The sequence below is a fragment of the Crotalus tigris genome, unplaced genomic scaffold (assembly GCF_016545835.1).
Source record: "Crotalus tigris isolate CLP2741 ecotype Arizona unplaced genomic scaffold, ASM1654583v1 scf7180000017987.690289119674:8195010, whole genome shotgun sequence".
Taxonomy (NCBI): Eukaryota; Metazoa; Chordata; class Lepidosauria; order Squamata; family Viperidae; genus Crotalus; species Crotalus tigris.
In genome coordinates, this window is record NW_024096758.1 from 2,909,383 (window position 1) to 3,120,419 (window position 211,037).

A 211,037-nucleotide genomic window follows, 5' to 3' on the forward strand; every position below is an offset into this window, starting at 1 on the left:
AAAAGGCTCCAGAGGGTATAAAAACCTACTCCCTGCAGTGTGCTAAGCCTTTTTTTCCTCTTCACTGCCAGACCCATCTTTCTGTCTGGCTCTCCTATTCAATCAACCATAACCTTCTTTCTAAAGCAGTCGCCATGTTATTTATTCTTCATGATGAAGAATTTTCTTCCAACAGCATCTTTGAGACAACTATGACTTGGATGACTGAGAACCATGGTGGTGGTGATGGTCCTGGCAGGACTGAGTAAAGAATGCTGGTAATGTATGCCAAGAGTACATGTAATCTCAGAAGGGTCACTCAAGTCATGAAGGTCATCCCAGCTGCCCACCTAAAACAAGCAGGCACCTATATTGGACAGCAATGATATTGAAAAGTGTTGAAGGCAGATGATCTTTTTATGGATAGTGACAAAGTTCATTTCATACTTCACAGGAGAAGGCAATTGTGAGCCACTCGTATTTTATCAAAAAAACATGGATAAAAATATGAAGTGATTGATGATGATAGTGCTGGATGATGGGCCCTCAGATACATTCATGCTACTCATGAAGATTAAGTATCTTTTTGGAGTACTAATGGTATTTATGACATGGTTAGATTAAAAATGCCTGGTTCTCTAGTTGCTGATGTGCCCATGCAGGAAAAAAAAATAATCCAAACCTCTACAAAGACTGAATTACAGTGGGAACATGGAACAAAGGGAGCATGAAGAAAAGAAAGCTCAACACGGTGAGACATGAAATGCATCAACTATACACTGACATTTTAGGCATTACCAAATTGACTTAAATTGAAATTGGACGCTTTCAGTCAGCTGACCATACTGTTTACTGCTCAGGATCCAAAAACAAAGAAAATGTTGCTTGCTTTCAGTAATCAGAAAGAATATAGCAAGGATAGTACTTGGATCCAATGAAGTCAGTGACTGAGTAATACCAATTAGCTTTGCCGATAATCTAGGTGTCATGGTTCTGACAAATGAATCTCTTCAAAAGAACCTTGAGGCATTGTTTTCCTTAAAGAATCTTTTAGCTGAGAAACAAAGTATCGGCACTACACAATTGAAGCCAAAAACTGAATTCCCCTCCCCTGGCACAAAGTAGCAAAGCACAATTCCCTCCTCCAATTAACAGTCATAAATCACATCCCCCAAGTGCAGGCTTTCTCCCCATCTCTCCTGCCTGCCAAATTTCTATCAACTCTGGACCTAATTACCTTGGGTTCCCATGGCTGAGTTATTATTGTTATGACTACCTGGACTTTCATCCACATTCCCCTCCCAGCATCAACAAACTCTAAAAGCGATAGAGAAAAGATGGCTACATTTCCATCTGTTGTTAAAGCAAGAACATCCGATGTTAGCAGCGTTGATACTAGGTTTATGCTTCAACCGCTGATGCAAAAGATAAGATTGATAGGTTTTGTGGCCAAGTTCAATCTGAAATTAAATGTAGAGCATGCAAGCAAGATGTGCTACTTATGGTTGGAGATTAATGCCAAAGCTGGAGCTAGACTGAATGGCCTATGAAACAGAAATGAAATAAGTCAGGATATCATCCTGTCAGTTTCTGCCAATATGTTGATTTCTTCATTGCTAACATAGTGTTCCAGCAATCAAAGCAACACCTAATGCACATAATCTATATACATAGATGTCACAGACAAATAAACTATATTATTGGTACAGAGGATGTGGCTAACTGCTGATTGTGGAATAGATTACTTATGTGCAAGTTCCAAGTCCAACTAATGCAGAACCAATGCCTTTGATACAATTTTGAGCATATAGCCTTAATTTTCAGAAATTGCTGTGAAATCACAAAGTTGCAAAAAACAGTATTTTTTGTGTTTTTAACTGTTAATTGTATATTTCCATATTATGAGTCACCCAGGGTCTTCTGCAATGAGCAGGTATAATACCCGTGTTTCCCGAAAATAAGACCTGGTCATTTTTATTTTTATTTTTTTGCTTCCAAAAGAGGCACCAGGTCTTATTTTCAGGGGGTGCCTCAACTCTGGCATCAACAGCCCCGCCCAGCTGGCCCACTTCTTCTGGCCAAAGGAGCAGCTTCATTCTGCAGCTGCATTCCAGCCTGCATTTTGCAGTCAGGCCTTTCTGGAAGGCCTATGCAGCTGAGTACCGAGCTATGAATTCAATCCACAGCTTGGTTCTCGGTTGCAGTGGCCTTCCGTAAAGGTCTGTTACTGAGAAATGCAGGCCTGACTGCAGAAGACACCACAGCTAGCGAGGAGAGGCCTGGCTATAAGGTGAGTGGACGTGGGGTGCGTGGGACAGCTTCACACTCCCACCCCTGCCCTAGCTTGATTTTTATGTGCCTCGCCCCAAAACTAGGACATATTTTTGAGGCAGGGCTTATATTAGGCTCACTCCCCAAAAATCAAGCTGGGGCTTATTTTCAGGGTAGGCCTTACTTTTGGGGAAACGGGTAAATACAAATTAATATGTACAGTCTCAGGAGATGGAAAATAGGACTAGCTGGGATTTTCAGTACTCAACTTACTACCCCAATTGGGAGACAGAATTTCCATTGCTAGACAAGGCAGTTGTTAAGTAAGTCACACCCAATTATATAACCCTTTTTGCCACTGCTGTTAAGCAAATTACTGCAGTTAAATGTATCAGTCATTAAGTGACTCTGTCAGCCCTTATTGACTTGGTTATTTGAAGACAGCTTGGAAAGTCGCAAATGGCAATCACATGATCCCAGGATTCTGCAACCATTATAAATACATGCTGATTGCCAAATGCCTGAATTTTGATCATGTGACCATGGGGATGCTTCAACAGTTGTAAGGACTGTCACTTTTTTCAGTGCCATTGTAACTTCAGTCACTAAATGAATAGTTGTAAATTGAGTACTACCGATAAAAAGGAGATCACCCCAGATTTAAACAAAGCACCCCAAAACTATTGCTGCATTTTTGTTGGAATAGCAGCTGAAGTAAAAAAATAGTCTTAATCTGCAAGCCTTACAACTTTGTGAGGACACAGAATACATTCTGAGTCCCTCAGCCAAGGAGGCCAAAAAGAGATTGGTTGTTTAACCTTGTACTGACTTTTCTGACGTGGCAAAAGTTCTCAAGGTTTCAAGCAAGATGTTTCCATTGATTGCTTTCTGGAGATGACTAGTCTTGAATAATTTGTACATAAAGCAGGGGTCTTCAAACTTGGCCCTTTTGTGACTTGTGGATGTCAACTCCCAGAATTCCTCAGCCAGTGTGCCTGGCTGAGGAATTCTGGGAGTTGAAGTACAAAAATCATAAAAGGGCCAAGTTTGAAGAACCCTTAGTGTTCTTGCCGTCTAGAAGGCATGCATTGTTCTGTAAGGCTCCTCTCTATGGTAGTAGTCCAAATGGCTAGTTTGCTCATACTCAGCACTGAAACATCCAAGAATTGCCTCTTGTGACTTGGTTCTCCTATCATATTTATAATAGTTTGTTTAGTTCTTGTTTAGCTTAATGTGTGGCATAAATCCAAGCATGGTGGCTTATTCATCGAACCCAAGAGTTAAAAACATTGGGATGTAAACATCTAGTGCTTAGATGAGTGCAATTTTACTCCTGTACAATGTTCTTTAGTTCCTAGTTTGCATAAAAAATGTTCCTCTGGAAAAGACCCCAAAATAGCTATTTGGTGCTTGCACAGAGTTCATCGGAATGGGAATAATCACTGCCAGTCATCTTTCCTCACAGTCTGGAGATCACAATGGTACTTACTCAGCAAATCAATGGAACGTGTCTGATGCCGCAGCCACTGCAGCACTCTTTAGGTCTCATTTTTCTAACTGAGCAACTAGGGGACTTAACTACTGACTGGACAAAAATCTTGTTCCAATAGTGATGACACAATAGATAGAAGTGATTTCATTCTTTAATAAGTGTCTATTCAAATGTAATAATGAAAGATGATATTAATTCATGGATGAATTCACACAGTAATAGTTTTACAAATTAGAGATCAATAGTTAACAGATATACAATAACATCATATTATAGTATATACCAAAGGCTAGTAAGGCAGAATCAGCCAGGATGCTGAATGACAGATGCATCTTCATGGAAGCAAAGTCCAAAGCACACCCATATATTATAATAGAACTGGAGCTGGCTATAGATATCAGAAAGTGATATTGGAATCATGATAACTAGAACTATGTTCTAGTACTGTAAAAAATGGGCAAATTCCATTAAGAAAGGAATAGAAAGTAAAATCATCAACATAGTGTTGCTCATGATTAATCTGTATTTATAATGCTGGGCACAATTACAATAACCATAGTTGGAAAAGGATACTGTTTGCAAAAGTGAAAAGAGGCAGATTGATTGGAGGACCAAAGCAGTTCCTCTACAAGCAAACGCCACAGTACCTTGGACTTTTTAGCTTGAAGTAAAGTCAAATAAGAGGTGACACAATAAAGGTGTATGGAATTATAAATGGTGTGGAGAATGTGAGTAAAAACACATTTATCTCCTCATGGTAGTAGGACTTGGACAGGAGTGTTTTACCCATTAAAATTAAATATGGGGGAGGGGTAGGTGACAAAATGAATGATTTTTTTACAAAATGGATAGCTAAATGATACAGCCATAAGATATGGTGGTAGCCAGGGATAGCTGCAAGTGAAGGATTTCGGTAGCATGTTCTGTTGAATTGATCACTCAGTGACTGATAATGCTGAATAGATGATTTGTTGGGTTTTCGCAGTGTTTCTCAACCTTGACAATTTTAAGGCATGTGGACTTCAACTCCCAGAATTCCACAGCCAGCATTGCTGGCTGTGGAATTCTGGGAGTTGAAGTCCACATGCCTTACAATTGTCAAGGTTGAGAAACACTGGCAGAATTCTTTTTCTGTAAGTCTGCAAGATCTTCAAAATCCTGTTCCACAGTATTCATCATTTATTACAGATGAATTTGATAAGGTCATCAAAAAGTCTTTTTAATGGCTGCTCCGATTTTGAAAAATGCTGCTTAAAATTGCTCATCTAAACCTCTATGCAGTAGCCTTCATTTTGGGTGTAGACCCAGAGATTTGGTTTGTCAGCTGATTGCTTTTTCTGCCTGCTGGGGATAGTGGATGATTTGAAGCCACCTGCTACTAATTTTAAATTACTTTCTTGATTGGTGAACTTATTATAATAAGTATGGAATAAAAATGTAAATGAGCAACTTTTTTCTCCCTATTAAGTGGGCAGAGTTACAACGGTAGAACATAATCTCATCTGCTCTTCAGAATCTCTTTTCCTTCCTTCCACCCTTTGACTTTATCCCTGCTCCCTCCCTTCTTACCTTGTTTATTTTTTGTCATCTTGCCCTAATTAATTTCACCCCTTTCCTCATTTTATGTTTCTCCATCTTTCTGATTTCCCTCCTTCCCATCTCACTGATCATTTTTATCTTTAGTGCCTTGCCTTTTCCCCTTTTCCTTTCCTTCCATCTTCATTTCTTCCCCTCTCCCTCTCTCTCTTCCATTTCTCCCTTCCTCTACCACTCTTTTTCTCCTTCCTCTCCCTTTCCATCATTTATTTGTATGCGCTGCTGGAAAGCTTCAGAATTTTCAGAATATTCCAGAGTTCAATGGATATTAAAATGTATGAAAATTCTTACACCAATGAAGGGAACATTAAAATGAAAGGGAATGTGAGGCCAAGCACAAATTATAGTACTCTAAATTACAGAATGAAAATGGATGGAGATTAAATATGGCCAAAAAGATAAATCTCAGTTATTCAGAAAATCAATAGTCCTTTATTTTGGATTTATAGAATAGCTATTACTAAATATCTCTGCACAATAAATCGGAGGAGATTCGGTGGAGAGAAAACATCTTTCACTATTTCCTTGTGTTCATTTTTAAATTGCTATTTTAGTAGTTTATGGTATAAAGCCATGCCATCATGCTTAAAAATTGTTCCTGATTCTGGCTTAGTTTTAATAGACTTCCTTGGCAGAAAAGTACTGTCGCTCCCTCTAATTTTTGCTTATTTACTATTATGATTTAGTAGGACTGAATATACAATTGTTGAAAGAGGACAGCAAAACAGCACAGTGGCTAAGCCACTATTAGCCTATCAATGTAAGAAGGTTCCTAAGTTGGATAGTTTTATTAGAAAGTTTAAACTGAGCTGAGTGATCCTGCAAGCAGGACTCAGTTCCCAGAACAGGTAAAAGTAAAATGAAAGACATTTTTTTCAAAGATGTCATGGTACTGTGTACTGTTGAAAGAAAAATCTTCAGGGTCTAGTCCAACCCGAGAATAAACAAAATGGAGACTGCTTTAGAGAGAAGGTTCTAGTTTATTGAAAAGCAGTACCACAACAGCATGTGGCTCTGGAGCAGCTGACCAACTGATTTGACGAGTACAAGGATTTTTATATAGTTTTACAGCATTTCGTAAATTGGAGGCTTGCTTTGTGTACTATTGTTATTACATTTGTTTAGCTTGTTTCACAAAGGTTAGCAATGGGACTAAAACACTTCCTTGGTCCTAATCTGTCAAACAAATGTAATTAATTTTACCCCCTTATCTTTAGTCTGTCTATTACTTCCATTGAGCTCTTTGTGAATCAACAGGCCTATCCCTTTTCGCAATAGCCAGGGATTTCATGAGTGAAACATTGCTTCTATATTTCTTTTCCTATATTTGCTTTTTCCATAGACCAATGAAAAACACTTCAGATATTGCGTAGTAAATATATTTTACATTTCTGAAGCCCTCTGAAGCTGCTTGTTCTAACTAGAAATAATGGTGGATAAAAATAATATACTGTACATATATTGTAGTAACCTTCAGTTATAAACTACTACCTGTCTTTTGTCCTCCTTTTCAATATATTATGAAGTGATTCACAAATGATATATTACAAAAAAGATTATTTTTTGTAATATATACAAATGTATGCAAGTAGAAAAAGATCTAGAGCCCAGAAGTGAAGACAATGGATCCATAGACATTGCAGACACAGTTATTTCCCTGCTCTGCATTGAGCTCCCATATTCTCCAACCAGTTGTCTAGGTTGAGAGGGCACTAGTTAGATTGTGGAAGTTAATGAAACACTTTAATCTAACATATAAAGCATGGATAGATCTTTACAAAGTAAAGCAAAACAGTAACAAAAAGTTACTTCTTGCCTAAAGAGCCACATCTTTATTATAGCACAAGCTTTTATGAACCTTCTGGAAACTTCTGCAATGTTAAATTTTTGTTTTGGATCCAATTTATGCTAAACCTGCTTGATGTAGAGGTGAGCAATATTTGCATAAAATTGACATACAATAGACTTTTCATTTGTTTAGTTGGGATAAAAGCTGTCCAAAGCTTGTTCACATTCACTATTTTGGGCTAGGAATTAGCTGTGTCTGAACATTGATAGCTAATAACATTTTTACATATTTTTAAAGAAAAGCTCTAGTATGACAATTATTCCCCTTTGTCTAAAGTAATTTTATCACATAAAGAATTCACCAGTTAAAGTACTCTGAAAGGATAGTTATCAGTGGAATTCACATTTGTTCAGACTTGTTAGTTTTGGCAGCTTTCAGGTGGAATTTGTAGCAGGATTATCCTGCAATTTAATGCTTCAAGGTATTTGGTAGAAACTCATGAGCAAAGCCAAAGGAAAGAAAAGCATGCTTACAAGAAGTCATGCAAATGTAGCAGAGGAATAAAGTCATTTTTTTTTCTATATAATTTCAAACAGGGACTTTCAGATGTATTGATCACAAATATGATTGTTAGTCCAATACCAAGGCTATTCTAAGGAGATATAATCTGATACAAACACTACTGAACCTTGAGATAGGCAATCCACAAGTGGCATGTTGCCCCAGACCATGTCAAGACTGCAGCACTGAAATTTGACAGCAAGCCAATTAATATTCTAGGATTTTTTTTGTTTCCAAAAATAAAAAAGTGTTAAACTGAGGTGTAACAGACCTATTTTTTCCCCTTCCCCCATAGCTGAACATTTTGTCTCCTTCAGGAATAAATTGGGAAAAAAATGAAAACTTCATCTGCAGTTTCAAATGATTGTTCTTGTGTTAAATTTGCTTAGTTTTATCTTGGCTTTTGGATTTTTCAACAAACCATGCCGGAATACACCAACTGCTTAGTATAGTGTGTGAACAATCGGTTTGCAGTGAAAATCTGGTATGGTGATTTTTTTATTGCCAATATTCAGCAGATATTAAGACTCATAGCAGATTTAAATTAAAAAAAAGACCCAAATTCCATGGATAAGTTTGATAGTGAAATTCTTACTTAGCATAAAAAGAGAGTGGGTTTCTGATGCACAACTACTCTAAAGTTTTTTTGAGTCATGGAATTGTGTCATGGCATAAGTGGGAACCGTTTTATAAGCTAGGGGAAGCCTATATTTTCAGTTTTGGAACTGAATCTGCCAGGAAATAAAGCATGTCTTGATGTGTCTCCTGGAATATGGCAGAATTCTGCATTCACCCTAAAAGCCTGCACATTCTATGTATACTTTTGTCGTTTACTCTTCTCCCTAGAGGTTTAAAGGAGCAACAAACACTTCAAGGCTTTCATTTTAGTCATTTTATTAAAAATTCTAAATAGTCTTTAAAAAACAAAAACAAAATGCTTAATCAATGCTATAGTAACCATTTGTACATGCACAGTTAAGGTGCTAAGAACAACACAAAACTGAGTAGGACACTAGCTTATTATTGTATAAGTCAAATCTACAAAGAGTTTAGTGCAAGTTCAACTGTTAGCATTGGAGATCAGGTACCATGCTGGTGTATTCAAATCTATCTCTTATACTCGAATCACAATTTTAGATAAAGGTAGTAAACCTGATTTTTTTTTCCAGAAACATTAACAACCTCCCTCCCTGCAATAACTGGAATAACAGCATTGATTAGAAGTACTACAATTTTGGAAGAATTTTCCTACTGTAAAAGAAGTTGTATAAGAAAAAAACCTCTCCTGTTTGATAACAGAGGAATTAAACAATATTTTCTTTTATCTGCTACTTCATTTTGGTTTTTCTGCACTGGCAAAAAGTAGCCTATATCCATGAAGTCATTTTATACGAATTACAACATTAAATATAGGTGATTTGTGCTAAGGCTGAACTATATTTTTTCTAGAACAAAGACTTATCTTCTCTGCCTAACTATGCCAGATCTGGCTTAATTACTAAATTGTTCAATATTCTATATTTTTATAGTTGCAACATTACCTACAACAGTGACATAATCAAATCAAAATTGGAGAATGGGCAAATGATGCTTCTCAGCAAGAGGAACAAATGGGATCCCAGATACCATTCTACTAAAACTAGTTTACAGTATATGGCACTTTAAGCCAATTTTCTCTATATAAGAGCTACAAGAGTGATGTGCATATCTTGTATTCAAAATTAGACATAGATTTTACATAACACCATTCCAAAGATGTTTGTCCCAGTCACTTAAAAAAAAATCCAAGTAACAAGCTAATGCTAATTTTTTGCTTGGTGTCATTTTGCAAAGGGAAAAATAAATTCTTTGTAAAACCAAAGATTAACTTTATTGCGATTACCAAAAATAAAATAAAATAAAATGCCCCTGCTGACAATAAATCCTGAAATTGTTTGGTTTATGGTGACAGCATTGCTATAATACAGGACACTATTTGTTGTACATGAGAAAGTAAACTGAAGAACTGGTCTAAATATTTCTGCAGCTCCTGGGGGGGGGGGGAACGGCTGCCTTGGGTCTAGCAGTTTCAAGTATGCAAGATGGAACCTAAAGTGGCAGGAATGCTTAAAAAAGTACTTGAGATTGCAAATTAGTTTGTACTGATTAATTAACCATAGACTGTATTAAGCACAGAAGTTTCTATTTTGGCCACATCAGTCCCCATGGCAAACACATTCTGGTTTTGAGAAGTTGTACAGATTGACTGCATGATCACAATATATGATTTTCTGCACTCTCAGAGTATAGTATTTTATAAAAACACCATATGAATGTTTTATCCAATATTACTTAAATATGGTTAACTGAAGGAAATAAGTTTTTGTGGGCTAGCAGGGTCAGGCAAACTGCCTGAGGAGGTAGGCAGTATGATGCAGAGTGACTTTGAAAACTGCCTGCCTCATTGAGGAGTGAAGGTAGAAATTAATTAGTTTACATGCCCTTGCCCCAAATTCAACAGTTGAGGAGTGGAGATACCCAAATGCAGAAGCCGCACTGATTGGCTTATAATTTTCAGGTTTTAAAAGGTTGGTATCTTAACAGGCAATTAATGGAAAAAAGAATGTGGTTTTTTATTTGCTTCTTTCTTGCAAGCATCTTTGTTATATAGTTATGGAGACTCTGTTGGCTCCATTCTACATTACATTAATAGAAAAAGGCAGCTTACTGTGAGCTTTGACTAGAATGTAGAAGCAAACTATGTTGCTATTTTCTAGAAGTTTTTTTTTTTCCTGAGGGAGTTAAATTTATGGGAATCCATACATTTAAAGATGTTAATATATTTTACTAGAACGTTTAAAATTTCCTAAAATTCTACAGATATTTTCTCCTACAAGGGATTTTTATTTTTGCCTATTTTGAATTAAGTTTTAACTTGTCTTTCTCCAGTTCTGATCTAACAGTCCCACTTCTCTGAAGTTGGTACATGTGGCCCTTGTTATCTGCAATCCATTATCTATGGTTGATAAACACAGGTTAGATTTTATTATCTAGAAAAGGATTGAATAGCTTTAATTTTGATACATTATTCTATTTGGAAGATTTCTAGAATATTTTTTAATGGAGGGAGGTATTTAAGTGGGCACAATATAATGGTGAGCTTTGCCCATGAATAAAGTATACTTCTTCAATGTCTGGTTAGACACAATTCTGTTATCAGTGGCTGTTAGTCTAGAATAGAGCCACCACAAATAACAAGTGATACCTACATTATATTTACATTTTATGGAAAACTCCCTTGATACTAATGTTTCTCTTGAAATGTAGTTTTGCCAGAAAAAGAGCAGAAAGAAAATCCCTGCTTACCATGGTTTGGATGCTGTTCAGGCTTCCTCATAATTATATTCTCACAATTAATATATTAGCTTGATTTAAAGTACCTTATCAAGTTACAAAGCAGCTGATCTGGCACGTCACAATTTTTAAATTAGAATTTTAAATAATACTAAGCCTAATTCTTGTAGCTCCAAAGTATTTCAGCACCGGTTACTTTTCTTGAGGAACCAAGAATGAAATGGTTTGTCATTAAATTTAGATACCTAGCATATTTGTTCTCCATTATATATAAAGGTTGATATAAGGGAGGGTGCATATTAAGAAAGAGAAAAAGAAGCAGAATAAACATTTTCCAGCAATAGTATTAGAGCAATAAATGAGGTAGATTTAAACACACAGGTGCTTCCTTAACTCATGCCAATAGCTGCCTTAGAAAAATCAAGTTCACTGTCCAAGACAAGCATGGGTAATGTTTCAATTAAGAACTGTAGGTTTGCATATTTAAATTGCTCATGTGCATATCATTCATAAGTATGAATGAATACAAAACTATAGCTGTTTATTACACTGCACTTAAGAACTGATCCTTTGTACTTTAACTTAGAGGTAAAGCCCATTCTATTTAACTGGTCTTACTGTCTTGTACAATATATTTTGAGTTGCATCGTCAAATGAGAAAAATCCCTGTTCTGGAATTACAGTCTCATTGTTGTTAATCTTGAATTGGTCCCTAAATACAGAAGAACTTTGAAATAATAAACTGAAAGCTAGTGCTTCACAATTGGGCAGTTGAATTCAAAAAGCTTCTTACAATATGTATGCTGAAGGGTTTGGCTGCATTTGTTCTTCTGGTTTCCATATGAATATCTTGAGTTTGGAACTGAAAATGATCAAATTTAATATTTTCTCCTCAATAGCTATCTGCAGGGCTCAGCAAATATTCTTCATAAACAGGATAACAGATTATTCAAAGTACATATTATTTTATGGATCTTCTTGCCTTTCATTTCTCCAAAAATATCTCAGATTCTTTGATAGAGGCCATTAACTCTTTCCTCCCAAAATGTCTTCGAATAGATATAGGAAGAACTATTCAAGGCACTGATGCTGAAAGAATTGAAGCATGGGGGAATTTTCTTAATAGTCTTAAAGGCTACATAAAGTAGTTACATTAAAAAATCAATTTTTCTCCTATTCAATGAGAATTATGAAGGTGTTGAATTCAGTTTGATAATTAAGAACCAACAACACTTTGCTTTTCTCTTTGAAAACTAGTAGTAAATTGGAATATTTTCTATCAAAACACAAACAAGAAACTTCACACCAAATATTGATAAGCTCCCACCCTCCCCATCAAGACCAGAATTTAACGTAAGAGCCAACAATATTATTTAAGACTTTTGCTATTTTTACCTTTTGTTCTATTTCTAGTGCATTCACTAATAATCTCTGATGCCCTCTATACAGTTTTTAATATGCAGCCTACATTCTGTGCTGCGGGAGAACAACTAGTTTATTTTTAATTAGAATGGGGAAAAAAGCAAAACGTATCTCCCTCTCCCTCCACAAAAAAGCAAACCCAGTTTTCTAATTTGAGGAACTTTTCATAGAGCCTCCATAGTATGACACTTATAGACGCATAGGGATTTTTAGAAGAGATAAGGGGAAACATCAACAAATAAATTAATATAGTAGCCAATCCTAAATGAATCCATGGTTAACTTGTAGACTTGATCAACAACAGACTTGCTTAGAGGCAATCTTCCTAAGAAATCTTGGAAGGTACTGACCAAACTGGGTGCCATTCTGGCTGATAAGAGGAATAAAAGCTGATATATTATTCTGATAAGAAATGAATGCTGTTCATTTAAAAATAGGTGTCAGATGGGAAAAGAAGTGCAGATCAAGCGCTGGTCCCATCCTCTTCAATAACTCGGTTCATACTGGTGCCATGAGTTATGTGAGTTATTGGATTTCCACTGAGGTCTCTGGTGCTACTGTGACGTGACTGATCATTGAGCCGATGGGAACTGCTATGCCTGGAGTGGTCAGTCAATCGGGACATACTGCCATGAGGTAGCCGATCTTCAATTCCACGGTAACTGCAGGGGGTATATCTAATTCATAAAAACTTATCCATTTTAGTAATACAGACACATATCCATTGAAAATATTCCAATTATCTCCCAAATATATAAATTAGATAAGCAAAACTTAGATGTACTGCAGTTTAATCCAAACATTTTCATTTGTAGGACAGTTTTCTGTAAAAATAATTTAACACAGTTTATGACTTGTATGTAATATTGGTTCCACTTTTAAGCATACTTATTTTATATTCACAGAGGCACAAGTTAACCATGGATAATCTGAGTATAAGAAACTTGATGGATGGGACCACTTACCTAGGTCATAATTCTGTATTTTACAATCATCTATCAGATGTGCCATATAAGCCCATAATAAAAATATAAGAGCAGAGGTTTTTCCTGTTTTCTAACAAAAGAATGCTGACCTTAATCTAATCTTAGCCATGAGAACTGATGATCACTGATAACCATATTTTCCAGGACTTCTTTTTCTTTTAAAACCATTCCAGTTATTCTTTCCTGTTATTTTATTTATTCATTCAAATACTTTAATATTGCCCAGCTCAATCATGACTCCTGGTCGATTACATAAGATAAAACAGCATGAGTAATACAAATACAAGCAAAAATGAAAATAACAATAGCTCCCATGTATATTGATTATTCAAATAAATCTGAATGCCTGCTCAAAGAACTCTTCTTTCTTTCAGAAAATTGAGCGAATGGATGTTAGGCAAACCTCATGGGCAAAATATTCCAAAGCATGAGGGTCATAACAGAAAATGAGTGTCTTGATTCTCATGGGAACATAACTGACATCTTTCTCCTGCATGTATGCATGAACAAGGAAAATGTTACTTGGAGGAAATAGTTCCTAAGATACTTTGGAGCCAAGTCATATTTAAAGGGACTTTGAATTAGACCAGAAACATATTGACAGCTACTACAGTAACCCAATAAATTGTATAAATCCAAGATAGCACTTAACTGCTATCAGCCTGGTCACTGCATTTTGTACCAATTAAAACTTTTGAATCATTTTCAAAGACTGTCTCATATAGAGTATGTTATAATAATCTAATTCAGTGATGACTAGCACATCACTCACTGTTGTCAGAACAGCTTGATCCAAATAAGACAGAACTTGGTGCACCAATTTCAGCTGAGTGAGTATCTTTCTGGTCATGCATTTCACCTCTGAGAACCAGCTCCTTTAGAAGAGCTACGCCATCCATATTTGGAGATGGAACCATCATGCAAATATTTCTGGACAAATATCAACTTTATCTTTGTTTCTATCTTTCCAAAGACAGGATTAAAATTATTACTACATCTTCAATTCATTCTGGGGTACAATATAAAGTGTATTGAGAAACTAACAGGTGACCTCTTACAGCAACTTCTTATAGATATTAAAAAGAAGAGAAGGGAGAGAAGGACCATATAGTAACCCATGCTATAGCACATATCAGGTCAACAGCTCCTCCCCCAGCAATACTACTAAAACTACCTACTGTGATAGAAATGAATCTTCAACCCCAATCTGTATAGACAGTCCAGTAAGATACCATGATCAGTCCAATAGAACTAAGAGAGCCTCCTTTAAGGTTCCAACACAGGTTATTTACCAGAGTAACCAATGCTCTCTATTATTTGCCTGGGTCTGACCCAAATTGAAAAGGATCTAAATATCCATTTCCTCTAGGCTCTTTGCAGCTGAGCCACCAAAGGAAAAGGTTAGAAACAGGGTGATAGTTCACGATATGGTTAGACTGAGTAATGGCTTTTTCAAAATGCATCACTGACAGCCATTTCTAATAGTTTAGTCCATTCCACCTTTTTCTTTATCTGGTTGCCCCCCAGAAGTGTAGATTTCCATCTGCAATTCCAGAATTATCTGCCCAAATTATGCTGGAAGGCATTCTACTGTTGTATGATTAAATCTGGAATTAGTTCATATTTAATAACCAACTGGTTAGGATACACAAATATATAAAACTTGCATTTTGAAATCTTTATAAAATGCTCTAGACACGATTGCCCTCATTAATTAGTTATATATCACTGAATATATTACAGAATGGAATTGCTAAGAATTAGAACTTTTGATTTCCTACTTTGCACTGAATTTCTATCCAAGTGGAGATCTTGTAACAGAAGCTCTAGATATGTTTCAGACATATACAATGAACTTACATTACATTAGGAATATACCAGGTTAGGGAAAAATAGCTTAAACCCTAGAAAACTTGCTAAATTTTATTTCAAATTAGCGTATAGTAAGTAGAAGGAAGAATAATTGCCTACAACTGTTATCATTAGGAACCTTGACTCAATCATTTCACTTGAATTCATACTGCCTTGGTTTTAATAGGAATTTATACTCTGCTTATTTACAGGATAATATTTTAATTTCCTCACCTGCCATCTCGTGACCTATGCAAGCTGCCATGGTAACTACTGACTTTGCTATGCACACTGCCTGCTTTGCTTCGCTGGTCATCCATCATAGCCAATTGTGTAGAGGAGGCATGAGTAGAAGTCCCTTGGGTGGAAGTCCCTCTGGATTTGCGAATTATGGGTGTATTTGGATCTCTCAAGAGAGACTGAGCAAAGTCAGGTTCCTGAAGTACTTGCCGGCTCTCATTAACAACCCTGGTAAATATCAATCAGTTTAACACTCAAAGACAAATGGAAGCAGCAGCACGTAGAACAAGCTAGGCAACAAAAAGCTCTGACTATACTGCATGAATTCAGAAGTGCATATTTCTGTTATATCTATATCATTCAAAATTAAGGCAATGCATGACAGACAGGTTGAAAATGGTTAAAAATTACCACTACAATTTTAGCAGTTGCATTGTATCATTCCCAGAACACTACAGCCACCCAACAGATATAAGCTATTATGTTCTTGGGCACAATTTGATTGTTCAACCTGGCTGCTGTAGATTAGCTGCCATCTACCCAATACAATAAGCTTTGGGGAGGCATGGTATTATGGAGTCTTTAATTGTGCCTGGCAAGTAATGCAGCACAAGTTTGCTTTGTAACATATTATTTGGACTATGGAGATCTCACTAAGTTCAGTTTTGTTAGCACTTAATAATAGCACTTATATACCACTCCATAGTGCTTTACAGCATTCTTTAAGTCAGGGGTGTCAAACTGCCGGCCCACGGGCCGGTTTCATCATACCGAAGCTGCACCCACCCCATTGCCGGCAATGCAAAAAGAGTCGCAATATGTTGCAACCCGTCACGTGATGAGTTTGACACCTGTGCTCTAAGCGGTTTACAGAGTCAGCATATTGCCCCCAACAATCTGGGTCCTCATTTTACCAACCTCGGAAGGATGGAAGGCTGAGTTAACCTCAAGCCCATTAGGATTGACTCCAGATTATGGGCATAGTTAGCCTGTAATACTGCATTAAGTACTGCAGTACTGAACCACCATGGTTTTATTGCCCATGCTATTAACATTTATAATACATAACATTGCCAAGAAAAGACATCTTCAGTTTTGGAATACAATATCGTAGTATATGGCAACATGAACTGTTTTTTTACCCATAAATCCAAACAGATAATTTTGGAACTGAGGAGGGGAAACAAGCTAAAAATTCAGGAATTAAAACCAATGGAAAATGGGTTTCCTGGCCAGAAGGATTCAACTAATAGAGTTGCATACCTCCTAAAATCAAATTTATTGTTAGGTGTTTCTGGATTCATTTTTGATTCTGAAAGTACAGTTAATGGGAGTAAGCAGGTATGACATTTATGGATTTTGGCTAACATATCAACTAGAAAAGGCAGATTTGGCTTCTCCTATATTTCAACCTTCCCCACCTTCCAAGTATATGGACCTCAACTCACTCTTTTTTCCTGCGCCCATGAAAAAAGCTGGCCCATTCAAAGCAAGTCTTTTTACTTCCAACCCAAAAGACTGATGGGATTCCTACTACGAGAGCCATCAGATATTTCATAAGGAAGAGGATCAAGTCTGGTCGACTCATCTGGGTAACCTGTAAAAAAGAGGCAAATATAACAAACAGACAAAGTCTGCACTGATACAGTTTCAGGTATTAAATCATTTAAAAGTAATTACTATAGTCCAGTGTACCCAATTTTTTTCCTTTATCATCCAAAACTGCTTATCACAAAGTCTTTTATCCAATATAGATAAATGACTTTAAGTCAATTTAAATGACCCTGTTGTGATTGGGTAATAGGTTCATGTGTCACTACCCAAAGAAAGTTTTTGGCAATAGCACTATATACAACATCTGTAGTACTCCTGCATGAGAGATGTAAGAAAAAGGGCTGTTTTCTTGAAATAGTGTTCATTTTTAATTTGTACAATTAATTTATCAATCATTGCTGGATTGAGAATAGTATTAAATTAGTAAGGAAAAGGGAGTTGTTCACATGGTTCTACAAAAAGGATCTACATGGATACCTTATTTGCAAGTTTCTCATTTATATGAATTGTTTTTGTGCTTGAGCAATATTTGGTAAATATCACTCCTGTTCTTGAAGCAGAGGGAGCTGGACTGCCTACATGTAGAAATCTGGAGGCTTTTTCAATGTTATCTGAATCACTTATGGTTCCTGGACAATATGGTATTGAAGATATTAGAAAAGAGCATCAAGAAATGGTTAGTCAGTGAAGTGACTGTTGACCCTTCTGGACACAATGGGATAGAAACCTATCTAAAAATGCAGTGCTAATAGTTTGATCTCTGTTTCTGCAGTTGGTACTGTACAGTGTGTAAGAGACAAACATTCTGTGTAGCCATTAAAAGCTAGAGTCGTTTGTTGGATTTTTGATTTCTCAAATTTCAAATTGCAGCTGGTTCCTTTAGTCCCTTATCAATAATTTAAATGACATAATAGAACAGACCAGATGGTGAGAGAAAGTGAACAACTATAATCTGAAATTCTTCCCTGAAGAATAACTCTATATAGAAAAAAAAGAATATATTAGTGCCTTATTTAGACTAAGATAATCTGCTAGTCTAAGAAACTTAATTCTTAATATAAAAAGTAAAGTGCAGGACAAAAATTTACATGAAGCCATGGATGAGATCATCCATCACCATGGAGTGAGGTATCATCTGCTTGCAATAATCTTTCTTCCCCTGGTGACTTAAAAGATGCTGTTGATGTTCTATTCCAGTGCCTGGAGGCTCGGGGGATGAGGAATAACAGATTTCAGCTGAACCCTGGCAAGAATGATTGGCTCTGAGTATTTGGACCCTCTAGCTCAAGGATTATGCCATCTCTGGACTCTACAGGATTGCACTTGTCAGGCTCAGCCCAAGAACATAGAACAATCCAGTCAAAGTTCAGGTCTTTGTTTATACTCAATAAACAGAATCTTGCAAGATTAAACCTTCGCTACGCTTACCCCAATTGACATATCCTGGCAGATTCTAGGGAGTGGCTATCCTAACTCTCTTCCTTTGTCTCCTATTAAGCTCTATGGTTATGTGGCCTCTTGTCTTGTCCTTCTCCTTGGAATGTGCTACCGCCTTCTGGGGAAATTACTGCTTCACTGTAGTCCATCACAACACCTATCCTTCTGTAAGCACCTTCCTTCACAGCACTGTCCCAAACAGACCTGGAATGCAATTTGGGGTGAGAAGGGCTTTACAAGCTTCATGCTGTATGCCAATTGTGCCCGTTGCTGGACCAATAGGCTCTGCTTACAGTCACTCATTCCCTGATCATCCCCCAAGTGGACTACTAGACTCTCTCTAAGTGGGGATGCCCTTGGATAGCATACAGAAGGTTCAGCTGTTGCAGAATGCAGCGGCACAGACAGTTATGTCTGCCACTTAGAACAGCATGTTACATCTCTGCTCTTTGAGCTGCATTGGTTGCCGGTTTACTTCTCGGTTCAATTCAAGGTGCTGTTTTTGACCTTTAAAGCCTTTCATGGCATGGGGGTGAGTTATTTGAGGGATCACTTCTTCCCAATTATATCTGCCCGTTTCATCAGGTCCTCAGAAGAGATATGCTGTGGAACCCATCTGTGAAAGAATTTCATCTGGCAGGACCCAAGAGACATGCCTTTTCTTGCCATGGTACCCACCCTGTAAAACACCATCTGACCATAAGGTGAGACTGGCCCCATTCTTGATATACACCCAGAAATCTCTTCAGGCATGGCTATGTCAGCAGGTCTGGGCTATTTGATGGCTGTTTTTAAAATCAGTTCTCTCCATTATTTTATTAATAATACTGTTGACATCTTTTAATTGTAGTTTTTAACATTTTGATTTTTATTGTTTTTTTATTGTAAGCTACCTATAGTCATTTCATTGTGACTATAGTTATTGTGAGATAAAATTTATATATTTTAAAAAATCATTCAAATTCAAGTATTCTATAGGATCCTCATTTACCTATGTGCTATTCAGCATAGTTAAAAGGAGTATGCTCAAGGACCAACCCAGATCTAGGGATGGGAAACACAAAATAGGCCAATATAATCTACATTTCAAGCAAGACACATACTGAGTTTCTAAGCACTATCCTAAGCCACAGTGTGGTTTGTTTGGTTTTGGCCTAGAGTTCTAGTCCCACCTTAAGCATGAAAGCCAGCTGGGTGATTTTGGGCCACCCACTCTCTTTCAGCCCAACACATCTCACAGGGTTGTTGTTGTTGGAAAAATAGGAGGAGAAAGGAAAGAGCTACGCTTTGAGTTATTTATAAAAATAAAGGAGGAATATTTAAATAAATAAATAAAACACAATGTGCTGTTGTTTCCAACTACTAGCAACCACATAGATAAGTTTATGGACTATTATTGCTTGAATATAATTTCTTTGGATACTATCAGAAGTATTTTTGACACATTTTTTTTCTCAAATTCCAGCCACAAAAGATTATAGCATCTTGATATTCAATTTATTACATTGGAATACCAAACTAGAAGAGGAGGTTGACATGTTTTATGCTCAAAATTAATCTAAAATTGACAGAACATGCAAGTAAAATATGCTGTTTATGGTTGGAGACTGGAATGCCAAAGTTGGAAATCTATACACATAACCTTTTTTTCAAATGACCTTGTGAGATACACACAAAAGAAAGCACTATTATTCCAAAATCTTATTTACCATCTCATAATAGCATTTTATCAGCTTAAAAAAAGGCATTTAATAGCAATTGCAGTTCATTCCTTCTGAATGGGCTCTATTCAACATACTATAATAAAGACTGTTTCTGTTCAGTAAACCATCCTCTCCATTTCATACTGGTGTGTAATTCCCTCAACCACTTAACAGTCATTTGGCATGTTCAGTGTGTACTTCTCATAATTTTTCATGTTTGGTAAGTGCTTAGATCTTTACTTTGTAAATGCACAGAAAAGTACTGTATGCAATTCTATATGAACATGCTTAGTGCCTAGTGTATTTAAACTGTTTTAATGTAAATTATTTACATTAAATACTTTTCTTAACTGGAGGACTTTTTATTTCAGGGCATTTAAATTTAATTTTTTTTTTAAAAAAACCCAAATGATTCTATTTTCTCTGAAGATCACACATTCTAAAAATTCACATTCATGTTCACATTCTCAATTTCACTTTTCATTTTTTAAAACTGGATTTCTTCTGAGTCATATTTATAGTCATCTAATTATGTCAGGTAATATGTTTTTACTTGATAAATATATTGCAGGAGACTGGTACCAAAGTTATAGAATAAACAACATGCTATCCACCTTGAGGGACACAAAGAATGGAACATAAGGAAATAATTTAAGGGCTAGGCTCACTTACCTGATAAGGGCAAGGTATGTGATATTCCTTGCACCTTTCTTGAATCCATGTTGTCTCCCACACACTTCGGTAAGCTTGTTCATAGAAATAGCAGCCAATGACAACCAACAGTGGCACAAGATACAATACACTGAAGACGCCAATTCGAATCATAAATTTCACCAACTTGTCCTGGTTTTCCTTCTCTAAGGGAATTTCAATACGAACCCGATTTAAAGAAATGATGCCAGCAAGTAGCAAAGAAACTCCAACCACCACATACAGGCAGAGAGGAGCAAGAACAAAGTATCTCAAGGCATCTACATCATAAAGGCCAACAAAACATACTCCACTGATGTTATCACCTTCTATTTTATTCATAGCTAGGAGAATGATGGTAAGGGTTCCAGGGATGCCCCAAGCACTAGCATGGAAGAGGAGGGCTTTCTTTTCAATGGCTTCACTACCCCATTTTGGGACAGCTGCCAAAAACCAAGTGATGGTAAGAATCACCCACCAAACACTCCCAGCCATGGTAAAGAAATACAGTACCATGAAAAGCATTGTGCATGCTTTATTGTGAGAGCCCTGTGTCACTGTGGAAGCCTTGTAAGTGGCAGGGCCGGAGGCATTGCAGGCAACCCGGTCCTCTAGCAAAAAGCCAATGAAGAAAATTAGGGACACCATCATGTAACAAACAGCATAGAAGATTATGGGTCTTTCTGGATAACGAAATCTTGTGACATCAATCAGGAAAGTCAAGAAAGTGAACAAGGTAGCGGAAAGGCAGACAATGGAGATCACACCAATGAAGTATCGTGCAAAAGAAAGTTCTTCTTGTCTAAAGTACATATTTGGACAAGGAGGCGAGCAGTCCCGTACCCGCAGGAATGTGTAGCCCAGATCAGGGTCTATTTTTAGTTCTCGAGGGCACCAAAAACCATAGTCTCTTTGCACTTCCACTGTTGCTTTTTCTGTTGTTTCCCCAACTACATTGAGATCAATGGGACGAGGGTAAGGCTCATCACAGTCTGGGAACCTAGAACAGCAAGACCAAAAGACTAGTTATAATTTTTAAATATAAGCAAGCATTTTTGCTTGTTCTGGTTGTTTAAAAAAGAATTGATTTGAAGGAATAGTCTAAGAAGAAATAAAATTATAGGATTCTATGGCTAGAAATCAAATTCTTATACAAATTTTAGTTTAATAATTTCATATATCCAACTATCAGTATCAACTTCTTTTCAGAGGCTTATAGCTGAAGATTTGCCTGATTTCATGTTAAAAATTATATTTAGTCAACTACATTTATCCTTTAAGAGATTTTTGTAGCTAACCAAGAAAAACAACCAACCAACCATCTTAAAAACATTTAAATGAATAATAGAAAAAGATTATTGCTTTGTGTGTATATTTTTGTGGCCAGTAAGGCACTGGAGTTTGCCATGTCCATTGTGCAGTTTTCTGTGTCTTCAATCAATTTTAGAGTACAAAAGCTTCAAAAACAAATGTGGAATCCCTTGTTTTACACAATTTGCATCATCAGGTCCTTTAGTCCTTTGTTGTTAAAATTCAGCATAATGTATAAAATACCTGAAATACTAATATTGCACTGCTTATCCAATGATATATAACCAAGATATATTTTTCCTGGTTAAGCATATAAATAACACAGATGTATTCCTATACTTTTGCTCCTGAATTTTTCATTCAGAATTTGTTACATCCTTTATCAGTTTTTTCTTAGTATTTATACAACATAACTTTCAACTCTACTAAATATTCTACCCCATATTTTTTCAGATTTTAATTCTGGAGTCTAACAACTGGACTGAAAAAGTCTGTAGGCATGATTTCTCTCTGAGATTTGTACTGTGGAAGTTACATGTTTCTTTTCATTGACTTGAAGGCCAATGTAATTGGTTTCAAATTTATACTTGACTTTTGTTCACTTATAAAGCCAGAAGAAGCTTCTATGTAAGTGGTACCCCTATGTAGAAGCTGCTTTCAGCTTTGACAAAGGCATGCTAGCAGTGTCCTCCAAAAGCATTCACTGGAGCTCGTGATAAGTTCTCTAAAGAAACTGTGCCTAGGGTGGGCTATAAAACATGGTAAAGCCATTTTTCTAACACCATGATTCTTGATTAAAAATTAATGTAAAACTTTTCAAGTATGATAATGTAGATCTGAATATATATCATGAGAGCAGGGAGCTCAGGATTGGTTTCATCACAGATATATGACATGTCTGAAAATACATCTTGGAAAAACATTACATAGCAGGTGATAATTTTAATAAACACAAATCTTGAGGATTCACTCACCTGTTGCATTCCATGTCTTCAGGCCAAGACACACCAAACATCTCCATGAGCTTTGAACATTCACTATATGCTCGTTGACAAATTCTGCGACATGGGAGGGTGACTCTACCGTATTCCATGCAAACAGGAGCATAGAGAGCACATAGGAATGGTCGAAAGTCTCGGGAACAATCAAGGTTTACCATAGGATGAAATGGCTATAAAAAAGAAGTAAAAGTAAGTAGCTCTGAGCCAATATTTCAACAACCAAATTCTGTATTGTGTACTGTGATTTTTCAGAATCCTTACAGAGTTTTGAGAAAATAGGTAAAATAACATGTCAGACAAAAAAGCAGGAAAATTCTTTAAAAAAAGTTTAATATTAACTCCTTTTTATTGTGCCATTTCTGACCAATATAACTCTATGTAATTTGTGATTTAAAGCTGAATGCTGCCCATCTGCCAAGAGCATGATATACCCTCTCCCAATTTATTATACAATAAGTTATACAATATTTATACGATGACCTATAAAATAATCAATTCCATGATGCCTTCAATATTTTACTGTTGATCTGCATCATAATACATAAGTTATATAATAGGTTTTCATGAGATATATTGATAAAGTATATCAACCAGACAAAAAAATGCTACACACTCAGACACAAACCTCCTTTTCTTGGGGTGTGTGTTTGTTAACTTCTTACATTTTTGGCAGTATTGGATTTATACTCCCAATTATTCAATGTATAGTCAGTCAAAATTAATCAAATGTTTATACCTAAAATATTGAACACTTAAAATATCAGCTTATTCTAGGTAGAAAATAACTTTAACATGAGTACAAAGGATTCTACCCTTCTTTGGCAACATAATAAATGCATTAAACCAGAATTCACATTCAGATTAATAATTCTTTAGAAAACAGGCAAATATTAAATATTTAGATAGCATATTCAGCCAAGTATCATATTTTTATGTAGAGAACTTGGAGAAAAGAGGTGGGGAAAAGTAAAAGGAAAACAAGGCAATAATACTCGGTTGAATATTGCTTGAAAAACAAATATGATTACAACTGCAGACATAGCTGAAGAAAATAATGTACTGATAATGAGTTAGAAATTAGGAAAATCTTGACTGAAATGACTACCAAAAACCCCCACTTGGTGGTGCTTGAACAAATCATTCCCTCTTAATTTGGTCTTTTTCAGAATTTTTGAGGTTGTAATAATACGTATGATATTTAGAATTATTTGGAGGAAAGGTGGAAATCAGACGTGAGGCAGTATCTCAATTTCATATTCCAATATTATTATACACTGTCTAGACATAAGAAGCACTGGAAGACAAGCTGTCAGCACTTCCAATGACAGCCAATATTCCCAGTGAATGCATATTATTAGAGTAATGTAAATTCTGAATAAGTAACATATATGCAGAAAGTCATTTTATCAGTCTCTTACCCCTTTGGCACTTTAAATGCAGGATTTAGGAGAAGGATTAATTCTATGGCCAGATTTTAATTTGAAGCCAAAAGCAATATATTATGAACTAATATTTCAAAAATTATTACAGTATAGAATCCTTACAGAAGCAGCATGGGCTGATAAAAATCTTGAAGTTTAATGGGGGAGATATTAACACTATGAAATACTAGAAGGGAGAAAAAGAGAAGGGATGTTTTAATAATACATTTTTAGCTTGAATTTTTTTAAAAAATAAAAAAATATATCATGCAAAGAAAAGCATGTATATGAAGGCAGCTAGCAGCAAAAGGCTGTTTCTATAAAAGGGCAAAGGAAGCTTTATTCAAACAGTTTTTCTCTTTTAATTTTTAATTAGTATACTCCATTATAATCAGTGTCAAGATAGTTTATGTACCTCTTCTGCTCTTTTAATAAAAATGAATTGCATTTTAATAGGATTCTTGCCTATGCTTATATTTATCTTAAACATAGAGGAAATATTCATATTCTGAATCCCAGTAGCATAATTACTTCCTTTACCCTTCCTCTAAGAGAGAAAGTGTAAAAATATATAGTCCCAAAAATACAACCTCCCACATTTCTTTAGCTCACAATCAATTACATAATATACAAAATATAAATTAATTCAATTTTCTTATAGATAATTCCTCTTGAATGCATGGCAACTGCTCATGCCTAGGCAAGTAAAATTTTTCTCCTCCCTCCTTTCAACTGTATGTATTCTGAATTTCAGTTGGAATCTTCTCTGCAAAAAAAGAAACTAAACAGAAACACAGTTTAATACTTGTTTTGCTGTTGATCACTGCCTTTGACATGAACAATTTAATTTCACCCAAATCAAGAAACAGAAAACATAAACAAGTTTATAACCTGGAAAAAGTTCTTTTCTACTAACCAATTACTGATCCTTAAAGTTCCAAGGAATCTTCCTCCTTTATTTACATTCAAATTAATAAGGTTTGCATGTTCTATTCAGTCTGCCCCCTCTTTTTAGTGTTCCATACCTATTACCATGGGAACATTGCATTCATAGAATATCAAGCCTACCACAGGCCAAGATTAGTCTGAGGTGTGAAAAGGGTAGAGTCAAAGGGTATAATTTGGCTCATGAGAATCAGAACACTAACCTTTGTCACACCACAAAAGGCTGGTAACCATAGGAACAATTATCAAAGAAAAAAGGTCTTGCTAATATACACAGAGATATACAGCAGAGGCAAAGATACCATGAAATATACAATCATGGCAAATACACAAATGAACTTTACCCTGATTTATCAGGGAGTTATGCTGAAATAAGAATTTGAAAACCCTGCATGCTACGAAATAGCAAATCTATCCCTGGAATACATGGCAACACTTAACATTTAAATCCTAATATAACTACTTTTTTCTGCCATTCCAATAACTCATATGTTGGAGCTTTAAAGAGATTAATAACTAAGGGAAAATATAGATGAGGCTTTTATCATAACATCACTGTTTTCATTCACAGATTTTCACTGTGGTTCCAGATAATTTAAAAGTCCTCCACTGAAACTCCCACATTTCCATATTTCCATTATAATAGGGAACGTTTTGGGGTTTAGGGAAATTCTGGATGGATATGTAAAGCTTAAAAGAAAAGCAACAGAAAATTATATCTGCTTTTCTTAATAGTTTGCTATTGAAATACAGCAGCATGATTTCTGAGAATCACAAAATGATTTGTTAGCTGCACAGTGAACTTGAACTAAAAAATATATTGGGGGGGATGTCTATGGAGTTTCTATTGGGCTACTTAAAATTACAATGCACATTTCTCATGATTTTCAATAAAATAATTATATTCTTATTCAGTTCTCCTACATTTTGAATTGGGTGGCTGAAAAGCCAGCAGCCCAGCTCAAGATCCAAGTACCACATGACAGGGTGAGCTTCCATTGTCGCCCTAGCTCCTGCCAACCTAGCAGTTCGAAAGCATGCAAATGTAAGTAGATAAATAGGTACCACTTCAGTGGGAAGGTAAAAGTGCTCCATGACCATTCATGCTGGCCACTTGACCATGAAAATGTCTTCAGACTGCACTGGCTCAATGGCCTTGAAACACTGCCCCCTAGAATTGGCAATGACTAGTAGAGTAAAATAAGCAGGGACTCCTTTTTTTAACATTTTGAATTAATTCTAATATTAAGACATTAAACGTTGATTCTAAAACAAAGCCAACATTTAAATATAAAATTGCTTCAAAATAAATATTATTGAAATAAAATCTTCATATTTTATTTATCATCTTCCATTCAGCTTGCTGAGGGAGATGGAAGTTTTAATATCTCAAGGGCATCGAGTTCAGGAAGTTGATAATAGCATAAGACAAGCAAAAACCATGAAAAATGGTTGAGGAAGGAACCAACTGTTCCAGAAATAATAAAAATACCACAAAACCCCAAGCAGCAATAGAAGCAAAACAACTACATAACTCAGTGATGGCAAACCTTTTAGAGACCGAGTGCCTAAACTGCAACCCCAAATCCACTTATTTATCACAAAGTGCCAAGATGGCAATTTAACCTGAATATTGAGGTTTTAGTTTAGAAAAAACAACTCATACATTAACATCTTTTGTCTTAAAAGAAAAACACAATAACAAAACTTTCAATGATACAAACAACTTTTTATTGAAAGGTAAAAGTTTGCATTTGGCATGATTTTGAACAATTAATGTGATTTTTGCTGTTGTACGCATGCTAATAATTTGTCTAACCTTGGCTCATACTTTGTAAATTTGAGAGCAACACATGCAGCACTCAGGTCATCTGTTAGTCTGTTTCTGGTGTCAGATTCAAAGCTGAAAACAGCTGCTCACAAGCATAAGATGATCCAAACAAGGTAAGGAAAGCAATCTCAAGTGCTTTCATTGACTTCAAATTATTTGGCAGAGAAGTCCACACTTTAAGGATTTCATTTTCAGAACTAACTGTGCTGTCCTTTGTCATCCTTGTTTTCACAGGATTGTTCTCAATAAGAGCAAGGTGCGCTTTGGCTCCGTTTTCACCAGGAAGGGGCTTGGGAAATGGCTTTTTACTGGTGAAAACAAGCCTCTGAGCCCTGATGCTGGCAGAGAGAGGCAGCGGAGGCCACAGCAGACCCTTCCCCATCTCCCCTCGCTTCCCCAAAGCCTCCCTTCAAGCTCTGTTCTCAGCCACTGCGTGCAGGGCAACAAAGAAGCTTGTGGGACTACCAGTTAAAAAAAGTTCAACCAGACCTTCCAACTTTGCAAGATCTTTTTTTTTTCCCACAAGAAGTTGGAAGGTCAGATTGATCTTTTTTTTTTAGTCCCCACAAATTTCTTTTGTTGCCTTGCACACGGAGAACAGAGCTGGAAAGGATGTTAGTGAAGGAATGTTGTTGCCTTGGGGTGTGGGGGGTTAGGATTTGGCATTGTGGATGCCCTGGGTTGTGGTGTTAGGGTTTGGCATTGTGGATTGTGGAGTGTTTGTGCTCTGGTGGGGCTATTCAAAACACAGGGATTCCCTGTATTTTGAAGCACCCTGTGTGACTGCCTGGAAAGAGCACTCTGTTTCTCAAGCGCCCCATTCCAGGCATACAGAACTTGCAGTCTCTGCCAGATCTCTGTTGGGATAAAATCTTTTAGCTCCTATAGAGCGCTTCCAAACACAGCCGGTCCCTGTGTTCGGAAGCACTCCATAGGTGCGGAAACATTTTTTTATCCCAACAGAGATCTGACAGAAGGCTCTGTTTCTCAAGTGCCATATTCCAGGAATATGGAGCTTGCAGTCTCTGCCAGATCTTGCGGAGATCTGGTAGAGACTGCAAACTCCATATGCCTGGAATGGGGCATTTGAGAAATGGAGCCTTCTGCCAGATCTCTGTTGGGATAAAAAATGGGGCGCTGAAGAAACAGAGCCTTCTGCCAGATCTCTGTTGGGATAAAAAATGTTTCCGTACCTATGGAGTGCTTCCAAACACAGGGACTGGCTGCGTTTGGAAGTGCTCTATAGGAGCTAAAACACTTTATCCCAATGGAGATCTGGCAGAGACTGCAAGCTCTTTGGCTAAGTTTTCGCAGGAAAAAGGCATTTCTCAAGCCCCTTCCTAGCCAAAACAAGCCTGCGGAGCGAGCATGCTTGCCCCAGAGGCTTGTTTTGGCTAGGAAGGGGTTTGAGAAATGGCTTTTCCTTCAAAAATGTAGCCAATGAGCGAGGCGCGCGTGCGTGCCCACAGAGAGGGCTCTGAGTGCCCCCTCTGGCATACATGCCATAGGTTCACCACCACTGGTATAACTGATTAATACACATTCCTAATAAAAGCAACATGGTTAGATCAGACCTAGGTATTTTATGTCCCATGGGCACATCTGGCCATCCCTGTCTGGCCCATGGCAGCGGCGGCAGGGGGTAATCCAGTGGTAGGCAGAGTGGTAGTGTGGTGGCAGTGGCCCTCCACACAGTTCCAGTTTCTCATGTGGCCCCTTGAGAAAATTAATTGCCCACCCCGGCTTAGATGTATTTTTTTGAGGAGGGGGGTAAATTAACAGTTCACAGGACTTATTGCAGATGGACAACTCCTAGTCTGCTTATACCAGGCATGTCAAATTTGTGACATCACATGACGTCGCGCGACATATCAGGACTTTTTCCCCATTGCAAGCAATGGGGTGGGCGCAGTTTCAATGTGACGCATCCGGCCCATGGGCTGGCAATTTGATATGTCTGGCTTATACAAACTGGATATCTCAAACAGACTAATACAAATGCAACCCTAATGTTGTATATAAAGAAGTCACAAAGCACCTTAGCTTTCAAAAAATTATAGCCTCAATCATTAAAATTTAAGGGACACAAAGCTACAAAAATGTACAAGATGGAAAATAAACAGTACCTCTGTCAATAGATGTAAATGTTTATCAGTAAAAGCTTAAAGAGTTTGATTTAAAAAGTTATAAATAAATTTGAACCTTTGGGGGAAAAAATCTGTCTAAATTGCAAGATATAACAAGCAAATTTCAATCTGTACTGGAATAATATATCATGTGGATTGCTTTGGATTCAATATACATTTGATTATATTTTTTTAAAAAACCTGCTTCATAATAAATGTGGCTATACATGTGATACCTATCAGTACCTCCTTAGAGGGGCTGCATCTTTTTCTGAGCCTGCAGAAAATACAAGCCCAGGGGAAAAAATGCAAAGGAATTAAAGGGATGCTTATATGGTGTTCATGAAGTACTTTAGAGTGAGTGTGGATACTACAATTTTAACATCAGTCAATAATGACTGGTTGATATGAAATGACAATACTATTGTGCCAAATCCTAGTATTTACCTCATGTAAAACCCCAAATTTCATAATGATATTTCATTTTTAAGATGGAATAAGATTTTTATTTTACAAAGATGAGATTAAGTACAGAAGGAAAATACATATTCTTCAGGCACAATTTTCCCCCAAAGTTTCTATACTGCAAAGTCAATTTTCCCCCCATATCTTAGAAGAGTAGATGATAATACATTATTTCAGAATGTTTAATTTTACTGTTTATATATTGTGAATTTTGGAGACATTTTTATAGAAAAATGCCATTTATAATTTTATATAATCTACATAATCTACGTCTTTGACCCACCTCCCCCATTCCAAAGTGAGAACTCTTGGAGCGCTTAGAACATGTGTGCAGCTTCCGCGACGGTCAGGTAATCCTAACTAGGTACATGCGTACCTTTGGCGCAGGCAGGGACTCCGAGGCGCCCATCCTGCTTCCTCCACCTGCCAGGAATGCGGGTTTTCTCTCAGGGGCAGAGACACGGAGCGCAAGGAGACTTTGTTGCCGACTGATGCCAGGCGGGGCAAGGAGGCGGCTGCGAGCCTTGGAGGGTTAAGGCGAACTCTGTTAGCCGGCGAAGCGCGTGTTGCTGAGTGCTGGTAGGATGCGCTCCGGGTAAGGGCCGAGGAAAGGGCAGTTTTAACACAGACACCCCTTGTTGGCTTGTTGAGGAGAGAAGGCAAGATGAATGGGGCTGAAAGCATCAATTACAGGTGGATGGCCATACGTAGGAAATCCAGCCCCAGCTTGCACAGCTCAGCCTTCATCTTCCACAGCCCCGCCACTGCTTCGCTTCAGTCCTCCACAGAGCTCCCAAGGGGAGTGGGACCAGTGGTGGCAGCAGCAGCAGGTGGCAGTACATGTCCAAAGATCTTAGTCACTCCAACCTGCTCTTTAAACAGTACAACTAGGCTGTATAAGCCAAGCATCTGCAATGAAGTGGTTCAAGGAGTAAATGGAAACGATCCAGTTAAGTATTCTCCGTGGCCAGCTTCAAACTCAAAGCCACAAGTGCCTCCAAAGCCATTACATTTGCAGAATTCACAGTCATCCATTACACACCAAACCCTTAAGTCTAAAGCTTTGTATACCACAAAGCCAAGAATGGAGGAAATTACACCTATCTCTTCTTGTATCTCGAAAGAAAAATCTAGTAAAGTGTCTGATCTCATCAGTCATTTTGAAGGAGGCAGCACATCCTTTTCCAATGAACTGAAGAAAGACTCTTCTGTTTTAAATGTTGGTAAACCTCAAGGAAAGTATGGACCAGTGCCTTCACCTCAGCCAAAATTCCTCACCCAGCATCCTCTACACGAGCAGGGAAACAGTAGAGATTGGTCTCAGGATGTACAGAATCACACAGCCAACTGCATAATAGTACAGAATCAGTGGGACTGCCAAGACAAGGAGTCTGCCTACCGTGCCTGCAGAAATGTTCAAAATGACTGTGATGCAGTTGATAGCAGTTTGGTAAATGGAGAAAGAGGGAATACTAGTACGGACTCATTGCCAACCACAGCAGCTTGCAAGGGGCAGAAGATCAAGAGCTATCATTGGGCTTCAAGTGCAAATTCATTTCCATCTGTAAAAGAAGCTGGACAGATGATTGCCAATAAGGAAGAGAAGCGGGTTGAGCAAGGCAGTCAGACAGACAAAGGAAACAAATGAAGAGAAATGTTACAAAATTGTCAATGAGCTTTTGCACATTGAAAGAGCTTATGTGAGTAGACTTGCTCTCTTGGATCAGGTTTTTTATAGCAAACTAATGGATGAAGCTAACGGGATCCTTTCCAGCTGAAGTTGTTAATAAAATATTTTCCAATATTTTATCCATAAATCAGTTCCATAACCAGTTCTTGCTACCTAAGCTTGAGAAAAGAATGCAAGAATGGGACACCAATCCCAGGATCAGTGATATTCTGCAGAAACTGGCTCCTTTTCTCAAGATGTATGGAGAGTACTGTATGTGAAGAATGTTGACAATGCAATGGAGCTGGTAAAAACGTGGACTGAGAGATCTCCTTGTTTCAAATCTATTATTCAAGATATTCAGAAACAGAAAGTTTGTAGAAATCTGACTTTGCAGCATCACATGCTAGAACCTGTACAACGAATTCCAAGATATGAGATACTGTTGAAGGATTATTTGAGAAAATTGCCTGCACATTCTCTCGATTGGAAAGATGCTGAAAAGTCCTTGGAAATTATATCCACAGCTGTAAGTCACTCTGTGCCATTCGGAAAATGGAAAATTTGAAGAAGTTACTAGAAATGTATGAAATGTTAGGGGAAGAAGAAGATATTTTCAACCCTTCAAATGAACTGATAAAAGAAGGGCAAATACTTAAGCTTGCTGCTTGCAATACATCAGCTCATGAAAGATATCTCTTCTTATTCAATAACATGTTGCTATACTATATACCAAAATTCAGCTTAGTGGGATCTAAATTTACAGTCCGGACAAGAGTAAGCATTGATGGTATGAAGATTGTAGAAACCCACAATGAAGAATACCCACACACTTTCCAAGTGTCTGGGAAAGAATGAACTTTAGAGTTGCAGACCAGCTCTGAACAAGACAAAGAAGAATGGATAAAAACTCTTCAGAGTATTATAGATGCTTTTCAGCAAACAAATGAAACATTCAGAAATGCAATTGCAAAAGAATATGATGACATGCCTACTGAAGTTTCTACTGCTGAGTTCGGGAAGAGAGCACCCAGATGGATCCAAGACAATGAAGTGATTTTGTGTATGAAATGCAAAGAGCCATTTAATGCACTAACAAGGAGGAGACATCATTGCCGAGTTTGTGGGCATGTGGTTTGCTGGAAATATTCTGATTATAAAGCTAATTTTGAGTATGATGGCAATAAACTGAACAAAGTCTGTAAAGATTACTACCACATTATAATAGGGTGCATTGATAGTGAAGAAAAGAAAAAAAGAAGAATCTTGGAGATTGAATCAGCAGAAATGTCAGGGAATAGTGTGGTATGTAGTTTTTCTATAGTACTTGGAAAAATTGAAAACATGGCAAAAGGCTTGGTGTGTGATACCTAAACACGAAGCCCTTGTTTTATATATATATATGGCGCTCCACAGGATGTCAAAGCCTTGGGTACTATTCCACTTTTGGGCTACACAGTAGATGACACCCCCAAAAAGTGCTAATCTCCCTCACAGTTTCAAATTGACTCAGTCTACGTCTGTGCACAGTTTTGCAGCAGATAACGAAGAGCTGAAACAGAGGTGGTTGAAAATCATCTATTTGGCTGTTAAAGGTGAAACAACAGATTACTGCAATGATTCACAAATAAGTTTGGAGGATCTGCATGAAACCACTGCAAAACTGGAATCCACCAATGGTCTGTAAAGCTGTATATCTCCCATTCATATTGGGGTTGGCACTACTTCCTAAAACAAATTTGAAAATACACCAGCCTTTCTGCCAGGGTTCTTAGCACTTTATGTTGGAAAAGAACAAAAAAGTCCTATCGTTTTAAACAAATTGTCCTTATGTTTATGTTATGTCAATAAAATTAATGTACAGAAGCATCTGAGTGTCCTCATTTTGATTGAATGAAATAATTCTCATGGTACCAGGTACCACATATCAGACAACATAGGCCTGTATCATGTAAAGATAAGAGCAAACAAGTAACAGCCATCAGCCTTCTACAGGCAAAGTACCAAAAAGTCTTTAAATAGATTCCAGTACTGTATTTTTCCACCTGAAAACAATTTCAGGTTAATTGAATGTTCTTAAATTCTACTTCAGAGAGTCTTTTGAACTTCCAGAATTGATTCTGAAAGTACACATGGGATTTAAAGGAGGAAGAGCAAAAGAAAATAGCACTGGAGGGCAGACATCATTTTACTAAAGTTAAATTATATCAGGATTCATGCCTAGAGCCAGAAGTAAATCACAGATCTCCAGACTTTAAATTTTTAATTCAGCTCCTGTCTAGACTTTGCAGAATATGCCTAGGCAGTACTTGGAAATATTGCTAACAGTAAAACCTTGGCTATTACAAGTCAAAGAAATCAAAGGCTTTATACATCTATGCTGCAAAATTTAAAATCTAGGCTTCTTCCAGTCATCTTTCTAAGTATATATATATATTTGGCAGATATTTGATAGCTTTAGCAAGTTAATGAGTTATGTTTACATAATCATTTTCTTTAGTTTGGAAACAGGTAGTTCTTGCCTTACCTCTTACAGATTACACCATTCACTTTGGGTAGAAAGAGTGCTTATGGAATTGGTCTACATTATAACAGCTATAGAAAGATATTAGAAAAAAATATGAAATAGATTCTTCCATTTCTCCTTCCTTCTTGGAAAGAGTGCAGATCTGATTAGTGAAGTACAAAAAAGGTAGGAGGCACTAGATATATCTTCTTCATTTTCCATTTGGTGTAGCTCAGTATGTTTTATTTTGTCTCTATCACCATGTATGCTTCCCCTACATTCTTCCCTATCAGCACTTTCATCATCTTATAAATTAATATCTCCAGAAGAATCTTTACAGTCTCAATTAGAACCCGCCCCCAAAGAAAATATATTCCCTTTCAAACAGCTTCATTCCAGTTGCAAATATATTTTCAAGAATAGAAATATTTGTTTTGTAAAGATTACCAACATTAATTGCATGTGATCCACCAAAGCATAGGGTATACTTTTTTAACTCTATAATTCCTCAAGAACAAAAATTGTCTCATGAGCAGTTTACTAAAAAATAAAGTTGGCACTAATCCATGACAGCCACATTGATCCACGTTATATATTTTCATTTTAAAAATTTTTCATCACTCATAATATAAAAAGTGATTTTATATATTAATAAAATTCTCTGGATCCAGAGAACATATAATCACATGTGATGACCATTCATGAAGGTTTTATGCTTTGTAAATCCCCCCAAATAGCACAAAAGTAGTAAATACATTTATGTTATTCTGTTAATAATTCTGAACAACTGTAGTGAAGATCTTGACATATTTTGAATGTAAATACTTACTTCCATTGCTAGAGCTGCTGTTTGTTGATCATAATGATTCAAAAGGTTAGGCATAAATGTGGTATTGTACGGAAGATCTTGGCACATCCTTAGGATTATGGGTTCACATGAGAATAGGCTGTGGCCACCACTACATCTTGCTAGAACTGCCAAAAGCCAAAGATAATGGATCATCCAAATTACAGCCATTCTTTTGCAACAGTCATGAGGGTCTCCAAATTATTTATCAGCCATTGCTGGATATTTCAACTTTTTATCTTAAGGTTCTTCAGAGACTGAATAACTCTTCACACTAATAGATTTTAGCATTGTCCAATAGAATATTTTTATTTCCAAAACACTAAGATACTTCGTCTTGTTTTTTTCTTCCATACCATCATGTATGTTGTATTGTATCATCATAACTTATTGACTAACCACATTCCCAATCAGACTTCATGTTGACAGCTTTTTTTCTTCTATCAATAATCTAAGGATAAGAACATAAATACATTATTAAAGTTCAAAGTAATACTGGACATAGATTAAAAAGACATAGGCTCAGGTTCTGACCATGGAGCACACAGAGTAGGCTTTGGAGCAATCATTCTTTTGTAGCCCAATCTACCTCATAGGGTTGTCATAGGGATATAATTGATGTAAAGGCAAAAGATTTATACAATCTGAGGAGAAACTTTTTTTTAATAATCAATATAAAAGAGCCAGATGGGTGCCTAACTGGTTAAGGCACCAGGTTAGAAGTAAGAGACTGTGAGTTCAACTTCTGCCTTAGCCATGAAAGCCAAATGGCTGACCTTAGGTCTGTTGCTCTGTCTCAGCTCAACCCACCTCACAGGGTTGTTGTTGTGGGGAAAATAAGATGTGGTCGATATGTTTGCCACATTGAGTTATTTGTAAAAATAATGGTGGGATACAACTAAATAAATAGGGGTTCCTATGTACATCTAAATAAATAGAAAATAGAAATGCAATAAATAAAATACTTTATTACTTATTAGATGTATGCCAAATATATGAAAGATGCATTACGTTCAATAGTGCAATGATCTCTCTTACACTATCAAACATTTGCCTATTCCAAGTCCTTGGTAGCACTCGATAAAATACCAATTCTAGCCTAAACATTGGGTTATGTGACCAATCATAAATAAAAGTCTCCTCCAAAGAAATAGTACTTCATTATGATGGAGGAGCTTGGATGCTTTAGTGATGTCAAGGGCTATGTTGAACAAATGAACCATATAAGCTGATCAGTCAGACTAAATCTGTTTCAACACCCACTTCCCATTCAATGCCGTGAGAATACATTGAACTTCATGCTGGATCAACTGTTGCCCAGATTAACAAAAGTCACATTGGATGCTATGGCTACTAGGTATTCATTGACAAATGTGCTATAAGGCGCAATTCCCCTTGCTAAGCAACTAGGTGTGGAGCTGACAGGCTACTGGGAGGCAATCAAAAATGAAGGATTTGGTCAAAGGAAGAAAACTAGTCCATTATAGAATATTTCTACCAATCGGAACCACTGAAATGCAGATTCCAAAAGTGAATGTACCAGCTTTGGAAAAAAAGACATTTGCATTTAGTGATTAATGAGCAGAAATTTATGGACCAAAATGTGTAATTCTAAAACACAAATTCTTTATCAATATTGAACTGGAAGCAATTAAAAACAAATTCAGATTTATTCAGAACTATGAATAATACCAATTTGCAGAGTGAGCAACAAACAATATATAGTAAAGAGACTATTGACTTCAGTGAAGAACAAGGAGAAAAAAAGTGCTAAAGAACAGCAAATACTGTATTATCAGCTATTCAAGACCTAGCTGGGAATTCAATGATCAAATGAAAGAAGCCAAAAGAATAGGTTTGGCAAAATTGAATCAAATTAACAAGAAGAGCTTAGCTAACACACTAAAAATATTAATGAAGCTGTTTAAATTGTGACCCAAATGAACCAGCTGATGTATGCTATATCTAATGTAACAATGGAAGAATTGAGCTTAAAATATGAAGCAATAAAGTCATTAAGAAAGGAACAGCTAAATAGAAAATGCACTTGGAACTCGATAAAGAAAATGTGCATAGATTTGAGCAATTTGAAGAATTTGAGACAAGGAAACTAGAAAACAGCAAGTCCTTAACTTACAACTGATTGCTTATCCTAGGGCAGAGGTCTCCAATCTTTTGGGGACAGGGACCGGTTACATGGAGAGAGGTTTTTCCATGGACTGGAGAGGCATGGTTTTGTATGCTGCCTGTATCCCGTGGATGGGGCTTTGCTTGTTTGTGCGGCCTGGTTGCTGGCATGCCACGGCCCGGTACTGGTCCCCCAACCAGGGGTTGGGAACCCCTGTCCTAGGGGATATTTATGACCTGGATTCAAAGTTCTGATGGTTGGCCCCCCCATGGTCATGTGACTGCACTTAGGGTGCTCAGCAACTGGGCACCATTTACAACCCTTTGCAGTATCCCATGGTCATGTGACCAAGTTTTATTATGATTTTGCCAAAAACTAACACTTACTTCTACTTTTGGCAAATTGCATCCATAACAAACCATTGGTTTGCTTAACTACTATGGCATTTGCTTAAGAAGTGCAATGATTTGATTAATGACCACAGAAAAAAGGTCATAAAATTGGATCGGTCATACGACTGACCCATTTTATGACCATCACAAGTTATGACAGTGAAGGGCAGGCTTCATTATGGTCATAACTCAAGGACTACCTATAATAAGAAAATCAAAACTAATCTGTGTGTGAAGTACAACCTGGAGAGTAAAGGAATTGCAGAGGCTATTATAGAACAACTGAAATAGAGCCATGGCTATTGCAGAGAAGATCAAGTAATATGCCAATTGAATAATTCAATTCCAGCAGAATTTGCAGGTTAGAACAAATCAGCATGAATTTTACAAAACATGACAAAGATAGCTTCATATAACCAAATACCACATTCTCATCATTTAGTTATGTTTAATCTTTCCCCTGTCTAGATTAATCTGTAGATTTCTCACACATAATAATTTCCTCTTTTGAAAGCAAATCTAAAAGTGGAAGAAACATAATGAAAGTACTAAACATAGGATTTTGAAGACAGGGGAAACATGAAACATAACTAAATGATGAAAATGTAGTATTTGGTTATATAAACTATCTCTATCATGTGGCATTATATTCCATAATATAATTTAATATAATATGAGATAATACTTACCTGCCCTGAATCCCTCATAATTCAGCTTTATTATAGGAATCCTAATACAGAAAGAAAATAAAAATTCTATCTACTTTCTGCAAATTCTAATATGATATTTCAAATGAAAAACTGCTTAAGAAGCAAAGGATACTTTTCTTCCCAAGTTTTGCTGAATTTTCAAAAACTATCTAGTAGGTCACTACAGGAAACCAGATGCCAGATTAAATGCTAGTTCTTATATTTACACTTTTCTTACATAACACTTTGGAGATAGGATGATGTTCCCCTGAAATTTAATCCTCGATGTTAAAATGTCCCTTCAGTATAAATATTAAATGTACTATGGTAATTTTGTCATGCTTAATAGTAATTTTTTCATTTGATAAATCAACAGGGAATTATAAGTTTATAAAATGTTATGGCAAAAATAAATATAGTTATCTGCTATATTTATCTGGCAGGAAAACTAAAATTTGAGAGTAAAATGTTCAGTACTTTAATTTGATAAATAATTTTTTCCCACTAATAATTTACCATTAAAGCAAGAAGTTTATTTCAGATTCACTGAGAAAATATAATCAATATATACGAGTCTTCTCTCTTTAATATACTTTGGAAGTAAACTAGAACATCTTTTTTTCATATTGGGCCCTGCACATGATTAGAATTAATGATCATCCAAAATAATTTATTAATAGAAGATTCAGGACATAGGACAGTGGTGGTGAACCTATGGCACGGGTGCCAGAGGCAGCACTCAGAACCCTCGCCCCAGTCCTAGGCCTTCAGCTGGGTTTTATAAAACCTTTTCACTGCGGTGTGCAAAAAAAAAAAAAAAAAAAAGGTTCAATCAGTCAATTTCAACTTCTCACGGGGAAAAAAAAGATCTTGCAAAGTTGGAATTGATTGATTGAACTTTTTAGTCCCACCCAGTCAGCTGTTACCACCGCAGCCACGCCCACCCAATTGGCCATGCCCACCCAATGGGCCATACCCAGCCAATGGACCACACCCACCTGGCACTTGACGATGCATATGTAGGTTTTGGGTTGCAGTTTGGGCACTCAGTCTCTAAAAGGTTCGCCATCACTGACATATGACCTGCATATTAATTTCTAATTTTCTTATTTTAAAGTATACAAGTTCCATACATAATCACATAAAGATAAATATTTTAAAAAACTATAATGCTTTAACTACAGCAATAAAAAAACAATGATTATTTTCAGATGCAGGTTCATGTCCAAGCATAATCAGTACTGTTTAAACAGAAAACTAGTATTTATATATCGTAAAGGTCAGGGTGGATTTGATTAAAATCAAGTCAATTTAAATCACGATTTAAAATGATTTAAATCATTAGTAAAAAGGGTTAAATCAACTTAATTTAAATTATACTTTTTAAAGAGCAACTGTCATCTCTGTCCCACAATGGCTCCTCTTCTGACCTGCTATTGACACTGACAGTCCCATTCACTTTAATGGGACGGCTGGTGATGCAGCAGTGACACAACAAGGTGAGGGACGTGGCGGGCAGCAGGTGAGTGGATGCCCGCTAACAGGCGCTGCCATGATGGATCTGAAACGACAGGTGCTCTTTAAATGTAAGGACTCATTCTTGCTGGTAGTTAGAATCTTTAATATTATTATTTGCAAACAAAATGAAGGTTTAGTATTTAGAAGAATAAGCTGTCATGTTAGTAAAACAGCGATATCAGAACCAATTTTAGGTTAATCGGTTAATCATACATAGTTGGAGAACTACTCAAATTCTTTTATTTAATTAAAACACTTAGAGCCTGATACAGATGCATTTCTCTTCAAACAATCATACAGCTTGTAGTGTACACAGATTTGCAAAGCAATGGGATAAAGCAGTGTTTCCCAAACTTGACAATTTTAAGGCATGTGGACTTCAACTCCCAGAATTCCACAGCCAGCGTTGCTGGCTGTGGAATTCTGGGAGTTGAAGTCCTCATGCCTTAAAATTGTCAAGTTTGGAAAACACTGGGATAAAGGAATATTCCTGAACTTTGTTTTACGATTTATCTCATGGTTACTGTGAAATTGTGTGAATGCATCAATGGAGCACATGTTATCTCAGCTTGCAGAGCTTGGATTCATTGAATGAGTTTACCAAAAATGTAAATATCAACTGTATAACAGTATGCTGAGTCTCAATCTCAGTAATTAAAAGGGGCAGATGCAAATTTTAATTTGCTATTAAAACTTCATTATTTTGTAAACATATTTAATACCACTTGGGGCATTTAAGCCACAAATGTTAGAATACATTTTCTGTAATTTACTATTATTTATATTTATTTTTCTGTAACAAAACTGTTTTTGTTATGTATGGCCACTGCATTTGGTTTTAAGATTACATCTTAGAATACATTTTCTGTAATTTACTATTATTTATATTTATTTTTCTGTAACAAAACTGTTTTTGTTATGTATGGCCACTGCATTTGGTTTTAAGATTACATCTTGGGAATTGATATACAGACTTCCAAAAGAACAAGTGTGAACAAATGATAAAACATGTGTCACATCATCATGATGCAAATCAACTGAAACACTTTTTTACTTAGGTCCTGTACCATGACACAAGTACACAGCATCAGGGTGAACATATTTCATCACTCAAGATATCTATGGCTATATGCCAAAAAGTATATAGGATCAAGATAAAAATATAAGGTATTTTTTCCATTTAATCAGAGTTAATATAATTTCCAGACCATTTAATAATGTTCATATTTTGTTATATTAAACATTTTGGTGATATCTCCTACAGGGTCTCTGGCAACTAAATCAAACTATCAGGCTTTACTGAGATTCAGCATATACAATCTTCAAAAATATACAACTAAGAAATATTCATTTATGTATTTACATTTACATAACTTAGATTCTGCTCATCTCCAAATCTGTTTACACTTCAAAAGCAAATAAATCAAATTAGAAACAGGTGATAACAGTAAAAAAAAGAGACCCCCAAAGCTTATAGGAAGCCAACAACAACCCTGCCCAATAAAGTATATGAACTGCCAGCTAATATAAAACATTGCTACTTCAATTTCCAACAGCACTACCAGCTTTTTAATCTCATCACAATTATTTAAATTGTGCTGCCACTCACATTTTACTTCATATACAACAGTCATGCACATAACAACTCAGATTATATATGATAGTAAGGATCATGTAACTCAGGAAAAAAACCTCAATATTTCTGCATGTTAATGAAATGATTCATATAATCACTAATGACAATAATAATGTACCTCTGGAACCTAGACAAAGCTGTACTCTAAGGTTAGTGGTACAATTTTTAATGTTTCAACAGCAAACTACTAGTTCTGAAATTTAAGTGTGAAAGAACAATCTAGTGACATAAGTAGGAAAGAAAAATCAGATTCCTTAATTGCCAACTAATGGATCCTAAGCTGTATCAACAAGAGGGATAGAATCAGGATCACATGAAGTGTTGATCATATATAGTACTTTGGTTAAGATCATACTTGGAATATTGTGTCTAGTTTTGGTCACCATAATACATAAAAGATATTGAGACTCTAGAAAAGTGCAGAGAAGAGCAACCAAGATGATTGAGAGACTGGAGACTAAAACATGAAGAACAGTTGAAGGAACTGGGCATATCTAGGCTAGTGAAAAGAAGGGCTAGGGATGACATGATAGCAGTCTTCCAATATGTAAGAGGCTCCAAAGCACCTGAAGACAGGACAAGAAGTAATGGATGAAAACTTATCAAGGAGAAATCCAAAATAGAACAAAGGAGAAATTTCCCAAGGGTGAGAACAATTAATCGGGGAACAGTTTGCCTCCAGAAGTCGTGGGTGCTTCACCATTGGAGGCTTTTAAGAAGAGATTGGGCAGCCATTTGTCTGAAATGGTATAGTGTCTCCTGCTTGAGCAGGGGGTTTTATTTATTTATGAGACTTATATACCGCTTTAAATGCAAGCACTCTCTAAGCGGTGTACACCAGTAAGCAATGTATATATATATTTACATTGCCCCCAACAATCTGGGTCCTCATTTTACCTACCCCAGAAGGATGGAAGGCTGAGTCAACCCTGAGCCGGTGAGATTTGAACCGCTGACCTGCTCAACACAGTCAGCTAAAGTGGCCTGCAGTACTGCACTCTAACTGCTGTGCCACCTCGGCTCCTTGTTTGACTAGAAGACCTTCAAGGTATCTTCCAACTCTGTTATTCAGGTTTGTACTATTCTTATGGCTACTGTCTTGTTTCTAAAAGAAAGCAGATGCACAAAATAGAGCATAATCTCTAAAAGCACTAAAAAAATTAGTTCAGATTCCCATATCCTGATCTTGTCAAATAATCTATGATTTGCAGAAGTCTACCAGGTCAGCTACAGCTTCCCACCATCCTCAGTGCTAGACAGGAGCTTAAACCAAAGTCTACTAATCACTTCAGTGCCCACCTCCTAGATTCCCTGCAAGTTCAGCTAATTCATGAAAATGAATCAGTGGCTGAAAAAAAGTTCATTGAAGCCTACAGGTGATAAAAATAGCAATACACCAGAATTCACAAACTGACAACAGAAAACAGATCCCAAGTTACTGACTGTGAGTCTGTAAGTGGATGCTAACTGCAACTGTGATCTCGCATAAGTAATTCAAAAAGAAAAATGCAAATAAAAAATATATAGATAAGTATCTTAATAAAGGACATAGAGTGGAGATCAACTTGCCCCTATCATCTTAGAAATTTCTACAGAAGATCATTCCATCATGTTTGTGCCAAAAATTAATATTATGGCCTAGGATATACAAAATAATCTAAAAGTGAAAAAGAATACATAGTTTGGAGATTTTTTTGGTTGAAAATTTAGCTTAAAATAGCTTTTAAACAGGGAGGGCAGGGAAGCATACACAAATGCAACTATAATCATGATCTTATTCATTAAAAATTGCTCTTAGTTTTGCAAATAAAAATAAAGAAAATTTTTAATTGAAATCTTTAATTTCAAATATTTATTTAGGAGTCCACAACTGCTAAAAGTTTATGAAGTAGTGATTTGGGAATCTCTCATTGCATTATTGGAATTCACATTAAATAATCTTTGTTTATAGGATTATTCTATAATATCTTCCAAAGAATTATCTCATAAATTAAAAAAGGAAACTTACTCTCTATGCTACCATCTACTGAAATGAAAAACTTTCCCATACATGTTACTTAGTACTCAATGCCTTGTATGGCACTCAGTAAAATTTTAACTAATAAAATTTCTCCTTCTGCATTAAAACACTAATCTCATTTTCTTTGCATATTTAATATTTTCTTTGCATATTTAATATTTTAGTTTTCCTATGAAGCTCACAATTGCTTCTATCATTACTGGATGGAAATTAAAGCAGGACAAAAGTGGTTAAGTAAAATATATTTGCTGCTAGAATTATGGTGGCGACAATGAAGGAAGCATCTCTGCAGTATTAAGATATCATAAGAATAGGAAAATTGTTTTGTGGAATCAGGATCCTTTCTACAATTTCTTTTCCAGCATCTATAAGACTGAAAGGCAATCCACAAAAGGAGTTTCTTTATGTATTTATCACCTGTCTTTCTTCTAGAGAAAGAGTAAAGCAAAGAGATTTTCACATTTGTTGTTGCACTCATTGTTTTTCTTTGTGTACTATAGATTATGCACTATTGATGATTTGGAATATCAATTTCTCAATGGAAAGTTAGTTTCCATCTAAAAAGGTTATTCTAAATCAACTCTGACCCAGGATTACTTCTAGCTCCTGCAAAACACATCCTCGGTGAAAATAATTCAGTATACATTCCTCCTTATTTCAGTGCCTACATACGAGATGCAAGGTAGTAAATCAAAAAGATTGTGTTTTCTTTAATTGCTCTCCACCAGAATGAGGTTCAGTACAGGCAAGCTCAGTTACATTAAAAGATTTGACCTTTAATTAAATATCACTTTAAAAATCTTATTTCACACATTTTGCCTTATTTGCTTGACAGTCACTATGGAGGTCTAGGTTAGGTTCAGTCAGATGTAAAAAGCTTTAAGAAAATTAATGGTCACATAAGCAATTATTATTTCATGATGTATATATCTGCTCTCTTATATCTTGGGAGAGGGCGAAAAATGGGGAAAACAAAGACAGAAAGCCTCCATTAATCCTCCCCCTTTCTTTCCACATCTACAAAGATAGAGCATAATCAGATATGTACTTAATTTGTCTCGTCTTTCAGTGCCAAGCCCACTTTGACCTGAAGATATGAGAGAATATGGGAGAGATAGAGAAGGGGCCAGAGGACGGGAGAGCGGCAGAGAAAGAGATACCTGCAGCCTTCTTCTCCAACCTCCTCTCCTTCAGCAAGGCTGAATCGCGTTTTTATTGTCCTAAGGAGCGAGCAAGAGAAGGCAGCCTACCCTTAGTTGCTGAGACCGAGGATGTTAGGCAGTGTAGTCCAACACAAATGGCCGAGCTGGGGGTGGGGGGCAGCTACTATGGGGCGAGAGAAACTGGTCTCCACACAAAAGAAAAAGAAAGAAGAGCGTTCATACTTCCTTTTTGGAAGAAAATTAAGGACTCCTCCTTTTCTACCGGCTGAGGAACGAGGAAGAGAATAAAAGACTCCCGTCCCTTTTCTCCGCCACCGTTTACTGTACCTGCCTCCGGCTCCTTTTCCTTCTCCTCCTTCAGGTACCTCCGCCACTCCAGGTCCATCGAGTACAATATGCTGGCGAACAACTTCCTCAACGGCCACCGCCGCGCCTTTTCTCCTCACACTCTGCCCCGCCCCCTCACGAGTCTTGAATGCTGGTGGGGGAGGGGGGGAGAAACACGAAGAAAGAAGAGAAAAAAGTAGCCAATGAAATCCCGATCACTGCCGTGACTCTCGCTTGGTTACTAGGTAGAACAAAAGAAGGGGGGGAGGACACTGTGCTTCGGATGGGCCTCTGCAACTAGGCAACGGTTTCCATGACGAACAGAATCAACTCGCAGGCGGCGGTAGAGGAAGAAGTACTGTACAAGAGACTAGGCCATGGTGGAGTGTGAATGGTGGGGGAGTTGTGGAAGAAGACAACCTCATCCTTAATGGCCCTATCGCCCTCGCCATCGTTAATGGCGACGCTGAAGCGTTGAAGATTCAAATAGAACAGGTGAGAGCTTGTATGGTGGCAAGCCAGTTATCCAAATTGTGGTGCTGATAGAAGAGAATATTTCTAGCTCGGAGTTGACCTGTGGGGGCCTTATGGGGTAAGTCATGTTGCTTCATTTGGTAATGAAACAAACTTTTCTTGCAGAGCCCCAAGGACCCCACAGACACACAGTTTTCTCTACACATTTTGACATAGGTGATACAATTTTTAATTCAATGCTGCTGCATTTTTTTTTTGCTTTGGTTTAAATTATAGCCTATATTTAAAAGGTGATTATTACAATGCCTGTTTTTATGTTGGAGAAATATGTATAAAAAATTATTTATATAATTACTTAACTTTTCTCTTTGTAAGCTGCTTTGGACATGCTGCAAGAAAATATGAGTTATTGAAGTAATTATCATTAGAACCTCAGGTTCAAGAGTTGTGATCCTGGAAAGCCTCTACCTTACATCCTTATCCATTTGACAGTGTCAGTGGGTAGATGAATTGAAATCTGTTGCTCTGAGCTCCTCAAAGAAAAGATGGACTAGAAAATGGAGAGTGGGATAATTATTTCTGAAACACAGAAATTTAGGTAAATAAATAGGTGTTAGGGTAATCACTATTTAAAAGAAACCTTCTTTATTAATAATATCAGGTTATTTTAAATAGAAGCATTATCCATATATCATTTACAAACATTGAGAAAAGACTCTGTACATTACAGTATATCCTCCATTTTTTTAGTGTAAAACAAAACTGGGGAGGAATTTTATACATACATACATACATACATATATATATTTGATAATTTTGAATATTGGAATCCCAGGTATGGACATTTAAAGTCAGTCAGATAAAAAATAAAGAGCTCTGGGATGTAAGGTAAAAGGCTTTATTATTATTATTATTATTATTATTATTATTATTATTAATTGCTGAGCTTTCGTTAACAACCTGTTAACATCATCAGAGCAAAGGGCTAAATGAGAAGGGGGGAGTATGCGCATATATATATATGTAGGCAAGGTGTATAAAAAGAATCTCCCCACCCCCTGAAGCCAAAAAATAGCAAAGCAGCCCAAAATCTTAAACCCCTCTGCAACTCAGACTAACCTGAGCACAACCAAACAGAACACTCCCTCAACCAATCATAGCACAGCCAACCCCCCAGCCAATCAGAGCACAGCCAACCCCCCAGCCAATCAGAGCACAGCCAAGCCCCTAACCAATCAGAACACACCTCCACCCAATCAGAACACAGCCAAGCTCCCACCCAATCAGTTCATACCCCCACTGGCAGTTAAAAGGAAGAAACAGCTAAGACCACACATTGCTGCTCAAAGCACGAAGCTGAAAACACCAGCCTGAAGATGACGAATGGGACTTCGTCGAAACGTCGCCAAGACACTTCCAATTTTACGCGGGAGAAAACCCGAACAACCAAAGACCTACATACAAACACCCGCGAAAACCTCAGAAAACATAATATATATATATATATATATATATATATATATATATATATATATATAAACTCATATATGCAAACTATCCAACACTCCCCCAAATTTAAATTCAGTACAATATGCATCGAGTAACAAAAGATTGAAAGCATAGAGTTTCAAATAAATTAATTATTTATTTTATTACATCTCCCAATTAGTTAAGAACACAAACAATATTTTTAGAGCAAAAAGTACATTTTTCTTTATTTGGAAGTAATCTAAATGAAGTCATCTAGAAAATGTTTTTCATCTTATATTTGAAGAATTATGTTTCTAATCTACAGTAGTAATTTCTTATATTAAAATGCTATTTTTACTATTGTTAATTATGCTAGTATGTCATTGTTGACATCGAGTATATGATTGCAATACGATGTAGACCTCATTTTTTCTTTGTTGGAATCCCTACAGACGGGGAACAATAAATACAGATACCATCTTCAACAAATAATTACAATATATCCAAATTAATAGATCCTTTTAAACTTGTTTTTACTTGTTTTCAGAGGCCTGACACCAGAGGTCAGAAACCCAGGACCAGAACATTCCTGCTGTCAACTTTCAAGGCCACTTTTATTGCCAATAGAAAACTGGCATCAGGTAGGCCTCACGTGATGCTACATGAATTGGGCAAGAGCCCAATCTTCAGTTTCAAAGCCAAAATCATTACCTCTCAAAAGAGAGAACTTTTGTCTAGATTAAGAGATTTGTAATACTTTGGGTACCCCATAAGAGAGAGCATATTTGTCTGTGACATCTACTAGTGGAATCGATTTCTCTCAAACATGCTTCAGACTGCTCTGTTGGGTTGAGGAACCTGTTGGAGAAGATTTGAAGGGGCAGGGAAGGGTTCTGCTTCATTTATTCATATTAATATTATATACAGCCATCTTTAGCTTTCCCACATTAGGTTCTGAAAGCTTAAATAACATAAGCTTATAACTTCAAATAATCTCACTAAAGAAAAATCAGCAGTACAAAAAAGACTAACAGTTATATTAATGGATGCTCAGAAAACAAATTGATCAGGTGTTTTAAACATAAGGTCCTCCCTCAATATATATTTTCCATTAATGAAGGAATCAGTACCTTTCATTCCATATATATTCTGCAAAATATATAGGAAAATTAAGTGCTGTTTTAAAAAAAGATCTTCATATTTGCATATATTTCCACAATCAAACAATAATTCTGAAGTTAAGCCCAGAAGTGAATTGAATTTAAGCTATTTTTCTTTCTATTAAAAAACTTTCTTTAGCTTTCTATAAAGCTATTGATTTTTATAAAAAAAACAAAGTTCTACTCTCACTGGAAATGTGAAAGATTAAATCCACATTTCCTTATACTGTAAATCATTACAATTTTTTGTAATTAAATTCTTAATTTCTGGATCAAGAAAAAATTATTGAATGGTTTACAAGGTTTCATGAAATGACATGAAGATTGAAAGATTAGAGTAATACCTTAAAATATAGAATTACCAGTTGTATTTATTATGCGAGAGACATTTGGTGTAGTGGTTAAGGCATCAGGCTAGAAACTGGGAGACTGAGTTTTAATTCTGCCTTAGGCAAAAGTCCTACTGGGTAAATTTGGGCCAGCCTCTGTCTTTGAACCTTAGAAAAGAGGCAATGGCAAACCAATTCTGAAAAACCTTGCCAAGAAAACTGCAAGAACTTGTGCAGGTAGTCTCTGAAAAATCAAACACGACTGAACATAAGGGAAAAAAATTATAGATCAAATTTGGAATGGAAGTCTGTTTAAATCATGTTTATGTATAGTATGCACAAGGTGGGATAAAATTAAATAAGTTTCAATGTTTTTCTTACATTCTTGATTTCACCTGCTGTAAAAAAATGTATGCTCTCCAGTTACCATTATAATATAGCTTATAGTGAACTCCGGTTTCTCCCAGCTAGAAGGCTCGTATTTGAATTCTATTTTTTTTTTATTTTCTTAATAGATTTTTATGGAGAAAATAAAATATTTGATTGTTTAAAGTTTATGGCTACCCACTAATGGCAGGAGTGAGGAAATTGAAAAGGTTGCAGTAGAACGGGCCAAGATCATTGCTGAAGAAAATCTTCTCTTGAAGCCATTCTGTCCTCCCTCTTTTCTTAGTTTCAGTCTTTATATACCTGTAGGTAAAATTGCTTTTCTCACATGCAAGGGCAATTCCCCTGTTTTAGTTTACATACTGTATCCTATGTTTTTTCTCATGATATTTTTCTTCCCTGTATTTTGAAATCATAGACCAGGGGTCCCCAACCTATGGGCCGTGGCCCAGTACCAGTCCATGACCTGTTGGCCACCTGGGTGCAGGAATGGCTGGCGAGTGCATGCTTGTGTATGCATACTCCCCCCGCTCACACTAGCCCTGTTGAGAGGGGGCTAGCCGCTATGTGAGTGCTAGCGGCCCCGTTTGCCAATGCGCACAGGCGCTATTGCTGCCCCCAACATCGCACAGGTTCTAGTGGCCCCTTTGAGCATGTGCACAGGCACTAGGGCCACCACTGCCATGGAGGTCCGTGGCTCCGGTTGCGCATGCGTGTGGGCGCTTGCGCTACCATGGTACACATGGCTTTGTGCATGCACACAGGCATTAGTGCTGCCACAGTGCATGTGACCTTTTGTGCATGCGTGCAGGTGCGCATGCAAATTTGCCTGCTCCTCCCTTTCCCTATGGGCCGCCAGACTGGAAAGGTTGGGGACCTCTGTCATAAAAAACAATATCTATGAAAAAGAGATCGAATCAATCCCATGATTACATATTAATTGATGGATTGTACCATCTTAAATTAAATAAATTGATTTATTCAACCACTGAAAAATGCAGACTTTTAAAGCCTGTGTGTCTTGGAAGCCCCAGTTTAGCATTTCTGCTGAGTTAAACCGGGATTAGCACAGTGTAAAAAAACCCCATTCCAATGACTTTAATTAATATGATACAAGCATTACAATAATTAATCTTTCTTAAATATAATTCAATTATGTCTGTATATAGCTTACCTTGGCTCTTTGCCTTTCTATGATTTTATTGGACTTCAAATTCCAGTCATTTGGTATTGTAAAGTGACACAGCTAAAAATACTGTAGATATCTTGTTGTTCCATTCCCTGATTGCTAATCCTTCAAAATAGATACATCACAACATATAGAAGTACATTTTTGAATTGTTAAAACAGCCTTACATGAAGCAGTCATACTAGCCAGGAGAAAGATGTGGCTGCTTTCATAATTTGAAAAAAAGTGTGTGTTGCAATTCACCTCTTTCTAAGATTTTGCACAATCCTACTATAAATGACTAGAACACAAGCAAATACCAAGGCTATCTAATAAAAACATAACATTCCAGCTTAATTATAACTAGTTTGATTACAATTTGTAACATGGATATTTTTATGTTTCTAGGAATCACAGTCCAGTTCTGTTATGATTTTGATGTTGTAGTAAATATCATTATCTTGTGTTTCCAAAATATGGGTTTTAGAGTAGTGTGGCAGAAATACTTGTAGGTGGGAATGAGAAGAAATAGAAGAAATAGTAGTAAAGTTGGAAGGGACCTTGGAGGTCATCTAGTCTAACCCCCTGCTCAATGACCTGAGGAGAACAAGTAGAATGATGTCCTATAAGGAAAAAACTTAGGAGGAATAGTTAGAAATGTTGGGATATGTTTAGCCAGGAGAAGACAAGACCCCCCCATCTGCTGCGGTTCTAGTAGGCTTCTTTGTGCAGTTGGTTGGCTACTGTGAGAACAGACTGCCGGACTAGATGAGCCAAGAGTCCTATCCAGTAGCTTTCTTAACAGTGCCAGATATGAACTTTGGTTTTCTTGGGTAATTTGGGCCATTTAAATAAATATTTGTGTCATACATAATAATTAATACACTTAAAATATCCTCACTTTCATTAATGGTTTATGGTCCATAGGCTGAAACCCATTGCAGCAAACCATCAGGAACTACAGAGCCTGTGATTCTGGATTGGATCCAGGCTAAACTATATACATATAACATACCAGTTTCTTAAACTGCCAAAGAAAACAACTGGTACCATGCAAGTTTTTCAACATAAGCCATTAACATTAATAGCATGATGTATTTGAAACTAACTGAACATTACAACAGATTAGACGTACGTTAAGTTCATTGCAACAGTAGAATTGTGATTATAATTAAGACACAGATCATTGTTGCATATCCATTTGGCTCAACCTTGCCCAACTTACCAACTTTTAGTTATGTTGTACTTCTGACTGCAACTTCCAGAATTCCCAACCAACATGCTAACTTAGAATTCTGGCAACTATAATTCCAACATCTAAGGAGTACCAGACTGAGGATGCTCATTTATAATCATTGAGCTAGAAAGTAACTTAGAGATCATCTAGTCTTATGCCCTGTCCAATGCAGGAATTATATATTACAGCATCCTCTGCAGATGGCTATCTAGCCTGTGGCTAAACACCTCCAACAAATAAGGGTCTAGCATCTCTCACTTTGACCAACTTTTATCATTATGAAATTTATGATGTGCAACTGAAATCTACATTTGCCAAATACTTCAAATATCATTATTGGCATTTTAATTATTTTGGCTCCTTTTCTATGTAAAAAGATATGGCATTTGCACCTCCCAAAAACCTGAATAGTGCCAAGATGCAAACAAAGATGAGCACCTGGACACCACTGAATCATCAGCTCATGAATGATAAGGTAAGTTTTAGGAACTTTATAAATTATGAATCATTTGTGTCCTTGCCCATTTTCTTAAAAAGTATGCGGGCCTCCAGCATGTTATGCAACAACAGTATCAAGATCATTCTTGTGTGATTCTAATAAGCTCCTATTCTGCTTGGAGCATTGCCCTAGATAGAACTCAGGTAGATTACATTATAGCAATACTTCAGACTTTCCAAACTTGATTTTCTTCACATACGTTGAGACTATAAATTGTCATTGCCTGGCAACCTCACAACATTGCAGAGAGCCGCAGTCAGATGATCATCATTTGCAACCTTCACTGCTATCTTCCTACAAGCAAACTCAGTAAGGAAACCAGCAGGAAAATTTGCAAGACACTCCCTTCTTCAGCTTCTTAAATGAGAAGAGAAATGTCTTCTAAGAAAAATAAGAAAGTCCAATTGCCTCTTGAAAAAGCACCTTAGGGACAACCATGACGACTGAGAATCTCCATAGACATCCCTCATTGTTTACCACCACAGCACCCCCTCCCCACCCCTACACAGCCTATGTCAGCCCTCTTTCAATTCACTTTTGGCCAGGACTGGCTTTGCCCAAGGTCTCCAGCCCCTGTAGCATGCCTGCACTCATTACCTGGGACTCCTGTGCCTTCCTGTGTATCTTGGGGTTACAAAAGCAACCAGGAGGTCCCAAGATTCACATCACTAAATAATGTGCTCATGTGATGTTATACTTTTTGATCACAGTGCTTAGCAATCCAGTCCCAATTTCCATCATAAGAGCAGTTCTCTTTAATGGCTGCCTTGTACAGTGACTGTTAGCAATTATGATAGTGATGAAAAAGTAGCTTGGCAGCCAATCCTTGCATTTATGACCTTTGCTTGTCTAAGAAAAGAAAAGCAAAGATCAAAGAAAAGCTAAAGTAAGATCATAAGCACAATCATAGTTTCACTTAGCAATCACTTCTCTTAACAACCAAGTCGCTGGTACTAATTGTGTTAGCTGACTTGCTGTATTTTTTTAATTTCCTAATTTAGCTTATAGCTGTAGGATTTCCTGATGGTCTCTCATCCACCTGCTAACCATGTCTAGCTCTGTTTAGCTCTATGAAATCAGGCAAGATCAAGTAGATGCTGCTATCTGTGTTTTTAAATTTGTGTTTTAATTGTTAACAAAATTTAAATAACTACCTAGTTAATCTATTTTCTATATACAATGGTAGGTATGTCAAACTTTGAAAAGAGTTTTGAACTCTCAATAGCTGGATTTTTGTTTGTTATCTCTTCCAGCAAGCTCTAGGAAAACACTTTTCACAATATTGACCACTTCTAACTCTAATGAAACTAATCTTGTTTAAAAGTGGTTACTGGTAGTTTTAAATGTTTGCATATTAGTTTTTAACTTGTTTTTTAAGATGTTGTTTTTACCTGTTGTGAACCTCCCAGACATCCTTAGGTGAGATGGGAAGTCATACAAATTGAATAAATGAATAAATAAATCTGTAGGTGAGGAGATTCTCTGTTCCATCTAAGTTTCTTACCAGGCACGATTGAACATACCTTAACCACATTTTTCCATGTTTCATTTCTCCCTCTTCATTTTTCTGGACTTATAAAACCATTTTGTCCACTGAGGACATACTGGAAATTCTAATTACTACAATATTGTATAAACTTCAAATTGATTTTATACATTTTAAATGTATATTGCCTATATACAAAGTTTAGGCAGATTCACAGTCTATAAATAGCCATGTAATAGAATGGTATCCCTTTGTCCATATTGATGCATCTTTAAATGTTAGTTGCTGCTGAAGATTCCATGTGGGAGACTTGCTATCATTATACCCTAATTGTGGGCATTGGATTGCCATCTGATTAGCTAGGGGTGATGGACTTGATGGACTCTAGGTCCAGGAGGCTGGATAAGATGGATTTGAGATATCATTTTTTAAAGTATTTAACAAGAAAAGTGGAACTTGTGTAAACTCAAACACAAAAACACCAAAAATTGTATTGTACAAGTCTTCTGATGCAGACAGGATTCTGATTATTTCTTAAATTAGAATTGCCTCTTTTATCATATTCTTCTGACAGCTTCATTTACTTAATTGTTTCTGATAATGTAATGAGTCATTTCTTATTGAGTCTTACAAAAAGTAATTTTAAAATTAGTTTTATTTCTTTATAGGTATTTGAAGAAAGAAGAAACTTGTTGAGGAAATGGGTAATAATCTTTTATTTCAATTGCTCTGTCAATCTCATAGGCTTCAATATTTATTGTACAATAACTAGATGATATTGGGAAATGTAAACATACTCCAAAACCCTTACAATCAGTATTTTTTTTTACCATAGAACATAGTGTATGAATTGTTTTAAAAAGAGCATAACATTTATTTAAGAGTATTTCCGAAATGGTACACTCACAGTGCAAAAGATTTTTACTTCCATAGTTCTATAATTCCTCAATTATAGGAATTGTCTGAAGAACATTCATTTGGGAAGGATGATTCAGAGGTCATTTATCCCTTATACTATACATAAACAATGTATTCTAGGTCTTCAAACAAATATGTTCCCCAGTGTGTACTCAGTATATAACAGTGTTTTTATCATGCCACTTCTGTGAAATTCTCAGTAGCACCTGACTTTCTTCTCTTAGGAACAGAGTTTGAACTAGGTGGCCAGTGATCCACTAGAAAACTTTTGTATCTCTCAATATCCTTCCTTCCTTCCTTCCTTCCTTCCTTCCTTCCTTCCTTCCTTCCTTCCTTCCTTCCTTCCTTCCTTCCTTCCTTCCTTCCTTTTTGCATAACCTCCCATACATTACTTTAGCAGCTTACAATAGCATACATCAAATATATTACAAACAAAGTGATTGAGGAAAGTTATCATAGATGAATCTGTATCTGAAGGGGTATCTTATACATGTTTCCTGTTCTTCATCTAAAGACAGAATGCAGAATAATGCTCTTGTTATAGGAAGGCATATTTTGATTAAACATTAAGAATATTTTACTAGTAAGAGCCGTTTGAAAGTGGAACCAATTATGGAGGAAATGATGGGCTTTCTTTAGTTATATGTTTTCTAGCAAAGGCTGGACAATCATTTGTGGGAAATGCTTTAGGAACTTGACAGTTCCTTTCAACTCTTATGATTCTGTGTTGTTGATTTTAATAAAAAGTGCAGTCTACTTTTGAATGGTATCCAGTGTTGAGGACAAAGCAAAATGAATCCTGTTTTTATTATGCTTATGAACTGTCCATAAGTACCTAGATAATCCTACTAGAGGCAGAATGTGGCCTGAATGAATTATTGACAGACATTCATGTCCTTTGCAACAAGGAAAGGTGCAGAGAGCTCTTTCACTTTTGGAATTAGCTTAAGTTCGTAACTAGCTTTGCAGCTTATTGCTTGTAAACTATAATGAGGGAAAGTCATTTGTAAATGATTCTCCCAGAACTCATGAAAATAACAACTCAGTTCTTTCCCTACAGTTTGACAAGTGGACTGACAGTCAAAGGCGAAGAGTCCTGACAGACTTCTTGGAGCACTGCTCCCTTTCACAACTGAAATTCTGTTTCAAACTGCTGCAGGATCAAGTGCCAATTGAAGCGTTGGATTTCTCCACCCAGCTTCCCCGAGTGTTAACTTTGTACATCTTTTCTTTCCTGGATCCCCGGAGTCTCTCCCGATGTGCCCAGGTAAAACTCAGCATGTTGGAAAGGATGCATCGGAGAGATACAAAGCTGAACTCACTGGGTAGGTTTAGCCTAGAGAAGGGAAGGCTAAGGGAATTATGTTAACAGATTTCACATTTTTAAAGGAGCTGAGGCAAAACAATAGTTACCTATGCTGCTTCATAAGAGGCACAAAGAAATGTCCTACTTAATAGATATTGATTATAGTTTAGGAAATATTTTCTATTGGAAAAGCTCTTGGTCAACAGAATGAGCTGAGTAAGGAAGTTCTAATGAATTTCTTTTGTGTAGGTTTTCACACTAAAACTGGTCAACTCCTATATGTCTTGATGGGGACATGGGAAGTAGATTAATTATCTGAGTCTTTTCCAGCTAGCAATTTTACAACACTTGAACATAATTGCAAGATCAGTTTAGAGTACCAGTGGCATTGATGAATTTCCAACTCATTGTTCAGGCTCATCAGCATATCTAATTTAGGTTCTAAACTTTGTGCATCTAGTTTCTGGCAAGTCCAGTTAAAAGATTCTCAAAATATGTGTTTCACTTGTGACCTTGGAGACCCATTTTATGTCAGGATAAACAATAATGGGCTAGAATTATAGTCTTCCCTATCCTTAAGATCTTTGGATGGATACAATTCTAGTAATGGTTGGCTAGAATGACTGCTAATTGTGCTAGCTTAGGATCATGCCAATTGCAGTTTAATATATGTACAGTGGATCAGATTGGGTTGTAAAGTAGCCTTTATCGGTGACTAGGAGAACTCTTAACTCCCTTATAAAACACCTGCTTTATGTACAGAAGATTTCAGGCTCTCTTTTAAAAGAGATTGAATGATGAAGGCTGGGAAAAACCCTGGAGATCATTGCTTGTGAAATGGCTTAATGGCTTAATGCAGTGCTAGACAGCTTTATATGTAAATCAGAGCAACTTAATAACATACTTAATAATTATTTTTTCTTATTGATGCAGTTATTCTATAAGAGTCTTCTTAAAGCAGCATTGACCAAAATATTTGCAAGAAATACATCTAACCACGTACTGCAAATCTGAAGATATGCAATTATGAAATTAACACTGACATATACTTCAAAAGTCCAGAGTCTAGGTTGTATCAAATAATATATATTCAAATAAACACTTCCTTAGAATTAGGAGGTGGTGCAGCAGTTAGAGTGCAGTACTGCAGGCCACTTTAGCTGACTGTGTTCAGCAGGTCAGCGGTTCAAATCTCACCGGCTCAAGGTTGACTCAGCCTTCCATCCTTCCGGGGTAGGTAAAATGAGGACCCAGATTGTTGGGGGCAATGTAAAATATATATATACATTGCTTACTGGTGTACACCGCTTAGAGAGTGCTTGCACTTAAAGTGGTATATAAGTCTCATAAATAAATAAATAAATCAATTTGAATTAAAAGAGTATTGTGTTTTAAAATGGCCAAAATGTGCTTGTTTTTGGAGTTTATGCTTCATAGCTCATAGGTTTTTGCTATGATATACTCCTTTGAAACACAGTAAAGGTCTTTTTGGCATTTTCAGGTAAATTGGCACTGGAACTACTTAACCCAGCTTGATCAACTCTGGATGCCAAAATGTCTGCGGTTTGGATGGCATATCAGCTTCTCTCCAACTCCATTTGAGCAAGGAATCTGGAAGAAACACTATATTAAGAAGGTAGAAGAATTTCGAGTCACCAGACCTAAGGTATTTGTGGAACCTTTGGGAGATGTGTATTTTGGGTAATAAATCTGAATGTTTGTATTATATATTAGATGTTTGAAATTTCCATATGCAAGTTGTTTTAGTAAACATGTGAAACATTAATTTCATATTGAAGTAGAACAGTTTTATAAGATTGTACTAGATGCTGTTCTGAAATTCTGAACTCTCTCACAAAGTGTATAATCTCCCAAAAAATCATGTGTGGATATCTGAGCTGATGCTTCAGAGCATTTACATATATAAAGGCATAGTAACGTTAATGTTAAAGGAAGGTCTATGCTTTGATGATAGAGCACATTGTTTGCATAGAGACAGGTCCATCTGTATTCCCCAACAAATTTATATTGTGTTGGGAAAAAACTGTTCTCAGATGATGTTGAAAAAGCTGGAACAGCTTTAATACAACTCAGTTATATTTCTAGTACATATTTTGAAATCATCCATTTAAATACAATGGCCAGAGATTCTGGGCACATTTAATTTGTAAAGAATGGGTGAAATTTATTGCTACAAGGTATAATGATGGTCATTGACTTGTTTTGTTTTAAAACCTAAAAACAATTTCACATGAATATATTTGTCATAGCTGGTCATGACCTCTAAAGAAAATTTACACAATCAGAATGAATGTGCATCAGAATATTGGTACCTGACAACAAAATATAAGGGAAAATGTTTTGTTTTCATTTCTAGTTAAGAAGGGAGAATCTTGGATTGTTCAAGATAAACTAAATAAACAGAGCCATTTTGTCCAATTCTTTTGTGCCTTCAGGATCTGTAACAGATTCAGAGAGACTGTGAATTATGGTGATCCAGTGCACTTCTACCAGTGCACTACTCTTTTCAAGCAATAAATAGAGATACTATGGGCGACATTAGGGGAGAGACTCAGAGTAATATGGAATATCTATAACAGCTTTTGGTTTACTTTGCTTATTTGTTACTTTCTTTAGACCCCACCCAAAAATGGTTTTGTGGTGGCTGATGTTCAGCCAATAACAAAAGATGTCCCAGAAATAAAGCAGTCTTTGTTGTCAGTCCTCGAATCAGCATCTCTGTTAAGAAGGAAGATAAACAAAGAGAAGAGAGAGCTCCCGCCTTGGCGTTCATCAGATAAGCATCCAACAGATATCATCCGTTTCAACTATTTGGATAACTTTGATCCCATTGAGCAGGCAAGGCAGGCGTAAGACACCTTTCTCCTACAGTAATTTTCATCAATGTCTGTTTTTCTCTGGCATCAAAACTAATGTTATGTTTGATGCTACATTGCCATCTACACCAGCAGGATCTGGTGAAAGGATTCTCCGGTTTATCTTCAAAAGCCAAACCTTTTATTCACTATTTCATCATGTATCTCCTTTCAAGATTAATGGCCCACCCTAGTTGGACTCTAATTTCTGTCAGTAAAATACGAGCAGAGGTTCTTGTGATGCTCAGATGTTTTAGCTAAGCCTGGGCTACACCAGAATTCTGAAAAAGTCATAGAAGAGTTGCGTGGTTGTCTTCAGATATGCTTAGAGCAACTCCAAGCACTGAGTATAATCCCATTGTGCTAGATCTATCTTCATGTCTCTGACAATGAACGTTGCTAAGAATCTATGATGCAGCAAGGCCTCGAATACCCCAAAGGTGTCGCCAAGATTTTCTGATATTTTAATTGTTTGCTATTTTCAGATCAGAATGAGCAAAATCCGAAATCATTTTGCAGCCAACTTCTAGCAGCACTTTCAAAACAAGCCAACTCCAGGTTTTGGATTTCAAACTGATTTTTAAAATTCTAGAAACTCCAGAATCCTGAACCATCTGCATATCTGCTCTTAAGCCCTCGTGCAGTTCAGCTGTGGGCCTGCTTTCTCAATTTCATTGAGATCAGGCTCATTTCAGAGCTAATGCTTTTTGTTCTAACCAGTCTCACTGCAGGTCCTGGTATCACTTGATCCACAAATACATCTCCCCCATCTTGTCTGTCTTAAGAAGCCATCGTAGCTTTATTTAATATATCCATTTTTTCTACTCTTGCAGGAGAAGAAAAGGAGGAGGTCTTACCCCAGACCTCAGTCAGTCAGCCTTTCAGAAAAAGAGGAAACCAGGCAGTGGAACATACAAACTCAGAAAAGCAAAATCTCTGGCAAGTATTGTGATTGGTTGACTGTGTAAGCCTCGGCTATTGGCAGCTTTCCCAAAACCCCTTTATTTGTGCCCCACTGCATTTTATTGCTGTTTGAGTGTAGCAGCCTACAATTTAACCATCAGACCTCAAAGCTGCTATTTAATCTTTGCATATCAATTGTTATCACTGCTGGCAAGACAGGCCCTTTTCGGACAAAATATTTTTTGCAGGGTAGGACTCACAGGAGGTATCTTTAGGAATCAGCTTTTAAAGACATAGGCAATAGAGAGAATATAAGTGTGCAGAGTAAAGCCATGAATAAAATTATATGTTCTACTGGACAGTGTAATTAAGTTTTGTGATTTTTTCCCCCCTTCATTAATGATACTTTGCTAGGATGGGAACAGCAGCGCACTGACAAAAGATCTCCTAATAGATAGATTGCCTTATTTAATTTTATGCATATTTGGACAGTATTCAAGAGAATCTGATTTCAACTTATGTTAAAATTCCTTGTACTAAAGCCCTAAGGGATGGATGTGTATGGAAATTCTCAATCATCCAGGTCATGGTTTCCTCAAAGGTCTTTTCAAAAGACAACTGGACTTTCTTGGTTTTTTTTTTCTTGAAAACGTTTCACTTCTCATCCAAGAAGCTTCTTCAGTTCTGGCTGAATGGTGGGGAATGGAAGGATTTCAGAATGGAAAGGATGAGAAGTGAAACATTTTCAAGGAAGAAAACAAGACAGACTAGCTGCCTTTTGAAAAGCACCTTTGGGACTACCATACGGATGTTCAGCATCCCCCTTCCCCTGTTAGTATTTATCTCACAGTAACAGAGTATTAGATGCTAAATGTCCCCCTCCTCCAAATGAGCTACGTAATGAGGGCCTTTTACTGGATTGCTCCTATGTTTTGTCTCACTAACTCTGAGTCCTGGGGTGCATTTTGGTTTCTGAGTTGTTCCAGGAGATGAAACAGAAAAGAGTTGCATAGAGTGCTGTTGGAGAAAGATAAAGTCCTACTTAACATACGTAAGAGCCCATGCTGGGATTACATTGTGGTGATAAGAGAAAACAAAACATTGCCATTTTTATGCTCTTACTGCACAGATTGCTCTCTGCCAGCCCCATTTAAAGTGACCCTTGTTCGGGGCGGGATAAGTAGCAGAATCATCTACACAGCATCTCTGTAAGGTATCTAGTAGATAAAATGACTCAGAGCTGGATTCTGATTGGACAGTCCTTTTGAGATGACAGAAGCAAGGTCTTGTGTGGTTAAGTGAGACAGATTTGAACTTATAAATCCTGAGGAAGTGGACAGTATCCTCAGATGCTAACCTTCTACCTTTTTTTTTTTTAGATCTCTGTTCCTCTTGATTGGTATACACTGACTGAAAGGTGATAGATGATTGGGTCCATGCTGTAGTCATGGTTTCACAGACCATGTGCAATCTTGAAGGGGGCAGTGATGTACCACTTCCTCTAGAGCTCTGTACAGAATTTTTATTCAATCTCTAACCTTTCCATTTTAGTGAAGTTTGTTGAGAAAGTTGTGGATTGTGACTACAAAGGGTCCTGGAGTAAACTGATTATCTGGACAGCTTTCAGTCAGATTTCAGGCCCAGGCATAGTAGAGGAATAGCAATAGTTGTCTTTGTTAAATGACTTTTAGTGGAACTATGACCAAGATTCTTACTGATCTCTTTCAGAATCATCAGCCATAGAATAGAATAGAATAGAGTAATGTAGAGTAGTGTAGAGTAGAATAGAATAGAATAGAATAGAATAGAAGAGTTGGAAGGGATCTTTGAGGTCTTCTAGTCCAACCCCCTGCTCAGGAAGAAAACCCTATACTATTTCAGACAAGGAGGCAAGTTGTTCCACTGGTTAATTGTTCTAACTGTCAGGAAATTTCTCCTTAGTTCTAGATTGGTTCTCTCCTTGATTACGGTAATTTCCAAGTATTGTTTTGGTCTGCCTGCAGTGGGAGGATAGTGCTGAGGTAATGTCTTCCTTTCTCTGTGTTTGAGTCCAGTCAGTGTTGACGAGAAGAGCTTGAGTCCCAGCCCTCTGGTCTGTGAGGTACCTCTGGGCATTACACCCTCATCCTTTCTGTTAGGTACTGCATCCATTTAATCATTCAGTTTTTGACTTGTTCAGTGTCATAATCATATTCCAGTAACACTTTCTAAATAAGTCCAAAAGGGCTTATGAATTTTGAGGTTGTTACTTTTTGATCAGGTTTCTGAATGTTCCATCTTGATTTACCATAGTAATTGCTTTGAATTATGTTACGTATTTGAAGATATTGGAACCAATGAGATATTTCAAAATCATTCTAAGGCGAGACAATTGAAAAATTTCATCTTTGTTCTATTAAAGATTTAATCTTGAATTCCGTGGAAAAGTATTTCCAAAATAGATCTTCACCCTTCCTGGCTTATCATCATTGCTTCTACTATTATTGTTATCCTTATTAATGTGGCCTTTTATAACCTACTGTTAAATCTGAAAATATGGACACCTATATACTTCCAAGCGACATTGTCCACTACGGAATAACGCCAGTGTAGATATGTTTAGAATTTTGTTGAGCCATCCATTATAATGATTTTGTCATTTGTACATATTTGAAAAGTAATATGGTTAATTATTGATTAAGTAATTAATAAGTAATTCAGTAATTATTTTTGATTTAATGCTGGAATGAAATCCTCAATATGTGAGGATAAAAGATTAAACTTTTAAAACAATGCTTCAAAACATTGGATTCCAAAAGACACCTTCAGGTGTCTATCTTTTTCCTTGCTCTGAGAAGACTTAACAAGGCTTTGTAAATTAACATATTTTACCTCCTCCTCCTTTAGCATCCTAATACTGAATTATCAAGAACCCAGGACTGTGGGAATCAGGTATATTGAAGCCCGTTGGAGCATTTGCTTTCCATTATTCATTACGTGCTACCTCTGTTTCTGTGGGCAGCGAGACAGGAGCAGGTTCCCATTCTGCCAGCCATCCTATCCTGTCATGCAGTATCAGTATCTTTGACACTTTAAGCTCTAGCATGCCCATCTTCTGCTCTTTCAATTGCTACCTGCCAATCATTTTGCAAATTAATCTCTGTCATTCACATATTGTCTCTAACTGTAGTCTTTTCAGCCAAATGCCACAGAAATGGAAAATGCTGCTATTAGCCTTTCCAGAGTTAAACACTGTCACCAGGCAAGCTTTATCTGCCACAATCTCTTTATAATAAGTGCTAGAGAAGATATTAAACAAATAAATTAAGGCTGCAATCCTAAAGTATGTCTCCTTCTGATTGGAAATCATAAGTCTTGTTGATTAATGTGCTTTTTTGTTTTGCATCACTAAGTACTAGCTATCTTTGGGGTTAATAAATAGTATCTGCAAAGTATGACTTCAAATTTTGGGTCTGAAATCACAGGCCATGACAGAATGCTCTGTCATACAAAGATGAATGGCTTTCTGCGGATGTCTCAAAGTAGGATTCTTGCAAAGAATCAGTGACTGTCAAGTTTTCATCATGATGGGTGACATGCAGGCTGCATAGATAAATTTTATAACCTACAAATATCTTGAACACCCAAAGTTTTGACAATAGCATTTTCTGTCTAATCCCCCTGCTTGTTTGAACCAGTAGTACTGCAAGAGACCAACGCAACCATAGGTGAAACAATTCTGTCATAGCATGAATGAGACAGATGAATGAACATTTGGATCATATGTTTTCCTGCCAGGAGGGACAGATGAACAGAATATGGACATTTATTTCATGATCTTTTTATGACATGTGAACTAAAACTCTAGTGCTGTGAGCCATCGCTTGATTTTTGTTTCTTTATATGGGGAGAAGCAAGCCAAGGATCCCAATTCAGACAGCACAATAAATTAAGACAGAGCTTCAGTGATCTGTTTATTTGCTCCTGGTAGGGAGAGTGAACAAGGGCTTGAAAAGAATCCACAGGCACACCAGGACATTAGGGATAAGTTAGAGACTTCCAAAACTTTAATTTAAAGTTATAATGTTGTAGAGTTAGAGGTAAGTTTTAATAGTTTAATAGATGTTTTTATTCCAGATTGTTCTTTGATTCAAAGAAAGGAGATAGCTGCATTTCTGAAGTTGGTATTATTTGTAACACTTGTTCATCATTATTACTGTTATAGAAAAATAAATAATAAATGAACAATTAGGGGAAACATGAACCCAAAGCCAAAACACAGTCATAGCCAGAGATCTGTGGACATAAAGAATTATGGCTGCTTATTCTAAAAATGCAAAAACTAAAAAAATTAAAATTAAAGTGGTTTATTATTGTTTTCCAGGATTATTATTTTTTTATTTCCTCTTCTAATTTTTAAACCTAGTAGTCCTTGATGGTTTGTCTTTCAGGTGAAAACTAGTTCTAACCCCACTTAGCTTTCTAGCCTATACCAATATATCTGTTATAGGTGCTATAATCTATTCAAATCTTGATCTTGAACTGATTAGAATAAACTGGATTTATATCATTAAAGCCAAAAGTCAAAAAATTTACTATCTCCTACATGAATCTAGAGTTTATCTAAACTTCTGTAAAACACCATTCCAAGATTCTTCATTCTTCCTCTCATGTTGTAATCATATTGCTTTTATCTTATGGGGAAAAATTCTCACCTATTTTTTTCAGGTATTTGTAGTTTATGTGTAAGACTATTAAAAGATTCTTTATAGCTTCATTAAACCTCACAACAAGAGCTTCATTCATTCATTCATTCATTCATTCATTTATTCATTCATTCAATTTCAATGGCCACCCAACTCAATCACGTGACCCTGGGCAGCTTACAGTTCTAAAATTACAAAATAATTAAAAACAATAAAGAGTAAAAACACCCCCCAAAATATAGGTATATACAAACATCTAGAATATATATATAAGCAGCAACTAAGATAATTGTTTCCTCTCATTCTTTCTTTCTCTTGCCTTTTTATCTATCCTCCCTTCCTATTAACTATGGGGCAAATAGTTCGGGGAAAGGTGGGTATTGTAAGAGGGCTTGAGGAATTATGGAGATCCAGCAGCTTGGCTCCTGCCCCATCCGGACATAGGAAAATGCTAGGTAATGCAGCTGAAACTATAGCTTTCTATTGCTAGCTTTACTTTCTCATGTTTAACTCCTTTAAAACTAAACATACCTTCAGGGCCCTCCGGTTCACCAGGGGTTTCTATCTGTAGGGTCAAGGGGAAGCAAATGATGAAATGAACATCATAACACAAATTCTGGACATTGTATGTAACTTACAAGAACAAAAAGACAGAGCTTGCATTGTGATATTACAACATGCATTTCATGGTTTTGCTATTACTGTGTTTAGGAATGGATGACTATGTCCTTATAGACAGTGAGGCCCAGGATCATAAAAGCTGTGATTTTCAGGATTCCATATTAACTTTTTGAAGGACATTTTGGTATAACTATGGCTCTTTATGCTCCAAAGTTTACTAACCCCAAGAGCATTTTAGCAGTTAGCCTTATTTACTATGCCATACACTCATCTACATTCCTTAGCAGAAAATACTTGACAATCCACAGCCAAATCTAGGCTCAGTGCAAGGTACCTCTTGAAGTTCATCTATCTTTTTCAGTTTTATCGCTAACACCATGGAAGTCAAAGCTTCATTCTCATGTTTACCAGAAATGTCATTACTTGCTTTTGTTCCAAATTTCATGTTCATCTGCTTTGTTTCCTAGATGTCCCTCTCAGCCGAACTTGACTCACAGGCAGAAGTGGCAGTTCGCCCAAGCTGGGCTCTGCATCAGCCAAACAGCTATCCTCTGACTAAATCAACAGCTAAAATGTTTGCTCAGAGTGCTCAGTGGAATGCTGAAATACGTCCTGCGCCTGCTCGAAGGCCAATCCCAAAACTGAGTGAGAAAGGAAAGAAAGCCTTTACCCGAACTAGCAGAAGCTCACCAAGTCAGTAAACTGTTATCCTTTTAAAATAAATATGGGGTGGATGGTTGAAAAGGAGAGAGGGTTGAAGAGAAAATAGAGGTGCTGTCTGCTCTAATGTTTGTGTCTTGATTTGAACTTTAGGGAGACCCCATTTGGATCTCTCTTAAATATGAATGCTGTAGATCAGGTGTCCCCAACCCCCAGGCCATGGCCCACCACCAGGCTGCGGCCCGTTCAGAATAGGACTGTGGAAGTGGCGGGCGAGGGCACACGTGCTAGTACTGTGCATGCATGTCTACAGCTTGCACAAATGGAGCTGTGCACACTCACCTGCTGCTCATGTGGAGCCATCCCCTCTCTCCCCCCCCCCCACTGGTCCGCAAAGCCAGAAAGGTTGGAGACTGCTACTGTAGATGAAAGAAGAGAATTTGCTTAGTTTTGCATTCCACTTGATGGCTTCCTAAATTGGTTGATCCTTGCAGGAAACAGGATGGTTGACTACATAGGTCTGATAGCATGTTCTTAAATGCAATGTATAGGATAAAAATAGGAATTTTCTTTTCTTAGTACTAAGCTTAATTATTTAATCTCCCATCCTCTTCCAGCATCACCACTGTTTGAAAGTCAGCCCTGGGAAGTTCCATCATCCAGCTATGTATCTGATGCAGAGGAAGAAGCTGAAGAAAAGAGAACCTCAGCATCACTACTGACTTAGTCTCCAAAAAGAAAATGTCAAGCAAAATGTCTCTTTCTCAAAGTTGGTGTTTGGACAAAGATTAAGAATCAAGTAGATAGTTGACAGATTTATCATGACTCCATTTCCACAGTGAATCAACTAACGGATATCTTGGTTTTAAAAAATTGTGAAGCCAGGAACTTGTCATGTGTCCTTGGATTATTTCCCAGCCTTAATTTCTCAGCTGTGGAATGCAAATTGTCTTAATGTATTTCATAGGAACATTATGAGGGTGAATGTTATGGGATTACAAAAGCTCAATTCTGCATAGATTTATTTGTGTACTCAGTGAAATTTACAGATAATTAGGTAAATAATTGCAGACGAAGGCACTTAGAAACTAAAACAATGCATCTGAATGTAGAATTAAACAAGTTGAAAAATGGGGGAATATTAAAAATTGGTGTATATGGTTGAATCATACTAAGTAATAATAGCTAAATAACTATCATGACCTGGGCCAAATGTAATTTTCACATCCATTTCGACATCTTTTCTTTCTGTCTATCATGAACAAATGCTTATATGAGATGAGTATTTAATGTATATAAGGAGAAAGGCATGATGTATATTAAATAAATAATTATCACCTTTTCAAGTCTGCCATTATGAACATGAGGTTGAAAACTCCTTGGAAGGAGACATATCTTGCTTTGTTGATGCTGTTTTAAAAGCCATTCTGTAATATGACAATGTTCACAGAGCACTGGAACATACTAGTTAACTTGGACGTAAATTGGGGACGGTCAAATATAAGACCAGGAATATAATGTACCAATTCACCAATGATGGTTATGATGATGATTGTTTAATGTAATTTAGCATGTAGTACCTATCAGCATCTGTTCTATAACCAAGCTACAAAAACATTACTTGATTTTTTTTTTTAAAAAAAACCACAATATGTAATGGGAAGAAGGCATTAGCTTGTCACATTTTTTAAAAAACAAAAAACTATACCCAAATAGACTGACCCAGACTCAAAAGAGCCACGAAAGCCCTGGACCCTGGACAGATAATTTTTTTCTTTGTATTCTCCCTAGAAGGGTTGGGAGATGTTTTATTTGGGGGGGGGGGAGAAACAAAATATAAAAGTGAAATGTGAAATATATGTGTCTATATGTGAGGGTCAGATCTGCTATCATACTGCTTCAGCCTTGCTTCCTTTTGATGGCAGCCTGCCATAAAATGTAGTGGGTGGGAGGCGAAAGGAGGATACTGGGAGGGGGAATGACAGGAACCAGAAATGCCAACCAGAGACAACGGTTGAATGATCCAAGGACACTGGCATGGGAACGGTTGAATGATCCAAGGACACCGGCATGGTAACGGAGTGCAAATGCTGATCAAAGAGGCACCAAATGTAGAACTGTTATCCGAACAACCAATTTGAACTTCATTGGACAATAGCAAGATGACCAAGGGGAGGGCCCGGGGAAAGGGAAAAACAGCTTTGTGTGGGAATCTTCAGATTTGGCTTTTCTTATATTGTAATCACTTGGCTTTAGTAAAAGTATACCTTTCGCAACAAATGGAGTCAAGGATCTTTCTTTCCTGAATGTCAAAGCTGGGACAGGCCTAACACTGTTTTCTTTTTTTTTCTCCATCCTATATTATATTCTAATCCTATTATTTTTATTAAATACTATTAAACAAATTAAATACTTATTATAATCACTATATTCTACTATATTGCTATTCAATTACCCTTAGTCTCTATAATACTACTAGCAATGGTTTTTTTTTTTTTTTTTTTTTACATTCTGGCTTAATTCTTCTCTGGGATTTCTTCTGCTTTTTCTTTCCCTGTTAATGGCTAGCATGTAGAATACGCACTTTTCTACATTGTGCTTTGCTGTGCGTCTATACTTCTTTTTCCTTTGGACCATCCACTCCTTTTGAAAGAAAAACACCTCCATTTATTTGGCACTTTTCTCTGTTTTCTGGTGGTTGCAGAGCTTCTAAAACATACATCTCCTCCATTTTCCGTCCCCGGCTGTTTCAAAGATGTAGTTTTATTGGCAACTCTTCTATTCTGATGCCGGAGGAAAAACTCATGTGGGAGGGAGGGAGGCCAAATGGGTGCCTGCAATTTTATAAGCAGCCTGCTGTTCCACAGAAGGGGAAGAGGCATCATGGAAAGGGGAACCAATGTAGCCATCAGAAGAACACCAATAGAGCCAGTTTGGTCTAGTGATTAAGGCACCAGGCTAGAAAGCAGGAGACCACGAGTTCAAGTTCTACCTTAGCTATGAAAGTTGGCTGGGTAACTTTGGGCTAGTCTCTCTCAGCCCAACCCACCTCACAGGGTGGTTGTGAGGAAAATAGGAGGACGCAGGAGTGTTGGATATGTTCGCCACCTTAAAGGTGAGATATATATAAATAAATATCCTATTTTCAGAAAGGTCAAATACAGCAGGAGAAGTTTAGTTTGCAAGGTGCTTTCTCCTAAATATTACTATGGCAAAATCCAGCCTTTGAGGTTCTATGGGAAAGCCTTGACTACTCCTACATTCACATTTTGGAACTGTTGGGGAACTACTGTTTATATTTAGTTTGGAAAATTTTGTTCCCATGTGATTGAACACCTTCAAGAATGAACTGTTAAGAGTCCAGTTTACATTCATTGGGGTAGAGTAAATAAAGTAGTGTACATTTTGAGGATTAAGAAGTTTGCTCATTCAAATGAATCAAATGTTGACAAAGTGATAACAGAATAGAAAGCAAATATTGATAAAACATTTCTTATGAACCACCCTTCACTAGATTATAGGCAGTTCCAGAAAAGTTTTCAGGCAGCTGAGTTGGCTCAATTAAAAGAAATCCAAAAGTAACAATTCAGTTTAGTGCAAGGCAGAACCAAATGTTGCACTTTGCATTATATTGACCTTTATATTTTGGAAAGATGATATGGTCTTACTTTGTTTCTGTAGCCTCTGATAGAACTTGGAGAACCTTAGATTAAAAAAAATGGTTTCCCTTAGTAAACAGTATGGGAACTTTGCAGGCAATGTGCATAACTTGGATACCTTCTGTAGGGCCAAAGTAGATGTTCAATGAATGTTGCCACTTCATTCCAATTCTCCTGCAAATTCCATTATTACACACTTGCCTCAAATGTGCCAGCAAGTTCTACTAGTACCGATGAGGTGGTTTGGAGAGCATGGAGAGAGGGTCACCTGATTTCACACATCATAAAAACCATGATATCCATAGTCTGCCAGTTATTTGGTGGAGGGAGAACTGTTTACATGAAGACAGCAGAAAGTGGGAAAATGAGTTGTGAAGGGAAAAAGCAGATTAGAAATGATAGAAAATATTTGTAGCTTGAGTGGTAGATAGGGGGTGGTTTGTTCTCCGAGCTTGCTGTTTAGCTTCCAAATGTTTCATCACCAGGCTAGGTGACATCTTCAGCGGGCCTTTGGTTGAAAGTTAAAACATCAGATTCCTAGTAAGTAAGTCACAGCTCCTGATTGTAAGTATCTGCAAGCTCAGGGCTGGCTACGGTCACAGGCTGTTCTGCCAAAAGGGCAGATGTGAGGGTTGGAAAGAAGGTTAAGGACAATGGCAGATACCAGAGCACAATGATAAAGAGAAGACTGAAGAGGAATTGCTGGGGGTTCCCTTATCAAGAACTATAAAAAACCAATTCATCACCTGTCTATGCTGCCTTGTTGAGACCTGGCTGATTTGTCAGGCACTATATAGAGCTGGTTCCTCTATTCCAGGGGTCTTCAAACTTGGCAACTTTAAGACTTGTGGACTTCAACTCCCAGAATTCTGGGAGTAGAAGTCCACAAGTCTTAAAGTTGCCAAGTTTGAAGACCCCTGCTCTATTCCTTACGGGAATAAAGGAAGGTGTCAGAATCTTCACATGTAGAGAATTGTCACTTGTCTGTTTGCTGAGGCTGGGAGGCCCAGTGAGTCTGCTGGTGTAAAGGAGGATATCAGGCTTCTAACTACTGCTGCCTCTGCCATTTCTCTGACTTAATTTGAATATTTTATATTTGAGGATTTTTCTCTTATATGCTTTGTCTGGACTGCTAAAGAAGGGCTTTTTGTTTTCAGCCCTTGACCTTGAATGCTTAAGAGTCTGCAGCAGGTTTTCTACATCCTTGCAGTCCAATGTTTGTTTGCTGTTACTCATGTGTCAGCTCCCCACCTCTGTCTGTAGGGGACTTTGCCACATGGATTAACTCTCTTCTTTCCATGGTATGCAGTGAGGGCTAGGATTTCCCTGAATAGAAATGCTGATTATGCCAACAGCCATCTGCTACCTAGAGCCCAGCTGGAGAAAAGTAAAGCAAAAAGATAGGAAAAACAAATGCTGCATTTAAACTAGGGTGTGTATAAAAAAGGATTGCACTTTTGTGTTAAGAGAGTGCAATCAACTTCTTGAAGTGACCTCCAGGTTCACACTGTGGAGCCTGGCAATGTGGTGAAGGTTTGTGCATACAGAGTAGTAGCAATGGGCACGTGGTTAGTGGTAGATTGGAAGAGAAGAATGTACAAATTCTGAGCTTCTCTACCAATTCTAGTCCTATTCACTGGCATATAGTTCTCAGTCTACTCCACCATCATCTACTATTCAAAACTCTACCACCAACCCTATTCTATTTATAGTGCACATTTAAAGTATCATTAAGGAAATTTACATCATTCCTGCAAATCCTTTCCCACATTTTTATCAAAATGCTTAAATTAGGGAGAGACTGGAGAGGAGGAGTCAGAGTTCCAAAACTGAAAAATGTAAGAACAAAGAAAAAAAAAGATAGTCTTGAGGAGTAACCTCAGAAAGACAGAAAGGAGAGTAATGCCATCTAATAAACAGGTGGATCACTTTTCATTTTGATTGTGGGCCCATCTGGATTTTATTTTAGAATAGAAATCTGAATATATACATACAGTTCCATGTTCTAATAAATCATGCATGTGGATAAGGGGGATGCTTCCTTTACCTATGAAATAATAGCAACAATCCTTTATCAAAGATCAGCTAAACCAAAATACCAATATGGAATACCTTCTAAACCCAAAAGAATAAAGCATATGAAATAAAATATGTTCAGAGACTTTTGTCTGACTTGTTGCCTCCTTTTCATTGCAACCATACAGAATTTGGCTAGTGTAATAGGGATAACATGGTTGACTTCTGAAAGGAGAAGGCTGATAATAGAATTGGGGAATGGAATGGAAGCATCAGCAATATGGAATCACTCAGAGGGTCACAAAATAATTTGGGAATAAAGAATTGGGAAAAGGCAATTATTGTCATACTATTGTATCTCTCTTAAGAAAATGGGGAACAGTGGATTGTATTTTAATTGATGCAAAAATGTTCCCCTTTTTGTTACTTTTTTCTCTATTTCCCCAACACATTTAAATGGACTTCTGGGCAATCTAAAAGCAGCTTGGTTTGGCATCAGATCCTAGCAAATAAATGTTTATCCATCCAACTAGAATAACCACGGAGAATCCTTAGTAAGGGGCTTGTCCATGTCATGACCACCTTCTCTATTGTATCCCTCAATAGAAGACTCTCTCCAGGTAATTATTCAGAAACATTCCTCTGGGGTCTAGTTTCTCACGAATACAACAGAACTTCTGAAAATCTGGGTACATCTTCTCAAAATCCTTCCGGGTACATGTATGGGCCTGGTGACAGAAAATACATTTTATGATATTGGTCTTGAAAATGGTGTCAACAACCATAGGATCACAACATCTACCCAGAAATAATTCACCTGTTGCCCTCTCGATGTGATTATATCGGCTATGGATGTTGCAAGTTGTAACCCAAAACTTTTGGTAAGCATCCTTCAATAATTCCTGATAGTAACTACAGATGGATGATACTGTAAAGTATATCAGTCTCTCTATATATACATCTATCAATCTGTCTGTCTTACTTTAGTCTGCTTAAAGTACTTAGCCTGAATTGGTTGTAATCTCTCAGTTTCTAATATAACTCCTAGGGACACTTAGAGGATCTACCAATACCTCATCTGCTAAATTTCTGCCCTGCCTGATTTTTTTGGGGTAAAATATTTTAAAGCATAACAAGATCTCATAATCTGAACTATAATTTATATTTCCAACATACTGTTGGAAATAAATCCCAGAGGCATTCTTAGGAAATAGAAAGATTGCTATCTGCAGTTCAGTACTTGCTTTCAAAGTTTATATATTTGTTTGAATATTTTAAAGCAAGATAAGAGTTGTGGATTTGTATAGTTTTCAGTTGGACACACTGAATACATACATATGAGAAATAATAGAACAATATAATTTAAGAGATGGAAGATAGTCTGCTCTACAGTGCAGGATCCGCTAATCTGGCATTTTCAAGAAATGGGCATTTGACCTCTTCAAACACCTTCAAACCGGTGGGAGAATCCACCATCTCCCCTGGCGGTCTATTCTATTGCTGTACAGCTCTTATGAATAGAATGTTTTTCTTGATCTAAATCTAAATCTACATCCTTCTAAGATAAGCCAAGAGGCAGAAGTTCTCAAAGACATCAGGGATGTTCATATGAGAGACAGTGAAAAAATGTCAAGGTGGTAGCATGCAGTACAGCATGGGAAAAATGGGTGGGACTTTGATCTTGCAATGCCAGACAGCATTTTCACTTATTTCAAGTCTCACTTTAGATTTGTCTCTGTCACTAACAGTTTTAGTGCATGCAATGCAAGGGTTGGAAAATCATAGAGATATTGTAGTCTTCCTGCCACCTTTTTATTTAAAGAAAAATTGCATTTTAGCCTAGCTTGTGCAAGAGAATAGGTCTCTTGAAATTGTATTGCCTTGAAATTTCAGAGCAATTTTCTTTTTTTGGACCTAGATCAACTAATTTTCATATTCATTTTATTTTTAATTATAGTCAAAAACTCCAAACCTGTAAGAGCTGAAGCTATTGTGGTAGGAACCAAGAATGCTAGAGCCAAACAAAATTGTTACATGACACTGAGCAGGTGCCTTAGTCTTCTTATCTCAAGGCTGACAAAAGAATTATTAGAACTGTACCAACTTTAAAAAGGTAGAAAAAAGGGTTTGGGATTTAAATCCTGGAGCTGCTGAATTCTGTGTCTTCATGTATACGACTTCTTCTGCAATAAAGCAGTTATTCTAAGCTGGGTTCAGCAGGGGCGTCCACTTGGACGCTGTTTTGAAAACTGTAGGATGGTGAGTGTGCTACTATGATTAAAGCTCCACTTGTTTTTCATGTATATACAAACAAGGTGAGGCTTCAATCATAACACACTTGCCATTTTGCAGATTTTTTGACATCCATCTGTGGAGACCCTTAGAGTTGAACATATGAAAGTTTTGTCGTGAGATCACTACTAAATGTATGGATGAATCCCTACATCAGTGGTTCTCAACCTTTCTAATGCCGCGACCCCATAATACAGTTCCCATGTTGTGGTGACCCCCAACCACTTATACATCACCGGGTGCCAGGGGCGTGGCCAAAGAAAAGGGGAAAAAAATGGCGGACAGCCTTGTTTGGCGACCCCCGTGAAATGGTCATTCGACCCCAAATGGGGTCCCGACCCACAGGTTGAGAACCACTGCCCTACGTAGTAGAGATTTATTGCTGTATCTGGTGGGAAGTCTGACAAAGCCCTGTGACACAGTTGGGTTCAAGGCCAGCACTTAAGAAGAACAATTATGGAGCAAACAGTCAATCTTAGTATGGTACCCAATTTTGGATAGCACATAGGAAATAGTCGTATCAGATCAGGCTGTCTCTCTAATTGATAAATGACTGCACCATAGTGGTACAATAGAATGCAGTACTGCAGGCTAATTCTGCTAACTGCCAACTGCCAGCAGTTCGAGTCTCACCGGCTCAAGGTTGACTCAGCTTTTCATCCTCCAAGGTCAGTAAAATGAGGACCCAGAATGTTGGGGGCAATATGCTGACTCTGGGCTGTAAAGCACTGTGAAGCAGTATATGTCTAAGTGCTATTGCTATTTGTGTGTGTGTGTGTGTGTGTGTTCTTTATGTGCAAAAATGATCTAACTCTGCAAGGGAAAAAGTGCCTGTGTTTACTAGAAGAAAAGAATTTAACCTAATACCTTTGCCCAGTGTGGTCTCCCTCCAAACTTCTTCATGACACCTTCATAGGCAAGCCAGTAGTTAAGGCGTGGAACATCTTTCCCATAAGGCCTTGAGAAAGAGGAAGAAGCAGAAAGTGAGAACAGGGACTGAATGACTCTCCCTTAAAGAACACATTTGACTGGCTCATTACAGAGGGAAGCTTCTGCTTTGCCACATCACGACCACCACCATCACCCCCATTTGGAAGTCATCCTGAAGGCACCTTAAATGTGAATTCTTCATACTGCCTTCATCATGGGGATTTCAGATACATTTAGCCTGGTGCTTAGCTCACAAGGAGCAATTTCAGCTCATTTGTTTGATTTACAGTACCCAATAGCTTAGTGCTATTTCAGCAGTAAGGGAGGGAATGACTTTTGTTTTAACCTGGCTTTTTTCCAACAAGTCAAGATTCTGCAAGCCCGCATGGTTAAACAATCTTTGTTTTTTCTTTTCTTTTAACTCACAAAGCTGAGCATGAGGGGGAGGGTTGTTAGCTCAGAAAGTGCACATGCCATAAACACTGGGTGACTTTGCTTTCAGCTATCTGTGAAATGGGGGGGGGGAATAGTGGTTCAAAATTAGTGGTGAGGAGAGAGGTCATGCACATTTTGTAACGTGGTAATGCTGCTGGATTGCTGCAAGCATGATTGCAAATGCAGAAGATATCTTCAGTAGTAGTAGAGGCATGATGAGATCATTGTAGGGGCTGGGACTTCTTGAAGAGCTTCCAATCTTCTACCACAAAAAAGTTTCAGTCTAACTTTCTGAATCAGCATATGTGCAGTAGCTTGTAGAATGATCTCTAGCCTGAGCCCTTCCAGATATGTTTGAACTTCAGCTCTATGAAATCCCTGATGGGCCAGGAATTCTGGTAGTTACATTTTCAGTAAATTGTTGAAAGGGAAGGCTGTTCTAAAATGACTCTTTGTAGGGAAGGAAAGTGGGTGTTGAGGAATAGAAACCCGTTCCTCCAGCACTTCTGGAGGAGTGCTGCATAAATTGACCAGTAAATGTTCATCTCACCAACAAGCACCACCAGTCCAGATAGTCATCTGAAAAGCATTGTTCCAGACAACTGATATGTGTTACCGAGAGTGACCATATTGAATGTCATTGACAAGTGTTGGGTCAGAATGTACCACTACTTCTTTTGTAGCTGAAACTCAGCTTTAAAATAATAATAATAGCGAGGGTAGCAGAGGTCATGTTATTATATTGATTTATGCTGGTGAAGTGTAAACTCACTGCCAGAGTGCTGGTTCTTCAGGGTGCTTTTCTGGTGGTTGCCATTCCCTCCCCCAAAGAACATCCTATGGACCACCTTGAGCATCCTAGGGAGGAAGCTTCTGGAAATAAAACAATGGCTATTAGTAGGAAGGCAACTACCCTTGTTTCTTCAGAAGCTCTCTCTGTGCCAGACTAATATCATAGATGGGAGATTCTGGGAAAGAAAACAGAGGTGCTCTGCTAGAGACTGCCTTTAAAGTTGAATGGAAGGTATAGAAATCATGAGGAGCCAAAACAGGATTCATTCATCCCTTTTCAATCTACTAATCTTTCATGTTTTAAGCTCTGCCTTTTTGACCTAGGGTTAATTAAGCTTCAGTTTAGTTTTCATTGGCCTTGAAAGAAACAATGCCTCCAGTCACCCAGCTCGCCTTCTCCAGTTATGCCTGTCCCCTTCTCACCTGTACATAATAATGTTGATGTAACAGCTATTCCTCTGGAAACAAGGGCTCAGGAGGAGGTCATCCCCCCGGGTGAAGCGCACTTCTACTGGATAGTGGGCTACCATTTTGGGGTTGGTCTCCAATATCCCCTTTAGCTCCAGAAGAGCATCTTTTGTTTTTTCACTACCAAAAAAAAAAAAAAAAAAAGACTCACTGGTCAAATCATACAGTATTTTAGAATGGAGATATCTTTCCATCACTACCCATGCCTTCTCATGAGTTGTAGGAACCATAGAGATGACCTTGGAGAAGAAATCCAGAAGTTGTTAGGCCAACAGATATTGCTGAAGGATACATTAAACACAAGATGGGGGAGGGAGTATGAGGAAGAGACTTAAATTCCCCAGTATTTATTTGTTTGTTTGTTTGTTTGTTTGCTTGTTTAGAAAATTTATATTGCTGCCTATTCACACATGGCGACTCAAGGTGGCTTACAGGACATAAAAACACAATATAAAAGAAATAAAAATAATAAAAAATAAAAATAATAAAATAATAACTCTACAGATGATCTTCTGTATTCGAAAATGTTACCAGAATGGAACCAATTTGCAATTACAAGACTATACATTCAACGGGCAAAGGTATAGTAATAAATATACTCTGAATTCAAAGGTGATCATAGTGATCATCATGTCAGATAAGCTTTACGGCAAGATCTTGCTTCAGCAAACAGTCTGAATTCTGATGTTACACATGGAACGGACTGAGCCTCTGAGTCAAGATCTAAATGACAAGGGCCAGAAAGAGTGGATCCTGATGTCCTCTCATCACAGTTGCTGGGATGGGTCCTTTAATGATCTTTTTATCAGCTGAGGATAACTCTTTAGCAAGGGGCATGATAAATTTTATTTGACTTGTTTTCTGTTTCTTATTCTTTGAATACTTTGGACATCATCCGGCCTACTTTGGTTGGGTGACTTTTTCCTTGTATGATGGGCTTCCCTGATCTCAGAGACCTGTTTCCTTTTCTTCTTCAACCTTTAAATTCATTGTACTGTGGAGCTGTTATTATTACATATTTTATTCTAGATGTATATTCAACTCTGTGTCTCTGTGTGTATTCCTACATTGTCCTATATGTATATTCAACAATATATATATAGAATCCTGCATTATCAATTCAATGCAGTGAACATACCAATATTCCTATTTTCCCAATAATAACCCCCGTGTACTGGGTTGGTCTGTGAGAGACTGACTGGCCCAAAGTCACTCAGATGGCTTTCATGCCTAATAATATCCTAGAACTTACAGTCTCCTTTCTAGACCAGCATCTTAACCACTACATCAAACTGACTCTCAGTCTCAAATAATTCAGGGAGAACAGGATCATGAACACACAGTGAAATAGATTTAACTTTTTTGATGGTAGAGGTGTGCATGTTAAATATCAAATATACTCCAGATATTGTGGAATCTAGAGAGACCCATTTGACTTACATGGGAATGGCCCAATCTTGCACATGCTGCTTGAATCGACATTCATAGTTGAAGATTTTGTAGCTCAAATTCACATTTTCCACTTTGCCAGTGAAGAGGAACCAAAAGAAGAAGCGATTGATCCAAGCTACCAAGAAGGGCAGGAATGTGCTGAAGGTGAAGGAGAAAGAATAAGCTGAGAAGGACTAGCTCAGTGCTGGAACACCTGCTCTGCTAAAACCCTCAGATGATATAGCTGCAGGATTGATTCTCAAGCTTGGCAATCTTAAGATGTGTGGACTTCAACTCCCAGAATTCCTCAGACAGCATGGGGAATAATTCCTCTCCTGGCAGTCAGGAACAAAAATCTTTCCCAGTTTGGCACTTTCCAAATCTTTGATTACAACTCTGTGACCACCCTTCTCTGATCTGATATAATCCAGATATGATGCAATTGCTTTGCCCATAATTTCCTGATGCCATGGCCAGGTTGAGTGCCCCTAGTCAAACATTCCTGGGCTATACTGAAAAATATCTTGAGCTGCTGAAATTCTGTTTCCCTCATTCCTACTTTGCAGAAGCAGCTGAGGCAGTGGTGGTGGGGAGTCAATGCTGGAAGTCATCAAAGAGAGCTTTGTAGTACAAGACTTTTGCTGGATAGGCAATAAAAGCCTTCACTATTGTTGCATTTGAGCAAGCTGTTCGTGTCACAGAAATTATTGACTAGCACTGTGTGGAGTCTTTTTGTAGCTTACAAAAAGGATGAAAAGGAAGCCATCTGGGAGTGGCAACATATGACTAGAACTGTTGGCATTTCTTCCATGGTCTCTTTCTTGGTTAAGTACAAGGCTAGAAATATCAGAGACTAAACAGCTTTCTATAAATAAATTACTGGAGAGGTTTGACTTGGGCCTGTAATCAACTTTGTTATTCATTATTTCCCTGGGTGCATTCTAGCAGGCAAAGAAACCTTGCTATCACTCTTCATAGTTATTTGGGCCTTGATTTCAATAGAATAGCACAATTATGGAGAAATCTCTAGCCAAACTTGGCTGATCTTGAAAACCTATGCAAAACCAATTCTCATTTGATTTGATGAGAAACCACCAGGAAATGTCTGGGCTATGGTCTAACCTGAAAATTAAAATAAATAAATAAATAAAAAAGAAACGGCAAACCACTTTAGTATAGTTGCTAAGAATACTGTCTCAATTTGTGAACACCATGCAAATGAGATTTTACTTTTCAACAGCTGATGGATGGATGGATGGATGATGTGCCATCAAGTTACTTTCAACTCCTAAGCAACCACATAGATTTTTCTCCATGACAACCCATCCCTAACCCTCTTCTTTCAAGTCTCCCAATGGTGCACTCATCGCCACTGTAAGTGGGTGAAGCAATTTCTTTTCTCTATCAATTCAGCAACCTCACAAAGGTGCTTTCATCTTCTGCCCACCAGAGGAAAGCCTAAGTTCAGCTATCACACTACTAGAATAAAGAGTGAGATTTACAACAGTAGTAGTAGATTCTGCATGTGTCTGTCTATGTTTAATTTTGCTTGATTAATAGTGTGGGATGAAATCCCTTGACTTCCAGGAGTAAAAATTAATCAGAATATCAAATATTCTGTCCCAGGTTGATATATTTTAATTCATTTTTGAAGTCTTAGAGAAGGGGTGAATAAATTCTTGAGTCACAACTAAAGCAACCCAACCCAAGTTAACCTGTACAGAAAACCTCCTTGGAAGCAGAACATTTTGAGATATGAACAAGACAAATGAAGTCCTTCCATCCATCAGGCAATAAAATTTCACTGTGTTGCAGAGATGTAGAAACTAACCTGATCCAAAGAAAGAACTCCAACAGATAATATCCAATGGCATAATCCCAAAACCAGTTTGCTGAGGAAGAGGGAGGCTGCAAAAGCAAGAGTATTGGATTTTTATGAACTTTTCAGAAGGCTGGGGATATGACTTTTAAGCCCATGGTATTGTGAGAACCACCTATTGCTAAGTTCATCATAAACCTCAGTATATACCGACATGGAATTGATTGATTGCACTGATATCCCATCTTTTATTTTTCAGAGCTCATATAGGGGCTTATATGGGGTCCTGCCCTCAATTTATGCCATCATCCACCACCTTGTGAGGTGTGAAGTACTTTGGTTAGAGAGACTGAGTGATCGATCCAAACTCACACAGTGAATTTCATGGTTGGGTCTCTCTGATCCAAGTCCAGTGCTTCAATCATTTAATTTTACTGGATAGACTAGCCTCTCTCAACTGGGAGCTTTGAGATGGTCTGGGAACAGTTGACAGGGATTAGCATTGTAAAGTCCTATTTGTGTTGAGATTAGATGTAACTTCTTGATCTGTAAAGTGATGACAGTTATGATTTACCTAAAAGGGAGGTTGAATAAGGAAAAAAAGATAACAGGTACCCTCTGTTGGAAGTCCTGTTGAAATGAGTAAGACCCAGGTCACCCCATAGCAACTGGAATGTTCTTAATCTCTGCCTCCCTAATTTTTTGTCTCAAATAAAGTTAATGGTAAATTACTTTCATCATGATAGAATGAACTCACCTTGTTGGTATGATCTTGGTAGATGATGCTCACATTTTCACTGTGAGGGAACCAAAGGAAGCGGAAATACTCAGATTTCTTCAGGTGATTTTCTAGGTTGTCAAGAACCTACAAGACGTCCAAATTGAGAGCTGAAAGGATACCTCTTTAAATTGGGTGATATTGCTCAGGCTTCTAGTTTGGTGGGCCACTGGTGTGACATGCTAAATAATTCATGTTCAAGAGTAAAATTATGAATGTACTATTTCTCACACTTCGTCTAGATCATGGGTGTCAAACTGCCGGCCAGATTTATCACGCCAAAATCACGCCCACCCCATTGCCGGCAATGGGAAAAAAGTTGCGATATGTCGCAACACATCACGTGACATCATGAGTTTGACACCATGCTCTAGATCATGGGTGTCAAATCATCACATCACGTGACGTGTCGCAATGCATCGCAACTCTTTTTGCATTGCCAGCAATGAAACCAGGGCCAGCAGTTTGACACCCCTGCGATCCTCAAGGAGGCATGCATCATACTCTCCTCCATTTTTACTCACCACAACAGCTGTGTGAAATAGGTAGATTGGGTTGAGCAATAATGACCAGCCCCCTGCCATCCCTAAGAGCTTCCTTGGTGAGGTTAACCTGGGTTTCTCTACTTTTAATCCAATATTTTACTAGCACTGCTCTTCTCTGCAAAAGGATGATTTTTTTTTCATCCTATTAATTTGCTGCAAGAAAAGGACACAAACAGTTTATACTCTTCCTAACAGCAAAGATAGTTCAACAGTGAAAATGGCTGTCATCCCTTTCATTGGCTGGACAGTTATCTTCTGGGGACGTTTAACTGGGATTCCTGCCCTGAATAAAGCAGTATTTTTTAACCTTGGCAGCTTGAAGGTTCCTTTGCTTACACCTTTGCTCTGGAGATGGGAGCCAAGACTGCAGAATTAATAAACCAGATAGTCAATTTGGTATAGTGATTAAAGTGCTGGCCTAGAAAGCAGGAGATTGTGAGCTCTAATCCCACCTTAGACCTGAAAGCTGCCTGGGTAACCTTGGGCTAGTCATTCTCTGTCAGCCCAACCCAGATTACAGGGTTATTGTTATGGGGAAAATAGGACGAAGGAGTGTTATATATGTTACCTATAAGGTAATAAAGATGGGGTAAAAATCTAATAAATAAATTAACTGGCAGCGACACTGACACAGTTGAGGACCACGTTAGATCAGCCTCTCTCAAACTTTTTACACCTGCCATCTTCTTTGACTGCCAATCATTGCCAAAGAATAGGTTGAGTTTTCTCAACAGAATAAATAGAATAGAATGTACACTAATTGGCATACATTAAAATGGAATTTCATTGCATACAGCTCTCAAAGGGTCACCACCTCCAATATACACTACATAAATATGACAAAAATAAATAAATAAATAAATAAATACAGAATTATGCATATATACCCACATATATTATATGACACAGAGAAACAACAGTCTATTTCGGGTTATGTATACATGTGCATGGCGAGAAAAATGAATCTTGCGAGTTTACCAGACAGATGGCATAGGGAACAAAGCTATTACAGAATTGGGTAGTCCTGCTAGAAATACTTCGAAACCTCCTCCCAGAGGGGAGCAACAGAAACAGACTGTAAAGTGGTTGTGTGGGGTCTCTAACAATGCTTTGAGCTCTAAGCACATAGCATTTACAAGCAGCATCCTGAATACCAGAGACTGAGCTTCCTACGATCTTCTCGACTGTCTTTACCATTCTCTGCATGGACTTTCTATCTGAGGCATTGCTGCCACTAAACCAGGCAGTGATACTGTTTGTTAAAATGCTTTCAATTGTGCCTCTGTAATAAGTGGCCAGGACAGAAGGAGAAAGATGTGCTCTCCTCATCCGATGTAGGAAATGCAGATGCTGGTTTGCACGCTTCACTAAGGATGACATGTGGAGAGACCAATTCAGATTGTTAGTTATCTGTACCCCCAGATACTTAATACTGTTGACCACCTCTACAGCTGCATCCTTGATACTGAGTGGAATATGATTATGCCGGCTCTTTCTAAAATCTACAACGATCTCCTTTATTTTATCAACATTTAGAACCAGGTTTCTTTTATTGCACCAGTCCAACAGAGCCTTCACCTCTTCCCTATAAGCATCTTCATTGTCATCCCAGATAAGACCCACCACTGCTGTGTCATCTGCATACTTCAGAATATGATTCATAGCAGATTTGGCACAGCAGTTCCTTTCTGCAGCCAAGGAATTTGGTTTGCCGTTATGTTTTCACCTATGCATATGAGGCCAAGGGAACTAAGAAGCACAAGTTACATGCAGGAACTAAAGGAGTAAAATATATTGGACAAGAATGGTCCATGGAGACAAACAAAGAAGGTGAGCAGCCAATGAAGCTCAACAATTCATATAAAAATAGCATCTGTTTGTACAACCTAATCTGTGCAAAATCAGAAAAATGAGATATACATGTGCCAAAGAAGATCATGGCACAAAGAAAAGGAAAAAAAGTTGGGGAGGGGGAATATTTCTCTTAATTTTGCTCTCTCCAGCTGCTTCAGGGAACAGGAAAAGCTTTGAGGATAAACAATGTAATATTCAAGTATATTTATGGAATTGCTGAAAACCAATCAAAGAAGAGAAAAGAAAGAGACCACTCTGATTCAGGTATTACATGTAAATGTGAAACCACTACCTTCTGCATCAAAGGTCAGTATTTCCCAGTGACATAATGCTTGATCCATGTCATTCATAAAATTATAGGTTCAGATTTATGTCTTTTGGACATCTGCATTCAGCCCTTCCTCTTTTAAAATAAGAAGTGCTGCTTCTTATCCCACTTGACCTTGGTGAATTAGAAAGTCTTCTTAGCATTCTGTTTCCAGTATCCAGCCTAGTGCCTCTGGAAGCCTATAATCAGAATAGGAAGCTGACAAGTCTCCCTTATTAATGGCCCTTCCTTTGCCAGTACCAGGTATTCAGAGATTCAGTTGTTCTGAAGGTTTAATTCCACTATTGTAATTAATTGCAATTGGATTAATCCATTATACATTCATTTAGTTAAGCACTAACATGGACCATCTTTCAAATGCTTTGTGCTTGCCAGATTTATTAGACAATACTGTGGTTCCCAAACATCTAACATGGACTGGGCTGGCTGTGAGTTATGGGAATAATAGATCTTCCAAGAGTGAGATGGGTAGTATCTAAATTAGATAGATGATAGATAGATAGATAGATAGATGTAACTGTAGCTGTAGGTATGGTTATAGAGATAGAGAGATGTAGATGTTTGTAAGGCATTAAGTCTTTCAAAGCTACAACAACAACAAAAAAGTCAATGAGAAGAGAGAAAATTCAATTGTTTGAAAAATTGGCCCATTCACCCCTATTTCTTATATGCCGCCAGTTTCAGTAACTGCTGCCCACTCATGGGTCTCTGTATTTCCTGAAAAAAAGTATATGAGAAAATCTAGGCTTGATGGTTGCATCAAAGACCTATTAAGTCATCCTTAACAGTGGATATGAGTGTAGTAGACTTTTCTTGCAGTCGGTCATCTGTGCTTGGTATTCAGAGGGCTCATCCTACCTTTTTCCCCTTTTTATGATCCTGTAATCCGTTTTATTGGGATGGAGGTGGGCGACTGAATGGAGCTAAGCATTTACTGGCCAGATGCTCTTCCTTATGTCTAAGCGGAGTTCACAGCAGCTATGCACCCTAATAGAGAAACATCTGTCACTATCTGGGATTGAACTCTCAACCTTCCAAGTGAGGTCTTCACCTCTAGGCCACCTTCCTGCTCTTCCTAGCTATTTCTACATATTTTCATTATCTTTATTATCATCATTCATCAATTGTCCACAAACACAAGTTGTCTGGGTCAAATATGGATTAAAACATGATAATCACCCTGCCAATAAAATTTAAGTAATGAAAACTGCATGAACACTAGGCAGTCTGTAATAGTAACAGCATCATCCTTGGATAAACTTATTCCCTATACTGGACTAAGTGTCCTTGAAAGCCAGCTTAGGAAATTCCTGTGTGCTGTATCTAAGACAACTTTCCACTAGTCAGATGAATTGGACAATTTCACTTTAAAAAGAAAAAAATATCTATTTATTTTCTCTACTCCCCGAATAATTTTGCACATCACACCTCACCTTTTAAACTAAAGATGTTTAAAAGTTGTCATTTCTCCTCCAAGGAAAATTGTGGCACAAATTGAGCAAAGTTATGAGGCAAATTGTTCTCATCTGAACCTTTCCCTGCTGTCCCCCTCCAGATGGATTGGGACAGCAGAGTCCCTTTTGACAATATGGGCTGGGAATTTGGAAAGCAGCCCATCTGCCTACAAAAGGCTGCTGTAAGTTATTTGTAGGTCACAGAGACAGAGAGACCAGAGTAGGATAATTTGAGCCTGGTCATTTCTACCTCAAGTGAGAATTCTGGGTCAATTTGTTTAATGACCTATTTGTTGGTTTTCTTGGCTATTCTATTCCACAATATTCTCAGGAGTCCCCTCCAATAAGCATCAATATTCAAATTCTTCTTCAAATTCCAATGTTTGCTTCCATAAATTGTTACAGGAATACCATGCTTAACATGATACTGACCTTTGTAGTTATAGATACATCATAGCATTTAAATATCTTTATCAAGGCCTTCATTGTTGCTCTGCCAAGTGCTAGTCTGTGGCTTATTTCTTGACTATTTTTTCTTTTACTGTTGATGGTTAATCCTGAAAGGCAGAAGCTATCCAATACTCTGATATCTCCATTGTCAATTCTAAGTATTGAATTGCAGGCTGACTCTGCTCACTGCCAGGAGTTCGATCCTGACCAGCTCAAAGTTGACTCAGCCTTCCATCCTTCCAAGGTTAGTAAAATGAGGACTCAGATTGTTGGGGGCAATACACTGACACTGTAAACTGCTTAGAGAGAGCTGTAAAGCACTATGAAGTGGCATGTAAGTGCTAAGTGTTGTTGATAAGGATAGATATTCTACCTGTTGTCATTAGTTTGGTCTTCTTTATATTTAATTTTAGCCCCATTTTTCACTGTGCTCCTTAACTTTTATTACTAGAGCTTGCATTTTGGGCTTCATGTTTAGTGTCATCAGCGTAGTGCAAGTTATTGATGTTTCTTCCTCCAATTTTAAATCCATGTTCATGTTCTTCCAATCTATCTTCCCTTAATATATATTCAGTATATTGGTTGAATAAATAAATGGAGAGTGAACAGCTCCCATTTATCTTAGAAGCAAACAACACAAGAATCTTGATACAAAATAAAGCATTCTTAGAAGGGTACATTTGTACTGTAACCAAAGTCTGTCAGAAATTTGTTTTATGGAAGATAACATGGGAGTGTGGAATTTTCCTAATATAAATATGTCGAATATACATTTTTCTTTCCTATCAGTGGAAAAAGAAGAGATAAAAATCTTTGGCACACATGGGGAATGCACACACACACATTTTAGATACTATGAAATAATTTCCAAAGACCTGATAATTCCCTGACAATAAACTTAATCTTCCTACTTAGGATTCTCTGCTTAGAAGATTTCCTAACAAGTTAGATCAGTTGAGACTGCTGTGCATAAAGAATACTTTCTTAACTAATTACCGCTGCATTTTCTAGCAGCTTTGATTTTTCTGAGACATTGAAATATCAAATGGCATTTTGGCCATGCAGGCACATCACGTGCCTCTCAAAATGGTCTTTAATTGTCCTTCCCAAATGCAGCATCTGAGCTTACCTCCTTGAGTGTAGAAGGGAAGATGGTTTCTTGCAAGTAGAATTCTGTTACACATTGGAAGGTGACTGTGAGAATGATGCCCAAACAACCCAGATGTACACATGCTGCTCGGAAAAGTTCAGGATTCACAGTTTCAGAGCACTCCAGGATTTCCCCTGAAGCTGTCAACAGTGTCATGGCCACCACCTGCCAGGGGAAAAGCAAAGGATCTGGTTGAATCTAGTAATCAGCCCACCCATCACAGTACAGTACAGAGAGTTCTGCTTTACTGTAATTTGCTTGCATGCATCCATCATGAAAGAAACAATATCTGTCAACCTGCCCAGATGGTAGACCCAGGACCATGAATTACAATGGTAATGTATAGTTTGTATTCACATATCAAATTTAACCAGGCTAGATTTAATAATTACATATATGCAACATACTGAGATAGCTTTTTTAAAAGACCTAAGATCAACATTTTGGTGATTGCAGTTGGTACTGGCAACTCAGCCATTAAAAGAAGCAATCATAAAGTGAAACTGTCACTGTGTTTATGATCTTACTTTATCTTTACTTTGCTTTACAGACCTGCAAAGTTGAAAATATGATTGGTCGTAGAATTACTTTTTTATCACTGTTGTAACTGCCAATGGTTGCTAAATGAGACAGTTACTGAATGATGATTATCTATAATATGGGTTATGGTTTACTAAATCAGGCTAAGAAAACAAAGCATCTCTGCTTTCATTACATGCTGTACCCAAACCAACCATATTATCCTTTCACTTGATCAAATGATTTATCCTCTTGATTTATCGTATTGAATGATTTATCATGTGGATATTGCACACTCCAAGCAAACCACCCTGTGGCAGTTAAGAACTTAAAACAATGATATTATCAATAAAATCCAATAACCTCAGAATAAAATAAATCTTTTAAAATATGACAAATAAAACCCATAAATAATATCAACACCCAAAACAGCACAACATCAAAAGCTTCAAACATTAAAAAGTAAAATTAAATAATCACGTGTAAATCAAGCCCTTAGATAACAGGCCCTTTGCTGCTTCCCCAAACGAAAAGGGATTCTTCCGAAGCCTATGTTTCACAAAAGTCATTTTAGCAAGATTCATTGAGATGGACAGGATAAGGTTAGATAAATTCCAGCAATAGAAGCCTTTTTTCTGTGAATCAAAAATCCATCTCTACATTGCTATACTGGAAGTGTTTTGATTTCTTTTTTAACAGCCTTCCTATGATCCATGGATGAGGCAGATCTTTTACTTATAACAAGGAGGACTGTCTGTTCACACAACTAACTCCTGAATCTTTATCAGTTTCAGAACCAACCTTTATACTACCAGAAGAAGTCATGCTGGGTAGCTTGGTTCACACAACATGCTAAGACAATGTTGAACTACAAACATTCCAATCACACTTTAGTCTAGCCCAGTGTGCTGTATGGACATAGTCATTGTATAAACCAAAGAAGGGAAATTTTGCGTTGAGTTTGAGACAATGTAATGTTATATAAGATATAATGTGCAGACAGTGGTGCAAAGTGGGCAGGACCATGTCAACCAGAAGGACAAGATCAGAGTATAATATTTCTGGGGATTTGTCTTAAATATTTGGCGGTGGTTATTATTCTATTCTATTCTATTCTATTCTATTCTATTCTATTCTATTCTATTCTATTCTATTCTATTCTATTCTATTCCATTCCATTTTTTAAGAGCAAACTGCATTTAGGATACAGGAGCAATAAAAGGAATGGACAAAGCAAGCTGTAGGTTCTTGGGATTCATATATCTGACTTGATTCAGTGCACAGATTTCAGAAAAGACATTCATCTGTGAGTTTTTCATGTAACTATTTCTCACAGATAAATCAGGGAGATTTTAAATTGCTGGAATTCATGTGCATCATTGCTTAATGCTATTTCATTCAGTTAAAAAAAATCTTGCTTATTTGTATGTCACCAGCCTCCATATTGATTATCATGAGGGCACTTTGGAGATATGGTAAATAGGATGCCACATTACAGTCATTACAGTTCAACAGGCCACTTTAGCTGACTGTGTTCAGCAGGTCAGCAGTTCAAATCTCACCGGCTCAAGGTTGACTCAGCCTTCCATCCTTCCGGGGTAGGTAAAATGAGGACCCAGATTGTTGGGGGCAATGTAAATATATATACATTGCTTACTGGTGTACACCGCTTAGAGAGTGCTTGCACTTAAAGAGGTATATAAGTCTCATAAATAAATAAATAAACTTCAGGCTAAGTTGATTATTACAGCAAAATCCAAACTGCTGATATTTTCAACAATAGTTGTGCTTGCATGCCATGCATACTCACAGTTATCTGAACAATTTTAATTGAACAAACCTATTTACTGGCGTCTCATGATACACTGAACCATAAAATAACCCCATAAGAAGGCAGGCAAAAGTTAGCCAAAATTGTTGTCAGCTATTTTGTGACTTCTTGTGTCAGAATTATTTTGTATGTCTATTTATAAAATGGTGTTATAAAATAGAATTATTTTGTATGTCTGTTTATAAAATGTCTACTTTCTTATCTTCGGTTCAGCAACATCTGATTGGCTATTAAAAAATATTATCAGCTTCATTTACCGTAAGACCCCTAACTGGGTCAGATCACTCATATGATTAATCTAAGAAATAAAAAGAAGCAAAGAAAAAAAATGAATGGTGCTCAACAGAATTTGAAACACAAACAATGCTGAAGACTCATATTGTTATATTCTTGAGAAAAGAGAGAAGAAAATTCCATCATTCATAACTGGCTAATTTTAACTCCTAATTAAAAGTATCTAACAAGCACCAGAAAGATTTACTTTGAACTGATGATTCAGTTTTAATATCCATTTGATGTTTTGTTTCCAATGAGATTTTTCAAGTATTGATTCAAACAGAGGCATCCTCAGGAGGCAGTAAAAAAAGGCCCAGGTAGTGGCCTTGGCTGCAGGACTGCAAGTCCTATCAATTTTTATACACATTGTATGTGCAAAATATGCAAAAGAGGCCAGAGCTTTAATTGCACAGTCATAGCCATCCGCTTGGCTTGTTTTGGCCCCAGCACGGATGCTCCTGGTTTCAGGTTTTGCTCTGGTTCAGGAACATTTGCTTCATCAATATAAACATCTGCAGATCTGAGACAGGACCTTTGATCCTCTGTAAGGATATGGGGAATGTCATTATTCTTTTGCCCTGTTGCATCATTGGCTTTACAGTTTCATTGAGTTTAGAGTTGCTAGAAAGACAAGATCATAAGGTACCATCCCTAAAATGATTTATAACTAGTATCTTCTAAAGCTGGATGAGTCTCATAGCTGGAAGATGTTAGAAGACATGTAAGTAACTGATGGACAATGTCTTTCGAGACGCCAATTCTTCACAGTGCATGATGAAAGGATAGCCATCCATTTTGCCAACCTAGCCCAGTTTTTTCTCTCAGGAAACTTTCTCCAGCAGAGGGCACCAGTGGGCTGAATTTCAGGCTGGGTCACCAAGGGCTCTGCAATGGCTCTACAAAGTAAATTTCATCAATCCTCTGTTTTGCCTTCCCTACAACCTCACTTGCTGAAAATAACTTCCCAGGGGAAAGAAAAAACAAGGGGCAGGAAATAGACAAAATTAAGAGTCTGAGGCCTTTTGCATGGTGCTGCTGTGCTAGGTCTTTTTTTTCAATCTCTAGGCAATATTCTGAGGTCACAGTGGTTCAGAGGAGAAAACAACCTCTAGGGAAATCACACTGAAATCAGTTGAAACAAACCTGCCTATCATTCTGAAAACTTTGCAGCGGAGACTTTGCTGCTATCCTAGGCAGCCATTTACGGCTTTGGTTATATACAATAACAAAGATGGACTTCCGTTCTAGGAAGCAAGAGAGGCCACAATATGAGCCAATATTATTGCTTTAAACGTCTGCTCTCTGCACAGTTCTATGTCACTCAGCAGTCTACTGGCTTTGGGCTACATACTACTGTGAACTTAAGGGCTGCTTCACCTCTCCTGTCTTTCTCTCATGTATATATGCACACACAGGCAGAACAGATAAGATAGAAAAATGTGGGTTAGACAGAATCACCACCAGATGGATCCGTAGCTGGCTGACCGGCCATACTCAGCGAGTGGTCCTCAATGGAACAGCATCTACATGGAGGGAAGTGTGTAGTGGGGTGCCCCAGGGCTCTGTTCTGGGCCCAGTGCTCTTCAACATCTTCATCAACGATTTGGATGAAGGGATAGATGGGGAACTCATCAAATTTGCAGACGACACCAAGCTGGCAAGAATAGCCAACACTCCAGAAGACAGGCTTAGGATACAGGAGAATCTGGACAGACTTGAACACTGGGCACTATCTAACAAAATGAAATTCAATGGTGAAAAAAGCAAGGTTCTACATTTAGGCAAGAAAAACCTAATGCACAAGTACAGCATAGGTGGCACCTTGCTCAATAGTAGTAACTGTGAGAGGGACCTTGGAGTCCTAGTAGACAATCACCTAAATATGAGCCAGCAGTGTGCTGCAGCTGCCAAAAAGGCCAACAAAGTGCTAGGCTGCATTAACAGAGGGATAGAATCAAGATCACTTGAAGTGTTAATACCATTTTTAATGCCTTGGTAAGGCCACACTTGGAATACTGCATCCAGTTTTAGTCACCACGATGTAAAAAAGATGTTGAGACTCTAGAAAGAGTACAGTGAAGAGCAATAAAGATGATTAGGGGACTGGAGGGTAAAACATATAAGGAACGGTTGCTGGAATTGGGTATGTCTAGTTTAACGAAGAGAAGGACGAGGGGGGACATGATAGCAGTGTTCCAATATCTCAGGGGCTGCCACAAAGAAGAGGGAATCAAGCTATTTTCCAAAGTGCCTGAAGGCAGGACAAGAAGCAACAGGTGGAAACTAATCAAGGAGAGAAGCAACCTAGAACTAAGGAGAAACTTCCTGACAGTGAGAACAATTAATCAGTGGAACAACCTGCCTCCAGAAGCTGTGAATGCTCCAACACTGGAAGTTTTTAAGAAGAGACTGGACAGCCATTTGTCAGAAATGGTATAGGGTTTCCTGCCTGAGCAGGGGGTTGGACTAGATGACTTCCAAGGTCCCTTCCAACTTTACTATTATGATGATGATTATGATGATAATGCTAAACAAATGCTTACTTTTGCCATTTGCACCCTGCCACACTTGTTATAAGCTAACATTTAAACTTAGTATGCTGTGTGAACTAGGTAAATATAGCTAGTTTAAATAACTGTGATTAAACAAGCAATGACTGAGCACAAACTGTGACCAATGGCAGTGGATGCTATAATCTAATTTATAATGTGATGAATTTCCAGTTTTTTGTCCTGAATCTCCTACCATTAATCTTCCAACATTATGTTATGATATTGAGCCAGGTGGCGCAGTGGTTAGAATACATTATTACAGGCTAACTCTGCCCACAGTCTGGAGTTCAGTCCTGACCAGATCAAGGTTACTCTGCCTCCCATCCTTCTCAGATGGGTAAAATGAGGAATCAGACTGATGGGGGCAATAGGTTGACATTTGTAAACTATCAGAAAGTGCTGTAAAATATTATGGAGCAGTACATGAGCCTAAGTGCTAAATGCCATCTACTTTCTCCAAATCATGCCTTATATGCTTATATCATGCCCTGCTTCCTAATCTCAAGATGCATCCATGGATATTTGAAAGTTAGGTTACTTTGACTTGATATGTGTTGTGTTACTTGTGCTGATATTGCTATTTTCCAACTGAAATTTGCATTCTGCCTTCTTCACTCTGCACTTTGAGATTCTTTTTGGGAAATTACCTTGTTCCTTTTCATTGCAGCTGCAAAAATTCCTGATTCTGAGCCGGGATCACTGCTAAAGTTATAGGAGCCCTGTGCTCTTTTGCATCTGGTCACCTAAATATTCCCATTGCACATTTACTTTTGTTCACATGTTCAAATGTCACACTCCTAGCTGGTTCTGGGAGGTCTTCTGTATGTTGACATGGACATATTTATAAGCACTTGCATCAGAAGAAAAATCCTGCCATTGTAAAACTTCCTCAGGAAGTTTTCTTCTAGTTTTCAGGCATGAAAATGATCTCAGAGGCAGAAAGAGACATAGAGCCAAGATTTCTCAAATATGTCTTCCTTCCTCAACCCCTCATAGCACAAGCTGTCTTTTAGGCATATAATTTATTGACCTTTGTCCCACTTTCTCCCCATTTCCTAAGATTTTCCCCTTTGTTTTTCTGACAGAAACATTACTGTCAGCTGCTCGTACATTTTATGTCTTTTTGGTTCTCAAAAGGCCATTTTGTCATCTCTTTTGTCTCCCAATTGATTACCCGCCCTCTCTTCTTAGCCTTCCCTCTCTTTCTTTTTTTAATAGCCTTCCCTTGTCATGTCTTACAATTCACAGATTTTTGCGGGATAAAAATTATTAGCCACATTGAAAGGCAGGTAATCTAGCTAGCTCCCATGTCTGTACCAGGGAGAGCCATTTGTTTTACAGGTAGCCACAAATTGCTATTAATGGGCTACGGATAATTGGAGAAAGGAATATAAAAGCTATGACTTCCATGTAAGGGTCCCTCACCCCAATTCACCACTATATATATATATAAGATTGGCAACAAAGATGGTCCTATTCAGCAATGTCATAACAATATTCACAAATTAATGCAAATGAGCTTTTATATGGATGCTCTTTGTTTGTATGCACTTTTACAAGTACAGATAGTCCTTGACTTATGGCCACAATTAGGATCAGAATTTCCGCTGCTAAGCAAGGCAGTTGTTAAGATGGGTCACCCCTGATTTTATGACCTTCTTTGCAAAAGTTGTTAAGCAAATTCCTATAGTTATTTAATGAATTGTATGGCCATTAAGCAAATCTGGACAAGAGAGAAATGCATCTCCTTAAATATCCCCAAGCAGGACCTGTAGCTTAGCTTCTTCATGGTGGAATTTAATCTGCTCCATGCCACCTGGATCCCAAAAAGTAGACTTTCCCTTTCTCTTTCCTACTACCCTGTTGCAGGGTAAGGCTACCTCAAGCTAAAACTGGGTCATGTAGGAGACGATACTTATTTGGAAGACTTTGGAAAATTGATGCCAATCAGTGCCAGCAATAGTGATGTAATTAAACATTTGCACTGATTTAGTAAAACATTTTATTTGCATTCTTGCAAAGAATAGACAGATTGCTGCCCATAGATTACATGTGATTTCCTAGTCCCAAACCTTGCACTTTTACCTTCAAATTTGGTATGTGTGTGAGAGAAAGACCCAGAGAAAAAGAAATAGAAAAGGGTTGCTGAAAATAATAATAATAATAATAATAATAATAATAATAATAATAATAATAATAATAATAATAATAATAGTTGGAAGGGACCTTGGAGGTCATCTAGTCCAACCCCCTGATCAGGCAGGAAACTCTATACCATTTCAGACAAATGGCTGTCCAGTCTCTGACTGCTCCGTTACTTTTGTGGCTGGTTATTTATTTCTTAAACATCCCTTGATATGATGAAATGGCTAACAGACCCTGGGAATGTAAAGGGACTGCATCAATTACAGGAGGAATCTGGGCCCTTGACAAGCCTCCCAAGTCCAGGAGAGGGTATCTGAGAAAGAAACTCAGAGTAACTCTGCTGTAATTATGCTAGGTATAAATTGAACTGGAGCACGCTGGCTGAGGAATTCTGGGAGTTGAAGTCCATAAGTCATAAAAGGGCCAAGTTTGAAGACCCCTGATCTAAACTGAGCTCTCAAACCTCACAGACAATTGACAGCTGGGGTTCAGGAGGCAGCCCTTTTGCTCCACACTTATTTTTATTGTTTTTCAACAGAAACAATGCTGAGATGTCCTTGGCTGAGTCTGCCTTCTTCTGTATGTTATTGGTTTATTTTGATTCATATGAGGGCAGATCTGTGAAGTGCCACACATATGTCAGTTCTGTGCCTATTTAGATATACAAACATTCACTGCAAGCATTCAGAAGCAAGACAAATAGCTTTTTAAAAGCCTTATTGTTTTAATGCATTTTTTTGGTCATCTCAGTCGAGGAAAAGCTTTTAAAGATCTTACTTTCTGTCAAACTACCATCTGGTATATTTTCTTTCCTCTTGTCACATTACTGACTTTATAGGGACTTTCCTATAAATTAATTGCCTACACCCTATCATCACACATTTTGAATCAAATGTCCATGTGAGTTGCTCTTTATGAGTTGCCAGACTGGGAAGATTCTTGCACTTCTTCTGAACTGGAAGTCAAAGATGGTCTGGATCCAGATCAGAGACCTAGTATGTTAGCAAAGTCTTAGGAAAGTCTATCACAGCTTTGGAACATGAAGGAAAAGTTCTGGGCACTAATAATTCCTTCCAAGGTTATCTAGAGTGAGAGGTGAGGTGGGAGGGGGCAGCAAGTACACTGTGTGAACACTACATTACTATTTGCCAGATTCCTAATGGTTAAGGGAAATTCTCTTCTAACTCAAATCAGTGACCTCATGGACATATGTTTGTAGCATTTGGGGCAATAATATAGAAGTAGTTTGCTAGTATATTTCTCCAGGATGTTTTTCTGCTTCCCAATTTAATCCATAGCTCTGGGATATCCCATCCAAGGACCCACTAGGCTACTGAACTCTAAGAAAGAATTGCCTTTTGAGTAACTGCTCTGCTGTGGGGCCTTGCATACAAAGGACTTCAATGTAATTCTGCATTATTCTCATTTATTTTCCCCCACCGGGGAATAAAAGTTGACATAATTAGCATTCTAATAACTTGCTGCTATGACATAATGACTAGGAAATTTTTACACCCTGCAACTACAACCCACTGGGCGTCTTACCTGAGTGGCCAAGATGCCATGACTGAAGCCAGTGTTGTGAGTGCCAGTTCCAATGACTCCACCAGCTGCCACATCTGACACAGCTCCTAAACTGGGCCCCAAAAGACATAAAAGGAAGAGATTTAACTGGGATCCATTCCAAAGATAACTGTTGGGAAGATGCTATTAACAAATGTGACATTCATACAAAAGAGCTAATTAACTTCACCTGCTCTGACTTCAAAACATGCCCCAGTGAGTATTGAACATATGTCACAGCCTATCAAACCATAGAAATAGGATACTGACTATGAAGGGATATTGGATACAGATTTGTATTTTTGATCTTGGAGTGATTCCTTGGATTTGTTATATCTTGGCAAGGTTATAGTCAGGGGTGCATGGATTTCTGACCCTTGTGAATCTGAAATCTTGTTCCTGTGTGTGCTCAATTGGCAGAGGAACCATCTCCATTCTAGGAATCCTTCCATGCTTCCTCTAAAATCCAGGAACATTCGTCTCTCATTTTCATCCACATCCCATTTGGGGGGAAAAAACCAAAATAGTTCTGGATGCCCATGCATTGGTAATTACTCTTGGATAACCTTGGCTGTGAAAAAAAAAATCCGGTCTTATTAAGTCCTTCTGTGATTAAAGTTCTTGTTGTCACCACACATGAGTGCATTTGTATATGCTCCCATAAGCCCACTTCATTTTCCAGTTTGCTTTAAAAGAATTCATTTGCCACTCTGAAAAAGGGCAATGGGTTGAAACCTGGCCCTAGAGACCTTTACTAGATGGAGCATTCTAAAAAGATCCTTTCGCCCTTTCAATGTCTACTTCAGAATCAGAATAGAGCTGGAAGGGACCTTTGAGGTTTTCTAGTTCAAGCCCCTGCTCAAGCAGGAAACTGTGCACTATTTCAGACAAGTGCCTGTCCAGTCTCTTCTTAAAAACCCTCAGTGATGAAGCACCCACAACTTCTGACAGCAAGCTGTCCCAATGGTTAATTGTCCTCACTGTTAGAAACTTTCTCCTTAATTCCAGGTTGTTTCTCTCCTTGATTACTTTCCATCCATTGTTTCTTCTCCTGCCCTCTGGTGCTTTGGAAAATAAGTTGAAGCCCTCTTCTTTGTGGCAACCTCTCAGATACTGGAATACTGCTATCGTGTCCCCCCTAGTCCTTCTTTTCTTTAAACTAGCCAAACCCAAATCCTGCAACCGTTCTTCATATGTTTTTGTCTCCAGGCTTTTAATCATCTTAGTTTCTGTTGGTTTGATCCAGTTTGCCACTGAGAATTCCATCACACATCTGGCCACATTTATAGACTAGTGATAATGTTTGGTCTTACATGCATCACAACTATCTGAGCAAGATGCCTACCATCTCAGTGACGGTTTACTTACATAGGTAAAGCTAAGCCATGTTTGCTCAGCTCCACATTCAGATGAGAGAGTAAAATCCCTGCCTCTACTGTCACTTGCTTCTTCTCTTTATCCACCTGCAAGAGACAATATATTGTTGTGTTAATCAAAGAAGCAATCCTGCAGGAAATATTCACTCAGGACCTATTGTGCCTGTCCATGGGCCAACCATAATTTGGAAGAAATCCATCAGACTTCTCACAAGTATTGCACTAAATATTTGATTCTAAAGCAGGAGCATCTTTTTCAAGCCTGTATAGAAGTTTTTAAAAATATTCATGCTGTATTAAGTTGTAAAGGGGTCCTGTGCTTGTTTCTTTGGAATTATTTTCAAAGTGGGCACAAGGAGTTTTAAATATAGAGTCAAAAGTTGAAGCAAAAAAAACTCATTGAGAGAATTAACATTGTAATCTTTAAACATGATTTATAGATTAACATGAAATTAGAATTTTAGCTTACTTTATCTTTTGATGATCAGCCTTACAGTAATTAAAGCAAACTATATGTGAACCTAGCCAGGACTACTCTCCACTCCATTACCAACATCTAGGAGCCACTTACACATTCCTAGCAGTCTTTAGCCTTGTTGGTTTGGCTGCCTTTTTCATAAAAGAAAGGAAGCCTTTAGAATTCTGAAGCCAAGCAAAAAGAATCATCACTCTGACCCAGTGGCCACAGTCCTTTTACCTCAAGGATCTTATTCATCCTTCCCATCTGGATCATGAAATCCTCTGTGCAGGCAATGTCTGATGGGGAGTGTCCACCACCAACCATTTTCACTTTCTTGCTTTTCTGCCTGGCCAGAGCCAAGATCTGCAAAAATGTTAATCACACATTTGCACATTTAGAGAAAGCAATAGGAGTAGTGCTTAAACTTATATGCCACTTCATAGTGCTTTACAGCTCTCTCTAAGCAGTTACAGAGTCAGCATATTCTCTCTCCCCCCCCCCAACAATCTGGGTCTTCATTTTACCGACCTTGGAAGGATGCAACGCTGAGTCAACCTTGAGCCGGTTAGGATTGAATGGCAGTGGAATGCAGAGTTAGCCTGCAGTACTGCATTCTAACCACTGGGCCACCATGGCTCTTAAGCAATACAATAAGCAATTCAATACTTTTTCTAGGGCATATAAAAATTCCCATTAGGTTCAGCTGGCACACTAGGGATAGAGAACAATAGGTCATATTGTTATATGTAGAGAACAATGGGATATAAAGAATATTAGAGGACAAGTAAAGAATACAGAGAACAGATAGAGAACAATAGGTTATAGAGAACATCAAAATAATAGAACACCTGGCTGGATGTTCCTTGCTTACCTCTCTGATCTCATCAACTGATGTTGGCTGGAAATACATTTCTGGAGAGGAACCATAAGTTCTAGCCCAGTTCTGGAATCTGACTCCACCTTCACCATGTACCTAGTGCCCCAAAACACATAGCGGAAGCCCATCCATTTGAGAATTGTAGAAGGTTTCATGAAAACTGCCAGTTTTATTTGTTCCCTTCTGGGAGGATTTTTTTTTTAAATAAAAAACATGGATGATTACTTTGCTTGTAATTAACTTGCTGGATCAGCTCCACTTAAAAATGGTAAACTACACACACAAAAGGAGATACAATAAGACAATTCACAGATTCTAAAATGTAACTCTTCCAACTAACACATCAAGTATTGAGACAGTCTACTCCCAAAAAAATTACAAGACTTTTGAAACAGTTGAATGTAGCCCCTACATTATGAAAGAATACTAGCTGGGGAATTCTGAAAGTTAAAGTCCACACATCTTAAAGCTGTTGAGGTTGAGAAACATTGATCTAACTGACCTTAAAGATGGACCAAATTAGCCTCTGATGCTGATCCTAAAGTTTGGGCAAATTCAAATACTTGTACCATCTCCATGATGAACAAACAACCTAGACGGAGACCATTTTGGCAGGACTATTTGATATCCTCAGCAGATTTGAATGTCCCACTGCTTACTGACTTTTTACAAAAGTGAATGCCAAATTAATATTCTTAATAGGATAGAAGAGAAAAAATTCTTTTAAAATTGAGAGGAGGAATCATATTCATTTATTGAATTAATTTCTTTTTAATTTAGCATTTAAATTTAATTAAATCAAGTTTAATTGCTGTCTTGGTCCTGCCTACTCTGGTTTTATTTATTTATTTGTCTCATTCACTTTCTGGAGGATGGGCCCTTGATCACTACTCAAATGTCAGTCTCAGTTTTAAAAAAGGACTTGAAAAACCAGAGCCAAAACTTCAGGGGCGAGAAATTCTCTAACAATCAGTTTATGTGACAAAGAATTGGATAGTGTTTTGTCTGACTCCGAAGAGCTTAGGAGCAGAGCCTTTCTGCACACGGATGACTTTTGGTATCTGAACTGCCCCTTTAAAGGATTCTGTGTTCCTCTGGTGAAATGAAAGTCCACTGATATTCCAGCATTTGATTTGGAAGTTGGAGGTTCCAATTGTAATCTCTCATGATCAATAACTGTTTGCTTTTGGATGGTGGCAGTATGTAGGCCTAATACTGTACTTAAATAGGAGACACCAGGAAATCTAGACCTATAGGCCAGATTAGGAAGTTAAAAAACACATATTGGAAGAAGGCAGTGACAAATCAGGACACATTCCCAACCGCCGAGCTGTTGCATCCATAGCAAACATAGTTCACAAATATTTAAATTCCAAGCCTTTTTTGTGTCATGGTAATTGGAATTCTAATGGCAGAAAATGTTTGCCCCAGGAAACTTGCTAACCATTCTCACAGCAGTTTATGAGAAGGTGAATTCTATTTTTGCTTCCCATCAGGTTTTCTAGTGCTCAGTTTATTAATTTTCTTAAACATTTGTCCTCTGCTTCCCATTTTTTAAAAAAATCCCTTAAAGTAATTTACTTATGGGTTCTTTCCCTTTCTGGTTAGTGGGGATATTTCCAAAGAAAAGATTACATACAAGCCAGTTATTTTCAGATGCAGATTCTCAGAAAGAGCTAATACAAGGGACTAGCTTTGCTTTGGGGTACACAAACTATATGGGGTACACAAACTCCTAGAGGGTGGGCTCTTGGTACTCCAGTATTAAAAGAATATATATATATATTCTACCTAGAGGGTGGGCTCTTGGTACTCCAGTATTAAAAGAATTCTAATCCATGTTGTATCTGAGTAGGTGGTTGTCCAAGGTTTCAAACAAACCATGCTGAAGATGTTTTAAGCAGGTGGAGGAATGAATAGAACCTTATTGCTTCTGGGCAGAGTATGGTGCACCATGAAGTAGTCTGCTTCCGAGATGGTGATAAAATAAGTAAGATAAGACAAAAACCTCATTTTTCAAATACTATAAAATCACCATTTGTCCCCTGTCAGTTCAGTGCCATCAATATAATTTCCGATGAAGTTATCTTTCCTCTGGCTCCTCAACCCAACTCCTTTATCATTCCAAATGTAGTTTCTCCCACCATTAAAACAAATATTCTTACCATTATAACTGGCTTTTGGTGAACCTCAGAAGGAAGATTTGCAGAACGGAAAGTCCTCTGCTAAAGAGCGCTAAAAAAAAGAAAGGGGATGGGGGGAATTTAAAAGCCGAACTTTTTAGATGTTCACCAAACAGCAGAACTAAAAAGATAGGTGTCTCAGAAGTTCGATCAAGACTGCTGAGTTGGGAGAACCCAAGTGATGGAATGCTTCTCTGTGTCATAAGGACTTTTCTCCAGGGAAAAAAGGGTTAATGAGTAACAACTGCAATGTTGGTTTGGGGCTAAGAAATTTAGATTTGGGATGAAAGCTAAGCAGCTATCCTATTTAATTAACATATAGCCCGAAGAGATTCTTTAAAAAGAATTGGGTTGAGTAATAAAGCAAGCAATATTATATGATTAAATATGTTTGGAATAGGTGTTTGGAGAAATACTAGAAAATCAAAGAACATTATATACACACATTTATATGCCGTTTCAGGATTATGCCTACTCTGATTTCATTGCCACTGGGTTTTGCTTCTAATTCTTTTATTTTCATTAAGTCCTCCCTCATCTTATACATTTATATTTTATATGAATTTTTTTTTAATGGCTAAATGGAAATGGTTGATATTACAGAAATACTATATAAAATGTCTCAATAAATCAGAGATTTCCTGTATCAGATAAAAAAGCTTTTTTATACTGGATTATTCTTGAACCAAATCCGTACCAAAGCATAGAATAATTTTCTCTCTCCCCCACCCACTATTACTAGTTTGCCTTTATCTCAAATCATTGTGTGCAAAGGCAGAAACATTTACCAATAAGGATTCAAGACATGCTTTGTTGATCAGATCCGACCAAAGTCCGTCAAACTGAACAATCTGTTTCCAAAAATGGTCCTTACTTACTTATTTATTTTCACATGAACAGCTGCCCCCTTCCTTTCCCTGAGTTTACATTTTTCTTGTTGGTTTCATTTTAGTATTTTTCCCAGGCAATACCTTCTAGAATCTTGAATCTGACCTTCTATGTGTTAGCTGGAGTGTGCATAGTCTATTCCATTTAACTGTCATTAAATTTAACTGTACCTGAAGGCAGAACAAGAAGCTTTGGATGGGACCTAATTAAGGAGAGAAGTAACCTAGGAGTTACTAAGGAGAAATTTCCTGACAGTTAGCACAGTTAATCAGTGGAATGACTTGCCTCCAGAAATTGTGAATGCTCCAACACTGGAAGTTTTAAAGAAGTTTGGACAACCATTTGTCTGAAGTGGTATAGGATTTCCTGCCTGAGCAGGGGGTTGGACTTGAGGACCTCCAAGGTCCCGTCCAACTCAGTTATTCTATTCTATTCTATTCTATTCTATTCTATTCTATTCTATTCTATTCTATTCTATTCTATTCTACTCTACTCTACTCTATTCTACTCTACTCTACTCTACTCTATATGAATAAGCACCATCTTGCTTTTCTCTTTTGTATGGAATTCAATGAAAGCTTAGAACATTTGCATCCTTTTTTAGAAGCCTTTCTCCTGATCTTTGTATGCCACTTTGCTCTCTGGATGTGAAGACAGCTATGAATTTCCTCAACAAGTCTTGTCTTCCAATTATTTGGTGGACAATAACTGGCAAACATAGAGCCATTAAGGAACGGTTTCAAGAAACAATTATTTGTTATCAGGATAAATTTTAGATATGGAAAGAGAACAATAATCCACTGATTCCTGGTTAGAAGAGCAGCAAGATTTGAAGATCTGTTCCTTACTCTGTTTCAGCATCCTGTTCAATTTGGTCTTAAACAGCATAGTTTAACAAGCATAATATAAATGTTGAACTCTTAAGTAGAAAAAGGCACAATTAAGCTGGTTAATGGAGAAAGTTCAGGGCATATTTCATTTGGATGTATTGAATGCATTATATTGTATTGCATTATTATTATGAAGGTCAGCCAGCTGTTTTAACTGGAGTTTGCATTTTAGGTTATCACTAAATATAGATTAATCATTCCTGCAATAGGCTCAGGCTCTTTCTGAACTCCCTCACAATTATTATCTTTTCTTACTACAAGCTTAGCTTAACCATGTCAACATCTTTTCAGATATCCTTGAAGTTTTATTGCTCAACAGCATGCTAGTTGCTACTCAAAAATCTCCCTTCTGAGCCAAGTGCCAAAGTGTTCACAGTCCCCTTGGTTGAATTCTTGCTGGCAAATTAAGTGACTCACTTAGAGCAAGGTGCAATGAAACAAAAAGTTGAGTCTGTTTTTCATGGTAACTGCATCGTTGGTTAACTCATGCAGCTCTGGAATTAGAAATTAAGTACAGAAGAATAGAAGTATTCTGTATTTATTTATTCATTTTTATCATATTTATGTAGTGTATATCAGAGGTGGTGACCATTTGAGAGTTGAATGCAACAAAATTTCATTTTAATGTATGCCAATTAGTGTACACTCAAAGTGACAATAAAGTTATTATTCTATTCTAGCATTGATATATAAGGAAAAATGCTGCCTTGCTTAACCTCCTGTTTCCTTGTTTGGTCAGTCAGGTGATTTCACTGGGGTGATGCTCTTACATAGTCCCCTTTACATATGAAAGAAGCTTGAACTGGAGAACTTAAATTAGACCTGTCCTTTCCGTCATTCTGGAGTTTCCACATTGCACAACCAGATCTGATCATGCTTGGTATTAAGGTCCAATCATACATTAGTACTGTTTACCTTTTGATCGCCTCTCTTAAAATAGGACAAATTCCAGAATGGAAATGATATTTTTATCTTCCCTGGTTCTCAAACAAGCTCTCTGTTCCATGTATAATTTCAGTAAGCAAAAAGTTGCTCCTACATTCTTGCATTGCTGATCAATATTCCTCAGAATACCGTATTGCCTACAGTAATCCCAAGTGTGAAATTTTGCCTTATACTTTAGCATCACATTTTGAAATATTTCTTAGATCGTCAGATTTCATAAATCCATACGCCTTTTTAAAATTGATTTATAAGGATGTTCCATGTGTAAGGGGAACTTGTTTAAAAATGTGCTTGAAAAACTATCTACCTTCTTCTTCCTTCTTGCACTACAGCCATTAGCAAGATGGAAGGAAATGCTTTGAAATATTACATGCAGTCCTTATGCTGATGCAACAGGGATACAAGATACAGACCAGAAATGCTGCCCCCCCTTTTTTTGGCAACAGCTGAGTCTACTTTCACTGGTGGTTCTTTTGGCCCACTCCTCTTTTTCAACTCCAGGCAAAAGGCTAAAGTTCAACTGAAATAATGACCCTGTTAATCACAGAATGGTTAATAAGAACAGTACATCAGCAAGTTAGCTATTACCTGATTCAGACTCCCATTAATTCTGGAGGCCCTTGGGCACAGCTGAACACATGGAATCCCCTGGTGGGGGTGGGGTGTCTGCTATTGATCAACAAAATTGAGGAGGCTTCAGAGAACTGAAGTTGATGAAATCACAATCCAGATTGCATAAAACATTTGGACATGGCATCCTATATCTTTGTAGAGCTCACAATGTGTGGTGCCTCACAGATCTTCTTCTCAAGAGGCCTAAAATCTGCAATAGGCAATAAGAAAACAACATGGTTAATGAGAGTCATTTATGAACAGAAAAAAAAGGTTTAAAGGTTTCCTTTGTCTAGGTGTGACTGACTCAAGGGGTTGGTGCTCATCACCCATTCTCAGCAGAGGGAGCCTGAGTTGTTTGAGAGATGTTTGTGTCATGAAGTGGCGGTCATGAAAATACAGAACGCAGTAAGCTTCCCATTGGAATGGTACTTATTTATCTACTGGCATTTGCATGCTTTAGCACTGCTAGGTCACAAGCCTAACATTTTTTACTGAGGGGAAATAATATTCCCAGAAATCATTGTGTTGGAAGGAATAATTAGACCAGCGTTTCTTAATTTTTTTCAAAAACAAGCAACCTATGACTATTCTTTTTCCAAAAGAAAAAAGCTGCAAGGCTATTGAGTTATGGTAGAAGCCAACTTTCTGTTTTCTACCTGCATCTCTACTTCCATCTGTTGGCCAAAGGGAATGCCAATTCTCTTAACCCACTGGAACCACAGCATGGGTTCAACTCCACACTTTGCAAAGCCTTGAGCAGATGCAGAAGACATATCCAATGCAGAAAAATGGCTGGATACATAACTGAGCCTTTTTCCACTTCAGTTTGAAGGGTTATAGCAATAGCACTTAGACTTATATACTGCTTCACATTACTTTACAGCCCTCTCCATTTATAAAGTCTGCACAATACTCTCAACTATCTGGCTCCTCGTTTTACTAACCTAAGAAGGATGGAAGGCTGAGTCAACCTTGAGTTGATCAGGATCAAACTGCTGGCAGTGGGCAAAGTTAGCTTGCAATACTGCATTCTAACCACTGTGCCACTATGGCTTAGGGTGGAGAAATCTGCTTCCCACACAGGCAACATAGCAAGAGTGAGGGCAATGCGTTGAATTGCTTTGCAGAAGATTTCCACTGCTCTATGTATGTAATAGTGACTAAGCTTCCAAGGTGAAGGTATTTACAAACACTTAGACATACAGTATCTGCATGATTTTTATAGAATACTAGTTTTGCAGAATCTAAGAGATACTGATTCAGGCCATTGAGCCCAGTGTAGAATCCAAATCAAAACGTCCTTGACAAATATCTATCCATCTTTTTTCTTGAAGTCTTCCAAAGATATCTAATTAGAGAGTTTGATGTTGGTGTTATAGTAGTTCTGGAAGAAAGGCTTTCTATGGCTTTATATTATGTCAGTATTGAGTGTTCTGCTTCTCAGAGTCAGCCATGGGAATAGCAGAAGATTAAGATTGCCCATACAGTTGTTAGGTATGCTCATTGTGAGATACAGGATGATCTCGCTTCCTATATCAAGGGTAGGCAATTCACAGTTTCTAGGGACAAGCACCATCATCAACCCTATTTGTAGCTCCCAGAACATACTCTGAATGGGCAGGACATAAATAATACCTTTCCCCCAGCTGATTTATTGTCCCATTGTTGAAAGTTTTAAGAGAGAAAAGAAATGTTTCAACTCCTCAAACTTTTCCCTAAACTTTAAATCCATCCCCAAACTTCTTCCTACAAAAGGAAGGCTTTAGAATTTTAGAAATAGATATTTTATTATGCTGTGAAACCAGGAATATGGAAAGAAAATATTGCAGATGCAGAAAAACCATTGACAGCGAAATACATTAAGAAACTGTAAAAATTAGAGTGAAGAAACCAAGCAGAGCATCAAGGGAAAAAATACATGAGCTCCCCACCAAACAATTTTTTTCTCTTTTCTCCTCTGCATTTGGAAGGAAGTTTTTGAAATATCTTTTCTTACAATATTATCCCTACTTTAGGGCTTAAACTTTAGATTTCATATATTCCTACTGAAAATAATGAGAAAATGTTGTGGTTTTTCAACAGTCATCATCTAACTGGACTATTTGGAGAGATGGGAGAGAAAAGAGAGAAAATGATTTTTCTTAGTGTCTGTTCCACATGATTGCAAGCTCCACTTGTTTTTGCATTATGCTCTCCTAGTTGTTACAGAAAGCTTATCAGTTCATGGTATTGTGTGTGTGTGTGTGTGTGTGTGTGTTATTTATTACCTGGCTTGTCATGGAGCCTGAAGCTGAGTTATACCTATATTTCCCTCCTGCCCTTGGGCAAACAAGCTACCTACAGCTTCTACTAATCCATAAATCAAGGTTTGTAAATCCACATAGCACATTAAACTAAAACCAAATGGATTTCATTTTGAGTTATGGTTTCATGCAAATAAGATCACTTTGTGTCATTTGCATGTACATCAATATTTGCTTTATGTACAAGAGGATAGAGAACAGTACAGACTCACATATACCTCTAAGGAAAAGATGAATTACTTAAATCTGAGAGATTGCAAAACAGCAATTAATGCCACTCTTTGTTTATAGCCCTGTAAACTAATTTCCTGCTGACTCCAACTGGACAATGCCCCCCCCCTTTCACTTCTTCATTTGCAAAGATCTTTTTGCTGTCTCTCTCCCCAACCTACCCTCTGAGTTGGGGCAGTATCATCTGAGCTAGAGATCCCATTGGAAAGAATCTGAGACAAAACCTCAGTTTTTAGGATCCCCTTTTCATTAATTCCCATCGAGGAAACTTCAGTCTTTATGTTTTAGCAACCTGCCATCAACCCAATGTTGAACAGTTAGCAGCTTCCATGATGACATGCTATCCATTGAACAGGGACAGCAGGGAAAACACTATTGCTGGATAAGACAGGATGGCCAAATGGCATACAATATATAGCACATAATATATACAAATGCAAATCTGCACAATAAAGTATGGACATTTGTGACTGTGGGGCTATAATTATAAATGATGAAGGGTGAATGTACAGCAACATCTGGTGAGGGGAATGTGGCTATGACTTGGAATATATATGTAATTAAAGGCATGACACTGAATCAATGCAAAATGGACTAATTTGTATACACAGGAAGAGCCTGCTGCTGCTAAATATTCACAGGTCATTTAATGCCTAGATTTCAGGCATCAGGAAAAACAGAATCTTTCTCTAACCCAAAAAACATGAGGACTTTTATAATCAATCAATCAAATCTTTATTACGGTCAAAAAACAGCATAAGGTGAGTTTGGTTTCTAGAGATCAGAAAGTAGTGTTTGCCCTTGTTCGCCCTACAGGAAGAAAAGAGATTTCCTTGGATGGCGTAGCTATCTCCCCAAAATTTCCCCTTTGGTTGTGCAGTTCATACTACTGAACTCCTACAACCCATCTTCTAAAGTCCCTGCTTAAAGTTGTAGTTGAGATCCACTGTTATTAACCTTGGGAGATTTATCAGCTCCTTTTCACTATGGAGCTGAATTTATTGCTAAAAAGTAGACAGATTTTTCTCTCCACCCCTCCAAAATATATATTTGATTATCTGATTTCTTGTGAGAATCTATTCTACTGGGAAGGGAACCTCAATAATATACATCTATAGACAAATTGTATAGATTTGTACCTACCTGTACTTTTAATCTTTCTTTGCCTTTTGTTTCTAGTTCTCAGGACTGTCAGCAAATATTTGAAACTGCATATATGACACTGCATACTCTTGAAAGATAAACGTGTATATTTTATTATTCTTACATATCCCTGATCAGTGGGTTTTTTTGTAAAAAAAAAAAAAGGTGCTGGAACTTACATACGTCATACCACCTGCCTTGTCTACCCTACAAGGTTTACCTTTGTAGTTGAAAAAACCCTTCAAATTTTAGTATATCTAAAAGACTAGGATTTTGTTCAAGGTAAGTTAATACTATTAATATTATCATGCACAGTGTGGCTTTAAATTACAAGAAGGCATTTTATTATTCTTTTGGGACCTTTATCACTGGCATACCCATTTACTTTAATGAGTGGAAATGTCAGCTTTCTATGTGGAATGAAATTGGCCCAATTAAACAAAATTTGGTTGCTTGTAAAAGATTGAATTATTTTTAAGTTGTCAAACAAGGTGGAAAAATATACATTTGGAGTTTTATATGGATATTGACTTGAAACAAATTAAAGTTGAAACTTTGTCAGTGAATAGATTACTTTTAATTTACCTTTAGGATAAACCCAATTTAATAAATAGATCTGATTAAACCTCATACTGTAGGTCTACCTTTACATCTGACCAATACATAATTAATATTATTATGATTATGATTATTACCTCCAAATCACAAGACATTGGCTTTATTCTTATTCTTCCCCTCTGCTGTTTGAATATAAAGTATAAAAGACTAAAAAGAGATTTTCGTAGACATCCCAGCCTTTGAACTACCCAAGGAACCGAAACAGCAAAGTTTCGCTGTCAGGCAAGCTTCTACTCCACTGCCTTTTTTCCCTCTTGCTTCGCCTCTTTTTAGCTTCACACCCCACCTTCTGTAAGGGAAGGCAAAAGGCTCACTCACCCTCTCATGAAAGATGGCCTCCATGTTTATGTGTCTCCCATTGCCACCATCGGCTTCCATACCACATGGTCCAACCCAGCCAATCAAGCCACGCTCTGGTTGTGGTGCTCTGGTGCCTCATGGCTCCTCCTAGAGGAGGCAGACAGCGCTGGAGGGGACCCCGCTCCCACTGTACTGCCAGTTGGGCATTTTCAAAAGCAAACGAGGATAGGAAGGGCAACAATAGGAAAAGAACGGAACTCTGGAATATCTGTCGAAAAAAGGAGCCAGAATGCCATTCCGGTGTGTTCCATGACAAAAAAAAAGCCCTGTCCTTGATCATTTCTCCAAACTGAAGATCCAATCAATGTTCTCCATTCTGGGATCCTCTAAAAGTACTTGAATCCTGTTGGCATGTAACCTTTAGTTTAGGGCCAGAATATATTCTTTGCATTGCAGATTGAAAATTCCTGTTTTTGTTCTGGTCTGGCAAACCCAGACTTTGGTTAATGTGAGTTTAATAAGGCTTGTCTAGTCACAGGAATTCACAGGAATCCAGAAAAGCAGAAAGCTCATGATGACTCAGTGTTGGAAGGATCATCACAAAACCATTTAAAACCTGTGCTGGATTGAGAAATAAGGCCATTTTTGTACAATCACAGGAAAATATTGGGGTTGCCAGGGGGTTCAATGCTGATACAAAGTGTAAGTAAGGAAAGAGCTTTTTTTCCCCAATGTAAAAGCACCCTTCCTTAGTATGAAACTGTTGCCTTGACTTGAATCAGAAGCAAAGGAGAAACTCTACAATGTATGACTTGTAGAACTTCCTGACCTTGTTCTGTACACAGCTTGACTGTTTTTTAATCATGTACAACACAATACCCAAATAATAGAAATTATTTCAGTGCCATCAGTACTCAAATCAGGAAGATTATAGAACACCACTGAGCTGTTAAGCAAGATTAGCAAAATAGTGCCTGTAAGGATTTTTTTGATGTTGTTAGATTTATATCCTATCTTTATTCACAAAGCTCAGTCATAGGGAATATCTGCTATTTACAAGCAAAGTTATGCATGACTGTTCTGTTAATGTATTTATTAACACAACAGATGTTAATAATTGGGTGTTAAAGCAAATGAGAATGACAGGCACTGTGTTATAGCTCTGGGGTGTCTGGGAGTTGAGAGATGTTTCATGCATGACTCTTGGTTAGCAAAGTTCATAGCAAGCAAACATTCCTGTCTTGGTTTATAGCTTTGGATGCATTGTTCTCCTTTAAACAATAAACTAAATGGGAGAATATCTAAATGGGCAAATGAAACTGTTTATTTCTGCATGTAAGGTTTAGCACCACTATCAATCTTTCATTATGTTATAAGCTGTCACTTGATTTCCACCTCCATGCTGGCAGAATTAACTGCTGGCTGAATGTTGCCAGCTGTTTCTAGCAATCACAGCATATTTAATCAGGCAGTTTGGTAGGAAGCAAAAAGATCAAGGATCCTGAATTGAGTCTTGCTGACCTTCAAGATAATGTATGAAAATAGATAGCTTAAAGGGAATAAAACAATGCCTGATATCAAGAAATGACACATAAAGGCAACTGTCTTTTTTATGTTCATTTGGCAAGAATGATCCGTGCAGTTCCCAGGAATCATGAAAACTTGCAAAAGGACAATGTTTCTCTCATTTATCCTTGTTGAGAAAATGTATAGTTTTGAGTGATGAAGAGGGAAAGGATGCTAATCAATTAATGGTGTCAAAATTGTTTATGCTTTAAGATCAGAAATCACATAGCTAAAAGAATTCCTTCTCTTTTATAACTAGGAAACAGCCTAATTAATAAAATTGAGAGGTTATTTTGTGTTCATTTCTTAAATCTCCAGCCTTTAGTTGGAGCTTCTTCACTTCCTTTTTCAGTTCTACATTGCATTTAGTTAAGGTGACTAACTTTTTTATAATGAAAAGGAGGACACAAATAAATTGAAGAAAAAAATATCGTAAATAAAAGAAACATTTTATTCATTGCAACAATAATACAGAATACACTATAATATGATAAATGCATAATAAAAAACATTTGTAACAATAACATTTTATATTGTAATTATGCTTACATGCCGCACCCCCACCAGCAGCCGCCCGCCAGCACTGCTGCCCCGCCATGTAGAGTGGGCCCCATGGCTTCCAAAGCACCAGCTGTGCCAGTTCCAGCCCTTGGGGGCAGTCTGCTGTCGACACACCCTGCCTGCAGCTGCCCCGCCTGCAGCCACCCACCCTGCGCAGCCCCGTGTAGAGCAGGCCCCATGGCTCCCACAGCACGGGGGCAGCCAGTCACTGCCGCCCCTCACAGCCCCACCCACAGCAGCCCCACCGCCCCTGCTCTTGCGTCCACAGCCATTATTGCCCTAGCAGGGCCGAAGATCAAGAGAAAGTTACTGTGGCGTTGCCACTCCAGTCTCCTCCAGGTATCTTCGGGACTGACTAGGAGATGGTGTAGTTGAGTAGCAGGGAGGGGTGCAAAGTTCCTGCCAATTCGCTTTCGCTGCAGACAACTTACATGTGCAAAGTTTGCTGGCCGGGTGTTTTGGCGCACTCAGCAGCAATTCCTATTGGCTTTCGAAAGCCAATAGGGGGAGTAGCACAGCTCATGAAAAAGTTGAAAAAAAAACCATCAAAAAAGGTGCTGGAACGCTGTTCTGAGCGTTCTATGAGAAAAAAAAAGCCCTGCAGATTAGTCTTCAAATATCGAAAAGGAGGACATGTAGGAGGACACTTTTCAAGGGAGGACAGAACTCACAAAAGGAGGACTGTCCTCCCTAAAGGAGGACGGTTGGTCACCTTAATTTAGTCTGAGACCTATAATTCTGTTGTTGAAGAAGAGAAAAAGGGTCATCCCTGAATGACACAGGGCCTATGATGCATGCAGAAGGCCCCAGGATCAGGGTGTCAACACCTTCATCACTTTGGCATTGAGAGAGTCTCTAGTCCCATTTTACAGAGAGCTGGAAGAAAATACTTGGCGAGAAATGTTGCTTCTCAGAGGAGGGAGCAGTTCTGGATTAAAGTAGTCAATGATTGGAGCATAAAATACAAATGTTCCTTTCCTCCCTCCAGCTCACAAGTATGGTCATTCTGTTCTACTTCCATGTCATTTTGGAGGAAAAAAATAAAAACTGTATAAAAGCTCATACAGAAAGAATACATAGAAGAGCAACAAAGATGATTAGGGGACTGGAGGCTAAAACTTATAAGGAACAGTTGCTAGAATTGGGCATGTCTAGTTTAATGAAGAGAAGGAGGAGGGGGGACATGATAGCAGTGTTCCAATATCTCAGGGGCTACCACAAAGAAGAGGGAGTCAAGCTATTCTCCAAAGCACCTGAAGGCAGGACAAGAAGCAATAGATGGAAACTAACCAAAAAGAGAAGCAACCTAGAACTAAGGAGAAACTTCCTGACAGTTAAAACAATTAATCAGTGGAACAACCTGCCTCCAGACGCTGTGAATGCTCCAATACTGGAAGTCTTTAAGAAGAGATTGGACAGCCATTTGTCTGAAATGGTATAGGGCAGGCATATCAAACTCGCAACATCACGTGATGTATTGGGACTTTTTCCCCATTGCCAGCAATGGGGTGGGCGCAGTTTCGGCATGATGCATCTGGCCCGCGGACCGGCAGTTTGCCATGCTTGGTATAGGGTTTCCTGTCTGAGCAGGGGGTGGGACTAGATGACCTCCAAGGTCCCTTCCAACTTTATTATTATTATCATCATCATCATTACATATTATCCATGTTACCCTTTAAGCATGCATTAGCTTTCCTTTTGGAGAAAGAAAACAATTCTATTCTTTTCAATCAAGCTTATGGAATTCGTGGGGATTTCAATCAATGTTTGTGATTTCAACACCGAACTTGAAAGATAGTTGTTGGAATTAATGATTTTTTTAAAAAAAAAACAACCAACCCAGTACATGCATCAACCAATGTGTCAGCTTTCCACTGGATGCTTACTTTTTTCCTGGAAACTTCCTTTCTTTCTGGAAACTCCAGAGGGTATCTGATATCTTCCCTCTCTGTGCCAAACCTGAGAGCAATTATTCTTTTCTTGCAATCCTGTTTGCTGAATGCTCTTTTCTTGTAAAATAGATGGAACATACACAAGGGCAAGGGCATTAGCTTCAAATGTGATTGAAAAGCAAAATCAAGACTGTTTCCACGATGCTGCCTTGGTGTTAAGGTTAGCTTTTACGGGATCCTGGCTGCCAGCCAGTCAAAACAGGTGCTTCCACGCTCTCATTTGAAAACTCCGATTATTCACTGCAGGTTGAGGGCACATGCAGTGCTGGTCTTTCTTTGCTGTCTTGTTGTACATGGACATGATCATGTTAAAGCTACTGCTTGAACATTCGGTGGACCAGCGGCATCCAAGGTGAACAGAAATGGAAGTATTCCAACAGCTTCCCTAACAATGTAAATGGGACTGTAGTTGTATGAACTGACCTTGCAAATATAAAAATAACATACAAGAAAATGTTATTAGGGAAAACAGGACATATTTAAATAGTTACATTACATATGGTTGCCCTTTCTGCAAAGACAACTTTCCACTCTTAGGCAGCTTTGACACCGGGAACATACAACCACGAATTTTCCTTTTAATATCTGTGTCAAAAAGTATAAGCAAAGTAACACAGCTTTGAGTGCCTAAATCAGAACAAGGGAAAGTTATCAATTGTCTGCTAGCAGGAACATCCATGCAGAGAAGTTTAAAAAGTCAAGATGATGGCTGTGGCCACGTGACTGAATTCCTGCAAGTAGAGGCAGGGCTTCAGTAGCACAGATGTGGCTGCCATTTTGACATTTAACCCGCAGTTGTAAATGCCTCTGCTTGCCAGTTTTTGGTCCAGCTCACAAGAATATCTTCAGCTATGACTCTTTGTCCATGGTCACTTGCCCTTTCTTTTATGCTGTAGGAGGCTAATGTAGGAGGCTTTTAGAGAAGGGCCCACAGGGTTGATTTGATTAATGAGCAGAGTAGGACACTCTTGATTGGCTGCCCAATCTTCTTCCTTGTCCGAGGAGGCTTCAGCAAACATGAGACTTCTGCAGAGAAGTGGAATGCCCAATATAAAAAAAAATGGGGAAAAGATTAAGTCATACTGATTCTGGACATTGATTTGAATGTTTGTCCTAATCCAAATATGCAGGCATTTTTTTTTATCCTGAACTTCTTTCTTAAGGGAGAGATGAAATCCATATCCAAATCTTTCACTTGTCGCCCAATGGTTTTATTTTCTCCAGAATTCATTCGTGATTTATTATTCTCTGGCTGGCTAAAATTCTATGCTGAGTATAGTTTTCAAGATACATCACAAGAAGCACTTTTATAACCAATTCACTGCAAAAGACACATTTATGGATTTTAAAAAATGTTTTAATCATACAGAGGCACTTGCCTACCAATGGACACTACAGTGCTTGAAATTATAGTCTCAGAGTCCATGGTGATTTATCAGATTTAGAGAGAAGAAAATGGGCTCAAGAATCTCCTTAGGCAAGGGAGGGAGAGATTGCAGGAGTATGGGGAAGAAGCTGAGCAATAGGAATGAGAAACCTGAAGTCAGGGTGATGAAATAGGTTGGGTTGTTAGTTTGATCTCCGAGCTTGGCAATTTGGCTGCAAACGTCTCCATTGGGGGGGAGAGACATCTTCAGTGCACTTTGAATTGTGCTCATCTACCAGAGCACTGACCTTTAAATATCTTTTTGTGTGATGTTAATTGGTGTGGGTGTTATTTGTCCTGATGTTTCTGAGTCATGGTCTCATTTTGGGCTATTGGCTGGTTGTTGTTGCTGGTATTTAAGTATCTTCTGTGTGATGCAAATGGTGTTTGTTCGTTTGGTTGCCTCCAAGTCATGGTCTGGGTTTTAGGTAGTTTGGCTGGCTGGCTGGCTGGCGTGTGTGTGTGTGTGTGTGTATATGTATGTATGTGTGTGTGTGTGTGTGTGTGTGTTTTCTGAGGTTTTCGCGGGTGTTTGTATGTAGGTCTTTGGTTATTCGGGTTTTCTCCCACGTAAAATTGGAAGTGTCTTGGCGACGTTTTGACGAAGTCTCATTCATCATCTTCAGGCTGGTGTTTTCAGCTTCGTGCTTCTAGGAGCATGTGTGATTGTAGCTGTTTCCTCCTTTTAACTGCCAGTGGGGGTATGAACTGATTGGATGAGAGCTTGGCTGTGTTCTGATTGGATGGAGGTGTGTTCTGATTGGTTAGGAGCTTGGCTGTGCTCTGATTGGCTGGGGGGTTGGCTGTGCTCTGATTGGCTGGGGGGTTGGCTGTGCTCTGATTGGCTGGGGGGGTTGGCTGTGCTCTGATTGGCTGGGGGAGTGTTCTGTTTGGGTGGGGACTTTGTTGTGCTCAGGTTAGTCTGAGTTGCAGGGGGGTTTAAGATGGTGGGCTGCCTTGTGAAGCCAAAAAATAGATGACTCTTTGATGGAGTCATCTTTTCTCCCTGTGATCCCAGGAAAAAAATACAGCTGCGTGAAAGACTAGTAGACATACGGCATCTTCAAACTTTTTCAGCCAAATTTTTTTAGTTAAAGGCAAAAAATAACCCCAGAAATTCCAGTGGTAGAAATTTAGCCAAGTTTGAATGAATTTTTCTCCTCACTTTCTTGTAGAACCTCTTCAGTTTCTTGTGCAATCCTAGAGTTCCAGTGGAACCAATTTGAAAAACACTGATCAATAGTATCTTTCCAAAAATTAACCCAAACTGTTGCAAAACATATACAATTGAAATTTCATAATCATGAAAATAAACTAAATACCACAATTAGAAACCTGAGTTCAGTACAGGTGGCAAATCAGAATTACAACTCTCCAGAGATTTCTGAAGCACAACTCCCATCTGCCACAGCAAAAACATGTTTCATAATAGAATTGATATCAACATCTGGAGAGCAACCCCATTCTCAATCACAGCATTAATCAAATGTTTTTGTCCTGTCTTGTGCCTGCTTCAGAAGATGCATCCTGAATTTGTTAAATCACTTTCTGATTCATCTGAACCGAGAAGCTTCCCACAAATTATTACTAAAACGTGGTTCCAATATGTTAGGGAAACTATAACTTGATCACAAATTAGCAACAGGTTTACAGAGTCAGCATATTGCCCACAACAATCTGGATTCTCATTTTACTGAGCTTGGAAGGATGGAAGGCTGAGTCAACCTTTTGTTGGTGAGGATCGAACCCCTCACAGTCAGCAGAATTAGCCTGCAATACTGCATTCTAACCACTGCGCCACTTCAGGTCTTAAATTGTGTTAAAGAGCTGTTTGGTTTGGACATAATAATATGCTATATAAGCTCATCCAATTGTGATTCATTCACTAAACTCTGCTTAAATAAATCATGATCCAAATGAGGTATGAATATCTTGGCCATTAAGAATTTTCTTACATCAAAACAATCAAAAGTATAAAGATCAAAGGATAATCTCAGCATAGTTACATTTTCAGCATTCTGTTTAGGCTATTTTTTTAAAGTCCATCCCTTCTAATGCATTGAATTTTTCAAACATCAACTAAAAATTCTCTATTTTAATTCCCAAAGCACCATGAGAGCTCCATAACTAATTATCTTACGAATTCTTCCTTCCTTCCGTAAATGAATTGGCTAATGGTTCAGCCAATATGGGGGCTAAAGTTGTTTTCAAAGCTTGGCAGTTGTTTGCAGCGAAGCATTTTTGTGAACATCTTCCAGCCATTCGATCAGGATTTTGTTCAAAGCTGCAGGCCTGTAGAAAAAATACTATACATTTTGGCAAGGCGGGTATTTTTCAGTATGTGCACTTGCATGAGCAGATATTCATGCAGAGGGAAAATTGAATTTAGTGCCCAAAGAACCCAAATCAAATGCAAAGTCACATTTTTCTGATTCCTTGCAAGCTTATTAGTCTTATTTTCTCATGCATCCAGAGAAATAAAGAGGATATACAAGAATAAGAGATCTGATCTACTGGGGTGACTGGAAACTCAATTATAAACCAACTTTCTGCTTGTTTCCTTTCAGATGAATTGACTTCAATTCTCAGAATGCCTCTAGTCAGCCATGATGATTGGAGAAACTGGGAATTGACATTCAACACATCTAGAGAGAAGGTTATAGGCTGGGAATGCTGCTCTATAAACCTTTATCAATGTGAAGCATTTGTTTTGCTCAAAATTGCAAAAAACTGTTGTCTCCTTTCCTTTCCCAATGTGTCTAGTATTCCGATTGAATTTGGATTTGCATTACATTTACATCCTGCCTTTCCTCTGGAATCTCAACATGGTATAAAAATAAGCCTTTTCTCATTTGATCTTCAAAAGAAAAGTCTGAATGTCAGAATGCAGAGTAGGAATGGAAATTATCTGACCACGCCAATTTTGGAACATTATTTATTTAGATTTTTGCATTTTCTATATATTAAACCATTTAGCATCATCTCCTACATTAACATAAATATGCTAGCTTTTGAGCTCCAATATAAGAAATTGTAATCAGACTTTTAGTCTTCTGGCTGGTCACTGCCCTCAAAATTCTGCTCTACTGTCCATTTCCACATACTGTAGAATCTAAATTTTGATGCAGATTATTTAACAATGAATCTCAGCAACCTATGCAGTACAATAAGCTAATGTGCTTTTTATAGGTATGCATTTTAAAATAAATCATTTGCATTTGTCTCTCTCTCTCTCTCTCTCAACACTACTTACCTCTCCATTTGTGTGAAATGCCCACATTCTTCAATATGGCCACGAGTCAATTGTGGAATCTAGGGGGAGAAAAAGGTAGACGTCATGGCCAAATGAAATCGTTTTGCTATTTTGTGAAACAGGAAAGGTCAGTCAGAACTACAGTATATCATCTCATCTACAATGAGATGACAAATAACCCTAATTCAGTAGTATTCTTGAGCTTTTTCCCTGTCTCAAGAAACCTAAGCCTATGTGTGATAACTAAGGAGTAACTATATAGTTGGTGGTTCTTAAACAGAAGAACGAAATTAAAATACAGTGAAATGAAAAGTTGGGATGACTTTTATGAGAAGACAAACCAGGAGGTAAAAAGGCACTTCCATATCACCTTGGCTTTCGCACTGCAAATTTTCAAGTCTGTCAATCTCAAAACATAGACAGAGAAAGAAAAATAATGGTTTGAGCTTGAACTGCTGCAGCACTTCCAGTAACAAGAATTCCTTCAACTCCATTCCATTAAATGAAATAGAATATTTCAGTGTAAAGAGACATTTTCCTGCCCTCTGATCTATTGTATTTGTTTAATTATGGAAAGGATCAGGCCAACACATCTGTTACTCACCCACTTCTCCATGTTCTTGCTCATTTCTGGACTGAGAACTCTGTCCTTTCCAGCAGTAACCATCAGGGCAGGAACTGTGATCTGTGGATTTAGAGATGAATGAGATCTGAAGCCATCCATATGCAATGGTGATCAATAAACACTGACACGTATCACCATTTCAGCTATATGTTAACAGCTATACTTACTCTTTCTGATAAAAGGTAAAAGCAAGATGGGGTGCTAGAGATCATCTGTAAAGTCAGATAGCTGCCTCCTTAATTTCTCTTCACAGGAATTAACCTTTTATGACTCACCGACCACAATGTAGCACCGTTTTATGAACAGGCAAGCCATGGCAATCATTCCCCCACCATGCTGTCAGCATTTTGACTACGCCCATTAATTCATAATGATTTCCTATCCCTGCAGGAATCCAATACTGTAACTCTTACATGAATGAAGAATGTTTTTGCCAGAAGGCATGGGCACAAAGCAAGCTCAACTCATCCCCATGACAGCTTCTTGTCATTCCAAACAATAGCTTAATCTTGTAGTTTGACAAAGAGAGATGCTGATGAGATGATTAAGGCTTTGCTAGGCAGAGAACCTATACTGCTTTTATAATTTAATACAGAATCTACACATTCCTGGCTATTAAGCTATGCAATTGGTAGAGGCAGCTGTCATTCAGTTTTATTGTTTTGTTTTTTTCTTTCCATTTTATATTTTTGTATTTGCTCTTTCAACCAAGGCTGGATTCAAAGAGAAAATATGATTTGGAGTATACATAGAGTCCAAACAATAGTCCCTGGTTAAATTGAATCTGGGGTTTTCCCGGAAAAGACAAGCTCTTAATCTTGATTGATGCACAGCCTAAAGTGTAAATGTTAAAACAGTCTACAACAGCTTTGAAATGTTTTATGGGAAATAGATACAAGCTGTTAATTATTGAACATCAGAAAAATGGTAATAATACAGACAGTACAACTCAGGGCTGGATGAAGAACAGAACAGTTGGGATTTAAATCTTTCAATTCACATGGAGATTGCTGGGTGACTTTAACCAAGTTTGACACCCAAGGGTTTGGAAAAGAAATATGTAAAGAACCCATCAAAATTACTTCAAGATTCTCAAAATCTTTCAACAGGCAGGCAAGGAGAGTAAATCAAAAGTTATTAAATATTGGTACATGAAATTACAAATTTAAGGGCTATTCTATGCCATAGTGGAAAGGAATGCATTGCCTGCAGCATGCATTGAAGGAAAAAAAAAAACCTTGACTGGAATGAACAGATATTCCCCCAACATAAACTACAGAAATAAGTATTAATGTCTACACATTTGTGTGAATAGCTAGGGGCAGTATTTGTGTGTGAAAATAACAGCAACAAAAAACAGTGTGTGATGGTCAGATCAATTTTTCATTTCAGCCTTGTTCATTTTTTTTTCTTTTTTTTTTATTGAAAATTTTTATAAATTTTTACAGAAAAACAAGATAACAATACAAAAAACAACATATACCAAAAAAAAACTAAACATGACATAACAAAACTCCCCTTCCCCAACCCCCCCAAAAAACCCACCCCCTTCCCCCCCCTGAGCTTCCCAGAGCAGAATATAGGCTTTATTAAGAAAGAATTTAAAAAAAAATTATATATATATAAAAAAAAGAAAAATATAACACTGAGATATATGTATATATATATAAAAATAAAAGTTATAGAAAAGCTATGTAGTATTTTTCAATATCCAATCTAAATTGTATAAATTTTATCCATTTGTCCCAAACAGCAAGAAAATTCTCTTGCGTTTGTTCCTTTAAAAAAGCCGAAATCTTTGCCATTTCCGCCAAATAAGACACTTTAAGAAACCATTCCTGCATTGTAGGCAAAGATTCCTTCTTCCAGTATTGTCCTACTAACAGCCTTGCGGCTGTAATCAAATTTAACATCAATGTAGCCTCCTTTGTGTCACAATCAGTAACTATACCTAACAAGAATAGTTGTGGAGTAAATTTTACCCTCCTTCTAAAAATTCTCTGAATATTCCACCATATCTTAATCCAGAAGGCTTTTATCTCTCTACACGACCACCAAATATGATAATAGGTGGCATCCAAACAACCACATCTCCAACATTTAGGCTGTAGGACAGGGTACATGAAAGACATTTTTTTTGGATCAAGGTGCCATCTATAAAACATTTTATAAAAATTCTCCCTTAAATTCTGTGCTTGTGTAAATTTGACATTTCTCACCCAGATAATTTCCCAGATATCCAGTGGAACTGGTTCACCAAAATTCTGCGCCCATCTAATCATACAATCTTTAATTAATTCCGTTTCTGAGTCCAATTCAACTAGAACCCCATAAATTCTCTTAATATGAGTTTGTCTTTGATTCTTCACTTGCTTAATAAAATTTTCATCTTCTCTGAGAAAACCCACCTTGCAATCCACCTTCCATCTATCTACTAATTGCCTATATTGAAACCAAGAATAAATAATATTTTCTTGTGCTAACTCTTCCCGTGATTTTCACTGCCAATTTTGTCCATCCCAACTAAGTAGCTGTCTATAAGACACCATATCCATTTTAACACCTCTTTTTATTCCTTTTATCGCATGCCAAGGTATAGCCCATAATGGTACTTTAAAATCACTTTTATAATATTTTCTCCAAATCCTAAGTAAGGAAATTCTTAAAATGTGAGCTTTGAAAGCCCAATCCACTTTTTTATTGAATATTAAATAGGCATGCCACCCAAAAAGTAAGTCCCATCCCTCTAGATGGAGTACCTCAAGATTTGTCAAATTTACCCAATCACTAATTAATGTTAAAACCACCGCATCATAATATAATTTCAAATTCGGTACCTTTAATCCACCTCTCTCACGGAAGTCTTGCATGATTTTAAACTTAACCCTTGGCTTTTTCCCTGCCCAGATGAATTTATTAACACCTTTCTGCCATTCACTTAAATTAATTTCATTCTTCAAAATCGGTAACATTTGGAACAAAAAAAGAAACTTGGGTAGAATATTCATTTTTATCACTGCAATTCTTCTCATGAGAGATAATTGCAACTTCTCCCAATTCTTCAAGTCCTTCTGTACACTAACCCACAACCTTTCATAGTTATTTTTAAATAATTTTGCATTGGAAACAGATAACATCACCCCCAAATATTTTACCTTATTGACAATTTCAAAACCCGTCAAGTTAGCCAGAGTCTGCTTCTCCTGAATGGTCATATTTTTAGGTAAAATTTTAGTCTTATTAATATTAATCTTAAAACCCGAAACCAAACCATAATAATGAATCAACTGTAGCAACTTTACTACAGAATAGGTAGGTTGCGACAAAGTAACCACCAAGTCATCCGCAAAAGCTCTTAACTTATATTCTTTTTTGTTAACTTCTATTCCTTTAATTTCCTGCGACTCTCGAATTTTGATCAACAGTATTTCCAGTGTTAAGACAAACAACAACGGTGATAATGGACATCCCTGCCTAGTACCTTTCTCTATTGTAAAAACCTCTGACAGACCTCCATTGACAATAAGTTGTGCCGTTTGTTTTTGATAGATTACCGTAAGAGCTTGTAATATCTTTGCCTTGTTCATTTTTATTAGGAATCTTTTACTTACAATTCTTCAGGGAAGGTCAATGTATCTCTTGAATTGAGCTAGATTTTTAGGTATGTCATTGTAACTTTCTTAGCAATAATATGGAACTGATTTGTCAATACCACTTTCTAATTTTTGCTTCTCCTTCCCAACCTACAGTATTGTCTTGGGATTTTCTGGGGTTCCCTCATCCATGTATTAACCACATCTGACTCTAGTCAACATCAGTCAATATTGGCCATAATTAACTCTTTCAGGAGGAGGTGATGGGAACAATTTCACAGTTAGAAGCTTTTGTGGGAAGTTTCTGAGCTCTGTACAATGCAAAAAACCAAAAAGAACAACTATGGGAGTTTCCTTCCTGAAAGCCTAAAGCTGTGTAATACACCCTTCAACCCTCACCTTTCTGCCCTGGGCAGAAGCTCCCCAAGACCAGTTTCTTTCCATGTTTCGGTACCAGTTCAGTGGACCCCTGAAAGAGGCAGAAAAAGAAAAAAAGCAGGACTTAGCATACATTTTTCTGGGTTACCACCAAACTCCAAACATCTACGCCAAATCCCGAGTCCTCCAAATACGAATATATATATAGCTAAGGCAATTCTCCAGCATCTCTCCCATGATCAATAATAGTGGAGGGACACATTTGTAGTTTTTCTTTCTTTCTCAGCTGACATGTGGAGCAAAGAAACGTTTTCTGCCAGTTGCTGTCTCATTTCCTAGCTCCCCTCTCACCTCTCATCCCCCAACAGAAGGCAAAATTTTGCATTGCATTAAAGATACCTGGTTGGGTCAGCTTCCTGCTTCAAGGAAGTGATAGGCAGACAAGAGAAAAAAGAAGGTCTGGGGTAGAAATAAAGAGGAAGGAGACCTGAAGGTACATTTAAACAAGGTGGTATTTGCACATACAATGAGTTTTAGTTATCCCTTGAGTGAATTAAAACCAGCTGCCACTGAATTTGAAAGACACTGGCTGAAAATAATTTATGAGAACTTTTGAGTTCCTGTTCTTTTTATCTTTACCACTTCTCCCTCTTCTCCACAGCTCAACAGTTGTAAGTCAGAGATCCTCTCTTTTGATAGTGATGGTCTACCAATCCCTGTGGTTTGTTCTCAGTAACATCTAATAGAACGCTGCAAGAGTATCTTAACATAAATTTGCCCATATACGGCCATCACCATTCATTGTCTCCAGCAATGAAACAGGCAAATCATTGCTTCAGTATAAATAATATGGGTACTGAACACCCCAGTAAAACCAAAATAAACACACTCAAAGCTGCATTACCTGAATCCAGATTTTTGATATTGTTGTACATAGCACTGGAGGACTGGCTCTGGAAGAAGAGAAGTTGGAGGTGGGTCTTCAGGAAGTCCCACAAGCAGCCCCCCTGCATCACAGAAAAGATTGAAATGAAAAGTATTGCAGTATTGCTGCCTCAGACGCAAATGCTGAGACCTTAAAACTAAGCTAGAAAGCTCTTTCAGAATAAACCCCTTCACTTGTTTAAACTTCATGCTTAGTATCAACGTTATCCTCTTCCTGAATCATTTTAAGACTATCTGGTAGAGATACAAAGCCTTTCAGGCAGAGCTGTCCAATGCGCTTGGCTCCTTAGAACAGATAAAAGGCTTCCCTGCAAAAGGCAGAAGCCAAAATGCACGGGCCCTCTCACAGCACTGGATCAGACTGCCTTGCTACTTATACAAATGATTGAAACACTCCAATTCTGAGTAAAAATTTGGCTTTCTGAGGCAGCTTCAGCAAAGTAACGCTATTTAAATAAGAAGGCACAACTCTGTTCCCTCAAAGGATTGACCGCAACACCTGGAACCTGTCCGCAAGTCACTGCCAACTGCAATTTTCAATGTGATAAGAGAATAATTTTTAAAATAAAAGGTAAAGATAATCTCAGGTCAAATTCTTGTATCCATGGGGTTTTCCTGGCTGGAATATGGATGTGGTTTGCCATTACCATCTTCTTGGATGTTTTTCAACTTCCCAGACTAGTCTATATTTCTGGATTTCTAGAATTTTCCCATCCTATTTTTTAAAATTGCAATTATTACCATTTAACCTCCATTGATGGGGCGGAGGTATTGCAATGTCTTACCTCGCTTCCTAACTCCAATTGTACTAAGAGAAAGTCCTTCAATTTTATCCTGTAAGGAAAGCATTTTGAATGAAATGTGAGAAACTTTAGGGCAAACCAGAGAAGCCTGATAACTGAGCTACAAAAAAACACTGAGCCAGTTTTTATTTCAGTGGTTAAACTGATTTTCATTCAGGAAGTCCTTAATTTTGCATTTGGTATAATATTGTGCCAATTAAATCAAATTGGTGTAATTCATGCAGTATTAGCAGCCAGGTAGCACTACCTTATATGTCAAATTCTCCTGAGCTCACTACTACAGTATTACTGTATCTGTTGGAGATAAAGAGACATGATGCCACCCCACAAATGCTAAACCTAGAAATCTATTTTTAGTTCCAAACTGAGCAAATTCTGGTTTTTTAAAAAAAATCGAATCTTGATTTATACTTTTATTTTGAAGATTAATTTAAAGAATAAATCATTTTGACTATTGTTTTTGTTTCAAAATGGAGAAACCAATACCTTCAATGTTCTCTTAACAAAAACCAGAAATCCACCAGGCATTTTAGATTGCTCCTTATTCCTATGCTGGACAACTGAAAAAAACATATTTCTGGCCTGGCTTTACTTGTGTGAATCTAAGCTAAAGAGAGCAACTTGTCCAAAAACATCATTACCAATGTACTTCTTTACAGATTTTTAGCATCCAATACCATCTGAGATTCCTTCTTTTCCCTTTGGGACAAAACCATTCATGCAGAGGACTCACCTCCTTCCTGCTAGATCGGATCATAATCTTCAGAGTTCGGTTTATATTTTTCTCCAGTTCAGCTTCTGCAACTCCCTGCAGGAGCAAAGAAAAAAAAAAGGTTATTTCAATTGCTCTTTGAGGGCATGCAAGGAGCTGAATAGTTCTTTTTTCTCTGGCACCCAGCATCCACTATCTAAGACAGTGTTTCTCAATATTGGGGACTTTAAAATGTGTGGATTTCAGAATTCTCCAGCCAGCATGAATTCTGGGAGTTGAAGTCCACACATCTTAAAGCTGTCAAGGTTGAGAAACACTAATCTATAGAAGATCCCATCACTCCCATCACTCCTGATCTTCTCCCATCTCCCACTATCTTGACCCCATCCCTGAAAACATGCATCATTAACTGAAATACCATCAGTGGAACCATCAAGAAAATGTTACTCTTTTTGTAATACTCTCATTTGTAATGCTAATAAACCAGGGAGATGGTTGGCCTATCAATTAAGAAAGAAACAGAGACAGAGAATTATAGATAAAATAAATTATAATGGTAAATTAGTCTATCAGAAGGAGTTGATTAAGAAATCTTTTCTAGATTATTATCAAAAATTACATAAGAGTACCAATGTACAAATTTTAGATATAAATAATTATCTAAGTGAGGCTAACTTTCCTAAACTAACAGAAGATCAGAAACAAGAAATTAATGGTTTAATTACCAATGAGGAAATTGTGACAGTTATTAAGCAATTAAAATTAGGTAAAGCGCCGGGTACGGATGGTTTAACATCCATTTATTATAAAACCTTAGTAGAAGAGATGATTCAACCTTTATGTGAGCTTTTTAATAATATATTACAGGGCTCAGAGATTCCTCCGTCATGGGGCAGTGCTTTTATATCCTTGATTCCAAAAGAGGATCAAGATCTTACTTTACCAAAGAATTATAGGCCTATATCTCTCTTAAATGTAGATTATAAGATCTTTGCAAAAATTTTAGCTAATAGGCTTATGAGGGTTTTGCATCAGCTTATACATAAGGATCAATTGGGTTTTATAACTGGTAGGTATATGAAAAATAATGTTAGACAAATTATTAATTTATTAGAATATTTAGATAAGAATAACCAAATCTCTGCAGGGCTGATATTTTTAGATGCTGAAAAAGCTTTTGAGCAATTGAATTGGCAGTTTATGTTAAGAGTAGTTGAGGAGATGAATTTTGGAGAAAAAATATTACAAGCTTTTGGTGCTATATATCAAAAACAAACGGCACAACTTATTGTTAATGGGGGTTTGTCAGAGGTTTTTACAATAGAAAAAGGTACAAGACAGGGATGTCCATTGTCACCGTTACTGTTTGTTTTAACATTGGAAATTTTGTTGATTAAAATTCGAGAGTCGCAGGAAATAAAAGGAATAGAAGTTAACAAAAAAGAATATAAGTTAAGAGCTTTTGCAGATGATTTGGTGGTTACTTTGTCTCAACCTACCTATTCTGTAGTAAAGTTACTACAACTGATTTACCAATATGGACGGGTTTCGGGTTTTAAAATTAATAATAATAAGACTAAAATATTATCTAAAAACATGACTAATCGGGACAAGCAGATTTTGGTTAATTTGACTGATTTTGAAGTTGTTGATAAGATAAAATATTTGGGGGTTAATTTATCTGTTTCTAATGTAAAATTGTATAAGAATAATTATGAAAGGCTGTGGGTCAGGGTACAGAAAGACTTGAAGAATTGGGAGAAGTTACAGTTATCTCTTATGGGAAGAATTGCAGTGATTAAAATGAATGTCTTACCAAAATTTCTCTTTCTGTTTCAAATGTTACCTATTTTAAAGAATGAGGTTAATTTAAATGAATGGCAGAAAGGCATTAATAAATTTATTTGGGCAGGGAAAAAACCAAGGGTAAAGCTTAAAATTATGCAAGATTTCCGTGAGAGAGGTGGACTCAAGGTACCAAATTTGAAATTATATTATGATGCTGTGGTTTTAACATTAATTAGTGATTGGGTAAATTTAACAAATGTAGAAATGCTCCATCTGGAGGGTTGGGATTTACTTTTTGGATGGCATGCCTATTTAAAGTGGATCGGGTTTTTAAATCTCATATTATAAGGATTTCTCTACTTTGGGTTTGGAGGAAATATTATAAAAGTGATTTTAAAATACCATTATGGGCTATACCTTGGCATGCGATAGAGGGGATAAGGAGAGGAGTTAAAATGGATAGGGTCTCTTATACACAACTACTTAGATGGGATGGCCAAAATTGGCAGTTAAAATCTTTGGAAGATTTACTACATGAAATATTACCTATTCATGGTTTCAATATAGACAAATAGTGGATAGATGGAAGATGGATCGTAATATGGGCTTGCTTAGAGAAGATGAAAATCTTTTTAAACAAGTAAAGGATCAAAGACGAACTGACATTAAGAGAATTTACGGGGTTCTAGTAGAACTGGATTCAGAATCAGAACTAATCAAAGACTGCATGATTAAATGGGCACATAATTTTGGTGAACCAGTTCTACTGGATACCTGGGAAACTATCTGGGTGAGGAATGTCAAATTTACACAAGCCCAGAACTTAAGGGAGAATTTTTATAAAATGTTTTATAGATGGCACCTTGATCCACAAAAAAATCTCTTATGTATCCTGACTTACAGCCTAAATGTTGGAGATGTGGTTGCCTGGACGCCACTTATTATCATATTTGGTGGTCGTGTAAAAATATAAAAGCTTTTTGGATTAAGATATGGTGGAATATTCAAAGAATTTTTAGAAAGAGGGTAAAATTTACTCCACAATTGTTTTTGTTAGGTATTGTTACTGATTGTGATGCTAAGGAGGTTATATTGATGTTGAATTTGATTACAGCCGCAAGGCTGTTAGTAGGGCAATATTGGAAGAAGGAATCTTTGCCTACCTTGCAAGAGTGGCTTTTTAAAGTTTCTTATCTGGCGGAAATGGCAAAGATTTCGGCTTTCTTAAAGGAGCAATCGCAAGAGAAATTTTTTGCCGTATGGGAAAAATGGATAAATTTTACACAATACAAATTGGATATAAAAAAATACCATTTAGCCTTTTTATAACTTGTATATAAACTTTGATATTTTATAGATTGCACTTTTTCTCTTTTTTCTTTTTTTATCTCTTTTCTTCTTTCTTTTTTCTTCTTTTTCAAGCACTTTTTCTTTTTAATGCTTATGTTTTTTTTTGTTATATATATCTTATTGTTAATTATTTCATACGTTGTTTAACTTTTTTTTAGGATTTTTAAAATTTTAATTAAGCCTATATTCAGCTCTGGGAAGCTCGGGGGGGGGATGGAGGGGGTGGTTTGGGAGGGGTTGGGTGAGGGTTGTTTTGTTTTTTTTGTTGTCTTTTTTGTTTTTTGTAAAAACTTTTAAAAATTTTCAATAAAAAAAAAAAGAAAGAAAATGTTACTCTTCAGCCATTCCCTTTTTCAGGATATACTGTTCTATTCCTCTTTCATCTCCCCAATGACTTTATTTTTTTCTCTCTCAGGGGTCTCTGCCTGTGAGCATGCTCAATTTTCACTAAAGTTTTTTGAGAAGATTTTGCTTCAAAAGTTTTTTTTTTAAATTCAAAATACTCCTTTCTCTGCACTTTCATAAACCTCACCTCTGGCAGGACTTGTCCTGCAGTTGGTTATGTAAGTGTCTACATTCAGAAAACTTTGTCTGCTGTTAGTTACAATCTATGTGGTGTGACAGTATCTAAATGGCTTTTTTATTTATTATGTCTATAAGCCAAGTACAGTTTTCATAATTTGGCAGTATATAAAAACTGGGCAACAAAGAAATAAACCTATAAAACAAAATAGGCAAAATACGGAGAAAGCATCTATTAAGACCTCAGAAAGAAGAGGTCTTATCACAGTCTAAGACAAGGGCACAGCAAGGAAAAAAACATTGGGGGGGGGGGGAAGGATAGCAGCGGCAATTGGTATTCCACTAGGAATACCAGGACTCCCAATTTAGGAAATAGTTCTGATAACAGGATATAAAGGTATCTCTTTGTTGATTGTCACCAGGGGAAATGTATTGGAGGATGTTTTTCAAAAAATCCTGTCCTCCAACCTGATGTCCTGCAAATGTTTTGGCCTTCAACTTCAATAAATCTCAATCACAGCATGGCCTTTGGATCAAAAGGGTTGACATCTAATATACCAGATTGAGATAGGCTGATTTAGGGCTTTTGCAAATAATACCAATAATTCTGAATGGCGCTCAGAAGAAGCAGTTCAAGCCCTGCATTCAGATTAAACTGGTTTCAGCCTAACTTCTCCACTTATTTTAACGGTATCACCAATAATCTCCCCTCCTTTTGATTATCCTCAAAGTCCCAGTAGTTAAATTAGAATGAAATCTTAAAGCAAATCAAGTCACATGCACTCATAGGTTACAGGTAGTCCTCAAAGTACGACCACAATTGAGCCCAAGATTTATGTTGTTGAGACATCTGTTAAGTGAGTTTTATCCCATTTTATGACCTTTTTTTGCCACAGTTGTTAAGTGAATCACTGCAGTTGTTAACAACATGGTTGTTAAGTAAATCTGACTTCTCCATTGAATTTGCTTGTCAGAAGGTTACAGAAGATTCTCAAATCATCCCAAATCATGTAACCGTCATAAAATATGAGTTAGTTACCAAGCGCCTGAATCTTGATCACATGGTCATACGAATACTGCAACAGTCATAAGGGTGAAAAACAGTAATTTTTCAGTGCCATTGTAACTTTGAACAGTTACTAAATGAACAGTTGTAAACCGAGGACTACTTCTACATATTGGTTAAGTTGATGATGGAAAGACTTTGAATCTTATACTACTCTTTCCCCCCCCCCTGCATTTTTCCTTCTCCAAATACATCTAAACCTATCTATGCCAATGCTTCTTCTGTTTCTTGCCCCATTTAAAGTGCAAGGCTGTTTCTATAGCACAAAATTTTGGAGGCCCTTCTCAGCTCACTTCACTTTTGTGCAGCTGCCATCTGAGGGGAAAAAAAGACAGCATTGCCCTTTTGGCAACTGGATGCCTTTGTTGATTTCATTTTGTCTAAAGTAATAAAAGGGAAAAGGAATCAAAAGAAGAAAAATGTGCATTTCTGAGATACAAATATCTCCATAAAGCATTTCTGAACTTATACTTTCTCAGTCCCCTGACAATCTCCTTAATCATATAAAAAGATTTCATTTTTTCCTATTCTTGATAGAATTTTGCCCTTTGGAAGTGATTCAGAAGTTTGCTCAAATTTTCATGCCGCTTCTAAAAATATGTAATTTGGACCTAGAAAAAAAGAATGCATGCACTTATGTCACATTTATGAACAAGTGTTTCTCTCTATCTCTATCCAAGAGAGGTGAACTTTTCAGTCATTTTATTTTATTTTTGGAATATTTAGGAGCCGTGGTGGCACAATGGTTAGAATGCAATATTGCAGGCTAACTCTGCTCATAGCCTGGAGTTCAATCCTGACCGGTTCAAGGTTGACTCAGCCTTCCATCCTTCCAAGGTCTATAAAATGAGGACCCAGATTATTGGGGGCAATATGCTGACTCTGTAAATTGCTTAGAGAGTGCTATCTTAAAGCACTATGAAATGGTATATAAATGCTAAATGCTATTAAAAGCTCTTAGGACTAGATGATAACTACAATCCTATCAGATGGAATACATGACTGCAGCAGTAATATTCCTGTAGTTAGTTTACAGACAGGTGGAGAAGAAGCCTTTTAAAAAACAGTGTTGGCCTCCAATTCCAAATATTTCATAAAAGAAGATTTTGATTTCCCCTATCTTCAAAATCTGGTCACATTTTTTCAAAGGCAGAATTGGCCATTTTAAAACAACAATGCCAGATTAGAAGATTTTAGCCTATTTATTTATTGGCTTTTGCTATTTGCTTTGAGCTTCTTCACCCCTATTCTCACATGACTGGGTCGCTTTGGATTAGCCATTCTCCTTCAGCGCAAATTAACAATGCTGTTATTATGGGGATAGAATTCAGGGAAACTTACCAATTTACATTACCTTGAGCTCTCTCAGAAAACTACGACATTAACATCATCATCATCATATTCATCATCATGATCAACATCTTCACAAACCACTCTAAGGTACCCCACAACGTAAGTGCAAGCATAATCTCTGTCAGTTAAATACAACTAGAATTTACTTCCTGTGCCTGGATTCCATCCCAACCAAGCGTATTTGCAGAGTATGGGCAGGAGGAGGAGGAGGACATAGCCGCAATGGGGAATCAAAACAGTTTTTCGTTGAAACACATATAAAAACCAGGCACAGCTTTGATTGTTCTGTTATGGCCACCATCTTGAATTTGTTTGACCATACTCTGTAGACACCCTTGATGCCAACACATGAGCCCCAAGTCCCAGACAACCTAGGCAAGACCTATACACACTCTACTAATCAACTTTCTGGCTTCACTCCTGGCCTTTGGAATAAGTTACAATGAGGCTTTTCAGCTATCTTTATCTCTTAGAGGTTTAAGGGAGCGGTGGTGGGGCAGTGATTAGAATGCAGTATTGCAGGCTAATTCAGATCACTGCCAGGAGTTTGTTTCTCATCAGTTCAAGGTTGTCTTAGCCTTCCATCTTTCTGAGTTCGGTAAAATAAGGACCCAGATTGTTGTGGGCAATATGCTGACTCTGTAAACTGCTTAGAGAGGGCTGTAAAGCACTGTGAAGCGGTATATAAATCTAAGCGCTATTGCTACATATAAGTAAATGTAAAAAAATCCTCTGAAAAGCCAGATTAAATGTGTCACCATCAAATGTATTATATAGCAGATTTCAAAAAGTTTCCCATCTTTCAAAGATACTATTCCTGTAATGGTATTGACTTTGAAACTGGCTCATATTTCATTGCTCTTTTTCAGCACGTATTTATCTGGCCTATTTTAAAATCAAGACTAAGAAGATGCATTTCTGAATTTGTTAAAATTTAACTTTCAGACAAAAATCCTAAAATTAGAATTGTGACAGCCAAATTTTTAACTATGGCTATAAAAACAAGATATTTATTAAATAAGTAACAAGCTTAAGTTTTTATATGTTTTAATATATACAATATTTATCAATAAATCATTTTAAAAATTCATTTATTTTATTTGTTAAATTGTTATATTTTATCAATATTTAAAATTGTATCTGTACTTTGTTCTTTGATTTTTTTGGCCATGCATAAAAAATATTATATGTGGAATGCTATTCAGAACAGACTTTGCCTATTGGCCCCAATCCTCCACTTTATTATTACACGATTTCCTTTTAAACAAATGGCTAGTATATTTTAAAAGAATCAAAGAAAAAAAGCCAAACAGATTCTCTCATAAATAGATTCTGTCAGGAACAAATTTGTAGCCCCTTGTCTCTTTGGGCTGTGAGAACTGTCGGCTTGAATTTTCAATTGCCTGAATGCAGCCATATCGTCATTGTCTGATCTCTAACTAATAAAGCCTTCTCTTGCAAAGCTAAATTAGACTACTCTGTAGCCTAGTGGGGCTGTGATTCAGCGCTCAGCCTCAGCAGTATTTCTTCCTAACTCTGTAAGCTGAATTGCTGATGAGATATGACTGTAGAATGCAAGTGATGACTTAAATTGGATTTCAATATGGCTGACTGGGGCATTCCGGGAGTTGAAGTCCACACATCTTAGAGTTGCCAATCTTTAGAAATACTGGCTTAGATTATTCATTTCCAGTACTTAAAAGTTTTCCCTTGGCTGTGGGCAGCTCTATGAGCTAAGGATCACACTGCATTCATGTTCACCATGCTTTCTTTTGTAAACCAGTATGGTGGAAGAGTAGGCTGGTATAGATGATGGACTGTGATTGGAGAGATCTAAGTTCAAATTGTCACTTGATCATTGAGCTTCCTGGATGATTTGTACTCCCACCTTACAGTGTTGCTTTTGCTATGAGGATTAAAGTGAAGGAAGACCATAAAGCCTGCATATGCATCTTAAAGGAATGGCATGATGGAAATTCAGTAATAAATACAAGCCAGAATTCATCAGCAGAGAGAATAGGGGCATACAGTAAATGAAATAGTAGTCTGACCTGAAGAAATGAAGTTATTTAATATCACAACCTGTTCCCTACAATGGTCAAAACCAGTTCACAATCCTCTCTTAACAAATACAGAAGCAGGTAAACACAGAGAGGCTATATTCACATGTAACATTAAACTATGATTTTCTGAAATTATTTTGTGGACAAACTTTCAGCCAATTTTTATTTTCTGCCTCCATTTCTTCTGCTAGACTGCAGAAGAAATAGGCAGTTTGATTCATTTGCTGATGTTATATTGATAAAGGGGGGGGGGACCATGACAGGAATAAGACATCTATACAATGTAATGTTTACATATATTATACATTAAAAACACTGATGTGACAACTCTCACAAGTGTTAGAAAAAAAATCCTTTATAAATGAAAACAGAATTTTATCACAATTGACCATAATTTTAAATTGCTTGGGGAACCAGGAGGTTGAAATTAAACTCCTAGGCTACAAGCTGCCTATTCTTAGCTAACCTTATAAGCACTCCTCAAACACACTGAAGTGGCTAGTAGAGTTGAGCAGTGTTTCTCAACTTGGCAACTTTTAAGACACATGGATTTCAAGATGCTGGCTGAGGAATTCTGGGAGTTGAAGTCCATGTGTCTTAAATTTGGCAAGGTTGAGAAAACCTGTTAAAGAGATATAAATCTTTCTTAGGCATCAAACAGTGCTGCAAGCCTAAGCACACTAATACATAGAGGATGAGGAACTGGGAACTAAGATCCATTTTAATAAGGCCTAATAAAACAATCAAGAGAACTTGAGAAGCAACTGGGTAATTTCAATATTCATCCTTTAAATTAAAATTGTGAGCACCGAGAAAAATGACAAGGCAATGGACTTCAGTTGTCTAGAATTTAATACAAGGGAAGATATACCTGATTCACTATGTATGTTCCCATTTCTCCCCCCCCCCCCCAGAAACCATCAGGATTTCATCTTCAAATAGAAAAAAAACCTCTCTCTCTTTTTCCAGGAATAGCACTGCCTAGCACAACCTTCGGCCAGGACTAGCCACTTTGTGCTGGAGAAGCAACATTACAGTGGTCTGCAAAAATTACAATTAGGCAAAAAAAAAAAAAAAAAAAGTTTATGGCAGTCTTGCAAGTTTGGGTTTGAGTTCTCAGGTCTAAATCTCTCTTTTACAATTTGCCAACACACATTCGCTGCCAAGAAAAATCTCCAGCCCAGTGTACTAAAAGTTCTAAATTATGCAAAATAAAATTGGTTAGCAGTTTCAGTAAGTAGAGTGCTGGGGGGGGGGGGAGAACAAGATTTCAGTTCCCTCCTTTTTCTATTGGGATTCATTTATAGCTGTATCAATAGAATTACGTATAACATTTAAGTCATCCCACTAATTTAACGGAGTTAGATATTTTATTAGATATTTTATTATTTACCTATTACTAAACTAAGCAAGTAAGTATTAAGATAGCATTACTCCAGAATTCTCAGCCTTCTCTAACTTGGCCCCTGAAACTCCCATAACTACATGGTGACCACATTAATAGATTGGATGGCAAGCTACATTAGGCCACATTTGTAATTTTTTTTTACCATTTAATAAAATAAGTACAGAGCTAATCTTGGCAGAGCCTTGTCTGGGGATATTTTTCTATTTTGGAATGTCCAATTATTTTGCTAAATGGATCTCACCCTGATTAACTTATTTGAGATTAGTCAAGGTCAGCTAGGTGTTTCTACAGTAAGTATATGTTAAAACTGGCTGACTGTTATATAGGATATCTGACTAAGGAGATAGAAAGCCTGTAATTTAAAGATTCACTTATAGACTGTCTCCTGCTCTTCCTCTGATCATGAGACATGGTTAGATGGTTAGATGTTCCATATGTTACGTTCAGTCCCAAACTCTTTTTCATCATTCTTTAGAAAGGACTGTCAAGGTAATGATTTAGAAGCTAACCAGCTGATGTAATGTATGATGTAATATTGGGAATGACTCAGCAGGGTCTATGTCCCTTTAAGAGCAAGCAGGGTCTGTATCTCTTTAAGAGCCTTGTATAAAAGGGGAGGCTCTGCAGATGTGTGCTCTCTCTTCTGTTTCCTGCTGTAACTGCTCTGGGTTGTAAACAGCTGTATTAACACGTGTATGTATATTGTTTCTGGTGTATGATATTGTAGATAGTGCAAGATAAACCATCATTTAATATAGACCACTGTTTACTGTGTTTACTCCTGGGTTATTTGAGCGCAATAAGACTGTGCATGCTCTGACAATGACTCAAAAAGATGGGAGGATCACTCCAAATTTGGATTCCAATATCTCAGTCTTCCAACTATACAGTACAAATTTGTATTTTATAGTACTCACTAGTTCTTGGAAGTAGAATTGATAATCAAATACAGGAATGGCTTCCAGCCTTTTCACAATATCCACACCAGGTTTTGAAGGTGAATAGGGTGTATTTATTCCAGCCACTGCCCTAAAACAAAAGCAAGATATTGAGACAGAGAGCTGTCAATCACTTTCTACCCCATCTACCCCACAGGTTTCGTGTTGTGGGATGGGAGAGTTTGAGGAAAGGAATGTTGTGTACTTCACTTGGAGCTCCTGAAAGAAGGTTGGGATATAAATCTAACATATAAATCAATCTTAGATGACTATAGTTTCCTTGAGTAAAAGTGGAATAAAAATATAATAAACATTCATTAGACAAAAAGAAATAGGTATCAGGACCCAGAAATGCTGAGAAAATGTAAACAAGTAAAAAAAAATCATGCATACAAGTACCGTATTAGGAAAAAATATAAAAAATAGTCATTAGCCTGTGACAGTCCTTCCCAATGTGGTCCTGCTCCCATACCAAAATGGACAAGTCTCTAAAAACTACTGAATGGAGAACACAAGAGAGAATATTATTGTATGCACATTTTTCTGCTCAATTAGATAATTCTAAATCCAGCAAGATTCTTTTTATGAGTAAATATTTTGGTTTATAATATTAACTATTAAGACAATATTTATCCCATGTTATTAATCTATGCCATTCTAATTAAACAATTCTACAATATTTGCACTACCAAACAGCACTTCTTATCTTCTTGTCTCTGTATTGCATTATAATTGCTACCATGAAACTGGTATTTTCAAAATAACAATAAATTAATATGACCAGCAATTCTGATGCGTTCTATACTGGAATTGTTCTCTGTTACTGAAAATCTGTATGAACTGAGGCAGTTTGTAAATATTGTTAAATAAATACCTTAAAAAATTGTGTAGGATCAAGAGGGAGGGAGGGAGGAAGGGAGGAAGCAAGGAAAGAAGGAAGGAAGGAAAGAAGGAAGGCAAATTCCAGTCACATATGGTTATTGGTTTATCCACCTGCTGAATGCTAAAATCTGGTAGAAAAGTAAAGTGAGGAACTTGACATCTAAGGGAAGATGGCTGCTCTAGACTCATGTGGAAAGCATCAGACTGAGAAGGCTGGCCTCTGATACGTCATAATTTTTAAGGAGAAAAAAGTATAAGTAATCCTGGAAAAATAGCAACAATGAAATAGAATTTAAAAAAATACAATGAAAGGGAGACGAACCAAGACGACTAGTAATATATTATTTAGGCAGATGAATAATGACAGAATAAAAATGGCTCAAAAAGTAATGGACAAAGGAGAAGGAGGGTAAAATCTGACAAGTTGTTAACAGGAGACTTATGACATTTTCATGGATTCTTCTAATTAAATTTAGAAACAAATAACAATGGAATTTGATGCAAAATTGGTTGAAAGTTACCAACTAAAGCTAATTTACCCACATATTGAATTTTGTTAAGGTTAAGTATGTACTATACACTGTAAGACATAGTACTGAATTATATATTGTACTTCTGCTCATAACTCCAAGTGATGAGCACTTTTTGGTGTTTGATCCATCACTATCATACATTTTGCATGCAAATGTCACAGAGAAATTAACTTACTTGACCCGTTCTGGGTAAAAGAGAGCCATATTCCACACTGTGGCACCACCCCAATCATGACCAATGAATGTAGCCTGAACAATGCTCTAGAAAGAAAAAAAAGGATAATTTCAGTACCCATGTCCTCCCATAAGCACAGTTTTCTCTTTCTTTCTTTCTTTCTTTCTTTCTTTTTCTTTTCTTTCTTTCTCTCTCTCTCTTTTTCTTTTTCTCTTTCCTCCTTCCTTCCTGCCTTCCTTCTCTTTTCTTTTTTTTCATATGTAATGTATATTGCAGGCAGCTGCAGCACCCATTTATTTATTTATTGAAAAGGTGCCCAGCATCTCCTCCCCCAAAAGATAAAGTTAAGCAATAGGATATTCAAATTCTTTAATGATAAACATTTTTAAATATCATTTTAACATTTTAAATGGGCTTTCTTGACTGGCCAGATACAAGATGACAGCCTGTTTATGAGGGGTCCTACAACAGGATCTCAATATTTCAGATATGAACACAGGTCACCAAAGTTTGAGAACTTAGACAACCCACTGAGTCCAGGATTGCAAACTTTAAATACCAGCAGCTGCTGGTTTGTTTAATCATGATTAATACCTTATAACTTAAAATTGTAAAGATCCTGTTTTTGTTTGTCCGAGGATGACTTTCTACTCTTGCCTCTTTCCTTTTTACAATGTTTTATTATGATCTTTCCTCCCCAGAGGCTGGAGCTTGAGGAATATCACAACAATTTAACCAATGGTTTCAGCCAGAGAAAAAAATGTGCTATCCCTTACATAAAGAAGAAAATAGCATTACTTTGGTGCTATATTTCAATGGAAAAGGGAGGACAAAGCACAAAGCTCCAGCTATTAAGCTACTATTTCACCTCAAGAAAAAAAATGCAATTTTAGATTGAAGTTACTAAATAGGATGCCTTCACACATTGGTTCAGTCACTTAACTTAATGGAAGCAGCCTGCCAAATTACTTTGAAAAAGAAGAAACGGGAGGGGGGGGGGAATCTAATTCTGAGCATCAACTCCTCACTTAACTCGAAAGACAATTTTTTGCTTTTAAGCACCATCTGTTTGTACAAAATAGGGCCTCATGCTCAGCTGTTCTTCTTCCAATCTCGTTCCTTGCTTATTGCAAAAGGAGATGTGTCAAAGTTCCACAAAGTTCATTACTTGCTCACTAAAAAGTTTTCCTTAGGGAACTAGGAAGAGCTGAAAGGTTAAACTCAGCAGCTGCCCAGGATAGAGAGGAGAAACCATCCTGTGGAGGAAGCTCATTTCAAGTACATCCTAGAAAAAACCGGACCAAAAGCTTCCTGGCAAATCCATGGCTTTCCAAACCCAAGTCTTCTCAAACCCTCTCCATCCTTATGTATTCCTCCTGCCCATTTGGAAATCCAGGAATACAGTATGCCTGTATACTGTAGAAGCCATGACATGTCAAAATAATTGTTCGTCTTCCAGCCCTGGTCTTAGAGACCTACGATGGAGGGAGATAATTCAAATCAATGTACTGCCAGAGCCTAACAGCTTGAGATACCAACAACTGAATTTGGGGATTCTATATGCAAAACATGTGATTGGCCATGGTATCTCCCTCTCTTGTTGAGAGCAGTCAGGAACATTTTACCTCCCCCAGTGAGGGAAGTTAGGAAAAAAAAAAAAAAACCAACCTCTATCAGAAAACACATCCCCCTTTGCTTTTAACAATGCAAAGAGAGACATTAGCAGAGTTGCAGGCTAGAAACTGGGTTGGTTTTTTCAGCAATTTATAATTTGGCAGAGAAAGAAAAAGATTAGGAAGTTGAAAAGATAGCGAAGCATTTCAGCATACTGCAGCATTGGAAAGCTTGAAGTAGTTTTGTAAAAAAACCCACACTTTTATTCTTTAACTGTGAGCTAGAACAGATGTCCAGTATAATCTACATAGTGGAACTTGCTCACACAGCACAACATTTACCATGGTGTCAATCTTACACCTTCCATCAGAGTTGTGAATGTCCTTTTTCTCTTTCTGAGCTATTGCTCATGAAAATCACCACCACCACCACCTCCTCCTCATCATCATCATCACTGCACTGCTTTGTGCTTTTTACAAGTTGCAAACCAATAAATGAGAGGATGCAAGCTTCTATAGCACCAATACAAAAGGCAGCATAACAGCTGGAGGGGTTGGATGACAAGCAAAGCAGTTGGAAAATACATAAGATCCACTAGAATCAGGGGTGTCAAACTGCCAGCCCGCGGGCCAGATGCGTCACGCGAAAACCGCGCCAACCCCATTGCTGGCAATGAGAAAAAAGTCGCAATATGTCGTGACATGTCCATGACGTTGAGAGTTTGACACCCGTGCACTATATCCACTATGACAAGCAGTAAGAACTATTTTAGAAAAAAAAAATATTCAAGTCCTCCAAATATTCTTCACATCCTTCACCTTCTAAAACATAGCTTAATATCATGTTGCCTAGATTAACAACACATTTTTCTCATGTTGGAATTAATGTTATTACTTTTAGATATATTTGAGTAATAAATGCAGCAATAAGAAAGCACACATGAAAGACAAAATATAAAAGAATAAAAAAGAAAATGGAACAAAGCCATCTATTTCCCTCCTTCCTTCCACTCCCAAGTAAGACCTATCCCTGCTTGGAAACTGAGGTATACTTATGGAATTGATGTCGTTTTTATTTCACCTGAAAAATATATTTTAACACTCCAAACTGAACATTCATTTTAAAAATTGGGTTAAACAATTTATTCTTCCAGTCCAGTTTGTAGAGTGGTGTTCATATTCATTTGTGTATAATCACATATAGCTGGATAGCGGTATTCTATCAGAAAGGAAAAATAAAAATAAAAAGCAGCTTCAAATTAATAGGGAATAGAATACAGGATTTCTGGATCTTTTCTAAAAATACTTTTCAGTCTTTTTTGATAGCATGAGTCAAAGTCGGGGAAGAAAAGCTCTTGGTGAAAAACTTTAACTCACATGAAGAAGCAAAAATAAAACAAAAAAATAAAACGAGAGTACTTTCCACATTATTGGTAATTTGGAAAAAGAACTGAAAAGTACAAGAGCCCTATTATATATAATGTTTTATTTAAATGGAAGGTGCAGCCTAATCTAAAATAATATGCCCCATTCAGATCACAAATAGTTCTTAAAACCACTATTTGGACTGAATTTCAGTTTCTAAGTGATGTGGTCACTAAGGAAATAATGACATGACTGGACCCAATTTTACAACTATGAGTGAATAATGTGATTGTTAAGTCACATACGTTGTTAAGCAAATCTGGCTTTCCTAATTTGCTTGTTGGAAGCAAAGGTTTGTAAGGTTTGGCATTTCCTATACTGTACCATATAAAACCATCAGTTAGAGGGGCATAACTGATTTACAACATGATGCCTTCTTTTAGAGATGAGTCAAGATACAGTATTATTAGCTTTCTAGAAATTGATACAAATACATTTGGCACACAATCTAGGAGCTTCCAAACTCTACTTGACACTTAAGGTGATAGAAATGTATTCAAAGGCCAAAGAGTTTGGTGGCTATTGTGGAGTCTTTGATGCTCTCTGAGGCTGCAGACACTTCATTACTTGACTAGTGAAGTAATAGTAATAAAGTTGGAAGGGACCTTGGAGGTCATCAAGTCCAACCCCCTGCTCAGGCAGGAAACCCTACACCATTTTGGACAGATGGTTGTCCAGTCTCTTTTTAAAAATGTCCAGTGTTGGAGCATTCACTGTTTCTGGAGGCAGGTTGTTCCACTGATTAATTGTTCTAACTGTCAGGAAGTTTCTCCTTAGTTCTAGGTTGCTTCTCTCCTTGATTAGTTTCCATTCGTTGCTTCTTGTCCTGCCTTCAGGCGCTCTGGAGAATAGCTTGACCCCTTCTTCTTTGTGGCAGTCCCTGAGATATTGGAACACTACTATCACGTCCTCTCTAGTCCTTCTCTTCGTTAAACTAGACATACCCAATTCCAGCAACCGTTCCTTATATGTTTTAGCCTCCAGTCCCCTAATCATCTTTGTTGCTCTTCTCTGTACTCTTTCTAGAGTCTCAACATCTTTTTTACATTGTGGTGACTAAAACTGGATGCAGTATTCCAAGTGTGGCCTTACCAAGGCATTGTAAAGTGGTATTAATACTTCACGTGATCTTGAAGTTAAATTGCTGATGACTACATCAAAATATAACAACATGGAAGTGATCCACCACTATCTCCTAATAAGATGCTTTTTATTTGTTTATTTTTTTACTTTCCAGTCTAGCCTGGAGTCCTGGGATTTCTTTGTGATTTCTGGCCCATAATAGCAAGTAGGTCTGACATTTTTCCTTCCGAAATTTGGTAAAGACAGTTGGATATTTCTATCACTTAATTTAGTTTATCTAAGCCGCCTTGAGTTGCCATGTACAAGTAGGCAGCAATACAAATTTTCTAAATAAATAAAGTTTCTAAATAAATAAATAAATAGTTCATTAGATTTTTAATCCGCCTATTCATGAATGTTATCTGGACTGGGTTTCTAAATTAAAAAAATAGGAACACAATTAAAATCCAGATAAATAATATCCTGTTATACTATTTTCTGCACATATATTTAAAGCTTAGCGCAGCCTTTAAAACATCACACACTTTTAATTAAAAATAGCAAATGCATTTGCAAGTACCTGAGAACTCTTCAGAAAGGAAGGAGGATTGGCTAAGTCATCTTTAGGAGCACAACAAAGAAGCTACATTAATTAGTGTGACACAAAGGACTTTTTCTTTTCTAGGAAAGCTTCCCAAATCAAATATTGTCCAAGAAAGCAAGAAAGACATTTACTGATCACTCTTTAATATTATCTGTAGACTTCACATGGACTTTTCTTGAGTTCATAGCCTTGCTCTGAAAAGTATATTATTTAAAGCTTCTCCTACCAGGGACACAAGAGAGATGCAAAGGGGTGACAAACAAGGGGAAAAAGAATAAGGAAAGAGAGGCAAAGACCCAATATCTAGAGAAGAATAACTGGAGGAATGACTCTCCCACAACTTAATACTAATGTAGATTTTCTCAAGATTTTCATTGTTAACATCTTTTGGCAAGAAGCTCAGAAAAACATATAATTAGTTTTTATACTTCCATTATATTATCACAATCTCCCCATAAAACACTTAGTTTTAATGATAATGGTGACTAAGAATGTGTAAAATCCATCCATCTGGAAGTGGTCCTTGCCAGAGAACACCAGAACATTCTGTTTTGCTTTGGGACATGCAGATATGGGGGAAAAGTATTTTGGGGGATTTCAGAAGTAAATCTTTCAAACAAGAAATGATGTGAAGTGACCTGGAAATAATGATCTACACAAAAAAGGTTTATTTGGGCCCAGAACAATATCATACCTTTTTGCCTAGGAGAATTTACTTCAAGAAACCACTGAATCCCCCAACCCAGAATGGTACAGTTCAGAAGAGGTTCAATGGGAAATGGAAACATTCTGGAAATCTCCAGAATAGTCCATTTCCAAATCAATTAATTTTAAACATACCTAGTAGTATCCCAGAATTACCCAATAAGCCTCACAACTAAACGCAGATTTGAATCTGGCCATTCTGATTCAAAGTATTGCATTCTCTACCCCTCACCTCATGTTCACATTCATCAATATTTTGACTGGTGTGAATAGAATAGAATAGAATAGAGCTGGAAGAGACCTTGGAGATGAAGACATTAGACTTCTACAAAGACTACTCAACAGTGATCAGAACACCACAATAATTGTAAACTCATCTTCTCCCTATTTTGGGTTGTCTTTCTACAACTTGACTTTGACTTTTATACACAAACACACAAAGGAACTTAAATCTGATACATTTTTAGCTGTGCATGATTTTGCTTTGGGCCTCTAGGCAAGCTGCAATGTTCTATTATTATGCCTAACATCTTACCCCCACTCTTGACACCTACCCCAAAGCTCACAAGGTTGTCTATAATGATCCAGGACTAAAGAATATTGTTCGGTCAAGCAAAGCTCACCAGAACTGGGGTCATAGGGTGGGAACAAAAGCTACTTGGAACTTTTTTTCATGGGTGCAGAGCAAGAAATTCAAATCAACACAAAGGTCAATAATGGCTGTAACTGTGCTGCTGAGGACTGCAGTTGCATATATTGAGGTCAATGTCATCTGCCTCAACAGTACAGCCAGCTATTTTCTAGGAAGCAAATTGAACCTCTGCTGATTTGTTAATGGTGTTGCCTGATGCTCTCCATTGGTCAAATCTTGGGTTTTCTCCTATTATGATGGCACTGGAAAGAGTCAAGAGAGACTTTTGAGTAATTGGTTGGGGATTCACTAGTATTCTATGCAAATCTGAAACTATATCTGGTAATGCTGTGAAAATCTTTAGATTTACTGATTAGAACATTAGGTCTCTCCATCCAGCCTCAGAGACCCTGTCCACTTCAGTGAAAGACTGAAGTATCTGCACTTCTTTTAATTGTGTTTCTGCAGAGATTTAGCTTACTTTTATGCTATTCTACCTCTCCACATTTACCACCAACATATTGTCCTTTGCTTCTAGACCAGGGCTTTTCAACCTGTTCACCCATTGTACCACTTTTAGGATATGGCAATATCCGAGTACCACCAGTCGCCTAGCAAGGTGTCAAAAACTTGACCCTAAAAAAGAAAAAAGTAATAAAGTACAGGTAGTCCTCGACATACAATAGTTCGCTTAATGACTGTTCGAAGTTACAATGGCACTGAAAAAAGTGCCCCCCAAGCCACAGCTGAGCAAGACACCTGCCTGCCCACCCAGCAGTGCTCTTCCTCCTGTCTGAGGTTTTCATTATTGTGAGCATTTCTGTTGGGGATTGGCAGCAGGGGTGGGGTGGGGTGTGTTTGGTTTTCATTCCCCTCGTCTGCTGGGTGGTTGCAGCAGGTTTTGGTCACTTCACATGACCCTGGGACACTGTGATCATCATAAATATGAATCAGTTGCCAAGCATCTGAATGTAAATCACAAGACCCTGGAGATGCTGCAACATTCCAGCTGATCGGCGCTTCTTCTGGGCTCAGCAGAAGTGCCAGGATCAGCGCCGAACTCCAGCTGGAGCCTAGCACTGATCTTGGTGCTTCTGCTGAGCCCTGACAGCCCCGAAGCGCTGATCACCTGGAAAGTGGCACTGATCCTGGTGCTTCTGCTGAGCCCTGACAGTCCCGAAGAAGCGCTGATCTTGGTGCTTCCGCTGAGTCCTGACAGCCCTGCAGCTCCAGCCATCTCTTGCTCAGGCTTGTGTGGTGCTGCCACCGGTTCAGCTCATTCCCCTCCCCCGCTACCACTTTTGTAGGATGGTCGCGTACCACCTGCCAGGTGCCAATGTACCACAGGTGGTACCTGTACCACTGGTTGAAAAGCCCTGTTCTAGATCTCTTGAGTTTTATTTGGTTATTTACGTAGGTTAATAAGAGCTGTGGTGATGCAATGGTTAGAATGCAGTATTGTAGACTAACTCACTGCTCCCTGCCAGGAGTTTGATTCTGATAGGCTCAAGGCTGACTCAGCCTTCCATCCTTCTGAGGCTGGTAAAAGGAGGACCCAGACTGTTGGGGACAATATGCTGACTCTGTAAATAAAGATATTAAAGTGCTCTGGGACTTTAGAATTCATATATACAAGTACCTGTCACATAACACCCCAGACTTAACAATGGTTGATAAGAAAGACAAAAAAGTCTGGATAGTGGAGACAGCACTACCTGGAGATAGCAGAATAGAAGAGAAAGAACTGGAGAAAATCACAAACAATAAAGACATGCAAATAGAAGTAGAACCACTGTGGCAAAATGGCAAAAGAAAGCAAAGATAGTTCTAATAGTGATAGGTGTCTCAGGTGCAATTCTAAACCATCTGCACCACCACTTGAATACCATCGGTACTGACAAAATCATCATCTGTCAATTGCAGAAGGCACTTTACTTGGAACAGCTTACATCCTGCAACGATAGTTTAACATTATTAAACAATCACATCTGCCTATTCCAGGTCCTCAGGAAGGACTTAATAGGTGGACAAAAATGCTAAATACAGTATAACCACCTGGCTGTCCGTGCAATCAACTATAATTTAACCTAAAACGTAAAGCCAGCCACATTTCTGTCGACTAGTAGGACTGTAGCAGAAACAGCAGAGGTGCCCTCTGCTTTTATAAAGACACACTACTGTTAACTAAGCCACATATTAGAACAGCAAACAGTTTTACAGCATGAAACGAAACATCTGAAGCATGGCAAGATGTTCATTTACTTTTGGCAATTTTATTACACTATTTCTTTTTCTATCACAACTGCTGTATCTAATACAACTCCAGTGTTCTTGCTCCACTAATTGCTGAACTTTCACTACCCTGAGTAAATTATTTTTATAGTGATTAGGCCAGCAAGATCTCATTCTTAGGACATCACAAATAGTTGCTAACCTCAGCAAGAAGACAGTAGATAGAAGACAAGGACTATTTTCCATAAAAGAACAGAGGCCATAGCAAGTTTTTGAGTCAATTCAAGTTGGTTGGGGCAAGAGAGCGAGCAGCACAGACATATGGAACATGAAAAGCTCACAGGAATAGGGAAGCTGGGTGGAGTTTAAAGTTTTGTGATTCCTAAAATAGCCTTCTTCCAAATGCTGCCATTCTGATGTACTGAGGACCAATATTTCTAGAGGAAAACACACACTGGGGAAGTCTGTTCCTAATCTCATTTGAATTCCAAGTGAATGAACCTGATGAAGGCAGAGAAGAGCAACAAGAATGATTAGGGGGCTGGAGGCTAAAACATACAAAAAACGGTACCAGGAATTGGGTATGTCTAATCTAATGACAAGAAGGATAGGGACACACGATAGCAGTGTTTCAATATCTCAGGGTTGCCATAAAGAAGAGGGAGTCAGGTTATTCTCCAAAGCACCTGAAGACAGGATAAGAAGCAACGGATGAAAACGAACCAAGGAAAGAAGCAACCTAGAACTAAGGAGAAAATTCCTAATGGTGTGAGCAATCAACCGATGGAATAGCTTGCCATCAGAAGTTGTGGGTGCTCCATCACTGGAGACTTTCAAAAAAAAAAACAACAACCCAAAACTAGACAACCACTTGTCTGAAATAGTGAGGGTCTCCTGCTCAAGCAGGACTAAATGATCTCCAAGGTCCCTTCCAATTCTATTATGCAATGTTTTATATTCTATAAAAGTAATTGCGAGTGCCCCTTAGCCAAATAAAAAAAATGTGGGTGATAGTTCTGAAAAGAAGTATTGATCCATTTTTGTCCCCCCTTCTCTGGTATGTTTTACAAGACTCTGAGAACAGTTGTCTTTACCTCAATCTACTCACCGATAACTATTTACCCTTCTACTTGTCATCTTTTCAATGTGTTCGTAGTTAAGAAGACATTTCAATCCTCACTGGCACAGTCCTATATAAAATATGGATTTGGTCCCTTCTTGTCTTTCAGTCAGGAAGAGAATTTAACATATTCGTTTCCATTTTCCTAGCACTGTGTTTCCTCTCTGTCTTTCAAAGCTGAAAGACAGCAGTTGAATCATTGCTAAATTCTCTCACAAATTAGAGGCGCCAGAGAAAAAGAGTATAGCTAGAAAATGCCAAATAGACAACTGCTTCTCAGTTTAAAAGAACCTGAGAAGACACAGCAATCGTAGTAGGATATACAAAACTTTCTCAGGAAAGTTCGTGATTTGCAGTATATTATTTGAGTGTACTGTACCAAGTCCAGATCAAACATTCCATATTCTAAAATTCTTTCCTGATTTTAGGACAAAATAGCTTTTTGTTTCATGGTGTCTCTCAGTGTTTTAATGTTCCTCAATAGTCTTATCATTATGTTTTCTTAATTCCTTCAATTATTGAAACTTTAATTAATTAAGTTCCAATTCTGATATCATTGGCTAGATTATCCATAGGTTTCAATGAAGTGGCTCCAGATATTCTGCTCCTAACACTAATACCTAATACTTTCATATAGATTGTTTCTGTGCACTTGTTCCCATTTAAAGCAGATTTGGTCAATGATGTTTTGCAATAGCAAACTTCAAATCCCAACTCTATGTGTAAATTTTAATGTCTAAACTGTTTATTATTTAGCTCACAAAATAGACTCTGTCAGCAAAACTACTCTCAGAAACCCCGAGCAATTAGAATACTTGATTGCTATTTCAAAGCCACTAAATATTCAGTGAAGAGACTGTCAGAGGAAACAGTTTTTTTTATCAAGGATTCTGCATAAAACACTCTGCATCTATGTCAATTATATTACCCACCACTACTTCATACAAGTAAAAGACTTTATTCTCTCCAGTTCAAATTATACTCTTTCCCCCAAGAATAAAAGCAGCTAGTCACTCAAATAGTGTGCCATTAATGAAAAAGCCAAATTTCTACATAAAGTCAACCTGTTATTGAACACAGATTTTGCTTTCAGAACCAATATAAAATACATAATGATAACTATGCTAGAAGGCATCGATGTGGTAGCCATGTAAAAACGAAGTGCCCTGAGTGTAAGCCAATTCCAGACCAGGATTACTGTAGGCAGTAGGTAGAAGCTTCCATGAAAAATTTTTTCAAAAATCATTGTAAATAAAAACAACCACAGAGGAAAATTCTCAGGCTAGTTTCCTACCTGATAGACTAAGTAGATAAAGGGATTGTTTTTCCTATGCACAGATCATTCAATCATACAGTATGAAATACAGGTTTTAATTATTCTTTTAATTTAGAAAAATGGAAATTTGGGATAGAATAGAACTTTAAAAAAAGCTGTTCTAAATCTTTTAAAAGATTTTAAGTTTCACCAGGAAAACAAAAATCTGCTGACATTAACGTTTCAGTTAATCAGTTGCCAGCATTTCAAATACTCTTCCTTTATGTACCTATCCCTTTTTAATAAATCCCAAATTGATTCTTTCTCTCCAATCGGGCAATCTGAATTATAATCTTAATTATATTGTCAAGACAGATGAATGCTCCCAGAAAGGTTAAAGGAGGAATTGTTATTTAATGTCATGATGCTGATTTGGTGACCTCTCTCTTTAGTTTCTGCTTGAGACAGATCATTTATCAGGGGTAAAAAAAGAAGCCATTTTGTCAGGAAAGGTCAGTGACACAGGACTGCCATATTTCAAGTCGTTGGAGTGAAAGAATTAATCCTCTTCTTAGTTAAACACATTAGCCCTTTTAATGTAATTAAATAGAATTACATTAAATTAATTAAATTAAGTTAAATGCATAAACCCTTTGAAATCTTAGCTCAGTCATTATCCAAGTCATATGATTATTACTCCACCAGGTTATGTCTCATTGTCTTTTCATAAGGTAAACATTATTGTATGGGAAGTCTGTCTGGAAAACAGTTATTACTGTAAAACAATGCAAGAAGCTTGGGAAATTTTGAAAAGCAAGATAACAGAAGTCCAGTCTAGCTCAATACCAACAAAGAAGAAAAATAACAGCTCTCAAAAGAAACCAGCATAGCTGCATAAAGAACTCTCTGACAAATTGAAAGATAAAAAGGACAAGTATAGAAAGTGGAAAGAGGGGCACATAACTAAATCAGAATATCAACAAATAGCCCGAGCCTGCAAAGATGAAGTGAGGAAAGCTAAGGCTCAAAATGAACTAAGGCTTGCAACCAAAGTAAAAAATAACAAAAAAAGCTTCTTTCAACATGTAAAAAAACAAAAAAAAGTGAAGGAAATGATTGGTCCATTAGTTAGTGAAAGTGGTAAGAAGGTGACTAGCAATAGGGAGAAAGCAGAACTATTTAACTCATTTTTTGCACAAACAGACCAACCTATCAAAAATAGTGCCATAAAAAACAGTATAGAAACACAAGTTAAAATAGGCAAGAAAATGATAAGTGAGCACCTGTCCAGCCTAGACGAGTTCAAATCACCAGGACCAGATGGATTACACCCCAAGGTTCTCAAGGAACTGGCAGATGTGATCTCAGAACCACTAAACTATATTTTTCAAAGTTCTTGGAGCAATGGGGAACTACCAGAGGACAGGAAAAGAGCTGATAGTTCCCATCTTCAAAAAAGGAAAAAAAATGGATCCAGGAAATTACAGATCTTTCAGCCTGACCTCAATACCTGGGAAGATTTTGGAAAAGACAATCAAACAACGAATCAGCGAACACCTAGAGGCAAACAAAGTTAGTACTAAAAGCCAACATGGGTTTGTCAAAAACAGATCATGCCAGACAAACCTTATTGCATTCTTTGACCAAGTGACAAGATTAGTGGATCAGAGGAATGCTGTGGATATAATTTACTTGGACTTCAGTAAGGCATTTGATAAGTAGATCACAACCTGCTACTCGATAAGATAGAAAAATGTGGGTTAGACAGCATCACCACCAGATGAATTCGTAGCTGGCTGACTGGCCGTACTCAGCGTGTGGTCCTCAATGGAACTGCATCTACATGGAGGGAAGTGTGTAGTGGGGTGCCCTAGGGCTCTGTTCTAGGTCCAGTGCTCTTCAACATCTTCATCAGTGATTTGGACAAGAGGATAGATGGGGAACTCATCAATGGGGTGCTATACTGGCACCCCGTGGAAGAAGACGAATTACAGTCTCGCCGTGGCTGGGTTGACTTTACACAATTTTTGGATATCCAGAGAAGCCATTGATGAGCTGCACGAGAGGTACTTGGAGAAGTTGACCCAGCTCTTTGAGGAGCATAAGGCCAAGTACGGGCTGCCCCAAGACAAGTACCTAATGATCACCTAGCCGGCCACATTGGACCAGCCTGGGACACAGAGGGGCAATATTTTTTTAGAGAATGTTTGTTGTGGGTATGTGTATATATGTAGATGAATGGTGGCCCTGTTATGTATAAATTTTATTATTGTATTTAGGGCGTATGAATGTGAATATTTTTATTTTTTATGTATATAAATTGAGTGTGAATGTGTATTGAGTGTTTGGGGTATGAGAATGGTGGAATCGGGGGCGAAGCCTGGTACCCCCTCTGCTGAGTGCAATAGCAAAAGTGGGGGGGGGCAGGACTTACCCTTGGGCTTGGTCTGGATGGAAAGCTAGTCCGGTCAGGAAGGGAGAAGGCTGGTGAGGGTGGGGGTACTCCGGGGAGGAGAGAAGGTCGGAGCATCCCGGTTATGAATGGGATGGGCAGATATGGCGGGAGCCAAGGGGCAGGCCATCTTTGGGGAACGAGGACTCGGTATATTAGAGCGATTCCTTGTTCCGGCCCCTCAAAAGGCTCATCCTGTAGTACTGGTGACAGGGGAGTACAGGGCCCTAGTTGTAGGCTGCTGTTGCTTAATGCCAGGTCCATCGTCAACAAAGCCCCCCTTGTCCGTGATTTAATATTGGACAGCGGGGCGGACCTGGCATGTATAACCGAAACCTGGCTGGGCCCTGAGGGGGGTGTCTCCCTCTCAGAGATGTGCCCAGACGGGTTTGTGGTGCTTCATCAGCCTCGACATCAGGGCAGGGGTGGGGGAGTGGCAGTCATCGCTCGGAAGTCCTTGAGTCCTCGTGGGATTCCTGCCCCGGAGGTTGTTGGGTGTGAGTCCCTCCTATTGAAGTTGGGTTCGCGGGTTCAGTTGGGCTTGCTGCTGACGTACCTACCTCCCAGCTGCGTTGCAACAGCCCTGCCTGCGTTGCTGGAGTCAGTAGCCGGGTTGGTGGTGGAGTTCCCCAGACTTATGGTACTGGGGGACTTTAACCTACCATCACTCGGCGATCGCTCAGAGGCGGCGCAGGAGTTCATGGCTTCCATGGCAACCATGGACCTGACCCAGGTAATCCAGGATCCGACTCATAGGGGTGGTCACACACTCAACCTTGTGTTTCTCTCGGGGCAATGGAGACATGATCTGGAATTAGGGGGAATAGAGATCTCACCCTTGTCATAGACAGATCATTTCCTATTGAGGCTGGACTTCACAGCATCACTCCCCCATCGCAGGAAGAGGGAGCCGACTAGGTGGTTCCACCCCAGGCGCCTAATGGACCCAGATCGGTTCCAGGAGGAGCTTGGGGAAATACCTGACTCCCTTGTCCACAACTCATCCGGGTCCCTGGTTGCGGCCTGGAATGAGGCGGTGTCTGGGGCCCTGGATCGAATTGCGCCTTTGCGACCTCTCTGTGGTGGTGGTCCCCGGAGGGCGCCTTGGTTTACTGAGGAGCTCCGGGAGATGAAGCGCCACAAGAGACGTCTAGAGCGACGTTGGAGGACCAGTAACTCTGAATCTGACCGATCACTATTAAGAGCCTATCTTAGGACTTATTTAGTGGCGATAAGGGCGGCAAAGCGTGTTCACTTTTCCGCACTTATTGCGTCCGCAGAATCTCGCCCGGCCGCCTTATTTAGGGTGACCCGCTCCCTTCTTAAAGTGGAGGAGGCGGAGGAACCCTTGCAGGGGAGAGCTGAGGAGTTTGTTCAGTTTCTTTCGGACAAAATCGCTCAGATTCAGAGAGACCTGGACTCCGACTGGGCAGTGCCAGCCGAGTTGCCAGGGGCTGGTCTTAGTCATGTTATCTGGAGCGAGTTTGAGCCTGTGACCCCTGATGAAGTGGACAAGGCCGTGAGGGCAATGAATGCCGCCACCTGTTTATTGGACCCGTACCCCTCCTGGCTGGTTTCTGCCAGTAGGGAGGTGACACGAGGCTGGCTCCAGGCAATAATCAATGCCTCCTTGATGGAGGGGTCTTTCCTGCAACCTTTAAAGGAAGCGGTGGTGAGGCCCCTCCTCAAGAAGCCTTCCCTGGACCCAGCTGTTTTGAAGAACTTTCGTCCTGTCTCCAAGCTCCCCTTTGTGGGGAAGGTTGTAGAGAAGGTGGTGGCGTCCCAACTCTTGCGATCCTTGGATGAAACTAATTATCTTGACCCTTTTCAATCTGGTTTCAGGCCCGGCTACAGCACTGAGACTGCTTTGGTCGCACTGACCGATGACCTCTGGCGAGCCCGAGATAGGGGTCACTCCTCTATCCTGGTGCTTCTTGACCTCTCAGCGGCTTTCGATACCATCGACCATGGTATCCTTCTGCGTCGTCTCGGAGAGGTGGGGATGGGCGGCACCGTATTGCGGTGGTTCTCCTCCTACCTCTCTGACAGGTCGCAGTCGGTGCTGGCGGGCGGACAGAGGTCGACCCCTAGGCGCCTCGATCATGGGGTGCCTCAGGGCTCGGTCCTGTCCTCCCTTCTTTTTAACATCTACATGAAACCGCTGGGTGAGATCATTCGGCGACACGGGGTGAGGTATCATCAGTACGCGGATGATACCCAATTATATATCTCCACCCCGTGTCCTTTCAGTGAAGCAGTCGACGTGATGTGCCGGTGCCTGGAAGAGGTGAGGGTCTGGATGGGGGTGAACAGGCTTAGACTCAACCCTGACAAGACCGAGTGGCTCTGGGTCTTGCCTCCCAAAGGTCAACTGGATGGTCCATCATTAGTCCTGGGGGGGGGGCAAATTTACCTCCCTCGGTGCAGGCACGCAACTTGGGTGTCCTCCTGGACTCACAGCTAAATTTGGAACAACATCTATCGGCTGTGGCCAGGGGGACCTTTGCCCAGGTTCGCCTGGTGCACCAGTTGCGGCCTTATCTGGACCGAGAGGCTTTACTCACAGTCACTCATGCCCTCGTCACCTCAAGACTGGATTACTGTAATGCGCTCTATATGGGGCTACCCTTGAAGAGCGTTCGGAGGCTGCAGTTGGTTCAGAATGCAGCCGCGAGAGCGATTGTGGGCGCGCCAAGGTACGCCCACATGTCATCTATCCTCCGCGAGCTGCACTGGCTTCCTGTGGGTCTCCGGACGCAATTCAAGGTGTTGGTTATCACCTTTAAAGCCCTTCATGGCATAGGGCCAGGTTACTTACAGGACCGCATACTGCCGCACAGTTCCCAGAGACCGGTGAGGTCCCATAGTTTGGGCCTCCTTCAGGTCCCGTCAGCCAGACAATGTCGGCTGGCGGGCCCTCGGGGAAGGGCCTTTTCTGTGGTGGCTCCGACCTGGTGGAATCAACTTCCCCCCAAGGTTCGAACAACTCCCACCCTGCCGGCCTTTAAGAAAGCCGTTAAAACTCTCCTGTTCCGGCAGGCCTGGGGCTGATGTCCCCGGGGGGGGGGGCGGGACATGATCGGACTTGCGGTATGATTGAATTATTTTATTGTTTTATTCTCGATGATTGTTTTAATTTTGTACGCCGCCCTGAGTCCTTTGGGATTGGGCGGCATATAAATAAAATAAATAAATAAATAAATTTGCGGATGACACCAAGCTGGCAGTAATAGCCAACACTCCAGAAGATAGGATGAAGATACAGGAGGATCTAGACAGATTTGAACACTGGGCGCTATCTAACAAAATGAAATTCAATGGTGAAAAAAGTAAAGTTCTACATTTAGACAAGAAAAAACAAATGTACAGGTATAGTATAGAGGGTACCTTGCTCAATAGTAGTAACTGTGAGAGGGATCTCGGAGTCCTAGTGGACAATCACTTAAATATGAGCCAGCAGTGTGCTGCAGCTGCCAAAAAAGCCAACACAGTGCTGGGCTGCATTAACAGAGGGATAGAATCAAGATCTCGTGAAATATTAATACCACTTTACAATGCCTTGGTAAGGCCACACTTGGAATACTGCATCCAGTTTTGGTCACCACGATGTAAAAAAGATCTTGAGACTCTAGAAAGAGTACAGAGAAGAGCAACAAAGATGATTAGGGGACTGGAGGCTAAAACATATAAGGAACGGTTACTGGAATTGGGTATGTCTAGTTCACAGGTCGGCAACCTGCGGCTCCAGAGCCGCATGCGGCTCTTTGAGCCTTCCCCTGTGACTCCCAGCCTCCTCTGCCATTTGCAGAGAGAGACAGAGACAGAGAGAGGCACTTGCGCTTCCCTGTCTCTCTCTGTCTCTGTGTTTGTGTTTATGTGTGTATGTTTGTATGTATATGTGTGTGTGTGTATGTGTGTAAAAGAGAGTGGACTCACTGTGTCCTCCGACAAGCTGAAAATCTTTTGGGCTTGGCTCCTCCCTTTGCTGCGTCTCTGCAGGAAGCAGGAAGGGCAGGAGAGAGCTAGCTAGCCCAGCTATGCTGACTCAGGAATTCTGGGAATTGAAGTCCATAAGTCATAAAAGAGCCGAGGTTGCCTACCTCTGAGCTTGTTGGAGAACAGCTTGAAGCCAGCTTTCCAGGTGTGCAGAAGATCGGAGAGAGGGAGGGCGGGAGGGGGGGAGAAAGAGAGAGAGAGGGAAGGAGAGAGAGAGAAAGAGGAAAGAGAGAGAAAGAGAGTGGGGGAAGAGGACTGGCAGACCAAGGGCAGAAAGAAAGAGAGGGAGAGAGAGGGAGGGAGAGAGAGACAGAGAGACCCTTTTGATATCTAAAATGAAGATAACACTGCATATATCCTTTTTTACCTTTATGAGATATATATATATATATATATATATATATATATATATATATATATATATATATGTGTGTGTGTGTGTGTGTGTGTGTGTGTGTGTGTGTGTGTGTGTGTGTGTGCGCGCGCGCGCAGGAAGTTTTTCAGACAGATGTCTAATTGATTACACCTTGACATTTTTTAACTGCTATACTGCAGTTTTACTTTTTACAATCTCTTTTGTCTTGCAGCCCCCAACTAGGGGCGCTAAGCAAGCTCAAGTCACAACTGCGAAACATTACAAATCCAAATTTCTTTTTCTGACAAAGAATTAAAGAATTAAATTGGGAGACTAAGATGGCCATTTCGAGCTCATTCTGCTCTCTTCAGTTAGCCACACCCTTTATATATATGTGTGTGTGTATGTTGTTGGAGAACATACATACATACATATATATTTTGTTGTTGTTGTTGTTATTGTTAATTGCGAAGTCATGTCCGACCCATCGCGACCCCATGGACAATGTTCCTCCAGGTCTTCCTGTTATCTACCATCTTCTGGAGTCCATTTAAGTTCACACCTACTGCTTCAGTGACTCCATCCAGCCATCTCATTCTCTGTCGTCCCCTTCTTCTATTGCCCTCAATCTTTACCAGCATTAGGCCCTTCTCCAGTGAGTCCTTCCTTCTCATTAGGTGGCCAAAGTATTTGAGTTTCAACTTCAGGATCTGGCCTTCTAAAGAGCAGTCGGGGTTGATCTCTTCTAGGACTGACCGGTTTGAACGCCTTGCAGTCCAGGGGACTCACAGGAGTCTTCTCCAGCACCATAGTTCAAAGGCCTCAATTCTTTTGTGCTCAGCCTTTCTTATGGTCCAACTTTCACAGCCATACATTGCAACTGGGAAAACCATGGCCTGGACTATATCTTCCTTTTAGATATCAAAAGGGTTTTGCGGCTCCCAGTGTTTTGTTTTTGGTGGGAAACGGGTCCAAGTGGCTCTTTGAGTGTTTTGGGTTGCCTACCCCTGGTCTAGTTTAATGAAAAGAAGGACTGGGGGGGACATGATTGCAATATTCCAATATCTCAGGGGTTGCCACAAAGAAGAGAGAGTCAAGCTATTCTCCAAAGCGCCTGAAGGCAGGACAAGAAGCAACGGATGGAAACTAATAAAGGAGAGAAGCAACCTAGAACTAAGGAGAAACTTCCTGACAGTTAGAACAATTAACCAGTGGAACAACCTGCCTCCAGAAGCGGTGAATGCTCCAACATTGGAAGTTTTTAAGAAGAGACTAGACAGCCATTTGTCCAAAATGGTGTAGGGCTCCTGCCTGAGCAGGGGGTTGGACTCGATGACCTCCAAAGTCCCTTCCAACTTTATTATTATTATTAACCATAAGCTCACACCTCAAAACTCACAAACTTGTGTTATATTTAACACCTTCAGAAGAGCCTTTGCAACTGGTATCTCCCCAATTAGCCAAAGGCTAATGATATGCATGAGCTCCAGCCCTTTACAGTCTTAGTGACCAGTTACTCATATCCTCATAAGCAAACTAAAAAAAATATATGAATCTATTTGCATAGAATTAAGAAAGTCTCCTATTTTCAATAGTTCGTTAGAAGTCCTGCAAACTAGGAAGATGAAACCAACTTCTTTAGAAAGCAGAGAACCATGCAAGCAATTATAGAAATGGTTCTTCTGTTCCCCGCTTTTACAAGCATCCATTTCCCTGCTACCCCTCACGTATGACAATATTATAATACAGAAAGCAGTGTCTTGTTCACAATCAGCTAGTTTCAAGCACACAAGCAAATAACCATGTAGATCTCAAACAGCTGGCAAATTAAATATAAAAATATATGTTCTCATAGAAACTTATTATTTTGTATAACATTGCTAACTTTAAGCGCTACCATATATGCAAAAAGGCAGGAAACAAATTTTAAGACAAGGTAGTAAATCACAGCCTCCTCCAATATTGATGGGAATTATTCATTTGCCAGATAAACCCTTACTATGTCCCCAAATCTCCACCTTGAAAATCAACATCTGAAAATCCATGGCTGAATAAAAGATTATTATGCTCATCTAGCCCATCTTGTCAACATCAGGTATGTCAAGATGAAATCAGGGTAATCTAAATTTGTGAGTCAAAGAAGCCTACAGGTTAGTTATGGCCCAACTGTGGCAGAAAGCAATAATGCACATATGTTTTATTGGACAGCTGACTGACTCTTCCATCTCCAACATAAAGCACCCATCTCTATTTTAAAAGCAATAAAAATAATATAAAACAACCATCTCTTGACAGAGGATGTCTGTGCTATTAAATTGGTAAGAGACAGTACCAGTCACTGAGAGAAAATTAGTTGCTCACATAAGAAAATTGGAGAAAATTTACTATTTTTTTCTGACACTTTGGCAATAGACATAGCTGTGCTGATAAATCCTGTTTCAAGGATTCTCTCTCTTTTCTATAACTGAGGATCTAGGACCTCTCTATGCAGACACCACTGCATAATATACAGGGTAAACTTTGGTTATTGAAATATGGGGAGCCATTTTTGGTTTTTTAGACTCTAATTTCTATCATGTGAGATGAAATGCTATAACATATCTGGTCATCTGTGGCCGGTTGACACTGAAGACTCAAATACACTATGGAATCCTAGGGATGGTATGCCCTTATTGATACTATATGTTGTAAGATACAAATCAGCATTACGCTTATCAGAACTTACCATTTTGTCCAGAAAGATCACCAAATCCTGAGGTAAATAAGCAAAAAATGTCAGACATTAACATCAAGTTCTTCTTGAGAAAAATCCTCTTATTTTGTCTTCCACTGCTTAGTCCATCTTAGTCAGCCCAGCCCAGATTGAGAGCAGCAGGAACACAACATCATGCATATTCTTAATGCTATTTGCACTCCATCATAATTGAATTTTAACAGATCATAATAGTGCACTTTGGGCATGCAGCCAACTCAATTTACCTAGGGCAGACACTGTCTCTTCTTCACTTAAAACCTGAAACACCATCCATATATGAAATGAAATCTTCCTATGGCTCCCACTGGTCACCTTCTGAATCATAGTCCACTATGTTTTGACAGAAGTGTGGATCCTTTCCAAGTTGAAATTCAGCTTTTCTAACTTAGGCTATTTCTTCAGGTCCAGATGGCTTCAGGGTAGGTGGGGACACTCTTTCAGTAGAAACCTGCATCTTTTACTAGCTCTTTTTTTTCAGTGCAATTGCTCTCTGCCCTGTCTTTGTCTGCATGGAAAAAAAGACTATCCCTAAGGATGGGCTTCTCTCAGTGATGGAATGAAACTTCCTTCTGGGCTGTAGTATGCCAGATACTGTATAAAAAAGCAACATGGGCCTACCTAGTTCATGAACTTTAGATTCCTTATTACTGATTTAACAGAAAGCAGACAGATAATTTATATGTATGAGCATAGCATCTTCTGTCTTGCTTATCAAAGGCTTAATTGTCCTTGCAACCAAAAGTATAATGCAGGAATCTCACTGTTAGAATGCTGCCCATGGATGTGGTGTTCCAAAATCATAATTACAATCCTGCAAATTCTCACACAAATCACCAGTTATTTAAAATATTCAAGGCCATTGATGTTTTAGAGCTGGATGAACTAACAATTCTCAAGTGTGGATTATTAGCAGAATTGAAAAAGTGAGGAAATCACTCTCATTCAACTTTAAACAGCTTTGGTAATATGGAGGAAGAAAAGCTGGCTAAGTTACAATTCCTGTAGTATAACTCACTAAAAATCCATGTGATGTGATTTATCTACCTAGGAAAAAACAGTAACTCTTTATTTTATAATCCTTAATTTCTAAAAAATAAATGGGCTATGATGTATACATAAACTAGATATGCATCCTGAAAATTCTGTTGCCTTTTTCATTCCCATACTTCCTATTATTGCTGGAAATTCCATATCCTGCTAGAATTTGTGCTGGATTACCAAAGCCTCAATTTATCTGCTTTTGTCTCTAGAACTTATTGAAAATGCACCAGATTTTTTACTATAATAACAATCATGGTACTGCTGCCATTAATAACTATAACAATAGCAATAGCAGCATATTAGCATCTTCTTGCCGAGCCAATGTAGCCTTATACGAAGTATGGAATGGTATGTTTGCTACATTAAACCATTTCAGGCTGAGTCAGATTAGCATATGAATGCTATTCTTTCCTATCTCTTGTGTATAAATAGTTCTGAACCCACAACCATCCACTTAGCAACCATTCAAAGTCATGATGATGCTGAATGGTGATTACAGTTGGTCGTAGGAGTTCTGCTGTCCCCATGCTTTAGGACGTGCATTGCTTAATGATGGAAAATGTGGTTGCAATTTCTATCGTAAGTCGAGGACTATCTATAGAGAAATCTTGCATGTAAAAAACTAAGCTATGAGTTATATACATGGAAGTTATACACTTGAAGTGTATCACATCAGTCATATTCTTATGGCTTTGTTCACTATTGAATACTCAGTTGCCTGAATATAGTTCTTGCTTACTGATGGCAACTGGGACCAGCATCTCCATTGTTAAGCAACATAGTTGTAAGGTGTGGTATTATTTGTCTGTGATTTCAGCAGTCTCAGCTGCTATCAATAGATGACTCTCACATAGTCGCAGTTTACTGAAATCACATGATCACCTTTATAACCTCCTATTAGCTTCCTCATTAATTTTGTATATCAGAACACAGTAGAGGTCACAAATGACATCATGTGACTGTGGAGATACTGATATACTATAATACAAGGATAAATCATAACCCTCCCTTATTCAATGCCATTGTAACTTCTGATGGTTGTTGAACAACCATTTGTGGGGACCACCTGTATTGAGGTTGAGCCTCTTTGGTTTAAATACTTCTTTTAACTATTTTAATGTTAATATACTATAAATGCTATTGAGTGTATCTCAATCACGACAAGTGAAGGATATATTATTGACGATCATGACCTACCTTACAAATTTCTTCCTGAGAATATGCTTCTACATCTGCAACAAAAACAGATATTATTAAAACCACTGTATATGCCCATAAATTGATTTTAAAATGCAAGACTTGCCATGGACATCTTCATGTGTGTAATGCCCCTCTGAAACTTTCAACTTAATACCCTAGGTGGACTTGTTTTCGTAGACTCCACAAGTTGAATGGTAGAGTAGAAGATTGTTGAATCAAGACTGGGGAAAACCAATTTCAAATATTCACTATACCATAGAGTGGAAAAACAAAAAAAATGTCCTATTCAGGCTATGAGTGACACCCAAGGAGCATTTCAATTTCTTAGTTGTGTTGGCAGAAGGCAATGATCCATCTACTAGTCAGCAAGCTTAGACTTTTCTTGGAACACATCACTCCTGGAATTGCCATTACTTTGATCTACCTCTCTCTCCTGTCCATCCAAAAGTCTACATGCATGAGCACTCATGTCCCATGACAACTTAGAAAGGAAAAAAGGAAATTACAGACTCTGGCAAAATAGAAATATCAACCTTACTATTGAAGTGAGAAGTTTCAGCCAGCTGGATAGTTTCCACCAAAATGTAGAATAAAATTAAAGTGAACGTGGCACATTTTGGACAACTGGCTATATAACTTTCAATGTCCTTTTTCATGGATGGCCACCAAAATTGCCGTTTAATTAAATGTAAAGTTTTTACAAATCCAAAATGCCCTGCTGATTTTGTGTCATGGCAAAGGTGCATGAAAGTTACTCTTTGAGTTGTTGGTATATATAACTTTTCCCCTACCCAAGGCAACCCGTCTCTCATTGTGCACACATTTTTGTTTTTCTGGAACCATTCATCTGTTTCCAAACTTTTTCTGAATTCAATTCCAATTTGGCTGTCCAGTTGTGGTTTTATTTTGGCTTGGGTTCTTGTGGTTACTGGTGCTGCCAGTTGTGACTCTGCCATTATTGGCCTAGAATCTGTGGTTCGTGCGCTGTTATATTGGGGCATGCGAGATAGTGCATCTGCCAGGAAGTTCTTTCTTCCTGGTAAATGTTTGAGCTTAAATTGGAACTGGTGAAAATGCTGGGACCAGCGGGCTTGTTTGGGATTGAGTTTCCTGGAAGTTTTCAGGGCTTCTAAATTTTTGTGATCAGTCCACACCTGGAAGGGGATTTTGTTGCCTTCCAGGAACTGTCGCCACGTGAGTAATGCCCAACGTATCCCATAAGCCTCCTTCTCCCATACGGGCCAGCGCTGTTCTGTTTCCGTGAGTTTCTTGGATGTATATGCACAGGGTTGCAATACTGCATCATCATTTTCTTGTAATAGCACAGCCCCCACTGCCACATCACTTGCATCTGCCTGTATTACGAAGGGCTTGTCCATGTCTGGGTGCCTTAGTACTGGTTCGGCAGAAAAAAGTCTCTTTAGTCTCTCAAACGCTGCTTGGCACTCCATTGTCCATGTTAGTGGCTGGCTAGGTTTTACTGAGGATGCTCCCTTCGTTTTTAGTAAGTTAGTGAGGGGCAAGGCTATCTGGGCAAATGAGGGGATGAATTGGCGGTAAAAGTTTGCAAAACCCAGGAAACTTTGTAGTTGCTTTCTTGTGCGGGGTGGCGCCCAATCTAATACTGCTTTGACCTTCTCTGGGTTCATTTCAATGCCCTGTGGGGATATGCGATAGCCTAGGTAGTCTATCCTTTCCTGGTGGAATTCGCATTTTGAGAGTTTGGCATATAGGTGGGCGGCTCGCAGCTTCTTTAAAACCGCTCTGACAAGGTTGACGTGTTCCTCTTTTGTTTCAGTAAAATTAAGAATGTTGTCCAAGTAAACAAGGACCCCCTTAAACAGGTGCTCCCTTAGAACGTCATTGATTAATTGCATAAAGACTGCAGGGCCCCCTTGTAATCCAAATGGCAAGACTTTGAATTGATAGCACCCCATGGGGCAGTTAAATGCAGTCTTCCATTCGTCCCCTTCCTTGATTCTCACGCGATAGTAAGCTTCCCTTAGGTCTAGTTTAGAAAAAATTTTCCCTTTCGATAGGTGTGACAGCATGTCTTTCATGAGGGGCAGAGGGTATAGGTTGCTTTCACTGATTGTATTCAGGGCCCTATAATCCACGCATAAACGTAAGGAGCCATCCTTCTTCTCTCTAAAAAGGACCGGGGCAGCCACTTTAGGCTTGGCTGGCTCAATGAAACCTCTCTCTAGGTTTTTTTTTTATAAATCTTTCCATTTCCTCCTTCTCCTTTGGGCTCATGGAGTATAATCTGGGCTTCGGGAGTTTTGCCCCAGGCTTGAATTCAATGGTACAGTCTGTGGGTCGGTGGGGGGGAAGCTCATTCGCCCTCTCCTCACTGAAGACTTCAGCAAGGTCCCTATATTCCTCTGGTATTTCTGTTAATCTTTTTTCCTCTCCTATGGATGCTTTTTCTATTCTTGATTCTGGTAGCCTCCCTTGGGGTTTTAAGTCCATAGGGTCCCCCTTCGGGAATTTGATTTCTGTCGTCCTCCAATTTACCCAGGGGTTCCATTTTTTCAACCATTCCATCCCTAGAATCATTGGGCATTCCATACCTGGGGTCACCACAAACGTTATGTCCTCTTCATGTTTGCCCAGGGAGAGGTGTATTGGTAGAGTGGCTAGGGTAGCTGGCACCCCCCTGCTATGGATCCATCTAGCTGGCCAAATGAGATTGGTTGTTCCAGTCTCCTGGATGGGATGCCCAGATTCCCCACTAGTGTTGGGCTAATGAGGCAGCGGGTGCAGCCAGAGTCTATTAAGGCTTTCACCTTCACAGCTTCGGGCATGGGGGGGATTAATATAGTCACTGTTTTGAAGATGGATGTGATGCATCCACTTACCAGGGGTTCGCCCTCCGAGCTGTCATCTGAGGCATCCACCGGCCCTGTGGTGTAGGCTGGAGTTCTTTCCCCTTGGTGAGCAGAAGTGGGGGGTTCTGCAATTTCCATCATTCTCATGGCCGTTTCTTTTGGCTTAGCTGAAGACTTTCCGGATTTGTTGATTGGGGATCTGTCTGGGTTGTGCTGGGGGGCCTTTGAGCGGCATTCTACAGCTCAATGCCCTTCTCTTCCGCACTTGAAACACCCCATTTGCTTCTTGGCTGTAGCCGATGATTTCACCGGTTCGTGTGTCAGCTCAGGCGGGGGGCGGCTCCATTGTTTTCCTCGGCGATGCCTCTTCAATATGTCGATCTCTGCTTCCTCTGCCAAGACGTACCATTCCTCAAGTCGGTGTGGGTCCCCTCGGGGCAGGCAAGCATCATATAGATCATAGTTTAGTCCGTCTTTGAAATGGCTAAGGAGGATGTCTTCTGGCCAATTCAGTTTGCTGGCAATGGCCCGGAATTCTTGTGTATATTCAGCCACCGGGTGTTTGCCTTGCCTCATCGTTTTTATCCTTTCACGGGCTTTGCGATCAGCCAGGGGGTCTTCAAATCGTCTTCTCAAAGAGGACATGAAACGGTTGAAGTTACTGAGTTCTGGGGCATTGGAGTCATGCAAGTTCACCACCCAATCTGCAGCCGGTCCATCCAGGGCAGATTGCACGATCCGGATGTGGGCTTTGTCGCTGGGAATGTCCTGCCTGTATTCAGTAGCTGTCTCCGGGGTTGCCGGTTCCACGTCCCCCTCGGTGTTTCTCCCTTTGTGGCTCCAGGAGCTGGGGCGGCCGTAGGGCTCAGGATTCTCCTCTCCTAGGGAGCTGAGAGTTCTCTTCATCAGGTCAATAGCTTTCTCTAGGATCCAGTCTGAGTACGGTGCCCAGCTTCCTCCCTCTTCACTTGCGTGCAGGGATTTCTCCATCTCCTGCTTCCATTCTGGTTGCTTGGTCCCCTGTCTCAGGGTCACCTTTCTTGATTCCTTTCCCCACTCACTTTTCTTTCCAACGTCCATTGACCAGCGAGGCTTGTGGTCCCGTGTTTCCACCACTTCTTCTCCTGAGGAATCTGACCTCTCGGATCCCAACATCTGGCAAGGTTCCAACTGGGTCAGCGGCTCTCTTTCCAGGGAGTTTTCCCCCTCTCTTGCTCCATTGTCTGACATGGTAAATTTTTGCAAAATCCCCCGGCAAGGGTCTCCCTTCCAGGTGGATTAATTTTGCAAGTCCTGTCTAATGTAAGGACCCACCCCACTTTGCATCTTAAGAAGACAGAACTCTTGGAATAATTCTTCCAACAGGAATCCTTTATTAAGAAGAAGTGGTTGCAGGCGTGCTAGACAGGACTTGGGGTCCAAGCTCTCCCATTCAAGGTTTTAAGGGGTTCCCCAGCAGTCCCACCCAATCACCCCCCCTTCCAGTGATAGTTTCAGGCATCACAATTCCACCCCTTTGCTCCTTTCTTCCATCTGTATGGAGACTTCAGATAAACTACATGAAAGGTAAATAGCTCTCTTTGTCATGATAAGGTTCTTTGATGCTAGTTACATTCAAAGTCTTTCTTTGATGTTGCAATAAACACATTCAATTCCTTAGAAGTATACTGAAGGAAGTAAGGGCCATAAATCCCCTTTGTTCTCCCCCTTCTCTCCCTCTTATGGCAGAATCCAGAGAAGGCAGAATTGGGGTTTTCTATATTTGATGATTAAAGATGAAATATAATTGGATTCTGACACATATTGACCATTTAAATTCTACCTTATCTCTGGGCTATTAAACAGAACCCTGGTTTGGAGTCTTGCACCCTGAAGCTCTTGAGACCACAATATTATTGCTAGAATTTAATTCCTTTTGGGGTCATGGACCTTGCGTAATGATGACAAAACAGCTTCCCTCAGGATATGACATGCACTCAGAAGAAACTCTGAACATAACCAGTTAAGGAAGAAAAGGGCTGTGGGTGGGGAGAAATGAAGAAGCAAGCTGTTTTTGTACTACTAACAAGCTTCAAAGGATTTATGTCTGCCCTCTACATCCCTAGTAGCCACCAGAACCCATAAGTATTCCCTCTTGTCACCTGCTCAGAGCAATTTAATGTCTTTTTTCCACTCAGGGCCCAGCTGTGTCAACCTTCCATTTTAATCTCCCACAATATCCTTTACATGTCATCACTCTGGCAGTGTGGGAAATGAAATGACAACAACCAGATTGGAGCATTCTTGTTTCTTGTCACTGCAGCTAAGAATGTCCATGAACAGAAGTCAGGGGCCTTGAAAATCTTGGAGCAATTTTACAGCCAAAAGCAAGGACTCTTACAATTTGAAATGTGAAATATAAATACGTGATCCTAGAATTTTCTGCAAACAATATAAAAAGAAAAAATTGCTACATCTCAATTGTTTGACTGCTACTGGAACTTGTTTACTGACACATAACTGCGTGCCCACACATAGTCAGAGAAAATAATGCTTGGCATTTCGATAATGAGAGGATTATGAATCTAAATATGATGAGAAAATGTCATGTTTATTTATAAGTTCTTCCTAGTTGTGTTGGCCAACCAAGTGACACACACATATATAAAGTGCAGATAAATCTATAAAATGTTTTAAAAATCATGTTCAAATGCAGTGTTGATTTGGGGGTTTTGTTGTTCGATATACCAGAAATGGCAAAATGGAGCAATGAACTTTTATAGTTAGCATCATGCCAAGCATTCAAATAGTTGCTTTGTTCTACTTCATGCCATTTGACCTAACATTTGCAGAAGCTTTTCAGTGGGGCTATGCTCTACACAGTGCTGCCCTTGTAGACTATTCAAAGCTTCAGCTAGTTCAAAATGCATTGACCCAAGTGGGAATAGGCTCAGTTTGCCTCTATGAGAGTCCTACTATGGGTGGATTGACTGTTAGCTGGCTTCTGAATGCAATTCAAGATGCTAGTTGTTATCTTAAAAGCCTTGTTTGACTTAGGCTCTGGCCAGTCAAGGCTATTATTGTGGGAAAAGATTCCAGTCATATAGTTCTCGACTTACAATAGTAGTGACCATTCAAAGTTATAACGACACTGGAAAAAGTGAGTTATGATTGTTTTTCACACTTGTGACAGTTGCCGCATCCCTGTGGTCACGTGATCAACATTCATACGCTTGGCAACTGATTCATATTTATGACCGCTGCAGTGTCCTGAGGTCATGTGATCATCTTTTGTGACCTTCTGACGAAGTCAATGGGGATTCACTTGACTGTGTTACTAAGCTAATATCTGCCATGATTTACTTAACTATGACAAGAAAATAGGACACAACTCAATAACTGTCTCTCTTAGCAACAGAAATTTTGGGCTCAGTTGTGGTCATAAGTAGAGGACTGCCAGTAAGCACTACGCTACATGTATGCCTATATATTGAAGAAAATGTTACCGGAAATGGCATACATATGCAAAGTTCAAACTTCAATATCTCTATATTTACTGTTTATTAATTTTCCTTAAATAACTCAAGATGGTTGAGATAGGTTGGGTCGAGATAGAATTTCTGCCCAAAGTCACCCAGTGAGTTTCCAAGCCTGAGGGTAGAGAATTTTCTTCCCTTTCTTTCCTTTATCAAATTTATATAGCTGCCCATCTTGCAACAAGTGACTCTGGGTTGCGTACAACAAAGTTTTTATAGCTAACTTTCCCAGTCTTAGTCCAAAACATCAACCACTACACCATACTGGATTTACAGTGGTAGAGCTGGGAAAGGCCTATCTTGGCTTGTGACCTTTGAGAGTTGCTATCAATTGCAGAAATATTTACTGCATGAAGCCAATTAATACGTAAGCTTTAAAAAATGCAAACAGAATTGCAGGGTTCAAATTACAGCAAAGGTACAAGGGTTAGTTAGGGAATATTTAAGCTCTTTGCTCATCTCTTAGATCCTGATAGAGCAGTTGATTTCAGAGTCTTCAGAGCAGGCTTAAATAGATTAAGAGGTCAATGTCGCTGTAATGCACTTTCATTCATTTTAAATTATCATTGTGGCTTCTTTTCTTGGCAAGATGTTTCTTGTATTGCTAAAACCCATCTGGAAGTCATGATTGAAGAACAAGTGACTTACCAAGGTCACATTTAAAAAATGGACCAGTACAGTGAATCTGTTTTAAAACACGCGCGCGCACACAGGAAACATACCTGGTGGACCCACAGAATTTCCATAGCCTTTCATTTGCAAGGCAATGACACGGAAGCCAGCATCAGCAAGGGCAGGAATCTAACATGGAGAAAAAGACAAAAGTAACCTTGTTGGTGCACAGGTAGTGTGGGCCTGTCTTCCTATAACCCAAAACTTCGATGTAAACATTGCAGCTGCCATATATTATACATGAGAAATGAATATACCTTTTATTTCAAGTAAATTGAACTTATTCTGAAAGAGGGCATTCAAGCAGATTAGGAATAAAAATGCTTAAAAATGGTGTCACCTGGAACCTCCAAGAAAACCAGGACTCTGGAAATCCATGGCAGAGGCAAATAACTGGACCACTCCCCATCTCCACAAAGTGCAACTCTGTGTCGGGCTAAAGACAGGAAGGAAGGAAAGTTTGAGTCATAATTATCAAAGGCAGAAGAAACTGAATCTCTAAACTTCAGAGTAAATTGCTAAAAAGTAGGGCAGGTGTAATAACAAAAACAAGAAAGAAAATGGCTAAGTGGCACTATTTATATGTAAAGGGAAAGACGGGTTGAAAAAGCATTTGCTGAGCTGCAATGAAGAACTTGAGAGAGATAGAAAAGAAGACCAGATCTGCTTTCAATTAATCAATCAGAATAGACCTGGAAGGGACCTTGGAGGTCTTCTAGTCCAGCCCCCTGCTCAAGCTGGAATCCCTATATCATTTCAGACAAATGGCTGTCCAGTCTCTTCTTAAAAACCTCGTGATGAAGCCCCTACAACAGGGGTGTCAAACTGCTGGCCTGAGGGCTGGATGCATCATGCTGAAACCACGCCCATCCCAGCTCCAGCAAGGAGGAAAAAGTCATGATACATTACAACATGTCATGTGACATGGTGAGTTTGACACCCCTGCCCTACAACTTCTGAAGGCAAGCTATTTCACTGGTTAATTGTCCTCACTGTTAGGAAGTTTCTCCTTAATTCCAGGTTGCTTCTCTCCTTAATTAGTTTCCATCCATTGTTTCTTGCCTTTCAGTTGAATACAGTCACAAGGTAACTGAGGCCATGTCTTGCTAGTTATTTGGGATGAGTTTAAGCCTGCTGCTTGCACTATATGAAATGACTAAACACACATTACATGATCTTTCATTTTTACATGATCCAATCACAATAAACAGAATTGTTTCCCCCACTGAAAGCAATTAAAATGTCAATTTTAAATACAGACTTTTTACCATTACCTTGATTTTTACAAATCCGTGGGCTACATCCTGGGGCTCGCATGCTGAAGGAAGATATTCTTCCTGGTCAAGAAGCTGTGGAATAGTTAATTAAATGAGTGAGATTTCAAGCACCACATGAGTCTGCTCAAGATGGGGATCTATTATGATTAGCGACCAATCTCTATGATGTTTAGTAACAAGATTTTTTCCCCCATTGCTGCAGTCTTTCCCTTTAAAAAAAATCAAGGGAGATGTCAGGAATTGAAACTAAAGCTTTCTACATACAGAGAGCATGCTCACTACTGAAGGAAGAGCTAGTATCTTTTTATTTTAAACATTCATAATCTTCCCCTATCATTACAATGCCTTTTGATGCCACTAATTAAAAAAGCAATAGTTAGAGACTTAATGCATAAAATCTGACAATAATTTCAGCAGACACACAATAGCTGAATTGAAAGAGGACAAAATGCAACATTTTTCATTTCATAACATCAAGAGGACCCAGAAAAAAACAGTGGATCATCTTTTCTGTACTGCTCCCAGAAAAACTAAATAAACACTTCAACTTGAAGGAGATTTCACTTACTTACTAGTAACAGTTAGCTGAATGAAGTCAATTGCACAAACATAAACTAATCATACTGGCTAGGTTCACACAACATACTTGAATGCACTGAGTAAATCTATCTATTCCAGCAATAAATCAAAATTGAAAATGGATGGATGGATGATGAATGATGGATGGCCAGTACTGGAGGAAAATGTCACAAAAAACACCAAATATTCAGACTAACAGCTCTTGTAATAAATATAGATAATAGAGGAGCTTTAATTGATACAAGTATGCAAGAACCTTCTCCTAAAATATATATTTTTCGAATATCTACAGCAGGGATGTCAAACTTGCAACATCACATGACATGTCACAACATATCGTGACTTTTTTTTCCATTGCCGGCAATGGGGTAGGCGCAGTTTTAGCATGACGCATCCGGCCATGGGCCGACAGTTTGACACCCCTGATCTATAGTATAACAAAAAGGACTGAGAACTCAATTAAAAGAGTAAAAAGGAAGCTCAAATTCATTCTGCTCAATTCCTCATAAAAATTCCATTCCTGGAAGATAATAAAATCCAGCTAAAATGATTTAAAAGCCCATATTTAAATTGCCTGCTTTTAAAAACAATCCTGCTAAGGGAAAAATGCCCTTCTAAATATTTGTAGCACAAATCCCAGCAATTTGCTTAGTGCAAAGGTAGAAAGAAACCTAGATCCACAGAGAAATGCAAATCTTTGCATTTTATTTTTTAAAGGGGAAGAAGCAGATCCACTTTCAAAGAATCAGCTGGTATGTGAGTTGGATGAAGTATTTTAGGGTAGACACAATGAAAGCACTACAGAAAAATGTGTTCATTCTAACACAAAGTAACCAGATCCTGCTTGGCTTGAAATGGCCAACCACTGAGTTAGGTTTACAAGGTTAATATTATATACCCAGGCATATGAAAATCAGCAGTCCTGGGCAGCCATCTCTTCCCTGGTTAATCTCTTCCCTGGTTCAGCTATTGTTGTCACGTTCATCTTGCAGATTAGTCAAAACAGTAACTGTACAGTAGTAGCAAAAGAGGCATGCAAGCTTATGAGCTATATAGAACCAGCTATCAGTCAGGAGAAATTATAGTAGGTTCCATAGTTCTTAGCCACACATATAGTTATCCCATGAGAATGGACCCCAAAAGAGATGGAAGTAGAAAGGCAACAGTTATTCCAGAAATTGCCCAGTTGGATTCTTTCCTTCTCTTCTACCTGCCTGTCCATAACCCTAGATATTGCCTGCAACAGTCCTAAGGAAAGGATCCTAGAACTTTTATTTCTCAGGAATGGTTGTTATATTGTATTTACAGTTGTTTATATTGCTTGCAAGCCATTTTGGGAACACTGTGATCCTGAAAGGAGGAATATGGTCAGGTTCTTTGACAGCTGCCTCAGTCCAGAAGTAATTCTTTCTAAGCAAGATTTTCAGAACCTTCTTTACAAATGTTGCTAATTTTCACTCCAACTGTTATGTACAATAGTAAGGGATGCCTGTAATTGCAGTTTGATAGCCTCATATTACCAAGCCAGTCCTTTAACTATATGATGGCATCACTTTAAAGATATCTATACCAGCCTCGCTAGCTACTTCCAAGCCCAATTCACAGAATTGTTTTTGATTATTAATGCCCTAAATATTTTGGGTCCAAATTATCTATAGGACTTCCCACTCCTTTACAATACAAATCTGGGTACAGTTTTAAGATAACTCTAATCACTCTAATTATTGACTTCATTTTCCAAATCAATAAAATGCACCAAAACACTTTGTAGTTGTTCCATAATTCTTAATCTGTGGAATTCATGCCTGAAAAAAAATATAGTGGGCTTTCCTATCTTTGCTTTGAAGAAAGCTTTAAAAGTTTGTTCTCTTGACTTGCTTATTTGTAACAACCCTGTAGCAAAGATTGAAAAACAGATCCATATGATAACAAAGAAACTGCTCATACCGAAGCCAAGATAAGGACTACTTACCTGAACCCCAGTCAGATCTTGAAGCTGCTTCAAAGCAGAATCAGCATCTTTCACCAGGATTGTTGTCATCCCCATCTTCTGGGCAGGCTTTAAGTTTGCACCAATGTCATCCAGAAAAATAACCTAAAGTGAAGAAAGAATCAAGATCTGCTGCAGGTGGAGGGCCCATATTCTACAAAAAAATATATATTCTTTATCCAGGCAATCCAGAGAAGTGGAACTTTGCAATATGTACTAAGTATGCAAAATGAATTTACAGAACAGGAAAGAATAAGGTATAAAATATTGCACTGAAGCCTGCCCTCCCTCAAAATAAAGGATCTTGTTCATTAATCCCCCTATGTTTAAAAAGATCAATAGCCACTGCTGCATAAATTTTTAAACATATCCTCAACCATTAGGACTAGAATGTGAAGGTAACAGGGAAGAAGATTTAGAAAGAAAAACTAGAAAATACAGTATTTCAGAATTTTTCTTTGCAGAGTTTTAAGCTTTTGGGGGAAGGGGGAAGAGGGGGAAATTAAGATTTGCGACATGGAGGACTAGGTTAATTCCATCTTTATCACACTTATTTGAGGCACATAGTGTACACATTACTGTTTGCCCTTATTAAAATGTTTAATACAGCAAACACAGTGTTGCCTCTATTAGAGAAAAGATGGGAATGCCTATCTTCTAAGTGGAATTCTAGTCAAATCTCCCTCCCTCAAATTACTTTTCAAAGAAATTAAAAAGAGAAATACAATCTGCTAATAGATCTCCAAGTTTTTATTAATACTCAAAGTACCATTGTGTTTAATAGGCTTCAAAGTGTTCCTCTGAGGCAGGGGTGTCAAATTGCTGGCCCATGAGCCGGATGCGTCACATGGAAGCTGCACCCACCCCAGCTCCGGCAAGGGGGGGGGAAATCACAACACGTCACAACACGTCATGTGACGAGTTTAATACCCCTGCTCTGAGGTTTCATTGAAATCTAAACTGGCAAGAGAGAACCAAATCCCAATAAAAATATCTCCATAACATGACAAAGCACCGTAGAACATTATCATCTCTACTACAAACTAGAAGCTGATGTAGTGAATGATGCAGACAGACAAAGCTGGAAATCTGTTAGAAAAAAGGATGAGAAGTCACTAACCTCCTCAGGCGTTGCCTTCAGTTCATGTAATGTATACTCATAAATCTTGGGATCTGGTTTCTGCAGGCCAATCCGACATGACTCTATCACTGTGTCAAAATATTTCCTCAGCAGACATAAGGCAAACCCTGTGTGATGCCTGCTAGGAGTATCATCAATCCAGTTATTTGTCAGGACAGCAATTCTGAAACCTGAGAAGAGGTAAGAAACTGAATAGATGAGGAAGAATGAAAATTGTTGGGGGCAATATGCCGACTCTGTAAACCACTTAGAGAGTGCTTTAAAGCACTGGGCTGGAGAGCTGGGAGGAGAGCCCCACATTTTGTAACAATTGGTGAATGTGATTAATGACAGCACATTGGGGTGGGAAATGCAATTGTAACTTTGTAACCAGGGGGAGGGGATTTTTAGTCTTGGGTTCACCTTTGTACGTGCAGATATCTTGTTTTCTAAATAAAATGTTCTTTAAGGAAGAAATCCTTAAAGTTCTTTTAAATGGTTTCATCTATTGGAACCATGACAGTCATATTAAGAAAAGTCTAGAAGTCTAGAGCCCATTCTGAGCTAACCTGCTTATTACTCTTTCTTGCTGAATAAAGGGGTGGGGGACATAGCTGGTACCTGTGAAAATATCACTTTTGGTTCCCATCCCAGAGTCAGGCCTTGCAATTTCATGACCACAGCAGGGCCATGAAATCATGGTGCCAAGTTTTGATAAACACCATGGGGTTGTTATAGTTTGTTGGAAGCTCCTGCCTAGAACCTAGCATTAGGTATTGGCTACCCTTGAGGTATCTCTACTGTAGTTATTAAGGAGATCCTAACACCTTGTAAGAGATTTGGCTATCATCTGGCTTGGTATGTATGCTTTTTATTTTATGTTTTTAAATTTGTATGCTTGAGCTAATAATAAAGCTTAAAATTTATTTATTTACTGGTGTGCTTATTATCTCAGGATCCAAAAGAACCAATTGCCTGGGCATTTGATCACTACCCTGACACTTGGCAGAAAAGTATTATATATTTTTGAGAGCCATTTTGGTATGATGGTTAAGATGCTGGCCTAGAAAACAGGAGACTGCAAACAACAACAACAACAACAACAATAAATGATAATATTTATATGCATGAATAAGCTAACCTTGAATTTTTAACCAAAATAACCCTCAAAATGTTTGTACATTTTAATTTTCACAATTGGCTTATAGGCAGGTGGCACATTTTTCACAGTATTGTGGCCAAAGGTTTGAAGGTCAGATTATCTGTGAGAATATATGGATATTTTTTAAAAAATTACCATATATATACTCTCAAATAAACCCATCGATGGATAAGTGAAATCCAATCTTTGTAGTAGTATTTTACAACCTAAAATTCTTTGGCTTATCCTTGAGTATCTACAGGAATGATTCTTAAAGCTAAAATAACTATAAAAAGCACAGAGGACATGCACCTTCTTGGAAAAGGCAATTTACTCTTTCCCCTTCATTCTCATGCAGAGAATGGAATGTGTCTTCTAAGGGAGTGGCCACCTTCTCAAAAAAATAGAGTATTTTGTTTAAAAATTACTAAATTGATTTGACAATAAATAAAGTGAAATAAATAGAGCAGGCATTATGCCACTGCCCTGCACAACCAAAATTTTACCATTTTTCTTGAGAAGCATAGCAGCCTTCAGGAAGGGTACACTAAAGCCACTTTTCGCCATCATTTCGACAAAGTTCTCGCCCAATGAGAAGTTTTCAGGGAGGGGGATATTAGAAGTAGAAGAAACTTTCTTGCAATCATCTTCAAAGTCAGCAAGAAGCTAAAACAGAGATGTTAAAATACAACTATTTTTATTTTAACACAATCAGAGTGGGACAGAACAAAGTGATAAGGATATCCATTGTAAGCATATTAAACAAGGAAGATGACTTGGTTAGGAATAGAAGTGGAGATATTTCATAAGCTATAAAGGAGTGTCTGGTTTGGGCTTCCTGAAAAATCCCCATATGATGGTTCCTAAATATTATATTTCTAAGAAATGAAACTGATGAGAGGAAAAAGTAGCTGTTCTCACAATAGAGAGAGCACTGTGCCAGCATAGATCAGATGCCTCCCAAGGCCATCGTGAATGGTCACTAATCCACTAGAAACATGAGTAAAGGAGGAAAAGTCTAGAATTTAAATCCCATATCATCAACCATGTAAGAGATTTGGTTTACATGTGCTTCAGTGGATAGAATTTCTATGTGTACATTTTTGCCTACAAGACATAATTTTGCTGGGTAAGATTTTTGTGAGCTTTTTGCCAAGCCAATATCTGAATATTGTGTTTTATTTCATTTATTTTTCAATTTAAACACTGTCTCATTCCACACTGACTGCAGAGAACAAAATAAAACATGCAAGATGGGAATCTGCCCAAACAACAGAGAAAAATATATACAAAACATAACTATCAAGAGCCGCCATGCATGCTAGCCCAAGACTTGGGAGAACAGTCAGATATTTAAAGGCTTCTGGAATGACACAAAGGTGAGAACTACGTGGATCTCTGAGGGAATCTCATTTCAGAGGGCAGGCACTGCAAAAGAGAAGGCATACTTCCTGGGTTCAGATAGATTGTGTTGTTCAAAGAGACCAGGAGCATGGTAACCCTGCAGGTTTCTACTGACTGAAATTACAGGAGATAAATGATCCCTCAGATAACCAAGCCTCATGCCACATAGGGCTATGTAGGTGATAAGTAGCATCTTGAATCACACCTGGAGGCACAGTGGCAGTCAGTACAGCTCATGAAATAGAGGCATCCCACAGACAAACCCTTAAGTGTTTGGAGACCTGACATTTATAGATATGTCTCCATGAAGCATGACAACAAGGATGTTAGCATTGCATTGATGTGGCACTGTCTATTCTGAAAGATGTCATTCTCCCACCCCACTTTAAGTCCAGTCTCAGCAAAAGATCATTCATCCAGAGTTCATTTTATCTGGCTGTACTAGGAACTGAACCTGGAATGTCCTGTGTGGCCAGGAGATCCCAAGTTAAAACATATCCTAATTTCTTCCTACTCCCATCCTTTTTATTTTTTATCATTTTAATAAGATTTCTATTGATTAGTTTGTTGCTCCAGGAGCCTTTTTAACTGAAAAGTGTGATATAAATACACATTAATTAAAGCAGTCTCAGACTGTAGTGAAAAGTGGCTCCATAGCGGTTTACAAATGTCAGCATATTGTCCCCAACAATCTGGATTCTCATTTTATCAACCTCAAAAGGATGGAAGGCTGAGTCAACCCTGAACCAGTCAGGATGAACTCCTGGCTGTGGGCAGAGTTTACCTGCAATATTGCATTCTAACTACTGCGCTACCACGGCTTCCTTACTTGACTAGGTAGCAGCATCAGTGTTACATCTGCTAGAAAAACAACCAAACTCAAAGAGCACTAAGGACGCCACAATTCAACCCTGAGCTACAAATATTTTCTTCTATTGGTAAAACACACATTGGAAGTAAATGGTGAAATATTTATACCCAGTAAGGGTTTCTGATGTCTTTGAGTGTTTTTCAATAGCAAACTTGGATTGTTAATCTATTTCAGTGTTCCTCACTTATAAGTATAAATTCTAATTGATGGCTTATGATCAATTCTATAGATAGAGTTTTTTAAATTGTGTATTAATGTCTGATCTATAGAAACTCACAAACTTTTTCTGATCCATAAGGCTATCTAGAATGTTCAGGTTCAGGCATTCACACAAAACAGCCATCTTGGAGGGATTATCTGGTAAGTAGGGGCCATCCTAGCCATTGGCCTCATAGGAGAACAAAGGAAAGACTGACTATGGATGCCAAGAAAGGCTTTCCTAAGCTCAGTGATATTTATACACATCATCTTCATGACTCACACAATGTTGATGGCAATTGCTTCACTCCTATACTGTACTTTTGCCCTGCTCTAGGGAAATCTCAGAATTCAGCCTGAAAAGGGGTTCCTCCAATAAACCTGGTCTCTGATCAAAAGCAAGTGTACCACCCAAGATCATCTGAAGAGTGAAAGGCAAGGATGTAGCTGAAACATCTTGTAATGTATTGAATACAACAAGGAACTGTCATGATATGTGGTGGCACTGTGGTTAGAATGCAGTATTGCAGGCTGACTCTGCCCACTGCCAGGAGTTTGATCCTGACCGGCTCAAGGTTGACCCATCCTTCCATGGTTGGTAAAATGAGGACCCAGATTGCTGGGGGCAATATGCTAACTCTGTAAACTGCTTAGAGTGCTGTAAAGCATTGTGAAGCGGTATATAAATCTAAGTGGTATTGCTATTGCTATTAAATAGTTTCTGTGGTATCCTGAATAATGTGAACCAGACTCATCTCACCCATCCCTTTTCTGCTCTATGGAATTCCCTAGCCCTGATGCCCAGAATCCCTCTGGGTAAAGGGAGATGCCAGAAATGGAGCATTGGTATTTATGTCTTCAGACAACCTGTTCTTCCTTGAACTATGTTCTCTTCCAATAGCAGCTAACTCTTACCTGAGTTAATCCAATCTGTCCAGTCATCCCTTTTGAGAAAGGTCCATCAGAGCCATTATGCCGAATGACTTTTTGAAAGAAATCTCTGGAAGTTGAAAAACACATTCACATAAATTAGGGGAATAATGATTCTTTTCAAGGCAGATAGCAGTTGGGCTTCAGTCATCACACCAATGGTAGAACATTGTGCATCTAAATATCAAACTATAATTAATCAGACCTTGCTACAGTGATATCAGTAAAATGCAATGCAAGTCTTAGAAAAATATGAATGTGTTAAATTCCCATATGCATGTCCCAAGATAACATACATTTAGAAATGCATTGACCTATTCAGTCCAATAAGAAAAGAAATAATAGATTTATTCATATTTTCTGGTTCCTATTCAGAAACTGACATTATGAAAAAAAATGTAAGAGTCATTGTTTTGAGTTAGTCCTTGGTCTCTTGCCTTATACAGCAAAATCAATCCGAGGACATTTGTGGAGGACTTTTTATAGCTACATACTAGGCTTAAATGAGTATTATTGGAATATGGGTCAAATAAAATCTCTTTCAAATCTAGTAATATTTGTGAGAGCTACCAATGAATTTGCACAGACATCCAAATAACCTTTATAAAGCAGGAAGATGTTTAAAGAACACACATTATCCCATTTTATACTGGAAATCATATACTGTTTTGATAGCTCTTTATAATGGATTACTATGAATGACTGTGGGGAAAAATGCACGCGCAGCAAACTGCCGTACTTCCCCCCCCCCACAAACCTCATAACCTTTTGATACCCTCTGTCCCAATGAAGCAGCCAGAAGGTCATCCCCTTTTGACTTAATGCCTCACCTACCTAAATAGATAATATGCTTAAGCTACTTCCTATCTCTTTCTGCCTTTGTCAGTTCTTTCTTCTTTTGATCTACTGTATTTGTTCTTTACCTAGTCTTTGATCAGGTAATATGTTACTAGAAAATAGTTGCTTATATGAAGGAATTTTCCAATGAAGAAACTTTATGTCAGCATCTAATGGTTAAACTTATGAATGTAAAATATCAGCATTTAATGGTAAAGCCTATGTATTTAAATGTATATAAAAACCAATAAACACAGAGATTCTCAAGCTGTCTCAAGCTAGTGACAAGCAGCTCTGCAGCAGCTTCAAATCTCTGCTCAAGACATGCCTGAGTTTTTTTCTTAGCGTCTTACAAATGACTAGCACATAGTTGTGTGTTGCTCAACCATGATCTATCTTACTTGAATCTGGATCTTACACCCTATGCAACATTAGCTCTCAAATATGATTTAAGCGACAGCATCCTACTCCTTTCAGAAAGATTGCAACAGCACTTATACAATGAAATATTCTGCATTATGTTGAAAGGAGAAAAAGATATAGTATGGTGTAGCCATGGAAAATATCAGCAAGCCTAAAGTATAACTAGGTATAATCTGACTAGAACTATAAATTCACCTATTTGGAATATCAATACAGAACACAATTATTCATATCACTAACAGTCATTTAGATTGGGGTGGAAATCTAAATGTTGTAAACCAGAGGTTCCCAATCCCCAGCTGTGGCCTGTTTGAAACTGGATTGCAACACGTGCACCCACGCAGCTCCATTTGCACAAGCGGCAGACACGTGTGCCTGCTGCTTGCACAACTGGAGCAATGCGCGCACACTCGCCCACCACTTACATGGAACCACCCCCTCTTCCCCCACACCAGTCCACAAAGCTGTGTAAAACTCCACTTGCACGAGTGATAGGCGAGCACACACACGTGTAGCTCCATTTGTATGAGCAAAGGTGTGCATGCCCACCACTTGCGCAAATGGAGCAGTGTGCACGCTTGCCCAGAACAATCCCTCCCCCACTGGTCCACAAAGCTGGAAAGGTTGGGAACGCTGTTATGAGAAATCCAGAATCCCTTGATAGTGAGATGGGCAACATATAAATTTAATAAAGGTAGCCCTAAAAATTCAATTTATTTGTATGCCACCTAATTCACCATTTTTGTTCCTATAACCTGAAAGTGACTTTGTGTTAAGTACTGTCACACCAGTTTGGAGGAAACCTTTCCTTGCAAATCCTCCAGATAAGAAAAAAGGTACTTAGACTTCCGGTGGATCTGCACGGTGATGGCAGCTACTTTGTAGCCGTCCTCCTGGGTAAGTGTAATGAACCGCTATGAACAGCAGACATCAGCTGTTCAGCGGTTCAAAATCCCCCTCCCGGGCAAAGGGGGGGGTAGAGGGTTGTCTGAATAGTGGTAGAGCCTCTTATGCACCCCCCTTTCCTTTTTTTGGGGGGGGGGTGACAGAGTGCTCCCACGGAGTTCAGACTGTCTCCTCTTCCCAGCTGCTTTTGTCCCTAGGGACAAAACAAGCCGTTGCAAACACCTCCGCGCTTAAAGTGATCTGGTGAGTTTTTTTTAGAAGCGGACAGAGTTGATTAGAGGATTTATTTTTTTGCTTTCTTTGACTTTATATGCATTTTAAGTTTAAAGATTTATTTTCATGTTTATATTCTCTCCTTTTACTTTTTACTTTGTGCTGAAAGGGAAAGTAAAATGGCGATCGGCAGACTGCCGTTTCTTTTTGTTTTTGCTTTGTTGGGAAGTTAGAACGCTGATCGGTTTTTTTCTTTTTTTTTGCCCTCTTAATGACTGGATGGATTTTAGAAGCATTATTATTTTTGTTATTTAACTTTTTAGTTTTGTTTTTTTGTATTTTTAATAGTCTGGTCTTTTGGTGTTTAAGACTTTTAAAAGGCAGGCTTTTTGATGTTTCTCCTCCCCTTTTTCTTTCCTTTTCTTTTTAATGATTGGAATGGATATTTTAACTCTCTTTTTTTTAACTCCCTTTTTTCTTTTTATCATAATGATTTTTCTTTTGAGGGAGTCTTGATTTTTTTTTCTTTCTTTTTCTTTTTTTTGAAGGAATTTTTGTAACTTTTAAGAAGGAGTAAGTCTTTTTTTAAGATGGCTCCAAAGCGTCCAGGAACCTCTACAGCTTCTAAATCAATAGTTCCACCTTCCTCTGTGGCCCAGCCAACAACTGTGACAGATTTGCAAGATATGATGGGAAATGTTATAATTCAAATTAGGGCAGAAATGAAAAAGATCTTAGAGGAAAATAATAAGACTTTGAGGCAAGATATAGTTTTGGCTTTAAAAGGAGTTGCTTCTGTTCTTGAAAAGTTGAATTCCCGTGTGGAAGAAGTAGCTGAAAAAGTGGAATTAATGGAGGGAAAAATTGAAAGTATGGAAAAAGAAATGGAAAATGAGATTCTTATGCTTCAATATGGTCAAATGGAATATGCCTTAAGAATAAGAGGCTTGGGAGAGTCTTTGCAAGGAGATCTGAAAGAGATGGTTGCAAAGGACTTTGCCGTGATTTTGAATAAAAGAAAGGAGGAAATATTTAGTGAAATTGAAAAATTATTTAGAGTCAACTCCGTGGTGGCAGTGCAAAAGAATTTGCCAAGAGATGTGGTAATTTATTTTGGAAAAAGATCTTTACGCAATGAAATCATACAAGCTTTTTATAAGAAGAGATTTCAAATTGCTTCACAAGACGTCATAATCTTAAAGGAGATCCCACCTAAAATCTTAAGAAGAAGAAAGGACTTTGTTTTTTTAGCAGATGAACTTAAAAAGAGACGAATTTCGTTTAGATGGGATGTTCCGATTGGAATGGTGGTCAACTACCTGGGGATATGTTATAGACTTAACACTGTTGCTCAAGCAAAAGATTTTTATACTTCGGTCCTGGGGGTATGTTTATCGCCATCTATTAAGTTTAAAGCCTTGGAAGAAAAGAATGTAGAATTACAGTTTGAAGAGCCTATATTTATGAAAATTGGGGAATCCTTGGACCCTAAAATTGGGGAATATTTGTTGGAGAGGTCTCAACACGTTCAGATTGAGGAGCAAAAGATAACTTGTGTAGCACATAATTGCAAAGAAAAACAACAACAGAAGAAGATTAAGGAAGCCTCACATTTAGTGGCTCTTGAACCTGCGGGAGAAGCAAGATTTACAAAGCCTTTGGAGCAATCTTTAAAGGTGGAATTGTTGTCTGAAATGGAAAATGGGAAATCTCAGCTTGAGGGGTTTCAACAAGCTGAGAGGAAGGGGAGGATAACTTGTGCAACATATAAAGAAAACCAACAGAATGAGGAGTTTAAGGAATCCCCATGTGTATTGGTTTCTGAGTCGTTGGGAGATTCAGCATCCTTAAAGGCAGAGCTTAGAGCATATCTTTTGAGCTTGATAAGCTTAAAGACGGAGACTGAGAATGAAAATGGATAACTGAGACTAATAATAATATGATAACGGATGGAGAGTGAAAATGGACAATTGAGACTGATAAAGATTGTGTTTCTTGTGGATGGAATTTGTTATTGGTGAAGATTTAAATGTTTAGTTATTGTTAAAGACTTAAATGTGTATAAGGGATTTTTTAAGTTTTAATTAATGTTTAAATTTGTGTTTTGGAGGGAGTTTATAAAAATGATAATAATATCAGTATTATTATTATTTTCAAGATGAAATTTGATTAAATGTGTATAAGGGGTTCTTAATATTTTATGTTTTAAGTAATGTTTAAATTTGTGTTTTGGAGGGAGTATAATTTGTTTATTTCAACATTTTAAGTTTTAAGTAATGTTTAAAGTTTTGGAGAGAGTATAATTAGTTTAATTAAATGTATTCAGATTTGCTAATGATTCATATTAGATTTTATATTGTAGGTATAGATGTTCAAAGAAAGTTGTGTTTAAAATTGTGTTTTGGAAGGAACTTATATAGAATGATGGATAATATTATAAGTATGATTAGAAGATGTTTAGAGTATATTATAATGTGTTTAATGATTTTAATTACTATTACCTTTTAGAGATAATTTATTTAACTTAAGGTATTTAGATTTGTTTAGGATTTATAGGTGCTTTAAGTTTTTTTTTCTCTTCTTTTTCTTTCTTTTTTTTTTTTTGAAACATTTTGGATAAGCCTGTAACCAACTCTGGGAGGTCTAGGGTAGGGTTAGGGAGTTGGGGGAGGGTATGGGAGGGTGGAGGGGGGTTGGGGAAGGGATTTGTTTTGTAAAATTTTAAAAATTTTCAATAAAAAAAAAGAAAAAAAAAAGAAAAAAGGTACTTAGAACTCATTACTGCACTGTTCAGTAGCTACAACTTTTTTCTGCCTGGCTGTTTCTCTAGTTCCAAATTTTTAAATGTGTCTAGAATCCATCTTAAATTGTTTAAATCCATATTCTTTATTTTCAAAGACTTTTATAGCTTTGGATTTAAAAGCACCTCTGTACTTACTGTATATATACCTCAAAGCATCTTTGTTATCTCCATTCCCTATCGCAGTGGTTCTCAACTTGTGGTCTGCGGACCCCTGTGGGGCTGCGATATCATCACAGGGGGCCCATGAAGGCTTGAAAAAAATGTTATGATTTAAATCTTAAGTCTTGTGGTCTGTGGCCACAAAAGGTATTTAAAGGGGGACCGTGGTGAAGAAAAGGTTGAGAACCACTGCCCTACAATACAGTACTTCTAGCAACCTCAAACAATCGTCTATTTAAGCCTTACTTTTTGTCCTATGAATTTGCATTTGCCCCTCCAAGTTTCTTTCTTCTAATCAGGCATCCAGATACAATACAGTCTATATGCTGGTTTTCAAGCTCAGAACCTCAGAGTAATCATTGAGTAGGATAAGCTATGCCTAAAACTTATAATGTATAATTTCTGAAAACTGCTCCATGTCTTCAGAAAGTACGAGGTCTAGTCTAATCTAGCCTAACCTAGTTTAACTATCTTTCTGACATGCTATTTTTCTGAGACAAAATTTAATACAGGCAGTCTTTGACTTACAACCACAATTGTGTCCAAATGGGAGACATTTGTTAAATTAGTTTTGCTCCATTTTACAATCTTTTACAATCTTTATGGTTGGTAAATGAATCTGACTTCCCCATTGACTTTGCTTCTCCAATTGTTGCAAAAGGGGATCACATGACCCTGGGACACTGCAACCGTCATAAATATGAGTCAAATAAATTAAAAAATTAAAATAAATTAAAAAATAAACTATCTCTGCGGGAGATGGGGGTTTAAGAAATAGGAAATATAAATAAAATAAAGTACTGCTTCACACTTTTTGTGATATTTTTGGTTGGTCCCAAGAAAACTACTTCTCAACACCTTCAACTGGATCTTGCTAATTTGCATTAAAGAGGATCCTTAATGTATAACTCCCTTCAACTCTTGTTATGGGAAATTTGAATACCCATTATAACAATAAATTGTGGGTTAACAAAAATTGCCTACGTCTTCATGTGATATATGAATATTTTTATGTTCTTTTGGATAACTTTTTAATAATTTATTTGGTTGACTTAATTTACTGTGAGGCTCCTACTCTCAACGTGGAACAAGTTCATATAATTCTTTAATATGCTTGTGATCACATGCTTTATGTTAAGCTAGAAAAATATATCTTTGATTTGTCTCTATTGCATTATTAAGACTACCATATTTCTTTGGAAGGAATTTAGATGAACCAATTAAAGTAAATCTGTTCTGAATGGGAAATCCTCCTTCCCCCTGTACTATGAATGGACTTTTTTTAAAAAAAAGCAATTATCTAGTTTCAATTTGCCACAAAGAAGAGGGAGTCAAGCTATTCTCCAAAGCACCTGAAGGCAAGCAACGGATGGAAACTAACAAAAGAGAGAAGCAACTTAGAACTAAGGAGAAACTTCCTAACCATGAGGACAATTAATCAGTGGAACAACCTGCCTCCAAAAGTGGTGAATGCTCCAACACTGGAAGTTTTTAAGAAGAGACTGGACAGCCATTTCTAAAAAAAAAAAAAAAAAAGGTGCCGGAACTCACACACATCATACAATCCGCCTTGCCTACCCTACAAGGTTCCATCCAAAAAAGGTGCCGGAACTCCGTTCTGGGCGTTCTATGAGAAAAAAAAGCCCTGTGAAATGGTATAGGGTAGTCTGCCTAAGCAGGGGATTGGACTAGATGACCTCCAAGGTCCCTTCCAACTTTTTATTATTATTATTGTTACTATTATTATACTTTATTCTTACTTTTTCAGAAGGATACGAAAGCTATTCATAGGCCTTCTTGGTAAAAAAAGAGTCTTTTATGTACACAAACCCTACAATAAGCTCTGATAGAGCATATTGCTTAGAACAATGGTCATCCCGGTTTTCAATGACATCCTCTTAGGCAAATCTCAGACTCCGATGCATTATTATAAGGATAAAAATGTTCTACCAAACTGAGCTGTTATACATAATATCCACGGGAAAAGCAATAATTAGTGCATTATGTATCAAGGAAGTAATTAAACAAATATCTTAAGTAACCTGTGATGATTTTGCAATACTATAAAACCTGCCTTGGTTACCACAATGCTAACAAAATGAGCTGTGTGAATCTATACAGAAGAAATAATTATTAACTAGCTTAGAAAGTTCCAAAACTGGCACCAGGTATCCTCTATACTTATGTTTTGTAAAGCATGTCCAAGGAACTCTGAGGGTCCCCATAGAGCCTCGCAGGGTTTCACAAAATCAAAATTATTTGCCAGATAGTGAAGATACTAGCAAATATTTAAATCAATGTCATTTTCTGTTATTATTTGTTAAAAATATAGGTATTTTCATGATTTTTTTTTATTTTTGTTAATTTTGAATGGTTTAATATTGTTATTTTTACATAGTTCTATAAACAAATGCATCTATTTTAATTTTTAATATGATAAATATTGATAAATATAACTCACAGAAGCAGAAGACCATTTGGGGTCATCCCTAATTTTTAAAAGTGGGAAGGATCCTGGGGCCATCTAGAATCTTTGGAAAGACACATTTGGAACAACCGTGACCAGGATGACTGAGAATCTCCATAGACAACCCCTTTTAAGGTATTGCAGACTCTCAACATTGCCATCCTTTAAGCTAAATTAAATCTTCTTATACTGGCCTTACCAAAGCAGTAACTTCCAATATATAAACTGCCTTTTCAATGGACTGCTTTTATAATGGTTGTAAACTACTTTGAGATGCTTACAACAAAAAGCAGCATATACATCTTAAATCAATTAGTGAACAGTCTGCCATGACAAATCTTAAGTACAATTATTGTGCATTATTTCCCGATTTACTTTTCCTTCCATTTTGTCCTCATTTCCCACACATAATTTGTAGTTCTCTGGCACATAGATTTGCTTCCCCATTCTGGATAAAGTATCACACACATCAGTGACACTATAAAAATAACAATTACTACAACACCTTTGCTTACATTTAACATAATAATTCTAACTGCAAGACAGCATCGGAATTTCTCTCCTATTTTAAAATTCTTCAAAATCCCGAAGAACTGAACACATTGGTTCTCTAACTGCCGCAGATCAGTGGATAAAATGCGGGCTATATTTCCGTATTCCTACATTCAAAATAGCCATTCACCCAGAAACTTTCGTGAAGTTCACACTGAACTTATTGTAAACGTCTAATACTTGGAACTTTTGAATAAATACGTGCAAAAACGTATTGCGTATACGCAGTGAAAGTCGATCGCCACCGATCAACCGCAAAGCGTTTCCTCCATGCCTTGAAGTACATGGCGAAAGCGCCACAGGCGTTTATGTGTATTAAGCCAATCGCACTTACAGAAATTAAGTTTTGGATCATAACTGCGGGTGGACGCAGCACACGTATTGCTAAAGTCGACGTATGTAAAGATACAGAGAAACAGAATCAGGCAGACCCCTATCACCACTTCTACTCCCTTCGATTACCCACCCAGGCAGGCCCAAAGTCTTCTCCAGATTTCGGAAAACTATCTGACTGCTACCCAAAAGGACGCCGCCCAGGTCGAACAAGACTACTAGCGGCCGCTTCCCCGCCATAGCTCTCCGAGGCAGCCAACCAGACGCTCTGAAGCAGGTTACAGTACAGCACATTACAATACTCTCACTTAAGAGAAATCATAACACAAACCACGCCCTCCTGCAAGCCACACCTCCTCGCTGTGTAGGAACTCATTGGGCCACGCCCTCGGCGACTCACAGCGACCTCCTTCAAACCAGAGACGATAGGTCTGATCTTTCTCGAAAGTATTCTGGGTCCTAGCGCTATAGGTCTACAGGGGGGAAAAAAGGCACAGCAAAGGTCCTCCCAACTCCTTCCTATACTGGATGAATTGGATGCCTATAAGCAACGCATGGAACAAAAGTTGGTGCTTATCGGGGCAGCTACCAATCAGAGGTGCTTTTTCTCTGAAATGGAGATTCCATAAGTATCACTGATTGATTCATGGAGTTGGCCATGAATCTTCTGCTCAGAGGCAAATGTCCACATTACTGCAGAGTCTCAACAGATGGCTACCTAACGTTTTTCCTTAGACAGTAGTATGGCAAAGGTTAATTCTCCAACATATACTTTGTTCTTCTGTTCTGCAAGTTAGTTTCTTTTACAATCCCGGCTGCACTTCTCCGTCTCTCTTTCTCCCCCACTACACTTGTCTAGGATGCTGGCGTACCACCTGCCACCGATGGTATGCCACAGGTTGAAAAGTCCTGTTCTAGGGAATAGAGCAGGTCTTAATCTTCTCTGTGATAGCTTTTTGAAGAATGTTGTATCCCTGAACCCAGTCTATTCCTAGTTTCTACAGACTCCATGAAACCTGATCGTTCTTCCCCCTCTTTTCTGTTCAACCTGTTCAGAAAAGTCTGAATTGTACTTATTGTCTAGTACTGAACACAATGCTCATTGAGATCTGAGTACTGCATTGTAAATTGAAGCTAATTCCCCCCTGTGATTTTACATCTACATTCCTGTTGACCTAGGAATAAAGTGCATTTGCTAATTTTTCAGCCACACTATGCTGTTCACTCACATTCATTTTGCTGTCAAGTACTCATCCAAGATCTGTTTCACAAGGATTATTACCAAGCTAGGTAACCGCGATCTTATATTTGTGGACCTGATTTCTGTTTCTTAGGTAAAGAACTTTGCATTTGTCTTAGTAAAGTTTGATTCTGTAACTTTCAGTCCATTTTTCTAGATTATCAACAAAGTTTTTATTTTTATTTTTATTAGTAGTATTTAGCATTAGCTGTCCAACCTTTTTTGGGATTTGCAAATTTTATAAAGATTCCCTCCACTTTCTCATCCAAGCATTAATAAAAATGTTAAAGATTCCTGGAAACAGGAATGGCAGCTCTTTCGGTACCTCTTGTGTTTGTTGAGGAAACATTGATGAATATCCACTTAACTGATATGTCATTCCATTCATATCAAGCTAGATACAATATCATGGATTACTCTGACAATTTGTTTTATCAAAAACATACAGTGTAAATTATGTCTATGGCATCCCCACCATCTACTAAAGTAGTTGATTCAATTTTAAAAAATATGATCAGCTTAGTAGGGCAATATTTTTTATCTCTCGTAATTACCTAATTATTTTCAATGGATCAAATTGTGATATACTCTAGAATATTCTCAGTTACAAATTTCAGGTTTACTGGCATTTAATTCCATCAGTAATCACTTTATTTATTTACTTGGATTTCTGAATAGATTTAACATATATCTCACATATTCCTTTATTTCTATTATAACTTTTCCCTTTGAACAAATTATGTCCTTCAATGGTTATATTCCAGTCATCAGAATTGTCCTATCAAGTTTCCATTATATTTACTGAATCATATTTTCCTTCCTGTATAAAGAGTTCAGGCTCATTAGCTTTCCATATTGTTACCATTAGTGTTTAGACATAAAGGTCTTGAAGCCAATGTTATTTCTGAATTTTCATTAAATGGTCTAGTAGGTAACATTGAAGCAACTCTTTCTATAATGTAAGTCTTTTTTTGGAATGCTGCTCTCAAGATTTTTTTTCTCCATCCTTCATAGAATTCAGATCAACCTTGTCATGCTTTGGCCGAATACATGTTCACTGGAACTTCTGAAGTGAAACCCATCTTGTGCTTACAGTCCATCTTTTATTTTTTAAAATAATATTTTTATTAATTTTCTAATTTTATATTTAGGTATTTAAAAAGCAACGTGGTGGCTGGGTTAATCAATAGTTCGGTAACATACAAAAATCTTTAGTACAAATCTCAAACTACAATCTCAAATATTTCCTCTCTTTTTCCCTTAATATCTACTATCTAATATTTAAGCTAATACAGTTCTTATTATATCAACTAAATAAAAACATCATTATTACATTTATCAATAAATTTTTAGCTTATATATATCTTAATTACTTTTACATTCAATCTTTACAGTCAATCAATGTCCTGTTATTGGTTTTCCCCAATTTTTAGTTTCTCATTTATAATTTCCAGGTTTTAGGTAACCAAAGTTTCCTTTATCTCAATTCATAACAGAATCTAATATTCAAAATACACATCTTATCTATTTGGGTATAATCTTGTTCTATTTCCTAAAAGTTATCTATTTCCCCTCATCTTACATCATCTAATTAATAATACACTATCCCCTTTAATAAATCAAAGCCCATTATATATATTGTCTGAGTTAATCAATAAATCAAACATATTCATAATATATTTTTTTCTTTTGGGTCTAATTTTTAAGTAATAAACAAATAGCATCCTTATTTTCAACTAATTTCCAAATGTTTTAAATTTAATGACCAAAATTTCCTCTATCTCAACTTCTCCATTGAACTTCTAATTAGTAATATAAAATCCCCTCTGATAAATCAAAACCCCAATTTTCTTCAGCCTTATTCTGGCTTTCTTTCTTTGCCAGCTAGCCTTCCATGTCAATGCTTTTAAATCATCAAATAGATCTCCCTCTATTATTATACATATTGTTTGGAATAAGAGAGACCATTTAGTTGCCATTTTTTGGAAGGGCTAGCCAATTTGTATTTCTTAAATCATCTCCCTATTATTCCAAATCCCCATAATTGTCCTGGTATGTTTATCTTCGATTCAGTCTGTTCTTCTTCTTGCTCCTCAAATTTCTTCTGATTTATATAGAAAGTCTTTTCCATTTTCAGTGTTGTCGGACCCTTTTTTGGATATTCCATTGACTGTATTAGTTGGTCAATTGAGTCCTCTGTCTTAGTATTTGATTGTTTCACTTCTTTTACCTTCTGCATTGTTAGTTCTTTAGTTGTAGTCAGAATTTGTGTTTGTATATCTAAACAGACATCTTGTTCTTTTCTGTAACATCTTATTTCGTCACAAGCTGAAAGGATGGTTTCATGTATTGCTTTTAACATGGAAAGAATCTTTTCCTGGTCTTCATCCATCTTCTCTTAATGGTGCGTTAAGTTGAGGACTTTGAAATCAGACAATGAAAATAATTTTATAGCTGGGTATGGGACCTCTATTTCATGTGTTTGTAGGTAGTCTTTATAGTAGAAGTTGTTTGTCAAATAAGATTTTATAATCCAAGGTATTTCATCATCTCCAGTAATGACCAATATTCCTCAGATAAAAAAGTAGGAAGGCAATTCCCCACATACAGCTCTAAAAATCAATAAAAGTTTACATTCATAGTTCAAAGAGGCCAGCCATGCCACCCAGAAGTTCTCTTTACAGCTGAACTTCTCACAGGTGGTGTTTATCAAAGTTAAAAAGAGTCTTATCTATAGTCTGGGCTTCAAGCCAAGTCTCCTTTAGGCAACAACAAGCTGTAATACCAAGCTTCGCCACAAGATGTCACTGATGCCACTTAAGGTTTTTTAAGTCCAAAATTTTTGTAGTCCTTTTTCCAATTTTATTTCTTTTTTATAGACAAAAGTCAAAAAGACAAAAGACAAAAATCTTCAGTGAAAATAAGAAAACCTTTGGTCCCCACGTTTCAGAAACATATAAATCCAATTATATTAAAGTTATTCTTTTAGTGCTTTAACTCCCCTGGGTAGTCAGTCATCGCTATTTTTAGAGGGTGGGATAGAAATTCCCTTCCCTCTCTCCTCACAGGGAGAAAGATACTTTGGGCAGATTTTACAGGAAGAAAAATACTTGGGATCTTAGAGAGAAGATCGGATCTCACCCAGTTTCATCCACGTTGCTTTAGAAGTGCCTGGTGGTAAGTTTGACTTCGGCTGTCTGCAGCCTAGTGATGAGCCATATTGCTATGGTCGGTCTTTCCTCTGCCGGTTTGGAGGGCTGCCACGGATCAAGCAGAAGGGCTGATGCCCTCCTGCGATCAAGCGGGGGTCCCCTCCTTGCTTGTTGCCCCTACAGGGCGATTTTCAACCCTTTCCAGGGTCCCCCAGCGGAACGAAACCAAACATGGAACATGGAGCTCACCTTCCAGTGTCTGTGGTGTCCATGATGGCAAACTGCACAGTCCGTCTTTTAGATGACTCAGACTCATGACTTACAAGTTTTGATTTCCAACAGCTCAGAAAAACTGTTATGTCTTTTGCTGATGGTATCCTCTTTTTTTTTCTTACAAATAGTTGTTTCTTCTCTCAGCATTTATTGTAATACCTTCTTTGTTTGATCTAATGAATCTTTAAATCCTCTTTTGGGCTGATATGCAACCATTTATTGCTTCAGTGTTTTGTCTTTTTCTACAAGCAACCTACAAGCTTGCACTGGCAGATAATATATGCCAGGCTATCGTTCTTCCAACAGTGTCTGTAAGAGGGATCAAAATGGGCAAGATGGCAGATGCAACATTGTGATCCAAGCCCTGCCCCTTTTTCTACATGTGTCAACATCATATGAATGTATAAGAGGGGAAGGACTTGAATCATGATGTTATCTTTTGACCTCGTCTTGCAGATCCCATTGTTTTCTGTTTGAAAACAAATACTACATAAGAAAAAAAGTCAACAATTGCAATCCTGTCTATCCATCTTCTCTTCTGTTTCTTAAGGCACTACCAATAGACATGCTTTTGTTTCTGCTTATTCCCTTTTTAAGCTCTAAGGTATGCCAAAAGCATACTGTCAACTCAGCAGGAAAATTTATTAGGGATCTTTCTATCAAACTTTCCTGCTCACCCTTTTGGCCAAGATTCTGTTACATTTCTCTGGAAACTAGCCGCCTTATATTCTCCCTCTGCAATAACATTTGCTTACTCAGCAACAAGCAGTCACTCAGTCATCCACAATAGAGAATCAGTAATTACCACAATTCATTTCTTTTTACCTGTTTGTTTGCATTTATTTCTACCATCCCACTAAGTCTGGCTGGAGGGGCATCCTCCTGATGCTGTCAGCTAAGGTGTGTTGATTAGTGGGGCCCAGGAGAAAGGCTTTTTCTACCATGATGTCCATCCTTTGGAACATCATGCCACTCAAGATTAAGTTAGCTCTGACCATGCTGGCCCTTTGCAAGGCTCTAAAACCTTGGTTTTATGCCGTATCCTGGGCCCCCAAGTCTGTGATAGTAGTCATCTCTTGGCTTTGTTGACAGTTATATTTTTTAATTATTATGTAAGCTATCCAGAGTGACTTATGCGAGATACACAGCTATATAAGTAACAAAACAAACAAGCAAATAATTTTCTTGAACTCTGTTACTGCTACAGCTACATATAGAACTTTTCTGGTCAGTTTTTTGTTTTTCTTGTCTACTCCTACTCTTGAACTCCACTGACAAATGATAATTTCTTACAGTTGCTTGCTCGGTGATAGACTTCTCGTTCTTCATGGTATTGTCTAATTATATTTCATAGCCAATGGTTATCCCTCTATCTTATATAGGCTGTCCTACCAAACCTTCATATATTGCTTGTGTTTTATGTGAACAAGTCTCTCACAGCAAATTTTGTTCTATAAATCTTTATGGCAACTTTCTTCACATCTTTAAGTAATTTTATTATCTGTTTCCCAGTAGCCCCTATCTAAACTAAAAATAAAAAATAAACAAGGTACTTTAACTTTCCATCCACAGGGAAGAGAAATCTTGACTATTCTTTTCCATGCAAGTTTAAAGTATATTTTTTCCAAGTAACTGATATTATACTCAATAGTTGTATGCACATTGCAGGGTTTTCCATGGTTAACTTAACTAAGGTTTATGGAATTAGCTGATTTATGGGTTCTTGCCACCCACTGAGATAGAAACTGCCCATTCCCATTTCACCCTATGTGAATCCAGTTAAATATTTCAGTGGCTATGATCATTATACTTGCACATTAAATACTTGCTTGGGATTTTTCGCAGGATAGTAGGTTCTGTCAACTCAGCTACTTGTGGATTTTCAATAAACTGTTAAATACAACATAGTTTAGCCTGTAAACTATGTCTTTGAAAACAAAAGTTCCAAGTACAGGCCTGCCATTTTTAGCAATTGATCTAGGAAAGCCTTCTGTGCCTTACAGTGGCATTGCCTATCCAAGTAGATCCAAGCAGCTCATATTGGGTTTACTTAGCCATATTTAAGCAGTTTCATAATTAACGAATCAATTTTTTATCTCCCCCCCCCTTCAATTTTCCTACAGCTGGATGCTTGAACAATACAGTTGGATAGTTGTTTACCCCAACTTGCTGGTCTCTAGTTTCCAAAGATAATGTTATGAGACCTGTTGGAAAGGTTGAAAGGAAGAGACTGTTTCTTCTGAATGTGTGTCTGAACTTTGTTTTTGTTTTCAAAAGAGAACTCTTTTACGATTGGCCATTAGCATTCCGCTGAAAGAAGAAAAATGAACTTCGCTAAACTCCAGCCTCACAAAGCTGAAGCTGCAGTTCCAAGTCTTATGTGCCGGGGTAGTAAGGAACTCCACCTTCTTCTCTTGTATATATGTTAATGGGATTATTGTGTAATAAGTAAGCCCAAATGAGTTTAGCAATTTACATAACAGGATTTCTAGGAGCTGGCTTGGGGGCAGAAGATCCAAACGTTCTTTTGAAATACATTTATAAACTGCCTTGGAAGAACAGCTGTATGAAATTTAGGCCAGAAGCTGCACTGAAGCTTGTTGAAATCTTTGTCATAGTGAGTTAGGAATTTTAGTTTTAGTGTTATTTATGCAGACAACCCTGTAGGGAAGGGGAATATTATTAGGCACATGTGAAATTATCATATTAAATGTGTTTGTATTAGAATAAATCAGATTAGTTTTTTGTCCTATGAAAATCTGATTTTTTTGCCTTGGATGACTCCAATACATCATTCAAAGGCTAAGCAGGAAATCTCAGTGTAGGAATTTTACAGAAGCCATAAGAATAGATTATCTTCCCACTCTTGATGTAGCTCTAATAACCATGGGTTGCTCATATGACATCTACTTTAACCCAGAACTTTTTTTTGTACATTGAATATCGAACCTATGGTTCTTACCTACAGAAAATTCCAACAATAGGTTGCTTTACATGGAAACATTTAGGTGGATAATTTTCTGGGTCTGCTAAAATAAAATGCCAGTCAGATTTCTAGTTTTTAAACTAAAGACATTTTTTAACTTAGAGCCAGATTACTTTTCATCCTTATCTATGCTAGAGATTTAGTCCTTAAACTATACTCTAGCCTTAGACACATATACTATTCCAGTTTAATAAAGACTGGAAGGAAAGAAGTCCTTCATACTTTGTTCTTTCATATTTTCATTACTGATATGGATGAAGGGTGGAAATCAGATCATACAAAATTGGATGAGACAGCTAATAATTTAGAATAGAGAAATAAAAATTAAGACAGTTTTGGTATGCTGGAGAAATGAGCTGAAATTAACAGAATAAAATTTAACAGAGACTAGTGCAAAGTTATTTACTTAAGGAGAAAATGCACAGATACATGATGGTTGTGTGTGTATCTTGACTCCACACACACATATGTTTGGGAGGAATGTAAAGAGTTAATTAAAGGGCAATGAAAGGCAGAAAGTGCTTGCAGTATTAAAAGCTAGTAAAATTACATAATAGTGTTTCTCTCAGTTTCACTGTCACTTTCTCACAGCTGCTGAAGGCAAAAATTCTGACAGTACATTACAAAATATAAAATATAAAAATAAGATCACAATAACCAGAAGCCACATGAAACAATCCATGCTGGAAAAGACCAGTAAAACTCATTGGGGTGAGAGAGGCTTGATGAATTAGTGTCTGGCCCTAAATGGACTTGAGTAAAGTGAGATAGCCACAAATCCAAAAAAGCAAGTAGTACAGTACTGATATTAGCCAACTTAGATGCTCCCAGAATACAGTAGCTATCCTAGCTAGGGAAGTTGAGAAAATGGTCCAATCATCCACCAAGCACTCAGATAGGAAGAGCTGGAATTCTGCCAAGTCTCCAACAATTCAATATGCTGTTTTTCCTAAGATGCATAGGGCTTAGGTGCAAATATTCTATAGTCTGCAACAGTGTTTCTCAATCTTGACTGCTTGAAGATGTGTGGACTTCAACTCCCAGAATTCCCCAACCAACAAAGTTGAGAGTTGAAGTCCACACATCTTCAAGTGGCCAAGGTTGAGAAACACTGGTCTACAATATGGAAAAAACTATGGCTGCTGGACTACAAAACTATGGATGACACTTACACGACAGTAGAGAATTTCAATCTCCTGTATATATTTGCTGCTACCTAGTAGACATCTGGAGCTTCCCAGTCTAGATCTACAGGCTCAGATAAAGAATAATTTCACTGTTCATATGGAAGAAATACATGGCTGAACAAATACACAGGAAGCATGTTCATATCGAAATCTATTCTCAGAGATTTCACAGTAGATGGCAGATTTCCTAGTCATATTGAAAAACAAGTACTGTATTTTCAATGTACAACATAAACAGCAATTATATGTTGCCAACATCAGCCCCTTTGGCATTATGCTGGAAAGACCTGGGGGTGAAAAAAGGAACTATGAACATTTGGTTAGCGATTGAAAACTGCTGTTAGCTGATTACCTCCATGGCTTCCAAGTTAACTGATCAAACCACTGACCCTGGAAACTAGACCAAACTGCCAAATTGTACTCCTTTGGAAGAATGAGCAATTAAGACTCCACATATTTTAGCTGCAGTATGTCTACTGATTAAGACATGGACAGCCTCTCTTTTGGCGGGCCAGCAAAAAGCAGTTATTCTTGAAATAAAAAGTAAGCTAAAGAATATATAGTTCCATTATGAGGACAAAGCGAGAAATTCTGTAATGGATGATAGTGGGAATGCTGAACTTCTTAACTCCTATTTTGTGCCTGTCTTCTCTCAAAAAGGCAATGGAGGCCTAGCTAGTTTGGGTTATGCTAGTATCCATGGGTATTGGAGTTGAGGAAAGGATAAGAGAGAACAATTTCTTCTTCCCCTTCCTCTTCGTCATTGGAGATTTTTAAGAAGAGACTGGACAGCCATTTGTCCAGAATGTTTAGGGTCTCCTACTTGAGTAGAGAGTTGAACTAGAAGACCTCCAAGTTCCCTTCCTACTCTGTTATTCTATGTTGTAAAGTGAAGGTTTGATCTGGTCAAGCCATACTTATGTTCTTAATCGGGGTCATCATAGAGGACAAGACATGCTAAAATTGCCATCCAGATCTCTTCATATTTGTCCTGCAAATGCAGAGTCTGCTTTTTTCAGATCGACTCTACTAATTATTTTAGTATTCTGCCCAGCCAGTCACCAGGGAAGGAAGAAGGAAGAAGGAAGAAAGAAGAAGGAAGAAGGAAGAAGGAAGAAAAGTCATGAAATAGGGAAGGGGAGGAGTCAGATAACTGCAGATTTATCAGCTTGACCTCTGTATTGAGCAATGTCTTCAAACAGATTATTAAATAACATGTTTGTGATCAGTGGATAGGCATTATTAGAGCAAAGTTTGTGAATTTCTTCAGTTTCTTTCTTCTCAGCTGGGTAAGTGATGAGGTTTAGGTCCATTAATTTAATCAAGATACAATTTGTGAAGTGTCCAGTGCCATTATTAAGAGTATGCAGAGTTTGCTCAAGCACAAGAAGAACAATTTTGGCAGTGTTTCCATGGGCAAGGAAATATTGCCCAAGAAAAGGTAAAGCAAACTTATATAGCTAGTCTAGATACAAAGAAGCAGGAAAAAAAAGAAATTGCATTGGCTATTGTAAGCATCTTGTAAGTTTCATTCATTCTTGGACAACTAAGAAACCAAGAAGTCCTCTATTTGAGGTTATGCTTTTGAAAAATTCTTCTAGTAGTAACAGTGACTAGCACTGGGCTGTGATGTTAGCTACATCCTGGCACTGCAGGAATACCATAGCCTCTTGCCTGTGGGTAAGTGATCTCTTCATTTAAAGAGAAAATTGAGTTAACTGCTATTCTAAGATTCCAAATAGCTTCTCCAAGTTTACAGAAATAAGACAATTGTTGGTGTTTACCTATGTTTCTGCACTTATCATGGTGCAGTCTCGGTTGCCTACCCAATTCCTAATTACTGGTGTGCTGGCGATTTTGTATTGAAGTTCCACCCAGTCTTGCCAGCGTGATGGGAATCCCAGGATCTGGAAGGTGGGCGTGTCCAGAATCCCTACAATGAGAACACTGTCCACTCTTCAACCCAAGGCAGTGAATCAGTGTCTTTCTGGAAACAGCATTTGCTGTCTTGAATGATCTTTCTTTGCTCTAGCACAGGGATACAGCAACACTGCTTTCAGTTACAAAGCCTCAATTGCAAAATTAGGTGATCAACAGAAAGTTCCTCTTGTCTTATTGCCACAATTGTACCTTCATCTTGAATGCCTCTTTGATCTCTGACAACAGGAGAGACCTTTTATAGTTCAAGACCTATTCAATACATCTAGAAGCTCTACAACTGGGAGAACTGGGCTACAAAATTCAGGGATAGATGGAGTACCTTCTCTTTTAATATATATTCAAGCATACTGTGTGGACATTCATAACTGTCAGAGTTTATGTGACTACTCTGTTGAAATTCAAAAATTTGAGAAATACATTTTAAAGAAAGATTGAACAAAATAGCGAGAGAGAGAAAGAGAGAGAGAGAGAGAGAGAGAGAGAGAGAGAGAGAGAGAGAGAGAGAGAGAGAGAAAACACACACTACCCAAACGTTCTGTTTGCTCTATTACCAAAGTAACAACCAATCTCCCACAAGAGGAGCTGTGTAAAAACCTTATTCAGACAACTACAAATGCACTGTAGCAATCCAGAACACCAGAAAAAAGAAACAGGCCTCTATATAACATCTTCCAACAAAATGGATACAACACAATTTTATCAAAAAGTGCCTGGGCACTCACCTACCAGAGCACAAACAACACAAGCTTTGAAAAAGAAAATACTACCATACATCAAAAATCTCAGAAATAACCAACAGACTATTACAACCACACAAACCACAATCATTGTAGCACATAAACCATCTAAAGCCCTCCAAAACATCTTAAGTAAACCAAAAGACTCAATAGCCCAAGATGAAAAAAGTTGGAGTCATCTGCAATATATAGTGTAAGGACTGTAACAGTCCCTATGTAGAATAGATAGGCAGAAGACTAGGAGAGTGCATCCATGAACACCAACTAGTAGTAAAAAAACACAATGAAAACTTTTTATTCTCACAACACATGGACAAACTCAACTATAGTTTCATCTGTGAGCATCCTAGATCGAGCTAAATGCAAAAATTCTAGGGAATTCCTGGAAGTTTGGCTTCAGACAAATGAATCATCAATAGATGCATGGAGATAAATCACAATTACAGCCATTCAAAAGGGACAATAAATTAAGGAAACAAAAAGACCAGAACATATCCTTACCAGTAGCCAACATCCAGATAAGTGGAGATTAATAACAGAGAAACAGTAAAGCAGAAAACAATACCCTAACCAAGGCAATATTAAGGAGAAAACCATACTCCCACCCCATCCCACTGTAGGGCAAGCTACTGTACATAAACAGAGACCAAATTCAATACTAGCCCTTACGATATTACCTAGTTCAGTGATGGCAAACCTTTTAGAGACAAAATGCCCAGACTGCAACCCAAAACCCACTTATGCATCGTCGGGTGCCGGGTGGGTGAGGCCCATTGGATGAGTGTGGCCCATTGGGTGGGTGTGGTTGCGGTGGTAACAGCAGACCGGATGGGACTAAAAAGTTCAATCAATCAATTCCAACTTTGCAAGATCTTTTTTTCCCGCGAGAAGTTGAAATTGACTGATTGAACCTTTTTTTTTTGTACATGGTGGCAGAGGCCTAAAGCGAAAAGGTTTTATAAAACCCAGCTGAAGGCCTAGGACTGGGGCGACGGCGCACATGCCCACAGAGAGGGCTCTGAGTGCCGCCTCTGGCACCCGTGCCATAGGTTCGCCACCACTGACCTAGTTGTCCCAATAGAATAGAACAGAACAGAACAGAACAGAACAGAACAGAACAGAACAGAATAGAATAGAATAGAATAGAATAGAATAGAGCTGGAAGAGACCTTGGAGGTCTTGTAGTCCAGCCCCACCGCTCAAGCAGGAGAACCTATACCATCTCAGACAAGTGACTGTCTGGTCTCTTCTTAAAAACCTCCAGTGATGGAGCACCCACGATTTCTGAAGGCAAGCTGTTCCACTGATTAATTGTCCTCACTGTTAGGAAGTTTCTCCTTAATTCCAGGTTGCTTTTCTCTTTGATCAGTTTCCAACCATTGTTTCTTGTCTTGCCCTCAGGTGCTTTAGAGAATAATTTGACGGCCTCTTCTTTGTGGCAGCCCTCAAATACCAGAATACTGCTATCATGTCACCCATCTCTTCTTTTCTTTAGACTAGCCAAACCTCCAGCGTTCTTCATATGTTTTAATCTCCGGGCCTTTGATCATTTTAGTTGCTCTTCTCTGAACTTTTTCCAAAGCCTCAACATCGTTTTTGTAGTATGGTGACCAAAATTGGTTGCAGTATTCCAGGTGTGGTCTTACTAGAGTTTTATAAAGTGGTAATAATACTTTGTGTGATTTTGATTCTATGCTTCTGTTTATACAACCCAGGATTGTATTAGCTTTTTTGGTGGCTTCTGCACACTACTGGCTCATGGTCAAGTGTCCCTCTCACAGTTACTGTTTTTGAGCTAGGTCTCACCAAATCTATATTTATACCTTTGATTTTTCCTGGCTAAATATAAAACTTTGCTTTTTTCCACATTAAAATTCATTTTATTGGATAGCACCCATTGTTCAAGTTTGTCAAGATCTTTTTGGATCCTGAGCTTGTCTTCTGAGGTGTTGGCTATTCCTGGCAGTTTAGTGTCATCTGCAAATTTGATGAGTTCCCCTTCTATTCCCTCATCTCAGTCATTTATGGTACATAAATGACTGGTACATTCCAGTCATGGGTTTTGTCCCACCAGGTTTCTGTTATGCCAACTATGTCATACCCATCCTCGTGTACTATTGCTTCTAGTTCACCCTGTTTGTTCCCCAAGCTTTGAGCATTGGTATATAAGCATTTAAGACCTGGGTATATTTCCTGCATCTCCTGAATGCTGTTTGAGTTTTTCTTTTTTCTCACCACTCCCTACCTCATTGTTTGATTTGCTTTCTTGGGATTTATGACTGGTTTTGTGTTCTAGAGATTCTAAAGATTGGTCACCCTTCCCCTTCGATTTTAGTTTAAAACCTTCCTGATGAGTTGGGACAGTCTTTTTCCGAGTACATTTTTCCCTGTTTTCGTGAGGTGCAGCCCATCCCTTGCCAAGAGTCCTTCACATAGGAAATGCAGTCCATGGTCCAGGAAACCAAAGTTTTCTTTTCTTTTTTTTTTAAAACAAGTTTTATTAATTTTCCAATTTTACAAAAATCCAAGTATTAAGGAAGCAACATGGTGATTGGGTAATCCATAATCCAATAACAAGCTCTTTCATTCATATGTCAGGTTACATCATCAAAAATTTCTTCTCTATTTCCCTTGGTTATTATATCACATTCAAATTAATACATTGCTAATTATAACTCAATCGGTTAAGACATTTATCAATATATTTTAACTTATACGTATCCATGTCCTGTTTTTAAATTTTACCTAATTTCAATTACAGTATTCCAATTAGCTTAATATCCATAGTATTTAGATTTTGGGTAACCCAAAGTTCCCTTAGTTCATTACAAAATAGTTGTCATATCTAAAATACACTTATTGTTTATTCAAATAAATTCTTACTTTATTTCACAAACATATTCTATTTCTCATCCGAGTATCTCATCACTTACTAGTAAAATAACCTTTATCGTCTCAATCCAACTTCTCTAATATAATTCAAAACTATTATTCTAGTTTTCTTGACGACATCAACCCTTTAGCCAGTGGTTTATTTCTAGAATTCTTTTTTCCCTCAATGGGGGTTGGGTAATGAAATGTCTGCAAACTCAAACAGCCAAGCTCAGGAAGCAGAAAGGACTCCATAATTCAGTCCTAAACTGCACATACAGAATTCTCGTCTATTGAAAGGTAGATATACTTACAGACATATGTTGTCCTTAAGGATAATTTAATACAGAGTTAGGAAAATGGTGACTTCCAAATGCATGCTTTAGAACTGTCTGTATTAACTGAAGTTCCTTAGAGGGTGTGAAGGTGGGTGTAGCTCTGCTGGTGTGCCTTTGAATCACTTGATTCCTATCAACTGCATGAACAAAACCATGCAGTTTTCTTGGCAACATTAGAATGAATGCTAGTTATTCTTTCTAGGGCTGAGAAAGAGTGACTGGCTCAAAGCCAGCCAGCTGATTTCTGGATTTAAGGCAGAATTTGAATTCAAGCTTTTAGTCCAGTGTCTTTAACTATGACACCAAATTAGGTCTCTTGGAGTTGTAGTTGAGCAATATTGGGAAGGTTCTAGATTAGTTAAATAAGAAGTTGATCCCAAACAGAGAAGGGGGAAGAATGCTACTGTTGGGATATGAGATGATTTGGTGTTATCAACAGAAGAAATTAAGTTGCGTGTGTGGGAGGGTAGTGTGTAGGATTGTGCTTGGCTCTACAGGATATAACTATTCTGCTTTTAGAGGTTATATTTTGCTCTTGGGTTGAAAAATCATGAAACAATTCTCTGGCCATAAGTTGGCCTGATCAGCTTCTCTGGGATGGGGGTGGGAAGGGCAAGAAAAACTGGGGAACTTGTCTTCCGTGATCAAATCTCCAAATGGAAAAAGTGATCATTCCATGAAATCAGTTAGCCTGACATTCTCAAAATCAGTGGCTTCACCCTCCTTATGCAACAGTGAATTCTGTAAATTGTGTGAAGAATTGTTTGCTCTTTTGTATAATTTATAGCTTCTTCATTTATTGCTTATCCACTTTATCTGAGAGTTATTAAGCAATATAGAGTAGGAGGAGTTTCCCGTGACATGGAACTGTAAGACCAGAATTACAAGAAAGGGAGGTCACAGATGAAATAGCAAGGGAGTAGTTTTGTTCTCGGCCTTCACACTCTAGCAGACTCCAAGAACTCTGAGCCAAATTTCTGCTGAGATATGAAACTGAACCTGAGCAATGTGATTTCCCCTGGAGAAACCCCTAAGAATCAGCAGAAATCCCATTCAAGTGATCCTGGCTGTAACACTGCCGGCTGAATGTACAAACATCTCTTCTTGCAACACGTATTTCTGAGATTGTGTCACTTGTCAATCGAAGTAGCTTAGCGAGCAAGATGTCTTGCTACTTCAGAACTAAATCCCAAAGTTTGGGAACTGCCCTGCAGGAAGTTTTCTAATCCAAATCAAAATGAGCAGGTATAGAAAAGTATTTGAGACTCTTGTATAGTTCCCATTTAATTCAACTGGACTTGTGCAGAAGTTCTTGGAAGACAGCTCTCTTTAAATGCTGTCAAACTCACAAAAATGTACAAGTGAGACCATGAAAGGAGTGGGCTTGCTAATACTAACCTGAGATTCAGTATAGTACAAAAGCATCTATCTTTTCTTAGCTCCCTCCACCAAGTCTCTTTTTCTTCTCCCCTTTATTTTTCCTTATAGGAGGAACTGCCAATTAACTCAGTAAACAGAAACAGCCAGCAGATTGTGTGATGGCAGTTTTGAATACTGTGTACTCAAATGCACAGTATAACTTCTGCACAAGTCCAGTTGAATTAAATGGGAAATATACAAGAGTCTCAAATACTTTTCTATGCACAGTGTCTGTGTAGGTTGTTGTTGTTGTTGTTGTTGTTATATTAGCACATGGCGTTGCATTAGCCAGGAGATCACAATGCTATTGCAGAGTAGATGGCTGCCAATTTACCAGCTCTGTTATAGAACACACTCATGCGCTTCCCAAGGTGTGCCATAGGAAGGTGAGCTGGTTTTGCACCATAAAGAAAGACACGCAACTCTTCCTGCAGTGTCATCCATGGATCCTCTCTTCCTGGAGCCACCTCACAAACTGGTGCCGCAATCGGGAAGGTTCAGAGCTGGCAGGAATTTGGCTGCCTGCATGAAGCACCAATCTGTCTCTATACCGAAGTGGTACATATTTATCTACTTGTATAGAACATGCTTTCAAATTGTTAGGTGGGCAGAAACTGAGGTGAATAATGGGAGCAGTGCTAGGACTTTAACTGCTGGAGCAGAGACCATCTCCAACGCCATTAAGCGACTGAGCCACCATGCCTCTGTGCAGGTTGATAGTGGGGAAGACAACTTCTCTGTCTGAGGCTCTTCCATAAAACCTGCTAATCATGGATTGGAGATGCTTTAGCAATCATATTCAGAGAACAGGAATAAAATTTTAAACTTACATGACTCACCAAAAGGAATCTTGAATTTATATTTTCCTGTTCTAGTTTTCAAATAGCTTTTTCTAACTTCTCTGCCATATTGGCCACAGTTCCTGAGACTGCCAGAGTTTGGAGACACGGCAAGCAAAATATGTGTCTTGGGCAGGGAGTGGTTCTTCCGCCATTAGTTCTACCAAACAGAGACATTGTATGGGATTGGAGAAAAATTAAGGGAAAGGAAATTAGGGGAGGGGGCGAGCAGTGAGATGAGGCAGGTCTTTAGCTTCTACCTCCAAGGCCTGGCATAGCAATACAGTATCTGATAAGTGAGACTGCACTAATTCAGTGTTTGACACATGTCCAGTGGTCTTCCATAAAATGGCTGGATAAATTTCTAAATCCGATAAACACACACACACAAAAAAAAACAAATATCAGAAGATAAGGTGCTGCAGTGCTTAATCAGGTGGAACAATACAACTTCATTGGAGGGATGGCAGAGAGTGGAGTAGGGATCTGGTCTCTATTGTCAGTTCTCCAAATCAGGTTCAGAGGATTGCTACCAATAGAGTCATTCTCCCCACATCTCCCCCCCCCCTCTCTCTCACTCACTTTTCCTGCCACCTATAGATGCAGGAGTGTCCAGAAGAAGTAGTTTAAAAAATCAAGTTGGTGGCAACAATAGTGCAATTGAAACTGAGTTTTATGTGTGTTGCACACATAACACACACACTCACAAAACAGATACAGTTTCAGTTGCACCAATGAACCCATCATTTTGACTTTAAAAAAAAAAACAAAACCATACCTTGGAGACACCCTTTTATAGAGGCAGAAATAGGGGCGTAGGGAAGGAGGAAAGAAAACTAACCCCCCATATTTTACCCCATGGGAATGATGGTTAGGAAACCTCTCCCTCTTTTTCCCTTGCCACAGTTGAAGGGAGGTGGGGTAGAAGAACTTCTTCAGCCCCTTTCCCCCCATGTTACAGCTGCACATCTGTGAGTCTGCTTTGGAGTCCCTGAGGGGAATAGGTGTTGGAAGTGCAGCCAGCATTTTTTTTTAAGCTGGCATATTTTTCTGCTGGAGTATAGGGCATTTTAATGGTGCTGGAGAGAAGAATCCTCATGCAGGAAATCAAAACACCAATCAGACCATTTGTGAATAACATTTCTTCTGCCTTGAGAAACTCTGGCTGGTGTCCAAGATTTTTTCTTTCTCATCAACTGATCTTCACAGCCCTCTAAAACAAGCTAGGTAAATGTGAATTAATATATGATTAGCCCAAAGTCAGAAATGGAGTCAGTTCTGGTCCAGATCAAAGCTTCCAAGCTTCTGTGTCATGTAGCAACTAACCAGAATTCTCCAGAAAGCTCCCTGGCACGCATAGTAAGGCAATAGATGTTTTATACAACTCCCCCTACCAGTTAATATTTCACTTTCTTGCCTACACTGGACAAGTGGCTGTCCAGTCTCTTCTTAAAAACCACCAGTGTTGGAGCATTCACAACTTCTGGAGGCAAGTGATGAATTGTTCTAACTGTCAGCAAATTTCTCCTTAGTTCGAGGTTGGTAGATGATATGCAGACATCAAAACTATTATATTTCAATCCACCATCCAATTTGCCATGTTGGATGGCAGTGAATTCTGCTGGTTAAGTATATGTTGTGCAAATAAAACATTATTTTACCCGTATATGCCGGCGTATTAGGCGACCCGGCGTATAAGACGACCCCTGTCTTTATCGCCGGGTCACCTTCCTAGAACGTCGTCTTATACGCCAGAAACTACCAGTATTTCCAGCGTATAAGACGACTCGGTGTATAAGATGACCCCCGTCTTTGGCGCCGAGTTTACCGCTTCCGGAAGTCGTCTTATACGCCGGCATATACGGTAATCAGTTTGGAATTTCTACAGAGATGCTTCATTTTGGACAAACATATGTGATCTTATTGCAAGGCTGCAATTTTTTTTCTGGCACTGACTTTAAAAAAAAACTCTTAAAGAAGTACCATATGTTGAATTTAGGGCTTCTGAAAGTGCACAAGAACTGTATATCTGCAGTCAAGTTTCAACTGCAGATTTTCTGTCTTTGAACCACAAATCAAAGGAGCCCTTTCACATAAAGTATATAAAACATAGAATAATAGAATTGGAAGGGATCTCGGAGGTCTTCTAGTCCAACCCCCTGCTTGAGTAGGAGATCCTATACCATTTCAAACAAATGGCTGATCATATTATTTAAAAATTAAAATAAATACTGATCAACAAGAAAGATTATGTGAAGCAGAGCTTACGATGTATCACTGTCAATTATGAAATTTCACTAAGTACGTTAGACCTGTTTCTCTCTTAGCTCAATATATTTCTCACAGCTATTCCTGTGGGAGAATATGTGGCAAAGATTTCCTGGTTTCTAAACCAGCACCTTATGCTGGCCCTTGTGGGCCAGCATTTTCTTTGGGGCCATGAATTTCAACCCAATTAGCTTCATCTTTCTTTGGTGACAGGAAATAAGATTGGCCCTTCCTTGCTACTTTTCCAGAAGGCTGTGAAAACATGGTTTTGTCAGTGGGCTTAGGGCCCCCAGGTTGATTTGGAGTCAATAAAGTGGCTTGTATAATCGTGGTTTGTGAAGGAATGGGTGGGTGGTTTGGTTGGTGTTATATTGTTGATTTTTAAGATTGTATGCTGACTGGAATCACCGTGTGCTAGTTGGATGGCCATATAAATCTAAAAAAAGCAAGGTTCTACATTTAGGCAAGAAAAACCACATGCACAAGCACAGCATAGGTGGCACCATGCTCAATAGTAGTAACTGTGAGAGGGACCTCGGAGTCCTAGTAGACAATCACCTAAATATGAGCCAGCAGTGTGCTGCAGCTGCCAGAAAGGCCAACACAGTGCTAGGCTGCATTAACAGAGGGATAGAATCAAGATCACGTGAAGTATTAATACCACTCTTCAATGCCTTGGTAAGGCCACACTTGGAATACTGCATCCAGTTTTAGTCACCACGATGTAAAAAAGATGTTGAGACTCTAAAAAGAGTACAGAGAAGAGCAACAAAGGTGTTTAGGGGACTGGAGGCTAAAACATATAAGGAACGGTTGCTAGAATTGGGTATGTCTAGCTTAACGAAGAGAAGGACAAGGGGTGACATGATAGCAGTATTCCAATATCTCAGGGGCTGCCATAAAGAAGAGGGAATTAAGCTATTTTCCAAAGCATCTGAAGGCAGGACAAGAAGCAACGGGTGGAAACTAATCAAGGAGAGAAGCAACCTAGAACTAAGGAGAAATTTCCTGACAGTGAGAACAATTAATCAGTGGAACAACCTGCCTCCAGAAGCAGTAAATGCTCCAACACTGGAAGTTTTTAAGAAGAGACTGGACAGCCATTTGTCCGAAATGGTGTAAGGTTTCCTACCTGAGCAGGGGGTTGGACTAGATGAACTCCAAGGTCCCTTCCAACTTTACTACTATTACTATTACTATCTGCCACAGCTGATACCAATTGGCAGTGGTTCTCCAAAGTTATAGGTAAAAAGAGACTGTCCTTTTAACTGCTGATGTTTACAATCAAGCATTTGGCTTGCAAAACAGTTGTTCATACTTCCTCTGGCAAAATCTGTTCTGAATGTTTTGAAATAGGTTTCCCATCTTGGCCCCTTTCCATCCTGTTCTGTTTCAGGAAAATAGACATTGAGACGAAGCAACGCGTTCCAAAAGTCTCCTTTATTGCAACACCAACAAAACAGGTTTTAAAATGGTGCGGCCCCCTTTTATAGCCCCCTTACACAATACCTTGCTGGCCAATCATTGCAAAGGCTGGAAGCAGCCTTTCTTGTCCCGGGCATCTACATGGTCTGCCCGGGCCAATCACTGCAGCCTGTGCCTGCCGGCCCAGGACATAACACGCCTCCCCCCTTGGCTAAAATAATAAGGCACACTTATTATTTTAAATACTACAACACTCCATTACATTGCTTATGTTGCATCTATATATACAAACACTACAGTCTTGCTATCGCCATGCTCCCCACTCCCCTTGAGCTGCATTACTTAACCCAGACTACCAGGCTTGCTCATGAACTGACAAGGACCGTACATAGTCTTGTAAGTATTTGGGAGGACCTCTGGCCCGCCCTGATCTTCTCATGGCCGGTGTGTGTGCCTAGCCTGCCAGCTCGCCTGCCAGGCTAGGCAGACCAGGACTTTGTTGCCCCAAAGACCCAGGGGACCCACCCAGCTGCTGACTGGCTGGATCTACTAAATCCAAGCCAGGGTTCCTTGGGGGGGTGGAATTCCCCAAGTCCAGTGGTGGGATGGAATTCCCCAAGTCCCCAATGGACTCCTCTTGGGAGCACTGTCCCTTGAGCCCTAGACCAGCAGCTGGAGTGGCCTGAGTGCCAGAAGCCGGAGCTGCTCCATGGCGAACCCCCTTTCTGTGGACTCCCTGTTTGGACCAATAGCTGAAGCCTGGGGATGTTGGAGAGACCGTGGTCCACAATCGTAATTGTGGTCCTCCCCCCCCCCCGAGAGCAGAGCTAGGAGCAGAAGAGTTGCTGGGAAGCCTCCAGCGCAGTTGGTCAATGTGACGTCGGATCACACGACCATCATCCAAGGCCACTTCGTATGACAGCGGCCCATTGCATACCACTGCTGTGACCCAGAGATGTCCTGGTCCATAGTTCCTTGCCCAGATCTGCCACTTGTAGTCTCCTAGGTGCCTGCGGCTGTGACACCTGTGAAGCCACCCAGTCTGGGTGCAATCTGTCCAGTTTCATGATGAGGCGGCGACCCCAGCAGAGTTCAGCTGGGCTCTTTCCAGTAGCTGTGCAAGATGTGGTGCAGTGACAAAGAAGAAAGTCCGCTAACCTGTGATGCCAGGTCCCGTGAGTGATCCTCTTTAAGGCATCCTTGGTTGTGCGCACCATTCGTTCATCCTGGCCGTTGGAAGCTGGATGGAACGGTGCAGATGTGGCATGCCGGATCATGTTGGCCTGGAGGAACGCCTTGAACTCAAATGACGTGAATTGGGGCCCGTTGTCAGAGACAAGGATATCTGGAAGTCCATGTGCGGCGAAGATCCCTCTTAGCACCTCGATGGTTCTAGCAGTGGTAGTGGAGGAGACAGGCATGACCTCTAGCCACTTGGAATGGCTGTCCACGAGAATTAAGAAGAATTGCCCCTGAAAGGGCCCAGTGTAGTTGATATGGACCCTCGACCATGGGGTATAAGTCTCCTCCCACCTATGAACTGGGGCCTGGGGCATCTCCGGCCTTGACTATTGACAAACAGTGCACCCATGGACCTGGACCTCAACATCTTTGTCGAGCCCAGGCCACCAAAGATGGCTGCGCACTAATGCCTTCATCTGGACTATTCCTGGATGTCCCTCATGCAGAGACTGCAGGACTCTAGTCCTCAGTGAGGTTGGGATTACTACCTGGCTACCCCACAGGACATACCCCTTGAAGGTGGAAATCTAGTGCTTCCTCTGCCAGAAGCTCTGGAATTCTGAGCCTGAACATGTGTCAGGCCATCCAGACAACGCCCAAGTCAGCACGTGTGTTAGCGTGTGATCGGTGGCTGTTTCTGCAGCCACATCCCTAGCACTGAGGGGAGATTCAGGCAAGTCCTGAATAGACAGGATGCAATTGGCAGGTGCTGGATCTGCCTCGATCTGCTGTAATGGCAACCTGCTGAGACCATCTGCATGACCCATTTCTTTGCCTCGCTTGTGAACCAGTGTATGGTCATATGCAGACAGGAAGATAGACCACCTCAACATTCATGGGGATATTATGTGTGGGGTTTGTTTGTTCATTGTGAACAACCCCAGCAGTAGCTTATGGTCTGTAAAGACCGTGCAGTGGTTGCCATATACGAAGTCATGGAACTTCTTTATGCCAGCCACTATGACTAAGGCTTCCCTATCTATCTGTGCATAATTGTGTTCAGCTGATGATAGGGTTCTAGAGTAGTATGCTATTGGGACTTGCGTTCCATCAGCCTTCAAGTGACTTAACACAGCCCCAATCCCATAAGGAGACGCATCACAAGCGATGCACACTGGCACGTTCTCATTGAAGTACGCGAGGACCGCATTTGAAGAGAGCAAGGCCTTGACCTCTTTGAAGCTCTTTTCATGTGCTTGTGTCCACTGCCATGGGGACTGTTTGTCCAAGAGCTGGTGTAACGGCTCAGACATTGCAGCCTTGTGAGGAAGGAATGAGTGGTAAAAATTTAGCAGTCTCAGAAAGGCCTGAAGTTCACCCTTGGATTTGGGACTTGGGGTCTGCTGAATTGCTTGCAGCTTGGATTCAGCAGGGTGGATGCCCTGAGCATCAATGCGGAATTCTAGAAACTCTGTGGAGGTAACCCCGATCTTGCACTTGTCTTGCTTAAGCTTCAGCCCCACTTGACGGAAACGTAGCAAAACGGCTCTTAGCCTTTCGGCTTAATTGTCAGCTAAGTCCCCAGCGATGAGGACATCATCAAAGTACAGGCAAACACCAGGGATATTTCAGAGCATTCACTCCATTACACTCTGGAAGATGCCAGGGGCCACGTTTACTCCAAATTGCAATCTTTTTACCTTGAATGCCCCCTTGTGAGTCACTATAGTTTGGGCCTCGGCCGTTTCCTCATCAACTGGCAATTGTTGATAGGCCTGAGCCAGGTCAAGCTTAGCAAAGATCTGCCCCCCCTTGAGGGAGGCTAGAATGTGACTGACCACTGGTACTGGGTACGAATGCTGCTGCAGCGCTTTGTTAAGCATGCACTTGTAGTCCGCACAGATTCGGACTTCACCATTGGCCTTCAGTGGCGTAACTATGGGCGTTTCCCATGGACTACTGTCCACAGGCTCTAAGATACCCTGCTGAATCAGTTTATCCAGCTCTGCATCTATTTTACCCTTTAAGGCAAAGGGCACCCTGCGTGGCTTGATTCTAATGGGGGCCATGGCTAGGTCTAGCCTCAGAGAAATAGGAGGGCCTTTGTAGGAGCCAAGTTCTGGACTAAACACATCTGCAAACTCCTTGCAGACCCCAGCCAGGCCTGTTGTTTGCACGCTGTGTATTCCAGTCACTTGAATTCCCAGGGCCTCAAACCAGTCGAGTCCAATGAGACTCGTACGGTCTCCCCCAACCACAACTACATCCAGTAGCCCCTCAAAATTCCTACGCTGCACCTTGAATGTGGCCTCTCCCCTCACATTGACTCTGGAATTTTGGAAATCTGTGAGGATGAGGTTTGACGGCCTGAGTTTCACCCGTAGGCTGCTTCTGCTGCAGACCTTGTTAAAGGTGTCTAGGGAGATGATCGATAGAGCAGACCCAGTGTCCAACTCCATCGACAAGGGGATCCCTTGCAACTTCACATTGATGTGAAGCTTCTTCCTAAGTGGCCTGTGGACCCCTGTTCTAAAAACGCTCCTACGTGACGTGCAGAAGTCCACCCTGTTCTGGCTGGGGACCCTGGTACCTTTCTGAGGCAATTCTTCTGGGTAACGTTCCTTCTGGCAACCCAAACAGATGGAGGCAATGTGGCCTTGCAGGTGGCGGAGCGAAAATGGCAGTCTGCATGGTGATGACGGCCTCCATACCCAATGCACCGAGGGGGATGATGCTGGCTGGGCCTTCCTTCCGTGAGGCCTTCTCCCTGGAGTTTGATGCAGCTGGTCCACTTCCAATTCTGGATCCTGTTCGGATTCTTCATGAGCAACCTCTTGATGGACAGTGGCTGGAATGAGGGGGCTTGGAGAGTCGCAAGGCCTTCACAGCTCTGCCTGCTGCTTCTTCGGCTGAAACTTCCCTCAGGGCATCTTGGAACGTGAGGCCTTCCCTCGCGAAGAGCTTCTGCTGCAACTCCCGGCTTCGCAGGCCACAGACCAGCCGATCCCTCAGTCTCTCCTCCAAGTCTTTGAATTCGCAGGGCCTAGCTGCTTGTCGAAAGGCCACAACAAACTCTGCTGCATACTCACCAGGCCTTTGGTCCCTCTGCTCGAATGCGTGTCGCCAGGCAATCACTGAGAGCTTGGGTTCAAAATGCTCTCGAAGCATCCTCTTCAATTCTGTGTAGGTGATTGATTCCAGTGGTGCTGGGGAGACCAGATTCTCTGCAATCTCGAAGATCTCTTGCCCACACACACACAGCAGCATGGCAGCTTTGAGGTCATCTTCACGAATTTGATTCACCCGGAGGTAGTTCTCCACCCGGACCACGTACGAGCTCCAGCGTTCTGGGTGAGCTGTGTCAAATTCTGAAAGCCGGCCTATCTTTGCCATCATTTCAGCCCAGGAACTTCGTCCACGCTGCAAGGATTGAGAAGGGCCCCCCTTTTCTGAGCTCACCTCCAGCGTCTCAGTGCTGGCAGGCTAAGTCAATCTCCAGGAGCCACACTTCTCCGAGCTGCAAGCCATCCTGTGGTGAGTCAGCTTGGCTTCTTAATCTGTTTGCCTTGCAGGCATCCCACCTTCGTCGCCAATGTTCTGTTTCAGGAAAAGAGGCATTGAGATGAAGCAACGAGTTCCAACAGTCTCCTTTATTGCAACACCAACAGAACAGGTTTTAAAATGGTGCGGCCCCCTTTTATAGCCCCCCTGCACAATACCTTGCTGGCCAATTATTGCAAAGGCTGGAAGCAGCCTTTCTTGTCCCGGGCATCCACATGGTCTGCCCGGGCAAATCGCTGCAGCCTGTGCCTGATGGCCCAGGACATAACACATCCTTCCCTTTGTACATCTCTCTCTCTCCCCCCCCCCTCTCTCATGCAAGCTTGGGTGATTTCCCATCTGGAAACATGTGCAAGATTAATTTCAGAAGAGGCAGGGATATACTGAGGCAACTTTATATTTAATTTGGTTCCTGTATGTCCCCCTATGGTTATTACATCCAAAAGAGTTCTCAAATAGCTTTCCTCCTCCTGGGAAGCAATTCAGGGTTCTGCCTATGCCAAAGAAGGTAATTCTTAATTGCAGAAGAAAGCTAAACCAGGATTGGATTTTTGGATAGTCACATTTTTAAAGTGGAAACAAAATGGATTCTAAACAAATTATCAGAGTTTAACTGCAGAGTGAAAAACAAGTCTCATAAAAAGAATTTGAAAGACACAAATATGTCTAATCTGAAAGAGACAGGACTGGCAGGATACACATTAATATGTTGAAATGCTGAAAGTCCACATATTGAATACAGTAGACCAGCATTTCTCAGCGTTGGCAGCTTGCAGATGTATGGACTTCAAACCCCAGAATCTTCAAGCTGCCAAGGTTGAGAAACACTGCCATAGATCCTTGTCCTGTCTAAAGAGCTTTGAATACAAATCTTTGATGCCAATGCTGTTAAAGGGCCTGGGTTCTTTCTCTTACTGAAAGTTCTTGGACAAAGGTTAAGCACCAGTTTCCTAGGCATGCTACCTAGTGGGTTTCTTACATTAAATGAGTGGAAACATTATATCAGATAGTCTTCAAGGCTCTAGAAATTGGTGCTGAGCACATCCATTGAAACTGGTGGAGAATATATCTGCAGTATTGGGATCTGCTTGTGCCGAGTTAGCACAATATAGGCACAGGAAACAGATATTCAGAGAGTTGAAATGAGTGTTCTTCATATGCACTTATTCTGAGATCACTCATAATATGACTACGGGGGAAACTAATCAGCTGCTTTTCATGTGTTATCAATATGGCAAAACAAAAAAGTGTAAAGCTGCCCATCTTAGATGATATTGGTGACTTCTGGTTGAATTCCACAATGGTACCACACTATAACAGAATAACCGAGTTGAGATCTTGGAGATCTTCTCATCCAATCCCTTGCTATGGATTGTTTGATTTTGGTTAAATGTAATGTGCAAATCCATATACATGTGGTTTATTAGGTAAAGCCTGTTTACAATAGGAGTATATGTAATTCAGAGTTGAACTGTTGAGATCTTGGTGCCCTCTGAGCTTTGTTGTTTTCTTGCATATGTTTCATTACCCACCTAGCTAACATCAACACTGGTAGTGAGTGTGGGGGTTTACTTACTGCTTATATACAATAGCTTGCCCTGCCAATGGCAACTCCACAATCACTAGCAGTGATGAGGTTACCTAGTGGGGTAATGAATGTCTGCAAGCAAACAACAAAACTTGGGGAGCACCAAGGACTCCAAAATAGGGTTAACCATACCATGGCTTGGCATTGTTATGTCCCGAGCCTTGCAAACGGGCTCGGGGCATTTGCAGGCAGTCCCGGGCAGGTGCAAGCTGCCCGGGACCAGACAGGCTGTCACCAGCGCCTGTGTGCATGCGCGGGTGCTGGCGTGGGAAAAGTAACACATTGACCCGGGAATTGCCTATATAAGAGGCTGGGAGGTTTTGGGCGTTGCTGAAGCCTTCACCTGTAAGCTGAACACAGAATAAAAGAAAACCTGAGAACTACAACTGCTTCTCGTGTCTGCTTTTTGCCAAGGACTCAACACTGGTGACGAAGGTGGGATGCCTTACATCGCCTGGAAAGGAAGAGGTGTAAGCTTACCCAAGTGAGTCCTGAGCGGCGGAACGGCGTTGACTTGGCAGCTACCCGCCAATCCAGTGCGCATTCGGGGGTAGTCTGGCTGATAGACCCGTCTCCTGAAAATGGCAAAAGTCGGAAGGCTTTCGGAATTCGACGTCTCACATCCAGAGCGGTGGGAGTCCTACGTAGCCAGGGTGGAAAATTACCTCAAGGTAAACCAAGTGAGGGAAGATAGCTTGAAGGCTGCCACCCTGCTTTGTGTCTGCAGTCAAGACGCCTTTGAAATCGCAGAGAACCTTGCAGCACCTGTCCCATTAGAGTCTGTCAGCTACGCAGATCTAAAGAAGCTATTGAAGGAGCACTTCCAGCCCAAGATGTCCGTCATCGCATGGCGCCACACCTTCGAGCAGAGGGATCAACGATCTGGAGAGTCGGCCAAAGAATACATCGCCGCATTGAGGAAGGCCGCCAAGCACTGCGAGTTCAAGGACCTCGAAGAACGACTGAGGGACCGATTCGTGTGCGGCTTAAGGCATCGAGATCTACAACAGAGGCTTTTCGCCAAAGAAGATTTGTCCTTCCAAGATGCCTTAAGAGAGGTCACCGCAGAAGAAGCAGCAGGCGGCGCCGTCAAAAACATGCGGCCGATCAGGAACAGTCCAGATGTTGCATCCGTGCACCAAGAGGACGTCCAAGGGAACTCCGAGGAGGATCCGGACGAGGAAGTCGACCGTCTCCACCCCACGAAGGAAGGGAATCAGAAAGGAAGCTCTGCAGCTCCCCTCAAGTGCATCGGCTGTGGAGGTCGCCACAGGAGA

General features: G+C 38.6%; 4 protein-coding genes and 1 pseudogene across 13 annotated transcripts; 2 read left to right on the top strand and 3 right to left on the bottom strand.

The window, feature by feature from the left end:
- Positions 1–6,298: 6,298 nt before the first annotated feature.
- Positions 6,299–45,045, bottom strand: FZD3 (frizzled class receptor 3). 3 transcript variants are annotated; one of them, XM_039345959.1, is made up of 8 exons: positions 44,900–45,009; positions 38,236–38,276; positions 35,009–35,477; positions 23,190–23,386; positions 20,887–21,904; positions 16,969–17,117; positions 15,515–15,748; positions 6,299–13,120 (listed from the first exon to the last, which is right to left on the bottom strand). In XM_039345959.1, the coding sequence occupies exons 3-8, from the start codon at positions 35,195–35,197 to the stop codon at positions 12,907–12,909; spliced, it is 2,001 nt and encodes a 666-aa protein (XP_039201893.1). In that variant the 5' UTR covers positions 35,198–35,477; positions 38,236–38,276; positions 44,900–45,009; the 3' UTR covers positions 6,299–12,906. The 3 variants fall into 3 exon arrangements, with proteins under 3 accessions (XP_039201893.1, XP_039201894.1, XP_039201892.1); XM_039345960.1 differs by lacking the exon at positions 44,900–45,009 and adding an exon at positions 42,291–42,316; XM_039345958.1 differs by lacking the exon at positions 38,236–38,276 and having other exon boundaries at positions 44,900–45,045.
- LOC120309112 lies at positions 30,482–34,995 on the top strand (annotated as a pseudogene).
- Positions 45,046–45,177: 132 nt separating the features above from the next.
- On the top strand, positions 45,178–67,365 carry FBXO16 (F-box protein 16). Of its 4 annotated transcripts, none has more exons than XM_039345962.1 (11): positions 45,178–45,491; positions 47,391–47,484; positions 51,502–51,599; positions 53,778–53,813; positions 55,088–55,294; positions 56,835–56,999; positions 57,971–58,203; positions 59,043–59,148; positions 61,999–62,043; positions 64,886–65,111; positions 65,696–67,365. In XM_039345962.1, exons 3-11 carry the CDS (start codon positions 51,504–51,506, stop codon positions 65,803–65,805), a joined length of 1,224 nt encoding a protein of 407 aa, XP_039201896.1. In that variant the 5' UTR covers positions 45,178–45,491; positions 47,391–47,484; positions 51,502–51,503; the 3' UTR covers positions 65,806–67,365. The 4 variants fall into 4 exon arrangements, with proteins under 4 accessions (XP_039201896.1, XP_039201895.1, XP_039201898.1 ...); XM_039345961.1 differs by having other exon boundaries at positions 45,178–45,394; XM_039345964.1 differs by having other exon boundaries at positions 45,178–45,394; positions 55,187–55,294.
- A 2,759-nt stretch (positions 67,366–70,124) lies between these two features.
- LOC120309115 (L-gulonolactone oxidase-like) lies at positions 70,125–107,697 on the bottom strand. Of its 4 annotated transcripts, XM_039345967.1 has the most exons (15): positions 107,213–107,697; positions 106,277–106,364; positions 102,573–102,807; positions 99,244–99,313; positions 97,073–97,174; positions 96,439–96,564; positions 95,734–95,828; positions 94,348–94,438; positions 85,459–85,644; positions 79,678–79,785; positions 78,933–79,009; positions 77,111–77,260; positions 75,626–75,790; positions 73,913–74,003; positions 70,125–71,481 (listed from the first exon to the last, which is right to left on the bottom strand). In XM_039345967.1, the coding sequence occupies exons 4-15, from the start codon at positions 99,244–99,246 to the stop codon at positions 71,353–71,355; spliced, it is 1,323 nt and encodes a 440-aa protein (XP_039201901.1). In that variant the 5' UTR covers positions 99,247–99,313; positions 102,573–102,807; positions 106,277–106,364; positions 107,213–107,697; the 3' UTR covers positions 70,125–71,352. The 4 variants fall into 4 exon arrangements, with proteins under 4 accessions (XP_039201901.1, XP_039201902.1, XP_039201900.1 ...); XM_039345968.1 differs by lacking the exon at positions 106,277–106,364; XM_039345969.1 differs by lacking the exons at positions 102,573–102,807; positions 106,277–106,364; positions 107,213–107,697 and adding an exon at positions 75,183–75,283 and having other exon boundaries at positions 71,345–71,481; positions 99,244–99,430.
- A 5,856-nt stretch (positions 107,698–113,553) lies between these two features.
- EPHX2 (epoxide hydrolase 2) lies at positions 113,554–183,096 on the bottom strand. 2 transcript variants are annotated; one of them, XM_039345971.1, is made up of 19 exons: positions 182,887–183,096; positions 174,046–174,130; positions 171,164–171,323; positions 169,517–169,707; positions 168,379–168,501; positions 165,825–165,899; positions 164,891–164,986; positions 164,601–164,679; positions 157,530–157,564; positions 155,262–155,288; positions 135,087–135,172; positions 133,476–133,587; positions 123,030–123,104; positions 122,279–122,327; positions 121,453–121,501; positions 120,570–120,639; positions 116,557–116,637; positions 115,953–116,011; positions 113,554–114,991 (listed from the first exon to the last, which is right to left on the bottom strand). In XM_039345971.1, exons 1-19 carry the CDS (start codon positions 183,045–183,047, stop codon positions 114,907–114,909), a joined length of 1,698 nt encoding a protein of 565 aa, XP_039201905.1. In that variant the 5' UTR covers positions 183,048–183,096; the 3' UTR covers positions 113,554–114,906. The 2 variants fall into 2 exon arrangements, with proteins under 2 accessions (XP_039201905.1, XP_039201904.1); XM_039345970.1 differs by having other exon boundaries at positions 121,453–121,555; positions 182,887–183,094.
- Between the last annotated feature and the right edge of the window lie 27,941 nt (positions 183,097–211,037).

Excerpts from the sequence above, each read along its gene's own strand:
- FZD3 (XM_039345958.1), bottom strand. The coding sequence starts at position 35,197 with ATGGCTGTAATTTGGATGATCCATTATCTTTGGCTTTTGGCAGTTCTA. Across the intron at positions 23,387-35,008 it reads CAGCAGCTCTAGCAATGGAA|CCATTTCATCCTATGGTAAA; the intron begins GTAAGTATTTAC and ends TCTTTTTTATAG. Across the intron at positions 21,905-23,189 it reads GAAGACATGGAATGCAACAG|GTTCCCAGACTGTGATGAGC; the intron begins GTGAGTGAATCC and ends TTGCTGTTCTAG.
- FBXO16 (XM_039345962.1), top strand. The coding sequence starts at position 51,504 with ATGGCATTTGCACCTCCCAAAAACCTGAATAGTGCCAAGATGCAAACA. Across the intron at positions 55,295-56,834 it reads GTCTCTCCCGATGTGCCCAG|GTAAATTGGCACTGGAACTA; the intron begins GTAAAACTCAGC and ends TGGCATTTTCAG. Across the intron at positions 65,112-65,695 it reads AACTAGCAGAAGCTCACCAA|CATCACCACTGTTTGAAAGT; the intron begins GTCAGTAAACTG and ends ATCCTCTTCCAG.
- LOC120309115 (XM_039345968.1), bottom strand. Across the intron at positions 94,439-95,733 it reads CATGGCTTAGCTTTACCTAT|TTTAGGAGCTGTGTCAGATG; the intron begins GTAAGTAAACCG and ends TTTGGGGCCCAG. Across the intron at positions 74,004-75,625 it reads ATCAACATTATTATGTACAG|GCCTTATGGGAAAGATGTTC; the intron begins GTGAGAAGGGGA and ends CTCTTTCTCAAG.
- EPHX2 (XM_039345970.1), bottom strand. The coding sequence starts at position 183,047 with ATGTGCTGTACTGTAACCTGCTTCAGAGCGTCTGGTTGGCTGCCTCGG. Across the intron at positions 174,131-182,886 it reads AAGACTTTGGGCCTGCCTGG|AGATTTCTTTCAAAAAGTCA; the intron begins GTGGGTAATCGA and ends TTCAACTTCCAG. Across the intron at positions 165,900-168,378 it reads AAGATCTGACTGGGGTTCAG|CTTCTTGACCAGGAAGAATA; the intron begins GTAAGTAGTCCT and ends ACTATTCCACAG.